Source organism: Lepus europaeus, chromosome 10, assembly GCF_033115175.1.
Source record: "Lepus europaeus isolate LE1 chromosome 10, mLepTim1.pri, whole genome shotgun sequence".
Lineage (NCBI taxonomy): Eukaryota > Metazoa > Chordata > Mammalia > Lagomorpha > Leporidae > Lepus > Lepus europaeus.
Genome location: NC_084836.1, coordinates 113,907,345 through 114,170,647, shown reverse-complemented (window position 1 = coordinate 114,170,647; position 263,303 = coordinate 113,907,345). Strand labels below are relative to the sequence as shown.

Sequence of the window (263,303 nt, the reverse complement as noted above, 5' to 3'; positions counted from 1 at the left end):
CTGTGGATTCGTTCTGAGAGGAGCAGCGTGGTGGGGGCAAGAGGCGCGGGGTCACCACACAGACCCCGGGAGCCGGGTGAAAGAGGACGTGCTGACTGATTGGAGGTGGTTCTCAGCAAGTGCCTTTCTCACACTCTTCCTCGGTTCTGCTGCCTGGAACGCAGATTTGATGGCTGGTGCTCCAGCACCGGTTTTGTTTTGTTTTGTTTCACTCTGCCCTCCGGACAGTCCTCCCCTTCCCAGCTTGGGCTGGACTTTGGACTGTGCGTAGATAAAATGACCTCTGCTTCAGTGGCCTGCTCCTGTCTGCCCTGGGGCTGGAACTCTGACTAGGTTTCCTGAGACTCTGTCCTGGCTAGACTGATCTCCTTTGATATTTTCTTTTCTTTTCTTTTTTATTTTTTGACAGGCAGAGTGGACAGTGAGAGAGAGAGAGAAAGGTCTTCCTTTTGCCATTGGTTCACCCTTCAATGGCCGCCGCAGCTGGCGCACTGTGACCGGCGCACCGCGCTGATCCGAAGGCAGGAGCCAGGTGCTTCCCCCTGGTCTCCCATGGGGTGCAGGGCCCAAGCACTTGGGCCATCCTCCACTGCACTCCCGGGCCATAGCAGAGAGCTGGCCTGGAAGAGGAGCAACCGGGACAGAATCCGGCGCCCCGACCGGGACTAGAACCCGGTGTGCCGGCGCCGCAAGGCAGAGGATTAGCCTGTTGAGCTGCGGTGCTGGCCTCTTTTCTTTATTTTTATTTCATTTGAAAGGCAGAGAGAGACAAAGAGAGAGAGAGAGATCTTCCATCCACTGGTTCACTGTCCCAAATCCCCACAACAGCGAGGGCTGGGCCAGGCTGAAGCCAGGAGCCTGGAACCTCATCTGGGTCTCCCACCTGGGGGCAGGGATGCAGGGACTGGAGCCATCACTTGTTGCTTCTCCGGTGCCTTCGCAGGAAGCTGGATTGGACGCAGCCTAGAACCAGGTGCTAATATGGGATGCAGATTCCCAAACAGCAGCTGCTCTTTTCTTGGCTCTGTCCCCGTCTAGGGGGTGGCCTCTAGTCCTGCTGGCCCCTCTGCCTCTTCTCTGTCCCTTCCGTATTTGTCCTGTGACCACGTCTCTGTATGTGCCCCTCTCTCCTTTGGTGTGCCTGTTGGTCCGTGTTCTCTCTCTTCCGTGGTCCTCTGTCTCCATGTCTGTAACTCATGTGTTTCTCACCCAGTTACAGAGGCCAAATGTAGAAGATAAAAGATGCCAGTTAAATCTGAATTTTAGATAAACAACCAGTGCTTTTTTTTTTTTTTTTTTTTTTTTTAATATAAGTACAGCCATCCACTAACTGGGACATGGTTATTCCAAAGAACCGCTTGTTGTTTGCCTGCATCAGGTACCGCAGGTCACGTGTGTTTACCTGGCAGTCCAGTTCCCAGCCACCCTTGTCCAGCAGCCATGTGGATCCCCTGAAGAAATCTTCAAAATGCAAGTTGCTGGCACCACGGTTCACTAGGCTAATCCTCCGCCTGCAGCGTTGGCACACCGGGTTCTAGTCCCGGTCGGGGCGCCGGATTCTGTCCTGGTTGCTCCTCTTCCAGGACAGCTCTCTGCTGTGGCCCGGGAGTGCAGTGGAGGATGGCCCAAGTGCTTGGGCCCTGCACCCCATGGGAGACCAGGAGAAGCACCTGGCTCCTGGCTTCAGATCAGCGCAGCGCGCTGGTTGTAGCGGCCATTTTGGGGGGTGAACCAACGGAAGGAAGACCTTTCTCTCTGTCTCACTGTCTAACTCTGCCTGTCAAAGAAAAAAAAAAAATACAAAATACAAGTTGCTGTCACCAGAGTGACACTAGAGGAGGCACTGGGTCCCTGGCATTCTGGAGAGCCATGCCCCTCCTCGGACATTTACCTGGTGACCTCTATGGAATGTCAAAATAAATAACCTTTTCTTGCTGGTTTCCACCTTGCACAGCTGACCCCAGTCCTAACCAAGTAGGCAGCCAGTGGTGTCTGTTCCAAGTCCCTGCTTTCCCCCAGTGCTGTCTCACCGAGACGACCTGCGTGGTCCAGCTGCCCAGCTGCCAGTCTGGTCCCAGCCCGTTGACACCTGCATTTTCCACTTTTAAGGCCAATCGCAAATGCAGCAGCTCCATCCTCAAGTCAAGGCCAGGGGGGTTGGGGTGAGGAAGAAGCAGCAGCTGGCTGGGCCTCATGTTAATTGGGACTTCAGTCGTAGGCATTTGAGATTCTCTCCAGAGGAGGATGTGCGGAGCGTGCCTCAGTATCCAGGACCCTCCCCTCCCAGGATACCACAGCCCGTGGATGCTCACGTCCCTGGCACACAGCCTGTGTGCAGCTTCCTGTATCTGTCTCTGGATCACTCACCACTCCCACTACAGTGCCAATGCCGCGCCAGCAGCTGTTGGAGTAATGAGAAGGGGGCGTGTCTGCACATGTCCGTACAGGGGCGATCTCCCTCAGTACTTTCCATCTGCAATCAGGTGACTTCAGGACGCCAAGCCTGCAGGTGAGCAGGGCGGATGGACCGTGTCGGCGAGCCACTGCAGGTGCACCTCGGCTGTGTCTGCTCATTTATCTGTGTGTGTCCAGCCGCACTGCTGCCTCCGTGGAAAAACGGAAGTGAAAGGTAAGTTTAGGGGCCTACCAGTTAAGATACTCGTGACCCTATCAGAGCACCTGCGTCTGACCCCTGCCTCCAGCTTCCCATTCCAGCTTCCTACTAATGTGGACCCTGGGAGGCAGCAGGGACGGCTCAGGAGTTGGGTCCCTGCCACCCATGTGGGAGACCTGGATGGAGTTCGCAGCTCCCAGTTTTGTTGCAGGCATTTGGGGGATGAACCAGTGGATGGGGTGCCCCTCTCTCTCTCTCTCTCTCTTTCTCTCTCTCTCTTTCTCCCTCCTCAAATAAACAGTTTAAAAGGGAGGAAATAAATAGTTTTGAAAAGAAAGCCCATTTTGGGAATGTATGCATGGTTTTTTCACAATACAGGTTTTCCATAAACTTTTCAAAGATGCCTCTCGCTTAAGACTCCACTGTTGGAAAGAAGTGGCCATCAAAGAAGGAGGTACTTTTCTCTGAAGGGAGGAGAGAACTTCCACTTTGCCTATGGCCTTCTCTAAATACTGACAGAGACTGTGGATTCAAAAGACTTCCATAGCCTTGGCAGCTCATGTCAAGAGCCTCAGGGGATCAGTGACATCATTCAGAAGAGTGTTAATTGTTAAATTAACAACAGGAGTCACTGTGCACTTACTCCCCATGTAGGATCTCTGTCCTCAATTCCTCAATGAATTGTATTATGAGAATTAGCTATAACACTTGTTCTCAAACAGTTTTTTGTGCATGTTTGTGCAAATTGTTGAAATCTTTACTTAGTATAGAGTTGGTCTCCTGTGTATAAAGATAATTGAAATGAATCTTAAGGGAGAATGGGACTGGGAATGGGAGAGGGAGGAGGAGGAGGAGTGGGAGGGCGGGTATGGTGGGAGGAATCACGATATTCCTAAAGTTGTACTTATGAAATTTGTACTCATTAAATAAAAAGTTTCTTTGGGGGAAAAAAAAAGACTCCACTGCTGTGCCTTTGTGTTTTATTTTGTTTCTGTGTCTTGGTTTGGGCTCCTGCAGATGACCCACTGGCAAGGTTTTGTGTCGTGGGAAGGTGACCCCAGGACTCCTCAGCATGGGTGGGGGCAAAGGCCTGGCAGCAAAGGCCATCAGGGCCGGGGAGGCAGCCGGTTACCCCAGGGCGGAACACTGGGAGCCGGTGTAGACTAGACTGGGGGGCGGGTAAGGGAGGCAGGCGTCCCTTCTCTGAGTTCCCTTCTGTCGCTGCCTAGGGTCTGCTTCTGGGGACATGGATCCTGACACTGCCCCGCCCACAGGCTGCCCCCCCTCCCCCTGCCGGCTTTAACACAGCGGACTCCTCCAGAGGGTACAGCTGAGTGCCACGGGCAGCGGTCTGGGGGCACTGGCAGTGTTTGCCACACACTGGTTGGGTACTTTTTTAAAAAAGATTTATTTAATTATTTGAAAGGCAGAGTTACAGAGAGGAGAGGCAGAGAGAGAGAGGAGAGAGAGGAGAGAGAGAGAGGTCTTCCATCCGCTGGTTCACTCCCCAGATGGTCAGGACTGGGCCAGGCTGAAGTCGGGAGCCTGGAACTCTACCAGCATCTCCCATGTGGGAGCTGGGGCACACACACTTGGGCCGTCTTCTGCTGCCTTCCTAGGGGCATTAGCAGGAAGCTGGAGCAGAAGTGGAGCAGCCGGGACACGAACTGGCGCCCATATGGGGTGCTGGCGCTGCAGGCAGGAGCTTAAGTCGCTGAGCCACAGCCCCCGCCCCCTGGACTTTCCTCTTAGGCAAGGCCGAGCTCTGAGAGTCTTCAGTTCGTGTGACTTTTCTCTTTTCCCCAAATGGAAAGATTTTGCCCCTGCACTTGGTCCCTCAACCTTAATGCTGCTCCATTGTAGTCAGCAGAGGGCGCCAATGGTCAGGCCGGTTCCACAAACTGGCCCTGGTGTCTTGCTTCATTCTGTTAAATAACAACAATAATAAGCCGGGAGAGGGGAGGTTCGCTCCCTCAGCTTGGCCCAGGATCCTTCTCCTGGGCTAGCCTGGCCCCAGAGTGACACCTGACAGCGGTGACTGTGTGAGCGCAGGTTTGATCATGGCATATGGAATCCCCCTAGGCTGATCAGAAATGATTGCCCATGGGTGCTGGATGGAGCCCCCCTGACCCCGTCCAGGGCCTTCCTTTCCGATTCTGCGGTGCCAGCCCTAGGGAGAACCCAGGCAGCTCTGTCGGGTGCACTAACAGGCCTGTTAGTGCTCTCCATCGTCCGTGCTTTCTCTCTCTTCCCTCTCCCTGTTCCTGTAGCAGGGTGGGGGTGGGCGTGATCCTGTGGGCTGCCCAGCTGCAGACCAGGGAAGGCCATTCTTGGCCATTCCTTCCCAGGGTGCCACCCACCGCACCCTCCAGGGGATCCGAGCAGCAGGGTCGTGGGGACAGTGGGTCTCAGGGTCCCCCAGGCCCCCAGCTTGCTGTCTCCCTTTGTTCTCCAAGACCACAACTCCAGGACCCCCTCATCTCCTGACCTCCTGGGGGCCGCTGCGCCCCTCCTCCAGCTGCCCCAACCATGGCTGCTCCTAATCCCAGAGCTCCAAGGGCCGGGAGGGGAGGTGTCCAAACGCCCCCTGCTTTCCTGAATGCCCCAACTGGAAGAGATTACTTGGCAAGAGTCGCTCTGCTCCTGAAGGCGCCGGGACTCCAGCAATCGCAGATGCTGTCTGGTCTGGTAAGAATTATTTCCCAGACCGGGGGGCGCGGAGAAGTCATCCCAGCCTGCTCCATCTTTGCCCCCACCTGGCTTTCCCACGGTCGGGACCTAATTTCTGTCTCCCAGTTCTCTTGTTGTTTGCGCCTTGATTAAAGCCGTTACCCTGGCCTTTTATTCTCAGATCCGGCCAGGCTCCAGAGGGCAAGAGCATTCTTGACACAGCCCAGTGTTCTTAGAGCTGTGTGAGCAGTGCATCCCACACAACACACACACGATGCACATACACACAACACACACATGCACACAACACACACATACACACAACACACACATACACACATGCACATACACACAGATGTACACACATGCACACACAAACACAACACACATATACATACAACACACATACACACAGGTACACATACGCACAACACACATATATACATACATGTAACACACATACACACATATACACATGCACATACACACATGTACACACATACACACGATGCAAATATCCACAACACATACATACATACAACACACACATACACACATGTACATACATGCACACACAAACACAACACATATACACAATACACATACACACAACACACATACACACAGGTACACACATACGCACAACACACATATATACATGCATGTAACACACACACGTATACACACAGATGTACATACATGCATACACACAAACACATAGCACACACAACACACATGCACACAGAACATATACACATACATATGTATACACATGAACACATACACACAGGTACACACATATACACAACACACATATATACATACACACACACACAGAGGGCTTGGCCAGACTGTGTGAGGAGAGGTTATGTGTTTTGTTTTTGCCTTTTTTCCCCTCAAGTTGAGGAACGCTGGGGAAAACACAGCAATGTACTCAAATTTTCATAAAATGACACTTAACTGCTGTTTATTCCAATGTTCTAGTCCCCTGCCCTTCTTTTGCAGGGTGCGGGGTAGAGGTGTGGGTTAAGATGTTCTTTATAATAGTAGAAATACTTCTTTAACTTTATTTTAGCCTGAAATCTTCCCTTGGCAATAGAAAAAGTAATATTATGCTGCTTGTCCAATCATTTGTTTTGTTTTTTTTTTTTTTAAGATTTATTTATTTATTTGAGTTACAGAGAGACAGAGAGATCTTCCATCTGCTGGTTTACTCCCCAGATGGTCGCAACAGCCAGGGCTGGGCCTGGCCAAAGCCAGGAGCCAGGAGCCAGGGGCTTCATCCAGGTCCCCATGGGAGTGGTGGAGCCCCAACACTCGGGCCGTCTTCTGCTGCTTTCCCAGACCATTAGCAGGGAGCTGGAGCAGAAGTGGAGCAGCTGGGACTCGAACCAGAACCCAGTTGCTGGCCCCTGTTTTGTTTTTAATAATTTTTCTGGCCCTGAAAAGTTCACGCCCAGCACCACCCCCAAAGCAGGACAGGAGAAAACTCCGAATTCCCGCACGATGCAGCAACTCCACTCCCAGGACCGCACCCAGGGGAACTGAAACCAAGGTAGTCAAACCTCGTAGATGAGTGTTCGGAGCAGCACAACGCCAGCCACAGCCCAGATGCCAGTGATCAGGAAAGGGGGACAGAGCATGGCCCAGCGTACAACGCGCCAGCACGTGGCGTGGAAAGGCAGGGGGCACCCACGCTGCTGCAGTGCGGGTCAGCCTCGGGGGCGCTGAGCGGGGTGAAAGCAGCCACACACAAGCGGCCCCACGATGAGAGTGCCTTCGTGGGACCTGCCCAGCCTGACGGACAGCAGAGAGGCTGCCAGGGGCTGGGCGGGGTGGAGGGGGGACGCAGGTAACTGGAGGTGACTGCTCATGGCACGGTGTCTCTGTGGGGTGGTGAGAATGTCCCCATGTGGCGATGCTGCCATACTTCTGTGAATATGCTAGAAACCACTCAAACGTACATTTTAAAAGGTGAATTTTGGGGACCCATGTAGTACATGTACAGTGGTTTAAACTGCCATGGCAGCGCTGGAATCCCGTAGGCACACCTGTTCAAGTCCCAGCTGCTCCACTTCCCATCCAGCTCCCCGCTCATGTGCCTGGGAAAGCAGCAGAAGACGGCTCAACTCCTTGGCCCCTGCCATCCCGAGGGAGACCCGAATGGAGTTCCAGACTTCTGGTTTGAGCCTGGCCCAGCCCGGCTTGTGTGGCCATCAAGGGAGTGAACCAGTGGATGACAAATCTCTCACTCTTTTTTTAAAAGGTGAATTTTAACCTTTGAGTTACATCTGAAAAAAAAAAAAATCCCACAAACATTACGTTGTTACTCATGGGTTTCTACAGCCTTCGCGTTATTTACATAAGGTTGCCCAATGGTCTTGCCATCAGGCTGGCCTCGAGCCCCGGTCCACTTGGTGACTGTTGCCCTGCACTGTGGCCCGTCTCTCTGAGGCCACGCTGTGGCCCAGTGGCATGACCTCCCACTTGCTGACTTGTGAATTCCTGGTACTTGCTGCTGAGGGGGGAGCAGGAGGTTCCTGTTTCTGGTTTGTTTTTTGTTTTTTGTTTTTTTTTTTGGAAAGACTCAGGAGCTTCCATTAAACCTTTTTTTTTTTTTTTAAACTTTTTTAACTTTTTAAGAAAATTTATTTGACAGGTACAGTTACAGACAGAGAGAGACAGAGAGAAAGGTCTTCCTTCCACTGGTTCACCGCCCCCCCAAATGGCCACTATGGTCGGCGCTGCGCCGATCCGAAGCCAGGAGCCAGGTGCTTCTCCTGGTCTCCCATGCGGGTGCAGGACCCAAGCACTTGGGCCATCCTCCACTGCACTCCCGGGCCATAGCAGAGAGCTGGCCTGGAAGAGGAGCAACCGGGACTAGAACCCAGGGTGCAGGCACTGCAGGCGGAGGATTAGCCTAGCGAGCCGCGGCGCAGGCCCAGGAACTTTTATTGAGCGCAGAGGATGTGCCGGGGACTCAGCAGTGATGACGACAGACGAACGCTGCTCTCAGGGGGCTCATGTTCCGGCCACGCCTAGTCCTCCACGGGGGGGAGGGGGGGGGCTCTTGGGCCACAGAGGCCGTGGCTCGGTGGGCGTGGCCAGTCGGGGCTGAGTAGCCTGCAAGGACGTGGCTTGACAGCCTGCAGGGATGTTGCCGGACAGCCTGGTGCGCAGGGCCGTGGTGGAGGGACCCGCAGGGAACCCCTGCGAGGAGCTGGAGATTTCACGGACCTGAAGCTGCAGCCGGGGCACAACGGCGGGTCCCTGTCCTCTCCTCCCCTTCCCCTCGTCTGTGAGGGTGGAGGGGACTGTGCAGGCATCACTTGCCCACTGGCCGTTCACAGCCACTCTGCCCAGGACCCTCTTTCTCCTAAAGGCTGCCAGGCTACAGAGCTTGCCTGTAGTGGAATGGGAATGACTGCCTGGCCCAGTCCTGGCCAGTGAGCTGGAGGTGGAGTCGCTGGGCGGGCCCCACAGAGAAACTTCTAGAAGGTTCACACTATGCTGGCTGCCACCCTGTCGCTCCATCCTTCAGTGCTTGCTGGTATAGGGGCACAGAAGAGGAGTGATCACATGACCCAAGGATGTCTAATGAGACTCAAGTCCAGGAGGAACCCCGGGAAAGAGAACCTGCAGCTGCCGCGCCTGGAGAATTAGCCAGGAGCTGCCTGTGAGTGCCTTAACCCAGAGGAGGGCTGAGCCAAGAGATGCCAAGTGCGAGTCCTAGTGCTATCGAGCTCCTGGATCCAGCCTTGCCTGAAGTTATCCAGGCCCCAGCCTTTTTCAGATCTATGAACCAGTTGGCTTTGGCCATTTGGGATGGAAAGTTCTGCCCCTAATTCAGTTGACAGATGAGATGTGTGCCTGGCACCTGTTTTAGGTGTGGGATGGAAGCCCTAGGTTCAGGAAGTGCTCTTCCAACCAGAGAAGCAGAAGCTGCACAAGGTGTTCAAACCTAGCAACGTACTGCAGGGAACTGGTTGCACGGGTGAGGCAAGGGAGATGTTGCCACCCTTAGGGGTGTGGGCAGCAAAGGGAGAAGTTGGTATCACCGTGTTCAAAGCCAAGGGCTGCTTGGTGGAAGCCAGAACCTTTGAGGTCTGCCCGCTAGAGCCAGGACCACAGAGAGGGGCTGCACGTGGAATCTGGGGCCATGGATCAGACACGGCAGTCGTTAAAGATGCCATGGAGAACGAGGAGAGGAGGAAAATGCCCCCGGTTCTTCCTTCCTCTCCCAAAGCCACCTGGGACCCAGGGAGTTTGTGTAAGAACTGTCCCTCCCCGAGGCTCAGCACATTGCTCCTGGGAGGTGTTTGAGTTTGAACTTGAAGAACAGAGAGGTGTTTCCAATTTCTCCATCTGTGTGGTGAGGATAAAGACAGCAGCGCCGGGCAGGATGGGCTATGGGCCACACGAGCTGACGCACACCAGGACCGGCTCAGCCGTGGCACACTGTGACTGCTTGGTACAGGTGCTAAAAACCACAGTGCCCGCAGCGGCCAGACAAGGCGGGGCTGCAATCGTCACCACCCCAGTTCTACTGAGAAGCTCAGTGGGTTTCACAGCAGCGATTCTCAGCTGGGGAAAATTCTGTACTCCAGGGACAGCATCTGGGGATGCTTTGGGCTATCACAACCAGGGGTTGGGCTGCTCATGGCAGCCAGGGGCAGAGATCAGGATGCCGCTAATCCGTGTCCAAAGCCCAGGAGCAAAGCCGTTTCTGGCTCTGCACGTCGAGGGCGACGTGGCACAGGGCTGGCGCTGTGGAGCTGCAGGTCAAGCAGGTTAAGCCGCCATCTGTGACGCCAGCGTTCCACAGTGGTAGTGCTATCTGCCCTGCTTCCCATCCAGCTCCCTGCTAATGAGCCTGGGAAAACAGTGGAATAGGGTTCATGTATCTGAGTTCCTGACACCTATGTAAGAGACCCGGATGGAGTGCCAGGCTCCTGGCTTCAGCCTGGCCCAGCCCTAGCTCTTGCAGCCATTTGGGGAGTGAACCAGAGAATGGAAGCTCTCTCTCTCTCTCTCTCTCTCTCTCTCTCTCTCTCTCTCCTTCCATTCTCTCTCTGTCTTTCCTTCTCTCTCTGTCACTCTGCCTTTCAAATAAATAAGTCTTTTTTTTTTTTTTTTTGACTGGCAGAGTTAGACAATGAGAGAGAGAGACAGAGAGAAAGGTCTTCCTTTTCTGTTGGTTCACCCCCTAAATGGTTGCCACAGCCAGTGCGCTGCGCCGATCCGAAGCTAGGAGCCAGGCGCTCCCCCCTGGTCTCCCATGAGGGTGCAGGGCCCAAGCACTTGGGCCATCCTCCACTGCACTCCCTGGCCACAGCAGAGAGCTGGACCAGAAGAGGAGCAACCAGGACAGGACCAGCGCCCCAACCGGGACTAGAACCCGGTGTGCCGGCACCACAGGCGGAGGATTAGCCTAGTGAGCCACGGCGCCGGCCAATAAATCTTTAAAAAGAAAAGAGCGTGGCATGGCTGAGCAGTTCTCCTTGGACTTGCCCCGAGCCCCACATTCATGTTCATAAGGGGCTCAAGCCAACCCAGCTCTGCCTGCACTGCAGCCCATGCCCTTCCCACGGCCCTGCACCGCGGCACTCGGCAGCGGCAGGACCGTGTGTCCCCATGGAGGCACTTGGTTCCCAGCAGGCGGGCGCCCTCCCTGGGGAGGGCCCCGTGCACCCTGCCCAGCTGCAGGCCCTTTGCGTCTCCTTTTCCCCTACAGCGCTGTGCTTCCCTCACCCAACTCCGAGCGCTGCTTTCAATTCCCCTCTGGTTTCTGAGAAGGCTTTCTTCCCATTTATAAAGCCCCAGGTTGGGCAAGACCTCTCCAAGTGGCTTAGCCTGGCCAGCCAGGCCCTCTGCGCGGAGCTTTTAGGGTGCACTGTCACTTAAACCTCACAACACCCTGATGAGCTCTTCCTCCCTCCCCTCCCTCCTCGTCTGGCCACTGCAGGCATCACGGAGGACAAGCAAATCCCCACGGTCCAGCAGAGAGCTGCACCTGCTGGCTTCCATGGGGACGCAAACCCAGAGCTTCCTGACTCCAGGGTCAAAACTCACCTTGTCAAGCACCCTCCCAACCTCTCCGAAGCCTGCAGAAAATGGGGACCCGCGGAGGGAACCCACCCCCATGTCCCGTACTGGGCACCAGATCAATAACAAGAGTCAGATCCCAGTGCCCCAACGCAGGGATGTCGGGGGCTGCTCAGGGGGCGGGGGCTGCAGAGTCAGTTCCAAAGGTGCAACAGGAGCCGGGGGTGGGGTGGGGGGAGAATGGGGGCGGTGCAGAGGGTGCTGCATCAAGGGGTTCAAGGTCACGCAGGAAGCTGGTATTGGATAAGGGAGAGTGGGTCACTTGGGGGGACATTCCCAGAAGATGGCACGTAACATCCTGACATTTCCACAGGAGATGAGGCGCCCATGCTCCTCCTCGGAGGGCAGCGTGGAAAGATACTGGCCCAGACCCAGCGTGGCCCCGGGAGTGGGGGCCAAGACCCAGAGGGCGGGCACCCGAGAGTGCAGGTGTGAGCTCAGAAAATCCACCCAGCCCAGCAGGTCCCTGCTGCCAAAAAGGCCACACAACGCACCGTTTATCTAACTTTTTTTTTTTTTTTAAGATTTATTTATTTGAAAGACAGAGTTACAGAGAGAGAGAGGGAGAGACTCAGGAGAGATCTTCCATCTGCTCGTTCTCTCCCCAAATTGCTGCAACTGCCAGGGCTGGGCCAGGCCAATGTCGGGGGCCTGGGACTCCCTCTGAGTCTCCCATGTGGGTACCAGGGCCCAGATTCTTGGGCCATTCTCATGCATTCCCAGGTGCATTAGGAGGGAGCTGGATTGGAGGTGGAGCAGCCAGGACTTGAACTGGCACTCATATGGGAGGCCGGCACTGCAGCCACAGTTCTGGCCTCTACAGACTCTTAAGAGATGTGTGGGTGAGTGACAGTTTCAGGGATGGATGGCTGCCTCCATGGGTCAGGGCTGATGATGGTTAAGAGACACTGCTAGAGACCGGGGCTCCCCATCAGGCCTGGGCTTGCCATGCTTGGCTGGGGACCAACGTGGTTCCCTCCTTGGCAGGGGGCACCGTGCCCCCCAGAGCAGGGGTGAGAATTGTTAGAGAAGAGCGATGACTGGTTCAAGTCCCCGCTGCTCTGCTTCCAAGCAGCTCCATGCTAATGGGCCTGGGAAAGCAGTGGGTGATGATTCAAGTACGTGGGTCTCTGCCACCCATGTGCAAGATGAGGATGGAGTTCCTGGCTCCTGAGTGTAGTTCACCCCCGGCTGTTGTGGTCATATGGGGAGTGAGCTAGCAGATGGACGATATCTCCCTCTCTCTCTCTCTCTCTCTCTCTCTCTCTCTCTAATATTTATTTATTTAAAAGGCAGAGTTACAGAGAGAAAGGAACAGTCAGAAAGATCTTCCATCTGCTGGTTCATGCCCCAGATGGGTGCAACAGCCAGTGCTGGGACAGTCCGAGACCAGGAACCAGGAGCTTCTAACCGGGTCTCCCTTGTGGGTGCAGGGGCCCAAGGACTTGGGCCATCTTCTACTGCTTTCCCAGGCCATACCAGAGAGCTGGATCGGAAGTGGAGCAGCAGGGAGCTGGATTGGAAGTGGAGCAGCCGGGACTCAAACTGGTGCCCATGTTGGGTGCTGGTGCTGCAGGTGATGGCTTTACTATTACGCCACAGCTCTGGCCCCAGATATCTCTCTCTTTTTTTTTTTTTTAAAGGATTTTTATTCATTTATTTGACAGGTAGAGTTACAGACAGTGAGAGAGAGAGACAGAGAGAGAGAAAGGTCTTCCTTCTGTTGGTTCACTCTCCAAATGGCCACAATGGCCGGAGCTGCGCCGATCCGAACCCAGGAGCCAGGTGCCTCTTCCTGGTCTCTCACGCGAGTGCAGGGGCCCAAGCACTTAGGCCATCCTCCACTGCTATCCCAGGCCATAGCAGAGAGCTGGATTGGAAGAGAAGTAACTGGGACTAGAACCGGCGCCCATATAGGATGCCAGTGCCGCAAGCGGAAAATCAACCTAGTGCACCATCACGCCGGCCCCCCAGATCTCTTTTGATTTCTCTTTCTCTCTGTGTCACTCTGCCTTTCAAATCAATCAATAAATGTTAGATAAATCATAGAAGAAAAAAAAAAAAAAGAAGAAGAAGAGAGCAGTGGCCGCTGGGGGGTGAGCCCGCAGGGACTCCTGCAGTGCCAGGTTCTCGCCTGCAGCGAGGCAGTACAGCATCCACATGGCTCTCCAGCGTCCCTCCCCCTGCACCCAGCGCCGTGTCTGTTGCAACCCCGCAGCTGACACGTGTCCCGCGGTTTGTTCATCAGTTCCCTCGGCGGGGGCTGGGGGGCACGCCCCGTGTTTCCCGTGTGTGCTGCCCTTAAGAGCAAGGACCAAGAAGCGTCCGCGTGCACTTTTCCCTGGGGGTGGACAGGAAGCGGAACAGCTCGGCGGGAGGGTGCGTGCGATTTTAGTTTAACAGATATGCCAAGTTTCCCTCCAAAAGGCTGTATCAGTTTCTCATCCGTTTCTAATCCTGTTTCCTTAAGCCTTTGCCAGGACTCAACAACATCGCAATATCGGACATCAAAATGCGTATTTCATAACCAGCGAGGTGGATGTGTTCTCGTGTTTGCCGGCCATCTGCTTCTCCGCTTTGGGGAGCTGCCCATTTTATCACTTGCCTGCTGTTGTATTGGGAGGTTTGTCTTCGGAAAAACGGCTCCGCGGTTCTTTATGTATTTTGGGCACTAATCTTTTGCCTGGATGAGCTTACAAATATTTTCTCCACTCCCGTCACTTGCCTTTCAAATTAGTTTCTGGTTTCTCTTCTTGTTATTACTGAGGTGATGTGTATTTATAAAACTCTTAACAGCAATTCCTGGTACGCAGTTAGCGTTCAATAAATAGTAGCAATAATAGCTAACATGGATTGGGCGTCTCCTGTAGGCAAAGCAGGCTCAGGATGAGGGTGAGGCAAGCAAGACATGATTAAGGAGACGTCAAAAAATTCAGTAATCAAGATCATCTTTGGGGGCCGGCGCTGTGGCATAGCGGGCTAAGCCTCCACCTGCAGTGCCGGCATCCCACATGGACACCAGTTCAAGTCCTGGCTGCTCCACTTCCGATCCAGCGCTCTGCTATGGCCTGGGAAAGCAGTGGAAGATGGCCCAAGTCCTTGGGCCCCTGCACCGGTGTGGGAGGCCCGGATGGAGTTCCTGGCTCCTGACTTCTGGCTGACCCAGCCGTGGCTGTTGCAGGGAATTGGAGAGTGAACCAGTAGATGGGAGACCTCTCTCTCTCTCTCTCTCTCTCTCTCTCTCTCTCTCTCTCTCCTTCCCTTCTCTGTCACTTTGTCTTTCAAGTGATGAAAATAAATAGACATAAAAAATTCTCTCATCTATAAATAGGACCAACCTCATGGGACTGTGGTGAGAAGCAAATGAGTTTTGGTTTGTAAAACTCTGCAGGGTGCCGGACGCTGGCTCTGTGCTGTGTGAACCTCTCCTGTTTCTGCCTTCTCATTACCTGGGTCCCCGTAGGTGATCAGGGGGCTGTGCTGAGCAGGGGGCAGGGCAGCTGGGTGCAGGGTGCAGCTCGGTGCCAGATCCTGGCCTTCTGGGCACTGATTTGGTCAGGGCCTAGCTCCTGGGACTTCTCTAGCAAGTGCCACAGCAAGACCTGGAGAACTGGGGTTCTGCTCACACACAGGGTTCGGGGAGCACTGCTAGGGACCAGCTCCAGCCCAGCGGTGGCTTGGGGAAGGGTGGCGCGGGGCGCTCCCATGGTGGGTCCTGAGCGCACGCAGCCGGGTTGGTGCAGGAACCACACCAGGCTGCTGTTCCTCACTTGGGTTGTGCAAGTGGCCTCCTGGGAGGCGGAAGGAAGTGAAAGGCCCAGTCTCGGGATGACCGGGCTCTGGGTACATCAGCCAGGACCATGGCAGCTTCTGGGATGTCTGCCTACATATAAATAAATGTATATATATATTTAAAATTTTATTTATTTATTCTTTTTTTTTTTGACAGGCAGAGTTAGACAGTGAGAGAGAGAGAGACAGAGGGAAAGGTCTTCCTTCCCTTGGTTCACCCTCCAATGGCCGCTACAGCTGGTGCGCTGCGCTGATCCGAAGCCAGGAGCCAGGTGCTTCCTCCTGGTCTCCCATGCGGGTGCAGGGCCCAAGGACTTGGGCCATCCTCCACTGCCTTCCCGGGCCACAGCAGAGAGCTGGACTGGAAGAGGGGCAACCGGGACAGAATCCGGCGTCCCAACCGGGACTAGAACCCGGGGTGCCGGCGCCACAGGCGGAGGATTAGCCTAGTGAGCCACAGCGCCGGCCTCATTCATTCATTTTTATTTGAAAGGCAGATAGAGAAAGAAACAAGAGATCTTCCACCTGCTGGTTCACTCCTCAGATGCCTGCAATAGCTGATGCTGGGCTACCTCAAAGCCAGGAATCTGGAACTGAATCCGGGTCTCCCGCCTGGGTGGCCAGGACCCAAGGACCTGAACCATCACCACTGCCTCCCAAGTTGGGCATTAGCAGGAAGCTGGAATTGGAAGCAGAGCTGGGACTTGAACCCAGGCCCTCTGATACATGATGTGGGCATCCCATGCAATGTCTGCACAGCCTCTCCAAATGCCCACCGCCCAATGCGTACTTTTTAAATAATAAACTTTATTTTTGAGAGGCTTCTTAGGGTCACAGCAAAGTCGAGGAGTAAGGACAGAGAGTTCCCACACACTGCTCTCCCTGCACCCACAGTCTGCTCCCTGCGCCCATCTTGCACCACGGTGCCGCGTTTGCTAGAACTGGGTGCCCTGCCCTGACACACCAGTGTCAACCAGAGGCCATGGCTCGCGTTCGGCGTCACCCTTGCTGTTGCACTCTGTGGGCCTGGACAGCTGTACGGGGGCTCACATCCACCACGGCAGCCTCGCACAGAAGGGTTTGGCTGCTTTAAAAATCCTCTGTGCTGGGGCTGGGATTGTGGCGCAGTGGGTCAAGCTCCTGGCTTCGGATTACACAGCGCCTGCCGTTGCAGCCATTTGGGGAGTGAACCTGCAGATGCAAGACCTTTCTCTCTGTCTCTCCCTCTCACTGTCTGTAACTCTACCTCTCAAATAAATAAATATTTTTTAAAAAAGGAAATATAATGTCATCAACAAATAGTGCTGGGACAAATGGATTCACAGGCAAAAGAATGAATTTGGGGTCCTTCATCACACCATACACAAAGAATTCCTGAAAATGGATCCCAGTTAAAGGACTGAATTATTTCTTAGAAGAAAATACTGCAGCAAATCTTTGTTACTTTGGGTAAAGCAAAGCTTCCTTAGCTATGACTCTGAAAAGCACAAGTGATAAAGGGGAAAAACAGATAACCTGGATTTCATCAAAATTAGAATGTTTTGTGTTCCAAAGGATACCAACAAGAGAGTTAAAAGAGCAGCTACACAATGGGAGAAAGTATTTATAAATCATATACATGATAAGATAATTGTGTCCAGAATATATTACAACCATGTACAACCCAATAATAAAAAGACAACCAAAGGGCCAGCATTGTCGTGTGACTGGTTAAGCCACTTCCTGCAACGCCAGTAACCCATGGGGGCTCCAGTTTGAGTCCTGACTGCTCCGCTTCTGATCCAGCTGCCTGGGAAAGCAGCAGAAGATGGCCCAAGTTCTTGGCCTCTTCCACCCACGTGGGAGACCTGGATTAAGCTCCTGGCTCCTGGTTTCAGCCTGGCCCAGCACTGGCCATTGTGGCCATTTGGGGAGTGAACCAGCAGATGGAAGATCTCTCTCTCTCTCTCTCTCTAACTCTGCCTTTCAAATAAATAAATCATTATAAAAAATAAAAAAAATTAAAAATAAAAAGACAACCCAACTGAAGAGTGGGTGAAAGTTTTGGATAGATATTTCTCTAGAGACGACATCCAAATGGCCAGTAAGCACATTCCAAGATGGCAGAAGTCATCAGTTTATTTTATTTATTTATTTATTTATTTATTTAATTTTTGACAGGCAGAGTGGACAGTGAGAGAGAGACAGAGAGAAAGGTCTTCCTTTTTTTGCCGTTGGTTCACCCTCCAATGGCCGCCGCGGTAGCGTGCTGCGGCCGGCGCAGCGCGCTGTTCCGATGGCAGGAGCCAGGTGCTTCTCCTGGTCTCCCATGGGGTGCAGAGCCCAAACACTTGGGCCATCCTCCACTGCACTCCCGGGCCATAGCAGAGAGCTGGCCTGGAAGAGGGGCAACCGGGACAGGATTGGTGCCCTGACCGGGACTAGAACCCAGTGTGCTGGCGCCGCAAGGCGGAGAATTAGCCTGTTGAGCCACGGCGCCGGCAGAAGTCATCAGTTTTAGTCAATGGGGAAAAGCAAATCAAAATCACAAGAAGATAGCTCTTCACACCCACTGGCTAAAACAAAACAGAGATAATAACAAGTGTTGATGAGGCTAGGCAGAAGTTGGAACCTTACACGTTGCATTGAAAAGCAAGATGGTGCAGCAACTTTGGAAAACAGTGTGGCAACCCTCAAAATATTGAAGATGGAGTAAGCAGGAACTCCACTCCTAGGTAGAGCTACTCCAGAGGAGGGAACAAGATGCATCCACAAAGGAACTTGTGCATGGAGGCTCACTGAGGTGGTACTCACAGCCACCAACACTGACGCCCACAGGGGATGGTGGGCCAGAGTGCACATCAACAAAATGGACTTGTCTTGGCTGTACAAAGGTACGAGGTGCTGCTAACATGGGACATCAAGGAAGAACCTGGAAGACATTGCGTTTATGGAAGAAGCCAGTCACAAGAGACGTGCTGTGCGATTCCAGTTCTAGGGCATACTCAGCCTAGGCAAATGCTTGGAGACACACAGCAGATTATTGGCTGAAGTTGCTGGCTTGGGTGACTGCTAACGGGTATGAAGTTGTTTTTGGGCCTGAGCAAAGGGTTCTAAATTATTCAGTGATGGTCGCACAACCGAGGAATCTTGCCGGGCACACTTTCCCAGGGCGAACTGCATGATATGGGTGTTATCATTCCACACAACCGTTACACTGACTTCAATAAATAAGCACAGAGGATTAACAGGCTCCAGCGTACGAGAGGCTATGATGGAAACCACCCATCAAGAGCAAATGTATTGAAAGGAACATTCAAAAAACAATTGCAGGAAAGGATTTATTATGGAGTTTAAATTCTTCTTTTATTCTAGAAAAAAACTGAAATGTGCTCCAAAGGAAACCAAACCCCCTCGTTTTCAACACCCAGCCCAACAGTGACCACCTCCCGGCCCAGCTGGCTTCATTGTCACGCCCACCCACTCCCCCTGCGTGGAATTTTTGAAGCTCATCCCAGAATCACGTCATTCACCATCCCAAAAACGTGGGGAGGATGCGGTCAGCCGCGCCCCGGGGCTTCCTCATCCAGACCTGTGGGCACGGTTGCTTTTGTAATAAATGCACTGGGAAAAGACAAAGTTGGTTTTTTTCTCCCCATGAGCCATGGGTTTACTTTCTATCTCTCTCTCTTTTTTAAGTTTTATTTATTTGCTTATTTTTATTTGAAAGATAGAGAAAGAGAGAGAGAGAGAGAGTTCTTTCATCTGCTGGCTCTCTCCCCAAAGGCCCACAACAGCCAGGGAAGGCTGGCGGGAGGAAGGCAGGAGCCCAGAACGCCATCTGGGTCTCCCATGAGGGTGCAGGGTCCCCCATCGGCTGCCTCCCAGGATGTGCGTTAGCAGGGAGCTGGTATTGAAGCATAGAGGAGACTTGAACCCAGATGCGTCAGTACCAGCTGTGGGCCCCCCAAATGGCGTCCTAACCACCACCTAGACACCTGCCCAGGGTTCACCGTGTGCTTGGGAGATGCACTCGGGTGCAGCCATGGGTTCCCTTCCAACCGTTGCCACTTGGAAACCCAGGGACAAGCTGGTGGCTGGGCCCTTAAAGGGTGGATGTTTGGCCTCATACTATTTTTATCTATTTTTTAATTTTTTTCTCTTGATATGGTATGTAGGCATCTTAACTTCTGGGCCAAATGCCCTCCCCCATACCAGTATTTTTTTTTAAAAGATTTATTTATTTATTTATTTGAAAGGCAGAGTTACAGAGAAGAAGAGGCAGAGAGAGAGAGAGAGAGAGAGAGGTCTTCCATCCACTGGTTCACTCCCCAGGTGGCCGCAACGGCTGGAGCTGAGCTGATCCGAAGCCAGGAGCCAGGAGCTTCTTCTGGCTCTCCACTCCAGAAGGTGGAGTAGCCAGGGCTCAAACCAGCACCCATATGGGATGCCAGTGGCTTTACCCATTATGCCATAGCGCTGGCTCCTCATACTATTTTTAAAAATTGATATGGGGCCGGTGCTGTGCCGCAGCAGGTTAAAGACCCAGCATACAGTGCTGGGATCTCATATGGACACCCATTCTCCCGGCTGCTCCTCTTCCGATCCAGCTCTCTGCTGTGGCCTGGGAAAGCAGTGGAACATGGCTCAAGTGCTTGGGCCCCTGCACCCATGTGGGAGACCCAGAAGAAGCTCCTGGCTCCTGGCTCCAGAATGGTGCAGCTCCGGCTGTTGCAGCCAATTGAGGAGTGAAGCAGCGGATGGCAGAACTCACTGTCTTTTTACCCCTGCCTCTCTGTAACTCTGCCTTTCAAATAAATTTTTAAAAAGTATATATATAAATATAAGTATAATATATAAAAAATATCTGTAAGTATAATAAATAAATAAGTATATATAAGTATAATAGTATACACACACACACACACATAAAATAACATTAAGGGGCAGGAGTTTGGCTCAGCGATCCACTTTGGAGGGCCTGGGTTTGGGTCCCTGCTCCACTTCCGACTCCAGCTTCCTGTGAATGCGCACCCTGGGAGGCAGCAGGGATGGCTCAGGTAGCGGGAGACCTCGGATTGAGTTCTTCACTTCCGGCTTCAGCCTGGCCCAGCCCCAGCTCCGGCAGGCATTTGGAGAGTGAACGGGCAGATGGGAGAAGTCTTGCGGGCACCGGAAGGAACCCGATCCCTTGATTTGGTGGCGGTTCTGCAACACCCGCGGACTTCCTCCTTCCAGATCTCACTTAGGCAACAGACAAACAAACATCGATGGGGTTTAGGCCACCGGTATTCCTGGTCTCTCTCACCACTGGTTGAAAATAGTACCAACCAGATAGACACCTTATTTTTCTTTCCCTCTGGGCCCCTCATGCATGGATTCATTTTTGTATATATTTTTATAAACCACTTTAAATCCTTTATGGACATAGAGTCGAAATAAATTATTTATTAAACGACAGCATTACACAATCAAGCCCGTGGATTCCTATTTCAAAGAGCAACGAAAACATTTGCAGACGCCAAGTTGATCTGTGTCTTGTGATTTGCAAAACTGAAGTTTGCATCAGGAAGGAAATCCGTTGCTTATTACCAGAAAGATGGGTACCACATGGAAATGCAATTTCCAACACGGCGAGTTTTTAAGATTTGAAAAGCTGAACAAAAACAGAACATATGTCGCAGCGTGGAGGAAGGGCGGGCCAGCCTCAGCACGTTACCACAGAGGACTATGGGGTGGCCACTGGGGATGATGAAGATGACCAGGAGGTAGAAATGAGGCAGGGGCGCTGCCGGGTAACCCGCAGGGAGGAAGACGGGACTTGGCCGCGCGCCACACCTGCTGAGTCACCACTGTGCCGGATTCCGGCTCTGGTATTTCTAAGGTCAGAAAAGGCACAGTAATGGAGGACTTGGCAGAGGTGAGGTGGTGATTTCACGGAGCTGTTGATAATTTAGTGTTTCCATTTAATGCCTGCATACTGAAGAGTTGATAGAGGCACCCAGAGGTGACATTAAAAATACACAGCACGGATGAGGCCGTCATAGACAGGGTCCCTGAGAGGCCCTTGCTGGGCCCGGGGTTAACCCTATAGGTGCTGGACTGCAGGACCGGCCGGAAGCTCCGCGGGAAGAGGGGGGCGGGTGCGGAGAGTCAGGGAGCCCTGGAGCGAACGCAGGTTTTTACCAACTGGTCCCCAGTGCAGATCAGCCCAGTTACACAGAAGCCGAAACGTGTTTTATACGCAGAATTTCTTAAAGCAGGAAAGGATTTAAACCTAGACGTGTGGAAGATGAAGTCATAAAGCGCTCTGTAACCACCGTCTCGGCTCATTCCTACAACCCGGCAGCTCTCAGCGTGGCTTCTTTGACTTCAAGTGGCTGAAATCCAGCTCAAACTGGCTTGAGCAAGGAAGGGACCCAACCAAGATAGGCACCTGAGCAGTCCCATGGGATTCAGGCACGGCTGAATCCAGGAGGGCGACAGCCACCCCGGAACCCACCGTCCCCTCCTGCCTCACGGCTCCGCTTTCTCTGGCAGCCCAAGGCTTACCTTACCTTTCTAATAATATCTAATAATATCTAATAATTTCTAATAATAATAATACAGCCATTCCAGTGAAAGTTAGGACTCAACGTCAGTAGATTGTTTGAGTTGCACGCCTGTCCCTGGACCTAAGACTGGGAAAGTTCTGGATGCTGCTGGATGCCCCCAGTGTCCATCTCTGGGTCTGGGGTCTGGGGTGGGTCAACGCTTCCTACCATGTGCAGAGGGGGTGGGGCAGGGAGGATGCCCCTAAACTTCAGGAAAAGGGGGATGCTGGGCAGACAGGGCGTCAGGTGCCTGCTGCGAGTGTCCTTCTCAGTGTCACCTGTGAGCTCACAAGAACAGCCCGGCTGGGGCTGAGTGGGCCAGGGGGGATGGTGCTGTGGGCGAGGGGGGATGGTGCTGTGGGCTGGGGGGATGGCGCTGTGGGCCACTGTAAGGACCCGGGCTTCTGCTCTGACGGCAGGGGAGTGGCTGCTCCGATGTAGCTTCTGGAAAGCCCCCCTCTAGCTGTGGTGTCGTTGGGGCGTAAAATACGCCGTGGCGCTCTCTCACTCTCCCTAAACAGTGCTCCACAGCTTGCTCGAGCAATGTGACTTCCAACAAGAAAATGTTCTAAGTCCAGGGCGACTGGGAAAGCTGCCTGCTTCCCAGGCTGGACCGCCCAGCCCAGGCGTCACCCACCGCGGCCCCTGGCCCGGGATCACTCAGGGAGTGAAAGGAGAGAAACCAGGGAAGCTGGGTTCCCTCCCTCTGATGCCAGGCGGGAGCGGGTTGGGGAGATAGGCGCTCACCACCTCTTGCCGCCTCTTCTGCTACATCGGCCTTCACTCCAACTCTCTCAAGGGCTCCCCACGGCTGGCCGCCCGCCCGCTCACCTGAGGCCAGTGGGTGAGAAAAACAGTTTTCCAACCTCCGTCTTCATAGCAGGCCTGGGCTGGCGCCCGCCGGGAAGGAGGCTTTCTGACTCCGAGGTTGGGATAGGGTTACAGGATCTGTCACCCCCATCTGCCACGGGGACCTCCCCGAAAGGTGCCTCTGTGTATGGAGGTAGAGGGGGAAGGGCCCAGGTGACTGGCCCTGGTCCCTGGGGTGAGAGGGCACGGGAGGTGAGGCTGCCATCTTATTATGAACCATCTGCACCTGCTGCTGCCCCGTTCGTCTGGCATCAAGGCTCTGTCCCCAGGTGAACCGTCAGCTTTCCCTGGGACCTGCGCTCCAGGGACCAAAGCCCAAGCCGGCTCCCTGCCCCTGCCGGGCACTTCTCAAACACCCTGCCGGGGCCATTGCTGGGTCCCTCCTCCAGTCCTGGCTCGGAGATGTCCTGTTGGCTCCTGAAGATGTATCTGTCACCTGTGACCCTGGCAGACCAACCCCTCCCCCCTCCTGCCCCTCCCCTCACGCTGAGCCCATCTAACTTCTCTCCTGTGTTCTGCCCAGAACGAAACGGCCTCTCGGGTTCTGCTACTTGGAGGCACCTTTGAATGCCACAGAACCGAGCAGGCGCGATCACACCCAGAGTTGTGCCCGGATCAGCACAGCACCGCTCCAGCCCTGCCTGAGGACCGGCGGCTGCCCTGGTCTGGCCGCTGTGCCCTCACCCGGCCCTCAGCTGCAGCCCCTGCCACCCCCAGCCCCCTCCTCCACACCCCCACCTCCAGCCCTCTCTGACTCCCCCTACACTGGAATGCCTCTTCCTCAGGAAGCCCTCCCTGATCCCTCCCTAAATCAACAGATATGAGCTTATGTGTGTGTGACAAAGGCCTAAAGAGAAGACATCTATGTCCAGCATCTGCATCTGCATCTCAAAGCCATCCCGATAATGTTTCAGGGGCAGCCTGGCCTTCCGCATCCTGCCCTGCCCCCTTCTACCTGATAACCTGCCAGGTGGGGGTCCCCGCCCCTTCTGCCTGACAATCTTCCACAGTCTCCCAGATGCAGCCCAGTATCTGCATTTCAAACACCCGGCTCCGGATCCCCATTCTCTAGGGTGTCCTGCTCACCCTTCCTCTGAACCCAGGAAAGCACCAGCTAGGCTTCCTCCTGTCTGATACCTTCAGCGGAAAACTCAGATAGGAGCTTCTTAATATTTACAGCCATAAAATCCTTTGTTTCAAGAGGAGATGTGTGAAGACAAAGACCCATCTCCTTAAAAACCCCCGGCCTCAACCGGACTGCGCGCTCAGCCCTCTGCCTCTCTGCTGAGCCGCCCGCCTGGCCTGGACAGGTGTACTCTCTCCACTCAACCATGTACCTCGCTCTCCCCCAGTCTGAGCGACTGGGTGCTCTCCCAGGTCCTGTCTGGAGAGGTGCCCATCCGTTCTTACGGATGTCCCTTCCCTAATAAACCTTGCTATTTTACCTCCCACTACTCTCTGTCTCACGCCTGAATTCTTTCTTGCACAAAGACAAGAACCCTGCCGTTCTCCGGTAACAGTCTCACACACACACACACACACACGGTGCCCATGCTGAGTGCCTCCCCGTGTGCATCAAGCCCAGACTGCCTCTCTCTCCCGTCCTGAAACCCCGTGCATCTCTAAGGTCTGTGTTCTCTCCAGATCCTGAGCAGAGACGCCAGCCCCTGGAGAGCACTTGTTTAGCACTCAACTTTCATTTCTATTGCTAATTTTTATTTATTTATTTTACTTATTAAAAATGGAGGGGGAGAGAGAGAGAGAGAGATCTCCTGTCTATTGGTTCACTCCCCAAATGCCTGCAAGGGCCGGGGCTGTGCAAGGCTGAAGACAGGAGCCGGGAACAGATCTGGATCTCTGCTGGGGTGGCAGGAAGCCGGGTACCGGAGCATCAACTGCTGCTTCCCGGGGTGTGCGCTACAGGAAACTGGAGTTGGGAGCGGGGCCAGAACCTGAGCCAGGCACTGCAATACAGGACGCGGGTGTCCCAAGTAGCAGCTTAACTACTTCGCCAAATAGCCGCCCAGGTGGTCGGCTTTTAGATTCAGGGCGATACCATTTAGCACCGCCCGCCTGCCCCTACCAAAAGCATTGCTACTGAATCACGTATTTCCAGGCCGGTGCCTTGGCTCAATAGGCTAATCCTCCGCCTGTGGCGCCAGCACTCCGGGTTCTAGTCCCGGTCGGGGCACCGAGTTCTGTCCCGGTTGCTCCTCTTCCTGTCCAGCTCTCTGCTGTGGCCCGGGAGTGCAGTGGAGGATGGCCCAAATCCTTGGGCCCTGCACCCGCGTGGGAGACCAGGAGAAGCTCCTGACTTTGGATCAGTGCAGCACGCCAGCCGCCATTGGGGGATGAACCAACGGAAAAGGAAGACCTTTCTCTCTGTCTCTCACTGTCCACTCTGCTGTCAAAAAAAAATAAATAAAATGTAAGATCCAGCTTACGGTGCTATAAGCATCCCCTTAAAAGGGTGTTTGCAAGTCTTATAACAGTTCTTGAGGGAGCAATGAGAATGGAGGTGGGTTCGCTCGTGAAAGGTCTCTCACGGAAACCCTTGGCTACCACTCCCATACCCCCCAGGCCGCAGCGCAGGTGCAAAGACACCCGAATTCTTACACAAAGGACGACAACAGCCAGCCAGCACGTCCATCATCGCCATTGGTTCTTGTCCACAGGGCCTCTAATTAGCTTGATCTTCCGGCTGTTCCTGGCTTTGCATCCTCTGATTTCCCGCACCCTGGCTGTTGAGAGTTCTTGCTTCCGGTCTCCAGCTAACGTGCACCCTAGGAGGCAGCAGGTGACGGCTCCCTGTGACCAGACTGAGTGCTGGGCTTCTGGCTTCGGTCGGGCCCAGGCCTGATGGACGGCGTCTGGGGAGTGAACCAGCGGCTAGGAGCTCTGTCTCTCTCCACCTTTTCTCCGGAGGGCAGACGCAGAGCTGGCTCTCTGAGACATGGAAGCCCGGCCGGGCGCGTGGGCCTGCTCCATGGCCAGCGGGGTTGTGGTGGTCCATCTGCCTTCCTTTCTTTCCCGCTGTGCTCAGAACTGTGACCCTGGAGTGGTGGCGTCCAGCCCCCCCCCGCCCCCCCGCCCCAGTTTCTGCGGTTCCTGAACTGCTTCTGCCCCAACCTTGCTGGGTGGCCTTGGGCAATCCATGTCCCCTCTCTGGTCTCTCTTTCCCCACCTGCGCAGCGAGGGGCTGGGAGCAGATTGGGAGTCGGTTCGGCTTTCAGAGCCTCCCACCTGCTTGCTCCTTGAGCAATTCCTCTGTCGCTGTCTCCAGAGACAGAAGTGGGCAGGGGGCTCCTTTCTCACTGGGGCTGTGTGGGCTGCAGTGGGACGTCCCCTTTTCAGTCTTCCTTGCTTTCCTGTTTTTCTTTTTAACCAGAAAGTTATTTTAAGTCCTAAATGGGGAGCAGCTAAAAGCCGCAGGCCCCAGAGCTTATGTGCTACAACTTCTCGTGGACCAGGAGCCACGGAGCCACGGGGAGGGCTTCATTCTTGCCGTTCTCTCCCCACCTCCCCACAATGGAGGGGCCGCTCACCCATTCACCTTTTCCAGGACCCTGGGGCAACCTGAAAGGCACTTGCCTTCTGGACTCTGCCAGCTCTGAGGGCTGCTCGCTCAGGCTGGCGCTTCCATCCTGGCGCCTGTCTGTGGCTCACCCCAACATCCGATTCCAGACGCAGGGCAGCAGGCGTGGGCAAGAGCGAGGGCCTGCCTTCCTCGCAGCGTCCGGGGAAGCCATGAGCAGCCAGGCCCTGAAGCGTCTGAACAGCTCTCGCCTGCGCCTTCTCAGGTGGGTTTTGCCCCTTGCCTGTATTAAGTAATACTCTTTAAACACATGGTACGTGCACAGCTGGTGTTTTTTCTTTAAAGTTCTAGGCCTTGTGCCCAGTGGTTAAGATGCCATCTGAGGGCCGGCGCCGTGGCTCACTTGGTTAATCCTCCGCCTGCGGTGCCAGCATCCCATATGAGAAAGAGAGAGAGAGAGAGAGCGTGCGCTTAGAGAGATCTTTCACCCACCAACTCACTCCCTGAATGCCCACAAGAGCCAGCACTGGGCCTGGAGACCATAACTCCATCCAGATCTCCCACGTGGGTGGCAGGGGCCCAAGCACTTGAGCCATCACCTGCTGGCTCCAGGATGCATTAGTAGCTCCTGGATCACAAGTGGAGGCGGCACTCAAATCCAGATACTCTGATATGTCCCGAGAGGCAGTGTGACCTGCCCCTCTCCCCATATTTTATTTTTATCATTTTAAAGATCAATTTATCCATCTGAAAGCCAGAGCTTCAGATAGAGAGGGAGAGACGGAGAGGGGGAGAGATCCTCCATCTGCTGGTTCATTCGCCAAATGACTGCAACAGCCAGGGCTGGGCCAGGCTGAAGCCAGGAGCTTCCTCCGGGTCTCCCACGTGGGTGCAGGGGCCCAAGCACTTCAGCCATCCTCCACTGCTTTCCCAGGCACACTAGCAGGGAGCTGGATTGGAAGTGGAGCAGCCGGGACTGGAAACCATTTGAAACTGGCGCCCAGATGAGATGCCAGTGTCTCAGGCAGAGGCTTAACCTGCTACACCACAGTACCAGCCCCTCTCCCTGTATTTTAGAGCAGTGGTTAAGTGCATGGACTCGGAAGCCCCATGACCTGGGTTCAAATCCTACTTCCTCCACTTTCAAGCTGTGACTTTAGTTTGGTGCTTTTTTTTTTTTTTTTTTTTTTTTTTGACAGGCAGAGTTAGACAGTGAGAGAGACAGAGAGACAGAGAAGGGTCTTCCTTTTTCCGTTGGTTCACCCCCCAAGTGGCTGCTACGGCCAGCACACTGCGCTGATCCGAAGCCAGGAGCCAGGTGCTTCTCCTGGTCTCCCATGGGGTGCAGGGCCCAAGCACTTGGGCCATCCTCCACTGCACTCCTGGGCCACAGCAGGGAGCTGGCCTGGAAGAGGGGCAACCGGGACAGAAGCTGGCACCCCAACCGGGACTAGAACCTGGGGTGCCAGTGCCACAGGGGGAGGATTAGCCTAGTGAGCCGCGGCGCTGGCCAGTTTGGTGCTTTGACCTGGCTGAACCTCAGTGTTCCCATGTGCAAAATAAAATAAATGTTACCAAAAAAGTCCACTCGGTTTCAAAAGTTTCACTAACTGGCTTTTGAACACACACACGTATTTCCTGCACAGGGAGCGTGGCTTTCAATGTATTCTTTTTATGGGTGCTTGGATTTTTAGGAGGCGTGTTCACAGGAGTGAATGCCCAGGTCCCAACAATCAACTCATATAAGTTGGAGATTTCCCAGGAAATGGAGGCCCGGGGAGGGACAGTGACCTGTCCAGGGCCACCTGGTCAGAGGTGAATGAGCTGCAGTCCGCCAAGGCTGTCTCATGGCCATGGTCAGGGCCTGCCGCGGTCTCCTCCTCTGTGGGGTTCTAATGGCGTCTACCTCCATGGACTGTAGTGGGAGTGGAATGAAATCATGCGCCCAGCACTCAGGCGAAGGCCGGTGCGTAGCAAACCCTCAGTAAACGTTACCCATCATTCCGTCATCAAGTCACACGGAGGAGGGGCGTCAGCTCCCGCTCTGCTGTCTGTGGTCACAGGAGTCTCCAGCCTCCACTGAGGCTGGGTGTTGGTTCTGCTTCTTCCTTTACTGCACGCTTTGGGGGAGTGGTGGGGGGCTGTTGTGTGAAGGCCCCTCAAGCAAGGTTCCGGGGTGCCCTGAGGCCTCTTCCTTCCTGCTGGAAATCCCAGCCAGCCGGGGTCAAGCGTGGCGTGAGAGTGGGGTCTTCAGACCCTCTTCAGGGAGGCCCTCTATTCGGAAAACAGGTGCCCAACCTGAGGGTGGGGGTTGATAAAGGCGCAGCCTCGGGACAGTCCACCCATGAGCAAAAATCCCCCAGAGCTGTGTTTTCAAAGAAACCGTTGCGCACGAAACCCCAGTGCAGCTGTCACAGATGTGGGCTCCCCCTCCGTGTCCTTCCATTCAGGGTTTGCATACTCAGCTGCCGTAGGACCCCGGGTCTTGGGTGGGGAGCTCTGGTGGGCAGGGGGACCCTTTGGAGGAGCCTAGGGAGCTCTGACCCCACCCAAGGGGCCACTGGAGAAACACAGACCCCAGCGGGTGGACCTTCTAGTGGGTCACCTCCAAATCTCTAAATGTCACATCTGGGGGTACAGAGGATTCTGCGGCAGCTTCTGAAGCCCTGACTTGGGGAGATGGGGACACTGAGGCCCCAGAGCTGGGTGAACGGCCCAGGACTCCCCCGAGGTCAAGGGCAGCACTCCAGATCCATGGCCCCCATCCTGCTCGCCCCGCGGTGCTGTTCCGGAGCCACAGGTGTCACCGGAAGTCTGAGATGGCACCTCTCAGCCACAGGCCAGCTCTGGAGGCTGGGGGACACCATGGGGGCCGGGAGCACAGCCAGACCCTGCCCTTCCCAGAAGAAATGTGGTGTCTCTGGCCCCAGTGAGGAGGCAGGGCTGCTTTGCTTTGCTTCTGCATTTAAAAAGGGGGTTTTCAGGGGCCAGCGCTGTGGCACAGTGGGTTAAAGCCCTGCTTGAAGCGCCGGCATCCCATATGGGCACTGGTTCGAGTCCCGGCTACTCATCTTCCGATCCAGCTCTCTGCTATGGCCCGGGAAGGCAGTGGAGGATGGCCCAAGTGCTTGGGCCCCTGCACCCACGTGGGAGAGCCAGAAGAAGCTCCTGGCTTCGGATCAGCACAGTGCCAGCCGTTACGGCCAGCTGGGGAGTGAATCAGCGGATGGAAGACCCGCTCCCACGTCCCGCAGCGCCCGTCTGTGGATGTCAGTCCTCCAGGGACCTAGGGCAGGTGGAATCCTACAGCAGTCGCCTCTGCATGCTTGGCTCGTTTCACTTAGCACAGTGTCCCCCAGGCTCATCCGTGATGTTGCATGGGTCAGGATTACCCTCTTTTTTGAAAAGGTATGTATGCATTTGGGAGGCAGACAGACCTCCCACCTACGGGCTCACTCCCCACCTGCCTCGGCAGCTGGTGGGCCGTGGGGGTTGGAGCCAGGAACGCAAGCCGGGTCTCTGGCATGGGTGTCAGGAACCCAAACACTTGAGCCGTCACTGCTGCCTTCCAGGGCAGGGCATTAGCCGGAGCTGGGCGTTGAATCCAGGTTCTCTGATGTGGGATACGAGCATCCTACCCAGTGGCTTAACCATTAGACCACACGCCCACGCCAGGATTTCCTTCACCTTCAGGAGTCAGTAATCTTTCAGCTGTGGACAGACCACATTTGTTTGTCTGCTCTTCTAACTCTGGATGCGCGCTTGCCCCAGCGTTGGCTGTTGTGACTAAGGCTGCATTGGATGTGCGCGCACAGCTATGTGTTCAGGCCCCTGCTTGCATCCCTCTGGGTATGCACCCCAAAGTGCACCTGCTGGACCCTCTGGGACTGCTAGTTCTGGACTCTTGAGGAACCACACCGTTTGCCACCGCGGCTGCACCGTCTTCTACCCCGACCAGCAATGCATGTGGTTCCACCTTCTCCATATCCCCACCCACTAGTGTGTTCTTTCTTTTTTTTAAAGATTTATTTATTTATTTGAACATCAGAATTCCACAGAGAGAGGAGAGGCAGAGAGAGAGAGAGAGAGAGAAAGATTTTTTTTTTTTTTTTTGGACAGGCAGAGTTAGACAGTGAGAGAGAGAGAGACAGAAAGGTCTTCCTTCCGTTGGTTCACCCCCTCACCCCCCAAATGGCTGCTACGGCTGGCGCATTGCGCTGATCCGAAGCCAGGATCCAGGTGCTTCCTCCTGGTCTCCCATGCGGGTGCAGTGCCCAAGGACTTGGGCCATCCTCCACTGCACTCCCGGACCATAGCAGAGAGCTGGCCTGGAAGAGGGGCAACCAGGACAGAATCCGGTGCCCCAACCGGGACTAGAACCCGGGGTGCCGGTGCCGCAGGCAGAGGATTAGCCTAGTGGGCCGCAGCACTTTTTTTTTTTTTAAGATTTTATTTATTTGACAGGTAGAGTTATAGACAGTGAGAGAGAGAGAGAGAGAGAGAGAGAGAGAGAGAGACAGGTCTTCCTTCTGCTGGAGGGTTAGCCTGTTGAGCCACGGTGCTGGCCCTCATGCTAGGTTTTTGACAGCTGTCTTCTTGACGGATACGAGGCGGGGCCAAGGCCTCCTGACTTGTATCTGGAAGGTCTTCCCCCAGGATGGCCCCAGGGTAGTCCCAGTGAGGCCTCACCCAGGCCTGGGGCTGTGGGACTGGCCCCACGGGGAAGCCTCGGAGGCAGAATGAGTTCACTGGTTTTATTTCTGTCATTGTCATCACTTAGCAGGATTGCTAAAAATCCCCAAGTTTCCTACTTTTATCCCCACATGACATGCATGCTGAAGTGAGTTAACATGGGCGTGTATCAGTCCAGCGCGTAGCACATGGTGAGCACTCAGTACACGTGAGCCACCATTACTAAGGTTAAGACGACCTGGGCTGCCCACGTCACAGGCAGACAACACCCAAGGAGGCTTTGTGGCTCTGATGGCAACTTGGTAGGGGGAGCTGGACCCCCAGGAGCGCCCCCGAGGCAGGCGCTGCTGCTGGGCTCTTTAGGGCCGGCCCCGCCCCGTTGTCCTCTCCACCACCTCCTCACACCAGGGCGAGGCCGGGGCCAGTCCCTTGCCTGGCCTGCTTGGCCGTCTCTCTGCCTTTCTACCCAGTTTGCAGATAGAGTCAAGGATGGAGGGCTTCTCTGGTCTCTCTCTCTCTCTCTCTCTCTCTCTCTCCCTCTCTCTGTCTCTCCTCCATTCTCAATTCCAGCTGCCATGCAGCAGGGAGGGAGATGCATGCTCTACTTCATCTGTGGGTGGGAGGCTCCAGGGGGTGTGAACTTGAAGAAGCCCCGCCTCCTGCATTGCGGGCGCCCCTGGCAGTCACCTGACAGCCCAGGGAAGCAAGGCAGAGACAGGAGGGGCAGCCTGAGCAGGAACCTCCAGGTGCACACAGAAGTGCCCAGAAGCCCCAAGGGAGCTGAGGAAGAGCACGCGTTGGCTTCGAGAAAGGCGGTCTGGAGTTGAGCTCTGCCCCCACCCAGAGAGCCCTTGGGCACTGAGTCCACACCCCCCACAGCGGCCCCTGCCTCTCTGCTACCCTCCCTCCCATCTGTCCCTCCGACATGTGCAGCCACAGGCCCTTTGCATCTGCCTATCCTTAACCCTCTTCTGCCTGGGCTCCGCTACTCCCCGGTCACCTCCCTGCGGCCCTTCTCGGCCCACCACTAAATCAGTGCTGCCAAGCCATCTGTCTCCTGTCATCGCAGCTCTGGGTGTCCCCTGAAATTCTCTTGTTCGTCACGTGTTTATCGTCTTTGCTCCTGGAGAGAGCCTCAGCTCTGCCGGGCGGGGTCAGCAGGCTTTACACGAGCAATTCTCCCGCCCCGGGCCTCAGTTTTCCCGTCTGTGGGAAGGGGCCAGGGGCATCTTCTCCGAGGACATTAACAGGTGTTTCGTAAAGCACAAAGGCCGAGGAGTCGCCTTCTGAGAGCAGAGTCACCGCAGGGCGGGGAGAGACGCTCCCGTGCCACGCCCCTCCCCCCTGCTTAAGCAGGGTCCCCGGAGCTGGTTTGTCTCACCCTCAGCTGGGCAGGAGGCCTCCAGTGTTTGTCACAGTACAGAGCCAGATCCTGCACACGGTGGCTCTGTCAGGAACGGGCTGCGTGACCGTGACCATGACCGCGGTCAGCTCTCCTCCCCTCTTTCCACGCTCAGACGAGAGGGTGGGTGTGTGGGGAGGTTTGAAGCTCGGGCTCTCTCGGCTCTGGCATTTAGGAGAACACGGACTGCCGGGAGAGGGGAGAAGCTGCACGCTGTCCCAGAGTGCCCCGGGCATGGGCTTCATCCAGCGAGTCCATTAGTAATACTCCTGCTGGCCCCTGCTTGGACTCCCAAGCCACCGGCCCATCCATTAGCTCCCTGCATCCCTGGGAGGGAGGCGGGGCAAAGGAGGCGAGAGGCAAGGCCTTTTCTGCTGCTCCAGAATCATCATCGTCCATTCTTTCCCGTGGTCTGTCCCAGGGCCTTTGCACACGACTTCCACCCCGCAACCTCGCAGTCTTTCCCAGAAGCCCTCACTCGTCAGCTCTCCTCTCCATTGTCTCCAAAGGCCTTTTCTGATGGCTTATTTGTTTTTAAAATTTTATTGATCTGAAAGGCAGACTTACAGAGAGAGGGAGAGAGACAGAGAGAGAAAGAGAGATCATCCATCCACTGGTTCACTCCTCAGATGGTTGCAATGGCCACAGCTGCAGCAGGCGGCAGCCAGGAGCCTGGAACTCCATCCAGGTCTTCCTCATGGGGGGCAGGAGCCCAAGCACTTGGGCCATCCTCTGCTGCTTTCCCAGGTGCCTTAGCAGGGAGCTGGATTGGAAGCGGAGCACCCAAGACTTGAACCAGTGCTCCGATAAGGGATGCTAGCATTGCAGGCAGTGGCTCAACCTGCTGCGCCACAGCCCAGGGCTTGATCACCTAATTTAAAATAACTGGCCCTCATCACTCTCCTTCTCTGTGTTGACTTTCCTTCACAGCGTGTTTTTTTTTTTTAAAGATTTATTTATTTATTTGAAAGAGTTACACAGAGAGAGGAGAGGCAGAGAGAGAGAGAGAGAGAGAGAGAGAGGTCTTCCATCCGATGGTTCACTTCCCAGGTGGCCGCAACAGCTGGAGCTGCACTGATCCAAAGCCAGGAGCCAGGAGCTTCTTCCAGGTCTCCCACGTGGATGCAGGGGCCCAAGCACTTGGGCCATCTTCTACTGCTTTCCCAGGCCACAGCAGAGAGCCGGACGGGAAGTGGAGCAACCGGGACTAGAATCGGTGCCCATATGGGATGCCGGCGCTCCAGGCCAGGGCGTTAACCCGCTGCCCCACAGTGCCGGCCCCCATAGCGTTTCTTGACACTTGACATTTGGCAGTCTGTGTACGTGGTGGAGCCGCGTCTCCTCCCCGGGAGCATCACTCTGCCGCCTGTCTTGCCCAGTCCCCACGAGATGCCCAGGACCACGTGCACGCTCACTAAATAACTGGCGACTTCGCTGAGTCCGCCCGGGGAGGCCCAGGAGGAAGCGACCTGGAGAGATGCGTGTCAGCTGTCCCCCCGCCACCAGGCTGGCCTTGACGGCCGCCGGGTCTCCTCCCTGCCAGTCTCTGCAGAAGTCAAGAGCCTTAAAGACCTCAAACAGACAACAGGGGTTTTAATCACGACCGAGAGCCACGGCTCTCTTTCCTCCCCGACCTCGCTTTCCTAGAGAGGTTGACAGAAACGGAAGTGGGCCAGCCCTCGAGAAATGGGATGGACAAACCCCTAAAACCAAGGCATCTGAGTCCTCACTGTCCACAATGATGGCTTTCCTTGCTGCTTTTTTTTTTTTTTTTTAAGATTTATTTATTTATTTGAAAGGCAGAGTTACAGAGAGGCAGAGGCAGAGAGAGAGAGAGAGAGAGAGAGAGAGAGAGAGAGGTCTTCCATTCACTGGTTTACTCCCCAGATGGCCACAACAGCCTGAGCTGCACTGATTTGAAGCCAGGAGCCAGGAGCTTCTTCCAGGTCTCCCAGGCAAGGGTAGGGGTCCAAGCACGTGGACCATCTTCCACTGCTTTCCCAGGCCATAGCAGAGAGCTGGATCAGAAGAGGAGTATCCGGGACTCAAATTGGTGTTCATATGGGATGCTGGCACTGCTGGCAGCGGCTTTACCCGCTACACCACAGCGCCGGCCCCCTTGCTGCCTTTTTTTTTTTTTTTTTTTTTTTTTGACAGGCAGAGTGGACAGAGAGAGAGAAAGAGAGAAAGGTCTTCCTTTGCCGTTGGTTCACCCTCCAATGGCCGCCGCGGCTGGCGCGCTGTAGCCGGTGAACTGCACTGATCCGATGGCAGGAGCCAGGTGCTTCTCCTGGTCTCCCATGGGGTGCAGGGCCCAAGCACTTGGGCCATCCTCCACTGCACTCCCGGGCCATAGCAGAGAGCTGGCCTGGAAGAGGGGCAACCGGGACAGAATCCGGTGCCCCGACAGGGACTAGAACCCGGTGTGCCAGTGCCACAGGAGGAGGATTAGCCTAGTGAGCCGTGGCGCTGGCTGCTTTTTTTTTTTTTAATACCTTGTACAACAGTACTGGAGAGTAATCATCCTGATAATAACAAAGCCCTGTGAGGGCTTTCTTGTTTTTTGAGACTGATTGATTTATTTGAAAGAGGGAGGGAGAGAGAGAGAGAGACAGACAGACAGAGAGGCAGAGATCCAGCTCCCTGCTAATGTTCCTGGGAAAGCAGTGGATGTTGGGCCCCTGCCACCTATATGGGAAACCCTGATGGGGCTCCAGACTCCTGGCTTTGGCCTGGACCAGCCCCAGCCATTGCAGCCATTTGGGGAGCAAACCAGCCGATAGAAGACCTCTCTCTCCGCCACTCTGACTTTCACACACTCCGGTGGGCTTCCTGGAGGAGGAATTTTGCCAGAAAGCTTGAGCAGCCACCACCTGTGGCTCAGGCTCAGGCTTGGATCTCCTCTGGCAGGCAGCTCCGCACCGAGGGACAGTGACCGCCTCTGCGGCCTCCGCTGCCCTGCCCCAGCCACACTCACACTAGCCCCACACACAGGTCATGTGCGTGCGACTCAGCCTGGCAGCTGTGCCAGAGAGAGGGTGGGAGGAGAGTGGGAGATTAGCACCGCCAGGGGCTCCCGGGGACCCCACCTGCCTGCGAAGGTCAGGATATTGGGTTTCCACCTTGCACCCTTGTCCTGGGTGCAGCACCCCGCGGAGGCCGGGCGGGGACAGCCCCGTGCCCTGCTCATCATCCGGGTTCACGCATGCCCTTGACAGCGTCCGGAGCGCTTCCTACCTCCTGAGGTCCACAGGGCAGCTGAAGGTACTGCAGTCGCCCCGAGGGTATTGCCCAATGTCACTTGGCTGATGGAGCTGGCCTCCAGCTGGGGCTTGCAGAGTTTAAGCCGAGCATGCTCGCCAACGCTCTGCACAGACTGTCCTCGAAGCTGGACACAAGTGTGTGCATGTGTGTGTGCACACATGTGCCCGTGCGCAGGCATGGCGTGCGGAGGTGGGAGGCGACCCGCCCCGTGACACCTGCTCGGCTTTTCCGATGATCTCATCAAGTCAATCTGATATAAAGAATGCCCCCTCCCCAATCCAGCACTGGTTAGCCGACGCCAGCCACATTGCAGTGTCTGCGTTCAAGTCCCACCCCCGGCTCCTGACCGTGACGTCCTGTTAACGCAGACCCCCAGCGGCAACAGTGAGGGCTCAGGTGGCTGGGTCCCTGCCACCCATGTCGGAGACCGGAACTGAGTTTGCAGCTTCTGGTTTGGGCCAGGCTCAGTCCTGCCCATTGCAGGCACTGCGGGGAGCGAACCAGTAAATGAAAACCCTGTCTTTCTCTTTGCCTTTTAAATAAATAAGTGAAAAGTTAAGAACTATGTCCTGGCCGGCGCCGCGGCTCACTAGGCTAATCCTCCGCCTGCAGCGCCGGCACCCCGGGTTCTAGCCCTGGTCGGGGTGCCGGATTCTGTCCCGGTTGCCCCTCTTCCAGGCCAGCTCTCTGCTATGGCCCAGGAGTGCAGTGGAGGATGGCCCAAGTGCTTGGGCCCTGCACCTTCATGGGAGACCAGGAGAAGCACCTGGCTCCTGGCTTCGGTGCGCCGGCCACAGCGGCCATTGGAGGGTGAACCAACGGCAAAGGAAGACCTTTCTCTCTGTCTCTCTCTCTGTCTCTGTCCACTCTGCCTGTCAAAAAAACAAACAAAACCAAAACTATTGCTGGAGCTTATTCCCTGCGAGCACACAGAGCGCTGCCCTGACACTTGGCGAGGCTGGGTGATGCCCTCTGCTGCAGGGATGCACTGCAATGCGTTTGATTGGTCCCCTGCTCATGGCCATTGAGATTATTTCCAATTCCTGTAATCACAGACGGTGATACAATGAACCATCTGATGCACACATCACCAGGCAGGTACGTGCAGGACCAAGAGCCTTACTCCCGCGCATGTCCGGGACCAGCGGTGCGGCACCGGGTGAGGGAGGCGGTGAAACCGCAGCGTTACCGGCTCCACTCCGACGGGCTGCGCCGCGATCTGCACTTTGGCCCAGGGATTTGTGGGCTCATTAAAGTTCAAGAAGCACTGACCTGGAAATGGAGTTGCCGGGTCATGTGACGGGTGCGCCTGTGATGTTGACAGGTGCAGCCAAGCTGACATTTGCAGAGCCTGAGCTAATGCATTTTCCCACCTGTCATGCGGAAGCACTCGGGAGACTCTTGAAAAAGCAAACCCACACTCGGAGCTGCATCTTATGGAGTGTGGGAGTCACAGGTCGAAGCAGGGGCTCAGAATCTACATTTTACACACACGAACACACACACACACACGCACACGCACGTACCCCGGGTGATTATGGTGGTCAACCAGGTTTGGGGACAATCGGCCCACAGGCAGCCCTGGCCTTTGACCTTTGACTCCAGGGACTTCATCTGGGCTCCTGAGTGGCCTGGCCATGACGATCCGTGACTCTCCAAGGGCTCTGCATGGCAACCCCCAGTGGCCACGAGGGCCAGAGAGATAGACCTTGTGTGCAAAGTGGGCTGGTGGAGCTTAGATGCGCTCTCTCTCTCTCTCTCTCTCTATATATATATATACATATATATGATTTATTTATTTATTTGAAAGCCAGAGTTACACACAGAGAGAAGGAAGGCAGATAGATAGAGAGAGAGAGAGAGACAGAGACAGAGACAGAGACAGAGAGAGAGGTCTTCCATCCACTGGCTCAATCCCCAGTTGGCCACAACAGCCAGATCTGGGTCAATCTGAAACCAGGAGCCAGGAGCTTCCTCTGGGTCTACCATGTGAGTGCAGGGGCCCAAGCTCTTGGGCCATCTTCCACTGCTTTCCCAGGCCACAGCAGAGAGCTGGATCGGAAGTAGAGCAGCCGGGACTCAAACCGGTGCCCATATGGGATGCCGGGACTGTGAGCGGTGGCTTTACCCACTATGCCACAGCGCCCGCCCCTCTCAGCTTATATTTTAAGGAAATGGGGGCTGAAATCAGGCCTATAGTCTATGTGTTTGTGACTTATTGTGAACCTAAAATTCCATTAACATTATTAATTAATTAGTTAATTTGAGAGGAAGAGAGGAGCGAGAGCGCTAGCAAGTGAGTGAGCCTCCATCCATCGGTTCACCTCCCAAACACCCACAGCAGCTAGGACTGGGCCAGGGCCAGAGCTTGGAGCCAGGAGCTCAGTCCAGGTCTCCTGAGTGAGTGGCAGGAATCCGGCTGCTTGAGCCGTCACTGCCGCCTCCCAGGAGCCAGGTAACAGGAGGCTGGGTCAGGAGCCAGAGCTGGGTGTGGTACCCAGCACTGCGGTGAGTGATGAGGGAGTCCCAGCTGGTGGTGTAACCACCGGGCCAGATGCCTGCCCATCAAACACTTTCTGTGTTTTGGCAAAAAAGCCCAGACTGCTGGGGAGGCCTTGGCTATTCTGCCTCTTTAAGTGTTAGAGACCTTAGGAGTCAGAGCTCCCATTTTACAGGTGAGAAAACTGAGCCCAGAGCAGAGAATGGGCAGCTTGAAATATTCAAAATACTTACAGGAACACTTACTGCCTCTCAGGCAAGGCGCTCAGTGCTGGGGCAAGATGTGGGACGTGGAGGAAGACGGGGACAAACGGTGACAGACAAGTGATGGCCAACAGGTGTGCATCACGTCTTAACACGAGGGTCTGCAAAAGGTGTAGGAAAGTGCACCCTGGGAAAAATCCACAGGGAGTTCAAATGTTTCGCACCAAAATAAACTTGTCTTTTTTTTTTTTTTAAAGATTTGTTTTATCTGAAAGGCAGGGAGAGAGAGAGAGAGAGAGAGAGAGAGAGAACCTTCCATCCACTGGTCTACCACCCAAACGGCTTGCATGGCTGGGGTTGGTCCAGGAGCCACATGGCAAATCTTCCAGACCCAGCTGGGATGGCTCAGCTCTGCCCCTGTAGCCCAAAGGCGGCCAGAGCCAACAGGTAGAGAGAGAGAGGTGTGGCCGAGTGCCAATAAAACTATTTATGGACTCTGGAATTTGAATTTCATATAACGGGCACGTGTCAAAAGTAGTCTTCTTTGGATTTTTCCTCCAGCATTTAAAAATGAGAAAACCATTCTCAGCTCACAGGCTGCCCAGAAGCCGGTGGCGGGGCAGGACTTGGCTGGGGCGGGAGTCTGCCAACCCCTGATCCCCAGGCAGCCGGGGAGGGGGTGTCCCTGGCAGGTGCAGGGTGGTGAGGTGGCAGGGAAGAGAGCTGGGGTCGCGGCTGGGCTCTAGGCCCCCATTATGGCCCAGCTCCGTGCCCCTCGGACCCCACCGTCACAGCACTGGGAAGCCGCTTCCCCTCGAACCTGCTCAGAGCTTTTCATCCTCAAAAAACAAAACACAACACAGAAAAACCCCGTGTTTCCTCCCCTCCCAGACAGAGCCCGCTCTGGCCAGGTCTCTCCCAAAAGGTGGCTGCGGCTCCCAGAGGCCTCCTTGACCCCGGGCTCCTGCCAAAGGTCACGGGGACTTCCTGGCAGCCGAGCCGCCGCAGGCTCTCCGAGGGCCCCGCTGGGCACCGCCGGCAAGCACGGGGCTTTTGTAGCTGCTTCCTGGTCCTCGTTGCTGGAAAGTCCGTTGTCACTGGGTTCCTTTAACACCGAGCTGCTTCTCCCCATCCCCTCCCCGCTCAGCCGGCCGGGGGCTCTCCTCCCTCCCCCAGCCGCCGAGGAGTCAGAGAGTGGAAAAGCCGGGGCCTCCATGGCCAGGAAGGTAAAGAGGCGAGCTGAGCCCCATCTTCAGGATGTTAAACGCTGACACTGTTCTGAGCACGACCCCCGCATGTGTTACTGTGGCTGTTCCACGCTTCTCTGACGGGGAACGGAGGCACCGAGAGGTCAAGGAACCCACCTGTGCGGACACATCGCTCGTCGGGGGCAGTCAGGATTGGAACCCAGGGCTTCTGGCTCCAATCAGACTGGGTTAGCAAATCAGACTGTCCCGGTCACAATTATGGCTTTCCCATTTTATGGAAGCCGCCGTTCAGACTCTCTGAGCCAGCTGCTTCCCTCTGGGCTACCCCAGGGAACCAAGGAGGCAAGCCTGGGAGGTTCGCAGCAGCAGTGCCCAGAGGGAAAAACAGTGCACACGGACAGAGGAGCGAAAAGCAAGGATACGCATCCAGGGCGCAGAATACGGGGGCTGCGCTGCTGTCGGGGCTGAGTGGAGCGGGCTGCGAGTTCTACGTGTGAAAGAGAAGAGAGACGGTGCAGAACGGCAGGGGCACGCGTCCTGCCTCGCACACACGTTCCCGAGAACAGGGGCACGCGTCCTGCCTCGCACACACGTTCCCGAGAACAGGGGCATGCGTCCAGCCTCGCACACACGTTCCCGAGAACAGGGGCACGCGTCCAGCCTCGCACACACATTCCCGAGAACAGGGACACGCGTCCTGCCTCGCACACACGTTCCCGAGAACAGCAGGGGCACGCGTCCTGCCTCGCACACACGTTCCCGAGAACAGGGGCACGCGTCCAGCCTCGCACACACGTTCCCGAGAACAGGGACACGCGTCCTGCCTCGCACACACGTTCCCGAGAACAGCAGGGGCACGCGTCCTGCCTCGCACACACGTTCCCGAGAACAGCAGGGGCACGCGTCCTGCCTCGCACACACGTTCCCGAGAACAGGGACACGCGTCCTGCCTCGCACACACGTTCCCGAGAACAGCAGGGGCACGCGTCCTGCCTCGCACACACGTTCCCGAGAACAGCAGGGGCACGCGTCCTGCCTCGCACACACGTTCCCGAGAACAGGGGGGGCACGCGTCCAGCCTTGCACACACGTTCCCGAGAACAGGGGCACGCGTCCTGCCTCGCACACACGTTCCCGAGAACAGGGACACGCGTCCAGCCTGTACACACGTTCCCGAGAACAGGGACACGCGGCCTGCCTCGCACACACGTTCCCGAGAACAGGGGCACGCGTCCTGCCTCGCACACACGTTCCCGAGAACAGGGACACGCGTCCTGCCTCGCACACACGTTCCCGAGAATGGCAGGGGCACGCGTCCTGCCTCGCACACACGTTCCTGAGAACAGGGGCACGCGTCCTGCCTCGCACACACGTTCCCGAGAACAGGGACACGCGTCCTGCCTCGCACACACGTTCCCGAGAACAGGGGCACGCGTCCTGCCTTGCACACACGTTCACGGAGCGGCCACTGCTCCAGGCACTGGGAAGGCAGCAGGGCTAAGAACAGACCAGCTCCCTGCCCCAGCTGAGCCAATGTCCCCGCAGCAGTAGAAGGGGTGTGGGGGTGGGGGTCCCACTCGGAGGCACTCAGCCGGACACATCGCTGCGGTGGCACTCGTGTTCCCCGGGTTCTATACTTTGTATACGTCCAATTGGAAAACGCCCCAAACCACTCCTGGTGGTGGGGCGGGAGGTTCTTCGGCCCCGTGGGAGAATGTGCCCGCGTGCTTCTCAGGTTCCTGAGAACTAGCAACAGAGGCCGGCGTGTGGCACGGCGGGTTAAGATGCCAACTGCGGCATTGGCGTCCCCTGGGGAGCACGGGTTCGAGTCCCGGCTGCTCTGCTTAGAATCCAGCTCCCTGCTAACACACCTGGGAAGGCAGCGGAGGGCGGCTCGAGTGCCCCTGGCTCCTGGCTTCCGCCTGGCTCCGACCTGGCTCTGACCTGGCTGTCCAGGCCACTTGAGATGAGTCTCTCCCCCCTCTCCCTCACTCTTTCAAATAAACAAATACATCTCTTTTTTGAAGAAAAGGCTTAGCAATAGCAGGGAACTGGACCACTCCACAGTGCTGGTGGAAACATAAAACTGCACAACCATTGCATTGGCGATGTCTCCTAAGCCGAATCACGCGGCCCAGCAACCCCACGCTCAAACGGACGCCCACTGCGCACACACAGACTCTGCCCACCCCCGTATCAGCGGCTTCACCAGCCCCAGAGCAGAGACCCCCGAGGGGGCAGCAACGGGGACCCAGCGCCGAGGACCCACTTGGCGGCTAGGCAGAGGGGAAGAAGCCAGACACAAAAGAGCACACACACTGCGCCATCTGAATCCAATTACCTGACAGGCAGCACCGATCACTGTGATAGGGATCCGGGACGGCTGCCTGTGGGGGTTGGGACTGCCCGGCAGGGGCCCTGAGGGAGAAGCACGGAGCCTTGGGAATGTTCTAGAATCTTCGTGGGGGGGTACACGTGGGTGCAGGCATTTGTCAGAATCTATTGGCTCGTGCATTTCAGATCTGTGCGTGTCACTGTCAATTTTGGCTTCACACTCATAAGAAATAACCCAGCCCCGGGAGCCGCACCTGACCCGAGAAGTGATTTTTTTCTCTGCGCTCCTCTGGGCCCATGGTTTCAGCGATGCACACAGGTTCCTTTAGAGTGTGGGGGCTTTAAATTACGTGGCCTATACGTTTAAGGGAAAAGGCCACGCACTTTTGTGGATTTGTGTCATTTGGGTACCATATACACATATATATTTTGTGGAAAGGAGGAGGGAGGGCAGACACGAATCCTCAGTCCCTCCAGATCCCTGGAAAAGGCCCCCTCTGCCACGAAGCCTTCCTGGGTTTCCCCCTCAAACCTCTGCCTCCGCGGAGCTCTCGGTACCTGCACCCCCCGCCCGGGGCTTTCCTCTCTCCGCGGGCCCAGCCCCCGGCCCTGACTTTTGAAGAAAGCCCCACAGCGGGCCCCAGGCGGGTGAGGGCGAGGCCCCGCCGCCCCCGCGGGGACACTCCCGGGGGCTCCCCTCGAGAGGTCGCGCGGCGCGTCCGCGTCCGCGTGGTGCGGCCCGGCCGCCACCTGCCGCGGCGCGAGCGCCCCGGCCCCCGACCCCCCACCCCGACCCCGACCCCCGACCCCGGCCTTCGGATCCCAGCCGGGCCCCCGCCCCCGGCCCGTGGCTCCTGGCCCCCGACCACGGCCTCCGACCCCCGACCCCCGACCCCGGCCTCGGGATCCCAGCCCCCGCCCCCGGCCCCCAGCCCCCGACCACGGCCTCCGACCCCCGACCCCGACCTTCGGATCCCAGCCCGGCCCCCGGCCCCCGGCCCCCGGCCCCCGGCCCCCGGCCCCCGCCCCCGGCCCCGCGGGAGCGCCCTGGGCGGCCCGGGCGCGCGCGGCGGTTCCCCGCACCCGCCGCACAATGCACGTTCTCGGCGGCCCAGGGAGCGTCTCCAAAGTGCTCGCCAGCGAGGGCGCGGCGCCGCGAGGCCGGGCGCGCCGGCGAGGGGGCCGCGGGCGCGGAGGGCCTGTTCACCGGGGGCCTGCTCCCAGGCTGTCTCGGGTGAGGACGGGCGGGCGGGACACCCCAGCCCAAGGCGGGGGTGGGGGGAGTGGAATCAGAGAGGCAGAGCCTGCACCCCCCCGCCCGGGGTCTCTCCTTTGCTCCCCACCCAGGGTCTCCGCTGTCCCCTCCACCCCCAACTCCAAGGCTTCCTTTTCCCGTTTCCCAGGGCGCAGCCTGTGGCTGAGCGGCTGTGTGACCCGGGGGAAGTCACTGCCCTTCTCTGTGCTCAGTCGCCTTATCTGTGAAAAGGGAGCAGTAGCAGTGCCAGCCTCACAGGGTGGTTGTGAGGGGTCAGTGTCAGGGACAGCGCTTTCCCGGCCACTGCGATGGGGCTGGTTGCCTCCTCTCTCTCCTTGAGAGCCGTCCTCCGTCTCATTTGAAAGGCAGAGACAGAAGGAGAGAGAGAGAGAGAGAGATCATCTGCTGGTTCACTCCTAACATCTGGAGCTGGGCTGATCTGATGCCAGGAGCCAGGGGCTTCACCCGAGTCTCCCACGTGGGTGCAGGGGCCCAAGCCCTTGGACCATCCTCCGTTGCCTTCCCAGGTGCGTCAGCAGAGAGCTGGACTGGAGGTGGAGCAGCTGGGACTTGAACTGACGCCCAGATGGGGTGCTGGTGTTGCAGGTGGCAGCTTAACCTCTACGGCAAGATGCCGGCCCACCCCGGTCCGTCTTTATGCAAACACTGGCTTGTTCTCCCGTCTCTCTCTCCCCTGGCTAGGACCCAGGCTTCTGGGAGAGGGAGGTTGGTCTTATTCGCTGTTTCTGCCCTCCTCTGGCCCAAGGCCTGGAGCTCGGTAAATCTTAGGAGATGAATGAGTGACGGAGCAGAAAGGGGACTGGAGCCCTTTCCAGGAGAGAGGCTTTAGAGGTAGAATGGGCATTCGCCTGGCGAGTGGGGGGAGGGAGAAGGTCCTGGGGGACCCTGCAGACAGTCGGTCCAAGTTGCGACGTGGGTTTGAGGGCTGGCGAGGGTGTCCACTCAGCAACTCTGGGTCGGCAGTGGCCTGAGAGGTTATGGGTGCAGTGCTGTTCGCACAAGTTCTACCGTGCACAGCGGTCTCCACCAGGACGATGTCCGCCCTAGGGAAATGCGGCCTGGAGTCACGTGGCTTGAGAGCTGTGTCCGAGATGGGACAGCCCCGTGGTTGGTTCATCAAGCAGCTCACAGCAGCTTCAAGCTGAGGCTCCAGGTCCCGGGGCGGCCGCTTGCCGCCTCAGCATCCCAAGGTGCATTGCACGGGATCCGGCCCTCCCCCGCCTTCTGATCCAGCTTCCTGCTAATGTAGCCTAGGAGGCAGCAGGTGAGCCTCAGGTACTGAGTCTGTGCCACCCACATGGGAGACCCAGATGGAGTTCTGGGCTCCTGGCTTCGGCCTGGCCCAGCCCTGACTGTTGTACATATCTGGGGAGTGAACCAACAATGGATGATCTCTCTTTCTCTCTCTGCCTTTCAAATAAATAAAATGACTGAATAAACATTAAAAAAAAAAATCCTGGTTCTTTCCAGCCACCATGACAGCATGCTCTCCCCTCGTGGGTCCAAGAGGGCTGCCACAGCTCGAGACGTTGTGTGCTCACAACAACACCCGCAGGTTGTGTGAGCTCAGAAGGTCGCCGTGAGCACGTTAAGAGGGAAGAAGAGGCGGGTGGGGTGCACAGCTGGGGAAGTCGCTGCCTAGGAGGCCTGCACCCCGTCTTGCCGTGCTGCTTCGAGTCCCAGCTGCTCTGCTTCCAATGCAGCTCTCCACTGATGCACCCGGGAGGCAGCAGATGAAGACACAGGTCCGGGGGCCCCTGCCGCCCACGTGGAAGACCCCAATGGAGTTCCTGGCTTCATCCTGGCCCAGCCTTGCCTACATGAACCAGTGAATGGAAAATCTCTCACTGTCTCTTTCCCGTGCTCCCCGCACCCTGCCTTCTCACTCTGCCACTCAAATAAATAAATCTTTAAAAAAAAGTAAGAGAGCTCCCTGAAGCTCCAGGAAGTCGTCCTGGCTCCAGTGCGTCGCCGGCTGCCCCCCATGGCTGGCTGAGGCTCCCTGAGATTCGCCCACTGCGGGTGGGAAGGGGTCCTTCTCTCAGGAGGCATCCGACGGCCAAACCTGGGGCTTTGGTAGGGGGAGGGGAGGTCGTCGGTTCACAGGTGCAGAAGGTCAGGTCTGAGGACACCTGTCCGGCAGAGAAGGGGTGCAGGGCAGGCCTAGCATTTGCCGCACAAACCTGTTTCGCGGGAGAAAGAGCTACCTGTGTACTGAGTGCTGGGTGCTGGGTGCTGGGTGCTGAGTACCCCTGAGTAACTGAGGCCGCAAGAACGGAGGACCGGCGCCAGGCTGGGGCTTAGAGGGGCACACTGTGGACTTGGCAGGGGCGGTTTCTCTGACCTGGGGGGGTTTCTCTGGAATCCACACCTGACTCTTGTCCCCTCACCTACTGTGTGCGTGGCTCACTTGCGGATGGCTCAGAGAGGAGGAGACTGGTATCGAAGGCCAAGGGTTCCCCAGGCCAAGCTGAGCACATCCTAGTGACTTTGCTCAGCAGTAGGGAGCCACTGGGAATACCAGGATCCTACCTGCCCTTGGTAGCGTTTGACCTGCGGGAGGGTGCGGGACGCAGGGGCCCCTCCCTCTACTGCGGGGGCCTCAGTTCCCTTTGGGGAACCCTTGCCTCACTCCCGGCCTAGGGGCCCATGTGGACCCACCCTCGACTCCTCTGGGGCGGGGACACGTGGCCCAGGCCTGGCCTGCCGAGGCTTAGTGATTGGACACACAGCTAGTCGGGGGCAGCCTTCCATGGCAGACTCCTGTGGAAGAGCCTGTGTCTTTCTTTTTCTTTTTTAAGATTTATTTATTTATTTATTTATTTGAGAGGCAGAGTTACAGGCACAGAGAGAGGTCTTCCATCTGCTGGTTCACTCCGCAAATTGCCACAATGGCCGGAGCTGGGAGCTAGGAGCTTCTTCTCGGTCTCCCACATGGGTGCAGGGGCCAAAGCACTTGGGCCATCTTCTACTGTTTTCCTAGGTCATAGCAGAGAGCTGAATCGGAAGTGGAGCAGCCGGGACTTGAACCGGCGCCCACGTGGGATGCCAGCACTGCATGCGGCGGCTTTACCCGCTATGCCACCGTGCCGGGCCATGACATTGGAAGTTTTACTTCGATGACCCAGTGCAGTCTCTGGTCCGAGTTGGACTTGTGTCCTTGCATCTTCAGGATCCCTGAATAAGGTGGAAACTGAACAGTCTGCAGCCTGAGAGTCCCGGATGCGAGCAGGGGAAGCAGGAAGGCTGACCTGGAGCCCCCTCCTGGGAGGACAGCGGGCTTCCTAGGATTAGCCAACGATGGCCACGACCCACGCATTCACGGATTTGGCCAAGGTTGGCGGCCGCCTGTCTTAGCCCTTGTCTGCTGCTCCATCCGTCCTGCAGGTTGAGTCGTCTGTAGGCAGAGGATGGGGCTCACGGGTCTGGAGGCGAGCAAGTCCCGGAGCCTGGCGCTGGCCAAGGTGAGGGCCTTGGTGCCGCGCCAGTCGGTGGCAGAAGGCGGGCCAAACTCACTATCCCAACGAATCCGCTCTTGCCATTACACCTGCACGAGAGCTGCTCACCTCCCACCAGGCCCCACCTCCCAACGCTGTGGCACTGGGGACTTGGTTTCCAACACATGAACCTGGGGGACATGGTCAGACCACAGCCGGCACCTACATGGTGCCGGGATCTGTTCCAGATTCTGGGGAGACGGCAGTCAGCAAAATACATGGAAACCCTGGCAGGTGCGGTGGCTCAGGAGACACAACGGACGATTGTTCCATTATTAGCATGATCATCAGCACCCCTGCTTATTGATTACAGAAAGAGAGGCCCCGAGAGGTGAAGCTGCACTGCCAGTGGGGGCCCCGCAGGAGATGTGACGTCACGTCTTCGTCATCTCCAGGCTGGAGACAGAACACACTCACAAAGGGGTTGAAAGGCATGGAGTAGAAATTTTCAGGGGCTGGCGCTGTGGTGCAGTGGGTTAACGCCCTGGCCTGAAGTGCCGGCATCCCATATGGGCACCAGTTTGAGTCCTGGCTGCTCCTCTTCTGATCTGGCTCTCTGCTATGGCCTGGGAAAGCAGTAGAAGATGGCCAAGTGCTTGGGCCCTGCACCTGCGTGGGAGACCTGGAAGAAACTCCTGGCTCCTGGCTTTGGATTGGCACAGCTCCGACCATTGCGGCCATCTGGGGAGTGAACCAGTGGATGGAAGACCTCCCTCTGTCTCTACCTCCCTCTGTAATTCTGTCTTTCAAATAAATAAAATAAATCTAAAAAAGAAAAAAAAAAGAAATTTTCTACTCAAAGGCTGTGGGAAGACAGGCAAAATAGAATTGTGTGGGGAGAGGGTGAGACGGATCCGTACATCACAGGGATTTTAGAGTGGAGCTTTGAGAGCCGATTAATCACGTGGGTTTTCTGGAAGGAGGATGGCTGGTGGCAGGGTCTTGGGAGAAGGCAAAGGTGTGGGTAGGAGGACGTAGCACTAAATAGCTCCGAGTGCCACATCCCCAGTCAGCCACCAGTTCCATTTTTCCTTCTTTCTTTATTGTATGGCGGCTGACGGCTGTGGGGGAACGGAGCGAGGTTAGCCTGTTGAGCTGCTGACGTCATTAGCCCCCTGCCTACAGCACCCAGGCCCTGCAGGTCTGCGGGCCCGGAGGTGTACACACAATGCTGCGTTTAAAAGAAATTCTCCCGCGAGAGCTGTGACTCACGCACATTGCTGCTGGGACAAATAAAAATACCGGGAGTGAAAGATGGATTCGTCACCGTGACAGGTTGCTTCTGAGAACTGAGCCCCAACAGTCGCCTGCTCCCTCAGCTTCTGAAATTTGGAGACTAAACCCCTGTACCCCGAAACCAGCGCCCAGCAGGGCTGTGGTCTCCACGGAACCTCGCGGGGTGCACAGTGGTGCTCTGTCCAGTGCCTGTGCTCCTGGGGCACTGGCTGTCCACAGACGGCTCCTGCTCTGATCGGTCTTTGCCTGGGTTGCTCATTCGCTTATTCCTTCAATCACTCTACGGCAGGCAAGGTAACGTATTGTAGCCCCGCTGTGTAGATGCAAAACAGACCTTGCCAAGGAGCTAAGAACCCAGAGCATGGAGTAGATGTCTGCACAGAAATTTAGAGAAAGGAGGTGGCAGTTGTTTCTAGTTCAGGGTTTGGCCCATGCACCACTGGTTTCTGTAAAGTATTGGACATAGGCACGCATGCTCATCTACATATGAATGTAGAAAAAGGAGTCTTTGCCTTATTTTTATTTAAATTTTTTTAAAAGATTTATTTACTTTGGAGCCGATGCTGTGGCATAGTGGGTAAAGCCACCACCTGGAGTGCCAGCATCCCATATGGGCACCTGTTCAAGTTCTGGCTGCTCCACTTCTGACCCAGCTCCCTGCTAATGTGCCTGGGAAAGCAGCAGAAGATGGCCCAAGTGCGTGAGCCCCTGCCACCCACGGGGGAGACCTGGAAGAAGCTCCTGGCTCCTGGCTTTGGATTGGCCTAACTCTGACAGTTGTGGCCATTTGGGGAGTGAACCAGTGGATGAAAGATCTCTCTCTCTTTCTCTTTCTCTCTCTCTCTCTCCCTCTCCATCTCTGTAACTGACTTTCAAATAAATAAATCTCAAAAAACAGCAAAACAACAACAAAAGGATTTATTTACTTTAAAAGGCAGAGAGGGAGGGTCAGAGCGATAGTGAGATCTTCCATCCACTGGTCCATTCCCCAAATGGCCTCAATGGCCCGGAATGGGCCAGGCTGAAGCAAGGAGCCTGGAACTTCATCAGGGTCTCCCATGTGGGTGGCAGGGACCCAAGCACTTGGACCATCATCCACTGCCTTCCCAAGTGCATTAGCAGGGAGCTGGGTCAGAAGTAGGGCAACCGGGACTCGAGCCAACTCTTAGACGTGGCAAGCCGGCATCACAAGCGCCACCCATCCTGCTGCGCCACACGGCCGGCCTCCCTCAGTCATTTCATCGACGGTTACGCCAAGCCCACAGTTTCAAGGATGCCCAGGAAGTCAATCTTAGCGGCCAGGCTACCGGTGATGCTGTCGCTGCCCCTCAAAGCTGGACGACTCTGTCCTTGACTCGTCAGCAAACAGAGTATGTACAAAGCCCACAGCCCAGTGTTCTGTTTCTGCAGAGACCCGAAGGTGCTGCCTGCAGGTGCACAGGCACAGATGTATTTCTTCAAGGAGTTTGGGCAGCAGTGGCCAGCACTGGGCAATCATAAAGCCAATCCTGTTGTTTGGATCAGGGTTAATGTCAGGCATCCTGAGAAACCAACTCTGGAGGAAAGTATCTAAAGGGTCAAACCCAGTGGAAGTTCCTTTGCTCACATAATAGAGTGAAGGGAGCGTGGCCGGCAGCAGTCTGGCTCATCTAGTCCGGCGGTGACCTTGGCTCCCAGGGTGGCTGTGGAAGTCAACATCCCAATCAGCTGGGAGGGGAAGAAAGGAGCCAGACTAGAGGTGACGCATATCTCATCTGCTGGCATCCACGAGCTAAAATTCCGTCATGCGGCCCCACCCACCTGCAGGGGAGGCTGGGAAATGTAGTCCTTTGGTGGTGAGTCCTCGCCTGGGGAACACTGTCCGTCATTCCGGCCGGTGCATGCCCACGGTGGACCGCGAAGCGCTGGGCTGTATCTGCAACCAGCAACCAGCAATGATTTGAGAAACAGGATGTGGCGTGAAGGCAGTGAGGGCCCACGGGGCTCCGCGCCGTGCGTGTAACAATGTCAAACATGGAGAAAACAATGCCAGGGCTTTGTCTCCGATGCGTTCCTGCCCGTGTCTATTTGGATACACGCAGCCACACAAGTGCGTGGCAGATGGAGAGAAAGAACATGCTTTAAATACACTCGAGTGGGTGTCTGTGGGGGAGAGGGAGATCGGAGGAGTTGGGGATGGGTGATGGAGGCAAAAATAACAAGACAAAATGAGACAAGACGGAGGCCACTCGCATGCGGCTGTCGGGTGCCAGGTCCCGAGGACTGCGGCCCCCTGCCCTGGGCGCCTGGGACCTAAATTAAAAGAAGGGGGAGAAGCCTCTCCGACAAGTTAAGTGTAGAAAACCTGGGAAGTGTGAAAAGCATAAAGAAGAAAATAGGCCGGTGCTGCGGCTTACTAGGCTAATCCTTCGCCTGTGGCGCTGGCACCCTGGGTTCTAGTCCCGGTCGGGGCGCCAGATTCTGTCCCGGTTGCCCCTCTTCCAGGCCAGCTCTTTGCTGTGGCCCAGGAAGGTAGTGGAGGATGGCCCAAGTGCTTGGGCCCTGCACCCACATGGGAGACCAGGAGGAAGCACTGGCTCCTGGCTTCAGATCAGTGCAGTGCCAGCCATAGCGGCCACTTGGGGGGTGAACCAAAGGAAGGAAGACCTTTCTCTCTGTCTCTCTCTCACTGTCTAACTCTGCCTGTCAAAAAAAAAAAGAAGAAGAAATACATACTCAGAATTGTGCCCCCAGGTGTAATACTCTTGTTCTTTTAAAAAAATGTATTTATTTATTTATGAGAGAGAAAGGGAGAAAGGACTCGCATCTGCTGGTTCGCTCCCCAGATGCCTGCAACCAGGGCCAGGCGAAGCCAGGAGCCCAGAACTCGTGTCTTGACGTGGGTGGCAGGCACCATCTCCTGCCTCCCCGGGGTGTGCTAGCAGGAAGCTGGGCTGAACCCGGAAGCCAGGAACTCAATCCACATCTCCCCACTCCTTGAGCTCCCACCATCGTCTCCCAGGGTCTGCTCCCTGGAGCTGCAGCCGAGAGCTGAACGCAGGTGCTTCGAGGTGGGACGCAGGCACCGTCAGCGCTGCACTAAACGCTGCCACCCTGGGGATCTTTACGTGTCCCCTTGCTGTTTTACCGTTTGAATGTGTGTTATGTGCTGGCAACATTGGCATCACCATCAACACATCATTTATTTATTTATTGGAGGCATATGAAATCACTCATGAATACGCATAATTTGAAGTCTTCTCCTTCCTCCGTGGTTATTCATTCATCATGAGGACTTTCTCTGTTCCGGGGACTGCCCTGTGCGAGCAGACTTGTGAACGACTAAATGCTTCTCCATGTTGGGGATGCACCCCGGGGTACTCAGCCTGTCAGTGAGCATTCGGGTTCTTTCAGATAGGGGGCCAGTACGAGTAACGGTACCACAAACATCTGTGTGCACCACTCCGAGTGTGTGGCTCTCTCCGCAGCGTGGATCATCAGAGTGGGGGAACTCGGTCGGAGGATCTGCATGGAGTGGGGGAGCTCGGCAGAGGATCTACATGGAGGTCTGCGTTTGTTTCTTTTTCAGGCTCTCACGCCTGTTTGGACTAGGAGGCAGAGAACTCAGAGAGGAGGGTGGAAGACAGAAATGTAGAACATAACGAATTATTACAGTGCGAATCCCCGTGAAATCGCCACGTGGGCTCAGGAAAGGAACGTGGCTGGCATCCTGAAGCCCCTGTGTGGCTTATCCAAATTCCAGCCCCCCTCCCCCGCCCCCTCGCTCTAACCCGAGAGGAAGCTGCTGCCTGGATGGGCGGGGTGAGTGCGCCCCCGACACTCGGCGCTTGGCTTCTGCTGGCTGCTCCCGCGCTCTGCATGGTGAGATTCGCGTGATGGTTCTTCTGCATCTGGCTTCATTAGCTCAACATGGTGTGTGCATATAGTTCTTTTCTTTTTAAAGATTTATTTTATTTATTTGAAAGACAGAGTGACAGAGAGAGAAAGAGAGAGAGGTCTTCCATCCACTGGTTCACTCTCCAGATGGTTGCCAGGGCTGGGCCGGGCTGGGCCAGGCTGGAGCCAGGAACCAGGAGCATCACGTGGCTCTCCCACTTGAGTGGCAGGCACCCAAACACTTGAGCCATCTTCAGCTGCTCTTCCCAGGCCATTCGCAGGGAGCTGGATCAGAAGTGGAGCAGCCAGGACAGGAACCAGCGCCCACATGGGATGCCGTGGGGGCGGCCTTACACGCGATGCCACGATGCCACGACGCCGGCCCCAACGCTGTATTTTTAAAACGCACCCAAGTTGTTGCTTGCAGCTGCACGTAGTTCTTTCTCTGCTCCCACCTGTCTCGTTTTCTCGGATTCTGCCTGCGTTTTCTCCTCTGCTTCAGTCTCACGTTACTGTGTGGTGGGGGAGGAACTCCTCCTTCTAATTTTTTCGAGCCTTTTGGGGGCTGGGAGATCTCATTGTGTTCTCACTCTCCCTGGGAGAACTGGCAGAGCAGGCTCCCAATGTCCCCATTTAACAGACAAGGAAACTGAGGCTCGGGTGCTGAAGGAAGTGGCAGAGCTGGGACAGGGGACTTTGGCCTCTGCCTGTCTCACGAAGGGAAATGCACTCATCAGAGAGTCCATCGCTGCGTCCAGCCTTCCTAAAGGAGCCTGGGAAACTCAAGGGAAGCTTGGGATTGGGCTCCCTCTGACACCTGTTATGGCTGCCCTGACCCTGAACACTGGCGCGGCCCAGGGCTCCATCCTTCCCTCCTTCTTGTCTCCATCCGCACGCTGGCCCCCAGGTGGTCTAGCCCAACCCCATGGCCATCAGCCATCACCTGCACTTTGACAGTGTCTACATCTATATCTGGGGGTGACCTCTCCCCGGACCCCCAGGATTGTGTATCCTGGTGCCCACTCAGCATCTCCACTTGGGTGCTGAATGTGACACAGAACACGGCCAACACTACAGCTTCCACCTTGCCCCCAGGGCGGCCCTCTCCTGGCAGGCCGACACCAGCCCTCCGGTTGTGCAGGCCAAACGCCTTGGTGTCGCAGGCAGTTCCATCTTTTTACTCCAGGTCTTCTGCGAGTCCTGCTGGCTCCACCTTGAGAGCCCAGCTCCCCTGGCATCAGCCTGGCCCAAGCCAGGCCATCACCCTGGCCTGCGGGACCCTTGTAGGACCCTCTCTACAGTCTTCCTGTGTCTGACCACAGCCCCTGACAATCTGTTCCCATAGCTCTCGGAGGGATGACGTCACAGCCCAAGTCAGAGCTCCTCTTGCGTGCTCTGAACTTTCCAGAACTCCCGCCTCTCCCAGAGAAAAGGCCCACAGCCTGCACACTGGCCTCCCTCTCCCCTCTAATGTAGCTCCTGCTACCCTTCCCCTGACTGTTCTGGGAACCAGCAGGTGCACTCCAGCCACTAAGCCCTTGCACCTGCCGCTCCTGTTGCCCAAGACACAGGCAGGCCTTGCTCTCTGCCATCATTCAGTTTTTTTTTTTTTTGACAGGCAGAGTGGACAGTGAGAGAGAGACAGAGAGAAAGGTCTTCCTTTTGCCGTTGGTTCACCCTCCAATGGCCGCCGCGGTAGCGCGCTGCGGCCAGCGCACCGCGTTGTTCCGATGGCAGGAGCCAGGTGCTTATCCTGGTCTCCCATGGGGTGCAGAGCCCAAACACTTGGGCCATCCTCCACTGCACTCCCTGGCCACAGCAGAGAGCTGGCCTGGAAGAGGGGCAACCGGGACAGGATCGGTGCCCCGACCGGGACTAGAACCTGGTGTGCCGGCGCCGCAAGGCGGAGGATTAGCCTGTTGAGCCACGGCGCCGGCCCATCATTCAGTTTTTTCCTGATATGTCACCTTCCCAGCAAGGGCTTCCCTCGCTCCCCTGGGGAGGCACACCCAGCAGTTTCCGGGGTCTTCCTGGCTCTGTTTCTCTCCACAGGCTTCCCCCGCCCCCTCCACACACTGTGGCAGACATCGACTTGTTGGTGTCTTCACGGACCACGTGGCAAATGCTCACAAGGTCGGCTCTGGGACGGCACGGATTTCCACCTGCTTTGTTCCCTGTTCTACTCTCGGGGCCAGGCGTTCCCGGGGGAACTGCTCTCAAGCTGGTGCCACAGCAAGTACTGGAGATGTCAATTCACTCACTCGATCGCTTGACGAATATCTGTGTGCCCGGAACCACGTGCTGTGAGGGAAACAAGATCCCCACGGCTCACTGGCAAAACCTGGCTCAGACGCACCTGGGCGGCAAAGTTCTGGCCGGTGTGGTGCGAGGAGAATCAATTGCTGGACGTCCTGTTATAGCCCTAATGGCTACGGCTTTCTCTCCCCTTCCTGCTTCCGTCTCTGGGGGTTGCTGTGTGGTGCTGGGGCAGCCGTTTGGGTGATCAGAGTGAGGATGGTGGAAGGAGCTGACCTCCCATACTTTAAGGTTCCCATGCCTATTTTTTTTTTTTTTTGGACAGGCAGAGTGGACAGTCAGAGAGAGAGACAGGTCTTCCTTTGCCGTTGGTTCACCCTCCAATGGCCACCGCGGCTGGCGCGCTGCGGCCGGCACACTGCGCTGATCCGATGGCAGGAGCCAGGTGCTTCTCCTGGTCTCCCACGGGGTGCAGGGCCCAAGGACTTGGGCCATCCTCCACTGCACTCCCTGGCCACAGCAGAGAGCTGGCCTGGAAGAGGGGCAACCGGGACAGAATCCGATGCCCCAAACGGGACTAGAACCCAGTGTGCCGGCGCCGCAAGGTGGAGGATTAGCCTAGTGAGCCGCAGCGCCGGCCCCCATGCCTATTTTTAAAAAATATTTATATATATATTTGAAAGTCAGAGAAAGGGGGCGGGGACCTCCTATTCTCCTGTTCACGCCCTAAATGTCAGGAACAGAACAGCCAGGGCTGGACCAGGCTGAAGGCAGGAGCCAGGAACTCCATCCTGGTCTCCCACGTGGGTAGCAGAGACCCGAGCACCTGGACCACCCTCTGCTGCCTCTCCAGGCTCGTTAGCACAGCACTGTATCAGAAGTGGGGCAGTTAGGGCTTGAACCGGAGCTCCTATCTAGGGTGCTGGTGTCACAGTAGTGGCTTTATGCTCTGTGCCACAACGCCAGCCCCCATGCCCCCTAGCCTCGCCCCCATACCCGTCTTAGCAGGAACATAAGCTTCTGTTTTTAAAGACCGCTCCTATGTGCTCTTGCTGCACCAGCTAACCTGTATCCTAACGAAGGCGGGGCCCTTGCTGGTGCTGCTCGTGGGAGAGCCTGGTTTCTCCTCTGTGAAACGGGAGGACAAGCAGAGCAGCTGGGAGAACGTGACGGCACGTCTCGGCCGCGCCTGGTATACGTCGGGAGCACTCAGGAAACAGCGCTGATTGTGGGGAACTCGCTCTGCTCTCCACGACCACTCCAGGCGTGGAATTTCTTGGGAATATGGAAGCAGGCGGCAGCCTAACTGGCATCAGGAGAGGGCGTGGCTGTTTGCATTTCTGCTCGCGAAAGAGGAAGCCATCAGCTTTTGGTCAGAGTTACCACTGGCATTGCCAGTGTCTGGGGCAACCCTGTTTTTAAGCTTTCAGTCCAGGAAACAAATTGGAGAAAAAAAAAAAAAAAAACCCAGACACATAACTATGCGTCCAGTGTGTCTGTTGAAGCCATCTGGCGTCTGTAGCTGCAAATTCTGAGCTGCACTGTCCAGGTCCATCTCTGGCCTTGACCGAGTGCAGAGGTGACCTTCACTGCACTGTGTCTCTTTCTGGCCCTCTTCTCTGATGTCCACTCCCAACCCCGCCCTCCTGTTAGAAACCTTCAGGCTTGGCCCCCGTGGGAAAATGAACTTGAAGAGACCGCCTCTCCTCTGGGCATTTGCGTTGTGAAAGAGACATAGGAAGAGAGCAAGGCTTAGTTGGAAGGGTAAGGGCACCATAGGGTCCAAACTGAGATGTAGTTCATAACGGCACTGGGACGCAGGCACAACCTGGGGTTATCCCAGGCCAGCTGGGGTGAATGGCTGTCCCAGCCACAGAGGAATCCGCTCACCTAAGCGAGGAATAGCGTGGGGGAACCGGAGGCGTATCAGTCAGGAGCTTTGGCTGCAAGGAAGGGAAACTACTCGTTGGCTTGAATACGAAAAAAAACGTTATTATTGGGGCTGATGTTGTGGCGTAGCAGGTAGAGCCGCTGCCTGCAATGCTGGCATTCCATATGGGCGCCAGTTTGCGTCCTGGCTGCTCCACTTCTGGTCCAGCTCCCTGCTAATGGCCTGGGAAAAGCGGCAGAGGGTGGCCCAAGTGCTTGGATCCCTGCACCCACGTGGGAGACCTGGATGAAGCTCCTGGCTCCTGGCTTTGCTTCAGCCTGCAGAGTGAACCAGAGGATGGAAGATTTTTCTCCCTCTCCCTCTCCCTCTCCCTCTCCCTCTCCCTCTCCCTCTCCCTCTCCCTCTCCCTCTCCCTCTCCCTCCTCCTCCCCTTCCCCCTCCCCTCCCCCTCCCCCTCTCCCTCCCCCTCTCCCTCTCCCTCTCCCTCTCTGTAACTCTACCTTTCAAATAGATAAATAATCCTAAAAGGGGAAATGTATTACTTTATAGCATGAGAGGAGCAGAGGCTGGTTTCACAGTTGGTTAACTCAGGAGCTCTGTGTTATCAGAGCAGTTCTTTTCATCTGTCATTTGCAACGTCAGTTGGTCAGCCATGCGCTCCCTCATGGCCTCAGAATGGTTGCCAACCACTAGGCATCATGATCTCTTCCAGTTATAACAGCTGACACTCAGCTGAGGGTCAGTCAGCATTCTAAGCCCTTAGGAGCCGTCTGCGAAGTATTTTAATCTGCACAGAGACTGGGAGGCAGCTGCTCTTATCGGTCCTGCTTTACAGAGAGGGACACTGAAGCTGGGAGAGTTAAAAGTCACTTGCACAAAATCGCACAGTTAAGAAGTGGTAGGGCTAGGATTTGAACCTGGGCAGCTGGTTTTTAGAGCTGTAGCAACGGCCAAAAGAAAGCCTGGAGGTTGGTGGCAGCATGCGCTTTGAACTAAGGGTCCCAGGCTTCTCCCCTCTGCTTGTTCCAAGCTGTGTTTCCAAGGCTTTCTGGCACGAAGATGATCTGGCAAAGCTGGGGAGCCCTGGCTTCGTCCGATCTCCGCTGTGCTCTGATCAGACCTCGAACCCGAGCCCTCTGGCGAGGCTGCTTCCAACAGTGCCGCTCCCCTTGCAGCACACCGGACTCGGGCAGCTGGGCTCCGCTGAGACTCTGCGGAAGAGAATGGTACTTCGCAGTGGAACTTGGTCTGCGTGTCCAGCCCTGGGTTCGGTTGTCCAGCGGTGCTGTCCATGGCCATGGGCGCAGAGGCCTCCCGATGGCCTCTGAGAGCTGCTCCTGGTGTTGGGTGTGGGGGAAGGCTTGCAGCTGGGTGGGACGCCTGACTTCAGCTGCATTTGGGAAATGATTGGTGCTCTTGGGCAGGTGCTAACTCACCTCTCACCAAGCTCATTCCATTTGGGGTAGAATAAAAAAAACTCGTCCCCAGATCTGTGTTGTGGCATAGTGGGTAAAGCCACAGCCTGCGACGCTGGCATCCCCTATGGGCGCTGGTTCGGGTCTTGGCTGCTCCACTTCTGATCCAGCTCCCTGCTAGTGGCCTGGGAAAGTACAGGAAGGTGGTCCAAATCCTTGGGCCCCTGTACCCAGGTGGGAGACCTGGAAGAAGCTCCTGGCTCCTAGATTTGGCTTGGCCCAGCCGTGGCCATTGTGGTCATCTGTGGAGTGAACCAGCAGATGGAAGCTTGCTCGCTCTCTCTCTCTCTCTCTCTGCCTCTCCAGCTCTGTGTAACTTTCAAATAAATAAATCTTTTTAAAAAATCTCCTATTTTTCCTTGTTTTATCTTAATTGATTTTTCTTTCACTTAAAAAATCATTTATTTATGTGAGAAGCAGAGAGGCAAGAGAGACATAGACAGGGAGAGCGCCCGTTTGCTGGTTGCTCCCCAAACACCCTCCAACCGCCAGGGTTCAGCCGGGCTGCGCGAGGCTGGGGGCCCAGAACCCAATCCAGGTCTCTCTTGTGGGTGACAGGAGTGCAAGCACTTGAGCCGCCACTGCTGCCTCCCAGGTTAGCAGGTGTTGAGCCCGGGTGCTGCAGCTGGGGTGCCAGTGTTTTCTTGGTGTCTCAACCACGAGGCTGTATGCCCCCCACGCTCACTCTTTTGTTTAAACAGAGCTTGGGGGACAGGGCCTTCCCGGGGCTGGCAGGGATCGAGAGCAGAATCTTCCCCTTCCCGCCCCACAAGTGCAAGACGCTTGCAACAGAAAGGAAAAGCGATTTTCCGGGATCTGCGCGGTCCGCAGAGGAGAAATCCCCACCTCATTGTCCCGCCCCAGAAACGGACAGGTGTCTGATTTGTCTCCCCGCCCCCTCTTTTGGGGAGTGTCTCCAGCTATACACATCAGGACCCAAGGGAGCTGTGGGGGTGCTGGGCGGGGAGGGAGGCGAGGTCAAGGCTGAGATGGGATTGGAGAACACCCCCTCTAGTGACAGCTTCATCATGGTTAGTTCAGAGAGTCGTTCTGTGCCAGCGGGAGCTGGGAGGCAGCCAGGCCCTCAGCCGAGGGAGTCCCCAGGGATCCTGCCAAGGCTGGGTGCCCCCCTGTCTGAGTCACGGGACCTGGGGAAGGCGGTGAGCTGAGGCAGGGGCCGGGGTGCCTCCCACCCACTCTGCTGTCCCAGGCCCATCCCGAGCGGGCCTCAACGAATGCCATGTGGGTCTCTCTCTGCTCCTGACTGGGTGCCCCCAGGGCAGGGACCTCATCTGCTGTTTCACTGCTGTGTCCCCGCCCGGCTCAGGAGGCCTTCATCACACACGGGCCAAACAAGCGTCTCGCCGTGGGTGTGTAGCCCACCAGCATCCCCTCCCCCATGAGCGCCTGCCCTTTGTTGCTTTGCTTCCTTTTGCAGTCTTGCATGGCCCCAGTGCCCAGCGCGTAGCAGGTGCTTGTGCCAGGCACTCTGTGCAACACCACGGTTCCCTCCCCATCTTTTTTTTTTTTTTTTTTTTAACGATTTATTCTATTTATTTGAAAGACAGAGTTACAGAGAGAGGTAGAGACAAAGAAAGGTCTTCCATCTGCTGGTTCACTCCCCAGGTGGCCACAACAGCTGGAGCTGCACTGATCCAAAGCCAGGAGCCAGGAGCTTCTTCCAGGTCTCCCACGTGGGTGCAGGGGCCCAGGCACTTGGGCCATTCTCCACTGCTTTCCCAGGCCACAGCAGAGAGCCGGATTGGAAGTGCAGCAGCCGGGACTGGAAGTGGCGCCCATATAGGATGCTGGGGCTGCAGGCCAGGGCTTTAACTCACTGTGCCACAGCGCTGCCCCCCACCCCCCATATCAGACCTCAAGTTGTTCAGACAGCTGTGTCCCCAGGGAATGAAGCACGACTATGCAAAGTCAACGGCGGCCTACTCAGGACCTGTTCAGGACCACACGGAAACAGGGAGAGAAGACAGTCCCCTCTGTCCTCTTCTTTCCCACTTCGGAGCTGCTGTGTGAGATGATGGTGTTGTCTCAGCAGCCGTCTTGTGACTGAGAGGCCCCGAACCTTGAGAGAGGAAGGGAGGGTCCCAGGTGCTTTGATTCCTTGAACAAGCCTCGGGGCCTTGTTGCCGGATAGACCCGGGCCTCTCATCCTGAGCCACCTCTTGCAGCTGCAGCATACTTGTGACTTCAGCTCCCGGTGCAGGGACTTCAACAAACAAGAGGCTTCATTCACCAAGCGCTGCCCGCCCACAAGCTCCACGCGTTGTCCAGGAGGCACTCAGGAATCCTGCGGCCACCGAGACCCTGGTGTCAGCTCCCCAGGTCACAGATGAGGCAGAGGCACCGAGAGCCTAGGCGGTGGGCTCGAAGTCCCCTCCCGTCTCAGTGCCATCCTCCCTGGGGACCGGCAAGGAGGGGGGGATGTCTCAGAGGGATTTGAGGGAGCGAGGGAGTGGGCTACGTGGGCTTGGTTCAGAAATGCACAACATTTGTAGTGTTTCTGCCGCTGTGCGCCAGTTCCTGGGGGAAGCGTGGGGACCTGTGTGTGTGTGTGGGATCTAATTCCTCCCTGATCATCATTTGCTGCGCACCTACTATGTGCCAGCTCTCAGGTACTTTACGTCTATCAGTGGCTCTCAACCAGGGGCACTCCTGGCTCTGGGTGGGGGGCATTCAGCAAGGTCTAGAGATGTTTCTCGGTTCTTGCAGTTGGGCAGGGGGTGCTGCTGGCATTTCGTGGGTGCCGGATGCTGCTCCATACCCTGCAGTCCACAGCACGGCCCCCCCATGAAGAATGATCTGACCCCCAAGTGTGCATTAGGCTTGCTCTCACAAAGATGCCCATTGCTACAGGTTAGACGACTGAGGCTCAGAGAAGGGAATTGATTTGGCCAAAGTCACCTGGGTTTGGTGCTGGGACACAAATGCAAGCCTGTTTCCTTCTGTGATCACGATGCCCCTTGATGCCCTCCCCGTTTGGCACACCGGATTGCTGGTTTGCTCCCTAGTTGGCTCCAACAGCCAGAGCTGCGCTGATCCAAAGACAGGATGGGAGCTTCTTCCTGGTCTCCCATGTGGGTGCAGGGGCCCAAGCACTTGGGTCATCTTCTACTGCTTTCCCAGGCCACAGCAGAGAGCTGGACCGGAAGAGGAGCAGCCGGGACTAGAACTGACGCCCATATGGGATGCCGGCACTGCAGGTGGAGGATTAACCTACTGTGCCACAGCACCGGCCTCTGGGTTGCTTTACTTAAAAAGACATTTTCATTTATTTATTTTTGTTTCATTTGAAAGGCAGAGAGACAGATATGAGATCCACTGGTTCACTCCCCTAAAGTCCTCACACAGCGGGGGCCAGCCCAGGGCCAAAGCCAGGAACCTGGAACTCCATCTGGGTCTCCCATGTAGCAGACACGGACCCAGGACCTGAACCGCCACCTGCTGCGTCCCAGGGGGTGCATCAACAGTAAGTTGGATCGGAAGTGGAGCAGCCCAGACTCGAGCCAGGCCCTCTGACGTGGGATGCAGACATCTGGAGTGGTGACGAAACTCCCAAGCCAAATGCCTGCCCCAGGATTAACTTCAAGACAAGCAGCCGAGGCTCAGGGCGGCGCCGTGTCCAGCCAGAGCTCACCGGGCAGAGCCTCCCCAGGGACCTCGACAGAAGGACCCACTCCACCCCCCAGTCTGACAGGGTCACATCTTTTGTACCCTGCCTAGGAGGTCCCCTTGAGGCCCAGGTCAAACCCCACCTTGCCTGTGACCCCCAACGGCACCACGCTGAGAGAGCTGGGAGGGCAGAAGCCACAGCCCAGCAGGCACCTGCAGTCTTTACCCAGAAGTCCCTGGGAGAGCAATCACGCTCCTGCCCAAGAGGGGATTCCAGCCTGGAGGGGGATGTTGGTGAGTCAGGAAATCCATCGCACAGACAGCCCAACCCAGTGCCGACAGGGGCCAGGCCAGGGGGGCATTTCACACATGCAAAAGCAATAAATAAGGGCGCTGTTCCAAGGACTTTCCATCGACCCAGGAGTCGGCTCGCTCCCGCTATTAGGCCCATTGCACCGAGGGTCTGCGGGCAAGGAAACCAGCTGGAGTTCCCCGAGGGAGCAAAGGAGCTGGGATCTGAATCTCACCTTCCAGTCCCGTGCTCCAAGGCACGTGAGGACATCTGCCCAGCCCTTCCAGGCCCAAGGCCACACAGATCAGCTGGACCGGAGGCCCTGTCCAGGGTGGTGGGGGATGGGCACTGGCCGAGGGCTAAGCGGCCCGCAGCAGGTCACGCTTCCCCTGGGAACGCCACAACAGAGCTCAGGGTCACGGGGCAAGTTCTAAAACACAGGGAAAAAGGAGAAAGACTCAGGAAAGGGGAACTGAAGAGAGCCTGCGCCAGCCACACACACTCCTTCCCAAGGTCGCGGCAGCGCCCGGGGGCACCCGTGGGCCCGGGAGTCCCGCGGCGGCGGCGGCACCGGGGGCGCGCGCGGCGGGGCGGCCAGACTGCGTGCGTGTGGCTGCGCGCGGCGGGTGTCGCGTGTGCCGGGTGGGAGTGGCATAGCCCGCGGCGGCGTGGGGAGGGGCCGCCACGCGTCCCGGCACCGACTGGGAGCGCGGGCGCGCGCGCGCGTGGCCTCCCTCGGGCCCTCCGGAGGGGGTCCGGCCCGAGCTCCAGGGACACCCCCGCGCGAACGCGCCGAGCGCCGCCGCGCCTCCCGGGGCGCCTGGTGCGCGCGCCGAGCGCCTCTGCGGCCGAGCGCGGCGTGGCACTTGGCAGACGCTCCCTTGGCGGCGGCGGGCCCCGCCGTCCGGGAGCCCCGAGGGCCGGCCCCCTTCGCCCCGCGCCCAGCCTCCGCGCGCTGCCCCCGCCCCCGGCCCCGGCGCCCGCCCCCAGTCCCGCCCGCCGCCGCTCCGCCGGGCCAGCTGCTGCGCCCGGCTGCCGGCGCGCCCCGTCCGGGATGGGGCGCCTGGACGCCTGAGTCGCCGCGGTTCGGCGCGACCTCCGCGCGGGGGGGAAGGGGCCGCGCTAGCATGGAGGCGCTCGGCGGCAGCGAGCCCAGCGGCGACGGAGCCGGGGATGGTGCCCACCAGGACCCCAGGGGCCCCGGCGCCGCTGCGCCCGGCTCCGGCCCCGGCCCCTGCGCGGCCGCCCGGGAGTCCGAGCGCCAGCTGCGCCTCCGCCTGTGCGTCCTCAACGAGATCCTGGGCACCGAGCGGGACTACGTGGGCACCTTGCGCTTCCTGCAGTCGGTGAGTGTGGCCGGGGCGCGCGGGGCAGCTGGCCCCCCACAACCTGTGGCCGCTGGCCCTCTCGGGGTGGGGGGCGTCTGGGGAGCCGCCCCCGGGGGCGCCCCGCCGGGCGCGCAGGGAACGGGGGCGCCCCGGGCTTCTTCGGAGTTGCGCCGTCGCCTCCTGCCCGTGGGTCTCCGGCCCTCGCCCCCCGACCCCCCGCGCGCTGCTGCCCTTTTGTCTTTTTCTTCCCCTCCCCGCCTTTCAAATAGTTTTAAAATTAGTTACATCCGCGAGGCGGGGGCTCCGGGACCCGGGCGCCCGGAGCTTTCGCTGCTGCGTCTTCTTGCCGCTGGCGCCTTGGCCGCCGGGTGCACCTCGCCGGCTCCTGGGGGTGGGGGGCGCAGAGCCCGCCCGGGATGGGCAGAGCCGCAGGGTGGGACCCCGCAGCCCGCCCGCCCGCCCGCCGCGCACACGCCGGCGCCTGAGCCCGGTTTCCGACTCAGACTGGGGCGGTGTAGACACCCCCCCCCCCCCCCATCTCCAAGTCGCAAAACCACAGCCTCGGCCTTTGTGAAACCGCAACCGTGTGCGGGGCGCCGGGCGTGCGCCCTTAGCAGGTGTGGACCGCGGGGTGGAGGCGTTTTCTGGTCTGCAGGGCGCAGGGGTTCCGCGCAGAGAGGCGCAGTGACTGGCCCAGGGGCGCGCCGCTGGCCAGGTGCGGCTGCTGGGCGGGGAACAGGGCAGCCCCAGGCCGTGCCTGCGCCGGTGCGGAGCCGTGGTTCTTTTCTCTCCTAATTCTGCGAGGGGGAGGGAGGGGGCCGCTCCTCTCTCTCCTAGGAAGTGAGAAAAGTGGCCGGGGGTGGGGGTGGGGGTGGGGGTGGGGCGGGGTGGGCGGGCCCGGGTGGAAGTTAGAGACGGCGGCTGCTTTCATGTCCGTGCCTCCTGCTGCCTCCTCCTTTACTTCCCTTCTTTGCTCCGGGGAAGTCTGGATCCTGGTGCAGGATGGGCTGGTGCCACCGGAGCTCGCAGGTCCCGCTGGGGTCCGCCTCGCGGGGCTCCCCTCGGCTGGGAGAGGGCCGGGTTCCAACTCCAGAGCCCTTCACCCTGTGAAATGAGGGGTGTGTGTGGAGGGGGAGGGGCGCGTGCAGAGGCTTTGAAAACCGTTTGGCCCAGCGACCCTTCGACAACAGCCTGGGAGAATAAGGCCGGGCTGGCTGTCTTTCCCGGCGCTTCCCCTCTCACAGTTCACAAAAGCGTCCGCTGGCCTTGGGTGCAGAGAGCCCTGTGGCTCTGAGCAGTGGGGGACCCTCGGGGAGCTCCTCGCTCCCCTGCCCAGCCACAACCTGCTCCTCTTCGGCCGCAGAAGAAACAGGAAACACGGGCGATTTTCGTATTAAGGGGGGGGGGGATGTCCGGCCCTGTCTCCCCCACACCCTGGGCCCTGGGCGGTGCTGGGGTGAACCAGTTTCAGCTCCCCGTGTCAAGGCGGGGAGAGGAAGCCAGGATAATGGAAATTGATTACTGTCAACCACTCTTATTAAAGAAATAAGAAAAAAAAAGTCTCTTCTTCCACGGTGCCCTGGGTGCTTTGAGTCTGCCAAGTTGGGTGAGTTTTTGTTGCCGATGGGGAGGGGGCGGCTGTGAGTCCACGGTGACACCGGTCTCGTAGGGACCTTGCCGCTGCGTCCACCTGGGTTTCGCCACCTGTGCACTCCGGGAGGGGCGCCCATGCTTCCTGCCTGCCATGTCTGGTGTGTCCACACACTGGTACCAGAAAGGACTGGCTGTGTAACCTGAGCAGCTGGACCTCCCCTGGAGCCGCAGGAGTCCTCTTGCCCCCTGCCCCGGAAGGAGGTTTTTTTTTTTTTTTTTTTTTTAAACCGGGGGCTTAGCGCTTCAGGAACTGCTTATTACCGTGGCTTCTCCCCGGCTGCTGCCGGCAGGTTCTGATTCTCCTCCATCTTCCCACCCTCTGTCCCCAGGCTGGTACTAGCTCGGGGATTTCCCCCGGCCTCCTGTCCAAGAACGCACGGTAATCCCTCGCTGCCGTTCATGGCATGGGCAGAGACGGGTCTGGCCCCTGGTGGGAGCTGGACCGCTGGGGTAGGCTGGGGTCCTGCCCCCATGGAGGGGACAGTCTCCTGAGGGTGGCAAAGTGCTGTTAGAAACGCAGCGCTAGCTACAGGCTGGGCCCTGGAGCCGGACTGCCTGGGCCCGGTCCTTGGACTTGGGGCCTTGCCCATGAGGCTTTTCCTTCCTGAGCCTTGCCGTCCCCATCTGGGAAGTGAGGGGAGATAATAGACCTTAGTTAGCAAGCTTTTAAAGAGGATCAGAGAGCGCTTTTCATTGATATAACGCATTCGGAACGGTGCCTGGTGAGCAGTAGGTGTAGCAAGACTAGTCATTGTTAATTACTGTCACGTGATCATTGTAGTATGGGGTTCTAGCTTCCAGGGAGCAGGGGTGATCAGGGAGGGCTGCCTGGAGGAAGTGAGGGCAGAAAAGAGGATAGGGCTCTGCGTAGGTTTCCTTTTGGCTCTCTAAGCTCTGGCCACAGGAACCAGTGGTTTTCATCTGTTCCAGGCCTGGGGCTTTGGGTTGCTCCAGAACCTCCCCAGCTGGTCTCCAGGGCCTCCGTGAGGGGTGCTTTGTGTGTGCTGAAGGCTCTCCCTTGTGTTGCCGTATCGGTCTCCAGTGACAGCGCCGAGGCTGTGGTGCCCGGTGGCCAGGGCCGCCTGGCGCTGTGGGTCCCCACGTTTAAAGGCCGCGGCGTGGAGAGCGGTTCTGGGAGCGCTGGGCGGGGCTGGGCAGCGGTGGCGCACTGTCCTCCTGCTGTCAAAGTGCCTGGCGGAGCCAGCACCCGTGGTTTCTGCGGTGATGGGTGCTGGCATCACCCCTCGGACAGATCATGTCAGCCGCACTGACCCCAGAACCCGCATCTCCCAGGCTGCCTCTGGCATCTAAACTAGGGGCCGGGCACGTGGCACAGGACTTGGAACCCCGGCTCTGCGACCCTTGACCTTCACCCGTGCTTCCTCCCGTTACTTCCCCTCCGCTTCTGCTGTTCCCCCTTACCCAGAGCGGGCCGGGCTGCGGCGAGCGGCGTGGCCAGGCCGCCGGGGTCTTCCTCCACGCAGCTGTCTGTTCATGGGTGGAGGTGGTGTGGGGCCGGTGTTCATGGCCTGGCCTTACTCGCCGGCGATGGCCGTGACCCTGGGCAGCTCCCCCGCCTGCTCTTTCCCGTCTGTGCAATGGGTGTAGTGCTGCCGCGTCAGGAAGCGTGGACGAGCCTGAGGCTGAAGCTCTCAGGACGGTGCCAGCCACGTCGTAGGTGCTCAGGGTGCGACCATGGGGAGGGGGCAGAGAAGATTGCCTTTCGGGGGTTCGGAGACCCCTCCTTAAGGAGGAGGCCACGCGAGCCCTGGGCCACCTGCCTCTTGGTTGGGTTGGTTCAGAACCCCGGTGATGGGGGGTGGACAGAGAGGAAGACCCCATCTGGGTGAACAGAGAGACCCTTGGTGGGGAATCCATCCACAGCCGCTGAGGCAGAGGACAAAGCCCTGTGACTCCCAGCAGCCAGAGCGCTCTGCCCTGGGCGGGGGGCCAGTGTCTCTGAAGAGAGAATCATGGGTCGAGACCTCGCAGATGGGAGGAGACCCAAGTTCCCCTTCTCATTGGGCGCTGCTCGCCAGAACTGTGCTTTTGTGCCATGACGGTGGTTTCTTTTCCTTCTTTTTTTTTTTTTTAAAATAAATCCTCTTATTTATTTATTTGAGAGGTAGAGTTACAGACAGACAGAGGGAGAGACAGAGAGAGAGGTCCTCTATCCGCTGGTTCACTCCCCAGATGGCTGCAATGGCCAGAGCTGAGCTGATCCAAAACCAGGAGCCAGGAGCTTCTTCCGGGTCTCCCACGTGGGTGCAGGGGCCCAAGCACTTGGTCCATCTTCTACTGCTTTCCCAGGCTGTAGCAGAGAGCTGGATTGGAAGTAGAGCAGCCGGGACTAGAACCGGCGCCCATATGGGATGCGGGTGCCACAGGTGGAGGCTTAGTGGACTGTCGCAGCGTTGGCTGCGATGATTTATTTATTTCCTTTTCTTTTTAAAAGAGATTCTGGACTCCCGGTCTCACTCCAGGGAGGCGTGCCAGGGTGCTGGGGGTTGGGAGCACAGTTTGGATTCCAAAGCCATTGAGACAGAGTGACCGAGCTGGTGACGTTAGCAAGCACATGTAGCACAGTTCTGCTTTTGGAAAACGAGCAGGCAGCACGGGGCCGGGAGCTTGCAGAGCAGGCTGCCGGGTGTGTATCTGGCGGAGAAAAACCAGCGGGAATACAAGCGAGGAGAAGGATGCAGCAGTGCTGCCTGGGAACCCTGGGAAGATACGCGCACGTGTGGCTGTAGGAACAGGGGATACCAGGGGCCGGAGCTGTGGCACAGCGGGTTAAGCCGCCCCTTGGCGACACCATCATCCGTATCGGAGAGCTGGTGTGAGTCCAGCCGCTCCGCTTCTGACTCAGCTCCCTGCTGGTGCACCTGGGAAGGCAGCAGAAGATGGCCCACGTGCTTGGGCCCCTGCACCCACAGGGGAGAATGCCAAGTTTCTGGCCCAGACTTGATGTTGTGGAGGGCATCTGGGGAGTGACCCAGGGGATGGGCGGTCTCTCTGTCTGACTTGCAAATCAATCCGTCTTTAAAAGAACCCACCAACAGAGAGCACTGCATTTGCAGCATGGCTGTTGGGTAAGCGCGGCTGTAGTCACGCTTGGTAACGCGCAGTGCAGGCCCCGTGTGAAGCCCGCCCTGTGTATGCACTGGGAAGCGGCAGGTGTGCTTGTGCCTCCCAGTTTCCGAATGAAACAGAGACAATGAGAGGCCAGGCTGTGTCCTGAGATGGCGCGGCCTGCCAGAGCTGCCCTGGGACCCGGCGAGCGGAGCTGCTTGGCCTTGACCGTTACCGCGCCCTGGAGCGGCTCCGAGCAGCACTGTGCTCATGGGCTGAACGCCACCTCCGTGAGGCCTCCGGGCTGTGCGGGTAGGCGAGAACGAGGCCAAAAGGCCCCAAGTTCCTGCACTTGAGGATGCAGGGGGCCTGGCCCCCTGGTGCCAGGCCGAGCATCATCGGGAAGTTGGCAGAAGCCTTGTGGGGATCAAAGCCTGAGCGTCCGCAGGCTGACGTGGCCCTGCCTTGTGCGTGGTGACGGAGCTCCGGGTGCAGTCCGGTAGCCGGCTTTCCCAGGGTGCAGGTGTTGCTGAGCACCTGCTGTATGCTCCAGGCAGCCTTCTAGGCTGTGAGAATGTGGCCATCATCGGGGCAGAGGGGACCCTCGTCCTCAGAAGAAGGTCGGCGCGAGGGGACGAGGGGATGCTGGGCCACAGGCATGTGAATGAGCTGTTCTACTAGGAGCACCCTGGGGGCCCATTCATGATTCTTCTGGGTTCATCTGTCACTTTTGGAAGCCAGAAGCACGGTGGAGGCCCAGGTCCCTGGATTTTGAACAATGTCCCGACGTCAAGCAGGGAGCCGCAGACCTGGGGGCCGCACCCTCAGGCACAGATCCCTGTGGTCTCAGCAAGGGGCCTGCTGGCGTTCTGACCGCCCGGCCACTCGGATTTTTGTGACTTCTTTCATTTCTTCCAACAGATACAGGCTCTGCGGCCGGAGGCGTGGTGGGAGCCGGGCTGAGCCTGGAGCCAGCGTGCCGGGTCCCGCCAGCTTCGTTCCTGGGGCCAGGGCACAGTCAGAGCCCATCGTGCCCAGAGTTAGGAGACACAGAGGGTGCAGGCGAGCCAGGGGCATCATGGGGTCTTCGTATTGCCAGGGGGCCATGCAGAGAGGGCTCGGGTGGTCCACGGCCCTCTCTGGGGACCTGTGTCTCAGCCAGGTCAAAAGTTCCCCCCAAAAGGTGTTTTGGGCGCTAGCAGCCGACATGGGGCAGATCCCCACCGTGGCCTCCACCATGAGCACTGTTGTGTTGGGGATTGGTCTCTCTCTGAGCCTTGGGGCATAGCACGGAGTAGCACAGGGAATCCAGGTGTGTGCGTGCGTGGAATTAGCATGATAGGGTTTGCTCTTTTCACATGGTTGTGTGGCTGGGGTTTCTCTCTCTCTCTCTCTCTCTCTCTCTCTCACACACACACACACACGCACACGCACACGCACACGCACAAATGCACACACGCGGGTCATGGTTAAGAGCACAGACCCTAGACCCCAGTGGCCTGGGTTCTGATTCCAGCCCTGCCCTGTGTGACCTTCGGCGTGTCCTTGGTCTCTTAGAGCCGGGACGGGGAGGGTCGTAGCCCTGCGGGGTCGCTGGGCCCTGCGGCCCTGCGTGGGTTTTTCAGTTTGTTTTTCTGAGCTCCTGCAGGACCACGAGGAGTCTGCCCGCCTCTGTTGTTGCTGTTTGGACACTCAGTCTCTGTTCACCTGCCTGCCTCCTTTCCCAGGGTGGGACCTGGACGTGACCCCTCGATCCTGGCCGAGGGTGGGCTACAGCAGACTGGGGGCGGCGGGGCCATCGGCCACCAGGACCTGTGGCCGTGCTCTTCCCCGTTGCTAGCGAGGGTGGGCAGCTTCCGTGAGGAGCACGGATGGGCTCAGAGCGAGCGGCGGGCCGTGGAAACTTCTATTCGTTCCCTCACTCACTTACCCAGTGATGGACAGAAAGGTTCAGCCGCCACCTGTGCCACCAACATCCCATACCAGAGCTCTGGTTCGAGTCCTGGCTGCTGCGCTTCCTATCTGGCTTCCTGCTCACGCGCCTGCGAAGGCAGAGACCCCGATGGAGCTCCTGGCTCCTGGCTCGTGCCTGGCCCAGCCCTGGCTGTTGTAGGCATCTGGGGAGTGAACCAGTGGATGGAAGAGCACCCCTCCCCCAACCTTTCCCTCCCTCTCTTGTTCACTCTGCCTTTCAAATAAATAAATAAATGAAGCCTTTAGTAAAAAGCACGTGTTACTTCAAAAAACTCACTTAAAAGTGGACATTGGGCACCTACTGTGGGCCAAGCATTGTGTGCTCTGTGCCGCACGTGGCTGGAACAAGATGGACACGGTCCTTGCCGTCATCAGATCCTCAGACAGTGCAGGAAGATCACGTGGAAGTGACCAGAGCCGTCAGCTTAGTGATGTTTGCCGAGGCCCTGGAGTGTGTCTGGTCTCAGCCAAGTGCTGCGTGCTCAGGACCTCTCGGGCGGGGAGCAGCTGTCCTGACACGGGGAGACGAGGGCCCAGAGAGACTGAGTGACCTGCTCCAGGTGGCAGGGGTGGAGGCATCCCCTCCAGGTGAGGTGGTCAAGGCAGACCCCTGTGGGAGGGGGTGCTCTGCTGAGTCCTGAGGGGAGAAGGAGTCGGCCATGAAAGGGGTGAGAGGAGTGTAGGAGTGCGTTCCAGGCAGCAGGAGCAGCATGTGCAAAGGCCCCGGGGCAGGGCCGTGCTTGGCTTGTTTGAGGACCAAGGTGACTGGAGCGGGCAGCAGGGGAGCTGAGGTTGGTGTGGTTGGTGGGCGTGAGGCTGTGCTGGTCTCCTGTGCACAGTGAGTGGTGGGGACTTTACTCCTGATGGTGGGAGGAGCCCCAGATTGCCAGCAGGGGTGTGGAATGGTCCAGTTGCTGGTTGGAAAGCTGGGACCACAGAGCTGCCTCCTGCCCCCAGGAGGGAGTGGCCACATGTTCCCCTCCCCCCAGGCTGATCCCCTGCCTGCCTCCTATGGACTGAGCGCCCCCACGGGCTGGTTCTGTCCCCTGTCTGGGTTCTGTCTCCTGCTTCCCTCTGGGTACTGTCACTGTATGGCCAGGACAGGCTCCTGGAGGGTTCAGCGGGGCTGACCACACCCAGAGAGGCTGTGGGCCCTGTTTCTGGCCAGGGTGTGGCTGCGATGGTATGAGATGGGCCCCTGCTTCCTGTGGCAGAGGGAGGCGCCCCTTGTTTTCTGTTCAGGAAGCTAATTTGCATGATTACAAACTGCGTGGTGGGACCCGGGACTCCACCCTCCCACAGAGCCGTCCCAGCAGCTCTCGCTGTGCAGGTGAGTGTTCGGGCCCACCTGGCAGGTGAGGAAGTGGCCCTACGACCCAGCTGGGACGGGGCCGGGAGCACCCAGGCCTCTCTGCTGTCGCCTTGCCTCCCACGTTCTGTCCTCCATGGGCCCCGAGGGGCTTCTGTTCATTGAGTGAAGGTCAAGGCTTTGGGGTGGCCTAGAGCATCCTGCCAGGTCTGGCTCTGTGGCTGTTCTCATCCTCGCCCCCCTTAGAAAAACAGTTTATTGATCGAAAGGCAGAGGAGAGAGTGAGAGTGAGAGAGGAGAATGCTTCCATTCGCTGGTTCACTCCCCAGTCTGCCACAGCTGGGCCGGGGGCTTGGAACTTCATCCCCATCTCCCATGTGGGTGGCAGGGACCGAACTATCTGAGCCATCACTGAGCCTCCCAAAACTGCACCCACAGAAGGGTGGATCAGACACAGAGGAGCTGGGGCTCGAACCCGGCACTCTGATGTGGTCTGGTTACAGAGAGAGGGCTGTGGCATCTCCACAGGGGGGTGGATTGTGCATTTCTCCTTTGAGTTAAGTTTTATTTTGTGTCTTTTCAAATTCTAGTGCTGGTGATCGATGTTTATGATTATGTTTTATCATTATGAGATACTGCCGCTTAGTAAAATGTGGACGTAGGGAGGCCAGCGTTGCAGCACAGTGGGTTAAGTCGCTGCTTGTGATGCCAGCATCCCATATCTGAGCACTGGTTCGAGTCCCGGCTGCTGTGCTTCTGATCCAGTTCGCTGATAAGCTGCCGGGGGAAGCCATGGGAGATGGCCCAACATCTACGTGGAGGCCCAGATGGGGTTCCAGGCTCCCGGTATCAGCCTGGACCAGCCCTGCCATTGTGGCTGTTTGGGGAGTGAACCAGCAGATGGAAGATCTCTCTCTCTCTCTCTCTCTCTCTCTCTCTCTCTCTCTCTGTCTCTCCTCTCTCCCCTTCTTTATCAGTCTGCCTTTCCAATAAATAAATAAATCTAAAAAAAAGTTTAGAAAAGGATAGAGGAAAATATTTATGAGAGAGATGGAGCGAGAGCGAGCGAGCGAGCTCCATCCACTGATTTACTTAGATGATTTGCCTGCAGCAGTCGGGACCGGGCAGGCTGAAGCTGGGAGCCAGGAACTGAATCCGCGTTTCCCACGTGGATGGCAGCGACTCGGTTACTTGAGCTACCACCTGTTGCCGGCCGGGGCGCTGGCCAGCAGGCAGCTGGATGGAGTCGCGGCCTCCAGTGTGGGATGCAGAATCTTACCTGGCGTCCTGAACAGCAGGACGAACGGCTGGAGCACGAACCCTCTTTGCCTGTAAGAAGGCTCCGTAAACCTGCTTCGTCTGATGCGATTGTAGCCTCGCCACCTGCTTTCCGCTTTCCCCCTTTCCTTTCTGCCTCTCTGCCTTTTTAAAACGGGTATTTGTGTTTATCTGAAAGGCAGATTACAGACAGGGGGAGAGACAGAGCTCTCCCATCCTCTGATTGACTCCCCAGATGACCACCCTGACCATGGCTGGGCCAGGCTGAAGCCAGGAGCCTGGAACTCCTTCTGGGTCTCCCACGTGGACGCAGGAGTTCGAATACTTGGACCATCTGGAGCTGCTTTCCCAGGTGCATTAGCAGGGGCTGGGTCAGAAGTGGAGCGGCTGGGACTCGAATGGGTGCTCACGTGGGGTGCTGGAGTCTCAGGCAGTGGCTTAACCCATCGCGCCACAACACTGGCCCTTCTTTGTATCTTTATATATATATATATTTTTTTTAAATAAGGTTTTATTTATTTATTTGAGAGGTAGGGTTAGAAACAGAGAGAGGGAAAGACAGAGAGGTCTTCCATCTGCAGATTCACTCCCCAAATGGCCACAATGGCTGCAGCTGGGCTGATCTGAAGCCAGGAGCCAGGAGATTCTTCCGGGTCTCCCACGCGGGTGCAGGGGCCCAAGCACTTGGGCCATCTTCTACTGCTTTCCCAGGCCATAGAGAGAGCTGGATCAGAAGCGGAGCAGCCAGGACTTGAACCAGCGCCCATATGGGATGCTAGTGCCGCGAGTGGGGGCTTAGCCTACTATGCCACAGTGCCGGCCCCTGGGTCTGGTTTTTAAAATCCATTGTTTCAGGCTGGCGCCGTGGCTTAACAGGCTAATCCTCTGCCTTGCGGCGCCGGCACACCGGGTTCTAGTCCCTGTTGGGGCGCCGGATTCTATCCCGGTTGCCCCTCTTCCAGGCTAGCTCTCTGCTATGGCCCAGGAAGGCAGTGGAGGATGGCCCAGGTCCTTGGGCCCTGCACCCGCATGGGAGACCAGGAGAAGCACCTGGCTCCTGGCTTCGGATCAGTGAGATGCGCCGGCTGCAGCGGCCATTGGAGGGTGAACCAACGGCAAAAAGGAAGACCTTTCTCTCTGTCTCTCTCTCTCACTATCCACTCTGCCTGTTAAAAAAAAAAAATCCATTGTTTCAGTCCCTGCCTTTTAATGAGACGGTGTAGCTTGCATACATTTATTGTAATTGTTGACCAGGTTGGGTTTAGGTCCCGCCTCTTGCCGTTTCATTCTGGCTTGTTTGATGGGGCAAGGACAGTCATAAGGAGTCCCCCACGCCTCCATCCCTGTTCTCCTGGAGGTGGAAGCAGCAGGGAGTGAAAGCCGATCAACTCTCAGCGTCTTGGGAGGTTTCGGGTGAGCTGGACTCCACGCACCACGCTCCCTCGTCTTCACCCTTGTTTGTCTGGGCCAGCCCCGCCAGCTTTCTGCCTGTGTTTGAACTGTCCTCAGCGGGTTCCAGCCTCTGAGCCTTTTCATTGGCTTTTAACCCTGCTGTCTATCAGAGGCCCCGCCCTCTCTCTCAGCTCTCAGCTCAGGTACCACCTCCGCAGGCTTTCTCTGTGCCACTGCCTGGAATTGTCTGCTCTGTTTCCTCGTCCTGTGTCTCCCCCACCAGAATATGAGTGACAGGCGGTGAGGTCCCTGTGTGCTGTGGTCCCTGGCGAGTCCCCAACACCCAGTGCGCAGTGAGGGAAGGAAGGGACGGGGGAGCCGGAGGGATGGGCTGGGCCGTGGCTCTGGGGAGCAGGAGCCCCAGCGAGGGGGTCGCTCACTTCCTGCGGGAAGCCACACCGGGAAGGCAGGGGTGGGACGTTTGACGTCACAGAGCCCTGTGTGGTCCCCAGTGCCAGCCGATGGCCGGGCAGGCTGCTGATGGGGTGGGTCTGGAGGCTTACTCCCGCTCGGTCACAAGGGCGGTGGAGATGTGTGTGTCAGGAGCCCCTGCAGCTGCAGGCGCGCCCTCGCAGGAACCGAGCGTGGATAACGGCTGCTTCGTGTCAGCATCGTGCATGTCTACCTACCTGCGGGAGGCTGCACACTAAACCAAGCTGGTTGCATTTACGGGCAGTTTAATGCATTCTCTGAGTCGACTTTCTGGTGGCTTTGTATTTTATCCTGCCTCCCCTTCTCCCTGCTGTGCGCACACGTGCACACACACACACATTATTTTTGTTGTTGTTGTTGCTTGCATCCATCGGAGAGTAATGGCAGCCATGAGGGCCCTGAAACCCTCTGCTAAGGACCAGACCTTCTCTTACGTAACTGAGCAGAATCAGGAACTGGGTGGCGGAATCCACCTCCCCCTTCACCTCTGGCCTGCCTGGCCCTCCCCCATTCCCAGCCTGGTGCGGGCTCCAGTCCTGGTTTGTCACCGCCCTGCCTGTCCTGCTGGTGCCGGCCCCACCGCCAACCGGCCGTGTGACCGTGGGCCTCAGTTTCCCACTCTGTAAACCAGAGAGTGTCGGTTCCTGAGAGAGCCTGCTGGGTGCAGGTCTGTGGCAGTGTGCACAGCAGGCAGTGACCCTGGCCCTGGGGGCTTCCATCGTGGTGACCCCGGGAGCCTGGGGGGAGGAGTGAGGTCAGTTAGTGCTGGGGGTGGTGTTGGCTTCCCTGGGCGCCCTGCACGCACTGGCTGGGTTTTCGTCCCTGCATTTAGAACATCGAGATGAGGGAAGGGATCTTGCCCTTAGTACTACTCCGAATGCCTAAAATGCTTTTTCTCAACCACTGTTTCCTAATGGGTGCTGCCCATCCACTGTGGCATGGAAGGTAACTTCTGTTGTTACTTGGAGAGGTTTTTTTGAAAAGACCATGTTTGTTTCTTAATAGTCACGTCCTCCTATTTATAGCAAACGGTTGTGATTTTACTCTGACAGTTGTGATGCCCTGTTCTCTGTTTGAGTTTATTTGTTTATGTAAAAACGTGAGTCAAGGGGCTGGTGTTTTGGTGCAGCGGGTGAAGCCGCCGCCCCTGATGCTGGCATCCCCCGTCAGAGCGCCAGTTCAAGTCCCCACTGCTCCACTTCTGATCCAGCTTCCTGCTGATGCACCTGGGGAACAGTGGACGATGGCCCCTGCACCCCTGTGGGAGACTGGGTGGAGTTGTGGACTCCTGGCTTTGACCTGGACGGTCCAGCTGTTGTGGCTATTTGGGGAGTGACCAGTGCATGGAAGATTGATATCTCTCTCCCCTTATGTCCCCCACTCTCTGTCATTCTGTCTTTCAAATAAATAAATATTTTTAAAAAATCCTCAGAGCCCCTACTGTAATTTACCATCAGAACCACGAGTTCCAAACTGGAGGGACCTCATACTATTATAAAAAATTGATATGGGGGCCGGCGCTGTGGCACAGTAGGTTAAAGCCCTGACATGCAGCCCCAGCATCCCATATGGGCGCCACTTCAAGTCCTGGCTGCTCCACTTTGGATCCAGCTCTCTGCTGTGGCCTGGAAAAGCAGCAGAAGGTGGCCCAAAGTCCTTGGGCTCCTGCACCTGTGTGGGAGACCTGGAAGAAGCACCTGGCTGCTGGCTTTGGATCAGCTCAGCTCCAGCCATGGCAGCCATTTGGGGAGTGAACGAGTGGATGGAAGACCTCTCTCTCTCTCTACCTCTGTAACTCTTTCAACTAAATAACAAAAAAATTTTTTTTAAAAAATTGATGTGAGTTTCTGACAATGAAGTCAGTTCTCCTATAAGAATCTGTATTTCTGGTCCCCTAGGTAATCAGCAGGTGTAGCCACACCAGGCTCACCTTCCCGCGGGAGACCCTGGCTGGAGCTTCAGAGTGGCTGCTGCTGCCCAGGGCCCGGGGCTGGCAGGCCTTCATCAGCCCCTAGCCCCACCCCTTCCTGCTGTGGCCCCGACCCCGACCCCGGCCCTGGCCCCGAGCTCAGGAGTCCATGGCCATGTGTCCTTATACTTGTCCTGCTTGTGTTTAGTCCTTCGCTCGTGGAGTTCAGCGGACAGAGGGATGTTTCTCGCGCCCCTCCTTTCTGTCTGATGGGAATCAGAAGCCGGAGCGAGAGGGGCACGTGGCGTTTGAAGCAAGCAGGAGGCGGCGCAGGTCCTCTGTCCCCGGCCGGGTAGCCCCTTCTGTTCCAAGGCCGTGTCTCTCCCGGCCACTGGAAGGAGACCCACGCAGCACCTCCGTCACCTGCCCGGCTCTGTGGGCTGTGCATGTGGGACAGCTGTGCCAGCCGTGGGGGGTCTGTGTGGGCCTCTAAGGTGGAGAAGGGGGGCAGGGAAGACGGTTCCTCTTCGAGGGGTGATGCTGTCACCCCAGCTTCCACTTCCTGTGGCCTGTGGGCAATCATTCTCTTCTTTTTTTGCAGCATCAGCTGTTAAACAGGAAGTTCCCACATCCGTCTGCCCCGCTTCCTGTCCTCAAGGCCCCTGCGGAGACCCCCGGGGTGCAGATCCCAGTGAGGAAACAACGGGTTCCTCCGCAGGAGTTTAGGGTCCCGCAGGTGCCACCCGAGGCCCTCCTGGGCAGGCTTAGTGCCTGGCAAGTGTTGGAATGACAACAGCAATAATGGTTACAACCACGTGCTGCCAACGCCGCTGCCACCACCACCAGCCAGAGCCAGCAGCCTTCAGGACACTTTGGTTGCAAGCGACAGAAGCCCCCTCTCTCCCTGCCTTCAGCGAGAGGGGGAGGAGCAGGGCTTGTGTCCAGGAAGGTCCAGCCCCTGTGCTTGCTGGGCCCCGAGTGGCCCATCCCTGAGCCGGTCCCTGAGCCTCAGGCCGAGTTGGGGTAGAGCAGGACTCCCAGTGTTGTAGGAAGAAATAACGCAGAGTTGTTTGTCGGAACTTCCCAGTCTGCAGGCCCGAAATTTGCAAGCCCGTGGCAAGAAGCTCCCGGAGGGGCTGGCGCTGTGGCGTAACCGGCTGAGCCACTGCTTGCACCGCCGGCATCCCATACGAGTCTCACCTGTTTTGCTTCCGGCCCAGTTCCCTGCTAAATGTGCCTGGAAAAGCAGCAGAAGATGGCCCAAGTCCCTGGGCCCTTTCACTCATGGGGAAGACCCAGAAGAAGTTCCAGGCTCCAGGTTCTGGCTTGGCCCAGCCTGGCTGGGGCAGCCATCTGGGGGAGAGAACCAGCGGATGGATGATCTCTCTTAGTAACTCTGTCTTTCAAATAAATAAATAAATAAATAAATAAATCTTTATTAAAAAAAGTTCATGGGAAAAGGAATTGAAAGATAAGTTTAGGGGCTGTGAGTTAAGCTGCCACTTGCAGTGCCAGCATCCCATCTGGGAGCAGGGTTCAAGTCCAGGCTGCTCTGCTTCTGATCCAGCTCCCTGCTAATGCGCCTGGGAGGGCAGCAAAAGATGGCCCAGGTGTTTGGGTCCTTGTACTCATGTGGGAGACCCAGATGGACTTCTGGGTCCTGGCAGTTGCAGCCATTTGGGGAGCAAATCAGTGGATGGAAGATCTTGTTCTTTCTCTATCTCTGCCTTACAAATAAATAAATTAAAATCTGATAAGTTTATCTTGATGCAAAAGAGCCCTGAAATCCACGCCCAGTTTCTTCCTAAGACACATTTTCCATTAACTTCTCCAAGACCTCTCCTGTGCATGGACTTCAAACCTTATTTTTTGCACCAAAATAAGACCCATTTTCTCTGGAACTTTCTGAAGTACACATATGCATTATCTTTTCCTGCTGGCCCCTGCTCTTACAGGCCACATGCCTGGGCACGAGTCACTTGGGCACTCTGGAGCCACAGTTTCGTCCTTGGTAAAGTGGGAGTGATAGTGCTACTTCTCTCTCAAGATCCTTATGCCGCGGAAAGGAGCCGCGATGCACAAAAGAGGTTTGGGCTGGGGCCTGGCAGGATTAAGGGCCTAACTCACGTTAGTGATGAGCCAGGGTGACGTCGGGCGCCCGGATTAGGCCACAGCTCGGCTGCCGGTGCCGGTTGGAGTCTGGCTTCCTGGTAATGCACATTGTTGGAGGCAGCAGGTGATGGCTCGAGTACCCGGATGGAGCGCAGGACCTTGGCCTGGCCAAGCCGCAGCTGTTGCAGGCATTTAGGATGTGAAGCAGTGGGTAGAAGACCTCTCTCTGCCTTTCAAAATAAATAAAAAACATTAAAAAAAAAATGAACCAAGTCTGGCTTTGAGAGGACACTCACCGTGTTGCCAGGCCCATATATGATGTTGGGTCACTGAAACCCTGCCAGGGTCCCGACATCCAGATCTGAACCCCAGGTCTGACAGAGGGAGAAGGCCACTGGCCCTCGGGGGGCCACAGCTGAGGTGGGGGCGGGGAGTGGAGTGGTGCCTGGAGCAGGTGCTTCTCAAATGCGGGCTCTTGTGTCCCTCAGGGAACCCTGGGAATCCTTTGGGGTTGTCACAGCTGGGAGCAAAGGGTGCTCCTGGCATCCATGGGCAGAGGCTGGGGACGCTGCTCAGCCTCCCACGGTGCCCAGGGCGGCCGCACTGCAGGGTGCTATAGCAATGGCAGCCACGCTGCATGAGAGACACTGGGCCTGGCTCGTAGTGAGAGCCCAGCAGGTATCGGCTGCCGTGGCGACGGTGACATGTTTCTGTGTTTGCCACCCATTTCACAGATGAGAAATCAAGAAGTTTCTGCCCGCTGGAGTGGAGATGGGGCTTGACCTTGAACTTGGTGCATAAGGCTGAGCTCCATGGCCGAGGTGGGAGCAGGGTGTCCCATCCCCGGGCGTCTCCACGGAGAGCAGGCAGCTGTGGAAGGCACAGAGGGGAGGGAGGAAGACCCCGAGGCAGAGCCGACTGGCGACTGGGAGGCCCTCCGGGCTGCCTTCTGTGCCAGCTCCCAGCTCGTGCCAGCACTTGTCACCTGCCAGTCACGGTGGCCCTGTGGGCCAAGACGCGTTCTCAGCGGCTGGCCCGTGTGTCAGGTCTTTGGCAGCCACGGCAGGTGTGGTGAGGAAGAGCTGTGCTCGGCAGAGAGCGCGTCTGTGGGCTGTGGGGCACGTCCGGTCAGCCCATCCTCCCGCCAGCCTCAGTTTACCTCTGGGCAGAGTCGGTGGGGACTGCTGGGATGTGGGCGTGAAACGCCTGGTCCCCTGCGAGCCTTTCCTGAAGGGGGCTGATGTCCTTGTTTGTCTCCGCCCTTGCCCTGGGCTGGGTGACAGGGAGGTGGGACGTCCTCCCCCACCTCCTGTCACTGTCCTGTGCTCTAGTTCCAGCTGTGCAGCAGCCCGGCCCCTGCCCTGCCCTGCCCTGCCCTCCTGGCCGCGTCACCGCCTCGCGGCTCTGTCCCATCTCAGGGGCCTCGCTGTCCTTTGGGGGCTTGGGCTCATCCTTGAGCCACCTCCATTTCATGTGCTCTTTCATCCTGTTTGCAACCCCTTGGGAAATCCGTGGGCTCCACCACCCACAGGAGGCCGGGGCTATGGCAGTCCATTGGGAAATCCGTGGGCTCCACCACCCACAGGAGGCCGGGGCTATGGCAGTCCCTCCGACCCTGGTCTCCTGCTCCCACCCCGTGCCCTGGCAGTTGGTCCTCCACATATTCCCTCTGTAAGTCAGAGCCCCCTCCCCACCGCCTCCGAGCCCTCCCATGGCCCCCACCTCAGCTGAGTGAACGCTAGGCCCTGACTGCTTTGCTGGTCCCCACCTCTGCCTCTCTGACTTATCTCTAGAGGAGCCCCACGCCCTGTGCCCCAGGGCCTTTGCACTTGCTCTCCAGTTGGTCTGGGGTACTCCCCAGCAGTCCAAGCTGTTCCTTAGCTCTTCAGGTCTCTGCTCCGATTTCTCAGGTCCTCCCCCTGCCTCCCCTCCTCTCCCGTCCTCTCCTTGGAATTCAAGCTCCAGGAGGCCAGGTTTTTTTTTTTCTCTCTTGATCCCTGCGTGTGGCCTGGCCCTGGGGGTCCCCAGAGGTGTTTGTAGAGTGAGGGAAGGAAGAACCAGGCCTTCTGGGGACACGGGTGAGCCTCATGGGGCTGTGTGTCCTTGGAGCTCCCGTGCAGGGAGAGGGTGGATGCACGGCAGTGACCGCCTGCCCGCACTCTCAGGTTTCTCAGTGCAGAAACCCCAATTCATAGGCTCTTAACTAAACAACACAAACCCAGCCCCCCCAGATGTATGGGCCATGCAGGAGTGATGGCTTCAGCATAGGTGGCTCCAGCTGCCCCCAGCCTGATCCTTAGGTCATGCACCCATCCTGAACCAAGCATCCCTTATGTGGGGTGCCCAGGGCCCTCATCAGCCAGGCTGGACCCCGTGTCCTTCCCTGTGGGGGAGGGGGGAAGATGTCCCCAGAGCCAGGCCCAGGGCTGGGCTTCCAGGAGGTCAGATCTCGGGAAGCCACAGCGCAAAGCCGTTTCCAGGGTGCTGGGAGGCGGAGTGGGGGTGCTGCAGGCGTCTGGGACAGGCATCCCTGCTCTCTGAGTCCCCTCCCCCCTCCCCTGCATCTCCTCCTGCCCCTCCCCCGCATCTTATAACTATTCCCAGCGCTCCCTGCACTCCCTCCCTGACTCACTAAGGGGCCCCAGATGGCGCAGCCCCCGTGGAGTCTGCCACGCAAATCTGTTGGGCTCCTGTCCCTGTGCTCCCTCCCCCACCCGCATATGGCTCTGGGTTCCCGAGGGAGGGAAGACGCTGGGGGTCCCCCGGTGGGCCTCCCTGCTTGCTCTTGCTGCCTGGCCGTAGAGGTTCCCCCCCCCCCCCCCCCCCCCCCCGGCTTGTGCTTCTCAGACACCAGGGCTGCCTGCCTCACCTGCTCGGACTGGGGTTGGAGCCGGGACTCCACCTCCAGGCAGGCTCCCTGCCACACAGATACGGGCTCACGGGGAAAGCTGTCCGAGGCCCATTGGCCCTCAGAGCCCCCGGCAGCCTCAGAGCTACCTGTCTTCTCCCAGAGCCCCTGTCCCACAGGGGACGGTGCTTTGCACACAGTCAGTGATGCTATGCTAACGTCTCCTTTTGGCTGTCGTGGTCTGTCTGCACACACAGATTGAGGTCCTACTACGTGCCAGACCCTGGGGAAACCGCAGTGAATGAAGCTGGCAGAATGTCTGCTCTCACAGACCTGACATCTAGCTGGGGCGCTGGCTGGCGGGGTAACAAGCCGAGAACTGCCAGTGCCAAGGGCAGCACGGACGGACGGCAACACGGGTGTGCTGCAGACATAGCGGAGGCTGTTTGCCGTATGCCGATCAGGGCAGCCCTCCCCCGGGAGGTGGCTTGGGAGCCAGGAGCTGAGAAGACAGGCAGGTGGACCAAGCCCAAGGCAGGAGCCAGGAACTCCATCTGGGTCTCCCTGGTGGGTAGCAAGGACCCAAGTATGTGAGCCACTGCCTGCTGCCTGTTACGATGTACCTCAGCAGTCAACTGGATCGGAAGCCAAGGCATCCCAGGCACACGGGTGCAGGTGTGTGTGGGGGCTTCACCTGCTACGCCACAGCGCCTGCCCCAGGTGTTGCTGGGAAACAGTGAGCAACAGTTCCAGGACGGTGGGCGGTGAGGGGCTTCTGTGCTCAGGCCCTGGTGTCTGATAAGCCCGGATCTAAATCCAGCTCTACCACCTCCGCAGTGTGGCCTCGGGCAGGTTACCTAGCTGCTCTGTGCCTCCGTTTCCTGTGTGTAAAATGAGGAGCGGTGATGGCGCTGCTGACAGGGTGACCAGTTGGCTGGGATGGTTTTATTCTAATTGTCCAGGGGCCCAGACGGACTAGAGAGGCCGAATGGCTTGAAGGCCAGGTCTGGGCCCTCTGGGCCCTCCCCTCCTCTCCCACAGGCCTCTGAGACGGGCTGGCTCCATGCCCTCCTACATCAAAGCCCCCAGAGGCCCCCTTTATGGCGGAGGGCAGATGAGTGTGATGCTATCTGGGTGGCTGGAGGTGCCGGCAGGGAGCCATCCAGGGAGCCATCGTGGCCTCTGATAAGCTGGTGAGGGGGATGGAGCAGCAGTGCCTGATGTTCTCTCCTCTCTTGGTTTCTGAGAAGGGGCTGGGGTTCAGAACCCTGTTTGCCAACGGGACGGCCTTGTCACCCAGAGCTGGGCTGCACGGGAGCCAGGGCCCCCCCTTCCCACTGTGTCATTAACAAAATGCACGCAGCATGCAGACCTGGGCCCCGACTTGGAGCCAGCTGGGGGCATGAGTCAGGGGGTGTGGCAACACCTTCCTCCCCAGCATTATCTGTGTGTCCTGTGGGTGGGGGGCATCACCCACTTGTGATGGGGAGGGGCCTCTGTATGCAGGGGAGCCTTGAGAGAGAAGTGCGAGCAAAGACACAGGCACCTGAGACAATAGCTGCCCTTTTTTTTAAATTGAAATGTCACTTACTTATGTTTACGGATTTAAGCAAGAGATTTGCACAGATTGGAAAAGATTCCAGTTTAATCCCCGCCTGAGGATCAGATACACGGTTTCCTGTAATCTAATTTGCTCGGATGATAATAAGTAGGAAGTCCATTTGACGAAGCACCTGCCACGTGCCAAAGCCCCTAAGATCCCTGCTCCCCTCCGCGGGTGTCCGAGGGATGGGTGGCAGCGACCTGGGAGCCCTCCTCCCCCACCCAGAGTTGCTTTTGTCCTGAACCCAGGTGGCTTTGCAGAGGCCAGGAGGTGGGAAGTGGCTTGGCGGAGTGAGCACAGAGGGAGGCTGTGGGCTGATCTGCAGGGTCTGGCTCATCGGGGTGAGGCGCAGGGACTTCCTCTTTGCGTGCAAGGTGTGGAAGGATGTTAGGCAGCGAAGAGTGGCCCTGTGTTTGCTTTGAAAGGGAGCGCTCTGTGTGGGAGTGGAGCTGGACTGTAGGATCAGGACCAGGCAGGTGGCTGCCAACGGGTCTGGTGAGGTGGTGGCTTGGAACAGGAGGTGGCATAGACAGCAGGCAGAGCCACGGCTGGGTCAGCCTTGAACCGGCAGTGGAGGAATGTGAATGGTAAGGCTCTTCAGTGCAGGGGAAGTCAGACCCTGACCTGTCTAACCTGGAAGTCTTCCTGGAGGAGGTGGGGACTTTCAAGACCTATGCGACAGGCTTGGGGACATTCCAGAGGTAGCAACCCAGTGAGTGAGATCAGGAGATGGGCTGATACGGCGGGCGGGCGATGGACTTCCGTGACCTTTGTTCCAGCCCTTAAAGGTCATGAAGGAGCTCAGGAGGGGCTTTGGCCTCCCCTTGAACAGGTGGGCGGCAAGAAAGCCGCTTAGGGAAAGGCGCTGCTTGACTCGCAGGTCTGTGGTTGGTCCTCCCCCGGCCTCCGTGTCCCGGCTGTGAGGTTGGGCGTAGTGAAGGGGCACAGAGGCTGCCACGGCCGGCCCTCATGCCCTGTGCCAGGGCCAAGAGCAACTTGGTGTGCAGGGCTGCGCTTTCTGGGTGAGAACGGAGTTGTGGGAGGAAGGCGACGAGGGGGCTGGAGCGGGGCTCTTTCTCCTTTCTCTCTGGGGAAGCTCACTGAGAAAAGAGTGGGCCCCCGCCAGGGAACAGAGAACCCGCTGTGGGCCTGTCTTTTGGGGGGGTGGGGCGGGGAGAGGGAGCTGGGTCAGCTGTATGGGCCACTTAATACCCATGAACTTGCAATTAAAGGCGGAAGTGGGAGCCCAGGGGGGTGGTAAAAGGGGATATTGTTCCCGGCTCCGGAGGGGGGGGCGGCAGCAGCCCTGGGGAAGTGGCCAGGCTCTAGTGTGAATGGCCGCAGTGTCCTGGGGGCTGGGGGCGCAGGGGGCCGTCTTTTGGGCCTTTGTCCGGCGCTGCTGGCCCCGACCACAAAGGCCAGTTTGATTCCCGGTCGGCTTCTTTCTGGGGGGAAGCTGGGGGGAGGCGATCGACCCCAGCCTGGCCCCCTCTAGGCATGGGGGGGGGCTGATGGGATCTGGGGGTCTCTGGAAGGGCTCCCTATAGCAATTCATCCTTTTCCTTCTAAAGGATTTTAATTTCAGTTCTTGTAGGCAGACCTTGTGTGCGAGTGACGCGTCTGCTGCATGAGGTGACCTCCTTGTGGACCCCAGTGGATGAGGCCCGCACTCTACACTGTCCCTTCCCAGCTGGTGCCCCGAAAGTGACTACTGCTCTGATTGCCTACCCCAAAATGAAAATGGAATCAGAGCATATGGTCTTTTTAATTTATTTCAGATTTTATTTGTTTATTCGAGAGGCAAAGAGAGAGAGGTCTTCCATCCTCTGGTTCACTCCCCAAGTGGCTGCTACGGCCAGAGCTGTGTGGAACTGAACCCATGAGCCAGGAGCTTCCTCTAGGTCTCCCACACAGGTGCAGGGGTCCAGGTACTTGAGCCATCTTCCACTGCTTTGCCAGGCCACGGCAGAGAGCTGGATTGGAAGTGGAGCAGCTGGGACTCCAACCAGTGCCCATATGGGATGCCGGGCCACAGCCGGAGGTTTAGCCCCTGAGTAGGTGGTCTTTTAGGTTAATTGAGAAATACTGTAATTGGCCATATAGAGCCATGTATGTATGTTTGCATAAGGACCACACCGCAGTAGACAGCTCTGATCCGTCCGGTCCATCAGCCTACTGTGGCGTCGTCGGTGCATCTAGCACACAGCGTGTTCCAGGTGAGAGTGGCTGACGGCACACACACCCGCCTGTGGACCAGGTGAGAGTGGCTGTCGGCACAGGTACCCGCCTGTGCACCAGATGTGTGTGGCTGACGGCACAGGCTCCTGCCTGTGGACCAGATGTGTGTGGCTGACGGCACAGGTACCCGCCTGTGGACCAGATGTGTGTGACTGACGGCACAGGTACCCGCCTGTGGACCAGATGTGTGTGACTGACGGCACACGCTCCCGCCTGTGGACCGGATGTGTGACTGACGGCACACGCTCCCGCCTGTGGACCGGATGTGTTTGGCTGACAGCACAGGCACCCGCCTGTGGACAGGATGTATGTGGCTGACGGCACACGCTCCCGCCTGTGGACTGGATGTGTGTGGCTGACGGCACCCGCTCCTGCCTGTGGACCGGATGTGTGTGGCCGACGGCACAGGTACCCGCCTGTGGACCGGATGTGTGACTGACGGCACACGCTCCCGCCTGTGGACCGGATGTGTTTGGCTGACAGCACAGGCACCCGCCTGTGGACAGGATGTATGTGGCTGACGGCACACGCTCCCGCCTGTGGACTGGATGTGTGTGGCTGACGGCACCCGCTCCTGCCTGTGGACCAGATGTGTGTGACTGACGGCACACTCTCCCGCCTGTGGACCGGATGTGTTTGACTGATGGCACAGGTACCCGCCTATGGACCAGATGTGTGTGGCTGACGGCACAGGTACCCGCCTGTGGACCGGATGTGTGTGACTGATGGCACACGCTCCTGCCTGTGGACCGGATGTGTGTGGCCAACGGCACAGGTACCCGCCTGTGGACCGGATGTGTGGCTGACGGCACACGCACCCGCCTTGAACCAGATGTGTGTGGAGGACGGCACACGCTCCCGCCTGTGGACCGGATGTGTTTGACTGACGGCACACGCTCCCGCCTGTGGACCAGGATGTGTGTGACTGACGGCACAGGTACCCACCTGTGGACCGGATGTGTGTGACTGACGGCACAGGTACCCGCCTGTGGACCGGATGTGTGTGGCTGACGGCACACGCTCCCGCCTGTGGACCGGATGCGTGTGGCTGTTGGCATAGGTACCTGCCTGTGGACCGGATGTGTGTGACTGTTGGCACACGCTCCCGCCTGTGGACCAGATGTGTGTGACTGATGGCACAGTTACCCGCCTGTGACCAGATGTGTGTGGCTGATGGCACACGCACCCGCCTGTGGACCGGATGTGTGTGGCTGACGGCACAGGTACCCTCCTGTAGACCGGATGTGTGTGACTGACAGCACACACTCCTGCCTGTGGACCGGATGTGTGTGACTGACGCACACGCTCCCGCCTGTGGACCTGATGTGTGTGACTGACGCACACGCTCCCGCCTGTGGACCTGATGTGTGTGACTGACGGCACACGCTCCTGCCTGTGGACCGGATGTGTGTGACTGACAGCACACGCTCCTGCCTGTGGACCGGATGTGTGTGACTGACGGCACACGCTCCCGCCTGTGGACCTGATGTGTGTGACTGACGGCACACGCTCCCGCCTGTGGACCTGATGTGTGTGGCTGACGGCACAGGTACCCGCCTGTGGACAGGATGTGTGTGGCTGACGGCACAGGTACCCGCCTGTGGACCGGATGTGTGTGACTGACGCACACGCTCCTGCCTGTGGACCTGATGTGTGTGACTGACGGCACACGCTCCCGCCTGTGGACCGGATGTGTGTGGCTGACGGCACAGGTACCCTCCTGTGGACCGGATGTGTGTGACTGACAGCACACGCTCCTGCCTGTGGACCGGATGTGTGTGACTGACGCACACGCTCCCGCCTGTGGACCGGATGTGTGTGGCTGACGGCACAGGTACCCGCCTGTGGACCGGATGTGTGTGGCTGACGGCACACGCTCCCGCCTGTGGACCGGATGCGTGTGGCTGTTGGCATAGGTACCTGCCTGTGGACCGGATGTGTGTGACTGTCGGCACACGCTCCCGCCTGTGGACCAGATGTGTGTGACTGATGGCACAGTTACCCGCCTGTGACCAGATGTGTGTGGCTGATGGCACACGCACCCGCCTGTGGACCGGATGTGTGTGGCTGACGGCACAGGTACCCTCCTGTAGACCGGATGTGTGTGACTGACAGCACACGCTCCTGCCTGTGGACCGGATGTGTGTGACTGACGCACACGCTCCTGCCTGTGGACCTGATGTGTGTGACTGACGGCACACGCTCCCGCCTGTGGACCTGATGTGTGTGGCTGACGGCACAGGTACCCGCCTGTGGACAGGATGTGTGTGGCTGACGGCACAGGTACCCGCCTGTGGACCGGATGTGTGTGACTGACGGCACACGCTCCCGCCTGTGGACCGGATGTGTGACTGACGGCACACGCTCCCGCCTGTGGACCGGATGTGTGTGACTGACGCACACGCTCCCGCCTGTGGACCGGATGTGTGTGGCTGACGGCACACGCTCCTACCTGTGGACCGGATGTGTGTGGCTGACAGCACAGGTGCCCACCTGTGGACCGGATGTGTGTGGCTGACGGCACACGCTCCCGCCTGTGGACCGGATGTGTGTGACTGACGGCACACGCTCCCGCCTGTGGACCGGATGTGTGTGGCCGACGGCACAGGTACCCGCCTGTGGACCGGATGTGTGACTGACGCACACGCTCCCGCCTGTGGACCGGATGTGTGTGACTGACGCACACGCTCCTACCTGTGGACCGGATGTGTGTGGCTGACAGCACAGGTGCCCACCTGTGGACCAGATGTGTGTGGCTGACGGCACAGGTACCCGCCTGTGGACCGGATGTGTGTGGCTGACGGCACACGCTCCCGCCTCAGCCGTAACGCCATCGTTCCCGCGGCTGCAGTGGCGGACGGGCACTGATGCAGAACGTGACGGGTATGGCCCTGTGTCCCCGTGGGCCCGCAGACAGTGGTGCCGCCCTCTGCGCTCGCGCCTGCTCCTGCTCTGTCCCGTCGTCTTGGCGCTTCCAACACAGCACAGAGAGCGCCTCTCTCTCGAGAGAAGCAGCCACAGGGCACGGCCCGGGCTGGCGGGTCCGTGTGCGCATGTGCGTGCGTGGGGGTGTGTGCGTGCGCGGGAGTGTGTGCGTGCGCATGCGCGTTAAGCCGATTTCCCCCTCCTGACAGACGCCGACGCGCCCGCCATTTCCCGCCACAAGTGGTGCTGCGGCGGAGACGGCCAGCGCACGCCTGAGGTTTACCGGTTCTGGGGCGTGGAATTCCTGGATGACGGGGTGTGCGCACTGTCATCCCTTGTCCTCACCTCGCAGACGCGCGCTCTCCTTGTGGGGACGTCGGCCGCAGGCCCCGGAGCCGCACGCCGGGTTGCATCGCGTCCCTGAGGGGCCGTGGTGCCCAGCCTGTGTGGCTGGGGGTCCTTGCACTGGCGCTTCCGGTCGTGGCGGCCCTCGCCTCCGCTAGGGTTTCTCAGCCTCGCGGCTGCCGACGTCAGGGCGGGAGCCATGTCGTGGGGGAGGGTCCAGGGTGCTGTGAGGCGGTCAGCGGCGTCCTGGCTTGGTCCGCTCCCCGGTAGCCCTCGATGCCGCCCGCGGGGGTGCGGGACAGACTGGGTCCTGGCACGAGGCGGCTGGGGCGTCCTCTGCTCAGCTTCTCCGTGCACGCGGGGCGGGCATTACCGCAGGTCCAGCCCAGGGGTCGGGAAGTGGAGGCGCAGATGTTGAGGCGTTTGCTTGAGGTCACACAGCGCCTTTGTGGCAGAACCAAGGGCGAGGCGGGTGTTGAACAGAGCCGAGCCCCTTGCCGTCACAGGTGTTCACGTCCTGGGGACAGTGGCCAGTGGGCGGGGTCAGGAGATGACCTCACAGCAGGTGCTGACCTGTGAGGCTCCCACGTGTCCCGTGCGCAGGTCCTGGAGTCACTACCCAGACCCCCGGCGAGGTGGGGTCCACTGAGGTCGTTCCCGGGTTGCCAGGTGGGGAAATGGAGGCAGGGAGCCGTGGAGCCCTTGGCGGCCACCATTGGCAGAGCTGGTTAGGAAGCTGGGCTGCCCGGAAGCGCACTCCCTCCTGCTTCCTGGGAGGCCCTGCAGGTCAGCGGGGCTTGCCCAGTGCGCATGGGGGTGGGGTGGCGTGGGTGTGCCACCCCACAGGCAGAAACCGGAGGAAGTGTTTCAGCTTGGATAGCAATCTGTCAGAGCAGTTTTGTTTTAAAAAAATTATTTATTTGAATGGCAGTTAGAGAGGGAGAGACCCAGAGGGAAAGGTCTTCCATCCGCTGGTTCACTCCCCACAGGGCTGCAACGGCCAGGGCTGGGCCAGGCCGAAGCCAGGAGCGTCTTCCAGGTCTCCCACGTGGGTGCAGGGGCCCAAGCACTTAGGCCATTTTCTGCCGCTTTCCCAGGCGCATTAGCAGGGAGCTGGATCGGAAGAGGCGCAGCCGGGACTTGAACCGGCGCCCATATGGGATGGCAGCGCTACAGGTGGCGGCTTTACCTGCTACGCCAGTTGAACTGATACTTAAAACACTCGGCCTTCTGCCTGCCTTCCGCGTTTGCTTTCCTGGTCATTCCTTTTTTAATTGCGTTCGACCAAAGCCTGGGTCACCGACAGACAGGAAATTGAGGCGGTTGGAGGCCGCGTGAGGGGGGAACTTGGCTTGGAGCGGATCGGCCTGTGGTGTGGCCCCGGCCTCCTTCGCTGTCCTTTGCCTGACGTGTCCTCCGTGGAAGCGCCTTGCCTCCAGGATCAGGGACAAACGGATGGAGGAATGGAGGCCCAGGCAGGTCAGCAACCTCCGTGTGGCGGAGAGGGCGCAGCCGCTCCTGGTGCCCTGCTGACTCCTGCTGCCCAGGCAGCTGGGTGGATGCTGACCTGCAGCCTTCGCTGTGGAGGCAGTGGCCTGGAGTCCCCATTAAGCAGGTCCCAGGCAAGTCTGGGTTTCCCTGGGGACCGTCTGCAGCTGGGGCCCCTCCTGGGCCCTATTCTTTGTCCCTGTGGCCATGGCAACCTGGCTGGATGCTTGGCACTTCAGGCCCAGCCCCCAGCCTGACTGCTTCCTCCTCCTGTCCTGGCAGCTCCAGCCTGGCTGGGGGAGCTGCCCCCTCCCCCACCCCAGTGATGGGAGCTCCTGGGCAGGGCTTCTGCCTCCCTGTAGTGTGGGAAGGGGCTGGAGTGGAGGCTCCTGCCAGGTCTGCTTGCTGCCTGCCGGCCTCTTTCCTTCGGCTGGGAGCACGTGTTTTCATTCTTCAGTGTGCCATCTCTCCCGGCTCTGCCCCCAGCCCTCTGGGGCTCGCTGCCCACCTGGGGCTGTCCCTTCCTCTCTGTGCTCCTGCATCTCCCTCACTGGCTGCTGCACGTGGGGCCCTGTGTCTGACTGTGGGGCCTCGGGGTCCCTCCTGTGTCAGACCCAGAGCCAGGCTTGCGCAGTTCATTGGCAGCTCCCACCAGCCCCGCAGATGGGAGCGTTTGTGCAGCGGTCCTCCTGTGCGGGAGGGGTCCTCTTGTCCCATGGGGCCTGTCAGTGAGAAAGGGCTCCTCATCCTAGCAGGACAACATGCCCAGACCCTCCTGGGAAGGCGTGGCCGCTGAGCCCCTCGCTCCGACCTCTGAGCCAGTTGTGTGAGCGGCTTGGGCTCAGAGAACCCACAGTGATTTTCGCGGCCTCCTGGGGGGGGGGGGCAGCTCCCGCTGTGGATCATTAAAGCCATCATTTATTAATGGCCCAGCTGTGCCTCCAGCTATGAATAAGTAATGGGTCCTTGGGGACCGCAGAGGGCTCTGGATCAGGAGTTCTCCCCGGCTGGCTTTTGACCTGGGCTCAGGAGAGGAAGTGAATTGTCCGGGCTGTGTTGACAGGCATCAGATAAACCACGTGACCGCACCACCTGTCTTCCTCGCTCTATCTCGAACATCAACATGGATGTTGAGAAACAATTATCCACCTTTAATCTCTCTGGGCCTTAGTTTTCTCATCTGTAAATTGGGGATAACGGGCTATACCTGTTGCAGAGTTATCTCCCCCCCCCCCCAATGTGGTGTAATTCACAACCCATAAAATTTACTCTTGTGGCTTTTAGTGTATTCACAAGGGATTCCAGGACATCTTTGTCAACCCTAAGATGCACCCCAAATCTATTCCTTCCTCTCCCTAACCCTTGGAAGCCACGAAAGTACTGTGTCCACAGATCTGGGCATCTCCTACGCACAGAATCCCGCAGTGGGCCTTCGTGACCGGTTTCTCCCAGGTTCGTCTGTGTTTAGGCGCTTGCGGGAATGTCAGTCCTTTCTATGGGCGAGTCTCGCTGTGTTCTGTGGGGTGACTGCATTTTTTTCCTTGCGTCGCTCAGTCAGGGGACATTGGGTTCCTGCTGTTTCACCCTTAGGGAGTCAGCTTCTGTGGGTGTCTGAGAGTGACCCATGCGTGCCATGGACGTGGTCTCCTGGTTTCTTGGGAAGAGTTCATAGAGTACAAGTCTCAGAACAGAGCCTGAAACGGAGCAGATTCCCGCTGTGGCCACAGAACTGTCTCAACCTTGGGCCTTGATGTTGGGAAGACAGCAGCCTCTGATTATTATTACTGTTTTTTTTTTTTAAAGATTTATTTTATGTATTTGAGTAAGGCAGAGTTAGAGAGACTGGGGGAAGGAGAGAGCAAGCAAGCGAGAGTGAGAGTGAGGTCTTCCATCTGCTGGTTCACTTCCCAAATGGCTACAACAGCCATGGCTGAGTCAGGCCGAAGCCAGGAGCCTGGAGCTCCATCCAGATCTCCCATGTGGCTGGCAGGGGCCTGAGCGCTTGGGGCATAGGTGCATTAGCAGGGACCTGGGCTGGGGCTCATGTGGGAAGCCTGGGTGACAGGTGGCGGCTTCACCCGCTGCACCACGGTGCCTGTCTCCCCTACCCCCACCAGCATGCGTATAAAACATTCAGTGAGTGACCACGGGGCGCGAGGCACCTGTCCTGGCCACTCTAACAGATGAGGAAACCGAGGCACGAAGGCGTGCAGTGGTTTTCCCAGGATCACACGGCGAGGAGAGCATGGAGCTGGGCCTGCGTGAGCACTGGCAGTTGGCTACAGAGCTCAGCCCTTGGTCCTCGTGAGCGTGTGGCCCTTGGAGAACTGTGGTTCCCGTGCAGGAACACGAGCCCAGTGTTGCCCCATCGTCTTTTTTTTTTTTCCACAGGCAGAGTTAGAGAGACAGAGAGAAAGGTCTTCCTTCCATTGGTTCACCCCCAAATGGCCGCTATGGACGGCGACTGCGCCGATCCGAAGCCAGGAGCCAGGAGCCAGGAGCCTCGAGCCTCCTCCTGGTCTCCCATGCGGGTACAGGGCCCAAGCGCCTGGGCCATCCTCCACTGCCTTCCTGGGCCACAGCAGAGAGCTGGACTGGAAGAGGAGCAACCGGGACTAGAACCCGGGGTGCTGGCGCCGCAGGCGGAGGATTAGCCTAGTGAGCTGCAGCGCTGGCCCCATCGTCTGACTTTCTAAAGCCATCTTTACAGCAGGCAGAAATGGAGTTTTGGGTGTGAAAATACTGGACTTTTTGAAAGTTGGCAACTCAGTCACACTTTTAGCAAACAAGCATGGGCCAGGTGGGGCCTGCCAGTGTGCAGGCTGTGCCCCAGGGGTGCCTTTCTAGGGGAGGGCTGGGCATGGATGGCTTCATGCGTTTCTGAATCTGAGGCACTTAGCTTCCCTGGGGGAGGTTCTCCGATCTGACTGCTCCCAGCTTGTTGAGGGGCCCTGTGGTGCCTGGCCACTTTGGGGTCCTGCCCTGTGATGCCCAGGCTCCTCCCATTGTGACTGGTTCTTACTGGGTGCGTGGTGTGTAGCCCTCAACAGTGGTGGAGACCTCAGGGCAAGTGCATGGACTTCTGTGCGTCAGTTTTCCCATCTGTCAAAAGGGGTGATAATGACATGCCCTTCTGTAGTTCCTTAGCACTTGGGACAGCGTCTGGCACGGGTGGGAGCTCAGTAGTGTCAGCCACTGTGATCACGGTACACACATGTATGGATGGGTATTCATGTGGTACCTGCCAGGCCTCCGCCATCTGACAGACCCAGCGCGGAGGCGATGCTTCCCTTCCATGTGCTCTCTGCATTACTTGTGTGGGTTTGTTACTCACACACACACAGCTCCCCCTAAGTCTTGGCTGGGAAGAGATGCACGTGGGGGTTCTCTGCAGTGAGTTGGAGGGGGTTCCTGGAGCTACTGGGGCTGGGGAGGTTGCTGTAGGGATGAGGCCTAGAGAGGAAGGTGTGCATGGGGGCTATGCCAAGGGGCTGGAGTTTGGTGCATGCTGGGTTGGATGGATCAGACCCAGCCCACTGTGGGGTGCCTCTGGTGGGCCCCAAGCCCTCCTCTGCCTCTCTTCCCTTTCTCTCTCTTATCCTTGTGTACTACAGGTGCTCGTTTAGGCAAAAGCTTCTTGGAGTCTGAGAAAATCCAGAGCTGGCAGAATGCGCACAACAGAATTGTACAGCCTGGGGAGGCCACCCAGACCCTGACCCTGCCTCCTCATCCCCGGCCTGCGTGCAGCTTGCCCGGTGCCTGCAGCCCACCCCGCCGCCTTCTTGTGCCCTGCTCGCTGCCCTCTGTGTATTGTTCCACGTGGCCAAGCCTTCCCTGGAGGTCACTGGGCTTGGGGCTGCCTCTCAAAGATGGGGATGGTGATTCTGGGCCCTTTGTCCTGGGCCATGGTGGACTCCACAGCTCACCAGGCCAGAGGATGCCATGGACCAAGCACTTCCCATGCACTGAGCTGGGTCCTGAGCACTCTGCCTTAACTCACTTATTCTTCCTGGCCTGGGTGGAGGCACTCTTCCTGTCCCATTTTACAGACTGGGTGACTGAGGCACAGAGAGATTATATCATGGGGTCTTGCAGTGAGGAAAGGCGGAGCCACAGTTTGAACCAGCAGTCTGGTTCCAGGGCCTTTGCTTTTTTGCCTTTTTTTTTTTTTTAAGATGTATTATTTATTTGAAAGGCAGAGCAGCAGAGATGGAGACACACACACACACATACACGCACACACACATGCACATGGAGAGAGAGAGAGAGAGCGAGAGTGAGAGAGCTCATCCATTTGCTGGTTCATTCCTCAAATGGCTTTAGTGGTCAGGGTTGGGTCAGGCTGAAGCCAGGAGCCTGGAACTCCATCTGGGTCTCTTAGAGGCAGGGTCCCAAGCACTTGGGCCATTTTCTCTAGCTTTCCCGGGCCAGTAGCAGGGAGCTGGATTGGAAGTGGATCAGCTGGGACTTGAACTAGCGCCCATATGGGATGCTGGTGTGGTAGGTGGCAGCTTTACCCGCTACACCGCAGTGCCGGCTCCTCCCCTTCTTCCCTTCATCCTTCCCCCCTCCTCCCTTTGCTTTCATCTGTCCACTTAGTGTTTCCTGAAATAAGCTCATTCTAGTATCAGTCATAAGACTTTTGTCAAATTCAGATACCATCCGTGTTGTCGTTTATGTGCGATTTTTATTGACTCTGAACCTCCTCCTGTGTTTAAACTTCAGTCTCGATGTTGGGCACCGTGCTCATGATATCATGGAGTTGGTTAAAAGCAAGGCAAAACATGCTCAGCAAGCTCTGTCAGCCCCCCATCAGCCCTCCCCGCAGCACGGGGCAGACTCGGGGACACCTGATGCAAACAGGTACAGGTTCACGGCTGGCTCCGTGCCCCGCCCAGGGTGGGCAGGGAAGGCCCCCTGCTGTCTGGGGATCTCAGTGTTACAGAGCCCTGGAGGTCGCCAGGTATGGCTCATGGCTGGAGAGTGACATTGGAACTGGGACCTGAGCTAGGACTGCTGCTGTTCTTTTTGAGTTCCCATGTATCCTGGGTGAGTGGGTCAGGGGTAAACAGGAAAGCTGCTGTTCGTGCCCTCGTAGATCACACCCGAGGGTGGGAAGGAGATGGGGTCACCTCCAACAGTGGTTGGGGGTGTGGCTGGTGGCCCTGGGTGGGGCCTAGCAGGCTGTGACAGCCAGGAAGTCAGAAGGTGTGGCAGGAAGTGGCCCTGTCATTGGCATGGGAAGAAGTGGCCTCATGAAGTTCCTGGGGAGAGTTGTTCAGGCAGCCGGAGGAGTGGGTGCAAAGGCCCTGGGGCAGAGGGTGGGTGTGAGGATCAAGCAGATGGGGCGGGGGCAGGGATGTGCTCCTTATGATTCCCTGGGCGAGTTGCAGAGGTGGGTAGGTCAGAACGGGTGGGGGGCTCCACAGCAGTCCCTTTGTTTACTTAGTCACGGACACAGTGCTGATTTGTGGACATTCGTGGCTGTTGTGAGCACCTGCTCAGCCTGCCTGTGCTGTGGTCTTTGGTGCTATGACAGCGAGCATGACCAAAAGTCTCTGGCCTCAGGGAGCTGCCCTGAGGGTAGGGCAGACAGGAACACATAAACAAGAAAATATGTCAAATAACAGCTGGTGATAAACATTAGGGAAATAAACGAGGCCAGGACAGGGTAAGGAGTGCTGGGTGGTCTGAGTAGCTCTTCGAAGGCTGAGTGGGAGTGGTTTCACAAAATGATGTTTGAGCACAGGTCTCTGAGGAGTTCCTGGCTGGGGGTGGGGCTGTGCTACAGCTGAGGAGGACAGCGGTCCAAGCAGAGGGCACTGCAAGTGCAAAGGTCCTGGGCAGGGACTGGGGCAGTCAGGCTGGTGTGCTGGAGGCAGTATGAAGCCCATTGTGGCTGCAGCAGTGTTGTAGGGTGTGGCAGGGGCCAGGTCTGAGGTGGTGTGGGAACCAAGGTGAGATCACTGGACCTTATTCTCAGTGAGGGGAGGCCACCAGAGCATTTAGAATGCACAGAGAGGCTGAGAGTAGGCTTGGCTAAGAGGCAGGGAGGAAGCAGGGGAGGAGGACCTGTGACAGAGCCAGGGAGCCTTGAGTTGCTGAGATTGGAGCAGTTTGAATCAGGGCTCTCTGGGAAAGGGGTAGTGGGTGTGACTCCTGGCAAGTGGTGGTGGATGGGGTTGCATTGCGGGGTCCGTGTGGGGACTGGCTCATCACCCGGCCTTATGGCAGATGGGCAGGGGGCCTATCTCTGCAGATCAGACTCCTTATCTGTGGCGAGAGGATAACATGATGCCCAGCTCTGAGGGGGTTATGAATGGAGATGTTGTAGGCACACGCTTCGAGCAAGCTGTTGACCCATTGCAAGTGCTCAGGGAGCTCTGCCCACTGAGGATGATAGGAGCATCATCACCATCATCACCACCAATCATCACCATCATCACTAGTCATCACCATCATCATCTTCACCACTATCACCAACATCACCATTCCTCCTCCTCATCACCATAACCATCACCATCACCATCACCATCATCATCATCACCACCACCACCATCACCATCATCACCATCACCGTCATCATCACTTACCCATCATCACCATCATCATCACCAGTCGTAACCATCATCATCATCACCATCATCACCATCATCACCGTCGTCATCATCACTTACCCATCATCACCATCATCATCACCAGTCATAACCATCATCATCATCACCATCATAATTACCACCGTGATCACCATCATCACCACTAGTCATAACCATCATCACCACCATCACCATCATCACCGTCGTCATCATCACTTACCCATCATCACCATCATCATCACCAGTCATAACCATCATCATCATCACCATCATCATTACCACCGTGATCACCATCATCACCACCATCACCATCATCACCGTCGTCATCATCACCAGTCATAACCATCATCATCACCATCATAATTACCACCGTGATCACCATCATCACCACCATCACCATCACTACCATCACCGTCGTCATCATCACTTACCCATCATCACCATCATCACCACCAGTCATAACCATCATCACCACCATTACCATCATCACCATCATCATCACCACCATCACCATCATCATCACCAATCACCACCATCATCACCACCATCACCAATCATCACCATCACCATAACCATTTGCATCACCATCATCACCATCATCATCACCCATCATCACCATAACCATTACCATCACCATCATCACCAGTCATAACCATCATCATCACCATCACAATCATCACCATCACTACCATCACCATCACCAATCATCACCTTCACCACAACCATTTCCATCACCATCATCACCATCACCACCATCACCATCATCACCATCACCATCGTCATCATCACTTACCCATCATCACCATCATCATCACCAGTCATAACCATCACCACCATCACCATCACCATTACCACCATCACCATCATCACCAGCCATAACCATCATCATCACCATCACCACAACCATTTCCATCACCATCACAATCATCACCATCACCATCATCACCATCACCATCATCACCATCACAATCATCACCATCATCACTATCACCACCATCACCACAACCATTTCCATCACCGTCATCACCATCACCACCATCACAATCATCATCACCATCATCATCACAACCATCGTCACCATCGTCACCATCATCACCATCGTCTAAACCAGCTCTGTGTGGAGGAGCAGAGGCAGGGCTGGGCTCAGCAGGTGGGCCCGATGACAAGGGTCGATGGAGACGCTGAGAGAGTGGGCAACTGTGATTTGCCCTCATCCATGGCCTGGAAGGAGCTGGATCCATTCTGAGTTGGTGGTGGTTTGGAAGGAGTGGACACAGCTGGACTTCTTGAGTTTTTTTTAAGATTTGTTTACATATTTGAAAGAGTTAGGGGGCCGGGGGGTGGATCTTCCATCTGCTGGTTCATGTCCCGAGTTGGCTGCCAGCCAGGGCTGGGTGGAGCCAGGATACAGGAACTTTCAGGTCTCCCACGTGGGTTCAGAGGCCCAGGTGGGTTCAGAGGCCCAAACACATGGGCCGTTTTCCTTTGCTTTTTCCAGGCCATTATCAGGGACCTGGATTGAAAGTGGAGCAGCCAGGACACAAACTGGCACCAACATGGGATGCAACAGCTAGGGCTGTGGCAGGCTGAAGTCAGGAGCCAGGAGCTACTTTTGGGTCTCCCACTTGGGGCCCAAGTACTTGGGCCATCCTCTGCTGCTTTTCCTGGTGCATTGGCAGGGAGCTGGATCGGAAGTAGAACAGCTGGGACTCAAACTGAAGCCCATATGGGATGCCTGCATTGCAGACCTTGGCTTAACCCGCTGCCCCACAGTGCTGCCTCAACCTCTGAGTTCCTAAGGTTAGGGTTTTATTGAATCCTTGAGCGGCAGGCTGTCTGTGCAAGTGACTAAAAACCCAAACTAAATGGACTTAAGTGAGGAAATATAATAGCACATGAAGCTCGGCCATTGGGACAGATCGATCTGGGGGCTCCAGGGTTAGCAGTGAAATGCTCTGGGTGTTCACGCCTGCCAGTGAGCCACACGTCTGTTTGGGGTCTGTGCATGCTCTCCTGTGGATCCCATGCCTGTGTCACGTGTTCATCTCGCAGGCCCTGGTTGTCTACACGCCAAGTCCCATCACCTCCGCTTCATCACCTCTCCCACATTTTCTTTTCCCAGGCACTTGGGACTTTGTTCATTTCTGGGTTTCTCAAAAACAAAGAAAATCAACCACAGCTGTATTTCCTGACCCCAGCATCTGGTGGCCACTTGGAATTTGTGAAGCTTGCGGGAAAATTGTGTGGTGATCATTTTTCAGATTAGACTTTGAAAATGAACCATCAGGCATTCCTGTACTAAAAAGCATTTTTGTTGTTTTTTCTTTTAAAAAAACCCAGACATTGTGAGGGGTTCCTCAGAGCTTCTGCTGTCCCCAGGTCTGCGAAGCTGCGGTGCTGACTCTCGGGGGGATGTTTCACCGCTGGGACTCCATGGATGTGCGGTCGCAGAGCGAGGCGGTGGGGCAGAGCATGCAAGCCTCTGTCATGCGCTCCTGCAGGCCTGGCCGGCTAGGTGGGGGTACGCACCACACCCTCTGACGCACTACGCTGTTTCAGAATCAGTTCCCCCGCTTCTTTTTTTTTTTTTTAAATGAAAGCCCTGTCTGAGGCCTCTGCACAGAGGCACTGGGTGCCAGGACCAGTACGGAGCCCTGTGTCTAGGGAGCAAGTGCCAGCCTGAGGGAGGCTCTGTTTCCAGGGCAAAAGGAAAGAATCCCCTCCAGATCTCTTCTGGGGGTCCTGGGCTAGGGAGTGGGGCCCCATCGCTGTCACCATAGCAGCTAGGGGAGGGGGCCTCATCATGTGCTCAGGGGGCTCTAGGGGGCTCTTGGTGTGTGTGTGTGGGGGGGAAGGAGCCTAGGAGGGTCAGGGGTAATCAGCCAGAGATGCTGACCTGTCCCAGTGACCTGTTGCCCTTCCAGTCCTCCTCCTTCTGTCCTGCACCCCTCTCCTTTTCCTTCATCCTCCTCCACTCCCCAAGCTGCCCTCCTACATCCCCTCTGGGTCTCCAGGAACCGAGGTGTCCGTGGGACGGATGCAGAAGGTGCTGGCTTTGCTTCCTCCAGGGCAGCTGGGTTTGGAGCTGGGAAGCTCCAGAAGGGCCCAGCCACTCATTCCCCTTGCTCCGGCATGGCCCCTGGACTTCAAGCCCGGATCCTGGGCTCTGCCAAGGCCGGCTTCACCCCTGCCTCGCCTGCTTCCTTCTTCTGGAACCACCCTGGCCCTGCCTACAGCCTCACCTGCTCTTCCCACTGCAGATCCTGGCCTCGATCAGGGCCTCCCCAGCAGGGCCTTCCCTGAGCACCTGGGTGGGGACACCCCGCCCCTTCCCCTTCATTGCCCGTCTCTGTCCCTGCAGGGGCAGCCTGTGCTTCCTCTCGTCCCTGGAGGCTGATGGGGGCTCACAGGACTTGTGAATCTGGTGACGGAGGGGTCACACAATTCCTTTCCTGCTGATGCCCTGGGTGAGAAAGCCGGGGGCACAGGCCCAGTGAGGGGACGGAGGGGACTGCTGCTGGAGGTCTGTGGAGACAGCCCAAAGGCCAGCCAGTTGGGACAAATTGCTATGGCTACTTGGGGCCAGTGCCACTTCCACCAGGTGTCAGAACGTGCCCCAGAGTCTGAGCAGCATCCAGGAAACCGCAGTGCGACTTGGGGCATGCTGGGTGGGTGCAGAGGCTGGAGCCAATCCTGGGCACCCTTGACGGCAGCCTTGATGCCAGTCTCTTGGGCACAGTGGGCAGTGGTGGAGGTGCCAGTGTCTGCCAGAGTTCTGTGTGGTTTCTGTGAGTGCGTCCCTGTTGGGCTGTCTCTGGCCTGATCACCTATCACGGGTGAGGGGCAGGAGCCAGTCCACTGCCCGCCATGCTCCAGCTGGGCTGTTAGGGGAGGGTCCAGGCAGGGAGCTGACTGACAAGCACTTTTTACAATGATCTAGATTTCATTGAGCTGAAATTGAGGTGCAATAACATATTGTTCTGAACACCTGCCTGGATCACTTCACAGGGGGGCCCCTGGGTACAGTGGGGAGCTGATGGCCGCCTCTGCCACCCAGTGGGGTCAGGAGAGGACGCTGGCCACCCCTCCCCCAGGGTTGCTCTCTTCTGGTGAAGTCCCAGTACCTGTGGGCAGATCAGCCCCTTGCCACTCAGGGACAGTTTCTCTAGGGTGGAGGGGCCCCTGTAGGTCCAGGGGAGCCCACCATGTGCAGATTGGCTGCTGTTGAGAACGGGCCGTAACGGGGCAGTGCTGGGCCACAGGGAGGTGCCGGCTGAGGCTTCCTCCTCAAAGAAGAAAGGGCAGTGCCCATGGGGGGCGCCTTTCACCCTTTCCTTGGCTGTGTTTGGAAGGCAGCAGGACTGCTGCCTGGGTCCTGGGGGTCAGCAGGGCAGGGACCGGCGGTTGGCTGTCTTCCAGGTGGCAAAGTGGAGTGCACCGTGGAACTCCATTCTCATGAGGTTGCCCCAGACCCTGTGGCTGGTGAAGAGTCATTTTGCAAAACCTTCTGAGCAGATTTTTGGTGCTCCTGGCCTCCCTCTCTGCTAGTCAGAACCCCTTCTTTGGAACTTCCTGTCTTGTCTTCTGCCTGGCCCCTTTTCTCTATCACCAGAACTTGTCTGACTGCCACTGTTCATTTGCTTCTGGCTCGCTCTGGCACCCGCCTGCAGTTTTCCAACTTTGCTCTCACCATTGTCATGAAATTCCGTGTATTTTGCTGGGTTTCCAGGTTCACTCTGCACCTGGTCTGCTTGCCATTTGCCTTGTGCTTTGGCCATGGTGCTTTTAGGATAATGGATCTACAAAGACATGGGGGCGGGGTTGGCCCTGATCCTCCAGATAGTCTTGAATTCTGTGATGCTGAACGTTGAAAAATCCTAAAAGAAAAGCTGAAACTCTGAAGATAGCAATTCCCATTGAAGAAAGGACTGCGTGAGAGACAGACACACATACAGAGGGAGAGAAAGCTGTGTTCTGGGGAAGAAACTAGTGCATCTCAGGTGTACACAGGCTGGTTGCCAGTCGCTCAGCTGTGCACTGCCTGTGCCCCTTCCCACATCCCCGTGCACCCATGTGCAGACCACAGGGCGGGCGGTGATTGACAGCAGCGCCTTGGCCTGAATACCTCATCCTCTCTTGAACGTAGTTAGCTTTGAGCCAGCCTGTAGCTTTGCTGGCTTCTTCAGGCGAACATGGCTTTAATTCATTCAAAGCTCCTGGAATTCCAGAAGCTGGAAGGAGTGCCAGCGCAGGCAGGTGACAGCAGCTTTCCTCACTGTTGTATCGCATGGCAAAGCCACCCGGCAGGATCCAGGCACAGGCACGGAGCTGGATGGGGAGAACAGACTTTTCTTGGTGATACCTTGACACGCACTTCCAGAAGCCTTCATACCTGGCTCCAAATCTGCTGTTAATTCCCCCTTTTCTGCCACGTCCAAGCACATCTTCAAATGAGGCTGCAAGGTGCCTTGCTTTTCCAGTCGTCAGCACATGAAGCAGCAGACGCATCGTAAACTGGCTGGATCCGGCAGGGGTGCCAGAGCGGAGCATGCACGGGTTTCTGTGTGCTGACTTGGGGGTTAGCACAAGGCTGCCCCTGGGACAGCAGTGTCCTACCCAGCAGTCGGTCACCTTCGTGTGTTCTGTGCCATTGATTCAGAAAGCCGCTGGGCTTGCTGGGCTCTGGTTACTCTGTCACAAAGGGCTGTTTCGGAGGCAGGGGTGGCACTGTGTGGGCAGGGTGGAAGCCGTCGGTGATGGAGTATTTTGGCAGTTAACCTGCGTCTGACTGGAAACAGTAGTCTGTCCCCAGAGTGCGGCTCTCCACCGCTCTTACATGAAGGGCCATTAGAACGTTCCTGGAGGGGCCCACGCCATGGCGCAGTTGGTCGTGGCTCCACCTATGGTGCCGGCAGCCCATACAGGTGCTGGTTCGCATCCTGGCTGCTCCTCTTCCCACCCAGCTCCCTGCGAATGCACCTGGAAAAGCAGCAGATGAGCAGCAGACGATGGCCCGAGTGCCCGGGCCCCCGCACCCACACGGGAGACTCAGGGAGCTCCTGGCTCCGGCCTGGCCCAACTCTGGCCCTTGCAGCCATTTGGAGAGTGAGCCAGATGATGGGATATTCTCTCTCTATGTTTCTGCCTCTCTCACTTTCTATCTCTGTAACTCTGTCTTCCCAATAAAATGAATTTTTTTTTCTTTTACAACAGGACCATGTCTTTGGGAGTGAGATGGGTGCTGATGGGGGTGCTGTGTGAGTGGGGACTTCAGAAGTGGTGAGCCTGAGCGTTGCGGGGAGTCCTGAAGACTGGCCCTTCCCCTTTGGACGAGGGCTGAGGGGGAGCACACTGCTGAGTGTGGGGAGGTACTGGTGTGGGAGGAAGCCGCAGAGAAGCGGAGAGACCAGTGTCACTCCTGACAGGAGCAGGTGAGGATGAGACGCGGCGCCGGGACACGGCACCCTGGCTTCCTTTGCTGACCCCTCTGCCGCTGTCCTGGCCTCTGCTCACTGGGGTGCCCAGACGAAGACCCTCTTTTCTTCCCTATGTCCCTGGCACCTCCTCCCCTCCGTTCACGCCTGGCTATGGCCACTCGACTACCTGATGACAGTCTCTACCTGATGACAATCTCGGAGCAAACGTGGGCCAAGCCCCAGTTCCTCTTCTGCCTCCGGAAGCCGCTCCTCCCTGGCTTCCCCGACCTGCTCAGGGCAGCTCTAGCCCTGTGCTTGTTCAGGCCCCTGGCCTGCTTGTCCTGCTTGGTCCTCTCTGTCGCCCCGGCAACCACCCATTGTGCCGTCCAAACGCCCAGTTCCCACCACCCTCCCCTGCGTGTTCAGCCTCCGTCTACAGACTTTCTGCGTGCCCACACGCATGCTTTCTTCCATGGCCTGTGCGAGTGCTGCTTCCTTGCCTCTCCATACAGCCTTATCAGGGGCCTGGCGTCACTCTGTCCTCCGTTTGACGCAACTTTCGCCACTAGCAGTTCTTTCTGGTCAACCCCTGTGCTTTTTCAACTCCCTCCCTTTTCCCCCTTTCCCCCTCTCCCCCTTGCCTTTATTTTTTTTTTTAAAGATTTATTTGTTTTGAAGGAGTTGCAGAGAGAGGGAGGTCTTCTGTCCGTGCTGGTTCACTCCACAGATGGCCGCAACGGCCAGGGCTGGGCCAGGCCGAAGCCAGGAGCTTCTGAGTGTACCATGTGGGTGCAGGGGCCCAAGCACTTGGGCCATCTTCTGTTGCTTTTCCCAGGCCATTAGCAGGGAGCTGGATTGGAAGTGGAGCAGCCAGGAATCAAACTGGTACTCACATGGGAGGCTGGCATCACAGGTGGTGGCTTTCCCTGCTATGCCAAGGCACCAGGCCCCTAGTGTTTCTTTACTTGTCGGCACCACAGGATGGCCTAGGCTTGCCTGTTCTCCCTTCCCCAACCCTGGACTCCACTGGGGTCTCCAAGTTGCCCCAGTTCTTTTGATTGGAGGGTGGTGTTTAGAAACCAAGACCTGGACCCCAGGTGTGCTCGTGGCTGCGGACACCCCTGGATGCAGATGCTTGTGCTGTAAAGTATGCGTGCACACGCAGCAGTGTTGGTTCCTACGTCTTCCTGTCTGTGTTTATGAAACCCCGCGTCCATACTGAAAGCCAGAGTGAGATTTTCACAAGATCCAGGTTAATTTTGCAGTTTGCAGAGTGGAAATGGCTTCCAGGAGCGGGGGTGAGTGTAGAGTGTGAGGAGCTCGCACAGGCGGGGAGCGTGCGGGCCCTTTGGCCGCAGTCTGGATGCAGAGCAGTTCCTCCCTGTCCTCACCCCCCACCCCCAGCCTCTCTGTGGTCACGCCTCTCCCCACCTGTTACCCTGACGGCCCCTTATCTGTCTCTTGTCCTTGCAGCTCCACCAGATGGCTGGGTTGTAGCCTCCTGGGTGTGGTGTGTTCCCTGTGAGTGCAGCAGCTTCCTCCTCTCCCCTGCTGAGTACTGCAGGTTGCTTACCTGCCTGCCTGCTGGAGGCTGCAGTCACCGGCTCCAGTTTTGGGTGGTCTGGAACAGAGCTGCTGTAAATGTGTGTCGGTAGCCTTCTGGCTAAGAGTAGCTTTTCGTTTCTCTAGGGTAAAGCAGTGGGGTAAGCTGATGTTTCTGGAAAGTTGCCACATTGTTTCCTGAGCCCTCCCTGGGGCTTGCTGCTTTAATTTCATTATTTATTTAAAGATTTTTATTTATTTGAAAGAGTGACAGAGAGAGGGAGATGGAGAGAGAGGGAGAGCATAGTCTTCCATCCCCTCGTTCACTCCCCAGATGGCCACCAAAGCCAGGGCTGGGCCAGGCCAAAGCCAGGAACCAGGAACCAGGAGCTTCTTCCAGGTTTTCTTCTTGGGTGGCAGGGACTTGGGCCAACTTCTGCTGCTTTCCCAGGCAGGGAGCTGGATCGGAAGTGGAGCCAGGACACAAACCAGCGCCCATCTGGGATGTGGACATTGCAGGAGACGGCTTTCCCGCTGCACTGCGATTCCAGGCCCTGTCACTTTTATTTTAAACCATTCTAATAGTAAGATAAGCAGAGATATCTCTTTGTGGTTTTAATTTATGTGTCCATAATGTCCAATGACAGTATATTTTTGTGTGCATATTTACCATTTCTATATCCTGTTTCATGAAGTATGTTCATGTTTTTTAAATAGAAGAGCTAGAGGAAGAGGGAAAGAGACTTTTCCATTACTGGTTCATTCCCCAAATGTCCCCTCTAGCTGGGAGTGGGCCAGGCAGAAGCCAGGAGCTTGGAACTCCATCCGGGACTCCCATGTGGGCGGCAGGGACTCAAGTAGTTGAACCTCATCTGCTTCCTCCTGGGATAAGCATCAGCAGGATGACCAGAGGCAGGGCAGCCAGGGCTTGAACTGGCCGCTCCAGTTAGGCGCTCAGGCATCACGAGTGCTGGCTGAACCTGCTGTGTCACGGTGCTTGCCCTGTGAATCCAGGTTTTTTACCCACTTTTAAAATTGTTTTCATTATTAAATGTTGGGGTATATTCTGGATCTAAGTCCTTTTCTGCTAGCTTTTTTTTTTATTAGTATATTTTGCATAGCGAAAGTTTTAACTTTTGTTCCGACTTATCACTTCTCTTCTCTTAGAGGTCTTTTAAAGTCACAGCTATGGACTCTGCCTTGCCTTAGTGCACAAAGAGTTTATCTCAGGTTTGCTTCTCTGAGTCTTCCAGTTTTGTGTTTTGCAGGTAGATCTAGATCTGCGACCCACTTGGGGTTCACTTTAGTGTCAAGTGTGAGGCTTAGATTGCGGGTCGTTAATTCCACATCAGGTCTAACTGGTCCAGTACCACTTACTGAGAAGTCTCTCCTGTCTCTGTGGGATGCTCTTGTGCCTTTGTTAACAGTCACATGGCCTTATGGGTGTAGGTGTCTTTCAGACTCTCTGTTCTGTTCCGCTTATGTGTGTGTCTGCCTCTTCACCAGGATGTGTCGTCGTAATTATTGTGACTTTATACCAACTCTTATAAGTGGGCGGTGTGAATCCTCCAACAGTGCTTTTTCTTCAGTATAATTCTGGCTCTCCTTGCACCTGTGGTTTTCCACGTATATTTCAGAGTTAGTAGCACAGGATTTTACAGGTTGGAAAATTGGTGCAAACATCGGGATTTCCATTTCCTTTAGGCAGATGGAGAAAGCTGGTGACACTTGCCTGGAGCATCATAGCAGCTGCCCGTTTAGGTGAACATCTGCTCTCCACTTTGCCACAGGCCCCACCCCTCCCTCTTGTATTGCACCTGGCCAGCGTCACTCATTCCTTTTACCTGCTTGGCTTCTGGTGGCATTGGTTGTTGCAACCCTTGGTGTGGACTTCTTGGACACCTGTGGCTGTGGGATGTGAAATACTGAGAACGCTGACAGTGACAATGGTAACATCTGTAGCTGCAGCCAGAGCTGCGTTTTTGGCATTGTTCTCAGCCCTTGAGGTGTGAGCTCTCTGCAGGTCTTTGCCACTGCAGAATACTAGTGCCATTGTGTCCATTTTACAGATGGGGAAGCCAAGTCTCAGGTCAAACTGCTAGCTTTAGGCTGTGCAGCATGGCTTCACTGAGACCTTGGGTCCTGTGGCCTTGGTATCAACAGAGACCCATCATGAAGGTTCTGGTACCCAGGGGTCGCCCTATCCCCCACCAACGGCAGGCAGTACCCCAGGCCTGTCCCTCCGTGGCTCTGTGTGCTCTCAAACTTCATCCTAAGAGACCTGTGATGCGGCACTGAGGAGCTGTCAGTTCCCGCTCAGGACCTGTTGCTAGGCCGTTTGGGTGGCAGGAGTGGGATACATGCCCCTCGTGGTGGTCAGCCCACTGAGGTCTCACAGCCCCCTGTGCTGCTGCCTGGGGTGGGTGCCAGTGAGCTCTGACACCCACAGAACGGGGTGTGTGGCAGGGCTGGAGAGTCGGCAGAACTGGGGCGTGGAGGCCTTCTCGTGCTCGGGCCTTGCGGGCTGAGCACCTGCTGAGGGCTGGGTGGTGGTGTTGGTGCCAGAAAGCTGCATGTGAGCTGCAGTCTCTGCAGGCTCACCTCTTCCCAGCACCCCCCCCCCCCCGCCCATGTATGTATTTCTTTGAAAGAGTTACAAAGAGAGAGGGAGAGATGGAGAAAGATGTGCCATCCACCAGTTCACTCCCCAGGTGGCCACAGAAGTCAGGAGCCAGGAGCTCTCCCACGTGGGTGCAGGGGCCCAGGCACTTGGGCCATCTTCCGCTGCAGGCCATAGCGGAGAGCTGGATCGGAAGTGGAGCAGCAGGAACACAAGTTGACGCCTGTAAAGATGCTAGTGTTGCAGGCGGGGGCTTTACCCTCTGCGCCACACTGCGGTCCGCTATGCCTTTTTAAAGGCAGGCTCCATCGCTTCCTTGTGCCTTGGTTTGCTTCTTGGAAACAGGCTGTTCCTGGTGGCTTCTCCTGGAGCTGGCGGATTGAGTCCACACAACAGAGTTAGTACCTCCGAGAGGGCCTGACCTCTGTAACACACTTTGTCCCAGGGGACGCTCTGGCCTTTATTATTTATTTTTATTTATTTTTTTGACAGGCAGAGTTAGACAGTGAGAGAGACAGACAGAGAGAAAAGTCTTCCTTTCTGTTGGTTCACTCCCCAAATGCCGCTACGGCCGGTGTGCTGCGGCTGGTGTGCTGCGGCAATCCGAAGCCAGGAGCCAGGTGCTTCTCCTGGTCTCCCATGTGGGTGCAGGGCCCAAGGACCTGGGCCATCCTCTGCTGCCTTCTTGTGCCACAGCAGAGAGCTGGACTGGGAGACGAGCAATCTGGACAGAATCTGGTGCCCCAACTGGGACTAGAACCCCAGGGTGCTGGCTCCGCAGGCAGAGGATTAGCCAAGTGAGCCGTGGTGTGGTCAGGCCTTTATTATTCTTGCTGCAGGGGAAGTGCTTCTTGAGTGGACCACATGGTGGGAGAAACACCTGGGGCCGTCACACGTCACAGGCAGGCTGGTGGCGGGGTTCGGGCCCAGTATGGAGCTCCATCTCCAGCTCACTGTGTGCAGCTGTACCGGTCACTGCCTCAGTTTTCCCACCTGTAAAATAGGGCTAGTACTAGTTCCACCCATGTCAGGAGGCGTTAAGTGAGCTGCCAGCTTGCAGAATGTGCAGAGCACAGATGCTCTCGTGCTCACTGCCCTGCCCTTATTTTAGGGATTATCACTGCATTCTTGCACGGCTCTAAGTGGTAGGCACGGGTCTTCCTTCCAGAGAGGCCAAATGACCAGAGAAGTCAGGTGGACCACTCAGGGCCCAGCGCTGAGCTGCATTGAAGGAGGAAGTGAGGGGCCAGCACTGTGGTGCAGCGGGTTAATGCCCTGGCCTGAAGTGCCGGCATCCCATATGGGCACCGGTTCTAGTCCCAGCTACTCCACTTCTAAACCAGTTCTCTGCTATGGCCTGGGAAAGCAGCAGAAGATGGCCCAAGTCCTTGGGCTCCTGCACCCACGAGGGAGATCCAGGAGAAGCTCCTGGCTCCTGGCTTCGGATCGGCACAGCTCCGGTGTTGTGACCATCTGGGGGAGTGAACCAGCAGATGGAAGACCTCTTTCTCTCTGCCTCTCCTCTCTCTGTGTAACTCTGACTTTCAAATAAATAAATAAAGCTTAAAAAAAAAAAAAAAAGGAAGGAGAAAGCGAAAGCCAGGCCTTGCTCTTGAGCCTGGAACTCAGGGAACAGAGTCATACCGCTTTCTAGGGGGGCTGAGCAGGGCTGGCTGGGTGGCTGCGGTCACCATGGAGCCTACTGACGTCTGCCATGGTTGTCAAGCAGGCGTCTGGTTGCCAAGCACCACCTCCCTGGACCCCTTGGCTCAAAGCCTTGGCTCATAGCTGCTGGAGGGGCTGGGGCCCTGGAGTAGGTGTTGCTGTGACAGTGGCACTGGGAGGGTCTCAGGCGAGGGGCTCTGTGCAGCCCTGGGGTTGGGGTCTGATGTGACCCAGCCTCCAGCTGCCCCATCTGCCTCACCCTTCCTCAGACCTCTCAGGGGAGGCTGGGCTGGATGCAAGTCTCTGTGTTGCAGGTGGGGAAAGATAAGACTCAGGGACACCAGGGAGGGTCCCCTTCACCCTTGGAGCCCTGGCTGCACTGCCCAGGGGGAAAGGAACCATCAATGATCTGATCCTTGGAGTGACCCGGCCTCCCTCAGGGAGGCTGTTCCTGGAACAGAGTCTGTCTTCTCAGTCTGTGCGCCCTTGCCTCCGGGCTCTTCTGCTGTGTCCCTACACCTGCCCTACCCCGGACGACCTCTCCTCGGGGGTCTTCTGCTGTGTCCCTACACCTGCCCTACCCCGGACGACCTCTCCTCGGGGGTCTTCTGCTGTGTCCCTACACCTGCCCTACCCCGGACGACCTCTCCTCCGGGCTCTTCTGCTGTGTCCCTACACCTGCCCTACCCCGGACGACCTCTCCTCGGGGGTCTTCTGCTGTGTCCCTACACCTGCCCTACCCCGTACGACCTCTCCTTGGGGGTCTTCTGCTGTGTCCCTACACCTGCCCTACCCCGTACGACCTCTCCTCGGGGGTCTTCTGCTGTGTCCCTACACCTGCCCTACCCCGGACGACCTCTCCTCGGGGGTCTTCTGCTGTGTCCCTACACCTGCCCTACCCCGTACGACCTCTCCTCGGGGGTCTTCTGCTATGTCCCTACACCTGCCCTACTCTGTACGACCTCTCCTCGGGGGTCTTCTGCTGTGTCCCTACACCTGCCCTACCCCGTACGATCTCTCCTCGTCTTTTCCCACACCTGTCTGCTCTGCTGCAGCTGTGGTGCTCCTTGGACACGCCAGGCAGGCCCTGCCTCAGGGCCTTTGCACTGGCTCTCCCCTTGCAGGAGAGTGCTGTGTGCTCGCCTGGCCTCTGCTGGCTCACTTCCTCCAGCTCTCAGCTATGCATCCCCCTATCCGAGAGCCCTCTCCTGGGCATGGGTTTCAGACAGTACCGGCCTACTGCCTTCACCTGGGCCGCTCCTGCTGCACGCTCTGCACAGGGTGCATCCTCTCTGTACTTGTGCCTCTCCCCTGTCCCCCACCCCTCTCCACCATCAGCTCAGGCAGGGGGGACAGAGCTGCGTCGCTGGTTCACTTCCCATCCCAGGGCTCAAGCAGTGGTACTGGCGCTTGCTAGGTGCTGAGCGAGTGACTGGCCTTGCAGCTTGAGCGGGGATGCAGGGCAGAGTGCTCCAGGTGCCAGAGAGCAAGGACACAAGGACCTGGTGTGGGCTTGGGGAGGGGCGATCATCAGGGGCCCAGCTTCTCCTATCCAAGGGCCACGGCCCATGCTGCTCTGCCCCAGCCATTTGCCACCAAATCCACTGTGGAAAAACACCCTGGCTCCGTGGCCAGCTGGTGGCTGTACGTGTCCTGGACTTCCCACTTTGAACCCATGGAAAATCCCCGCTGGGCTGCTGTGCGTCTGGCCAGGGCCGCCCAGGGCTGGGAGGTGCGCATGGGGAGCGGGGCCCCGGCCTGTGGTTTCCACCCTGTGGGGCCCCCTGCTCCCTGCCCCCTCTCCTCCCGGCTTTCCCGACAAAGCAGCTTCTCAGGACGCCCAGGGGGAGGAGGGAGGTGGGCATCCCGCTGCGTTTCCCCCGTGCACAATCACCCTCTGTGAGCCACGAGGAAACTGAGTCCCCGGCTGGAGGCCACACAGTGAGAGGCCGAGTCCACAGTTGACGCCCGGCTGCGTCTGGCCCCGGAGCTCTGCAGCCCAGAGGCTTTCGTTCATGGTCTCTGCCCCTGCGCGGGACGTGGCAGCTGCAGTGCCGAGGCAGTAGATTGCACCCCCTCCCCTGCTTGTGTGTGGCTCCTCGGTCTTGTGGTCTCTGCTCTGATGTGCCTTCTCCAGGCAGCCTTCCCAGGATGCCCCTGCTGGGTCACCTTGCCCAATCAGGTTTCCCGGTGCTGAGCTGGAGTGCCGTTGAGTCCATGTTGTACAAGCTCTGCTGCCCAATGACCCGTGCCCCCTGCCACACGGCCTTGCCTTTTTACCCCTGGCCCCAAAGCCCAGCCTTAGTCCTGTCCCAGGACTGGTGTGCAGGCCAGAAGCGGGAAGGGGTGTGTGTGTGAGGGTTGGTGGAGGGCTTGGGGCAGCCTTGACTCCTCTCTCTTCCCCCACATCCCATCTGTTGGTGAACTAGGGGGCTCTGCTTCAAGGGGTGCCTGGAATCCTAGTACTGCTCACCAGACAGCCCTGCTGGGACCCCCAACCCAAGCACAGACCCTTCATGCTCCCCCCTTCCCCAGAAGGAAGCCGAAGACCCCAAGCAGCCTTGGCCTTGTGGCCTGCTGTGCCCTGCCTCCCTCCTCCTAATTCAGCCTCACCGGTTTCCACACTCTTCTTTGAATGCCACCCTCTCGCCCCTGCCCTGGTCCCTCCGTCAGAAAGTCTTCCCAGGGGCCACGTGGCCTACACCCCCCCCCCCCCCCCCATCGCCACTGCCTTTAGGTCCAGCTCGTGTCACCTCCCCAGTAAGCACTTGTCTCATGAAAGAATGAACAAGTGAACAAGTGTGTAGTTTTCTCCCAAGAAAGTTGCGGCTGGTGGGTGACCGGAGGGCAGGGTCACCGCCAGCCGGAGGTGGCAGCCACGTGCCAGGCTGAAGAGCGGCCTGCCATGGCCACCTCCTCTGCTGTGCTGCACTCTTCCACGTGGCCATCCCGCCTGACCGGCCCAGCCCGCGCGGCCTCTTCCTCTTTCCTTGCAGATGCACTGTGATTTGTGATTTGTGTGGCTGCCACCCTCCCTTGGGGCTGCTGACTTCCCTCTCAGCTTGGCATGGCAGGAAGTCCCACAGCCAGGAAGAGGGAAGCAGGGCATTTGTTCCCAGTCCAGTGCGGGGTTCTGGGCCTGGGGCCTGGGGCCTCGGGCTGGTGACAGGACCATATTTGGGGCCCTGGGGTGCTGTCCTCTGTGGCGCTGTCCCACCCGCTGTGGGCCCATAGGCTCACACCTATATCCATCCAGTCATCTGGTCTCTGCTGTGTTTCTGAACCTTGGTCCCAGACCCTGGGTGATCCAAGGGCTGGGGTCTCTTTTGCAGGCAGAGGCCAGCTGTGGGCACAAGGATGTGTCACCCAGTGTCACGGGGGACAAGGCTAGCCTCCTCCCAGGAGCAGCTGTGCCACACAGAGTGAGGGGTCATGAGAGCCCACTTGTTTCTCTTTGGGAGCGTGGACCTCCTGCTGGGCCCGATCTGTGACACTGGAGACACTGGGCCCAGTTGTTGCTCAGCGCTACGACTGGGCAGATTGAATGAAGTAACGATGATGATGATGGTGATGGGGACTGTGCCTGCCAAGTGCTCACCTGTCGGTGGTCGTGTTTCCAACCCTCTCCCAGGAGCATGGGGAGGACCCTGTGAGCTCGTGTGGGTGAAGTGCTGTGAGCGGGGTCGCCCAGGGAGGAATCCACAGAGAGCGTCAGTCCTGGACCCTGCTGCTCCCAGGCTTCTGGGGCCTCCCTGTGGCCCGGGACTTGAGCTCACTGCCTCGGTGGCATCTCAGGATGGTGAGCTGATGCGAGGCCTTTGGCAGAGCAGCCGGCAGGGACAGCCGGAGCCCCCTGCACGGCAAGCCCCCGGCCCCAGTGAGGCCTTGCCTCTGCATGCGGAGTCTGAGAAGGGCCCTGAGTGCCGGGAGCAGATGTGCAGCCTGTTGCTCACTTGGGACCCAGCCTCCAGGTCTCCTCCAAGGGGAGTGGTTAGACACACGAGCCCACGCCCATTTCCTCAGCCTCCGGGCCCTCAGCGAGGGGACCTAGCAGACTGTCACTCCTAAAATCTGCTTGGGACAAACCGCAGGGTGGCTCGCCAGAATGTCACGGTGGCTGCTGCTGGATGCGGCCTCCAGGTTTCTAGCTGTGTTTTTATTAATTTTCTCGACGAGAGTCGCTGCACATGCTCCGACTGGGTCGGACTCAACCAGCGCCAAGTCCAGCGCCCATCTCAGGAAGCCTGTTAGGAATGCAGATGTCCAGGCCCCCCCACCCCATCCCATTGAACTGGGGACCCTGGACGTGGAGCCCCAGGAGTCCTGTTTTCCCGATTGCCTCAGGGGATTCTGACACCTGCTGAAGCCTGAGAGATCAGGGGTTAGGTGATCTCAAGGTTGCATCTAGTGTTTGCAGATCGATCTCCTAGTTCCCTTCCTTTATCATTTCTGCATAGCCAGTACTTGTCTGTGTGTCAAGGCCACGCTCAGGGCTCTTCCGAGACGCCTCCTCTGTGCAGCCCTCACTGACCACCTGCCCATCCCAAGTTCTCTGTGTTCTCTTGCGCACCTCAGGGTTGGCTAGGAGCTTTTGAACAAGCAGATTCTCTGGCTTTCCCTGGGCCTCTTGAGTCAGATGAGAGTTTCCTGGACAATTTCCTTTGCAAAGATGAATGGATAATTCTTAGGCCCCGCACCTTGTGTGTCAGACCACTGACCTAGGGGTGGTTCCCACTGGCTTTTAAATCAGATGTGTAGTTGTGCTCTTGAAAGGGAAAAGGTAGTCCACATTTACCTAAGGGACACAGAAACTTGTAAGGAAGTAGGTTCCGTGAGACACCTTGAACCTCGCTCCTTGGAGGGAGGGCAGAAGGAAGGCAGGGGACCTGGGCCTGCCAGAGGCTGCAGGGGGAGTGCTGTCTGGGAGGGCCTGAGCAAGGGTGGCCCATGCGTGGACAGGGGGCAAAGCTGGCCACACAGGAGCAGTGCCCTCTCTGTCACACGCTGAGGAGCAGCGTGACCCGGTTCTGGTGGCGGGCATTGGCAGGGGAAGGCCAAGAGCACTTTGTGCCCCCAGGGCCTCTGGCGTCCCAGCCCCGAGACCCCTTGTGGGGTCTGTCGATTGTGAGCTTAGTGTTTCTGTCCCATTCTTTTCCCTGACTAAGCGCTTTCTTTTCCGTGTCATTTCCTTTAAGTCCCCAAATTGCTCAGCGGGCTGGAGGTGCTCATTTACCCGGTGTCACAGGGCAGCCTCCCTGCTCCTTGCTATCACCAAGTGCATCGTCCCAGGTGGCCCTGACCCCCACTGACCCCAAGGGCTGTCAAATGAAGCGGGCTGTATGGTCCCGGGAACCCACACAGCCCCTTCCGCTGTGTGCAGGCTGGCTGGGTGCCCTACAGAGCCCGGGGAAGTGGCTGCTGCACTGCCTTGATGATAAAGTGTGCACACGCAGTGCAGATGCAGTTTTTTAAAATGAATATTTCCCACCCGAGGTTGGTTGGCTTGGTGGACGTGGGACTTGCAGATCCAGAGCCATGGCTGTACTGAGCACCGTGTGTCTGCCTTACCCCACCCCCAGAGCTGTGGATATAGCTGGAACTCAAGACAGACATGCAGGAAAGGACGCTGAAGTAGCACAATGCAGACAGCCCTGTTTTGGTTCATGTGTGGTGGCTGGCAGGACCGGGGCCGGGAGCCGGGGGAGTCCAGGCAGGCTCTATGAGGAGGTGTCAAATGAGCCATGCTGTGATGATCAGGGATGGCAGGTGCAGAGGTCCTGCGGTGGGACCCAGGGAAGGCAGACCAGCCAGCACAGCCGGGGTGGGGGGAAGTGCCTGGAAAGCACCGTGTGGTCTGTACTGGTGGAGATCCTCTGAGATGTGCTCCCAGGTAGAGGGCCTGTCAGTGATGCTAAGTGACGTAAGTGCTGGCATTCCACTGGGGCGCGACACTGAACTTCATTTCGTTGTCTGTTTCATCTGCCGAGGAAGGTGTTTGAATCCATTTTATAGCAGAGGAAGCTGAGGTCCTCGCCGGTGGTGGTGGTGTCTTCTGGGTCTCAGCTGCCACCCTTTCAGGGCCCCTGTGTGTGTGTGTGGGGTGTCCCTGTGCCTCGCCCTGCTCATGGTCGAGTCTCCTGGGGAAGGAGCTGCTGCAGGGCTTTCCCTGGTGCGGCCCCTGGCCACGCGTTCACGGCTGCGCAGGGGTGTGGGGTTGGCTGCTGCTGGTGTGGCTGGAAGGTGGGGGTGTGGAGCGTGTGGTCCGGACCCCACCGCGGGGGGCTCTGGGGACCTTCCCATCCGACCCCTGCCTTACTGTCTTGCAGCAGAGGGAGCTGAGGGCGGATCTCAGGGGCAGCTTCCCAGGGTCACCTAGTGAGTGTGAGGCGGGTTCTCAGCTATGGATGCTGTGTTGTCCCCATTGTACAGATGGGGAAACTGAGGCCCAGAGAAGAGGAATTACCCAGCTGGCATGCAGCACTGGTGATCTTCTGGGTGTCCTGGACATTGCTTATTTTTTGATTTTTAGATTTATCTGAAAGGCAGTGAGAGAGAGAGAGAATATCTTCCATCCACAGGTTCACTCACCAAGTGCTCGCAACCGTTGGCACCGGGCCAGGCTGAAGCCAGGAGTTCCAGGTCTCCCACTCTAGTGGCAGGGACTCGTGTTCCTGAGCTGTCACTTACTGCCTCCCAGGCACATTAACAGGAAGCTGAATTAGAAGCAGAGACAGGACTCGATCCCAGGCTCTCTGCTGTGTCACAACACCCGCCCATGTGTCCCATCCTCCTGCCCGTGTACCACCTGTCCATCTGTTCATCCATCCAAGCATTTACCTTGCCTGCCACAAATGTGTTGAATTTCAGGCACCATGGTGTGGTGCTAAGTGCTGGGCTGTAACTGAATAAAAGTGGGGAGGAGAGAATAAAACTGGGGCTGAGCAGGATTTCTAGGAGGTCTCTGGAGGCGGAGGAGGCTGCACTGACATCAGTCATGGGGAAGTCACAGCTGTGGGGGTGCTGGGGACGGTCAGGAGCCTCTGGAGCCGGTGTGTGGGCTTGGGGCGGGCAGGGAAGGAGAGTTGCTGTTAAGTAGCAGGTGAAGGAGATGAGAATTGGAGGGGCGGCAAGAGCAGGTGCAAGGCCCCTGGCTGTCTCTCGCGGAGTCTCCCAGACTTGGTGGCTTTCCTGCAGCCCAGTCCCCTTACTGGTTGGCCCTGGAGGCCTGAATTCTGCGGTGGGTCTGGCAGGGCTGCATCCCTCTGTGTCCTGCCTCTCTGCAGGTCCCAGGTCCCTGTCTCCTCCTGGAAGGTGTCCCAAGGCCAGATTTGGGGATGGACCCCCTGGACACAGTAAGGTCTTCTGCTTGGGAGGTGTGTGGCCCTGATGGCTTTGAGCTGAGAGCCCTGCTCTGTCCCCGGAGCAGGAGCTCTGGGGTTGCTCCGTCTCCCTCACCTCTCCTGTAAAGTGAGGGTGTGTGTGTGGGGTGGGGCCATGTTGGGGGCGGGGACTTCACAGACCCAGCTAACTGCCAGTCTGCAGGCTGCAGGCACCAGCATTCCTAGTCTGGCCTCCCTGGGGCTTGAGTAGTGCTGGGAAATGCGCCCCCTCCCCCGGCCCCAGGCCTTCGCTATTTTTGCATTCTCTCACTTTTGTGTATTGTTTCCTGACTTTGTGAACACAATCCTTCCAAATCCCTGGGGGTGGGGGTGGGGGTGCACCAGTCACCCTCAATTGTTTGGAGAGGTGGAAAAAAAAGTTGGACGGAAGGAAAACCAAACCTCTAGAAAGTCATTGTCTTTGGATGTCAACTGTCACCGCCTGGGAGTGGGGGTGTGTGTGCCCGCATTCCACCCATTGTCCAGCTGCCCCGCCCTGCAGCCCCGTGCCCCAGGGACCTGGTGGGCTTTGTCTGGCACATTCGGGTGGGAAATGCCCCCCAGAGCGGGCCTTTCCCAGCTGAGCAGGCCTGTCACTGTGGCGTTTCCTCCCAGCTGCCTGTCCATTTGGTCCCAAGGAGGGGGTGCTGGTGGCATTGATAGTGAGAGCCCAGCATGCTTTATCCGAAGCACCACCCCACGGTTCCTCTTTTGTTTGGTGTAATAGCTTATTCAGCTAGCGTTCACATACCTTACTGTGCATGAAGCCGCAGCACACATTTTAAAAGATTGACTGATTTATTTAAACATTTGCTTATTTGAAAGGCAGAAAGAGAGAGAGAGAGAGAGAGTGAGAGCGAGCGAGGGAGCTTCCATCCACTGGTTCACTTCCCACTTGGCTGTGATACCTTCTTGCTTATAAATAGTTTTCAGTATTAATAACCCTGTGGGCTCTTGCCACATATTCAGAGAAGAATTCTGAATACTGGCTCAAATAGATCAGACAACATGGTAAGTTTTTAAGGATTTTATTCAGTGAGAGAAATGCACAGGAGAGTGAGGGCTTTATTTAGGGGAGAAAGAGAAGTCTAGAAGCTGAATGGGGTCCATACCCAGCAGAGAGCAGGCCCAGAGCAAGCCACGTGGAACAAGCCTGCAGGCAGGAAGGTGGAGAGTGGGCGGCCCAAAGCCTGTGTCTAGGACAGGTTGGGGTTTCACACTCAGAAGCCTTCAGGGCTGCGGGGAACAAGAGTGCAGCGGTGGACTGGCGGGGAAAGCAGAGGCCGCTCACCCGCGGCTTCGAGCTGGAGCCACCTGCAGTCCCGTGGTGCTTTGAGACCCGCATGTCCTGTTTTGCAGAAGCAGCTGGGAACTGGAGTTGTAACGGGAAATCTGATATTTAAACTCAGGCCTCCCTGCGGGCCTTGCTCAGCTCCATCCAGGAGTGGTGGTGCCCCAGTGGACAGGGTTGGTGGTGGCCTCCTCCGGTGGTGGCTGGGCTGTGTGGGGAACTGCCGACTTCCTCTCTGCGTGTTCCTTCTGTGCTATTGCCTCAGGCCTGCTGAGAACTGGTTGCAGCAACTTAGCTTTTGCTTCAGCTTCCTCTGGGGTGGGGCTGGTGGGGGAGGGGGACTCGGCTCCCTGTTTCTGGGTCTAGCCGCCCAGTGGGAGTGGGGTAGTCTGTTTGATTGATCAGTTAAACCCGTATTTATTGAGGGTCTGCTCTGTGTTGAGTCCAGTCCCAGGTTCTGGGGCACAACACTGGCATAGGCAAACATTGTTAACCTCTTGAGGGTGACACTGGGAGGACTAGATGGACACAGACTGATAAATGAACCCAATACTTTCCACAGAGATCGGTGCTGTGAGCGCGTAGAGCAGGAGCAGGGATTTAGAGCAGGTATTTCAGAGAGGATTGGCTTAGAAGTACGAGTGTGCCCCAGGGTCTTTGCACTAACTGTTGCCTCTGCTTACAATGCCATTCTTACAGACACTAGTTCCCGGGTTGGCTCAATGCCATCTTCCCAGAGAGGTTTTCCTTCCCCATCCCTCTCTCACCTCTCACCCTGCCTTGTCTTCATGCCACTCATTTCTATTGGCCACTTATTTTTTTTTAAATATTTATTCATTTTATTTGTAAAACAGACAATTTATTCTCCAAATGCCCACAATAGCCAGGGCTGGGCCAGGCTGAAGCCAGGAGCCTGGAGCTCCATCCAGGTCTCCCATGTGGGTGGCAGGGGCCCAGGCACTTGAGCCATCACCTGCTGCCTCCCATGGTGTGTATTAGCAAGGAGCTGGATCTGCACTCAGAGCCAGGCACTCTGGTGTAGGACGGGGGCGTCTGAAGTGGCAGCCTAAGCTGCCAGGTCCAGTGCCTGTCTCTCCTACTTGCCATTTTACTCGTTTATTCTTATTTACTTTTAGTCTTTGAACATTTTAATTTTTAACTGACACGTAAGAACGGTGCATGTTTGTGGGGTACCATGCAGTATTTATGTCACCATGTGTCATGTTGCTCCCTGGGCATGCCTATCTGCCTCGTTACCATTTCTTTGGTGAAAATGTCCCGGTCTTTTCTTCTGGGTTTTCTGAGACCAGGGACACATGGCTGTCAGCTGCGGCCACCCTGCTGTGCAGCGTGCACCAGGGCTTCTCTCCCCCACAGCTGGGAGTTCATGCCCACTGGCCAGCATTCCAAGGAATTTTTTGAATTTATTTATGTATTTTTATTTACTTGAAAAGCAGAGAGAGGGGGAGACCAAGAGAGATGGAGATCTTCCATCAGACTGATAGAGACAGAGACAGATTGTCCGTCTGCTGGTTCAGTCCCTAAATGTGCACAGCAGCTAGATCCCGATCTGGGTCTCCCCAGTGGGTGGCAGGGACACAGGCAGTTGAGCCATCACCTGCTCCCTCCCAGGGTACACATTAACAGCAAGCCAGGTCAGAAGCCAAATGATGACCTGAACCTAGGGGTCCCCACGGGAGGAGCAGGTGTCCCAGGTGGTGACCTCGCTATAGCTCCAGGTGCCTGCCCCCGGTTTGCAATTAGGTTTTTGTCTGCTTCAGGAGGGCAGGGATGGGGGCTGTGTGTTGTTGGCTCCTAGGACAGTGCCTCAGGGCCTTTGCACATGGGAGCTGGCAGTAAGTTGAGGAAACAGAAGGACTCAAGACAGAGCCCCTTGGAAAGCTTGTTGGGACGGGATGGGCAGTCCTCGGAGATAATCCCAGCCCCCAGGCCAGCCTCCTGTCTTCTTGTCTTGTCCCTGGCCTGGACTCTCAGCATTCACTGTTCTCTGCATGGGAGTTTCCCTTCCTGGGAGAGGCGGGAGCTCCAGTGTCAATCACAGCTGTCAGGCAGGTGTGCTCCAGGAAGCGAGGTGTGGAGGAGGCGCATATGCGGGAGGCGGAGAAGAAGAGGGGCGACCCCAACAAGCTTGCTCATTCAGAAGTGGGGCAGAGCGCGAGGTGCTGTGACTTTTGTTTAATGATGAGGTTCAACAACTTTACTTATTTTATGTGAAACGCAGAGAGCAAGAGAGCACACCGCTCACTGATTCACTCCCCAAATGCCTGCAACAGCAAGGGCTGGGGCAGGTGATGCCAGGATCCCAGAAGTCTGTTTTGTGGCAGGGGCCCAAATACTGGAGCCATCACCTGCTGCCTCCCAGAGTTATGGGTTAGCAGGAAGCCGGATTGGAAGCAGAGTAGCTGGGACTGGAACCAGACACTCGGATATGGGATGTGGGTGTGCTGAGTGGTGACTTAACCACTGGGCCACACTCACCCATAACACATTTAACACTCATTCCTGCCGCTAATGCCTTCGGCCCTCCTGTGGCCAGGTGCTGCTCCAAGTGTCCTAATCCTAAAGTGGCTCTGGGAGCTGTCTCTGTGCCCATTTTACAGAGGCAGGAACTGAGACCCAGTGTAGTGAAGGGTTTATCTAAAGCCACACAGCTAGAAAGCGGCAGTCTGGCCTGGCTGAGACCGCAGTCCACTCCCACTGCCCGCTGCCCAACATCAGGGAGTATCAGGGAGTAACCATGGACCTTCCTAGCAGGTCACAGCTGCCTGGGGGCTGTCCCAGGGAGCTGCCATCTGTCTGGAACCTGTAGCCACAGCCTTGGGAGGATAAATCTCTCCCTGGAGATAAAAAGGAAGCAAAGGGGCCTTGGAGTCACTTTGTGTGATGAAGACGACACTGGCAACCTGATCTGGAGGGGATGGGGCTGCTGCCCCCAAGGTGGCTGGGGTGACCTCACCAGACATATGGCGAAACCTGAGAGGGCCCGGCTGGGGTGGGGGAGGGTAGGAGGGTGGGACATCCCCACACCACAGCCAGAACAAAGGAAAGGGGGCGCTCTGAGGGCTCTGGGTGGGCGGAAGCTGAGGGTGGTGACAGCAGGGCCTTGGAACCCAAGTAGTAGCACAAGCTATGCATAGCCTGGCCTAGAGTTTGGGGAGACCCCTGAAGGTGCAGTGACCCTAATGTGTAGCCAGCCATTTGTCACCTGGAGGGAGCTGTGCCCCTGAGCCCTGAGGGCCTAGGTGTCCACCAAATGGGACTCCTGCTCTTCCGCCAAGAAGCCCTGACTGCGGCCACCGGCCCTGCCTGCGTCCCTGGTGGCCATAGGGACACACCTAGGAGAGCACCACACCTGAGCACCCAGCTCTTCACTGGGGCGCCGTAGACAGCAGGGGCACCACAGAGCAGCTTACAGGTGTGCAGCTTGCTAGTGGCTCCACTGTGTGTGTGTGTGTGTGTGTGTTTAAAGGTCTATTTATCTCTTTGACAGAGTGACAGGGAGAGACAGAGAGCAAGAGCCTTCATCCTCTGGTTCACTCCCTATGGCTATAACAGCCAGGGCTGAACTCCTGGGTCTCCCATGTGGGTCTTCCCAGAAGCAGCAGCTTAACCCTCTGTGCCCCAGCACAGCCCCTGCACTTTTTTTTTTTTTTTAATTTTTGACAGGCAGAGTGGACAGTGAGAGAGAGAGACAGAGAGAAAGGTCTTCCTTTTGCCGTTGGTTCACCCTCCAATGGCCGCCGCGGCCGGCGCGCTGCGGCCAGCGCACCGTGCTGATCTGATGGCAGGAGTCAGGTGCTTCTCCTGGTCTCCCATGGGGTGCAGGGCCCAAGCACTTGGGCCATCCTCCACTGCACTCCCGGGCCATAGCAGAGAGCTGGCCTGGAAGAGGGGCAACCGGGACAGAATCCGGTGCCCCGACCGGGACTAGAACCCGGAGTGCCGGCGCTGCAAGGCGGAGGATTAGCCTATTGAGCCGCAGCGTCGGCTGCCCCTGCACTTTTAACTCCCAGGCAGCCATGAAGCAGTCAGCACGTCTGTCTGAGTGTGGACCCCAGGAAGCATCTGCCGACACCGGTGCCGGGGCAGGAGAGTACATTACCCCCAGGAAACACCTGCGAGAAGTGGGATGGCAGTGTGCCTAGGAAGATGTGTCAGCCAGCAGGTTACTGCAGGGCCCTCAGGAGCAGGCTCTTCCTGGGGCAGCCATCGTGTCTCAGTTTCCTCCTCTGCCTTTGCCTGCCAGCTCCTGCCCGTCGCTGGGGGCTGCTTCCTGGTGGCCTTCCTTCTCCAGTACTTCTGGACTGCCCTGCACTTGAGAGGGGTCCTCAGAGGCTGGCACCGCAGCGACCACTGTGGGGGGGGAGAACTAATGGAAAAAGGAAAGCCTTTCTCTCTGTCTCTCTCACTGTCCACTCTGCCTGTCAAAATAAAATAAAATAAAAGAGGTCCTCAGGGGTGCTGACTTCTGGCAGTGGTATAGAGTAGGGATGGGTGTCCATGCCCGCCTGGACACATGTGGGCAGTGTGACATGGAGCGAGACAGGCACAGTGCTGGGAGCGTGGCATTTATAGACAGGTTGTGAACACGCACAGCAGCCTTCTCGCGTGCTCACAGACAGGTGCACACGAGCATGGGGTGTGTGGGAGTGTGGACACCCTGGCTGGGGGCTGCATACCCTGTCCGGAGGGAAGACACCAGCTTTCCCCTCTCTGGAGTGGTTCCTTTTCTCTGGTTGCTGCTTTGGGGTTTGTAACATGGGTGGAGTGCCCTAAGCTGGGTGCCCACAGCAGAGCGTTGCACACATAGTCGCCTGCATAACCACACAAGGGTCAGGCACAGACCGCTGCCAGGGCCGCCCCGGCCCCTCGTAGGTCCTGTCCAGGCTGCACTACCCCCAGGCTGGACAACCGTCTCTCTGCTCACGGTTTCAAGCAAATTGGGCCAACATTAAGGTTTGCCAGCGCTGGGAAGGGGTAAGGTTGTGCTAGTGGTTGTGTTTTTGTGTCTTCCCGCCTGCATCTTTGAAGCAGTTCCTCCTCCCCTTCCCCCTCCTCCTCCTCCCCCTCCCCCCAAGGAAGAGAAGGGCTTGGGCAGATGTGGGGCTGCGTGGGGCTGCGGTCAGGGTAGCCAGAGCTTCTGAGGCTGGGCACATGGCGTGTAAGGGGGTGGGGGTGGAGTCCAGTGGGAGAGCGGCTCATGACCACGGTGGGGCCCTGGACAGAACTGCCCTGGGGGTCCTGTTACCCACCCTGCTTGTGCAGAGGCCATGGCGGGGCTGCCTGTGCCTGGGGCCAGAGCCCCAGCCTGCCTGTTCTTCCCAGGTTGCACTGGCTTGGCTGCCAGTCCTCGTTCCTCCTGGGTGGCCAGAGCCTGCCATTGTCCCAGCACAATAGCCATGGCCAGCGCCTGTGAAGAAACCGGGACAGCGGCCCCATCTAGGCCAGCCAGCAGCTCTCCCGGCTTCCTGCCTCCCTGTCGTGCTGGCCCATGCTGCTGCTGTCTCCCCTCTTGGAGACACCACTTCCTGTCAGCGCGGGGGGGGGGGGGGGCGTGGAAGCCAGTTCTAGGGACTCTGGTCCCCACCACCCGTTGACTGTCAGGAGCAGGATCTGCAGGTTTCCTGGGGGCTCTGGGAGGCTCCTCACAGCCTCAGACACCTTTCTTGCCGTCCTTTGATTTGCAAGCACCTGCTGTGTGCCAGGCATGAGTCTGGGTCCCAGGGCCACAGCTGGGAACAGGAGAGAGACAAGATCCCTGCTTTCGCGACGCTTCCATTCGCTTTATCCGAGTGTGTTCTGCAGGCTGGGCGTGGCATTGCTGTCATCCCCATGCTTGGGCAAAGTGAGCTAAGACTCAAAGTGGCTGGCGACATCTTGAGGTCCCACAGCAGGAAGGAAGGGGGTCTGTGGCTTGCACTCAAACCCATCAGTTTCTAGACCTGACCTCTATTAGATTTGGGGTTCAGGTTTAATCCCAGCTGTGTTCCCTTCCTAACTTGCCTCTTCCTTAGGAGCTAGTGTCGATTGCTTAACCTTGGTTTTCTCGCCTGTGAAATAGGCTGATAATGCAAAATGGGAAGGATGCTAACCATGTGAAGGCATGGGGGGGATCCTTGGGCTAAGGCCTGGTGGGTGAGAAGGAGCCTGCCCAGGGGAAAATAGTATATTCACACTGTCACATACGTGTGCACATAATACCCATGTATATACACGTACACACACTCACACATGTATGTGTATATGTACACCCATACACATTCACACAGAAATAACACATATGCACATGTATACATGCATGAAGGTGTGGGAGGGATCCTTGGGCTAAGGCCTGGTGGGTGAGAAGGAGCCTGCCCAGGGAAGAATACATTCACACTCTTACATATGTGTGCACATACATACTCATGTATATACAAATACATACACACATACTCACACATGTACATGTATACACACATACACGTTCACACAGATATAACACATATGCTCATGTATACATGCATGAAGGCGTGGGAGGGATCCTTGGGCTAAGGCCTGGTGGGTGAGAAGGAGCCTGCCCAGGGAAGAATACATTCACACTCTTACATATGTGTGCACATACATACTCATGTATATACAAATACATACACACATAGTCACACATGTACATGTATACACACACATACACGTTCACACAGATATAACACATATGCTCATGTATACATGCATGAAGGCGTGGGAGGGATCCTTGGGCTAAGGCCTGGTGGGTGAGAAGGAGCCTGCCCAGGGAAGAATACATTCACACTCTTACATATATGTGCACATACATACTCATGTATATACATACACACATGTACATGTATACACACATACACGTTCACACAGATATAACACATATGCTCATGTATACATGCATGAAGGCGTGGGCTGAGGCCTGTGGGGTGATAAGGAGCCTGCTCAGAGAATAATACATTCACACTCTCACATATGTGCACACACATACTCATGTATATACACGTACATATGCACACACACATACTCACCCATGTATACGCACACACATACACATAGCCACACATTCACACAGATATAACATACGCACATGTATACACACATGCACTCACAGTGCACATATACATACACACATGTACACACATGCACACAATACGCACAGTCCATACACACGCATCTGCATGCATGCATGCACTGCACACATGTATACACATACATGCACACACAATAAGCACAATCCACACATAAGCACACAACAGTCTCACACATATGCACACATATACACATGCATATGCTGCTTCACTTACATGTGCACACCCACTCGCACATCCTTGTGTGTGTTCTTGCCTGAAGATTCTTTGGAAAGATACCCCAGAAACTGGTAGCCGTGTGTCCATGGCAGGTGTGGAGGGGCTTGCTGAATGGGGAATGGGGTAGAACAGTTTTTTGTTTTTGACATTTTATAGTTTTGGATTTTGAGCCATGAGATTGTGTTAGAGTTTGGATTCTAAATTGTAAGGAAAAGGGAAAAAATGACAAAGGGGGACAAATGAGCTGTGGTCAGAGACCCGTGGTGGCAGAGCAGGAGGGGCTGAAGCTGCCCGTCACCTTATGATGGTGCCACATATGGACAAACCCAACACAGGCTGAAGATAATGTGAGCCCAAAATGCATGCAGAATGATTTTTAAAGTATTTAGTTGAGAGAGCAAGAGAGCACGAGTGCTCTCATTTGTTGGCTCACTCCCCAAATTCCTGTAACAGCTGGGGCTGGACCAGGCCAAAGTCAGTAGCCAGGAGCTCAATCCAGGTCTCCCAAATGAGTGGCAGGGGCCCAGCTACTGAGTCACCACCTGCTGCCGCCCAGGGTCTGCGTTAGCAGGCAGCTGGAATCAGGAGAGGAGCTGGGACTCAAACCCAGGTGCTCGGATATGGGATGCAGGAGCTTCAACCCAGGGTCTCATGTACCAAACCACGTGCCTGGCCCTTAAACATGTGCTCACCCCCTCCTGCAACCTGCTGCCCATCAGAGCTTGGCCTGGCCCCCCTTGGTTTGCTCAGAACACTTCTGTTGCAGTTGGACAAAGCCACCTAGCGCAGGCCTCTGTTGGAACCGAGTCTCGTGGCTTGCAGAGTAGGTTCAGTGACTCGTGGTATTGATTGGCTGTGAAGAACGGAGGCGGTCAGTGCCATTGTAACACTGAGAGTTTGTTGAGCAGACCGTGGTGATTTGGGAGCTGCCTGTTCATCTCGGGGCCACAGGGTCCTGGGCGCAGGGCCTCCGCGGTGTGGGTGCCGTGTGCTGGGTCTGGCACGGTAGATGCTCAGTAGACACCGGGGCCTGACTGGAGCGAGGAACATTCCCCTTGAACTTCATGTTTGAACGGCTCTTTCCTTGCTCCCTGCTCGTGTCCCAGTTGGCGCTGGAACGTGAGCCGCCCACGGGACTGTGCTCTGGAGGAGGTTGGCCAGCGCGGACACTCACCTCTGCCCGTCTCTCCCACAGGCGTTCCTGCACCGCATCCGGCAGAACGTGGCGGACTCCGTGGAGAAGGGTCTCACAGAGGAGAACGTCAAGGTGTGGACTCGTGGCCCGGCCCTGCTGCTCGGGGCCTGGCTCCTCTGGGAGGGAGACTCCGAGGCTGCAAAGGGAGGAGGCTGCCGACTGTGCCCTTTCCCGGCCCCCAGCGGCCCCTGCACCCTGGAGTCAGCCCTTGACCCTGCTCCCCAGCTCGGGCCCTGCTCCCTGGGCTCCGCGGGGCTGCCCTGTCTTGCAGCTTCCTCCTGCAGGGTGCCCCGGCTCTGAGCCAGTGGAAAATCCCTTCCCGAGCGCTGGGGGAGCCCAGCACCTCCCACACCCGCCCCGCATGGGGCATTGAGTGTCAGGCAGGGCTGATGAGTCATTGGGTCCAGCTTGGCCTTGGCAGTGGCCCTGGGGAGCTGGAGGAGGTCAATGGGCCCTCTGTGCGCCCTGCTGAGGCCCTGGTGCTCGTGGCCAGCCTGGCTGGCTGCTGTGACCTCACCCTCTGGGAAGCCGCCTGCCAGTCTTTGGGGCCATAAGGGGCCGGCTCCCAGGGGAGTCAGGGAGATGTGGGAGGCACGTGTGCAAGGCGCCCTGTACTTACAGTATACGAAGGACTTGGTCAAAGAAGATGACCCCTCCAGTGTTCTGGTTTATCTGGACAGTGGCCTTGTATATTGACAGTTCTAAGCTCAATTTTTTTAAGTTTATTTATTTAAATTTTCATCTACTGGAAAGGCAGAGCCAGGGAGAGAGGAAAAGCGAGAGGGAGGGAGGGAGAGAGAGATCTTCTATCCACTGGTTGACTCCCCAAATGTCCACAACAACCAGGACTGACCCAGGCCGAAGCAAGGAGCCAGGAGCTTCGTGCTGGTCTCCCACAGGGGTGGCAGGGACCCAGGTACTCCAGGTCTCTTCCCACCTCCCAGGATGCATCAGCAGGAAGTTAGAGTAGCTAGGACTCAGGACAGAAGGATATGGGGGGTGAGTGTCCCAAGAAGTGGTTTAACCCACTGTGCCATAGAGCCATATGCCCAATTTTTTATGTAAGAAAATTGAAATTCAGAAATGTGAAGGGACCCCCTGGGGGTCACTGCATGGCTGATCCCAGGATGGGGGTGGCGGGTGATGAGATTTAAGTTAGTTTTTTCTTTTTTTTTTTCTTTCTTTTTTCTTTTTTTTTTTGACAGAGTGGACAGTGAGAGAGAGAGACAGAGAGAAAGGTCTTCCTTTCGCCGTTGGTTCACCCTCCAATGGCCACCGCGGCCGGCGCGCTGCTGCTAGCGCACCGCACTGATCCGAAGGCAGGAGCCAGGTGCTTCTCCTGGTCTCCCATGCAGGTGCAGGGCCCAAGCACTTGGGCCATCCTCCACTGCACTCCCGGGCCACAGCAGAGAGCTGGCCTGGAAAAGGGGCAACCAGGACAGAATCTGGCGCCCTGACCGGGACTAGAACCCGGTGTGCCGGCGCCACAGGTGGGGGATTAGCCTGTTGAGCCGTGGCGCCGGTCAGTTTTTTCTTTTAGAGATGTATTTTATTTGTTTGAAAGAGTTATGGGAGTTGAGGCAGTGGGGAGGGGCAGACAGAAAGAGAGAGGGAGAGAGAGAGAGAAATAATTATCTTCCCTGTGTTGCTTCCTTCCCCAAATGGTTGCAACAGCTGAGCTTGGGCCAGGCCGAAGGCAGGAGCCAGGAGTCTCATCTGGGTCTCCCATGTAGATAGCAGGGGCCCAAGCACTTGGGCCATTCTCTGCTGCTTTCCCAGGCACATTAGCAGGGAGCTGGATTGAGAATTTAGCACCCGGAACTTGAACCTGCGCTCATATGGGATGCTGGTGTTGGAAGTAGTGGCTTAATCCACTGTACCTTAACACTGGCCTTGGGATCTAAGTTCTTTATACATTCACTCATTCAGCAAACATTTACTGAGCCCTGTTATAATACTGTTTTATAGTTGAAAAATTGTTTATAATAATTTTAAACTTTTTGAAAAAGTTGTAAGTTTTGAAAAAAATTTTTTTGAATTTTAAGGTTTTTAAAAAATTACCTTTTAGTGAGGTATAACTCTAATGCTCATACAATTAAAGTGTGCCCATCTGAAGTGCTGAGTGCAGTGGGTTTTTGTGTGGGAACAGGCCTGTGTAATTGTGACCCAAGTGAAGGCAGGGGACACCTCCCAGCCCAGCAGGCTCCTCTGGGCCCCCTCTCAGCCTGCCTTTCCTTTTAAAGGTAGCCTCAGCTTCTAGGCCATTGGTTGGTTTTGCCTGTTCTTGAACTTTATATGCAAGTGAGCTCTGTCCTGCCCAGCATCTCTTGCCCGCCATCATGTCTGTGACATTGGCTCCTCCTTGTTCATGGCGTGGAGTTCTCCGCACTGGGAACGTGTCAGAGTTTGTCTCCCCATCCCGCTGTGGGCAGATATTTGAGTTCTTTGCAGATTTTAACTTCTGGCCATTCTTGCGCGTGTCTTTCGAGTGGACACAGGCTGCTGTTTCTTTTGGGTCTGCACTCCGAGGACAGATGTTTATTTTTAAACATTGCAGCCATTCGGAGTAACCTTAGCGTCTATTGTGTGTGCTTTTAACAGGAACAAATTCATTTAAAAAAAAAATCACCAAACAATGCAGGTGACTCTGGTAGCCACTTCTCATGATGAGAGTCCCCCCGGGTGAGGCTGGGCAGGAAGAGGCACTTGGACTTCCAGCCTTCCCTGCCTGCCGGAGGCCGTCTCCCTCGGCAGACTTCCTGTTTGCAGGGCCCGTCGGGGTGGGGGTCTTCCTTCCTGTAGGTCTTAACTCAGGGGTCACCTTCTGAGTGGCTCTCCCTGTGGCCACTGATGTTTGCATTTGCAAACTTCTCCTCCTACCCTGTCCCCAGATTCTCTGTTTTTTTTTTTTTTTTTAAAGCTTTATTTATTTATTTTAAAGACAGACTGAAAAGAGACAGAGTCAGAGAGATCCATCATCTGCTGGGTCACTCCCCAAATGCCACAGTGGCTAGAGCTGGGCCAGGCTAAAGCCGGGAGCTGGGAACTCAGTCCAGGTTCCCACGCGGGTGGCAGGGGCCCAACCACTTGAGCCATCACCAGTGCATCCTAGGGTGTGCATTAACAGGAAACTGGAATTGGGAATGGAGCCGGGGCTTGAACCCAGACACTGCCATGTGGGATGCGGGTGTCCCAAGCAGCGTTTTAACTGCGTCACCTGTCCCCTCTCCATTTTATTTTTGTCTTTGGTGCTTCTTTCCACCTCAGAAACCTACTTTACCTCCCTGTACGGTCCCTGTCCACTAGAGTGGGTGCTGCAGGGGCCGGGACTTGTCTGTCCCCTGCTGTGTCCTCTCGGCCCACAGCAGGTGCTCAGTCAGCAGATGGAGGGGGACTCTTCACTTGTTCACAGACTGTATCTGACTTTTTTTTTTTTAAAGATTTATTTATTTATTTGAGAGGTAGAGTTGCAGACAGAAGGAGAGCCAGAGAGAAAGGTCTTTCATACTCTGGTTCACTCCCCAAATGGCTATAACTGCCAGGGCTGAGCCAGGCTGAAGCCAGGAGCCAGGGGTGTCCTTCAGGTCTCCCACGTGGGTACAGGGGCCCAGGGACCTGGGCCATCTTCACTGCTTTCCAAGACCATAGCAGAGAGCTGGATCGGAAGAGGAGCAGCCGGGACTAGAACCAGAACCCATATGGGATGCTTCAGGCCAGGGCGTTAACCCACTGCGCCACAGTGCTGCCCACCCTGGTCTTAAAGTGACAAGACTTCTGCAGACTCTCTGTGGCCACTGACCATGAACCAGGTAACAGGGCAGCCTGAGATGCAAACACCTCGTGAGCCTGCTTGGTGGGTTCTACCTGCAGAGACGAGAGAAGCCAGGACAGCCATTCCTCTGTCCTGTCTTCACCCCAGAACTCTCCGTTCACTGGAGGCCATGTTTCACCCCTGGCAGGCACAGGTGGGGTTTGAGCTCCAGCTCCAAAATCGGGGACGGCAGCTGTGCAGAAGACCTGCCCTGCTCTCCAGGGCCCAGAGCAGGTCACTTGCAGTCTCTTGCTGCTCAGGTGTGGCCGCAGTGCATGCACTTGGCTGGCCGCCATGTCTCAGCCCTGACACGTGGGGCCTCACCGTGCTTGCTGTGGGATGGTCTTGTGCACTGCAGAAGCTCGGCAGTGCCCTTGGCCTCTGCCCAGGGTGAACCAACAGTAGCACTCTCCCCTCTCAGTTTGTCCTCAGACGTCACCACATGTCCCCTGGGGTCAAGATTGCCCTTAGTAGGAAGCAATCCATCAGAAGTTTAAGCTCAGAAATGTGGAATTGCTGAGTCAAGTTATGTGTGCATTTTAAACCTTCCGATAGCCTGATGAAGCTGGTGGCCTGGAATGTCATCTGTGTGGGGTTCTGCCACGTCCTTGGAGCAGGTGCGTGGCCATGCCCCCGTGGCCTTCCACATCAGCCCCTGTAGTGCCTGCCCCCAGGTGTCTGGGTGACGAGTGTCCTCCCTGAGAGCAGAAAGGGCCTTGGGGATGTTGGTCTCTGACCCTAATCCTCCACCCGTGGAGGTGCGGGTGAGAACAGCCTCTCCGCAGGGACACAGACGCCTGTGCAGGTCTCAGCGCAGGCGTGGCCGCTGCACCTTGCGGGTGGGTGCTGCGCTGTTCCTGTGCTGGTTCTTTTCTGGGTGGTGCCTGCTCCCGTGTGTGAGCGCGCCTGTCTCTCTGTAACCTCACCTGCTCCAGGTGTCGGGGCTTTCTTGTGCTCAGCTTTGCTCTGCCTCTGCGCCTTGGCTAATGCGGCCCTCGGGCCCCCCTCTCCCTCCCAGGTCCTGTTCTCCAACATTGAGGACATCCTGGAAGTCCACAAGGATTTCCTGGCCGCCTTGGAGTACTGCCTGCAGCCGGAGCCTCAGTCTCAGCACGAGCTTGGCAACGTTTTCTTGAAATTCGTGAGTACCACGCCCCGGCACCCGGAGCACTCTGTGCCCTTTGAGGAGTGGGCATCTCTACTGGGTCCCTGCCCTGCCCACCCTGCCCAACCTCTTCCGGGAGATGGAGTGGCTGTGTAGGGCAGGAAGGAGTGGTGGGAAGCAGGCCAGGCCCTGTAGACAGTGGGTGTTTTTGGTGGTATCACTTTCCCTCACTTTCCTGTGGTACATGGCCGCTTCCCATTGCCCCCTGGCCTGGGAGGGCTCCTCTGCCACATAGTGGCCCACAGGGGCAGCCGGGGCCCGAGAGCAGGGAGTCGGGGTCAGACCTGAACCTCCACTGACACCTGAACCACCTCGGGTGCCCACGCAGGCTGCGGGTCAGAGGGGCTGAGGCTGGTCGCAGTGGCCTCTCCCTCCCTGCAGGATTCCCAGCTCACTGTGAGGCTGGTAGGGGCTGCAGGGCAGGGAGGCCACTGCTTCTCCCAGACCCTGTCCTGTGCCACCTGTGGCCATCTTCATGGATGTGAGGCTTGGGCAGGCTGCTCTGCCTCTCTGAGCCTCAGTTTCCCCTGTGACTGAGAAGTGGGGACAGTCACGCCCACCCCTTGGGGGCTGGAAAGACTCCCATGAGCAGCACGATGAAGTACTTAGCAGAGAGCCCTGCTTCTCAGCTGGGGAGCAGGGGTGTGGCTCTGCACCCGGGGCCTGTGGTGGTGTCAGTCCCAGAAAGGGCTACCACTGATGTCCAGTGGGTGGAAGCCACAGTGCTACCCCATATCTTAGAATGCACAGGTGGCCCCACTACAGAGAATGATCCAACCCAAATATCAGTCGTGTAGAGGATGAGAAATTTAGCATATGGTAACCACTTGGTCATTGTTAGCTCTGACCACTACCATCACCATCATCACTATCACCATCACCGCCATCACCATCATCACTGTCATCACCGTCACCACCACTATCAGCATCACCACCCATCACCACCACATCACCACCATCACCATCACCATCTCCATCGTTACCACCCATCACCATCATCATTACTGCCATCACCACCATCACCATCTCCATCTCCATCACCATCACCATCATCACACCACCCCACTACCACATCACCGTCGTAATCACCCCCACCCATCACCATTACCATCACATTACCATTAATACCATCACTATCACCACCATTATCATAGTCAACATCATCACCATCACCACCACTATCAGCATCACCACCCATCACCACCACATCACCACTGCCACCATTACTGTCACCATCATCACCGTCAGTCATCACCATCACCACCACCATCACAGCCATCACCATCACCACCATCACCATCTCCATCATTATTACCACCCATCACCATCACCATTACTGCCATCACCACTATCACCATCATCACCATCATCACTGTCATCACCGTCACTACCATCAGCATCATCACCCATCACAGTCATCACCATCACAGTCATCGCCATCACCACCACCACCATCGCAGTCATCACCATCACTACCATCACCGTCTCCATCATTATTACCACCCATCACCATCACCATCACCATTACTGCCATCACCACTATCACCATCATCACTGTCATCACCGTCACTACCATCAGCATCACCACCCATCACAGTCATCACCATCACAGTCATCGCCATCACCACCACCACCATCGCAGTCATCACCATCACCACCATCACCGTCTCCATCATTATTACCACCCATCACCATCACCATCACCATTACTGCCATCATCACCATCACCATCTCCATCATCATCACCATCACCACCATCACACCACCCCACTACCACATCACCATTGTAATCACCCCCATCCATCACCATTACCATCACATTACAGTTAATACCATCACTATCACCACCATTATCATGGTCAACATCATCACCACTATCAGCATCACCACCCATCACCACCACCATCACAGTCATCACCATCACCACCATCACCATCTCCATCATTATTACCACCCATCACCATCACCATCACCATCATCATCACCATCACCATCACCATTACTGCCATCACCACTATCACCACCATCACCATCATCACCGTCACCACCACTATCAGCATCACCACCCATCACCACCACCATCAGTCATCACCATCTCCATCACTATCACCATCACCATCACCGCCATCATCATCACCATCACCACCATCACACCACCCCACTACCAATCACCATCGTAATCACCCCCACCCATCATCATTACCATTACATTACCATTAATACCATCACTATCACCACCATTATCATAGTCAACATCATCACCATCACCATCATCACCACTATCAGCATTACCACCTATCACCATCACATCACAGTCATCACCATCACCATCACCACCATCATCATCACCATCACCACCATCATCATCATTGTCACCATCACTTCTTCAAGGGGTCTCATCCTGATGGTCAAGAACCTAGAGTGACAGTCTGGGGGCTCAGCCCAGTGTGGGTGATGGTCTTGTGTCATGGTCAGGACGATTCTGTGCTCCTTCTTAGCCGTGTCGTTACAGCAGGTTGTTTTAGCTTGTCTGTGCCTCAGTGTCCTCCCCTGTAAAATGGGTGTGCACTCGGGTTATATGGTGAGGATTCAGTGAGACAGCACAAGGAGACGACCCCGAGCAGCCCCTGGCACACAGGAAGTGCTCACTCACTGCAGAAGTTGCCCCGTGTTCCTGTAGGGGAGTTACTCCATGTGTGAAATGGGGCAGATGAGAGCATGACGGTCCAGTGAGATGGGTGCTCGTGGTGGGCACTGTGGTATACTGGGAATGTGCAGAGGAGAGGCGGGGTCTCCTCTGGGTGCGAAAGTGGCCTGGGGCCACACGTGAGAGAGGAGACTGTTGGGGGCAGCAGAGAGGCCAGCCCAGAGGTCGCCTACTGAGTCCAAGCTGACGGTGCCTTGGACCAGTGCAGGGGCCATGAGGGAGGTGAGGAGGGAGATGTTTGTGAGTAGGAAAGTGATGAGAACTGGGGCTGATGGCCTTCCCTTTGGGCTCTGAGGCATGAGTGACTGCTTGTTTCCCTGGAGCCAGCAGTGCAGTTCAAAGCGCTCTGAGCAGCTGAGCGACCTTGGTAAGTCGCTGTGTCTTGGGGCCTCAGTCTCACCTCTGTGAAATGGGAGTAGCGGAGGGGCTGCCATGAGGATGCAGAGTTAATCTGAGTGAGGCACTTGGAGCCAGTCCAGCCCTGAGCTGTGTGCGTGAATGTCCACGGTTGGTGCTGTTCTAGCCAGGACACCAAGGAGGCTTCCTGGAGGAGGGGGCAGCACGGTAGGCCCTAAAATGATGACCAGAATGTCCAGTCTCTACATTAGCCAGCAAAGAAGGGGTAACCTGACCCAGGCTCTTCCCACCCCTCTGGCTCTTCAGGATTCCTGACCTGGAGACTCAGGGGAGGGTGGGCGGGGCGTCCGTGCTTCAGGCCGCCTTCCTCCCTTGCCCTCCTCTCCTCTCCTTTCCTCACCTCTCCTCTCCTCTCCTCTCCTCTCCTCTCCTCTCCTCTCCTCTCCTCTCCTCTCCTCTCTTCTCCTCTCTTCTCTTGCCTCCCTCCCCTCCCCTCCCCTCCTCTCCCCTCCCCTCCCCTCCTTTCTTTAAGATTTGTTTATTTATTTGAAAGACAGAATTACAGAGAGGCAGAGGCAGAGAGAGAGAGAGAGAGAGAGAGGTCCTCCATCTGCTGGTTCACTCCCCAATTGGCCGCAACAGCCAGAGCTGTGCCAATCCCAAGCCAGGAGCCAGGAGCCAGGAGCCAGGAGCCAGGAGCTTCCTCCAGGTCTCCCATGCAGGTGCAGGGGCCCAAGGACTTGGGCCATCTTCTACTGCTTTCCCAGGCCATAGCAGAGAGCTGGATTGAAAGTATAGCAGCTGGGACTCGAACCGGCGCCCAAACAGGATGCCGGCACTGCAGGCGGTGGCTTTCCCCTCTATGCCACAGCGCTGGCCCCTCCCTTGTCCTTCCGTTCATTGCTGCCTGGACCTCCTGGCATGGCCTCCTCAGCTGGGCGGGGTGAGGGCAGTGCTTGGCCCCAAGCTGTGACCACTGGGTGGAAGGGCGGACCTTTCTGAGGAGCTGTCCTGGACCAGGGGTGTCCAGGCCTCCCGAGATCCCAGCACCCGTCCTGGCGGGCCCACTAGGTCAAGCCTGGCCCAGACCGGCTGCCTGAGTGCGTCCTGACGCTGCTGCCTCCCAGCTCGGAGATCCGGGGAGAAGGGCCTCGCCTCTCAGTTCCCTCATCTGTGAAAGGGGCAGCAAAACCCACCTTCTAGAGTGTTGAGACAATTCAACTTCCCGACATGCAGTGAGTGCTGTGTCCCTCAGCCGCGTCCCATCCTGTGTGTATTTGCTCATGAGGTCCTGCACTCTTTGGCACCCCCCAGGATTCTTGGGGGTCACGGCCTTGCTGTGCCCCTCTATGTAGTGGGGCCTCTAGGCTTCCAGCCTCATGTCAGGACCAGAGGGATGGCTGTCCCAGGCCTGGACGGAAGTGGGATGTCCTGAAGTCGGGTCCTCCTGGAGCTGCCAGGCTCCTGCTGGATGGCACAGGTAGCCTCTTCCCGCCTCTTCCTGAAGCCTGCCCAAGAAGCTAGCTGTTCCTTGCATCCCCTCCCCTCCCCCACCAGCTTGGACTCCTCACTGTGTTGGAGCGGGCCAGGCCTGTGGTCACCTCAGACCCCCATATGCTCTCCTTCCCTGCTGTGGAATCTTTCAGAAATGCCCCCTCCTCTGTGAAGCCACCCTGCCCTACTCCCATTGTTCCTTGCCCCTCCCCCACGTGGCTGACAGTGCCCTTTGCACTTTGCCTTGGGGATGTTTTCCTCCCTGCTGTTTGTTGTCTGTCCCCCACCCCCCCCACACACAGTGTGAGTAGCAGTGGAGCAAGGACTTTGTGGTCACTGCTGTGTCTGGCTCACCTGCCCACTCCACAGGCCAGTAAGCCAAGAGGAGGGTCAAGTCCAGGATCACGATCATGAGTGGCAGAGCTGGGATCTGGCCCTTCCTGCCAGCCGTGCCAGGACCAACAGTTCAGTACTTCACACGCCAAGTTGATAATCTCTGCTGTATCTGGTATCCGTTTTATCATTTACTTAATCTTTTCAAAAAGCGATTCACTTAAAAATTATTTAAGAAGTGAAATCTGGGCTGGCGCCGTGGCTTAACAGGCTTGCCGGCACACCGGGTTTTAGTCCCGGTTGGGGCGCCGGATTCTATCCCGGTTGCCCCTCTTCCAGGCCAGCTCTCTGCTATGGCCTGGGAAGGCAGTGGAGGATGGCCCAAGTCCTTGGGCCCTGTGCTCACATGGGAGACCAGGAGAAGCACCTGGCTCCTGGCTTCGGATCAGCACGATGCGCCGGCCGCAGCGGCCATTGGAGGGTGAACCAACGGCAAAAAGGAAGACCTTTCTCTCTGTCTCTCTCTCACTATCCACTCAGCCTGTCAAAAAAAAAAAAAAAAAAAAAAGTGAAATCTGTATCATCACGGAAGTAGAAAGTGAACATCTCTTGCTGTGAAGAGAAGATAAGCATGAAATAAATGCGGTGGAAACCAAGCTGCGCTGGAGCCCCGGGCCTCTGCCCGCCCTGGGTGTGATGGAGGCAGAACTGGCAGCTCAGATGAGGGTGTGTGTGTGTGTGTGTATAACAGCCCACCTAGCTAATCGGCGTGATTGGCAGAGAAGCTCGCTCGCCCGGGGTGTGAGTCAGTGTTGTGTGATTTAAAATGGCATTTTTAATTTACAATTTAAAATCTCTACCTCCCACCTGCCCATGCTCACGGAGGGCGGCACTGAGTCAGCACCTGCTGTCCATGGGTTTCCGGAAGTTGGAGATGACGTGGGTGCTGAGGCCTCCTGGAGGCAGCTGGGGAGAGGGTGCCCAGGCTCCACTCGGCCTCTGCTGATTCCACCCTGGAGGGGCTCCAGAGTTGGAGGAGCCTTGGGGGTGTGTGCAGTCGGTCGAGGGGATGGCCTTTGCACTGATGTTGCCCAGCCCCGGGGTGTGGGCTGTCCTCAGGAGTGGGCATCACAGCTCAGGCAGGCCAGCTCCTGGAGTGGGGCTTGGCTGGGGGCCATTGGCTGCCACTGCTCCCAGCGTCTAGGGGCCCAGGTACCTGTGCCCTCCCTGGTGGGAGCAGCCTTGAGCCCCCCATCATCCACTGTAGCCATGGAGGTGGCGGGCACTGGGGTCAGCTGCATTCCCATGTCCTGTGGCCAGGCAGCACCGGGGCAGGCGGGGTGGGCTCTGCAGGCGAGCAAGGGCCTGGAGCACAAACCTGCCCTCTGGTGCTGCTCTGGCCTGCACACCCCCGGCCCACCCACTGACCACTGCCCTGAGCGGGGACTGTCCTTGTGCTGGGGACAGTTCTAGGTGCTTCACATAGACTAACCCCTGAAAGCATCACAACAGCCGTGAAAAGTGGGTACTGTCGCAGTGCCCATTTTACAATGAGGAGACTGAGACCCAGGGGAGCGCTCACCCAGCTAGTAGGCGTCAGAGCTGGGAGTTGAGGCTCCAGAGTCTGTGTTTTTCACCATCTAACGCCACAGTGTCTCCTGAAGTGCATATTAAGCGTCTGTTCCATGGCACGCACTGTGCTAGCCCCCGAGGCTGTGGCACTGAGTCAGACAGACTTGCTTCCTGTTACCCTGAGGCTCACAGGCGGGGAAACGAAGGGTGCGCTAACAGGCGAGGTCACGGCGGACGGCAGTGCAGGTTGTGAAGAACATAAAATGCAGGTCTAGCGAGGGTAGGGGGCGGGTCTTGCTGCTTAGGCTTCGAGTTAAGGTCAGGGCTGACAGATTAGCAAATGGAAACCCGGGACACCCGAGTGAACTTGAATTTCAGGCAAACGCCAAGTAATTTTTAGTTAAGTATCTCGTGCAGTTCCAGGAATACACCTACAGTCAACATTATTGGTGGCGAATCTGTAATTAGAATTGAGCTGTGTTGAATCCAGCAGCTCTCTGCAGAAGTGGTCTCTCCAAGCTGATGGGATGATCTTGGGGGGCAAGCATTCCAGCCCCAGAGAAGAAAGGCCACGGACCCCGAGCTGGGAGCCATTCTGCAGCGAGAGCGCAGGGAACCATGGGCAGGGTTCAGGGCTGCCGTGAGGACCAAGGCGAGGACCACAGGTTTGAGTCTGCCACAGGAAACCACTGGAGGTGTTCAGCACAGGAGTAGTGTGGACAGAGTCAAGAGTTCTATAAAGTTCATCTATTTTATATATGTGAAAGGCACAGAGAGAGAGAGAGAGAGAGAGAGAGAGAGATCTTCTACCTGCTGGTTCACTCCCAAAATGTCCCTAAGAGCCCAGGAACTCCATCTGGGTCCCTCCCATGGGTGGCAGGGGTCCGAGCACTTGAGCCGTCATCTGCTGCCTCCCAGGGTGCAGGAATAGCATAGTTGGTGTTCAGGGAGCACCTACCATGTGCTGTCTGAAGCACTTCGTACAGATTCACCTTGACGCGTCACAGCAGCAGTTATTGCCAGTAACTTACAAATGACAGTGCCAAGACACAGGGTCATTGTCTTTTCCAGGGTCACAGAGCTGACAGCCAGGGGAGTTGGGCTGTGAACCTAGGCAGGCTAGCTGCAGAACCTGCACACGGCACTTAGGGGTTGGACACTGGCAGTGGTCATGGGGACTTCCAGTGTCTCAGGACAATACTACTAGTAGTTTTCCTTGGTTTTGTTTTGTTTTTACTAATTTACTTAAAAGTCAGGTTGAGGGCTCTTCCATCCACTGGTTTACTCCCCAAATGGCTGCAACAGCCAAGGATGATTCAGGCTGAAACCAGGAACCTAGAACTCCATCTGGGTCTCCCGCGTGGGTGCAGGGGCCCATAACTGGGCCATCCTTCCCACTGCCTTCCCAGGCATTAGCTGGGGGCTGGATTGGGAGTGGCTTAACTCTGTGTCACAGTGTCGGTCCCTGACAGTAGGGATACATAAGCCAGGGGAGAGTCCCGGCTCTTGGCTGCAGAAGGAACTTTTTAGTTCCGTTTGTATGGGTGGGACTTCATGTGCTCATGATCTGAGCCCAACCCCCCTCTGTGGTCCTGCAGGCCTTTCAGGGGCTCCCAGACACATGGTCAATGCCTGTCACTGGCGACGAGAAAGATTCTCTCTGACTTTTCTGCAGCTAAGGCCATGGTTCCAGATGTGTCCAGCACCGCCCCCTACCATGTTGTCTGGGTTCCGGTGAGCCCCTGGAGTCCAGACTTCTTACCCTTCCCCCTCAGCCTCGATGGGACCTTGGGCTCATTTGAGCAGGGAAGATGGACAAGGTCTGCTCAGGCAGTGAGGGGGTCCTGGGGGCCCCTCTTTTCCTTCCCCGAATATCAGGAGTGCATGAAGTGGGGGAGGGGCTTGTGGTTGGGGACTCAGTGCATGTTTCTGTGTGACGCTGTTGATGGTGGCAGTGGTGTTTGGAGCACATGGTGTGTGTTGCGCTGCGGGTTGTGAGGGTTCCCTTGGGAACGCAGCAGGGCTGTTTGTCCTGGTGTGTGTGTGTGTGTGTGCGCGCGCATGTGTGTCTACTCTGGGGGACTGGGACCTTGTTTTGGTATTTTTTTCCCTGTAGATTCACGTTTGTTGATTGTGTTTGTGGAGCATTTTGAAGCATTGCATCGTGCGTGTTGTGTGACAGGCATTTTCTACTGCTCTGGCATGTAGTAAGTTGTCTGCTCGGCCAGCAGCCCAAGTGCTAGGGCTGTGTTACTGCATCCATCATGTGCTGCCATGCGACCTTGCCCCGGGTCACCTGCTGCTCTGGCAGCCTGGGTTCCTAGTGCTCTGTTTGTTTCGTCCTGGTGCTGCAGGGCCCTTTGGGATTTGGTCCGTGGGGTTGTGGATCTGTCTCCCCCTGATATCCCCTTCCTGTGCACAGGGGTTAAGAGCAGTAAAATCCCAGTTCTGCCACTGCACTCAGCACGAGCCCTGGGGCAAGTCGCTGTACCTTGGTTTTTCCGTGATTGCAGTGTAAGGTGATTGGGAAGGCTGGGTGAGTTTACCCTCCTGCCCAGAGAGCAGGATGTGCCTGTACTGGTGTGCTCAGCCCCCCATCTTCCATGCCCCATCCCCCACATGGCCATCAGCTCAGCGCATCGCTCAGTTGGTGCACACGGAGCCCCTGGCATGAGCAGGGCGGGCTGGGGCTGCTCACTTGTTCAGAAGCCCATTCTCCCCCCTTGGCCTCCTCCTTCCTGCAGGTTTCCACGGAAGGGTGGCCAGGGGTTTGTTTAGAAACAAGGCAGGCTGCCTGCTCTGCATACCACCTCTTCCTTCCTTAGCTTCCTGGGGTCTCTTCCCCTGCCAAGGTCAAGACCCTGCAGCCTTTCCTCCCCAGTGACCTTCCCCAGGACATCTTTGTTTGGGCCTTGGAGAATTCTGAGCCTTCTGGAACCAGGACTCCTCAGTCAAGGGTTTCCGGCTAAGAAGGCTCCTGGCCTTCCTGTTCTGGAAGCTCTGACTGATGGTTGAGGACCCTGTGACCCCCCAGGTAACCTCTAGGCGGGTAAAAGACCACCTGTGCCCTCCAGGGTCTCCTGAGTAAGGGGCTTTTGTCAGCTCCACCGTACAGACGAGGAAACTGAGGCACAGGGGGGTCTGGGAACTCTCCTGAGTTCACAGTGAGGAAGTGCAGCTGGTGTTCAAGTCCAGGTCACTTGTGTCCAGTCCTTGCTCTTGACCCTGGGCCGTGCTGCTTCCCGAAAGGTCACCAGGGGGCAGGGTGCAGAATTGGGGCAGGAGGGAAGCCGGAGGCCACTTGCCTTGCAGCCTCTGCCACAGTGTCCTCTCCAGGGTCTGGGCTGGTCCTTTCCCCCCAGGCCTGCTGGCCCAAATGTCTGCCCTCTTGCCGTGGCCTGTCTCCCACGGGCTGTGTCCCTGTCTTGCAGAAGGACAAGTTCTGCGTGTACGAGGAGTATTGCAGCAACCACGAGAAGGCCCTGAGGCTGCTGGTGGAGCTGAACAAGATCCCCACCGTGCGCGCCTTCCTGCTGGTGAGTTCGCCCTTCCCGTCCTGTGCCAACCCAGGGACACTCAGTGTTCAAGCGGACCCCGTGCTCACCGTGCTGCCTGTTCCCTTCCGGTCTAAAGCAGGGCTCTGCAGACCCCTTCTGTGTAGTGTTAGCTGGGGGTCTTGTAGTGTTAGCTGTTTGCCATGCAGTCCCTGTCATGATGAGTCATGCTGTTGTAGCACAGAAGCAGCCATAGATGCTAACTAAAGGAACGAGTGACTCTGTGTTTCAATAAAACTTTATTTACAGAAACAGGTGAAGGGCCAGACTGAGGTCGATGTTGTCAATTCCTGGTCTAAAGGAATGGTACTAATACAATGGTAGTGATAGTAGTAATTACAGCTACTATATTATTATTAGGATTACTGGCATTATTAGGATTATTTAATTATAACTGAAAGAGAATCAGATAAAACTGACTCAAGATAAACAGCATCAAGGGGCTGCTGTTGTGGCATGGAGTGAGAGGTTCAGCTGGCACTTGTGACACCAGCATCTTTTTTTTGTTAAGAGTTTATTTATTTGAGAGGTAGAGTTACAGACAGTGAGAGGGAGAGACAGAAAGGTTTTCCTTTCGTTGGTTCACTCCCCAGATGGCTGCAATGGCTGGAGCTGTGCCAATCTGAAGCCAAGAGCCAGGTGCTTCTTCCTGGTCTCCCATGTGGGGTCAGGAGCCCAAGGATTTGGGCCATCTTCTACTGCTTTCCCAGGCCACAGCAGAGAGCTGGATTGGAAGAGGGGCAGCCGGGACTAGAACTGGCGCCTCAGGTGGAGGATTAATCTATTGTGCCACGGTGCCGACCCTGATTCTAGCATCTTATATTGGAGTGCTGGTTTCAGTCCTGGCTGCCCTGCTTTTGATCCAGCTCCAGGTTAATGTGCCAGGGAAGGCAGTGGATGGTGGCCCAAGTATGGAACCAAAATGGACTTTTTGGTCCCTGGCTTTGGGCTTTACTAGCCTGGACCATTGTGGCCGTTTTGGGAGTGAACCCGCAGATGTAAGAGCTATCTTTCTCTCTCTCTCCCTGCTTCCACCTCTCTCCCCTCCATCCCTCCCATCTCTCTCTATTGCTCTGCCTTTCAAATAGATCTTTTACATAAATCTGAAAACAGAAAAACAACATCAGAAAACAAGTTTCCTGGCTCACTTTTCTGGGAAGCGTAAGAGCTGAGAGGCGTGGCCGATCAGGGCCGTGTCTCTGGGCTCTACTTTTCTCTTCTATGGCTCTCTTCCTAGGCAGATTCTCCCCTGCTGCTGGCACCATGGCCTCCAGCAACTCCATGCCACTACTTTTCAGAGATAAGCCACTGCAGGGCTAACAGAGCCCCCCCCCCCCCCCCCGCCCTTTCCCCCTTAGCAACAGTAAAAATCCCAGGTCTGATGCTCATTGGCTCAGCTTGGCCCAGAACCTGATCTCTGAACCAGTTGCTGTAGACAGAGGTATTGGGTGGTGTTCTGATTGGGCAGTGCTTGAGCTGGGGGAGGGGTGGAGTCAGGTCCATCTATACGATAGGGCCTGAAGGTCCAGTGGGTCCTTAAAAGGACAGTCCACGTAGGTTAGCTGGGTGGGTGTTGGCCAGGCAGAACAGCAGACCCCCTGCCAGTCTTCCCAGCATTAAAAGAACTGCCCAGACATATAAAAGAGGTTCTCATTTGCCTCCTGGAGCCTTCCAAGCCCTGTGTGTGTGAAGATGCACCTGTGTGTGCCCTCAGGCATCCTACATAGGAGCAGTGTGGGTAGGCGGGCGTTGATTTCTCCCTCACGTCAGCTCTGTGGGTGTGGACAGCTATGGGGTAGTCCAGTGTCTGGTGGTAGGGACCAAGGCCCCGAGGAAGGGCCCTGACACACATGGCTAGGATGACCTCCCGCCGTGTGCTCAGTCTGGCAGGAGGGGGCAGGTGGGGCAGGAGGGCATGCATGTCCTTCTCCTTTTAAGGGCGCAACAGGGGCCATGGCCCGCTCTTCTGCTCGGGTCCCATGGACTATAACTTAGTCCCTTGGCCCCTGGCTGCAGGGGAGCCTGGGGAATGTGGGCTTTATTCTGGGTCTCCCTGGCCTTGCTGGGAACTCTTGCTGTGGGAGAATGCTGGGGGTAGGTGCGGGGGTGGGCTGGGCTGTGTTTGGTGCAGGAGCGCCTTTGCCACAGGTGGTTTTGATGGCTGCAGAGTATTAAGGGCCTTTCTAAGGGGACACACTCGAGAAGCCACTGAGCTCAGCAGGGTTTCACCTCTGAATCCCCCGGATTCAGTCACATCCCACCGCCCCCATTCTGGTTCGTTTTCCCAACAACATCCCCGGAATTCCCAATCCAGGACAGGGAGGTGGAGTGGTCAGCTGGCATGGCGCAGGATACTCTCCTGCAGAATGCGGCTTTGCCATGCACTGCTCGCAGGGCAGTCTCCAGCCACATCCGTCCCACAGTCCGATGGAAGAATTTGCATGTTTCCTTCCCAAGCCAGCGTGTGCTGCCCGGCCCACTTCCAGTGAGCGTCCGAGGCAGGGCCATCTGGTCAGCTGCTCTCTCCATTTTTGGCTCGATTGTGTTCAGCTTTGGGGGCTCGCACTTTTTGTTGCTGGTATCTGCATCTTCACATTTCTGTCTTTATACTGGGGTTCCCAATGTAGTCTGGGCAAAACGCAAGAAGTGTCTTCAGTGGGAGACCAGCCACGCGCACGGGGGAGACAGCCATGTTTGTGCCCTGACCTGTCATTGGCTCACGGCTCGCCTGACCCAGGGTCCCACCCTCTGAACATGTCCCCTCGGACTCGGCTGGGTCTTGGGAAGCAGAAAGGTGGCAGAAATGGGGGGACAGGGGCGTGGCACGGCAAGCGCCCGGGTTCTTCTCCTGCTTTCCTCTCTCGTAAGCAGTGTTCCTGCTGGCCCAGGCTGCCATTATCCTTGCAGGGCAGGGGAGGGCGAGTGGGGCGCCAGCTCACCTGCCATCTGGCTCCTTCCTTGCCAGCATCACTCAGCCTCTGGCTTCCTATGGAAAAGCTGCTGAGAGTCCCTAAGGGGCCGTGAAGGGGTGGGGAGAAGCCAGAATCTGCCTTTCTGTGCGTGGTGTGCTGTGTGTGAGTCCTCTGGGCTGGGGACTTTACCTTTCTGTGCCTTCGTGTTCTTGTCTGTAAAGTGGGGGTGTTTGTTCCTTCAGCACCTCAGCCAGGAGTGGCCTTTGGTTAGGGAGGCGCCGCTGGTACAGGATATGGAGGAAATTGAGTAGCTGTGGGTGGCAGGATGTTCTGAGGGAGTTGGAGTGGTGGGTACTATTTTAGATTGGTCTTTAGAAAACTGTGTCTTAGGTGAGTTTAAGCAGAGATGCAGACAGAGTGAGAGAGGGAGGTCAGGGGTACCTGCGTGGAAAGAATTCCAGGTGGCAGGGCCGGCCGTCCTTTGATGCAGAGGTCAAGTTGCTGCCTGGGCGCCCTCATGCCGTATGGGAGTGCTTTGCTTTGAGTCCCAGTTTTGCTGTCCATTCCAGCTTCCTGCTGATGCGCACCCTGGGAAGCTCAAGGGCTTGGGTCCCTGCCACCCACAGGGGAGACCTGGATTGACTTCCTGGCTCCTGGCTTTGACTTGGCCTGCCTCAGCTCTTGTGGGCATTTGGGGAATGAAGCAGCAAGTGGGAGATTCCTGTCTGTCTCTACTTTTCAGAAAAATTTAAAAATCCACAAATGTACACACACCACACACCCTACCTGCACACACACCACATATCTCACACGCACACACACACAATTCCAGGTAGAGGAACGGCAAGTGCAATGACCCTGGGCTTGTGGAGTGAAGGGCGTCAGAGGCAGAGGGGGAGGAGCAGAGCTCTGGGACGTTGGAGGAGGCAGGTGTGGGTGCTGCAGCAGGATTTGGTCTCTGCAAGGAGTCTGGGTTTTTTCAAAGGATTTCTTACTGGGGTGTGGTGCACCTGCAGTGAGGGCACTTCCAGGAGATGAGTATCTCCGACAGCCACACCTGGACACCTGCTCCTCCCCAGTCCTGCCGCCCTGTGCCTCTGGGAGTGAGTGCATGCTCAGTTTTGCTCGAGGTTTATCCGAATGGGCTCACCCTGGAGGCTGTGGGCCTGGCTGCTTTGGCCTAGCCTGCTGTCCGGGAGTCACTGCGTCGGCACCTGTGGCAGGTCATTGCAGCCTGCGGTCCTGCCTGCAGTGGGATGCAAAGCCCCAGAAGGGTTTGAGCAGGGGAGTGGCCAGAATTCCTGTGCATTGTGAGAGGGCTCATGGCTGGCTGTGTGTGTGAGGGTGGGACCGAGGGGGCCAGGCGAGGTCTTACCCATTTCCCAAGGGTGCCTGAGCACCCGCATGCACGGGGGCTGAGCACAAACCTCGCAGCGTGGGAGGCCATCAGGCCGCTCTCCCGGTGGCCCTGGCGTCGGGCCCTGCCTTCCAGTGAGTGTCCTCAGTGAGCCCTGCTGCGGCAGCATCACTCTGCCCTCTCATCCTCCATCTGTGGCCACCTTGTCTGTGTCCTCTCTTCCTGACACAGGGTCTGTCCCCATCTCAATCAGCTGCACCTGTGAGAGCCCCTTCCTCACGAGGTCACACTTGAGGCTCTGGGTGGACGTGGCACCTGGGAGAAATTGTTCGACCCCTTGCAGGGCTACTGCACCTGTCCAGGCAGGAGGCGACGGTGGCTCAGAACAGGGTGCTGCTGGGGGCAATGGCCAGGGTCCCTTGGTGAGAGGTGCAGCCTGGGGGGCCCCCTGTGACCCATGGCTCTGGGATGGGAAGGAATGACCGCAGTCAGAGGGGATGCCGGGGTGTGGACCTGTGAAGGTGGGCGAGGTTTCACTTCAGGGGTGGGAGACCCGGGGTGCCCGTGAGACCGTGCAGACGTGGGGTCAGGCTGGTGGCCTGAGAGTCGAGGCTGGAGTTCAGGGAAGGGGCCCGTGAGAGATGGCAGGTGGAGCATTGCTGTTCAAGTCTGTGAGTCTGGGATTGGCAGAGAGTGGGTGTGGATGGCAGGGAGACCAGGGAGAGGCCAGGCAGGCGGCAGGAGGCCAATGCTTCCCTGTTCTGTGCACCAGGAGGGCCGAGGAGGTAATCCCTAAGCTCCCCCCACCTCCCTGTGTGTGATGAGGGAATGGGGAATGGTCATGAATGGTGGCTCTGTGTGGGTTGGCTTCTCTTTTTTAATGAAAAGAAAGTGAAACAACAGTCTGAGTGTGGTTGGTGGCTAGGTTGGCCCTGTGCAAGTGCCTTGATCCTGGACAAAGAGACCCGCCCTACTCCTGCCAAGCACTCGGAGCTTCTGGAGAGCCCCCACCCCAACCCCCAGGCTCCCTGCTCTCTGCACAGAGCTGACATCACCAGGGCAGCTTCTTGCCAGTGCTGGCTTGGAGGACAAAGGCCTGAGTGTGAGCAGTGAGGGGCCTGGCATCTCCCAGCAGCCTGCATCCCCCATCTGTGCCAGTGCCCAGCAAGGTCTGGGGTCCCCAGGACGCTGTCTCCCCTAGGAGAAAGTGGAGATGGCTCTGAGTCTGGGATCAGCTCTGGGATCAGCTCTCCATGCCACGACTTCCCCATGGGTCACAGGGAGACCGTGGTCCATGCTGCGTCCTGTGGCCATGAGCATGGGCCTTACATGTATGGAAGGCATAGAGCGTGCGGCGGGCACACAGTAACTGCCCTCTGGTTTCCTTTTCACTTGGAGTATCAGCAGGGTCACTGGGCAGTTTCACAACAAAATGTACTGGAACTGTGCCCAGTACTTAGTAAGCACACAGTGTGCGCTTGGTGAATGCGTGAATGAAGGATAGGGTGGGACTCCCTTTTCCCAAGAGTCCTGCCGCATTTGCAGTCTGCTGGGGTGGTGTTGACTGAGACCCCTTCCTTGCTGTGTGCGCTGGCGGGCTGTTCATTCATGAGCTTGTTTGTGAATTCATTCACTTGTGCATACATCCAGCACCTCCTGAGCGCTGGGGCCCCGGGACTGGGAGGGGCATGGCAGGGCCCCCCTGGCACGTAAGCTGCAGCTCCAGCCACCCACAAGATGGAGTCTTCAGTTGGAGCCCCTCCAGCGGAGAGCACAGTGGTGTAATGTGAGCCACAGCCTGTGGAACAAGCGGCCTACTGTGCAGGCTCCAGGAGGAAGGTGTCCCGGGAGCTTGTGCAGGTGGGCTGGCCGGGCTGGCTCTGGTCGAGGGGCAGGCGCTGGGGGGACGGCATATGGGCCTCCCAGCTCCCGGCTTCCGTGCTGCACCTGCCAGCCTGGTTCTAGACCCCGTGTCCATGGCTCACTTGTTCTGGGGTGACCTTGAGGTGAAAGACTAAATCTATCAGGCCTCAGTGTTTCAAGCTGCAAAATAGGAATCGTGGTTTTCAGTGCATAGGGAGAGAGGTGGTCAGGATCTGTCTCCTCAGTGTTAGCAGTTGGTGAGGATGGTATTGCGTGGTTGCTGGTGGGATGGGGAAGGGAGAGATGTAGCCGAGGGGCTGGCCTGCAGGAAGTGCCAGCAGGGGAGGAGTGACTGCTAGAACTGAGAGTTTTGTCTCTGCGACCAGAATACGGGTGTTCATGCCGCAGCACCACGTCCCCACCTCCCAGGTGGAGATGCAGATGTCTTCACAGCGGGAACGAGTCCCGGTCCCATCCCCCGGTTGGCACTGACGAGTTGGTTTCCCACGCAAGTCCTGGCATTAACTATTTGCAGGCTACGCCTCATTCTGTTTCCTGTGTCTTTACGAGATCTGTGAATGGATTTGCGCCGAGCACTTCTTCGGTTTTTCCTTTTTGCTCGAGAGTCTGTTTGGGGGCTCGCCCACATCCCTGTGTGGTTTGAGCCCTCCTGTTTGCAGTGCTGTGTGGTGTGAATCCGCTGCAGCCGGGCTGAGAGACGCACAGCCGAGCTTTGCTCCCTTGCCGGCTGTTTAGGTTGCTTCTCGTGTCCTGTCTCCTGGTGTACACGTGTGAGAGTCTGTTGGCCAGGGACCGGCCTGCATTTCGGTAAGAAGCCAGGTGGTAGACGTTGTGTGCTTCGCACCTCTGTGGCTTCTGCTGCCCCTGCTCAGCTGTGCCCGGATAGCTTGAGAGCAGCGACAGACGCCGTGCGGTGGACGTGGCTGTGTTCCAGTGAAGCTCTGCCTGAGCAGGAGGCAGGCGAGCACTGGGCTGGGGGCCGTTGTGGGCCAACCCCTGACGCCATCTTTGTGCTGTGCTGTGGCCCGCAGTCTGGTCACCCCTCCCGGGTGTTGCTGAGCTGCTGCCCGAGCGACTGTGGGTCACTGTATTCTGCGAGCGTTCCCTGTGGTTACGGGAGGGTGGCCCCTTCCTTGTGCCATCCCTGCAAGTTCTGACAAAGGTCTCTGTCCCTTTGCAGAGCTGTATGCTCCTGGGCGGCCGGAAGACCACGGACATCCCCCTGGAGGGCTACCTGCTATCCCCGATCCAGAGGATCTGCAAGTACCCGCTGCTCCTCAAGGTGAGACGCTCAGCGGCTGCTCCCCCGCCCGCAATGCCTTCCGCTGCGAAATCAGGCGCATCGGACCTCGTGGCTGAGAAGTGTAGCGGTGCCGCTGGCTTGGGGCCAGGCCCTGTCTCTGTTTCTCCTGTTCGTTCTTGGCACTGTTCAGCTTTCTTTTCAGCGTGTAGCAGATGGCTGTCATCACCCTGGCCTCACACTCTCTCAAGTTTAAGGTCAGTGAGAAAGTGAACGTCACTTCTAGGAGTCTGATGGACGTCCCCAGATTTCACTTGCGCTTTGACCATCTGTGGCCTGGGCGCGTGCTACTCCAGGTGTTTGGGGTCTGAGTCGTGTGCTTTGGCTCCCACCAATCACATAAAGCCTTTGCTTGTGTTATTAATCATTTTCTGACCCAATCACTGCGATCTGGGTAGTGCTGTGCTCTGATTGGCTGAGACTTGGGTCTGCACTCCACTCTGATCCAAAGATAGCAGAGCAGTGCTGTGTTCTGATTGGCTGAGCTTTGGGTCAGGTGCTTCTCCTGAATCAATTTGAGTAACTCAGACTTGGGTCTTGTGCTGTAACCATGAGTCAGTGAGGGTGGGGTCCCCTGAGCATCCAGTCTCATGAGTGGGGGCTGCTGGAGCCTCTGACCAAAGTCTGGGCTACTCTGGAAGGAGGAGGCACAAGCCACAGCCGTCCGCATGCCTGCTGCTTCCCTCCTTGCTGGGCCTAGCACAGGGACAGGTTTACTGCTGCGTGGGGACCATGAGCCTGGAATCTCCGCAGTGGGCAGACCTGGAGTGGCGTGCATGGTACCGCCACCATCTGCTGCTGTCAGCCCAGGGTTTTTGCCCCATGGAAATGGCGGCCGTCGGCCAGAGCCTGCCCTGGCTGCATCCCGAAGGCCTCCCATCTGACAGCTGCTGCCTGGGTTCCCTGTGGGGGCTTAATTCAGCTGGTGGTGCCTCGTTCATGCACCTGCTCGAGAGGCCACCAGTATCCTTGCTCTGTGCCCTGGAAGGGAGCGGGGAAGGGTACTAGGGAACCCTTGAAGTTGACTTTCTGGTGGAGAAAGTGGGTGGCACTGAAGCCTCTGAGCTGGACCAGATCCTGGGGCCATGAGCTGCCCATCCACATGGGCCTTCTGCGTGTGCTGCTGCTGTTGTGTGTGTGTGGTGTCTGTGTGTATGCTGTGTGTGTGGTGTGTGTCTGTGTAGTATCTGTGTGGTATCTGTGTGTCTCTGTGTGTGTATATACGTATGTGGTATGTTGTATCTGTGTGTATGCGGTCTGCGGTAGCTGTGTGGTATCTGTGTCTGTGTGGTATCTGTGTGTGTGTGGTGTCTGTGTGGTATCTGTGTGTGTATATGGTATCTGTGTAGTATCTGTGTGTGTATGTGGTGTGTGTTGTATCTGTGTGTATGCGGTCTATGTGGTGTTTGTGTAGTATCTGTGTCTGTGTGGTATCTGTGTGTGTGGTGTCTGTATGTCTGTGTAGTGTGTGTGTGTGTATGTGCTGTCTGTGTAGTATCTGTGTGTGTGTGTAGTATCTGTGGGTTGTGTGTGTCTGTACTATCTGTGTGTGCTTTGTGTGTGTATATATAGTATCTGTGTGTGTGCTTTGTGTGGTGTGTCTGTGTGGTGTGTGCATGCCTGCATGTGTGTGTGTGGTGTGTGCTGTGTCTGTGTGTGGTGTGTGTGTGTGTGTTGTGTCTGTGTGGTGTGTGTGTCGTGTGTGGTGTGCCTATGTGGTGTGTGCATGCCTGCGTGTGTGTGTATGGGGTGTGTGTGTGTGTTGTGTCTGTATGGTGTGTGCGAGGTGTGTGGTGTGTGTGTTGTGTCTGTGTGGTGTGTGCGTGATGTGTGGTGTGTCTGTGTGGTGTGTGCATGCCTGCGTGTGTGTGTATGGTGTGTGTGTGTTGTGTCTGTGTGGTGTGTGCGTGGTGTGTGGTGTGTCTGTGTGGTGTGTGCATGCCTGCATGTGTGTGTGTGTGGTGTGCGTGGTGTGTGGTGTGTCTGTGTGGTGTGTGCATGCCTGCGTGTGTGTGTGTGGTGTGCGTGGTGTGTGGTGTGTCTGTGTGGTGTGTGCATGCCTACGTGTGTGTGTGTGTGGTGTGTGTTGTATCTCTGTGGTGTGTGTTGTGTCTGTGTGGTGTGTGCATGGTGTGTGGTGTGTCTGTATGGTGTGTGCATGCCTGTGTGTGTGTGTGGGTGTGTGCGTTGGGGATACAGTTTTCTGTGCCCCCGCTCCTACCAGCTGCTGCTTGTCCCCCCAGGGCCCCCAGAGGCCCTCCTCTGCTTGTGCTTGCTACTGCTGTGATCCCTGCACAGGTGTCCAGCTCAGCGCGGAAGGAGCACCAGGTGGAACTGTGGCCCCGGGCCTGCTGCCGTGTGGTTCGTGGGATCTGGTTGGTGCTCTTTCCACACTGCAATAGTTGCCAGCGTTCAGGGAGTGGGATGCTGTAGTGGTTTCTAGGAGGGGGTGGCAGAACTGTGGTCCACGGGCCACACCCCTCCTTTTTCCAGTTTCTGTGCAACCTGTGAGCGAAGAGTGGTGTTTACATTCTTGGAAGGGTTGTAAGGAAAGCAGACAACAGCAGCCAGCCGCACAGAGCAGGAGCAGCAGCAGAGAGCAGCTGTGGCCAGCAGGGACTGAAGTACTTCCTGTCTGGCCCTCGGAGACCCCTGGGTTGGAGTGCTGGCTCCGTCGTTTCCGATCTCTGTGGCCTCGGGCAACTCACTTCAGTTCCTGTGCTTGGAGGGGCTTGTGATGAGCGCGTGTGTCCTTGGGTGCTGTCACTGGCCTCATCTGGGAGAGAAGGCAGCACAGTGAGGCCATGTGGTGGGAAGCAGTAGGAGCATAATTAAAGCAGTCTGATGGCAGAGTGCTGCTGCCAGCCAGATGGCTACCATGTCTGTGGGAAGCACTTTGTGTAGTAAGATGGCCGAAGAGCTTGGGTGGCAGCAACACTGGCCTCCTGGGTCCCCGAGGGGAGATGTAGGAAGGTGGGGGCCCTCTCCCCCAGCCTCAGGACCGAGACTTCTGGATCTTGGGCCAGTCCGGGGCCCCAGCACGTGGGGCTGGGCCTGTGTGAATGCGTGGATGCTGAGCTTGGTGGGAGGTCCTGGTAGTTTTTGTTTCTGCTCAAATCTCCCCAGGGGCCAGAGTTTGGTCCCCAGGACAGCTGGGCTCTGGGTTCTGGTGGGAGGGGACAGATACGGGGCAGAGTTGCCCAGCAGCCCCTGGAGGCAGCAGCCCACAGGAAGTGGCGCTGGGGCCCGTCGGTGGCTGTCCTGACCACATGGCTGTTTACATTGCCCGGCCTGCAGCTGTGTCCATGGGGCAGGGCCAGCAGGGCCTGGATTCCTGCCTGGCAGAGCTCTCGGTGTCCTGGCCTCTGGCCTGTAGCCGGGTGTCTGCAGCGGCAAGCAGCTGGGCCGCAGGGGCGCTCTGCACCCGCCCCAGCTCTGTGGCGGTCACTGTTCAGTGGAAGATGATGTCACAATGTCCCTGTGGCACCCCCGGGGCGGGGGCTGACCTCCGAGTGGCGGGGCCACATGGGGCAAGGACTCGGGTGGGAAGAGAACTAAAGCCTATTTGGTAACAGCCCCAGAAAGCTGGACTTGAACATTGCCTGAAAATAGCCGGGACGTTCTGTTTTGACTCCTTAGCCCGACCTGGGCCAGATGGTTGGTATTTTCAGACTTGCTGAGTTTCCCCACTAGTGTCCAGGGGAGTGGCTCAGGCTTGGGGTGATGCCCTGGAGGGGGCCCCCACTGCTGCTATCGTAGCTCCCCGTGCTGTCTCCTGGGGGCGCACGCATCTTGCTGGGCTACCTGCTGTGTGCTGGCTGCTGGTGTGGCTCAGGAGCCACACTTGTGGACTAGATGGCCCTGTGCCCAGGCATTGAAGCCTGGAGTGTAATGAGAGCCCCTGGGAGGGGGCAGTGCGGTGGCCATGGCCTGTGCAGAGGGGGCAGCGGCCCCCTTTGCCCCCTGCCTCCCCAGCTACCTGTGCTTGCTCTTCTGCTCTCCCTTATCTCCCAGGTCTCTGAACTCAAGTGGCCCTCGCTTGGCCCTTGGCCTGTTCTCTGTCTAGACTTACTCGCTGGTGGCCTTGTCTGCTCTGAGGTCGTTAATAAAGGACTGACCCCAGAGTTCCCCATCTGTCACCAGGATAAGCCGAGAATAGCTTCCTCTCCCCGAGAAAAAACTCACTTCCCGCTGCCCTCCCCGCCCCCACTCGGCCTGTTCTGGACCTTTCTCACAAAAGGGTTTTCTCATGAGCAGAATCCCAAGCTTGGCTGCCTCCACTTGCCCCTGGATCCCTGTGGTCTCCCGGGGGCTTCCCCGTGGCTTTTGGCTCCGCCTCTGTGCAGATGACGTCAGCCTCTCCCTCTGCCCTGGACCCCAGACCTTTCCTCCAAGCCACTCAGCAGCTGACACATCCAGTGCCAGATACCGGGCTCTCACCTCCCCAGCCCCCTGCCTCCTGTCATGGCTGGCCCCCCCCTCAGTAAACCACCCCTCCCTCCTCTGCTTGCCAGTGGAGACCTTGGGGTCGTCTTGGCCACTCCTCCCCAGCCCACCCCACATCCAGGCTGGAAGGAAGTCCTTGTGGCTACCCCCTGAGCCTCCGCCCCGAGGCCAGCTTGCTGTGTGCTTCCTGCACTGGGCCTGTCTCCTGGGCCCTGCCTCCACTCCCAGCAGGACACCGCCTCTGTCCTGGGCCCCTGCAGTCTGAGTTGACTCGTGGCACCCATCTCCCCAGAGCCCTCCAGCGCTCACAGCCACTGAGTAAAGCACAGCCCCCACCTCAGCCACACGGGAGACCCCACGCGGTCTCATCCATGCTGCTTTCTGAAGTTAGTAGTCATCCATTTATTCCTTTCTAAAGATTGTATTTATTTATTTGAGAGGTAGACTTACAGACAGAGAAAAGGAGAGACAGAGAGAGAGGTCTTCCATCTGCTGGTTCGCGTCCCAAATGGCTGCAATGGCCAGAGCTGGGCCAATCTGAAGCCAGGAGCCAGGAGCTTCCTCCAGGTCTCCCATTCGGATACAAGGACCCAAGCAGTTGGACCATCCTCCACTGCTTTCCCAGGCCACAGCAGAGAGCTGGGTCCGCACAGGAGCAGCCAGGACATGAACTGGTGCCCACATAGGATGCCAGTGCCACAGGCAGAGGCTTAGCCCACTACACCACAGCACCGGCCCCTCCCCTCCGTGCTTCTTTTCTTCCCTCCCCTCCTCTTCTCTCGTCCTTCCACACACAGCTCAGCCACATTTGCCTCCCTGCGGTTCCTTGAACACAACACAACACGCTGGTTCCTGCCCCCAGGGCCTTTGCACTCAACAGGACAGGGAGGCTCACCCCTTAGCCTTTGTCAGCCCCCGCCTCCTGCTGCTCAGCTGTCCTGCTGTCCACCTCAGCTAAGGTTCTCCCCCAACCCCTGGCTTTTGTGTTCTTCACAGCGCCTCTCACCAGCTCCTGTTCTGGCCTGAACCCTTGGAGCGCTGCTTCATTTTTCATCTCACTCATCCTAATGGTGCTAATTGTTTCCAAAGTCCAGAGGTCGGGACTGTTATGTGCAAGCTCCTGATGTCCAAATGTCAGCTTGGTTCAAAGCTTGTCAAACGCTGGGGACCCAGGCAGGGCACATCCCATGCCCTGAGAACCGTGTGTGTGGTGCATCTGGGAAGCATCTTTGCGAAGTGGCTGCACTGGCCATGGCCCTGGGTTCCTGCACAGACTCTGTGTCTCTGGCTCCTCCTGTGTCCATCTGTGGGTGCTGCGGGGGTCAGCTCCCTAGGATGGCTGGAGCAAGCCCATTGCCCGGAGCTGCTGGCCTGGGTTCTGGCTGGAGGGGGCAGCTGGGGCAGGGCATGTTCCCCACAACGTCCAGAGCATGTCAGTGACACACGAGGAGCTGTTAGGTCAAAGAGGATGACTTTGAAAACAGCGGGTCCCTCGATGCCAAGGCCCTGCTCTGCAGCTCCCATTCTGTGTTCTTGCCATGTCCAGGACAGAGCTACGGTGGCTGCTGGGCTGTCCAGCAGTGAGGATAGCGTTTGTTTGCCCACCAGCTATTGCTGAGACATGGTCCTGGATACTAGAGATGCAAAGTGAGCAGAAAATGACCTAGTCTGCCTCTGCGGAGCCAGCGTTCCCAGGAGAAACAGACAAGAGACGAAGGAAGACACAGTGCTCGTTAGAGGGAAAGGTGCTATGAGAAGCAGTATATCAGGCTAAAGAGTCGGGTGGGCCAGGAGTGACTCAGAGTTTGTGGTCTGGGAGGCTGGACTGCGAAGCTGACCTTGAGCACAGCCCTGAAGAAGGTGAGGGCAGGAGCCATGTGGATACCTGGGGAAGAATCTTCCAGTTGGAAGGATCATCCGTTGCAAAGGCCCTGGGGCAGGAATGGGCCTGGTGTGTTCAAGGAGCAGCAAGAGGGCTTGTGGGGCTGCAGAGAGCAGGTGGGGTGGGGGGAGTGAGGTCAGAAATGGTGGTGACCAGGTCTGCGAGGCCTCGGGCTGTAGTGGGTGGGTCTTTATGCTCCTTCTGAGTAGGGAGGGCGCCCTGAGAGGGGTCCCTCTGGCTGTGGTGGACAATGATGGTGACTCTGGGGGCCCTAGGCAGGGATAGCCCCTGGGGGAGGCGGCATTCTTGGAGAGCCCAGGACTCCCTGTGCTCTGAGGCATAGCCTTGGAGCTTTTGTCTGACTCCCTGGTACTGAGCTGAGCCCCACCCCAGGGGATCTGGCGTTGTTCCGTCTTGTTGGGCACAGGAAGTCAGCGGTCTCTTTACCTCTTAGCTGCAGCCCCTCCTGCTCTGGGCCTCGCCCACCCCCCAACCACAGCGCCCACCCCATCCTGCCTCTCGGGCTGAGTGCAGACACCTTGCCCACAGCTGCCCCAGCCTTGCTTGGGCTCTTTCCTGTGCGGTCAGCGGCAAAGGCTGGGCCACCTCTCGGCGTGGGGCCCTGCTCTCACCTCTTCCTCCCAAAGCCAGGCTCAGAGGTGCCATCTCCCAGGGAGCCCTCCCAGATCCCCCTTGCCATGGCTCTTCCCCACCTTCTTTCTGCTGTGCTGGGTGCAGTTGAGAGTCTGATCTAGAAAATCCAGCACCACCTCTTCTGTGCCACGTGGCTGAGGCAGGTTGTGGCACCTCTGTGTGCTGTCATGTCCCCAGCTGTAAAACGGGGACAGCTGTTGCCTCCCAGCTGAGATAACAGATGAGGAAACACAGAGACACTGATGTCACGGGCTGCAGAGTAAATGATAGCCACTCTGATACTGTGATTGTTTTTAAAGATTTATTTATTTGAAAGAAAGAACTAGAGATATCTTCCATCCACTGGTTCCTTCCCCAAAAGGCTGTAATGGCCAGGGCTAAGCCAGGCTGAAGCCAGGAGCCAAGAGCTTCATCCAGGTCTCCCGTGTGGGTGCAGGGGCCCAAGCACTTGGGTCATCTTCCAGTGCTTTCCCAGGCGCATTAGCAGGGAGCTGGACTGGAAGTGGAGCAGCCGGGGCATGCACCTGCGACCGTTTGGGATGCCAGCACTGTAGGTAGTGACTTAACCCATGGTGCCACACGCTGGCCCTTGTGGTGGTTTTCAGTGTCACCAATCCCAGCTCCAGCACTTCGTGGCATCGCCTCTTTGAGCCGTGACTAAAGCTGTGTGTGACTCAGTTCCCCTCCGCCAAGCAGCGCCCGAGTTAGGAGTCACCATGAGAAGTAAGGAGGCGACCTCTGTTGAGTGCTCAGAAGTACTTAATGTGTGTGTTCTGCCATCTCAAAGTCCACTCTGCAGGCTGAATAGGAACCACGTGAGGTTGCCTTTGACTGGCGTTTTCCAGAGCGCGCTGTGCTGTCTTCCTGTTGGCCTTTCTGTTTGCTTAGCTTCTAGGTGCTTCTTTGGTAAACACAATTTTGCCATTTCGCCTGATGGCTCCTCCAGCGGGGGAATGCGGGCCACCTGTGTTCGCTGTGTGTTCGCCATGTTTGAGCCTGGTTTCCCCCATCTTCTTTTCTGATTTCTGTTTATCTTTTTTTGGATCATAATTTTTCTCCTTTTCTTTTGGGTGGTTTTATTAGCCGCCTTCTTTCTTTATTATTTTTTGCTTCCTCTAAATTGGAATTTATAGCTGTTATCACCACCACTACTGCCATCATCACCTCTAAGAGGTTTTACAGCATTTATATTTAGTTTTTAAGATTTATTTACTTATTTGAAAGGCAGAGCAACACAGAAGGAAGGAGGGAGGGAGGGAGAGAGAGAGATATCTTTCTTCCATAGATTTTTCTCCCCAGATGGCCAAAATGGCTGGGGCTGGACCAGGCCAAAGCTAGGGGCCTAGAACTCCATCTGGGTCTCCTACATGGATGGCAGGGGCCTGAGTAGTTGGGGCATCCTCTGCTGCTTTCCCAGGCATGTTAGCAGGGAGCTGGATCAAAGTAGAGCAGCTGGCACTTGAATTGGCAGTCCATATGGGAAGCTGGTGTCACAAGCAACAAGTTAATCCAATGAGTCACAACGTCAGTCCCTAAAAATTTATTTTATTTATTTGAAAGGAAGAGAGTCAGAGATGCAGATCCGTCTGCTGTTTCACTCCCCAAAGGCCTACATAGCAACCAGCTTGAAGCCAAGAGCCAGAACTCAGCCCAGGTTTTTCACCTGGGTGACAGGGACCCAAGGGTGCACAACAACAGGAAGCTGGAATTGGGAGTGGAGCTAGGACTGGAACCCAGGCCCTTCGTTGTGGGATATGAGCTGCCCACATGCCTATTGCCACTCAGAATTCCTGCGGCCGTGCCGAGGCTGGCAGTGGCAGTGCAGCTGTAGAGCTTTCTGTGAGCCGGCTGAGCCTTCCCTGGGAGGGCAGCTGTGGGGACACAGCCAGCCAGGGCTTTAGAGACACAGCCACCTGCCGGGCAGGGTCGGGCAGTGAGCGAGGGGGCTGGCCATCCCTCGGTGGGATGGGTGAGGACTGTGGCAGACCTGAAGACTGTGTGTCCCGTCTAAGGGAGCTGCCACTGCTCAGCCCCACCTGTTGTCACTGTCAGGTGGAGATGCCAGAGGCTGGCTGTCACATCAGCCCTGTGCAGTTGCCACAGTGCACAGCCACGGGACTGAGGCTGGGAGCTGGGAGGTGGCTTGTCCAGCGTCACACAGCAGAGCCTTGTCGAAGTCAGGACACAGACCCCCGGCCCGAGCCCCTCGCCATTGTCCCTCATTCCAGGGGAAGGAAGGTGTCTTCAGGACCCCTGAGTGCTGCCCCCCCCCCCCCCCATTAAGTCCTCATCCATGGGGCTGCTATTTTCCTAGACATGCTGCAGGGCTGAGAGGGTTAAAGTTGGAACTATATTTGCATGAAATCTGCCCAGGGCTTGCCGTTGTGGAGGTTTTCTTGGCTGTGCTGGGTGGCTTCTCTGTTCTGGGTTTTCTTGGACTTCCAGATGTTTCTCGCTTCTTGTTTTCTTTTCCTCTTTTGAGCCTCCTTTATGCGGCGGTCGGTGTCCTCAGCGCCTCTCTGTTTGCATCCCACTGACACCCACGCTGTGAGTGCGGCCCGGAGGGCGCTGGTCTCCTGGGCTGGGCTGGCGGAGTCTTGAGCAAGGCAGGATCTGTGCCTCACTGGGGCTGACCCAGGTGCCCCCACAAAGTGGCGCTGCCCTGGTGACCCGGACCCTTTTGTGATGCCCCGCCCCCTTGCGGGGCTGGCGGGTTTTCCCACCCCCAGGTCTCCTTTGGGGCCTCCACCAGCCCCAGCTCACAGGGCAGAGTGGGTCTTGTCACATCTTCAGTGACAAAGCCAGCTTTGTTTTCTCACTGGTGTTTTATGGGCCTAGCTTCTTGGGCTTCTGCTTGCCAGGGACAAATCCAAATTCATTGTGGTTGTGACCTTTGAGAACCTAATTTAAATTTGCACATTCAAGAAAGAGCAGGAAAGTCCCGGGTGGCTGTGACTTCAGGCTTAGCTGCATCCCGGGGCTCCAGTGACACTGCCTTCTGCTCTCCTCCATGCTGGCTTTATGCGCAGGAAACTGCTTTCCCGTAGTCTTGAGGTCAGGCCTGTGTCTGACCAGGGCACAGCCCCCAGGGCCAGGAGAGTGCGTCTTTCCTTGCGTTCTGTCTGCAGGTCCCAGTCTGAAGGCCCCAGGTCAGCTCAGGGTCCCACCTGCTCCTTGCTGAGACTGGGACTTGGCGGCTCTGGCTGAGGTGACCAGTGGACCTGGGGGCGGGGCTGGGGCAGCCTCCTTGGTCTCGGTGGTCTCTGCTGGGCGTCCTCCCCAGGCCCTATGTGCCTCCTGCGGTCCTTCTAGGGGCTGCTAGCCCGGCTGAGCAGCAGGAGGAGCTGCCTGCAGCCACGTGTGTTTGTTGCTTGGTTTGGCCTGGACGTGAGGCCCTGGGTTCCCTGGCCGCTCTGTCGGCCTTGCAAGGACATGGACCGCACCTTTGTGGGTGAGATGGGCCCCTCCTGGTACCTGGGACTCAGGGAAATGCGGAGGCCCAGGTGCTCTGATGTCTTTCCTTCTAGAAAGCCTTTGCCTGGATCCTGGCTCGCCACACTGCGTGGGCTGGAGGGAGCGGAGCTGGGGAAGGCCCAGCCTGGCTCTGTCCAGGGCTTCCGCTGAGCCTGGCAAGGAGGCCCCAGTGCCTGCTCCCTTCCAGGGCCGGCCCTGCTCACATTTTGTGTTCTGGGAGCTTAGTTCTGTCACTGTTCATTTCGGCGGTTACTAGCCCCGGAGGGCTTGCACATGTGGCCAGTGTCTCCCAAGCCCCGCCTTCTGTCTCTGTGGCCCTGGGCAAGAGACCGTGACCTCTTTGGGACTCAGTTCCCTCCGATGCAAAGGTACTTCAGAAAGGGTAATTTATTTTGGCAGCTGCATTGTGGCGCAGCAGGTCAGGCTGCCCCTTGCAATGCAGGCATCCCATATGGGAGAGCTGCTCCATTCCGATCCAGCTCCCTGCTAATGGCCTGGGAGAGCAGTGGAGGATGGCCCAAGTGCTTGGACCTCTGCCACCCATGTGGGAGACCAGGAGAAACTCCAGGCTTCCGTCTGGCCCAGCCCTGGCCATTGCAGCCATTTGCGGAGTGAACCAGTGGATGGAAGGACTCTCTTTCTCTGGCACTCTGCCTTTCAAATAAATAATAATTTTTTAAAAAAAATAGATAACATTTATTTTGGTAAAAACATTTTTGAAATTGATGGAAAATGCATATTATAGAAAAGCTCTGCATGGATTTCCAAAACAGTTTGTTTGGTGTGAAAATAAAGTCACCTTTTAGTTCCGCTTTTCCACGAAGTTGTTGAAGCGCTCCCCTCAGCCCGAGCAGGGATAATGGTGCCGGCCTCGCGGGGTGTGGGCTGGTCTGGGACGTAGCACCTTGATGGGTGCAGAGCAGAGCGCGGCCCCCGGCTGGTATGGCCATCACCATGACTGCTCTGCTGTGTCCGTACTCTGCAGAGGATGTGAGCAGTTGAGCTCTCACTGCTGTGGGAGTGATGCTGCTGATGGATGCCGTGGTTTTGTGTGTCCTGACACTTGCAGATGGAAAACATTTATTAATTAGAGAGGCAGAGAGAGTTCCCACCTGCTAGTTCACTCCCCAGATGCCCTTGATGGCTGGGGTGGGGAGGCTGAAGCAGGAACCTTGAACTCAATCCAGGCCTCCTGTGTACGGGGCAGGGACTCAGGTTCCTGAGCCATTGCCACTGTCTCCCGGGGTCTGTAGCAGCAGGGACTGGAGGCTCGACTCGGACCCTGGTTCTCCGAATGGGGATGCAGGTGTCTCAGTTGGTGACTTTGCTGCCAGGCAGAGTGGCAGAGAGAGAGAGACACCTCCTGCGTTGGTGCATGGTGGGCCCAGGGGCCTTGCACGTCCTGTGGGCTTCCTGTTCCCTGTTGCTTGGTGGGCAGCTCCCGCAGCTGCTGTTCGTTGGGCTGAGTGCCGTGAGTTCCTGTGGCTGTCTCCCTCCGCATGTGGATTCCAGGGTCTCCTAACACCGTCTTCTGCCTCCTCAGAACACTCAGAACCCAGCTGTTCTGACCCCCTAAGACCGGGTGTCCGGCCTGAATTGGTCAGAGTCTTCTCACCTCCCTGCTTTTACAGAGTAGCCCTTTGCTGGTGCAGCTCAAGCTCCCATTGGCTTTGAAGCTGTTCACATTCTATGCTTGTCTGAGACAGACTGGGCTGCTTTAAGGATCCCTAACGACTCGGAGACTATGAATCAGTGGGGACTCTTGCCAGTAGAAGAGATGAAAAACCCCACCCAAGCAGGCTGAAGCAGCGGGGTGTTGTGTGTATGTAGAGAACATCTACATGAAAACAGCTGTGGGGGCCGGCGCTGTGGTGTAGTGGGTAAAGTCGCTGCCTGCAACACCGCCGTTCCATATGGGTGCTGGTTCTAGTCCTGGCTGCTCCACTTCTGATCCAGCTCTTTGCTAATGGACTGGGAAAGCAGTGGAAGATGGCCCAAGTGCTTGGGCTCCTACATCTATGTAGGAGACTAGGAAGAAGCTCCCGGCTCCTGGCTTCAGCCTGGCTCCAGCACTAGCTGTTGTGGCCATCTGGGGAGTGAACCAGCAGATGGAAGACCCGCCCCCCCTTTGTATGTCACTTCCTCTTTTTAATTCTGATTTTCAAATAAATAAATCTTAGAAAAAGAAAGAAAGAAAACACACAGACCTATATAACTCTATTTTTTAAAATTTTTATTATATTTTGACAGGCAGAGTGGACAGTGAGAGAGAGAGACAGAGACAAAGGCCTTCCTTTTTCCATTGGTTCACCCCACAATGGCCACTGCGGCCGGCGTGCTGTGGCCAGCACACCGCGCTGATCTGTAGCCAGAAGCCAGGTGTTTCTCCTGGTCTCCCTTGCGGGTACAGGGCCTAAGCACTTGGGCCATCCTCTACTGCACTCCCTGGCCATAGCAGAGAGCTGGACTGGAAGAGGAGCAACCAGAACAGAATCTGGCGCCCCGATCAAGACTAGAACCTGTGATGCCTGCGCCGCAGGCGGAGGATTAGCCTATTGAGCCGCGGCGCTGGCCAGACCTATATAACTCTAACGTACCTGGCTTCGAGGAGGGCTTGTTCAGGGTGTTGCCAGGGACTTGCAAACTGGTTCCTAAAGCTGTTGCCCTCTCTGCATTCTCACCAGTGCTGGTCACTGTTTGCCTTCCTGACAGCAGCGTTCCAGCCGGGGAGAAGCAGGATCTTGTCCTGACTTTGGTGTTGCCCCATTGCCAGCCCACGTGGAGCATTGTTTCGTTTGTTTATTGGCCGATTGTCTGTCTTCTTTGGAGAATTGTTCGTTCAGATCCTTTGGCTGTTTTGAATTGGATTATTCATCTTTTTAAAGATTCGTTTATTTTCACCTACTTCAAAGGGAGGGTGATAGAAAGAGACAGAGAGAGGGAGAGACATCTTCCATCTGCTTCCAAGTGGCTACAGCAGCTGGTGCTGGGCCAAGCTGAAGCCAGGAGCCAGGAACTCCATTTGGGTCTTCCACATGGATGGCAAGGGCTCAAGTCCCTGGGCCATCATCTGTTGCCTCCCAGGATTGGAACTGACAGAGCTGAGACTCAAACCAGTGCTCCAATGGGGGATGTGGCCATCAAAAGTAGCAGCTTAACCTGCTGTCACACAGTGCCTATCCCCGGAGAATGCATCCTTTTGTTAAGTTCTAAGAGATCTTTCTGTATTCTGTTTACAAATCCCTCATCAGATAGTAAGTTACACTATTACATTTTGTGGCCACGTTTTCATGTTTCTGATAGTGTTGAAGCACTCGAAGCGTGGAAGTTTTGAATTTCAGCGCAGTCCAGTGTGTGTTTTGACATATTTGTTTAGTTGCTTGTGCTTTTGGTGTTGTGTCCAAGAATGCTCTGCCTAACCTACAGTCACAGAGACCTCACTCCTGCATTTTCTCCTAATGTTTCGCAGTTTCAGCTTTTACTGCTCAGGTCGGTGATCCCTTTTGAGTTAGTGTTTGTGTACGGAGTGAGGGAGGGATCCGACCGTATTCCACGCAGCATGGCTGTGTGGCTGCCCCAGTGCCATTTGTGGGGAGACTGATCCCTCTCCCTTCAGTGGCCTTGGCGTCCTTGTTGAAAATGAACTGAGCCTGGATGTGAGGACGTGTTGCTGGCCTCGCAGGTCTTTTCCTTGGCTCTGTGTGCCTGGCCTCGCGCAAAACTGGAGCATCCCTAAGTAGCTCAGGTAACCATGTGTTGGTAGTGGAGCAGCAAGTGCAGAGGCCTGGGGGGTAGGAAGAGGTCCTCCGTTATGGAGCTCAAGATGGGGGAGTGGTCCCTCCCCTGTGATCCGAGACACCAGAGCCAGTACTTGGCCCAGAGTGGGACCCAGCTGCGAGTCTGCCAGGTACTGCTTGGTTTCAGTTCCCCACCCCTAATGCTGAGCTTGGGCAGTCAGACCGAGAAGGGAAGCCATCTGGGTCATGGTGTTGCTGACCTGTGGCATTGGTGGCCCTGAGGGATGCACTGAACTGCAGTGCCCAGGAGTGTAGGAGGAGCTGAGGCGGGGGCGGGGGGCGAACCTCCCAGCTCCACCAAGAATAAAGAGTGCTGGGGGCTTCTGCCTCAGGGTCGTGCACATGCTCCCACCCCAGGCTCTTTGCCCCTGCTGTTCCCAGTACCTGGCAAGCTCTTCCCTCAGATGCCTGCAGGGGTCCCTCTCTGTGACCTCCCTATTTAAATAGCATGTCCCTCGCCCCTCATTCTGATTTGCCTTTATGGCATTTATCACTGCTTATGTTGTATTTAATGGAATTTATTTTGCCTCATTTTCATGGGACTGCCATATCCACCAAGTGAGGAATTTGGTTGATCATTTTGTCCACAGGCCCTAGAACACTGCCTGCTGTGGAGGAGGGGACTGACTGAATGAAAGAATGGATGAGGGTTATACCCCAGCCCCAGGTTAGACAGCTTCTGTGTAGCAGAGCTGAGGTTTGGTTCCAGGTTGGGCGCGTGGCAGCTGGGCCTGCTCTGGGTTGATATCTCTTCTTTCCACCCCTTCATGTGCCCTAGGAGCTGGCCAAGAGGACGCCTGGGAAGCACCCGGACCACCCCGCAGTCCAGAGCGCCCTGCAGGCCATGAAGACCGTGTGCTCCAACATCAATGAGACCAAGCGGCAGATGGAGAAGCTAGAGGCCCTGGAGCAGCTGCAGTCACACATCGAGGGCTGGGAGGTGCGTCCAGGGCACAAGGGGCCCTCGGGCTGGGACAGGGGGTGGGCGCAAGGGCACAGGGGGCCAGATCCAGGGTCTGCTGTGCATTTTGTTTGGCCTGTGTTGTGTTGGCAAAACCTCACTTTAATGATTTTCCACTTGAATCCACCTAAGAATCCAGGTTTCAGGTCTCCCCTGGAAACTTGGTGACTCAGTCCCATGTCCCATGGCCACAGCCACCGGGCCCCCGCTTCTCCTTAGTCCTCACCACTCCCTGTTGCTCCCCGCTGGTTCTCCACATTGCCTATTGAGAACAGACCTTTGAGCCTTGACTTCAAGGTCAAGGGCGGCACTGAGGGGTGCACTCAGGACGAGCTTCTGGCTCCGACGCTGCCTCGCCAGGTGGCCGGCAGCAGCTTCTTCACTTCTCTGAACTGCGTCGTCCTCACCTCTGCCCGGCACTCAGCAGCCACAGTGAAGGTGGGCCCCACTGGGGGTGCGATTCCCGGGATCTCTGGGCTTCATGTAATTTGTCCGTTTTACCCCCACGCATTCCTTAGGTTATTAGCGGCTTCCTGTGACTCTGTAGAAGGAAATGGGAAAATCTGAATAAATAAAAACATCAGTAGCTGAGTAAACACAGCTGGGCTGGGAGATGTGCGGAGATGAGAGGCCCTCGGGCACGGACTGGCACACTGGTCATCTGGGGCTTTTCTGACCATGGAGGGCCCTTGGGGGTTTGCACTCTCATCTGTGTACTGGGAATCCTATGACACCTGTCGCTGTGAAGTGGGGGCTTTGCTGCAGAGGGGAGGAGGGCCTGTGTTCAGGGGTGAGGTGGGGAGGGGGCTGGGCCCTGGGCATGTCTCCCCCTTCCCCTCTTATGCCAAGGAGCCATGTTCTCCCAGATGTCCTTGCAGCTTGGGTTTGGGATGTGATTTGGGGTGTGGCCAAGATCAGGTGCAGCTGCTGGAGATCTGGAAGGCGGGACTGGGCTTCTGTAGCCAAGCACACCCCTGGTCGAGGCTGACTTCCTGTGCTGGCATCAGCGAGTCCTGGGTCCGGCTTTGCAAGGGTCGTGACCCCCATGCACAGGCCTCCCCGTGCACATGGTGCCCCTTCTTTGTCGTGGTGGGTGGTCCATGTTTAGCAGGCATGGATGGCGTGGTGGCTGACAGGTAAGACCACAGCTGCTGAATGCCCGGATGTCCAGGGGTGTGAGCCAGACCCGGAGGGTTCCGATTTTCCTTTTCCTGGCAGTGGCTCCCCTGGTGGCCAGTTCTGCAGTGTCCTTGGTCTTCTGGGAGGCCCAGCCTGGGTTCCAGCCCATCTGGCCCCCTCAGCCGTGGAGCCAGCCCCCTGTTCCTTTCTGCTTATACAGAGCCTGCTTTCCATTCCCTGCCGTGGGCGCTGTTGAGACACGGGGCTATCAGCCAGGCAGCGGCCTCTAAGGGCTTGCTTCTCAGCCTCATGGTGTCAGCTCTGGATGGGTCTCTTCATGATCTGTCTGGCTTTTTTCACCCAACTCCACAAAGGCCACACACAGCTCCAGACATCTTGGGTTCAGAATTGCAGGAGACAGGGATATGGCCAGGGCCAGGGGAGGGAGATCTCCTCTCTGTGGGGGGAAAACCTTTACCAGAAGCCCCCAGGGGACTTCCCCTTTCATCTCAATGGCCAGAAGCAGATCACACGGCCACTGGAACCTCAAGACCAAGTACAGTTGACTCATTAAAGCATCTATGGCTTTGAGCTTCCTGGCAGCCAGAGTGAAAAGAACAGCTCACATAAATTACCTGGCTCTCTCTTCTCTCAAAGGGAAGAGCTGAGCTGCCCTTTTGGAAGGCAGAGAGTTTCTCGGCCCTCGTCTGGACTAGAAATCGGTCACGCGGCCCCCTGCAGGGAGGGTGTCGGGCAAGCTCCCTGGTGGCTGGAGCAGGAGTGATTTCTAAAGGCTTCCTTCTGAGCAGGGACCTGGGGGCCCTTTCTGACCCTGAGAATCTGTAGTCGGAGAAGTCTGTGGCTTGCATCTTTGTTTCTGATAGTCTCGGGAAATAAGTGACCCAGAGTGGGGGTTGCTGGCCATTATGGAGCGCCTGCTGCATGCTTCTTCCACTACCGTGAGGAGGTGCTGTTGTCACCTGGAAACTGAGGCGCAGAGAATGGGCTTGGAGGCCTTGCAAGGCTGTCCTGCCCTCTGGGCCTAACTTCTTTCTATTTGTTTAATTTTAGTGATCACATCTCTGTAGTTATCTCCTGGTGTCATTTAAGGTTTCTTTTCTTTTTTTTTAATGTATTTACTTGTGAGGCAGGAGGGTGGGGTGTGGGTCAGTGGGCAGACAGTGCCCCCATCTCTTGATTTTCTCCCCCAATGCTCACAACAGTTAGGACTAGTCTGGGCTGAAACTGGAAGCTTGGAACTCAGTCCTGGTCTCCCGTGGAGGTGGCAGGAACCCAGTCACTTGAGCAGTCACTGCTGCCTCCCAGGGTCTGCATTAGCAGAGAGCTGGAGTGAAGAGCCGGAGCCGGGAACCAAACTCGGGCACCGAGATGCTGGTTGCGGGTGTCCCACCTGCATGTGAGCCACTAGACTAAATGCCCGCCCCTGCTGCTGGTCTTTGGAGGATAAAATTGAGATGTGGACCATGAATGGAAAATGTGAAATGGTTTTCCATGAGGTGGAAAGGTTTCTGTGTACACTTTGGTCCCCAGGGTGACCTGGGGAAATAATAGGATGCAGCTGGGAAGAAGCGGTGTTTACGTGAGGCTCAGTGTCACAGCCTCTGAGGACAGTGTGATTTAGGTGAGTGGCAGCCTCCCACAGGCTCACGTCAGAGACTCTTCTGGATGGTTCTGAATCTTCTTTGACCTTGTGGCCTGGGGAATGGTTGTCATCTCTGAGGGGGTGGTCAGTCAGGCACTGGGGTGGGGGTGTCCCCTCCTAGCCGCTGCCTTGCTCTCGGCCCCGGCACACATCCTTCTCAGGCTGATCCCAACCGTTTTTTTTTTTTTTTTTTTCCGCCTGATCCTTTCTAAGCCACTTGCCTTCTTTTGATCATGAAACTGGTTTAGTTAAAACCAGATAAGTTAATCCACAAATCTGGTTGACCGAGCACAAGAAAAGGGCATTATGATGTAATACCTTGGAAGTGAGTGAATGAGCCAGCCCCCCCCCCCCCATCTGCATGGAGAGTCCCTGCCTCGGTTTCCCTGTCTGAAAGGTCCTGATCATGGCAGAAGCCCCCCCCCCCCCCATGGGTGACTTGAGGACTGGGAGCTGATGCCTACATTATGCTTAGAGCTGAGGATACGCTCAGGGCCCAGCAGGGAGCAACAGGCACAGATCTCTGTGCTACCCTAAGCAGTGTCGGTGGGAGTGCACCCAGTGTGGCCTGGCCCCACCCTGGCAGGGCATGCTCCAGGGGCAGAGCCCTTGAACCACAGCTGGGAAGAAGGGCTTATTTTTTAAGGTTTATGTATTTATTGGAAAGTCAAAGTTACAGAGAGAGAGAGAGAGAGCGAGAGAGTGAGCACTTCTGTCTGCTGGTTCACTTCCCAAATGGCCACAATAGCTGGAGCTGGGCTGATCTGAAGCCAGGAGCTTCTTCCAGGTCTCCCACCTGGGTGCAGGGGCCCAAGCACTTGGGTCATCCTCTGCTACTTTCCCAAGTACTTGGGCCATCATGTGCTGCCTCCCAAGGTGTGCATTAGCAGGAAGCTGGACTGGAAGCGGAGTGAGGACTCAAACTGGGAGCTTTAATGTGGGACTTGGGCTCCCTAAGTGGCAGCTGAAGCACTGTGGCAAATGCCCATCTTGTAACTATTTGACTTTTAGGATTATATGTAATAACTTTTAAGCACTTTTCCCTGCCATCAGCAGGGAGCTGGATCAGAAGTGGAGCAGCCAGAACAGAAATTGGCACCCATATGAGATGCTGGCATTGCAGGTAGCGGCTTTACCTCCTACACCACAGCACCAGCCACCAAAAATATGTGTCCTTAATAGAAAAAAAGGAACGAGACGCCCTCCCCATGCTGCGTCTGGAAGCCCAGCGTTAAGAGAGGCTCAGCCGCGAGCCAAGAGTAGAGGACCTAGGAGAGAGGCAAGCAGAGCCAGGAGCAGAGGAGTCTGCCTGTTTTCCCAGTTTCTTCTCACCTGCCCAGCAGTGCCTCGGGCTCCCAGCGGGCTTCTGCCCCTTGGAGACCCTGCTCTGGACTGAGGGTTGCTGAGAGATCTGCTCAGGGGTGCCCTGGGGAGGAGGTTTGTGGGTGGGGGAGAGGGCCAGCCTGTCCGGGTCCACATCCCACCTGGCTCCCTGGAAAGCAGGTTCCTTTCACCCCTGTGTGCCTCAGTTTCCTCGTCTGTAAAGCCATGTAAGGATGAGCTGAGCTCGTGTGCGCAGCTTAGAGCAGCACCCGGCATGCCGTAAGCCCTGCGTGTGCCTCTGAGCTGTGAGCTGTCATCATCTCTGACTGTGATGACTTCTGGTGGCCAAGTGTGTGGCTCTGGAAGGGGCCCTCCAGTGGGCTCAGCGTCTTCCCTGTGTGCCTGATCCTGGGCGCCGTCCTGGACCCGGGTTCAGGGACTCCAGGGAGACTGAGGGTCCCAGTGGGATGGACAGCCAGCTCCCTGTAGCGTGCTCGGCGTTTCAGGTGTAGTCTACTGAGTGGTCCTCGGCCAAGGCCAGGGAGGCAGCTTCCCCGGAAGAACAGGCTCCTCTCCCTCCTCCACGGTAGCCTTGGCAGCAGGTGCAGGGCCAGGGCTGTGTGACCTTAGGGCTCTGCAGCCGTGCCAGGGACCAGATCCTTACAGAAGCAGCTCATTTCCCCAGCCGGAGTCTGGAGCGCTGGTGTGAGCAGGGGGAGGCAAGGAGAAAGGGAGGCACGGCTGCAGGCTGTCTCCTGGAGCTGGCCCTTAGGCCACGCTTGGAGCTTAGCCACCCGAGGCCTCACGTTTGCCTGTTTGAGGGGATGCTGGGGTCCTGGGGGGCTCACCTTGGCAGCGCTAAGTCTCTGTGCAGCAGGCTCACCGCCTTGCTGGTCCCTGCACTGTGGCAATCAGAGGTCTGCCAGTGGCACGTTCAGTCTGTGCCCTGAATGCCAAGATTTCTGTGACTGGGCTCAGGCTCCTGCTCTGAGCTACACTGTTCTTGACCCACAAGGGAGGAGCTGTCCTGGGACCCTGGCCCTGTTGGGTGAATGGCTTTGCCATCCCCACGTGGACCATGGACACAGAGCAAACCAGCTTCCACTGCAACAAGAGAGACCATGCCATGGTGGGCAGTTAGCAGGCAACCTGTTTTCTTAGTTGCTCAAACCAAGGCTCTTCCTGAGTCTCAGAAACAATGAAGTGAGCCTCGATTCCATGTTGGTTCTGTGTGTTGGGTGTTTGGGGAAGGAGATGCTGGGGGTGATCATCCCCTCTCATCCCCAAGTTCATTTCCAGGCAGGGATGACATCACCCCTCCTCTCTGCCTTATAATCTGCACATCTGTTGCATGAATCTCCCTTGAGGCACCACTTCACTGCTTTTACATCATTGACCTTGAGCCTGAATGTCAGAGGCGCCACTCTACCCATTGATGGCCTAGAGCCTCATCTTTTCCTTTTTTTTTTTTTTTTTTTTTTTTTGACAGGCAGAGTTAGACAGTGAGAGAGAGAGAGACAGACAGAAAGGTCTTCCTTTTTCCGTTGGTTCACTCCCCAAATGGCTGCTATGGCCCACGCGCTGCGCCGATCCGAAGCCAGGAGCCAGGTGCTTCCTCCTGGTCTCCCATGCAGGTGCAGGGCCCAAGCACTTGGGCCATCCTCCACCGCCTTCCCGGGCCACAGCAGAGAGCTGGACCGGAAGAAGAGCAACTGGGACAAAATCCAGTGCCCCAACTGGGACTAGAATCCGGGGTGCTGGTGCCGCAGGTGGAGGATTAGCCAATTGAGCCATGGCGCTGGCCTCATCTTTTTCTTTTATGTTCATATTTATTTATTTGAGAGCCAGAGAAGAGTGGGGGGAGGGGCAGAGAATCCCGAAATGCCTGCAGTGGCCAGGAGGCTGAAGCCAGTGACCAGGAAGTCAGTGCAGGTTGTCTATGTGGGTGGCAGGAACCCAACCACTGCCATCGCCACTGCCTCCCAGGGCGCACAGGAGCAGGAAGCCGGAGTCAGCAGCAGGTCCTGGGGCTCTGGTCTAGGCACTGCGGCGTGGGCTGCTGGAGTCCCAGCCAGCATCTGAAACACTGTGCCCAATGCCTGCCCCTGCACTCCTGTCTCCTTGAGTGAAGGCATCGAAGGACTGCCGTGTGGAGGAGGTGCTGCCGTTCCAGTGAGAACGCTGTCATTAGCAGGGCAGGGGGTGGGGGGGCTGGACGGTCAGGCCGGACGGGGCAGCGCCGCTTCCTCAGGGTTTCTCCCAGCCCCCCCCCCCCCACCATCTGCTGCCGGCACCTAGGCCCCCACCATGGCCCTCTGCAGCCTGTGGAAAGAGGAAGGGGAGGAAGTAGATAGAGCCAGCTTCTTCAGGGTGGGCGCATGGCAGTGGGCACATGGATGATAACGTGACCCTGCGTGGTACAAGGGAGGCTGGGACATGTGTGGTTGGGTCTGCCAGGTTCAGCTATAACCCTGCTCCCCAAGGTGTCAGAAGAGGGGCGTGGATTTGGGAGCCACCCCCGTTGGTGTTCAGTGCCTGCCAGAGACGCTGCTCAGCTTCCTTGCTCCTGGGGTTTTGGGATCTTCCTGTCCTCACCTTTGTCCTCTCAGAGCTCCAGAAAGGCCCTCGTGGTCCTGGCTCTGAAGACTGCTCCTGCCTGGGACCCTCCTTGTCCCCGTCCTCAGCCTGTTCTATCTGCCCTTCGAGGTCCTGCTCATTCCGCCCTGGCGCCTCTCCCCATGGGAGCTCAGAGACCTCCTGCACCCCTGGGGTCTCAGCTGCTCCTCCCTCCGCATGGAGGGCCAGAAGAGCTCAGCAGCGCTGGCCGGCTGTACCCACGCCTTAGCCCGATGGCTGTGGCCCCGATGGCGGGCACACCACACCTGTGACCTGTGGTCCCGATGCCGAACAGGCTGTGCTCTGAGCCACGTGCGCCGGCGAGTCACCTGTGGGAGGGACACACGCTCATGTCGACATGCATTGTACTGCACGCCCAGCAGACGGAAGCCACGAATCAAACTGCATTTCGGGCGGTGGGGGGGGGGGCGTGGCATGGCGACTGCTGTCTCTGGCATGATGGGGGTGCTCCCGGTGCCCGTGGGATCAAGATCAGCTGCCACTGGCTCATTCTCTGCACCCTCACTGCGCCTCCAGGGCTCCAACCTCACGGACATCTGCACCCAGCTCCTCCTGCAAGGCACGCTGCTGAAAATCTCCGCGGGCAACATCCAGGAGCGGGCCTTCTTCCTCTTCGACAACCTCCTGGTCTACTGCAAGCGGAAATCCAGGTGAGGCCCTGGGGCGAGGCTTCCGCCAGGTGAGGCCTTGGGCTCCTCACCTCCCACTGTGCCACTGTCCCCTTCTGTGAGTCAGGATTCTCGGTCACTGATGTCAGCAGAACCACATCGCCAGTCGCGTGGTTTGTGTTCCGGTAGCCACGGTAAAACAGCAGCCTTGTAGGTGAAATAGTATTTTTATTTAACCTAATATGTCCTCAAATACTATGATTTTTTCACTTTATGTATATATACATATATATGGTAATAACCTGTTATATAAATATCAACATATTTTGTATTCTTTATATTTTTCTGTACATAAAGTCTTCAAAACTCTGGTGTTTATGTTACCCTCATAACATCTCAATTTGTTGCAACTACATTGTTTTTAAAAGATTTATTTATTTATTTGAAAGAGAGAGAGAGAGAGGGAGAGAAAGCTTCCATCTACTGGTTCACTTCCCAGATGGCTACAATGGCCAGGGCTGGGCCAGGCCAAAGTCAGGAGCTAGGAGCTTCATCCAGGTCTCCCATGTGGGTGCCAGGGGCCCAAACACTTGGGCCATCTTTCGCTGCTTTTCCCAGGCCATTAGAGGGAGCTGAATTGGAAGGGGAGCAGTTGGGATACAAACCAGTGCCCACATGGGATGCTGGCTTGCAGGTGGTGGTGTTTCACACTATACCACAACACCATCTCCCAGGCATATTTAAAAAAATATTTTTTTGAAAGGGGAGGGCGGAGAGACAGAGATAAAGAGATCCCCACCCATCCACTGGCTCACTCCCCAAATGGCCACAACAGCCAAGACTGGGCCAGGCTGAAGCCAAGAGCCTAGAATTCATTCATGTCTGGCACGTGGGTGGCAGGGGCTCAGGTACCCGGTCCTTCCTCCACTGCTCTCCCAGGCGCATTAGCAGGGAGCTGCATGGGAAGCGGAGCAGCCGGGACTTGCACTGGCACTGGCAAGGGATGCTGGTGTCACACGCTCCCCCCAACCCCAGCCCTGTTTTATGTGCTCAAGAGCCACTTGTGGCCCGTGAGCGCCATGTTGGACAGTGCAGGTGTAGGTGATCGCAGAACTCTGGTGGGCTTGGTGGCACCTGTGGCAGGTGCCAGGTAAGGGCTTGGAGGGGAGTCTCTCACCCTTAGGCTTTGGAGGTGGGGGAGGGGTTCTCTGTCGTCGTCACGTCACCCTTCTCCAGAGCGTCTTGCCTATAGCGTCTGGAGTTGGGGTGTGGGTGGACGAGCAGGTAGATGGATGCTGTGTGTTTACAGGGGGAAGTGAGAGTGGGTGGGATGAAGGCAAAGGGCAGCGGTGGGGTGGAGGAGGGTTGGGGGTCATTTGGGAGATGAGTAGATGATAGAGGCAGGGAGGGAAAGGATGTGGAAGTATGGGTGCGAGTAGGTGAGGGGGGGAGTGAGGGGTGAGTGAGTGGATCGCATCTGGAGGTTTCCAACCATGCTGAGTACAGGACGGGGAGCTGGAGAGCTGGGGGAATGTATGTACATGCGGGTAATAGAGAAATGATTCGGAGACTGGCAGTGGTGCGGAGAGGTGCACGCTGGGCTGGGCCTTATTGTACGGTTTGCTGAGTGCATGGGTAGCTGGGTGGGTGGTTGGAGGGTATATAATTGGGGGTGGTCAAGGCTGAGGTTTGGAGATTAGTGGATGGGCGGCAGTTGAATGGGCATGATTGGTTGATGGTTGCCAAGATGGTTGTTCTCTAGTGTGGAAAGTGGGGTAGGGGCTGGTGCTGTGGCATAGCAGGTAAAACCTGTAGTGCTGGCACCCCATATAGGTGCCAGTTCTATTCCCGGCTGCTCCACTTCTGATCCAGCTCGCTGCTAATGCACCTGGGAAAGCAGCGGAAGACAGCCCAAGTGCTTAGACCCCTGCACTTATGTGGGAGACCCAGATGAAGCTCCCGGCTGCTGGCTTGGGCCTGGCCCAGCCCTGGCTGTTGCAGCCATCTGGGGAGTGAACCAGCAGATGGAAGAATCTCTCTCCTTTCTCTCCCTTAGTCCTTCTCTATAACTCTGCCTTCCAAATAAAACAGCTTTTTTTAAAGTGGGATAACTGGATGGTGGAGTAGCTGGGGGAGTGGGTGGCTGGACAGTGGGGGAGTTAGGAGGAGGGGGGATTTGCAGATGAACAGGCATGGGACAGATGGGTGGACGGAGAGCCTCCTTCCCGCCAGTCCTGTCGGCAGGTGGAGGATGCTCTCCGTTGGCTCAGGTGGCCCTTTTGCCATCCTCTTTGCCATTGCTCTGTCTGAGGAATGACACCGTGACATTCTGGAAGCTTCTTTACTCCTTTATCCAGCAGAGGCTGGGACTGAGGACTAGAGGCCAGGCGGGGCCCTCCTTGAGCCTGGCTTCCACCTGGCCTTGTGGGCCTGGCCGTCCCACTGTCTCGGATTCCTGGTCTGTGTCTCTCGGCCTGCTCAGGCTGTGGCGAGGCGAATCATGTGTGTTCCTGCATGTGTGTGGGCTTCTTACCACTCCCTGTGCAGTGGGCCTCAGTGTTCCCTTCCGTGAAAGGGGGCGACAAGCTCCTCCTCTCAGTAGTGTTTGCTCCACAGCTGGGCCCCTCATGATGGGCCCCCTGGGCAGCCCCTGGTTCGCTCAGTGACTTCCCTCTCTGCCGGACTTTCCTTGTCTTACAACAGGGCAAGTTGCCACGTGAGCCCCGTGGGTCCCATGTGCAGGCTTGGCCAGCAGTCCTGCAGCTGGGAACTGACCTGCACATGCAGGTGGCTGCTTTCTCTGTGCTACCAGGGGCTTGGTGGTCAGGACACAGCAGCCACTGAAGCACAGTCCCGGCCCCTCTGCGGGGACCTCCGTCTCCCTGCTTCCTTGGCTTCCAGGGGCGGCTCCATGGGTCTCTGCCCGTTTGCTGTTTCGTTCTCGCCTGCTCCTGATGATCTTCCCATCCCCCACGAATACTCCCTTCCCCTGGCTCCCTGCTTCCTTCTTATTCTCCTTCGGGTCCTTCTTGGGGTCTCCTCTGGCAGTGCTCAGGCTGCTGCCTGTGCCCACCCAGCCCTGGACTATGTGACACAGGCACAGTCCCAGAACCCCAGGCTTTGGGAGACACGGTGTCCTCACTCCCGACCTGGGGCTGAGGTGGCCCAGTCCCTGGCTTCCCTGCATCAGGTGCTGTGGCCTCTGGAACGGCATCCCCTGCGGGGGAATGGGCAGTGGACTCCACGGTGTGGTTTCTCCCTGTGGCCATGTGAGCTCCTTCAAGGCCCCCCATGCCTCAGCTCTGCGGGTGAGCTGACACAAGGCCTGTCTGTCTCCCGGGAAGGCCTGGCAGGTGGCCGGTGGGAGCCAAGGATGGAACTCGAGGGGATAGACCTCCCCTTGCAGCCTTGCTGCACTCACCAGCGACTCTGGAAGTGGCCGGTTTTGTCTCAGGGCGGGTCACATGGGCACCACTTTCGTGGGACGTGAGTCACGGGAGGCCTCCCTTGCACAGTGCCTGGGGCAGCTTCAGGAACAGAGGCTCCTGGGATGTGGGAAGCGGAAGGGGGAGCGCTGCTCAGAGCCCGTCCCAGTGTGCAGCGTGGGAGCTGAAGCCCGAGAGCGAGGTCTCCCCTCTCAGTGGCCGGCCTGGAGAGCAGGGCCGTGGAGCTCGCTGCCTGGTGACACGGGCGAGTGTGGCAGCGCTTTGCGCCTCTGTTTCCCTGTCTGTCCCGTGGGGATAGAGGCTCTTCTCTCTCCATTGGGTGGGTTTTGAGTATGGCTCATAAAGCGCACGTGTGAAGTGGTTAAAGCAGTGCTTGGCACGTGGAGTGTGAAGCAGAGAAATGGCAAAATGTGTCTTCACGGGGGTGTCGCGCCATCTGTGAAGCGTGCCTCCATGTCCTTAGCTCCTGCCCCACTGGGTCTGCATCTCCGTGGGCCTTGCTTGTCCCAGTAAATGGCTGTGTTAATCAGGGCTCTCCAGAGAAACAGACCCAGTATGGGGTGTGTGTGTGTGCATGTGTATGTGTGTATGGTGTGTTTGTGTCTGTGTGGGTGTGATGTGTGATGAGTGTAGGTGGGGGGTTATTGTGGTGTATGTTCTGTATGTAGTGTAGGTGTGCAGACGTGTATGGTATGTTTGTGTCTGTGTGGGTGTGATGTGTGATGAGTGTAGGTGGGGGGTTATGTAGGTGTGCAGACATGTATGATATATTTGTGTGGGATGTGTTGTATGTATGCATGCTGTATGTGGGTTGTGTCTGCATGATCAGCCAGTTGTAGATTTTACAGGGAAATGCCCGGAGGCAGCAGTGGCTGAGGTGCTGGAAGGAGGTCAAGGCTGGCAGACCTTTCTTACCAGGTCAGAGGCTTCCTGTGAAGCTTCAGTCACTGAGACAGACGAGGGGATGGAGTCGGTTAGGAGTCCAGAAGCGGGCACTCTCATCAGTCTCTTGCATTTCAAGAAATGGTCCTTGGTCCATCTGATATTCAGCGGGGATGGGGGAATGATTCTTGACCCCCTACCTCATATCATACATAAAAGCAGTGTCAGAGGGGCCAGTGTGGTGGTGTAGCGGGTTAAGCCGGAGCTCTGGATGCTCAAATCCCATACTTTGTTGTGGGCCTGAGTCCCAGCTGCTCCACTTCTGATCCAGCTCCCTGCTAGTGTGCCTGGAAGGCAGTGGGTGATGGCCCGAGTGCTTGGGCACCTGCCACCCACCTGGGAGTCCCAGATGGCTCCTGGCATGGCTCTGACCTAGCTCAGCTGTTCTGGCCATTTGGGAGTCAACCATCTCTCTCTCTCTCTGTTCCTCCCTCTTTCTCTGTTGCTTTACCTTTCAGATAAGTAAATAAATCTTAAAAAAATAAATCAACTTCAGATGAATCATAGATCGAAATGTGACAGATGAAACAACAGAGCTCTGGAAGGCAGTGTGGGAGAATCATTTTCGTGATCTACAGTCAGCAAAGATTTCTGAAATAGGACAGAGAGTGCGGTTGTAAAGGAAATGTAGTGTCATTAGATGACGTTAGAATTAAGAACATTGGTTCAGCCCAGGGTGCTCTGCAGAGAGGGAGGAGATAGGCCACACTGGGGGGTATCTTTGCTGTCTGTGCAACCATACGCAGACCACGTGACCTCTGCCTGTTTTGCAAATAAAGTTTTATTGGAACACAGCCATGCCCATTCATTCCTGCACCATCTGTGGCTGCTGTGATGTCCTCAGGGCAGAGTTGTTGAGTGGTTATTATAGTGACCATGTGGCCTGCAAACCCCAAAATCTTTCCAGAAAACACATGCCAATGCCTGCTTTAAGCAATCAAGAAAAACACAGACAGCCCAACCAGAAATGGGCAGGGACGGTCATCTCACCAAAGGAGACGCCAGGTGGCCAACACGTGCTCAGGGGAGTTTGGCTTCCCAACAAGGAAATATGCATTGAACATTCAGTGAGATGCTGCCATGTAAGAGACCCACCTGGGGAACCAACGCAGCAGTTAGGGATGGTGGGGGCACCTAGAGTGCCCCCGCTGGGCACGGCAGGGCGGGTGCCACTGTTGGCAGAGCAGCCGTGTGCTTGCCCTGAAACTCCGCAGGCGAACCTTGAGGTGTCCAGCGCAAAGAAAGGTCATGCGTGTTCTTCCCTTGTGTTTATTTGAAAGTCAGAGTGATCAAGAGGGAGGGAGAAAGAGAGGGAGCTCTTTCACCCACCGGTTCACTCCCCAGATGGCTGCAATGGCCGGGGCTGGGCCAGGCTGAAGCCAAGAGCCCGGGTCTCCCATCCAGATCTCCCACATGGGTGCAGGGGCTCAAGCACCTTGGCCATCTTCCGCTGCTTTCCCAGGCACATCAGCAGGGATACAGGATGCTAGCGTTGCAACACCCGCCCCCCTCCCCACCATGTGCTCTTCTAAGACTCACAGAGGAACGCTCAGAGTAGCACCGAGCTGGAAAGCAGCCAAGTGTCTGTCACTGTCGCTGTACCAACAATCCATGTGCTCTCGGTCTGGAGGGGAGTGCGGAAGCAGACACAAAGAACACACGGGGGCATTCTGTTTCTGTGGAGTTGAGAAGCGGACAGAGCGACTCTGCAGGGTCAGTGGTCATCCTGTGGGGGTGGGGACTAGCTGGAGGCAGGGGTGGGCTTTGGGGTACTGGCGGTACTGACACAGAGGCATTCGCTCTGTGGAGGTTGATGGAGCCATGTACGTCACTGGGCCTAGTGTCTCCTTGTTTCTGATTTTTAGGCTGTAATACAAAGTTTGCATAAACAGGTACTTACTGCAGAACCGTTTTGGCGAGCAGTGGGCTGCATACAGGACTGTGGTCCCGTCAGCTGCTCTTGCCTGCTGACATTGTAGCCACCCTGGTTTGCCTGTCAGCGGACAGCACCATTCTCAGAACACGTCCCATGGTCTACGCAGGCACAGACGTGTGTGTGTGTGTGTGTGTCTGCGTACATGCAAGCCATCGTCTCCTTGCTGGTTCTCCTGGCTTCTGCCCACCTCCAGACCCCGCCTATGGCCCCGTCCTCACCAGCAGCCGCCGGGATTCTCTTCAAACTTCAGGTGGTTTCTTCCTCCGCACCCCCCACCCCATATCTCACCCACATGCTGGAAGCCAGGCCATCTTCTTACCACTCCATCTTCAGAGTGAGAAACTTGTGTCCCCAGCTTCTGCAACATGTAATGTGCCTGATTACAGGAACTGTACCCAGCAGGCAGGGAACTGTGGGGACAAACCCAGCTGGCTCCTGGGGAGTGCACAGCCCATCTGCTGGAGTCCAGAGGCCTACACACTGTTCTGAGAGTTCACTTGCTGCCTGTTGTCACCAGACAGCAGCTGGCACCTCTCACTTGTGTCTGTCGCTGTCCCTCGCCCCCAGTATCAGATGTGTCCTCAGACACTTAGTATTGGTCACTACTGTAGCCCTAGGACTGAGAACGGCACCTGGCACACAGCAGGTGCTCTCCACGTGTGGGTTGAGTGCGTGGATGAGTAACTCCCGTCTCTCACTTGGTGTCTTCCCCAGAGGACGTGCTGTTTGGGTGTCTGTTGAACGACTGACTATTAGTCTCTTCAGGCTGCTATCACAAAATTCCATAAACTGGATGGGTTAAGGGGTTGGGATTATGGTGCTGCATTGCCTTCTGCAATGCTGACATCCCATAGAGGCCCCCGTTTATGTCCTGGTTCCTCTGCTCCTGATCCAGCTCCCTGCTAATGGCCTGAAAAAAGCAGCAGAAGATGGCCTAAGTGTTTGGGCTCCTGCCACCCATGTGAGACACCTGGATGGCATTCCTGGATCCTGGCTTCCTGGCCCAGACTGGTCGTTATGGCCATCTGGGGAGTGAGTGAATGGAAGATTTCTATCTATCTCTCTAACTGACTTTCAAATAAGTAAATAGATCTTTATAAAAAAATAAAACTAAATGTACTCCTTGTGGTTCAGGGGGCTGGGGAGTCAAGGGCAGGGCACTGGCCCTCCAGCACCTGCCGTCGGCTTCATCCGTGGCACCTCTGTGTCTTCCCATGGCAGAAGGGGCGAGGCAGCTCTTGGGGGTCGCTTTAAATCAGGGCACTGACCCCATTCAGAAGGGCATGGCCCCGTGACCAGTCGTCTCAAAAGGCCCTGCCCTAAGACCCTGGCATTGGGGGTTGGGGTCAAGGCATGAATGGGGTGGGGAGCCCGCCTGCATGCACACAGGGGCTGCATGGGTGAACCACAGCATTTGCCTGAGTGGATGACGGATGGGCGATGGACACTGGACCACCTACTCCACGCTGTCCTCCTGTGCTGGCCCACTCCGGGGAGTACCTGTCTGTCAGGAGCTCGGTGGGCCACTTCCCGTTTTCTAGCTCAGCAGAGTGGGTTTCCATTGCTTCTTCATCTCAGATCAGAGTCTCCTGTCAGTGGGAATGGGTTTGTGGGGCCAGCAGGGCAGCTCACTCATTTGTCAGGCAAGGAAGTTGTGGCTGGCAGAGGAGAAATGACCGACTGCCCACGCTCCTGACCCTAGCACCGCACTCCTCTGTCCCTGGGCTCCCCGCCTTGTGCCTGGCGAGGCGAGGCACAGGGCATGCTGACTTCCACTGTCTTTCAGGGTCACTGGGAGCAAGAAGTCCACCAAGAGGACCAAGTCCATCAATGGCTCCCTCTACATCTTCAGGGGTCGCATCAACACGGAAGTCATGGAGGTGGAGAATGTGGAGGATGGAACAGGTAGGCTGGCAGCACCCTGGGGCTCTCCCTGTTGCATATAAAGGTGTTTTTTCCTCTACTGAGAAGTACAAGCCACCCAGCATACAGCAGCGGGGGCGTGTTCACATGGAGCGACTGCCTGGGTCTCCATTGTTCAGACAAAGACACGAAACAGCACGTCCCACACCCTCCCCATCCCAGCGCCTCCTCTCCTGAGGGGGCCACTGCTGGTGAATCTTGTGATGATCGCTTCCTTGCTTTTTTTTTTTTGACAGGCAGAGTGGATAGTGAGAGAGAGAGACAGACAGAGAGAAAGGTCTTCCTTTGTCCGTTGATTCACTCCCCAATGGCCACTGCGGCCAGCGCACCCCACTGATCCGAAGCCAGGAGCCAGGTGCTTCTCCTGGTCTCCCATGGGGTGCAGGGCCCAAGGACCTGGGCCATCCTCCACTGTACTCCCGGGCCAAGGCAGAGAGCTGAACAGGAAGAAGAGCAACTGGGACAGAATCCAGCGCCCTGAGCGGGACTAGAACCCGGTGTGCCGGTGCCGCAGGCGGAGGATTAGCCTGTTGAGCTGCGGCGCCGGCCCGCTTCCTTGCTTTTAAAACACCTTTACCTCTAAGCATTTGTCGCTAAACATTTTCATGAGAATGTCCATCCTTGAACCTTGTGTAAACGGTTGGTCGGTTGTACAGGTTCCGTGGTTTTAAATCTCTGCGTGGTTGCAGATACAGGTTTTTACGTTTGTGTGTTGAAATGGTCCTGAGATAGTCGACGTTCTCTTGCGTTCTGCTGCTTTCACGCAGCATCCTGCATTGGGGCCATTCGTCCGTGTTGCTGCACATAGCACTTGGCTGTGTGGTTTCCATCGCCTGCATATTCCGCGGTTTATCCGTTCTTTGGGTGCCTCATTGATGCGCTTTCTGCACAGGGATGCCATGAGCCTTCCTGGGTCTCCTGGTGGTGGCTGTGTCCCTGAGCTGGGAAGGCTTCTTTTTGCAGAAAGAAAGAGAGAGCGATTTCCCCTACCTGCTGGTTCCCCAGATGGGCATAATGGCTAGGGCTGGGCTCAGCTGGAGCCAGGAGCTGGGAACTCCATTTGGGTCTCCCACATGGGTGGTAGGGACCCAAGTACTTGAGTTGTCATCCAAGGGTGTGCATTAACAGGAAGCTGGAATTGGGAGTGAATTGATCCCAGCTCTCTGCATGGGGTGCAGGCACCCCAAGTGGGTTCTTAACTACAGCACCCAGTGCCTGCCCTTGGGACAGGGGTTCTTGGTTGATTTTGAGTCACAGAACCCACCCACACAGCGGGCTCCTGGAATTTATGGCCCCTTCTTGGAGTCAGGCTACTGTCAGCTTCCCTAGATGATGCCATTGTGTTTGCAGAGAGATTTCCAGCTCCCATTCCAGCCAGCAGTGCAGAAGGGCCCTGGGCTTGACTTGGCGTGGTCCAGCTGCACTGAGGTTTTAAGTCACTCCAGAGCCCCGGGGGGGATGGGGTGCAGGCCCTGGGCAGGTGTCTCCCGTGAGTTAAGCCTCCTGCAGTGGAGGGGTCCCAAGGGTCTTTGCCGGTCTCTCTCGCCCACAGGGGATTAGCAGGATGGGGCATGAGCATTGCAGGATTGAGTGTTCAGCTACCAAACCTGATCCTGTTGATGGCCCTGCCGCGGTGTGCCAGGGTGGGACGGGCATTCTCACGTGGGTTTGCCAGTGTGCTGGGGGCTTGTGGAGGGTCTGACCCGCCTTCGCCTCCCTCCCCTGCCAGCTGATTACCACAGCAATGGCTACACCGTCACCAACGGCTGGAAGATCCACAACACTGCCAAGAACAAGTGGTTCGTCTGCATGGCCAAGACGGCAGAGGAGAAGCAGAAGTGGCTGGACGCCATCATCCGCGAGCGGGAGCAGCGTGAGAGTGAGTGGCAGCTCTCGGGGCTTGCCCGGCCTCGCGCTCTGCAGTGAGGGCTGCTCCTGGGGCAGGGCCAGAGGGCTCTTTCCAGAACGATTAGAGCTGCTTGAACGTGGCAGTGCTGCAGAGACTGCCCGCCAGACAGACCAGGGAACGAGGCCCGGGGAAGGGGCTCGCCCAGGTCTTCACCTTTGAGGGCTAGAGCACAAGAGGCCCCCTTTCCCTGCACACCCCGAGCCCCCAGCCTGTGGCTGCCTTTCACATTCGCCGAGTCTAGAGGGAGGTTCTTCATGCTGCCTGAGTCCTTGGGCACAGGAGGCAGAAGCTGAGTGGGCTGGGGGTGGGCCCTGAACTGTCTCGTGGCATTGAGTAGTTGTCCAGGGACCACAGGCTGGGAAAATGGAGGCCCGGGGTGTAGGGCCAGGGCTTCCTCCCTTCCTCACATTTCTTTTCTTTTCTTTTCTTTTTTTTAAAGAGATTTATTTTATTTATTTTGAAAGAGTTACAGAAGGAAAGATCTTCCATCTGCTGGTTCACTCCCCCAGAGGGCTGTAATAGCTGGGGCTGAGCCAGGCTGAAGCCAAGAGGCAGGAACTCTATGCGGGTCCCTCATGTGGGTGGCAGGGACCCAAGGACTTGGACCATCTTCCACTGCCTTCCCAGGTGCATTAGCAGGGAGCTGGATGGGAAGTGGGGCAGCTGGGGCCAGAACCAGGCCCTCCGATAGGTGCCTGTCCCACAGTGCCCGCAGGCTGTGGGGAGGACTCTGACGCTGCTCCGTGAGGCCTCGGATCTGACCACACTCAGAAATGCCACAGGGCCTTAAGCGCTCCCCAGCTTCCCGGTTTACAGGGCTAGAGCCTGGGCCTGTGCTCCCTGTGTGTGAACCCTGTGGGCCTTCTGTAGTCCCCCCTTGGCTGTGTCGTGGGCGCCTCACGCAGGCCACATCTGCATCATGACTCTGAGATTCCACTCGACCCTCTGCCCCAAACCTACGTCTGCATCTCAGGGTCTTCCCTTCCCGGAGGAGCGGTGAGGCAGGCTCTGGTGGCAGCCCTGGTCCCCCCAGCAGGTCCCACACACCTGTGCCCCAGGTGCCCCTCCTTCTACCCGAGTGTGACTCTCCGGCATCCTCAGGGACCCAGCACTTCCAGGGCATCCAGCAGATGGATCTGTAGGTGATAGCTGCAGATAGTAGGTGTTTTATCAACACTCACTCAAGTACCATGAGGCAAGCCAGCCACTGAACTTGGCCCCTGGCTGGGCAGGGTTGTGTCCCCTAAAACTGACCAGGCCTGGATATGTGGCCAGGATGGGTGGGGTTCTGAGGGATGGCCTGGCCTCGGCGGGGCTGATCAGTATCTCTGTGGTCAGAGTGGAGGACTGTGGTAGTGCTGGGCATACGTGGTTGGGTGTGGGGAGCAGCTGGGGTGAGCCTGGTTGTCAGAATTGTGGGTTGTCCAAGTGGGTCCATAGGGGCAGGGCCTGCTGTGGTCAGAAGCCCAGATCTGGAACCAGACTTCTGCCTCTAACTTCTCGGGGCCTCAGGTGCTGCATCTGTAGAGTGAGGACAGCCGTGAGCTCTCCTGTGATGGCACGTACTGGTGCCGGCAGAGTGCCTACTGTGCTGCTTTGTCCTCGCCGGCCCCTGTGGAAGAATATGGGCAGAGATTAGGGTCAGAGTCCTGTGTGTGCTGTCCGGAAGAACAGCCTGGGCTTCCATCTCGGGGCTGGGCTGGTGGCCCCGGCATGTGTCCTGAGGACCTTTGGATTTGGAAACCTTGCCTCCCATTTGGAGGCAGCTAGGAAAATGATTAAGGACGTGGTTCCTGGGTAGACGGCATGGCCCCCGGTACTCCAGGCCTCGGCCTCATTGGGTCTCCACCTTCCCATCTGTGAGGTGGTTTAAGGAGTGTGTGGCATGTGCCTGGGCCGTGGCTGACAGCCGGGCAGGTGCTCCTGCCAGTACTGACCGTGCCCCTGCACAGGCCTCAAGCTGGGTATGGAGCGCGATGCCTACGTGATGATCGCGGAGAAGGGCGAGAAGCTCTACCACCTGATGATGAGCAGGAAGGTGAGCCTGATCAAGGACCGGCGGAGAAAGCTGAGCACCGTGCCCAAGTGCTTCCTCGGCAAGTGAGTGCTCCCCGGGCCCCTGGGCCCCTGGCTCTCTGCTGCAGGCCAGAGGGGCTGATTCTCCACACCTGCCCACTCCTGCAGCGGGCCCTCCCCGGCCCTGCCTCTCCCGCTGAGTGCCCTCCTGGGAGAGCTGTGGCCCGGGCCTCAGGGGTCAGGGAGGCTGGTGGGGTTGCCGTGTCAGGTCTTTGATGCGTGTTTGACCGTAGCCTGCTGCAAAGTACAGGTTTCACGGGGGGATCTGCCACATGTGTTCGTGTCACAGGTGGTTAAGCTGAGGTTCCCGGCACTTGCTGTGCATGGTGCACTCTGAAGATACCTGTTTTTGTTCTGGTGTATTCTGTCCCATCCTGTCCCGTCCTGTGCTACACCAGTTGCTTCTCCCTCACTTCCGAAAACAATGCTGGCAACACCGATGGCTTTAGTTTCACAGACCTCTAAGCGTTGGTCGCCATGGCTTGCAAAGTGCTGCTGTAGTTCTCGGGAGAGATGCTCCGGTGGCCGTTTCAAGCCAGGGGTGCTGAGTGCGAGGGGTTAGTTACATTGGGGTGGGCAGAGCCGGGGGAGCAAGGGCCTGCCCTTGGGGGCACTGCAGTCCTGGGGACTGGTCGAGGTGTTTGGGGGTGGCAGGAGTGTGTGATGGGGCCTCTGGCCCTGAGTGCAGTGGGGGAGGGGAGTGGATAAGCACCTCGGTGCTGGGGCCTTCGCTTTCCCTCATCGGGAAGCCTGGTCCCCCTTCTATAACCTAGGCTCAAGGTGGCCCTACCCCAGCTGTGACAGACTGACTGTGTTTTGAATTTGGCTTGCCTGGTGTCAAAGGTCACTTACCTGGGGACAGGGGCTGAGGAAGGGGGAGGAAAGAGGAAATCAGTGCTTACAGCATTTCAGGCTTCTTTGAGGCCCTGGAAGGGGTGGGGAGCAGGGAGGAGGCACACAGAGTCCCCCTGTACCCCAATCCCGGCCTCACAGGGCGCAAGCTTCCACTGGGGAGCTGGCTGTGTGGCAGATGGAGGCTGTGTCTGGAGTTTCTTAACTCTTAACCCCACACACTTCCCCAAAGCTTTTGCTTTAAAATTTTTATTGGGGTTGGGGGAGAGAGAGAGAACACCCCCATCTGCTGGTTTACTGTACCTCAGCTGGGGCCTAAGCCAGGTCTCCCTGTGGGTGGCAGGATCCCAGTGACTTGAGCCGTCAGCGCTTCCTCCCAGGCTCTGTGTCGGCAGGAAGTTGGAGTCAGAACTGGAACCAGGAGTCAGACCAGGTACTCCAGGGTGAGGTGCGGCTGTAAAAACCACTATGCTGATGGCTGCTTCCCCATGGCATTTGAAGAGGCCTGGGGTGCAGAGCGTTGGATTGTCCCAGTGCTCTGGAGAGGGTGCACTAGGACTTGGACCTGGGCTCTGCTTGGACGGGGATGGTCACAGTAGAGATGGGGGAGGCGGTGGTATTCTGGACACCCGGAAGGTGACAGTACTTGCTGCTGGGGTTGGAAACGAGGGGAGCTAAGGATTGAGCCACCGGGAGGCTGGATTGCTGCCTTGAGAGGGGAAAGACGATGGTGGAGGGGCAGAGTGAGGCTGGGCTGAGCCCACGTGTGCAGTGTCTGATACCCATGTGGACACATTGACCTGCGCACTCTCAGTTCACAGAGAAGACTCGGGGCTGGGGTCATGAGCGTAGGTGCTGGCCTGAGCTGACTTAGGGCCACGAGACTGGTGGGCACTGTGAGGAAACGTGCCTGGAAATGGAGGCAGTGAGGCCTTGCCTTCCAGAATGTTCCAGGTGGGAACGGCAGGTGGGAGGAGAGCTGAGGTAGGGGGGCATTCCCAGAAGCCAGATGAAGAAAGGCAGAGGCATTGGGTAGCAGGTGCCAGAGGAGGGAGCAGCAGGCTGGTTTGGGCACGCCGAGGATGAAATGTCTGATGTTGGCTGGGACAGTGGAGCCCCAGGGTGGAGCTGGGGAGCAGCCGTGGGGGTGGCCAGGGGAGGTTTCCTGGCAGTGGTGCTGGCTGCCTTGTTGGCTTCAGGGTCAGCCACCCCAGGTGTGAGCTGCTTGGGAGGGTCTGAGGAGAGGGTGTGTGGGCTGGAGAGGTGTGGAGGGCCAGCCTGGCTGGGCTCCCTCACTGATCCTAATCCCAGGCAGGAGGGAGGCTTTGTTCTCGATGGTGGGGTGGCCTGCTTCCGGCGCCCGGGATCCGAGAACCTGGCAGCCTCCTGCCAAGTTGCTCGGTGCAGCCGGATGGGCTGTAACCTGCCTGCGATTAGGGCTTCCGGGGGGTCTCCTGTCTCCCTAGGAAGGATCAGGGGAGATTGCACTCGCCCGCCGTGCATTTGAAACGGGGCCAGGCTCCCAGCTGGTTTCTTGAGTGTGGGGGCCAGCGGCCCGGTAGGAGACCCTTCTGTACAACGCCCCCACCTGGCCGCATTCCGCGCCTGCCCTGGCTCTCCTGGGCCCCTTCCCTGCTGCTGCCCAGCTCCAGGGTCTGGTCCCCTGGTCTCTGCAGGGGAGGGGCTGGCGGCCACAGGGACATTTCCACAGAGCCATCCTGTGCTCTGTGCGCTGGCTTCAGGCCGGGTCCTTGGATTCTCCCCTCTCCACACACACACACACGAGGCCAGGCGCTGCCGTTGTTCTCATTTTAGGGGTGAGAGGACTGAGCCCATAGAGGAGCTCTGTACAAGGTCACACTGCCCAGAGGAGGCGCTGGGATTTGAACCTGGGACCTGGGACCCTGGAGCTCGCACTGTCTCTCCCTGCACTGGGCTGCGTTTCTGTACCTCTGTCTGCTCAGTGCATTGCGTTGGTTTCTCCATGTCCGACTCTGCTACGGCCAGGACTCTGAATACCAAAGGATCTGATTCACCTTCACGACCTCTCCAGGTGGGCTTTGGGCCACAAGGGCTCGAGGCTTGGTTTCCGCACTTTCTGGCTCCGTGACTCTGGGCAAGTTCCTAACCTCGCTGAGTTTCAATGACTGCCCAGTTAGCGAGAGATGAACAGGATCTCACTGGCTCGCTGGAGGCTGCCCCAGATCTGCCTGTGAGAGGCCTGGTGTGGAGCCTGCGAGAGGGATGGGAACGTGTGAGGCTGAGCGTTGGGTCTCATGGAAGTGGGTCTATGGAGGAGCCCATTCTGCCCATACTCAGGGGAACAGTAATAGGGCGCCCCAGTGAACAAACAGCCAGCAGTAGCACCTGTGTGCTGCTGTGCCGGGCACCATGGAGGAACACGATACTTGCCCTCTGGTGGCCTCAGGCCAGTAGGAGAGAAAATAGATCCTTCCTTCCTTCTGTGTTTCCCAAGCCCCTGCTCCGAGCCAGCAGGGGACAGGACAAATGGAGGCCCCATCCTCAGGGAACAGACAGGTGTATGGTGACGGCTACAGTGTTGATGGACAGGGACACTGCAGGGAGATGGGTTGATGGAAGGAGAAAAGCAAACAGGGCCCTGGGTCCCCCAGGGTAGGTCCAGGAAGGGGCCTCCAGGCGATGATACTTCCCCACAGGAGCCAGAACAGGGTCCGGAACAGCCTTCCCAGCTGGGGGAATGGCAGGTACAGAGGCCAGAAGGAGCTGTGAGTGGAGGGGGAGCAGAGAGGGGGCCCCCAGGTCAGCAAGGCCCTGGCTCAGGGGTCAGCGAGATGAGCGCACAGGGCCCGGCAGCTGTCTGAGTTCACCCACCAGTGGGGAGGAGCCGTGTCTGGAAGCGGCAGGCAGGGAGCGCTCTCTGGTTCCCTTGGCAGGGGTCAGCTGTCACTCAGTTACATCCGCCAGAGCAGCAGCGCCAGGTGGAAGGGGGCTTTGTTGTCTTGTCCCCCCCTCCCTGCCGCCGTGCGCATGGATGTTGGGTGCTCATGTGGAGCCCCCGATCCGACCCTGCAGAGGACAGCTCCAGGAAGCATCTTGGAGCCGCGGAGTCACAGGGGTGAATGTCATGGCCCCTGGAGGAGGCAGGCAAGGGGAAGGGGATTCTCAGGCTGGGCAGTGCGTGGTCCTAAGAAGACCCCAGAGCTCAGCCGTGGCCTTGACAGGAAGTAGACTAAATTGGTGGTTGCCAGGCAGGCAGACAGGAAGCAGGCATGACAGCCGGCTCAGCCAACTCCCAGCCAGCCCCGACCTGATCCTCAAACTGCCCATCCACCCGGGGTCTCATCTCCCTGTGTGACCCGCTCACCCGGTGCTGCTGCAAGCCCTCCTGGCAGCCTGAGCCCGTGGCCCTGGCACCCCAGCCCCTGTCAACAGGCAGATCCCTCACTACTCCCCGGGGGCCTCTGTGCGTGCTGAGCCCCGGCCCTGCACCCTGTGGTGGCGAATGGCGCAGCCGGAAGGTGTGCTTTCTGTGGCTTCCGTGGCGTCGTCGTGGATGCCACGTTGGATTAGCTGTCAGCCTGTAACAGTGGGGGATTTCACAGGAAAAGATTGGATTTCCACCTTCTTGAAAAGTTGTACCGTGCTCCTGTCTTCCATGTGGCCGCGTCCCTTGAGAGGCAGCGGGCACAGGCTGGGGCTGCACGGCTCCGCCTGGCTGCCGTGCTCTGGTCTGGGCCTGGCACTGCCTGCCTTGGAGATGAGTTCTGTCTGGTTTTGCACCCTGCATCCCAGCCAATGACTTCTCTGATGATAGAATTGTCCCTGCTGAATCCAGAAGAGCCCCAAGGGAACCCCCTGCCAGATGGACCTTGCAGAGAGGGTCACGTGCCTGCCCCATGGCCCAGCAAGCTAGGAACCCTTCTCCGTCCCCAGGAAGGTGGCAAGACCAGACACATGAGTCAGAGTCACTGTCCTTGGCCCGACAGCTGCTATGACACATTTCCTGTCCCCCCAGCCTGGCCACAGGGCTGTGGGCTCCTGCCAGAGGTGGCCCTCTGTCCAACAGCTGGTGGGCAGCTGACTGAGGCGTCCCTAGCTTATGCAGAGCCTTGCTGGCTTCCTTCAGCTGCAGGCAACTTTCTGTGTGCCCCTGGGTCTGGGGACATTGAGGATGGGCCCTGGGGTGGGGTAGGGGTGGGAGGGGACAGGACCCAGAGCAGCCTTGTCTCATCTGGACCACTGTCGCACAAACAGGTTCCTTTATCCACCCCCCTTGGCTTCCAGGGGGGCCTTGTAACCGCCCCAGCACTCTGCTATCCACGCACCAGGCAGAAAGCTAAACATAGCACTCCCCCCACTGGCCCTGTAATTGATAGCTGGTTAGAGATGCAGAGAGTGGCCGGCTGCCGCCTGCGTTCACTGAGGCAGCAGCCCTGGCCCGGCTCCTGGCTCTGCCTTCTCCTGCTGACTTGGATGTGGATAGAGCTCTGCCGAGCCCATGATGTACCCACAAGAGCCAGGACCTGGGGGACCTGGCTGAGCCTCTGCCCCCTGGGCAGTCACACTGGGGGTGGGAAGGCTTCCCATCTTCCAGAGCATTCCTCCTTGTGGATGGTTTGCTCATTCCTTCATCTGTCTGGTGAATGAGCCCTATTGTGCTTTGGGCGCTCAGCTGCTGGCTGCTGGAGCCCTGAGTACAACAAAAGCCCCTGTTCAGGGGGAGGTTACCTTCTGCTCGGAGGAGGGGATGGCTGATAAACATGTAAATACAGCAGACAGTGCAGAGAAGCCACTAACCAGACGTGGGTGCTGTCGGCGCGAGGGGCTGCCTTGGGCAGGAGGTCAGGGAAGGCTTCTCTGAGGCCTGAAGGATGAAAAGGAACAGTCACATGAAGAGCCAGGGACAGCACTGCCAGGAAGTGCAAAGGCCCTGCGGCAGGCAGGAGCCTGGTACTTTCAAAGACGGGAAAGAGGGTGGGTATGGCTAAAGCCCAAGTGAGAGGTGCAAGAGAGGACAGCAGCCAGGTGGCACAGATCACACAAGGTCCCGTCGTCTTCGCTGGCTGAGTTCGGGCATTTTCCCAAGTTGTGGGGATGCCCATCGAGGGCTTTCAGTGGGGAGTGATGTGATTGGATCACTTTTGGCTCTTGCCTCCCCACATTCATCTTTCTGGGGTCCCTGTTTGTTTATTGATCCCTTCTATTCACCCACCCAGCCAGCCACTGTCCATCCCCTACTCAGCCACCCCAATCATCTGTCCACCCAGCTTCTACCTGTGCCCTCTCCCACCTCCCCTGCCCCCACCAGTCACTTACCTGTCAAGTCATCCACCCATCCACCCACCTGTGCACCCTCCCATGCACGTGGCTGGCCATCTGTCCCTCTACCCACCCACCATCCACCCACCCAGTCACCTATGTACTTCCCGGTTCCTCTGCCCCATCATCCACCCACCTGCCCATCCATCCCTGAGTCACCCCCTCACTTAGCTGGCTGCTCATCCACCCATCCATCCATCTATTCACCCACCCACCCACCCACCCACCCATCCATCCATCTATTCACCCACCCACCCATCCATCCATCCACCCACCCACCCATCCATCTATTCACCCACCCATCCATCCATCCATCCACCCTCCCACCCACCCATCCATCCATCTATTCACCCACCCACCCATCCATCTATTCACCCACCCATCCATCCATCCATCCATCCACCCTCCCACCCACTCATCCATCCATCCATCCATCCACCCACCCACCCACCCATCCATCCATCCATCCATCCACCCTCCCACCCACTCATCCATCCATCCATCCATCCACCCACCCACCCACCCACCCACCCATCCATCCATCCACCCTCCCACCCACTCATCCATCCATCCATCCATCCATCCACCCATCCATTCACCCACCCATCCATCCATCCACCCATCCACCCACCTGCCCATCCATCCCTGAGTCACCCCCTCACTTAGCTGGCTGCTCATCCACCCATCCATCCATCTATTCACCCACCCACCCATCCACCCACCCATCTTCTGTGTAGTCATCATCCACCTACCCCTAACCCCACCTAACCACCCATCCAGCCTACTCATCCCCTGCCTAGTTATCCATCTAAGCTACCCATCTTTACAGTAATACATCTGTCTCTCCACTGGTGTATCCTCCCACTCATCTACCTGCCTGCTTCCTCCCTCCCTCCCTCCCTCCTTCCCTCTTCCTCTCTCTCCCACCATTTATCCTCCCTCTCACCCCCTCCACCCATCCATCCATCCACCCTCCCGCCCACCCATCCATCCATCTATTCACCCACCCACCCACCCACCCATCCATCCATCCACCCTCCCACCCACCCATCCATCCATCCATCCACCCACCCACCCATCCATCCATCCACCCACCCACCCATCCATCTATTCACCCATCCACCCACCCACCCATCCATCCATCCATCCATCCACCCTCCCACCCACTCATCCATCCACCCATCCATTCACCCACCCATCCATCCATCCACCCATCCACCCACCCATCCACCCACCTGCCCATCCATCCCTGAGTCACCCCCTCACTTAGCTGGCTGCTCATCCACCCATCCATCCATCTATTCACCCACCCACCCATCCACCCACCCATCTTCTGTGTAGTCATCATCCACCTACCCCTAACCCCACCTAACCACCCATCCAGCCTACTCATCCCCTGCCTAGTTATCCATCTAAGCTACCCATCTTTACAGTAATACATCTGTCTCTCCACTGGTGTATCCTCCCACTCATCTACCTGCCTGCTTCCTCCCTCCCTCCCTCCCTCCTTCCCTCTTCCTCTCTCTCCCACCATTTATCCTCCCTCTCACCCCCTCCATCCATCCATCCATCCTCCCTCCCTCCCCCCCATCTGTCCTCAGTAGGCATGTCCACTTGTCTGCCATTGGCCCAAAATCTGTGGGCCCTAAGCTTTGCTCCGCTGTTGGGGGTTGCAGGTGTCATCCCTGGGGTGCCCGTGGCCAGGCTGGTGAGGCACTGGCCCCGGGACTGGGGGAGTCCTCTCAGCTGCCCCTTGTGTCCCTGGCAGTGAGTTTGTTGCCTGGCTCCTGGAGATCGGCGAAATCAGCAAGACGGAGGAAGGGGTCAACCTGGGCCAAGCCCTACTGGAGAACGGCATCATCCACCACGGTGAGTGGCGGGCGTGGGCAAGGGGCGGGCAGGGGCAGGGCCCACTCCAGCTGCTTCCCCACAGGCCGTGCCTGCCCTAGTGTGCAGCTGCCTGTTCCCTGGCCCAGCCTGGTCCCCGGAGCGTGAACACTGTCAAATTGCCTCCCGTTTGGAAAACCCAGTGTTCCCCTAGAGCACCAGTAGGCAGCGTCAGCTCAAAAACTCGAGGGCAGGCCAGTGGGGTTTTCCCCTTCCCCTTCCAAAAGGGCTGGAGCCATGTGTTCACATTCAGGAGCTCAGCCCAGTTTCCTGGGTGCCCACTGCCTGGCAGGTGCAGCAGACCTGGGAGCTGACTTGGTAGCTGCGCGGGGAGGTGGGCGGTGTAGTGCTGGGGAGAGTGCAGAATAGGGCGCCAAAGGGTCAGCGTTGATTATGGGGTGGGGCCAGGCCTCCCCAAGTGGCTGGAACTAGGATCTGAGCAGGGAGAAAGCGAGCCAGGGGGGCATCGGTTCCAGGCAGGGAACAGCCCCTGCGAAGTTCTCAGGCAGGGGCCTGAAGAGGTTTGTTCAGGAGTAGCTGGGAGGCCAGCATGGTTGCCTCCAAGTGAGCGGTCCTGGACCTCATGGGGGGTTTATAGGGCTGGAGGCTTTGCCCCTGGGAGAGACGAAGCTGCTACTGTGTTCGCAGTGGGAGGCCCTGCCTGGCTTGCTCATGAGCAGGCTTCCCCTGGGTCCAGGCTGGCAGCAGGGAGCCCCCAGGAGGCTGGTGATCCGGGCGTGAGGGGCAGTAGCTCTGACCACGTGGGGGTGTGCAGGTCAGAGTCCTGATACTTTCGAGGGCAGGGCTTAAGGGTTTGCTGATGGATCCGAAGCACCAAGGCTGGCTTCAGGGATGCTGTGTACAGCGAGTGGGTTCTGTGCACATGAGTGCATGGTCTCTGACAGCAGCATGCTGGCTCCCCACCACGTCCTTTGCTGATGTAGATCCAGGGATGGGCTGAGCTGGGGCTCGGGCGTTGCTGGGCCCATCGCCCCTGCAGGTGCCCCCGCCCTAAGCCGCAGGTGTCAATGGGGCCTCAGATACAGCAGAAGCAGAGGGCTTGGTTTCCTCATTTGACAGTGGCTTTGGTCATCCTGTGCCTGCGTGGAGTCTGGCCCAGGGGAGGCTGAGGCTAGGGGCTGTGGGTCAGGAGAGGCCGAGGGGGCGTGCCCGGCCTCACCCCTGAGTCCTAGCTCTCTCCAGTTTCCGACAAGCACCAGTTCAAGAATGAACAGGTGATGTACCGCTTCCGCTACGACGATGGCACCTACAAGGCGCGGAGTGAGCTGGAGGACGTCACGTCCAAGGTGGGCAGCCCCTGGTGAGAGGTGCTGTGGCCCCTGCTCCTGTGCCCCTGCCCCTTGCCCCCACCTCCACCCGCCTGGGGGCCCCTTTCCTGGCAGCCTGGACCTGGAGGCCCCCCCTGACCTCCACTCCCCCACCTTGTTCCTTGCAGGGCGTGAGGCTGTACTGCCGCCTTCACAGCCTCTACACCCCGGTGATCAAGTAAGTCTCCTCTCTGGCCACAACTTAACCTCCTTCTCCACCAAACGGGGCTGGCTGTCGTGGTTCCTCTCTGGGAGTCCCTGCTGTGATGGTGAAAGCTGTGGGCTCTGCAGTCTCTGAATCTGCCTGCCAGGTGCCAGCTTGTGACCTTAGGCAGAGTTATTTAATCGCCCTGTGTCTCAGGAATGAGGATAATAGTTGGATCTACCCCAGGGCCTCTGCACCTGCTAACACCCCCCCACCCCCCAATGCTCTCTTCCTGCAGGTTCTCATATTTGCTCCCTTAGCTCCTTCTGCTGTCTCCTGATCAGAGGAGACCTCTCTGGCCATCTTTGTAAAATGTCTCTGCCCCGGGACTCTTTCATTTTCTCTAACTTTGGTTTTCTTCTTAAAATTTGTCCCTACTTTTCCTTTATAATCATGTGTGTGTTTGTCTATGTGTTTTCTCCCAACTGAATTGTAAGCCCACCGAAGGGAGGGAGGTGTTGGCTGCCTTGGGCCCAGCACTCTCAACAGCTCCTGGAGCCGCACTGTCCAGTGGGACTTCCTGTGCCAACAGAGATGCCCTACATCTCTGTCGTCCAGTCTAGCAGCCCCGGTCCCACGTGGCTTTGCCACACTTGAGACTGGGAGTATGACTTGATTCGGCTTCAAAGGATGGAAATTTAAATCAAATCTACAATTGGAGAGCACGTATCTGGTGCAGAAGAGCACTTGGTGATGTTTGTGGAGTGAATGCTGGAAGGCAATGACTGGCCTTGGCCTCTGTTTGTGCATCTGCGTGATGGACGCAAGCAAGGCTCCTGCCCCGTGGGTTCGGATGAGGGTGGCATTCACTGAGGGCGCCTGTAAATGCCAGTGATTGGTTGTTGTCTTCATCATGAGGCTTAGAGCTGTGGGTGAAGGGACCGAGGGGTCTCCCGGGTTCTCTGCCCCTGACCCCACGCTCCTGTGACCTATCGGGGGCTCCTGCTGGCCCTGTGCAAGGTTGGTCCCGGGCACCTGTCTCATCTGCAGACCTCCATCCTGGGCCAGCAGGGGAGTGCGGGGGCCCCAGAGTCCCGAGTCACTTCCTTGCCCTGGGGCCAGCACCGGGGGCCTCCCCTGTGCTGCTGTCCTCCTGGCCTGCCCGCCCTGCCCCTGGGTGTAGCTGTGTCTTTAGACACCTGAACGCCACCGACAGACCAGAAAGGGAAGGGAAGGGAAGGAGGGATTCCCGTCACTTCGTTAAAGCGGGGCTGCCCAGCCTTGGCACTCGTAGCTCTTGCCGCCCCCCGTGCCAGTGGCACCCCTGCTCCCGACCCCCCAGGTTATGACAGCCCCAGCCGTCTCCAGACAGAAGGGCAGACTTGCCCCCCTCCCCCCATCCCACTGAGGGCCCTTGGGCTGGAGATCCTAGAACCTTCCTCCTGCCCTTGGCTACAGGAGGAGGGGAGCCAAGTCGGATGTAGGGTCTGGGCTGAGGTTGGGACCCCCTGGCCTCAGCTTCAGGAGCCTGGCCATGTCCACCACCCAGCACGTGCGGCGGGGCGTCAGCCCCTGCTCACGGCGCCCTCCTCCACAGAGACCGTGACTACCACCTGAAGACCTACAAGTCGGTGCTTCCTGGGAGCAAGCTGGTGGACTGGCTGCTGGCGCAGGTGAGGCTGCCACCTCCTCTTCTGCTGCTTTCCCTGTTACTTTCAGCTGGGGCAAAATCCACCTTTCCTGGCCTTTCCCACATCACCAGGCGTGTGTGTGCCGCTGGGGATGTTGGCAGGCTCGGGAAGGGCAGCGGTTGCCGCCCTCCGTGCAGGCTCCCTGGCATCTTCCCTTAAGCAGCCACGCCCCCCCAAACCTGCACCTGCGCCCGGTCCATAGAGCCGAGGGGCTGGGCTTTGTAGGGCTCACCTGTGCCGTGGGCAGTGTCACAGTTTCCTGTTTAGGGGCAAAGGGCATTCTGACACACGTGTCTTAGTATGACTGTGCTGCTCTAAGGAGGAGCCACTCACAAAGAACAGAAATGGGTTTCTAACAGCTCTGGAGGCAGGAGGCCAGGGTCCAGGTGCTGGCCTGTCGGGCATCTGGGAGGGCGGGGCTTGCTGCTGCCTGCTGGGGAGGATGCCCCCCTTCCCCAGGACACGCCCACGCGGCTCCACAGCCGCCCCCCCTCCCGCCCCCTGCCCCGTGGCCTTGGGTGTCAAGTTTTCCTGGGAATTGCAGAGGGGACAAAACATTTAAACCGTGGCCTCACAAACTCACGTTAAATCTGTTCAGCCCTGAGTTCTGGGGCTATGGGTTCACCTGGGAGGGTCCCTGGCATTGGGGCACCAGGCGAGCTGGAGCGGCTGGGCCGTTGGAGGCGCCGCCCACTGCACCGCGTCTGTGGTGGCTTCCCTGGTGTTGTCAGCACCGTGCTGGCCGCCCGCTCTCCCTTCTGGCTCCTGCTCTGGGCTGCACCCTGGGCGACTTTGTGCCTTCCCCTGGGGAGTTCTCTGACCCATGTTGTCTAGGGCCTCCAGGGGCCAAGTGCCTGTGCCTAGCCTTGCCCAAATGAAGCCATGCTGGACGGGCGCCAGCCTCAGTTCTGGGGAGTGCTCAGGGTCCCTCAGGGATGTCGCTTTGCAGTGCATAGAAACAGCTTGTGGGCTCCAGAAGACAGGAGACACGTGTGGGGTGAAGAGGGGTGTGCGTTGAACTTGGCCCCTGCAGAGCGTGGCCTGGCATGTTGCTGAGCTGAGTGTCACCCAGGTGGCACGTCCTTTCGTCCACAGATCCCCAGTGAGGGCTGAGAAGTCACAGCCAGTCTGTAAACGCCTCCTGGTGCCAGGCAGCCAGGAAAAGGGGGAGTTTAGAGTCCACCTTCCATCTGCTGGTTCACCCTGCAAATGGCTGCAACAACCGAGGTTGTGCCAGGCTGAAGCCAGGGACCTGGAACTCTGTCTAGGTTTCCCATGTGATGCAGGGACCCAAGCACTTGGTTTGCATTCTGCCACCTTCGCTGGCACATGAGCAGGGACCTGGATCAGCTACCAGCACTCACATAGGATGCCAGCGTCACAGGCGATGGCTTGAGCCCCTGCACCATGCCATGGGCCGATACCTTCCCCGCTGGATGGCTTCAAGGGCCTGGCAGGTCTCCTCGTGCCACGGCACTGGAGCTGCCAGTGAACGCGGAGCTCTGGCGTTATACACAGCCGCAGGGGCTGAGGCTTGTGTTGTATGAGAGAGAGAGGCTCTGAGGTTGGTGCTCATGGCTGCTGGAACCTCGCTCCGGTAGAGAGAGAGCACGAGGGGACACTCCCATCCCCTGCTTCACTCCCCAAAGGCCTGCAATGGCTGAGCTTGTGCTGAGGCTGAGGCTCAGGGCTGGGAACCCAGTGCAGGTCTCCCACGTCGGTGGTGTGAGACCGTTGACTTGAGCCACACCTGCTGCCTCCCTGGGTGTGCACCAGCAGGAAGCTGCAGTCGGGGGCTGGAGCCAGGCACCGCAGTACGGGATAGGATATGGGATAGGGTGCCCGGGGTCTCAACCGCTAGGCCAAACACCACTAGGCCCCTCTGAGTCTCTGAAGTTTTTTGTTTTTAATTGGCACGTAGTAGCTGTCCAGCTGCAGAATATACATCTCCTGTATGTAGACAAATCTGTCTGTCTGCCATCCCTAGCAGGTTTCCATCCTTGAGGTCACTTTGCAAGGAGCTCTGCAGGAGCTCCAGCCATCACATCTTTGTCCCAGGAGGCAAGAGGAAAAAAAAAAAAGGCAAAGGGGGTTTTGCTAGTGTGCCCAACCTGCCAGTGGTTTCTGCTTTTGTCTCATCAGCCTCCAGCTGCAAGGGATGCTGGGAAGAGGATGAGGTTTTTGTCACTGGGGAGGGATCCAGGAGGGCTGTTGGGTGGTGAGCAGTGTTTGCCGTGTGCAGTGTCCGTCTCATCTTTGAGGTGTTCACACGGGCACGGTGAGGTGACTGTCTTCTGGGGTTTTTTCCTCATCACACGTGAGGGGAGTCTGGAGTAAACTCAAGGACCCCCCGCCCGGTGCGTGGCCACCAGCCCCCTAACCCCGTGCCCCTCTCATTTCTTTGCAGGGAGATTGCCAGACGCGGGAGGAGGCCGTGGCGCTGGGCGTGGGCCTGTGCAACAACGGCTTCATGCACCATGGTAAGCCCCGCCCCCTGGCCGTGGTGTACACCGCCTGTAGGGGCCCCTGCGCACCAGCGCAGCCAGGGAGCAGGACTTGAAGTTGATCCCTGGGCTTCCCAGGCACTGCTTCCCATGCTGGACATGGCCTCCCAGCCAGGCCCGAGGTTGTAGGCTTGGCCTGGGGGCTTCTGATGGCTCAGGTCGGGGGCAGCAGCCAGGCAAGTTGCAAGTGGGAGGGAGACAGCCAGGCGGTCAGGGGTCCCTGTGCTCTGCAGCCTCCCCGTCGCCGGCCCCTGGGGGCATCTTCAGAACAGGAAACCGTCCAACCCCTGCCAAGACGCCTTTCCTGGTTTCTAGAACATTCCTCAGGGCCTTGCCCTTGCAGCTTCCTTGCTTGCATTGCTCCACCTGCCTCGCGCCTCACCTGGTTCAGGCTTTCGGCACTGCTGCCGCCTCCCCAGGGAGGCCTCCCTGCTGCCCTTGGTCGCCCTCCGTTCTAGCTGGGACTTGCTTTTCTTCCCGGAGCTCTTCTGGGAGTCCTGGGGCCCGAGGTCCGGGAGGAGGCCTTGGCCGTGGTCCGGGACAGGGCAGCGTGGCTGGGACGCAGTGGTGGCTGTGGAGCAGGGGGAGCGATCAGGATCCTAGAGGCTCTGAGGCCGTGTCCCCTCCGCTCTCGGCTTCTCTGTTCTGACTCAGGGCCCAGCAGGCCAGGTTTTGGTTTCTGGGGCCTCTGTCGCAGGGACTCGGCTCTGCCTTGGTAGCACCCGGGGCAGCTGCAGCATTGAGCAGGCACATGGGTGTGGCTGCTTGTCAATAAAGCTTTATTTAGAAAGCCCAGTGGTGGGCCGGAGGTTCTGGGCCCCTGCTGGATGCGCTGTCCCCTCAGCAGCACGAGGGTAGGCCATCAGGCCCACCCTGCCTTCTGTGGCCAGCGGCCTCCTCCTGGGCCTCAGTATCCCCAGTGTGCCCGCGGTTCTGTGGGTGGGTACTGCCTCCCCAGCTGCCCGGCACCCAGGGAGGTGGCAGGCCGGGCCCACCCATCTGTCTCGGCTCACCAGAGTCCCTTCTGCCCAGAAGCCCTTGTGTCTCCACGGACGGAACCTCTCATTTGAGGGAGGGCGTAATTAGGGGTCCGCCCCAGCTGCTATTCCGGGAAGGCTCTGGCCTAAGCGACCCCGAGGCCACAGGGCCCGGGGAGAGAGAAATTGCAGGGTGTGGCCTCGCTCCCAGCTGCCTGCCACGAGCTCAGGAGCTAAAATAGGAAAGGGCCACGTCCTGGGGACAGGGCGGGCGCCGACTGTGGGGTCTGAACCCAGCCTCCCGGGCCCTGTGATTGGGGCTGCTGCCCTCTCACACCAGGCAGGTACAGGGAAACTGAGGCTGAGTGTGGCATCCCAGAGCCACCCCTCATGCGGGTGCTGCCCCTGTCCTAGCCAGCAGGAAGCGGAGGCAGCAGGGGCTCCTGGCGTGGTGAAGCCTGGGCGCTGGCCCCGGGCCTGGCTGCAGGGGTCATGGCTGGGGCCCGACCTGGCATGGCTCATGGGCATGAGGGAGTCCTCACCGTGTTTGGCCGACCTTCCCCCACGTGCCCGTTCCTGCGCCCACTCCCGAGCCTCCCGACTTGATGCCTGTAGTGGGGTGAAGCTGCCACCAGGTGGAGGGGCGGTGATGGTGCTGGGAAGCAGTAGGGAGAGTTCGTACATGCAGCCGCTTCCATATGGCCCCCAGGTCCGGACAGGGCCCTGTGTTCAGGGATGGACGTCTCGTGGCTGAGGCAGCCATTTCTCTTGTGGCAGGGGCCCACTGACCTCAGACAGCTGCCTCTCCCTCCCTGAGCTTCGAGTTCCCCTTTGGGTACTGGCCATGTTCATCCCTGCCCTGTCGTAGCAGAGGGAAGGGGAGGAGCCTGGTGGGGGCTTTGCTGCTGCCACTGCCGCTCCTGCTGGCTCTGTGACTGTGGGCGTTTGTTGAGCTTCTTGGGGCCTCCGTCTCCCAACCTGTAAAAGGGGTGCAGCAGACCCTTCCTTGTCCCTGGATCCATGGCGTGCCTGGCATTCGTAGGTGCTCAGGTTGTGAGCCACAGGCATTGGGTCCTGCGTTAGTTGTTATTGGTTATGTTTTGTCATTTTCCTGGCTTGTTGGGGGTCAGAGGTCAGCATACTGTAAAGAGCCAGGTGGTAAAAGTGGAGGCTTTGTGGCCACCCAGGCTTGGTCACAGTTACTCGACCTGGCCATTGAGTCTTGAAAGCAGCCACAGAAAGTATGTGAGCAGATGCGTGGGGCTCTGTTCCAATAAAACTTTATTTATAAGAGGGACGAGGAGTGGGCAGTGGGGCCTGCACTGGGATTAGTGTGCTGGTCCTTCTGCCAAGGATCTGATGGGGGTGTTCCTGCTTTCGCTGTGGCTTTCCCTGTCTGTCCATCGCCTCTTCACACTCTGCCCTTCCAGCTGTGAATTTCCTGCCTGCGTCTGATTGGTTTGTTAGAGTGTTTGTTTCTTCCAATTTTTCTAAATCTTTATCCCTTGTTGCTCCCCTTATCTTCGAATCCGCCATCTGGCTGTGAGCCTTTAGGAGGGCCTTGTCCGTGGTTGTATTTGAACCCTTGGACAGCTTTCCTTTCCTTAGCTTTAGTTTTACTGTTCATACTTGGGTCTTTAATCCAATGGGAGCTGATTGTATACAGTGTGAGGCAGGGATTGTACACAGTATGGACAGGGATTGCACATGGTATTAATCAGGGATTGTAAACAGTATGGACAGGGATTGCACATGGTATTAATCAGGGATTGTACACAGTATGGACAGGGATTGCACATGGTATTAATCAGGGATTATATACGGTGTGAATCAGGGATTGTACACTGTGTGAGCAGAGATTGTACACGGTGTGAGGCAGGGATTATGCACCGTGTGGACAGGGATTGTACACGGTATGAGGCAGGGATTGTACACCATGTGGACAGGGATTATACACAGTGAGCGCAGGGATTGTGCACCGTGTGAGGCAGGGATTGTACACCATGTGGACAGGGATTATACACGGTGTGCGCAGGGATTGTACATGGTTGAGCAGGGATTGTGCACCGTGTGAGCAGGGATTGACATTATTCCCAATCTCACCCCTGAAGTGAATCAATTTTCCTAGCAGTTTTCTATCTGCAGAAAACCCCAGGTGTGCCTTTATGACCCAGCATGTACGGAATTCCCATAACCCTACCGTCCTTGTATGCGGCTCGTGTCTCTTCTGCTGGTCCTTTGCCTGTTTCTGCCCAAGGCCACCCTGCTGCCTGTGACTGTGGCCCTGCAGGACGGCCCTGCCGTGGGTGGGCTAAGTGTGGGGTTTTCAGGCGAGCTCAGCCAGCCGGCCCTGGGAGCGCGTGTCCTGCTGTGCCAGCACTGGCAGCGGCAGTGTATGGGCCAAGCCCCACCGGCCGGGGGCTGCTGCTGGCCCCTGCGTGCGTCTGACCTGCCTGCCTGGCTCTGCAGTGCTGGAGAAGAGCGAGTTCAAGGACGAGTCCCAGTACTTCCGCTTTCACGCCGACGAGGAGATGGAGGGAACCAGCGGCAGGAACAAGCAGCTCCGCAATGACTTCCGGCTGCTGGAGAACATTCTGGCCAAGCGCCTGCTGGTAGGGGCAGGCTCAGCCGCTGCACCTCCTTCCCGGGGGCCTGGAGGCCTGGGGGCGGGGGCCTTCAGGCTGCAGCCAGGGAAGGGGGCTCGGCTCTGGGCGTCAACCGTCCGGGGGCTTCTCTGCCAGTCTCCTGGAGGGGCGTGGTCTTGCCCGGCTCCCGGCCTTGTCCTCCCCACTGCAGCTGGGTCACGTGATACATCCTGCATGCCCTGGGGCTGCTGGTCCCGGAGCCTGGTGCCCTGTCCGTGCCCAGTGCTGTAAAGACCCTTACAGTCGAGGCAAGCGTTTGCCCTGCTCAGAGACTCTGCCAGTCCAGCCCACCAGTCCTGTTTCTCTGCCCGCTGATGCACGAAGCCTCTGCTCGTGTGTGGCCCCCAGTGGACAGTCCAGGGAAGCACGGAGAGGTCGGGTCCCCTGCACCACCAGGGCTGGAGCTGCGTCTGAGAACCGAGAAGATGGCCCCTTCATTTCTCCCTCTAGGACCTGTCCCCCTAGTTGCTTTTCTGTCACTGTGAAACCTCAGTGCTCCCCATCACACTTGGGGTGGAATTCAAGCTCTCCTGTGGCCTGCGAGACCCTCCCTGCCTCTCTGGCATCATCTCCTGGGCTCTCTCTCCCTCCCGCACTGCACCCCGGCCTCCCTCATCTCTGTCCTGTCCTCCAGGGCCGTGCAGCCAGCCTCGGGGCCTTTGCACAGGCTGTGCTCGCTGCCCGGAGCACCTGGCCCAACTCTGCTTCTCACTTGTCAGGTCTGAGTTCAGATAGCCCCTCCTCTGGCCCCCTGCCATGCCATGCCCTGACCCCTTAAGCGCTTCACATTGATTCAAGCTATGTGTGCCACATGCCACGTGTCCCCACCACACGTGGGCTCCCTGTGGGCAGGGCCACCTGCCTTGTCGAGCAGCATCTCCAGCCTCCCCCAGAGTACCTGCTGTGTATGGGGGGCAGCAGCTCAGTAGATATTTGTTGAACGAATGCATGCATTTCCAGGCCTGTGGACATTTATTGAGAGTCTACAGTATGCCAGTCTGGGGAAATCAGTGGCACCTAAGAGGGGAGGCTGTCCCCAGATGGGAGCAGACGGGGGACACAGGCAGTGAACTGCAGTGGGGGCAGCACAGGCCCTGTCTGAGCCCGGTGGTCCTTGTCCAAGGGGACTTGGATAGTTCGAGGCCAAATGGAATCGAAAGGCGACTTGACGTTGCTGTAGAAATGGAATCCTCGCAAACATGGGTCTTCAGAAAGCTCGGGGAAGAGCATGTGTTGTGAGCAAACTGCTTGGAGTTAAACGTTTTTTGTACCCAGATAGACTTAGCTTTTCATTCCGTTTTCCAAGAACTTTCTGGAGTAGGGTATGTTGAGCACCCCGAGGGCCAGGCGTGGCTCATGTTCTGCTCTGCCCAGGGCTGCCCCGGGTCTGGCTGCTCCCCTGAGGCCCCTGCCCCGCAGCCCGCCCCAGGAGCGGGGTGCCATGGGGCTCTCCTGCTGCATCCCTCAGATCCTGCCCCAGGAGGAGGACTACGGCTTCGATATCGAGGAGAAGAACAAGGCTGTGGTGGTGAAGTCGGTGCAGAGGGGCTCACTGGCCGAGGTGAGGCCCTGGGCCTCATGTGGCGGCTGGGAGGGTGCACTCCACGGTGTGCGAGGCCGGCTCCTGCTCTGGCAGTGCCCTCGTGGGAATGCGAGTCCAGGACCTACCCTCGTGTGCGAGTGTGTGTGTGTGTGTGTGTGAGAGAGACTGCCTGCTGGGGAGCTGGCAGCTTGGCTGCTCCGCACTGTCCTCCTGTCGCGGCCCGCCTGCGCCCCCTCGTGGACACTGAGGAGAGTCCAGGGGAAAGCAGAGGCCTAGTCTCCGTCTTCCCAGCCCGCTGTGATCAGGGCGCAGGGGCTGAAGTGAGACAGGTGCGTTGCTGTCATGGACGCACAGGTCGGGAGAGGGGGTCTGTGGCAGGCCAAGGATTCAGCCCCAGACCCTCTCTGTGTGACGAGGGGGCTGTGCCGTCCGGCTCTCCGCTTACCCACTGCAGCCTCACCTTCCTTGTGATGGGGCAAGGGTGGAGCGGTGGGGGGTCCGCATGTTCCCCATTGTCTTGGCCAAGCCCTCTCGGCACGAGTCCCCAGGCCATGGGCAGGCCATGGGCGGTTCCTCCCCGAGGATGCTGCTCCCTTGCCTGCCCTTCTGGCGGGCTTCCTTCTGTGGCTGTTTGGTCGGCGCTATGCCAGGTGTGCCATGCCCATTAACCCCTCACTGCAGAGGGCCTGTGATTGAGGACGCGTGAGGGCTCCTGGGTGAGCAGGCAGGGGGCAGTAACCCGTGTTCCTGTCTCCCAAGATGGCCGGCCTGCAGGCGGGGCGCAAGATCTACTCCATCAACGAGGACCTGGTGTGCTTGCGGCCCTTCTCCGAGGTGGAGGCTGTGCTCAACCAGTCCTTCTGCTGCCGCCGCCCGCTGCGCCTCCTGGTGGCCACCAAGGCCAAAGAGTGAGTGTCCTGGGCTGGGCTCTGGGGGCGGGGCCTGGGCTGCCCTGGTTCCCCGGTGGGGTGGTGGGGGGCTCCCAGCTGGAGGCGCGTGGCACGAAGCCCATCCCATCATTGCTTTCCACGTTTGACTGGGTGCCCACTTGCCCGCTCTGGACCGAGCAGTGATTTAGGCACTGGGTGCATGCATCTGTCCCCAGGTCAGAGCCCTCAAGCCTAGTGGGAGACGGAGAGAGACACAGCTGATGCTGGCACTGGGGTTGCTGAGTGGGGTGCAGACATCAGGAGCTGAGAAAGGGGCTGGGGGGCCGAGGGCTGCTGCTCAGGAAGACGTCACTGAGGACGAGGCTAGAGGCCCGGAGGAGGTGGCAAGGAGAGAAAGGAGGCTAGAGCTGGGAGCGGGGTCCAGGCCCCTTGAGACCTCGGGCCTGTGGCCAGCGCCCGTGCAGAGGCACTGGAAGGTTCTGACAGGATCCTTGTGGCCGCAGGTGGGGACAGATTGTCAGGGGCAGAGCCAAGTGCAGGGAGAGGTGAGGAGCTGGCAGCTCAGGCAGCACTGCCAGCGAGGGGGCGCTGTGCGGTATGGGCACGTGGGAGGTGCGGTCTGTTTCTAGAACCAGGCGTTCTGTTGTCCCTTCTCCCTCCTATCTAAGGCAAACTAGCGGTGGCAGTGCTGGGCGGTTTGAAGGGCAGTTATCTCAGTAGAAGGGTGAGCCACCTCCGGGAGGACTGTGAGTTTCCGGGAACCCCGGTTTGTCTCAGTGCCGGGCCTGGCAGCTCGTTCGTCACCCTCCCCGCCATGGCTGTGGGGTGACAGGCCGTCTGGCCGCCAGAAATAGTCAGGAGCAGGTGCAGGACGGGGCCGTGGCACCCACGTGCATCCTGGGTCATGGGAGACCCTGGGGCCACACCCCTGTTTCCTTGCACTTTCTCTGTATATCTGGGAGCTGGAGCGTCTGCTGCTGCTCCCTTGCGCGGGGCTGGGTCTCAGAAAGCTCAGCACCATCACCTGGGGCCAGACTGCTCCTCCTGGCGACCTTTCTGAGCCCCTCTGCCTGCCGCAGGATCATCAAGGTCCCCGACCAGCCGGACGCACTGTGCTTCCAGATCCGTGGGGCCGCCCCACCCTACGTCTACGCCGTGGGGAGAGGTGAGCGGGCACGTTGTTCTGGGAGGTGGGGCTATCTGAGGGCCAGAGGCCAGGGCTGCCCGGACCACCCTGCCAGGCCTTCCGTCCTCTGCTCGAGGCCATGCAGATCTGCGGTGCCTGCCTACGCCACCGGCTCCCAAGCCTGTGTGCGTCCAAGGAGCCCTTTGCACTCAGCTTCGCCTCTGTGGTCATAGCTGCTGACCAAGGGGATAGGTAAAACGGCAGAAGACTCCTGAGAATGAGTGCTATTTAAGGAGTTTATTGTGTATCTGAAGGGCAGTGACAGGGAGCGAGAGACCTACAGAGAGAGCTCTTCCCCCCACTGGTTCTCTCCAGAAAGCCCAGGAGCTCCCTCCGGGTCTCCTGTCTCCCATGCGGGCGCAGAGACGCAAGCACCTGGGCCAGCCTCTGCTTCCACAGGCGCGTACTCAGGGAGCCGGCTGGGAAGCCCGAGGGGTTAGCTAAGGAACTTGGGAAGGCTGTCAGGCAGGTGTAGCAGAGCCAGGGTTTGCAACCTGGCCCCCAGAATCCAGAGCCTGTACTGTCTCTCTGCCCCTTCCCATCCCTGTCTTCTCCCGTGGCCATACCAAGCCTGCTGTCACTTGCTATTCCCTGACCTTTGACACCACTCCAAAACCCTGGGCTCCAACAGCTGGGGCCTGGGAGTCGCGGTGGAGCTGAGCAGAGTGTGCACCTGGCGTCTGGTCGTCCTGGGTTGCATCCTGGCTTCTCCTGGCTGTGTGATGTTGAGGGGTCGCCATGCGTCTCTGGGCCCCTCTCTCTATGCTGAATGGAATCAGCCCTGGACCACTGTCCGAAGGAGGTTGCTGGACTTGACGGGCGATGAGGCTCTAGAACTTTCCTTGCTGCTTGTCCTTGGCAAGCTGCTAATTCTCTGAGCCTGGGAGTCTTGTCTCTAAAGCGGGGGTGCCAGCCCCTGTTCTGCCGCACACAGCGGATCAGAGGGTGGCTTCAGGGCGAGAAGGAAGGAGCGGGCGCGATTGGGCTGGCCCGGGCGTGGGGCTGGTGAGCGGCCTGGCCTCCAGCACCCTGTCCTCCCCCCACCAGGCTCAGAGGCGGCGGCCGCGGGGCTGTGCGCTGGCCAGTGCGTGCTGAAGGTGGATGGCGGCAGCGTAGCGAGCGCCGGTTCCCTCGCCGTGCTGGAGCACTTCCAGGCCTTCCGCAGCCGGCGCCACGAGGCCCTGGTAAGCCCTGGGGAGCCCTACCAGACGGGCCTGGAAACTGCCCCCTCCTCGTCCTCCGGGGGAGGCCTGGAGGCGGCAGGGGCTGTGGGCAGGTGGCCTGGGCGTCTAGGGGAGGGGCCAGGCCATGGTAGCTCGTGGCCTCAGTGTTCACAGCTGGGAAATGGGAGCAGCGAGCCCCTCTGGCATTACTGCACGGGCATGTGGGGCAGGGGGCGGCGTGGTGCAGGAGCCAGTGTGGCTGGCCGAGGCCCGGGGTCTCCGTCAGCTCCCTCTCTGGCCCTCGGGCAGTGCTCGCTTCTCCTCATCCAAATGGGCGTGCCAGTCCCCGTTCTGCCCACGGGGGTGCATCTGGGGGGCAGGAAGGCTGCAGTGGAGTCTTCGGCTGTGTTCATAGATACCGTGTCCATCATGAGGGACCCTCCCCCGGCCTCTTGGTGGAGCACAGACTCCACGGGGTGGGCTGATTGCGACTGCAGGTCCCTGGGGAAGTCTCCAGAGTGCAATCTTGGAGGCCTTCCCAGAGGTGGCATCACTGCCAGGCCAAATGCCTGGGCTTTGGAACTCCAGAGTAGCTTGTACCTCAGCCCTGTCCTTTGCTGCCTGGGGCCCTGGGACTGTGGCTGTCCTGGTCACTGTTGCTTCCTCCAGGGCCTGTACCAGTGGATCTACCATACCCACGAGGACGCCCAGGAGGCCCGAGCCAGCCCCGAGGCCCCCAGTGAGGATCCCAGGGGCGAGGGGGCCCCCGAGGAAGACCAGCCTGCCTCAGGTAACGAGAAGGCAGGAGGTGACGGGAGCCTCTGGGGGCACAGGCACTCCCAGGGACTGCCTTCCTCTCGCCCGCGTCGGTGCTTGCCAGGCCAGTGGGTCCACGTCGGTGCTGTTGTGTCTGCGGCTCCGTCATTGCCTCGCTGTGTGGCCTCTCGGGGCCCTGGGGCTGCAGGACCCAGACCGGGTTACATTAAAATGTGCTCAGCAGACTCGAAGGCTGAGTGGGGTCGAGCAAGGTTCAGGTCTGGCTCGATCCAGTGCCTCACACAGTAGCAAGTGGACTCTGTTCCATTTCTCAGCCCTGTGTGCTGGCTTCCCTCTTACGTGGGGTTTTCCCCATATGGTGGCTCTGGCAGCTTGGAACCCAAAGATAAAGGGCGGATCTCTGTTTCTTTCAAACAAAGAAGCAAACTCCCTTTCTTGGTAGACCCCAGAAGTCTCAGAGCTGACTCTCATTGGCCCAGCGTGGGTCACATGCTCATTCCTGAGCCTATCCCTGTGAAGGTCATGTGGAGACACCTCGGGAGGGGTGTGGGTGGGTGGGATCTCTCCTGAGCCACGGGGACCCGGAAGGAGTGCAAGGGTGGGGCCTAGAGGGACTGGGGCTGGCGGCGGGCAGGCAGCCAGCCGGGCCCTCCTCAGTGCGGCCTGCCCCTTTGGCTGGCAGCCTGCCCTCTGCTGTCCCTGGGCCCCCAGCTGAGCCTGCGTGAGGACAGCCCCGTGGTCAGCCTGACGGTGGACAACGTGCACCTGGAGCATGGCGTGCTGTACGAGTACGTGAGCACAGCGGGCGTCAAGTGCCACGTGCTGGAGCGCGTCGTGGAGCCCCGCGGCTGCTTCAGCCTTGCGGCCAAGGTCAGCCCGCCCCAGCCACCCTGGGGGTGGGGTTCTGGTCCCTGGCCCACCCGCCCCTTGGGGCCTGTGGCTCGCAGGAGAGTAGCCTGTCTCTTGGGCACAAGTCCACATGTATGCACGATGTGCTGGGAACGTGCCGCCCTCCTGGGGCAGCACCTGTGGGCCCCTGGCACGTGGCGGCGCTCAGCCACCGACTTGTCTGCAGGTGCTGGAGGCCTTTGCGGCCGACGACAGCGTCTTTGTGCAGAACTGCGGGCGGCTCATGGCCCTGGGCAGTGCCATGGTGACCATGCCGCACTACGAGTTCCGGCACATCTGTGACACCAAGCTGGAGAGCATCAGCCAGAGGGTGGCCTGCTACCGGGAGGTACCGGCTCCCCTCCCCGCAGGGCCTCTGCCGCCGGCGCTCCGCCGCGGCGGCTCAGCCTGAGTAAGCAGGAGCGGTTCCAGGGTCTGTGTCCTTGCGGCGTGCCCCAGTGTCGCGAGAACGTGACTGCTGCCCGTTTCTGACTCGGGTTCCCTTCGTGTCGCCATCCCCGTCGGTGGCAGGCAGGGCCTCGGCAGCTCTGGCCGGAACCAACTGCGGCTCTCACAGCCTTGGCATGCAGGCCCCTGTCGAGGTGGGGGGGCGTGGAGAGAGAGGCTGTGGAGAAGAGCTCAGGCGTGGCCCAGAGGGAGATGTGAGACCTCCAGGAGGGGCCCAGGGGCAGGGCCAGGAGTCCCCGGTTCCCTTCCGAGCCGGGGACACTCTGGTTCTGGAATCCCCGGCTGCTGGCCCCAAGTCTCCCACCTTTCGCAGTTCGCAGCTCAGCTGAGGAGCAGGGTCAGCCCAGCCTTCAAACAAGCGCCCCTGGAGCCCCACCCGCTGTGCGGCCTGGATTTCTGTCCCACCAACTGTCACATCAACCTCATGGACGTGTCCTACCCCAAGAGCACGCCTTCCATCGGCAGGTCCTTCAGCATCCGCTTCGGGCGCAAGCCCTCCCTCATTGGTCTCGACCCAGAACAAGGTACCCGGGTGTGCGCGTGTGCACGTGTGCGTATATGTGTGCACACGTGTGTGTGAGAGAGGAGTGGTGCTCGGGTCTGTTTTGGTGCACAGGGCAGTGCCTGAAACAGAAAGATGCGTGGAGGTCAGCAGTGCAGGCCCCTGCCCATCTCTAGAAGGGGCTTCTAGCTTTGTGATACCTCACGGCAGAGCATGGCTGCTGGAGTAGTAGCCATTATGCCTGCATTCCAGGAAGAAAAAGACCATGGCGGTTTACAGCATCTTAGCACCAAGCCCAGACTTGGGGTTTGAAGTTGCCTAGTGCAATAGGAGCACTCCAGGGACAAGGCCTCCTCGTTCACTGGCATCTGGCCTTGGGTTTGGGTTCCTGGGCCAGCGTGCCCCCTGTGGGGCTGTTTCTGAGCACACGCCCCCACCCCTTGTAGGCCACCTGAACCCCATGTCCTACACCCAGCACTGCATCACCACCATGGCCGCCCCGTCCTGGAAGTGCCTGCCTTCTGCGGACAGGGACTCCGAAGGCCAGGGTCTCGGTGACCCCAGTGGGGCCCCTGGCCAGGAAGACCGGGGCCTGAGCTTCCTGCTCAGGCAGGAGGACCGGGAGACCCAGGACGCCTACCTGCAGCTCTTCACCCGGCTGGGCGTGGCCCTGAAGGAGATGAAGCAGTACGTCACCCAGATCGACAGGTGAGCCGGGCCTGGGCGTGCCCAGGGAATCCCCTGAGGAGGAAGGGGTGTAGCTGGGAGTGGCCCGGGTCGGAGACTGGCGCGCTGCCAGGGCCTTGGTCACTGTAACCTGCAGAGGCAGATGGCTGGGCCCCGTGTCCCTCTTGGCGGAATGTGACACACGTGGCACTGCCCACCGGTGCTCCGTCTATGACCTGGTTTCTCACCACACCACCCTGCCGTGGATGATAAAGGCCACTTCCATGGCAGCGTGGGGACGTGGTGGGCCAGTGAGTGAGGGGAGCCGGAGGCCTGTCGCAGAGCAGAGAGCGGAGGGACCAAGGTGGGGACCACTCTGCCGTGTCCAGGCCGGGAGATGAGGGCTCCGGGGCACCGCAGGAGCAGGGCGGCTGTGCTGAAGCCGTTTCTCGGCTCCGGCCCCGTGCACATGTGGGTCAGCTGCTCTGGGTCCTGGAGGCCGGCACCCCTGCCTCCACCCACCTGGTGTCAGCATCTACCCCCCCACCAAGCTGTGGCCACTGTCCCATGACCCCCAGCACGAGACCCTTCCGGACTACAGCCACGTGTGGCAACGTGTGCAGGGACACGCTGAGCTGGGCTGGACTTCTTTAAATGCTTCAAGGGCAAGACTGGGGGCAAAAGCGGACCCCTAGCTGCCGCCTGGAAGCTGCCAGAGTGCAGGCTTCCTCCTTCCTGGGTGTGCGATGGGAAACTGCCGTGGTACAAGGTTCATTCTTAGCCTCGCATCCCGGCGTCACTGTCAGCCAGGAGAACTGAAGTGTGGCTGGATTGTGCATAGCCAGGATCCGCCAACCGTTCCGAGCCGCTCTAAGCGCTTGCCCCGTCCCGACTCCCTCATCCTCATAGCAGCCTGGGGCATGGGCACCGTATGACCCCATTTAACAGAGGAGGAGACCGAGGCTCAGGTTTCTAAGCCCACAGGTGGCAGTGTCCAGTTGGGGTCCTCAGGCATCCTGAACCGTGTAGGGGCCACAGGCGGTGACCCAGGAGCCAGGTCCCACCCACTGCCTGTTGTCTTCAGAAATAAAGTTTTTTTTCGGAACAGCCACACCCGCTGGTGTACGCACCGTCCATGTGGTGCTGCCCGAGGCCGTGTGGCCTGCAGAGCCAGGAAGGTTTGCTCTCTGGACCTGGCCCGTGTGCTGTGGCCCAGAGCCTGGAGCAGGGCCGGGTCCCGGGGACCTCCCCGCCCGCGGGGGCAGCACTGGCCTCTACAGAGCCGACGCTGGTGTTGTCAGGAGTAAGGGACGGATGGCTCTGTCCACGCAGGGTGAGAGGCCTGAGGGTGAGGCCTGAGCTCAGGGCCTGGCCTGGGCCTCTGTGGAGGAGCCAGGACTGTGGCCTGGGTCTGGACCTCAGCGCCTTCGCTGTCTGCAGGCTGCTGTCCACCATCACGGAGCCCACGGTAGGCGGGGCCTGTGAGCCACCCTCAGCTGAGGAGGCTTCCTCGTCCCCGCTAGTCGGCGAGGAGAGCGAGCTGGACAGGAGTGACCATGGGGGCATCAAGAAGGTGTGCTTCAAGGTGTCCGGGGAAGAGCAAGAGGACTCGGGCCACGACACCATGAGCTACCGCGACTCCTACAGGTACCTGTGGCCGGGGCGGAGCCGGGGAGAGCAGAGCCGGGGGACCCTTCCCGGGATGCCATGCACCTGGGCAGCAGACGTCACCACTGGGGGCATCTGAGCCATGCCCGCTCGCTCTCCCGTGCACACACACTCTGGTGTCATCAGGGAAAATCCCAAGTCAGTGCTGTTGGAATGCGCGGGGCGCCAGGTCGCGGTAACATCGGCTTATTTTACTGATCCGAGGAAGATCGCTGTTTCGATTTGTTTCCCTTACTTATTTTATTTTGAAAGATGGCAGTGGGGGAGGGGGAGGGACAGAGAGACAGATGGGTCCTGCATCTGCTCTTCTCTCCCTGGATGCCTGCAGGAGTGAGGCTGGGCCAGGGTCTCAGTCTGGGTCCTCCACAGAGGACTGAACCAGGAACTCTGCTATGGGCTGTGGGGTCCCCAGCAGCTCCAGATGCCTGCCAAGTTGCTTTTTAAAGATGTCTGCCTCGGGGGATCTGCATTGGCTTTTCTGCATTGGTTTTCTTAATTATAAATACCCAGCCTATGGGGTCGGTGCTGTGGCACAGTGAGTTAACACCCTGGCCTGAAGCACTGGCATCCCATATGGGCACAGGTTCAAATCCTGGCTGCTCTGCTTCCGATCCAGCTTTCTGCTGTGGCCTGGGAAAGCAGTAGAAGATGGCCCAAGTGCTTGGGCCCCTGCACCCACGTGGGAGACCCGGAAGAGCCTCCTGGCTCCTGGCTCCTGGTTTCAGATTCGTGCAGCTCTGGCCGTTGCAGCCAATTGGGGAGTGAGCCAGAGGATGGAAGACCTCTCCCTCTCTCTCTCTCTCTGCCTCTCCTTTCTCTGTGTAACTCCTTCAAATAAATAAATAAATCTTTAAATAAAAAAAATAAATAAATACCCAGCCCAGCGAGGTTCGAATGAGTGAGTTAAGCAGATGAGAACTCGAATCGGCCAGCCCCACCATGGTCCTCCAGCGTTCCTGGTCTCTGTGCGAAGTCTCACAACAGTGCCCTGCTGCGACGGCTGCTCTAGCTGTCTGCGGGCAAAAGCCAGAGCTGAGGGCAGGCCCCTGTGTAGTGCCGTAAGTCGCCTGCTGCCTTCGAGTTGTGCCTGCCCCACTTCTGATCTAGTTTCTTGTTAGTGCATGCCCAGGAAGGTGGCTAGGATGGCTCAGATCCCTGGGCCCTGCCACCCACATGGGAGGCCCAGGTGGAGCTCCTGGCTCCTGGCTTCAGCCTGGCCTAGCCCTGGCTGTCGTGGACATTTGGGGAGCGAGCTAGCAGATGGAAGAGGTCTGCCTGCCTGCCTTTCATAACTAAAATGGAAAATAAAAAAATCCAACCCAGAACTGGTGGACACTGGTGGAGAGGACCTGGCGCTTGGCGTCCTCGGAGCCCCAGTCCGGAGTGCACGGCTGCCCACCCCGCAGGGTTCCAGGCCTGGCTTCTTCCTTTCGTTGTTAGCCCTCGTTGAAAGGTGCAGAAGAGATTTGCTGGGACTGTGGGGGAAGGGATTCCTGGACGCAGGAGCCCTTTTGGTCCTGAGGTTGCGGGCAGGCTGGGGTGGTGGTGGGTAACCGAGCGTGTCCTGAGCAAGGCTGTCCCACACGAGGAGTGATGTCTCAGGAGCCCTGGGGACCCTGGATGGAGAGGAGGAGTCAGCAGCCTCCTGCTGTGCCTGTGTCTGTGCTGGGGCTCAGGGCTGCCCCCCAACTCTCCAAGTCGCGTACTGGCCAGGCCCTGCAGACGGCCCGCCTGAGGGCCCAGGGCTTGCGTTTGCACTGCCCGAAGTGGGTTGTGGGCCCCGAGGGTGTGACAGCCCCATCCTCTCGGCCCCTTTGCAGCGAGTGTAACAGCAACCGGGACTCAGTCCTGTCCTACACCAGCGTGAGAAGTAACAGCTCCTACCTGGGCAGCGACGAGATGGGCTCCGGTGAGTGGCGTGGGGCGCCGAGACTGCGCTGGGTTTCTGTCTGGGCGCACTCTGCATCCTGCTGTGTGTCAGCACGGAGCACGTGGCAGTGTTCCAGGGCCGCCGCTCCCTGCTTCAGCAAATGTTCGTTAGCGTGGCTTTAAAAGGCAGTGGGTTGTACTGTCTTATGGGTACTGTGTGATCATTCGACCCGCGGGTGCGGCATGAGTCCTCAGTGTGGGCTCATTACCAGCTCCCGTCCTTAAACCCTGAGACGGTTCCGCCAACACGTAAAGCTGCACATGTCCGTGCATGTGGTGTCGTGTTGCAGTGCACGTCACAGGTGCGTCCTGATCCTGCCGGGGCCTTGCTGCTGCCCACCCCTTGCCTGTCCCTTGCCATCTGCTCCTCTGAGCCTGGTCCTCATGGTGCTGTCATCCTCTGAGACAGGTGGGGCCGTGGGACACGAGAAAGCACGCCTGATGTGCTTGTGTCTGATCATACTCGATCACGTGTCATCATATATGACGGTGGTTGTGGTGATCACGCGGCCCCAGCGGTTTCCAGGAGAACAAGGCGAGCCCCAAGCCAGGACCCCACAGCGCAGTATGGTTAAACACGGGAGCACAGGCGTGGACTGGAGCCCGGCTGGCTGCCCTGGCCTGGCCATTGTCAGGACCTGCAGGCTGTGGGCGGTTGGGTCTGTGTGTCCAGAGGGCCATGAGGCTGCGGCTGGATGGACAGATGGACAGGCCTGAGTGGTGCTCTTGCGTGCTGTGCGTGCAGCCTTTGTGTCTGCCTTGGCCTTGCTTCCCTCCAGCTTTTAGCGCCGTGAACAGGCCGCCATCCACACGATGCATGGTTCTGAATGTGGGGCGGGGGTGGTCCGGTGAGGGGGATCCCAGTGATGCAGCTGCCCCCCAGCCTCGCCCCCCACTATCCCGCATGCCCTCGGAGCTGGCCTGTGCACGGGAGTGTGAGTTCAGTGATGCGGGAATGTAGCAGAAGGGAAAGCACTCGGGAGGAACCTCCCGTGGCGTGAGGCGCTCAGCTGCCAAGCTGGGGGAAGCAGCCGACTGGACTGAAGCGGCCGGGGATGGGAGGCTGGGGCACAGCTGCCTCCCTCCTGTTCTCAGTCCTCTCTTGGTGGAATGGAGATAATCACAGCGCCTTGCCCGTGCGCAAGACCTCACTTGTGAGCGCTCATTTTGCAGATGGAGAAACTGAGGCTCAGAGAAGTCAAGTGCAGTGCCCAGTGTGGCCCTGGGCCGGTCAGACTCCACGCCCCCTGTGGGGCAGGGACTCTGTAGCTGCCTTGGCTTTTTGAGGAAGGGGCTAGGAGTGCCTGATGGCTGTGGCTCCTTGCTTCTGCCAGGGGACGAGCTGCCCTGTGACATGCGCATCCCCTCGGACAAGCAGGACAAGCTGCACGGCTGCCTGGAGCATCTCTTTAACCAGGTGCCGCCTCGCCTCTCCCCGCATGGCCCTGGGGTCCCCGGGACTGGGAGGAGGCCGGGGCCCCTCTCAGCCTGCGCCTGCTGCCCTCAGGTGGACGCCATCAACACGCTGCTCAAGGGCCCGGTGATGAGCAGGGCCTTCGAGGAGACCAGGCACTTCCCCATGGACCACAGCTTACAAGGTGAGGCCGCCGGGGCAGCCCGTGGTCACACCGCCGGCTCCAGCCCTCGGCCCTCGGCCGCTCCAGGATCCAGCCCACAACCTCCGGGCTTAGAAAGGGTTCACTGTGGCTGGCGCCGCCGCTCACTAGGCTAATCCTCCACCTTGCGGCGCCGGCACACCGGGTTCTAGTCCCGGTCGGGGCACCGATCCTGTCCCGGTTGCCCCTCTTCCAGGCCAGCTCTCTGCTGTGGCCAGGGAGTGCAGTGGAGGATGGCCCAAGTACTTGGGCCCTGCACCCCATGGGAGACCAGGAGAAGCACCTGGCTCCTGCCATCGGATCAGTGCAGTGCACCGGCCGCAGTGCGCCTACCGCGGCGGCCATTGGAGGGTGAACCAACGGCAAAGGAAGACCTTTCTCTCTGTCTCTCTCTCACTGTCCACTCTGCCTGTCAAAAAAAAAAAAAAAAAAAAAAAAGGGTTCACTGTGGCTTTTGAAGGGTGTAAAAACAAAACAAAGAATATGGACCAAAGCGTAGGCCCAGGTCCGTGTCCCTGGGCTGGTCCCTGGGCCTCAGGAGCCATTGTGTGGGGCTTGGGGAGAGGGGGCTGCAAACAGAGGTCACTCCTATCGCCCTGGGCTGTGTTCACAGGACCCACTGACGTCTGCACCTGTGTGCATGGCTCAGCAGCTCCCTCTGCTGCCTGTGTTGTTTTTTACATACTTCCCCTTTAGAGAAAAACGTCTTCCCTTTAGTAATGTAATCCGGAAGGAGGCTTATTAAACTCCTGGATCGGGAGCTCCTGACATGCCACAGGTGAGCGGCAGACCACAGCCGTAGGTCCAGTGCAGACAGTGGAAGGCAGGCAATGCTGCCAGGGCGCCTGTGCACTGTTTAGGAGAGGCTTCATGAGTTAAAGGCCTGGTCACACTCACTGGTAGCAGAGTGAGACTCTCTTCTTGAAACAGTTCAAAGGAAAAGAATTTTGTCTTTCCAGCCATCTCTCCTGGCACTTACCCATCACCCACCTTCTCACTCACCCATCCATCCTCCATCTGTCCACTCACCCATCACCTCTCACCCATCCATCCATCCATCCATCCACCCACCCACCCATCATCTATTTACCCACCCACCATCCATCATTATCCACCCACCTGTCCACCCATGACACATCATTTGTTTCTCCATCCATCCCCCACCCACCCATCCATCCATCCATCCATCCACCTACCCACCCATGCATTCGTCCATCATCCACCCGACTACTCACTACCTGTCCATCCATCATGCATCTCTCCATCCATGCACTGATCCACTCATCCATCAACCTCCTACCAATCATCCATCCACTCACCCACCCACCCGTCCACTCACCCACCCATCATCCATTTGTTCTTCTGCTCTCCACCCATCTGTCTGTCCATCCGTGTACCTATCTACCAACCCACCCAGCTACCTGTCATCCACACATCTGTACGTTCAGTAGATAAGTCCCCAGAACAGCTGTGCCAGGCCTCCTGCTGGGCACTGGCAACCCTGAGATGAATCTGACATGCCCTGACCACAAGAAACTTCCAGTGGGTGTTGGAGACAGGAATGCAGCAGTCAGTTGCCCCTGCGGAAGGATAGAAAGAGATGAGGAGTTGGGGTCCCTGACCCCTCCGTCCCTCCTCCCTCCTCTTGTCCCAAGGTCACCTCTCCACAGATGGATGTCAGGAAGCAGAAGCAGCAAACCCAGAGGTGCAAAACCACAAAGGTCTCAGAACCCTGGGGTCTTGTAACAAGGAAGAAACCGAAGCAGCAGGGGCCTTGTCTGCCTAGCCTTTGAATGCTTCTGCTGGGGCTGGATTCAGGTCCCAGCTCTGCTGCCGCCAGCCAGCTGTGAGGCTCTGGACAAGTCCCTTTCTCAGGCTGTGCTGGAGTAAAGGTTATGACTCTTGTGCCAGCTTGTTTGGTTGTGGCTACAAGGAAGCAATACCACTTGCACCTCCTTCTGTGGCTACAACATACAAGCTTAGAAAAGGACACCATGATTAATTTATGATGTCTGCCCTGGACTGTTGTAGCTGTGGGGAGTCACAGACTCACACTAGCAGGAGGGGGTGCTGGGAGTGATTAGTGATGTCTGCCTTGGGCACACTTGTCATCTGTTTGCCCTCCATACACCAGATAATGCCCAAGTTCTGCCAGCTGATCTAGGATTCGGAGCTGTGGAGTCTGGTGATGGGACACAGACGTTTGTGCCACCATTCTTCAAAGCCACCCTCGTCCCTTCTCTGACCCTCACACCCCTTTCCCCGCCCCAGAGTTCAAGCAGAAAGAAGAGTGCACGATCCGTGGCCGGAGCCTGATCCAGATCAGCATCCAGGAGGACCCCTGGAACCTCCCCAACTCCATCAAGACCCTGGTGGACAACATCCAGAGATACGTGGAAGGTCAGGGGCAGGGAGGCGGTGGCGTGCGGGGTTCTGTGGCCTTGGTTCGGAGGCTGGCAGGATTGGGACTGTCTCCATCTCCGTCACCGTGCCCTGGGAAAGGAGACGTGAGGGTGCCCTGACTCAGCCAAGCGTCCTGGCCTGGGCCTGTGTCCATGCCTGGGGGACAGCCAGCATGGGGCACTGTCTATGCAGATGTGTCTGCCTGGAGTCAGGAGGCTGAGTCTGGTTCATTGCCATCTTCCCACACCGTGCCTTTAGTTCAGCTGCGTTGGCCCGTGGCCAGGGTCGCCTGCTGGCAGCCCCCTGCGCAGTGTGAAAGCCTGAGGGCCCTGCCACCTATGGGTGCCGCCAGGGGTCGCACATGGACGTCTGGATTTCTGGGTGCCTAGGAACAACCAGAGGGAGGGATCCCAGGAGGAGCTGGGCCCCCAGCTCAGCAGCCCCTCCCGCTAGGTCAGGATCCTCGCTCCAAGGCGGGGCCTTGCAAAGTAGAAGCTGCATGCCCAGGCCAGCCTCCCCTTTCCTTGCCCTGGGGGAGAGGCGTGGCGGCTGCTCTCTTTGGGTGGGGCAGGGCTGCTTCTAGGTCTGCACAGTCCCAGCATGCTCTGCGGCGGGGTCTGCCCCACACTTCTGACCTCATCTGCTGCCCGTAGAGGGCATTTGAGTCTGGGCCCTGGGTGAGGAAGACTTGGGCCAGGGGACTGTTCACCTGGCCAGGAGGCAGCGTGAGGCTGGGGCCCTTCCCCCAGAGAGTGGCCGCCCTGAGCCGGTGCCCAGTGCTGACCCGGAGCTGTCTGTTGTCCGAGGCTGTAACAGCTCAAGAGACGGGACTCAGCCAGGCCACCCGGGCTTGGGTCCCAGCTCACCCACGACGGGCTGAGCCCCCTGGGCAACTTCCATGACTTCGCGGTGCTGCGGGGGTGCAGCCAGCCTGGTCAGGCACCCTGTGTGCTCCCTGATGAGCAGGGGCTGCCGCTGCGGCTCTGCTCCCTCCCCGGCCCCAGCCCTGGCCCAGCCCCTACGCCTGTCTTGGGAGGCAGGCACCGTGGGAAGCAGGCACCGTGAGAGGCCGGCCCCACAGACGCCGCAGCTTCCTCCTCGAAGCCTTGCAGGACCTGAGTGTGTTTGTGAAGGGAGGGCCAGGGTGGTAAGGCCTTTGTCACCACACGCATGGGGCTGTGGCTGTGGCTGTCTGCGTGCACATCCTCATGCCAGCAGGTGCGCGCGTGTGCGAGCTGTGCGGCAGGGGCTGGGGCTCGGGCCAGGAGGGCTGGTCCTCGGCGCTGCTTTCAGGTGCTGTGGACCTGGGATCGGGGGGTCCTGGGGTTCCCCCAGCACTCAGAGCTCCTCCCACACAGCTGTGTACACTCAGAGCCACATGGCAGAGGGGTCATGTAGGGGCTGCAGGGCAGGGCTGGCTCTGCTCCCGTCCTGGGTCCCCTTCAGCCTGCCCTCCTCTCACCTGCGTTTCCTTGCAGATGGAAAGAACCAGCTGCTCCTGGCCTTGCTGAAGTGCACAGGTGAGGGCTCTGCAGAGGCAGGGGCGTGGGCCCCAGCGCCCAGGTATATGTGGGGAGCTGGCCTGGCAGCGGTGGCCTGGCCTGGCCTGGGGAAGCGCCATTTTGGCCTCCAGGCCCTACAGGGACTCTTCAATCTTTGCTTCTTCCTCTTTTGTGTGAGGGACACTGTGAGGACCCCAGAGCCAGGAGCCCTGTCTTGTGCCCCCTGCCGGGGGGGTGTGGGGGCTTTGCCAGTGAGCCCGTAGCCCTGTCTGGGGGCTCCCACCCAGTAGGAGGGGCTGAAGGTGGGCCTGGGCATCTTGGAGATGCTCTCCGTCCAAGCTTCTTTCCAGTTCTCAGCCAAGAGGAAGCTGCAGTCAGATCCGGCTCAGAATTAACCCCTCAGAGCCCCTGGCTGGGAGCCAGTCAGTGAAAAACCATTCTTTCTGGAAGATCCAGACCCTGAAAGACCAGTTGCCTGCAGCCGGCCAGTTCCTCAAGCCTGGCCAGGTCGAGGACAGGGGCAGGACAGAGGAGGGCCAGGAGGAGAGCACAGATCTCGAATGTGGGGACAGTGGAGAGAGAGCACCACTGGTGCTCACCAGCCAAGGCCAAGGGCCCTGCCCGGAGCAGGGAGAGGGCTGCGGGTCCGGGTCTGGGGAGCCTCGGGGAGGTCGCCTGGGCTCTGCGGAGGCCCTGACTCACGGAGAAGAGCGGGCACTCGGCAGCCGGCCGGCCTTGGGAGGGCGGAGTTCTGGGGGCCTGGCTTTTAGCTGGAGGGATGTCCGCCCTGAGCGCATGGCAGGGGGCCCGGGGCATCGGGCTGCGCTCTGCTGGGGGCCCAGGAGCACCTCCCCCTACTGTGTCCCCAGACACGGAGCTGCAGCCACGCAGGGACGCCGTCTTCTGCCAGGTCCTGGTGGCCGCCGTGTGCACCTTCTCCGAGCAGTTGCTGGCGGCCCTGAGCTACCGCTACAACAACAATGGCGAGTACGACGAGAGCAGCCGCGACGCCAGCCGCAAGTGGCTGGAGCAGGTGGCCGCCACGGGCGTCCTGCTGCATTGCCAGTCCCTGCTGGCGCCCGCTGCTGTGGTGAGTCATCTGGGAGGGCGACAGGGGCTCCCTGCTGGCTCTGCTGGCGCCCGCTGCTGTGGTGAGCCATCCTGGGAGGGTGGGAGGGGGCTCCCTGCTGGCCCTGCTGGTCTTCCACCTGCTCACACAGGCCCTCGCTCACATGGTCGGTCTTGCAGCAGATGTTGTTGAGCACCTACTATGTACCCTTGTTGGGGCACTGGGGAGCCTGCAGGTCCCAGTGCCTAGGACCTTAGATCCTAGTGAGAGGGGACAGACACACAGACAGGAACAATAAATAGCACAGGCCAGTGGTTCTCTGGGCAGCATCTGGAGACACCATTGGTTGTAACACTGAGGGGGCCAGGAGGGGAGGGACCCCTGGCATCAGGGTGTGGACACCCGATGGTTCCCAAAGCCCCGGCTACTGGCTGTGGGACGTGTGGCCTGGGAGCGCCCTCTGCTGGCCACTGCTGCACTCAGGCGCCTTCCTGGTGGGAGAGCTGTTCCAAGTTCCTGGAAGGCCCAAGCCTGGTCCCAGAGGGCAGGCCAGAGCTCCCAGCCCTCAGCTGCCTCTGCGCAGATGGGGACACTGGGCCCAGTTCATTCGTTCTCCAGACACCCAGAGGTGCCAGGCTCTGAACTCCACGCCGGGGTCTGAAGCTGAGGTTGAGGAGAAGCTGGGGAGACCTTGCAGGAAATCGAGGCAATGGGCAGCGGGACGGTGGAGCCGGGGCCCCCAGGAGGCTGGCTAACCGATCTGAGCTCTGCTGGCAGAGGGAGCAGCCTGTGCAAAGGCCCCGGGCAGGCCAGGGAGAAGCCAGGGTGCTGGGCGGGGCTGGGGAGAAGCCAGGGCACTGGGCAGAGCCAGGGCACTGGGCAGGGTGGCGGGCAGAGTGAGACCTGGCACTTCATTCTGGAGCGGGGGGTAGGTGGGAGGGGCGTTGACTTGACTTCCGGGTCGGGAGGACGGGCGGGGGAGATGGCAGAGGGAAGCCCTGGCAGCGTCCTGCTGCTGGAGACAACGGGGCCCTGAGTTTGGGGGTGGCCGGGAAGCTGGAGCATGATCCCGCGGGGCGTGCTGGTGGACTGGGCGCAGGTGAGCAATCCTTGTAGGTGTGGGGCTTGAGCAGCAGGCGCTGACGGCCCCCACGGAGGTGCAGGCCGGAAATGGGGACTTTGGGGCTGTGAGGATGGAGATGGCCGCGCCCCGGGCTTGCTGGGCAGTGCAGGGAAGGTGGGGGGGGTGCAGGTGGGGGAAGGGTGTGGGGAGGGGAGTGCAGGTAAGGGGGGTGGCTCATGAGAGAGGATGAGGTGCAGGTAGGGGGGTGCAGGTGAGAGAGGAGGGGTCCAAGTACGAGAGGGTATGGCTTCGCCAGGGTCACTCAGCAAACAGAGTGGGGGACCCTTGGGAGACAACCAGGATGTCATGTCTTGCTCTGGGGCAGCATGCTCAGGACTTAGCCCCTCGTGTGTGGTCCGGAGCGGAGTGACAGCTCTCACAGGAAAGCCAGGGCTGGGGTGGCTCCCGCGACCCCTCCACGCCCCGTCTTCTCGTGCAGAGGGAGGAGCGGACCATGCTGGAGGACATCCGGGTGGCCCTGTCGGAGCTGGACAACGTCACCTTCACCTTCAAGCAGCTGGACGAGAACTACGTGGCCAGTGAGCGACTCTGCCCATGCCCCAGGAGAGCCGGGGTGCTGGGTGGAGGGGGTGGCTCGGGTCCCCCAGTGCTGGCCTCAAACCTCAGGCCCCGACATGAGCCCCCGAGCTGGACTTGGGGGCACACAGGGACACAGGGCGTCTGCACAGATGCTTAGTGAAATTCCCGGGCTACAGAGTCTAGAACTTGACCTTAAGGAGCCCCACAGGGTGGGAAGGTGGGTGGGCCCCAGGCAGTGGACACGGACGTCCCAGGTGCCACCCTGAGGCTAGGAAGACCAGGCTGCCCTTCAGGGTAGGTGGTGGGGGTTCCGAGGCTACACCCATGGAGCTGAGTGCCCGGCCCTCCTGCTGCCCCGCAGACTCCAGCGTCTTCTACCACATTGAAGGCAGCCGGCAGGCGCTGCGGGTCGTCTTCCACCTGGACAGCTACCACTTCTCCAAGCTGCCCTCGCGCCTGGAGAGCGGGGCCAGCCTGCGGCTGCACACGGTGCTGTTCACTCGAGGTGAGCTGCGGGCGGCCCTGGGGCCGGGGCCGGGGTTGGGGGCCGAGGCCAGCTAGCAGGAGCTCGCGGGAGCCCAACCGCCTGTCCTGCATCGCCCTCGCAGCTCTGGAGGGGGTGGAGGGAGCGCCTCCTCCAGGCAGCCAGGCTGCAGAAGATCTGCAGCAAGAGATCAACGCACAGTCCCTGGAGAAAGCTCAGCAGTACTACCGCAAGCTCAGGTGCCCGCCCCGGGGCCCGTCTGGGCAGGAAGGGGCTGTGGGGAGCGGGAGCCCGTGGGCGTGGACGGCGCGTTCCCTCTGAGCGCCTGTGGCTGCCTGGGCTCCACGGGCGCGTGTGGGCGTGCCCTCAGCTCCATCTTCCTGGCTCAGGGCGTTCTACCTGGAACGGTCCAACCTGCCCACGGACGCCAGCAGCACGGCCGTGAAGATAGACCAGGTGTGTGTCCACCGCCGTGAAGCTTGGGCTGGGGGGGCTCTCACGTCAGGCCCAGGGTCCCGCATGGCCTCCTCCAGGAAGCCTCCTAGGGTCGCGCCTTCCCTGCCTGGGGGTTCCTTCGAGGGTTTTGTTGTATGCTGCTTGCCCTTTTTGGTCCGTGAATCCGGCCCCTCAGGCTGCAGCCTCACGCAAGTGGAGGCCGGAGGCGGTCCACACAGATCTGTCGCTAATGTTTAGAAATCATAAGATTTCCCCACACGCGTGGAGGCTGCTGCTCCTGGGCATGGAGGCCTAGGTCCCTCGGTCCCACGTGGCTCAGTCCCCTGCCCGTTCTTGGGGCTTCCCACTGGCTTCCGGGGCTGCTTGTCGCGGCTTGCCCGGCCTCTTGGTCTCCCGGCCCAGGCGGGCCTTGCAGCTGTCGGTGGGTCTGGGGTGTGGCCCGGGAGCTGGGGCTGGGGGCTCGGCGCCTTGGGCAGACAGTAGTTGGCTGGCAGGGATTGCGGGCACAGCAAGGGAAAGTGAGTGTCCTCTCTCTGGGGAGGGGCCACCTGGGTGGCTTTGGAGGGGACAGGGGAGGGCACTTCCTGCAGACCAAGTTGGGGTGGCAGCAGAGAATCAGGATGAAGGTTAGGCCTGCAGCTCTGGGCAGTGGGGAGCTGGGGGGTCGTTAGCAGGGGTCACAGGAGGTTAATTGGATTAGAAGCCCGGCTGGGGTGTGTGTATGCGTGTGTGTACATGTGTGTGTGTGCATATGTGCACGTGTGTGAGCTGGGAGGGGAGTGGGAGGCTCGGAGTTGACCGGGGAGGAGCCAGCGGGGCAGGCCAGGTGGGCCTGGGCATCCCCAACCACTGGGCGTGCGCTGTACCCCTTACAGCTGATCCGCCCCATCAACGCGCTGGACGAACTCTGCCGCCTCATGAAGTCCCTGGTACACCCCAAAGCCGGGGCCAGTGGGAGCCTGGGCGCCAGCCTCCTCCCTGTCTCCTCGGAGCTCTGCTACCGCCTGGGTGCCTGCCAGATCGCCCTGTGCGCCACGGGCATGCAGAGGTGAGCCGCTGCCACCGGGCTGGTGCATGGGTGCCTGCCAGATCGCCCTGTGTGCCACGGGCACACAGAGGTGAGCCACCACCCCGAGGCTGGGGTGTGAGGAGCCCGAGCGGGGCCTTGGCTGCCTCTGGACCTCAGTTTGTGGAATGTTCTGGGTAACGTGGGTTTAGTGAGGAAGAGATGGGTACAGGTGGTTCCACGGGCGTGCTCGGGGCGGAGCCGGCCACTCTCCACCAACTGCCTTTCCTGACCCCTGCCCAATGCCGAGCCCACCCCGGCCTGCTCCAAGCTTCAAGGCTCCCACACAGGGTAGCATGCCTGGGGCTCCTTTGTCCCGGCTCCCCTAGTGCATGGCCGGCTCTGGGGGTGGGTGGGGGAACCTGTTGCGCCCCCTGCTGGGCCCCAGCTTCCACGACAGCACCTGGCTTAACCGCCTGGGGCTCCCTGTGGGGTAGGGAGGTCCCTGGATCCCCAGCGCCTCCGTCGCCCCCTGCAGGAGCACCCTGAGTGTGTCCCTGGAGCAGGCGGCCATCCTGGCGCGGAGCCACGGGCTGCTGCCCAAGTGCATCATGCAGGCCACCGACATCATGAGGAAGCAGGTGAGCCACCGGGGGGACAAGGACACGGGTCCCCGCCCAGCCCCACGTGCGTCCTCACGTGCCCGGCATGGCCTTGGGCTGACGGCTCCCTCCTGCCAGGGCCCCAGGGTGGAGATCCTGGCCAAAAACCTCCGAGTCCAGGACCAGATGCCGCAGGGTGCGCCACGGTGAGTAGCCCCACCCTCTCACCCCCCAGGCTGGGCCCAACCCAGGCTCAGCGTGGGACTCCCGGTCTCCTCCAGGCAGACCCCTGCTGCTCAGATGTGGAGTCTCCTCACTCATGGGAGCAATTCCTCAGGGAATGACACATACAAAGCCTGTTGCCTCCCAGAGTAGTGCCCATCTCCGCTGGGAAGGGGAGATGGTCCCCAAGGTCCCCAAAGCGAGCCTGGGCCCTGTCTCCATGCTGTGCTCTGTGTGCCAAATGCAGGCCCCTTGGGAGCGGGAGTGCCTTCCACTGCCACCTCCCTCCCCGCCGCCCCAGGTTGCCGGCTTCCTGCTCTGACTGAGGCCAGGCCAGGCCCCTGGGGGGATGCTGGAGACCCCCCTGCAGACCTCATTAAGAGCTCCCAGCTTAGACACACTTTTAAAATGTATTTTCACTTGGTTAGAGAGAGACTTTCCACCCACTGGTTCACTCCCCAAATGCCTGCCAATAGCTGAGGCTGGCCCGTGGAAGCCAGGAACCTGGACCTCCATCTGGGTCTCCCGCTTGGGCGCAGGGACTCAGTACCTGAGCCGTCACCTGCTTCCGCCCAGGGTGTGCGTTAGCAGGAAGCTGGATCGGAGGCAGGCAGCTCAGCTCGCCCTGTTCCCCACCACAGCCTCCAGAACTGCCCCTCGCCCCTGCGCACCCTCTGTCCGCCCTCCTGCGTGCAACCCAGCAGCGGCTCCTCCTGGCTTGGAGACGAAGCCAGCATCTTCCCGGGCAGCTGAGCGCAGCGGCCCAGAGAGCCCTGAGCAGCAGGCGGAGTCCCGGGGCAGCGCCTGTGTCCAGTGGCTGGCACCACACACGCACCTAAACACATAGCCCTGCACACGCACCTAAATATGTGGCCCCGCACACGCACCTGAACACGCAACCTCACACGTGCACCTAAATACACAGCCCTGCACACGCACCTAAACACACAGCCTTGCACACACACAGCCCTGCACACGCACCTAAACACACAGCCTTGTACACACACAGCCCTGCACACGCACCCAAACACACAGCCTTGTACACACACAGCCCTGCACACGCACCTAAACACACAGCCTTGCACACACACAGCCCTGCACACGCACCCAAACACGGGGCCGTGCACACGCACCCAAACACGGGGCCGTGCACACGCACCTAAACACGGGACTGTGCACACTCACTTAAACACGGGGCTGTGCACACGCAGCTATGCACATGAACCTAAACACGCAGCCCCCCCCACACAAACCCGCAACCCCACACACGCATGCAAATGTGCAGCTGTGCACACATTAAGCACGCAGCCGTGCACACGCAGACTGTTTATCTGTAAACACCAGGGTGAGGTCCAGGCCATCGGGGAAGGGGCGGGCAGCGTCGCTGATTTCCACTCTGCGTCCTGTGAAGCCAGCCATTCGTTTTCTGGACACGCACCGTGTTGGAATGAAAGCGGGGATAATAGCAGCTCCAGGCCCTGCCCGCCGGTCAGCCTCACCCTCTCCGTCTTCTCCCCGCCCCCAGCCTCTACCGCCTCTGCCAGCCGCCCGTGGACGGAGACCTCTGACTGCTGAGGCACCCGGGCCCAGCTGCGTGCCCCGGAGCTGGGCCTGGCAAGGCCGCCGCGGTGCCCGCCAGCTTCTCGGAGCCGTCCTGAGGCTTCTGCTGCCACCACCATGCCGAGCTCTGCCCGGCTCCCTGCCCTGCCTCCCGTGAGGACCAGCTGGGCCAGCACCGCCTCCATCCTCCGCCAGAAGCCCGAGAAGCGCCATTGGTGCAGCCGAGGTCTGGGCCCCTGCGCCCGAGTCCCCGGACCCAGGGACGGGCATGGCGCCGCGGCCCCGGCTCCCACGGGGTGGCTCAACCTGCACTTTGGAAACCCTCGGTTTCCTCCAGGCCCACATTCCAGGCGCCCATGCGGGTCTCCTCCCTGAGCGCCCCTCACCCTGCACTAACCCGGCCCGTGGACCCTGTGTGCAGAGTGCCCCCAGGCCACGCCAGCTTCCCACGCCCCGCTGGACTGTGAGCACCATGTTTGCTCCGACTCCATTTATGTGGCGTGAATCCTCTGTGGTTGATCTGACTTGTCTTCGGTGGTATTGTTGAGATTTCCCCTAAGGTTGTAAGATGACATATCTGACGTTTGGCCTTCCAAAGGAAGATAGTCGTCTAAGGGACCAACGTAAGGCGGAACTGGCTTTCCCCAGTCCTGCTAAACCAGGAGAGAAAGGACGAAGTCATTGACCGTTTTAAATTGAATTTCCTTGTTTCTAATATTGGGGTTTGAGGCATCACCCCCACGGCCCCCTCTACTCTCTGCCATGAGTCTAGGCCAGGCCAGGGCTGGGGACTGGGGTGGTGCTGGGCCGCCTGCCTAGGAAGCTGGCGGGCCGAGGTTGGGGGCACACCGGGGACGCCTGGTGGTAAGACTTCTGTAATTTATTGATCCGATGCTAGCATCTCAGAGCTCAGCCGCCCTGGGCACCACCCCAGCTACTGTACACCTTCAGGGAACCCTCAGAGCGAGCAGCAGGGGAGGGCACGCCGGGTCGCCCCGGCTGGCGGCAGAGGAGGTCGGGCTGGCCTTGTGCTGCTCGAGGCCCGTGGGCATCCCGACCCCACAGCTCCCGGGGCTGCCTGCACTGCCTGGCCTCGTGTGTGGGACTGAGGGCGGCCTTGGGGCTGTCTCGTCACAGACACAAACCCAAGGCCCCGCCTTAGCCCCGTGGGGAGAGCCAGGGCACGCGCACTGGTTGACTTTGAAATGTACAGATTCTTGTTCAATTCATGATAGATTTTTTATTATTATTAAAAGTTGGTTTATGATACAAAGGAGGCGGCCGTCTGCCTGGTCTGTGGTGGCTGGCACTGGGTGGCACTGGGTGGTGCAAACTCGTGCTTTTTTAAAAAAATTTATTTGAAAGGCAGAGTGATGAGGGAGAGAGGTCTTCCATCTGCTGGTTCACTCCTCAGATGGACACTACAGCCAGGGCTGAAGCCAGGAGCCCAGAACTCCATCCGGGTCTCCCGTGCGGGCAGCAGGTGCCCTGGCACTTGGACCATCATCTGCTGCCTTGCCGGGTGCATTGGCAGGGAGCTGGATCGCGTCTGATTTCTGCCACCCTGGTCCCTGGACTCGCACCCTAGCCAGGGGTGTTACCATGTGGTGCCTGCCTGGGAGCCTGGGAGTGGGGATCCCTGAGGTCATGGGCATGGCTGTGACTTGGGGGTCCCAGAAAAACGGCTTTTTTTGTTTTGTTTTTTAAGATTTTTTAATTTATGGAAAGGCAGAGTTACAGAGGGAGAGAGAGAAAGGTCTTCCATCCTTGTTCACTCCCCAAGTGACTGCAATGAACTGGGCCAATCCAAAGCCAGGTGCAGGGACCCAGGCACTTGGGCCACCTTCCACTGCTTTCCCAGGCCATAGCAGAGAGCTGGATCAGAAGTGGAGCAGCAGGGACCCGAACCAGTGCCCATGTGGGATGCTGGTGCTGCAGGTGGCACTTAGCCCACTGTGCCACGGCGTTGCCCTGAGGACGTGGGCTTTGTCTTGTACTCCGACTTCATTGTGGATTCTGAGCTCCGGTTTCCCCAAGACGGTGGACACAGAACCGTTCCTCCAGGAGCCCACCCTGTCCCGCATGACTGGTGCCCGCCTGGAGTTCCAAGGGGTCTCATGTGTGCTGAGGGGTCGGGGACACCACGGAGTCGTCCTCAGCCCCAGCCTGTGGGGACAGGATTGGGGTTCAGAACGCTCAGGGTGGGGTCAGGCCTGGCTCTCGATCAGCCAGACCCATGCTGGCTGCCGGCGGACCGGTCAGAGCCACTGTCCGCCCTGGCAGGCTTCCTGGCGGAGTCCGGGGCTGCCCGTGGCCCCCGCACACACTGGCCTCAGCTGTCCGCAGCCATCAGCCCAGCCCTGCCCCGGGTGCCCCCAGGACACAGGCTGCTCCCCACCCTGGAGGGCTATGCGTGGCAGCCGGGGCACCTGCGTGCGGGAGGGCGGCCAGGACCCTCGCCCCTCCTGGCAGTGCTTCTCCTAGGCTACACAGAGTGAGGGTGGCAGCTCAGGGCCAGGGGGCGTCTTTGCAGGCGACACAGGCGGCGCAGGACCCTGCAGGTAGGTGCGGCTTCCTCCTCCCCCCCCTCCCCTCCCCTCCTGATGGCGATGGCGCCTTTTTCTAATCGTGAATTCCACGCGTGCATGGGCAGGGTTCACTTATGGATCAGCAGTTTCCGTTTCTGTTGAGAAATCAGCTGCTCCGGTCACTCTGCCACGTTCCCACGCCGTCCTCGGTCAGCTGGCACCGAGGAGCAGCCGCCACTTGTGGACAGGCTCCCCGCGGGGCCTTCCGTGGCTACGTCAGCTGGGGGCGGCCCCAGGGTGGAGCGGGGTGGGCCAGCTTGCGGTTCACATTCTCACGGTTCATTGTTTACTGGACGCAGGGGCAGGGCCCATCCCGTCTGCTGTGGCCCAGCGCCAGCCCCGGGTGGGGCGTCCAGGGTCACGGCTGAACAATGGGAGGAGGCACATGGTCCGCAGAGCCTGGAGCGCAGGCCAGAGTTTGCCCCCATCACCATCACCCTCTGCTGCCCTGGTGTTGGGCAGTCCAGGGCTGGGCGGGCCTGGGCTGAGACCTGTGGGACCTGGCAGCCTTCTGTGCGTGCCGAGGAGCCCCCTCTCTCAGAGCCCGAGTTTCCTGCTTTGAGGAGGGGCCTGACACCCATCGGCTGCGGTGCTGGAGTCTCCAGAGGGGATAAGTGTGGTGCCCAATGTCTCCAGCAGGTGGCGCCAGGGGCCAGGTGGGGCCAGGGGCTGAGGTTGCCTGGGCTGGCTGCTGGGGGCCTGGTGCTGGGGCAGGGGTGGCCAGGGCAGGCCCCAGGCCGTCTGGACAACAGCACTGGCCATGGCTGCGTGGGACTCAGCGTGGATGGTGTCACTTTTTATGTGTGTTTCATTTTTGTTTTTTTCTTGTCTCTTTCCCTTCCGTTTCTTTCTTTAGTGTTTTCCTGTGTCGCATGATGTGGGTGTGCGCTGCGCCGTGTTTCCTGTTCTTTGTGGTTTTCCCCTCGTCCTCCTCCTCCCTTCTGGTTGGCTCTGGTGAGGAGTGGCTGCCCTGCCATCTCCTCTTCCCACTGGGAACCACCGGCCATGAGGACGCCATGGCCACCAGGTGGCGCTGTGGGTCAGGCTGTGCTGGCCAGGCTGCTGAGGGCAGCAGCCCGGTGCTGGCCCCTGGCTGAGAACCACTGGCCACGAGGATGCCGTGGCCACCAGGTGGCGCTGTGGGTCAGGCTGTGCTGGCCCAGCTGCTGAGGGCAGGAGCCCGGTGCTGGCCCCTGGCTGAGAACCACCGGCCATGAGGACGCCGTGGCCACCAGGTGGCGCTGTGGGTCAGGCTGTGCTGGCCCAGCTGCTGAGGGCAGGAGCCCGGTGCTGGCCCCTGGCTGAGAACCACCGGCCACGAGGATGCCGTGGCCACCAGGTGGCGCTGTGGGTCAGGCTGCTGAGGGCAGGAGCCCAGTGGGCCCGGTGATCCCCCTGGAGGGTCGGGGCAGTGTGGGGGCGGGGGTGGCCACCAGGGACACATGGGACTCAGACTAAAGTGCCAGCGACCCTGAGTGGGTCTCTGCCCCTCTGTGCTCCTGGGGTCACTCAGGGTCTACACGCGGCAAAGACAAATGTATTTTGGTGCAAAAGAACCAGAATCTGTGCATAGTATTTTTTAACAATATCCATAAACTCTGAAGACCTCAACACATGTGTGAATCTCAAAGTTTTTCTCATCAAAATAAACTCAGCTTTTGATTCCAATTTCCATGGACTTCAGAAATATTTTATTTATCTGAGAAAAAGAGCGTGCGTTCACTCCTCGAATGCCCGCAATGGCTGGGGGTGGGGGGACCGAGGCCGGGAGCCAGACCTCCATCCTGGTCTCGCCCGTGGGTGGCAGGGACCCACGTGCGGGAGCCGGCACCGCCGCCTCCCGGGGTGCACACGCACAGAGCCAGGGCCGGGACTCAAGCCCAGCTGCTGGGCAGCCTGGCCCCAGTGACGCCTCGGTCACTCACGTGTCACAGCTGTCGGCTCCAGGAGGGGAGGGGGAGGGCCCCAATGGGCCGAGTGACCGTCCCCAAGGTGGGTGGGGAGCACCAGGGCCCCCAGGTTCAGTGGACCCCACCAGGGGCCCCATGAGCGAATCCGGCCTTGGTCCCTGAACCTGGCAGGAAGGGGGTGGGGAGGGCGGGAGAGATCAGCTTGCAAAGGAAGGGTCCACGAATGTCTGTGGGGAAACAGAAGGGCTTTGCTGCCCCGGGGCCTTTGCACTCGAGGGTCCAGGACACTTCCTCCCAGAAGGACGCCTGCTTTCTCCCTCGTTTTTCTCCGCTGTCCCCAGATGCCCCATTTGTTCCGTGACCTCTCCCTGCCCCTTTCCGTTTTTCCGCATGGCATTGCCTCGGCCTTGCCGTGCAGGCGCTGCCACGCTGAGCTGTTCAGTGCTTCCTGCTCTGCAGGTGGAGCTGCCCGGGGCGGGGGTTCCTGTCTGTGACCCCCAGGAGCTGGGAATCCAGTAGTGCAGCCAGAGGGATGCTGGGAGGATCCAAGTCAGACCTGTCCCCTCCCCACTGAGCGATACCATCCCCATGCGAATACCGCCCCTCCCTCCAGATACTCTGTTCCAGCCATGCTGGCCTCCTGGGTGGTTCTAGAACTCACCAGGAAGTCCCACCTCTGGGCCTTGGTGTGAGCTGCTCCTGGCGCGGGGAACCCTCTTCCCCAGGGACCCCCGCTCCCTCCCTGGCCTTCAGGTCTCTGAGTTCTGGAGGGGACAGAGGGGCCGGAGGGAGGTGGGGCTGAAGTCTCACCTGAGGTCAGAGGTCACCGAGCACCGGGATGTCCCAGCTCCTCGGCCCCAGCCCCCAGGGCTGCTGGCTGCTCAGGAACAGGAGGGCCGCCCCAGGCCGGGGCAGTCACGGAGGGCGGCCCAGGGTGCTGCCCTCCAGGGGCTCCTGGTGTATTAAAAAGGAAGAACTGCCTGGCAGGGGGAGAGCCCCGGGCTGGCCGGAGCGTGGAGGGCAGCACCGCATGGCACCGCTGGGGAAACCAGCGCCCGCTGACTTCAAACACACGTGGCCCCCAGGGCTGCCGGCGTGCGGGCCGCGAGAGGACGGGGTCGCCTGGGGCTTTGCGGCCGGACCTCGGAGGCCGCTGCCCAGGGCTGGGAGCCCGGCCTGTTGGGAACGGGCATGCGAGGCGGGAGGGGCGGGAGGAGCGGCGGGAGGAGCGGCGGGCTCACTGCTCAGAGGTGTTTATCTGCATTTCCCACCTGGGAGCCCCAGGGACTCGCTGTGAGGACGCCGCTCCCCAAACAGCCGTGATTGCATCGGGAGCTAATCAGGCGGAGTCAGGGGGGTTTGCTCCAAACAGATCCACGCAGACAAAGACGGGGCAGGCGGGCGCTGGCGGCTGAGTGCGTGGGTGCGGGGCTTGAGAGCACAGGGCCTCTGCCCACGGCCCCCCCGCACCTGCAGCCCCGGGGCCTGCGCGGCTTCTGACACCGGCACCCGTGGGTGGGCAGCACCTGCTCCCCCCCAGCCCTCAGCGTGGCCACCAGGGCCCCACAGGACTTCAGCAGGACCCGAGATGAGGAGGCGGGCGGGCCTGGTCCAAGTTCCGGCTGTGCCGCCTCCGGCTGGGAGTCTTAAAGACACGCTGGACTGTGCTGGGCCTCGGCTTTGTCATCTGTGAACTGGGGTAACTGCAGCACCTCCTTCCAGGGTTCCTGCTGGTGGCCTGGCTTGTGTGTGTGTGTGCACACACGTGTGAGCCTGGGTGTTGTGTGTGTCTACAGTGAGAGATCTTCCGAAAGTCCATGAGAAATGGAACTAAAAGATACGTTAATTTGGGGGCAAACATATTTGCCACCCATGCGTAGCTTTGTCCTTGCAGGCATTTTCCCTGAATTTTGAAGACCTCATGGTCGTGTGTAAGTGTGCATCTGCGTGTATGTGTGTATATGCACATGCTTGTGTGTGTGCATGGGTGTGCCCACGTGTGTGTGTGTGTGTGTGTACGGGCGCATGGCTCCTGTGAGCAGCTGGACAGTGGCTCCTTCAGGAAGACCGGCTCGGGAGGCCAGGGTCGGAGCTGACTGACGGCCGTCACCACGGGGCAGAGCAGTGCCCGGCTTGGTGGCTCCGCTCAGAGCTCCCCTGGCCCATCTCTTCCGGCCTGCCCCATCCGGGCATCAATGCAGCACGGGGCTGATGACTATGGCCACGTTCCTCCAGCGCAGGGGTGTGTGTTTGAACAGGAGCGTCTGGAGCCCCCAGCAGTGAGAACGGGAGCTGATGTGAGGCGGGCGGCGTGGACCCTCCCGGAGCGTCGGATCACACACAGGCTGTGGCCAGGGCGCGGGGGCCAGGCAGGGCCGGGCCCAGTCCCTGCTCAGTTCTCTGCCCTGGCTCTGGCCCTGGCCCTGGGCGAGCCACTTCCCTGCTCCGCGGCCTCTGTGTCCATCTGTATGCAGGGCTCATCACCCGCGCCTCCCCGGGCGTGAGGGTCGGCATGAAGACGGCGCCAGCGCCAAGGCCAGAGGGCAGTCCCCTGCCTGTCACAGAGGGGACCTGGGCACGTGCCCGGGTTGAAAGGACCATGGTGGCTCCAGAACCCAGGAGTCCCGCCGACCCCGGTGGCCCAGGTCTGCCGGCCCAGAAGCCATGCTCGGTGGTATCGGGGTGCTTTCCAGCTCCAGGTGGGATCGCCCCAGGGTGCCGCGGTGCCCCGAGGCAGAAGGAGCCAGAGAACACTTGTTTCTGCCCAGCACCTCCTCTGGGGGCCCGAGGCTTCCCTGGAAGCCCCCGGAACATTCCTCGCCTGGGAGGGCGCGGCTGACTGTGAGTGGCCGGCGGTTTTCCAGCACGTTCCCTGGGGCAGGGCCAGGTTTCCTCATCTGGATGATGGGAGTCGTGGCTGGCATTTTGCAGGGTGGGGCCAGGACGGTCCACGAGAGACACTGCCCTGTGTCCCCTGGGCATCCACGTGGGAAAGAGCTGGTTCATCTGCGTGGCCTGGAACCTCTGTCAGCCACGTAGTTCTACAAGCTCAAGAAGTTATTTATTTGGCACACACACACACACACACAGGCAGACGGAGCTCCCTCCGCTGTTTCACTCCCCAAACGGGAAATACGATGCATTTTATTGCAGGGTGAAGTGTCCTCAGAGGTGTGTGATGTCACCGGGGAAGCCCTTGGGATCTGCTGGGCAGTGGCCTTGTCATTAGGCACCATTTGTCCTTGCAGAGGGCGGTGGGTTCGCAGGTGGGGCAGGCACTGTGGCTTCCTGGTACCTGGACCCTGGCAGGCTGGGTCTGACTCTTTGACATCGGTCACAACACCCATGCACAGCCCACGTGCCGCCTCCGAGTCCCAGCGGAAGTCTGCAGGGAGAGGCCAGGGCCCCCAGCTCCTAGCGTTGAGCCGTTTAGGATGGCAGAGAGAATTTGCGGTGCGAATGGGAGATGCGGTATCCCCGGGCGTTATCCGGAACAGCCCGGAGAGGAGGGCGAGGGCCGAGCAGAGCCCCGCTGAGCGGCCGGTTTAGGAGGCTCTGGGCAGTTGGGGCTCTGCTGAATGAGGTGTAACATGGCGGACGTTACATTTGCCTGTGCTGTACAATTTGATTCAAAACCCAAATGGGGCCGGCGTGGTGGTGTAGCTGGTGAAGCTGCCGCCTGCAGCATCCGCATCCCATATGGGCGCCAGTTCGAGTCCCGGCTGCTCCTCTTCCGATCCAGCTCTCTGCTGTGGCCTAGGAAAGCAGTAGAAGATGGCCCAAGTCCTTGGGTCCCTGCACCCGCTTGGGAGACCCGGAAGAAGCTCCTGGCTTCTGGTTGGCGCAGGTCCGGCCGTTGCAGCCATTTAGGGAGTGAACCAGCAGAATGGAAGACTTCTCTCTCTGCAACCCTGCCTTTCAAATAAATAAAATAAACCTTAAAATAGAATTTAGTAGTATTTCAAATGCTTACCACTTGCCCTTACAGTATTTATTCGGTCATCCAGAAAATATTTATTGTGCACCCTAAGTGTCTGTCCTCAATAAGGGGCACTGGGAATCAGAGAGGGAGAGGGAGGAGCCCGGTGGAGGCAGGCTCCACCCCTCCCCACAAGGGTACCCCGGTCTCCCTGCCACGAGCTGCCCCCGCCCTTGTTAGCAGCGCAGGTCAGAGGCTCAGGGGCACAGAGCGTCCTGGGAGGAAGCAGTGTCCCCACCCAAGCAATTGCGGGCGGCTGCGGGCATCCACGGGCAGCAGCGGGGGCGGGCGCGAGGGGCAGAGGAGAGAACATCAGAGCAAGGAGGCCAGGGGCCTACCCTGGGCCCCGGCCAGGCTCGGAGGTGGAGGCGGGCGCACTTCCCGGGGGTCTGCCCTTCAAGAAGCTGCAGGAGCTCTGCTCACGGTCGGTGGCTGCCGGGGTCTCAGGGCTGCCCTCACTGAGGCTGGCAGCACAGGTGCCTTGCTGGCGGTAGATCCTGTAGGGCTCAGTTTCCACAGCCCTGGTGCCCACCCCGCCTGCGGCTGGCGGCTGGAGGCTGCCGGTTGCCAGACCTGCGCTCTTTATGGCTCTAACTGGCTCTGCCCCGTGGCCGGTGTGAGAGGCGCATCCTCACCTGTGCTGTCCATCACAGAGCGCGGCCTGGCCGTGTTCTCCAGCCCATGCCACTGCCCCTCCCCCTGTCGCCGTCCGGATCTTGTCATCATGTCCTCTCCAAGTGCCCGGAAGGCAGGGGCTGGGTACATCGGTCTCAGTCCTTCTAGCAACAGAGGGGCCCGCTAAGAACTGCACTGGACCCTCGGCCACCTGCAGGTCCCCAGCGCCCAGTGAAGAAACCGAGGCCCAGAAGGTCAAGCCCCTTTTCGGATGGTCCAGAGCCAGGCACCGGCCAGCCAGGCCCCTCGTGCGCGACCCTGTGCAGTCCGTGCTCCCGCCTGGTGGCCCCGGGGCCTTTCTCAGGTCCAGCCCCCGCCTCCGGTCAGCACGGGGGTCCCCGGAGACAGAAATCCCCTGTGTCCTTCATTTTATAGCTGCATCAGGGACACAAAACCACAGCCCCGTCTTCCCCTAAAAAGCGAATTGATGGGATGTCTGCTCGGCGGTCGCCACTGCCCAGTGGTGTGCGGCTTCGGGTCCTTTTCTGCCGCACCCCCACCTGGCGAATCTGATTTATCTGGCACTGGTGCGGAGGAAGGCGGCGAGCGACCCCCACGGCCGGCCGAGGGCACTTGGAGATGACGGTTTTGCATAATGCAAATCAGGAGGCTCATGGATGCAATTAGGGATGAACGCCAGGAGAAATTCGTTTTCCTGGGATGGAGCGAGGTCTGCTTGGTATGCAAACGAGCACCGTTATTTGCAGCATAAGAGCCCGGAACACGACTCGCAAAGCACCCAGCGACTGTTTGATTTACAGCTTTAAAGAATTTAAGGATGAATAAAACATTGAATTAATTTTCAAGGAACCATTGTCAACTGGTATAAGATCTAAGCACTTGGAAAGGGACAAAAGTCAGGACTGGGCGACACGCCTGCTCCGGGCCCGGTTTTGAATTCTTTTTGCTACCTGGCGTTTTCTCCCACCAGGATCCTGCCTCTCAGTGCCAACTCAAGTCCCCTCTTCCAGGAAGTCCTCTCTGCTTACCCCAGCCCTATTCCCCTGCCCCCTCCACCTCTTTGTTGGACTTCCAGTTCCCCCACAGTTATGGACTGCATGGGATTTGAGTCCCCAAATTCATGCACCCCAAAGTCAGGTTAGCAGCCAATGGGGTAATGTTCACAGCATAGGATGCCCTATGGTGTCCGGGAGGTGGGCCTGGGGGAGGCCCCAGGTCCCAGGTGTGTCTTGGACACACCCCATTTAACTGGGGCCCAGGCTCCTGTCGCTCTCCGTCGGCAGCACAGGACCTGGTGTCCCTTTGGGTGCACTCCAGATGGGCCTGGCTCTGGGGGACCAGGATCGCGGGTGCTGGGCTTGGCTGCGGAGGTGGGCGGGCAGGCTCTTCCTGGGCCCCGCCCCCTGCCCTGACCCCAGCAGACCCCAGGCTCAGGGTAGCACAGGTGGCCTTCTGGCTCCTGTGCCCTCTCAGTGCCCACGCCCCATCTCCACGCAGCTGCAGGGACCCCTTCTGAGGCCAGAGCGCAGCGTCCCCAGCTCAGACGCTCCCCAGGGCTCCTTGTGCACCCAGAGCAGCCCAGGCCCCAGAGGACACACGGTGCGGGGGCCGTGCCTCCGAGCCGGGGCGCCGGGAGCGGCCGTGCCGAGCCTCCAACAACCCTGGAGCGGGGCTCGCGGTGTCCCCGGCTCCTGACTGGGAGGCCCCGCATGTGCTGAGTGAATGAATGCGTGGGTGCCTGCAGGAAGGAATGAAGGGCTGGGAGACTCCCTGGGGAGAGGGGCCCGGGCTCTCACGCAGGTACAGCCGCTCCCGGGGGGCCGCTTCTTCTTGGTCCTGCTCTGCTCCCCGCCTGGGCGTGGGGTCACTTTACAGGGGAGGCCCTGCCGGTTCTCAGGCCGCTGGGCACCCACCCTCCGGCCCTTCCCTGCCTGCGGCCGGAGAAGGCGGGGAGGGGAGAAGACAGACACAGGGCGGGGACAGAGGCCGCTTGTCCAGCCTGCTGCAGCCCCTGGCGTGGGTGTGGCCCGTGTCCTCACTGCCCGGCCGCCAGCTTGGGGGACGTCTGCCTGGCCATCTCCCTCATCTTCATGTGAAAGGCAGAGGTCAGGACGTGGGGGCTGGGGGCGGCCATCTGTTCCCGGGAGCTGTTCTGTGCCAGGAGCCATGTGTCCCAGCGACAGGCGCGGCTCCAGACCCAGGGGCCAGGAGGAGGCCACCAGAGGGCGCCTTTCAAGGCTGGTGCCGCAGGGGTGGGCTCGGAGGGGCAGGGCTGTGCTGGGCGCTGTCTCCATCGGGGCCCACCCCTCCCAGGGGCGCCCCCTCCTCACCCAGGACCAGGCTTCCCGTGTGTCTGCAGCAGGCGCCCTCCCCCTCTCAGCTCTTCGTGGCTGGACAGCCCCGGAGCCAGGATCTGAACCAGGTCCTCTGTTGCCAGTGCCCTCCAGGGCCCAGGTCTCCGACACTCGGTGGCCAGAGTGTGGCACAGTCCCCAGCACAGCGTCAGCTGCTCCCCTGGGAGGCTCCCTCTGGTGCTCACCGGGACACCTTGGCCAGAGGTGGCCCAGGATCGGGGCACTGGGTACAGGGACACCGGGAGGGGCAAGAGGGACTGTCAGGAAGGGACGAGGGCCACTCTGCTGGGACCACCCGTGCCTCACGGCCGAGGCCTCTCTACAGCCCGGCTCCTGGGCCCCTGGGGCAGATGTGTAGCTGAGTGGCTTCTTTCTCTTGTTTTAGTGGACTCTTGGTTGCCCCCAGGACTGGGGGGGGGGGGTTGTCGGGGATGGAACGTGCTGCCCACATCCAACAGAGCCCCGGGAAAAGCGGGGGGTGATGGGCAGGTGGGGTCCCTGGGCAGGCACTCCCGGCTCAGACAGCTGGGCCTCAGCAGGGCGGCGCTGTGGAGCCTGCGTGCTGGGAAAGTGTGGGCCCCGCCAGGCCCGTCCTCGCTGGCAGCTCATTCGCTTCTCCCCTCCACACTGCCCGTGCTTGCTCCGAGGGGCTGCGGGGACATTCTGTGTGTAATTAAAAAGGAATTTAATTACCCACTGAAAATGAGGTTCCAGAATTAATATCGGAAAGAACACCGGCTGCACGCCGCGTCATTTCTCTGTGCTCATTAGACGCGAGGAGGCTGGGGGTGAGCGGGCCCCGGGAGGCAGCCGTCACAGGTGCAGAGGGCTCAGGATGGCCCAGGGCTGCGGGATCAGCCGTCAGGAGCCAAGAGCGTGTTGCCCGGTCGGGTTACTGAGCCCCTCGGAGTCTCGTGGGGCTGTGGGAGGATTCTACATCCTCCCTCGGGTCTTGATTGACATTTGGCTACTGAGTCAGGCTCTCCCTGGCCGCCCACGCGGTAGGCAGCCCGGTCCCTGGCCGCCTCCTCTCTGGTCTCCTCCGGGGTCGCTCCCGGCACTCACCGCCATCCCCGTGTCTCCTTTGTACCCTTGGTCTGGCTTCCCCGGTGACAACCTTGAGACAAGGGGTGCTTGCCCGTCTGGCTTTACCCCTGGGACCCCCGCAGTTGCTGGCACACAGTGAATTCCCAGGAAAGACCTGCGTGGGTGACGTGGGAAATGAATGAGTGAATGCTGTGAATGAATGAATGAGAGGCAGAGCCCTTGGAGCGCTTTCTGTGGGCCGGGGCTGCCCTTCAGGCCTCTCTCTGCCCGCCCCACCTCGTCCCCCTCTCCGGCCCTCCCCTGTGCCTTTCCTTCCCTTTGTTTCTTCCACACTCCCTCCTGAGCCCCTCTTGGGTGCCGCGTGCCTGTCTCATCACAGCAATGAAAAGAGGGGGTGCAAATCCCTGTCCTCTTGGGGTTCAGATCTGGGGACAGCAGACAGCCTGTGAACGGCCAGACGGCAGGGGTGGGGACTTGTGAGGTGCAGAGGCCTGGAGGAGTTGATATGGGGCCGGTTCTGGGGGGCTCTGGGCAAAGGAACACAACAGCAAAGGCCCAGTGGGCACTGCCGGAGCCCCACCGTCCTAGGCTCCAGGGCCCGCTGAGCGGCTGACCGGTACCCCAGCCACAGCGGCCAGTGGGGCACTCGTTCCCAGGCCCCGGCTCCCAGGACAAGGCCGTGACGGGCAGGGACCCTGAGTGCGCTGGCTACCAGCGCTCGGTCTCCCGCAGTGGCTCCCACGGCAGCGCCTGGGCAGCTGTAGGGGCCGGGGTCTCCAGGCCTCCTGGACTTTCCCTCTCCTGCCTCTTGCTCGCCCCGCCCCCTCCTGATCAGGCACTGCTGACACTTGAGCCCCGGGGTGGGGGTGGGGGCTAGGGATTCCACAGTCTGGGCAGACAGGGGCTGGGCCCCGGGTAGGGGCCAGGGCCGGGCTGGGCGCTGGGCACACAGGGAGGACGCTGACCGGGTCCCTGCCCTCAGGGACTTCCCAGTGCTGCCGCTGTGAGCCTGAGTCAGAGGTGGGCTGGGCCGGGCCTCACACCAGGTGGGCGGGACCTACACATGCCCCTCCACAGTGAAATCTCTTATTCCAAGCCCCATTCTATTGGGGATGAGAGAGTTTTTACCGCCTTTTTTTTTTTTTTTTTTTAAGATTTGTTTGAAACTCAGCTATAGAGAGAAGGAAAGACACACACACACACACACACAGATCTTCCATCCACTAGTTCACTCCCCAGACGACTGCAACAGCTGGGGCTGGGCCAGGTAGAAGCCAGGAGCTCCATCTGCGTCTCCCAGGTGAGTAGCAGGGGCCCAAGCGCTGGGGCCGTCCTCTGCTGCCTTCCCAGGCGCATCAGCAGGGAGCTGGGTGGGAAGCAGGGTGCAGCTGGGACTGGAACCTCTAAGTACTTGGGAGTGACACACCCTCCAAGTCTTACAAAGACGGCCATGCCTCGACCGTGCAGGGTGCCGGGCGGGGGCGTAAGGAAAGCACGCCCGTCTCACGCACAGACGTTCCATCCCAGGCCTGTCCACTTGGCGTGAAACCAGCTCACGAGCGAGGACCCGGCATTGGCCTTAGCCTTGTGTCTCCTTAGGATTTACGAGGCCCTGCAGGATCTGGGCGTCTCCAGACTGCGCCTGCAAAGCTGGCCAGGGCAGGCGCCCCGAGGCGGCACGCAGGGGATGCCCACTTCCTGTGCCACCCTGGCCCTTCTCTTCTTGCTCTGCTCCTTCGGGGCGGGGTGGGGGGAGGGAGGGAGGGAGGTGATGGTGGACGGGGAGGCACCACCGCCAGCTTCGTTCTCACCTTGGTTCCGGGAGGAACCAGTGCTGTCGGCTTTGTGATTGCAGAAGCAGCAAGTCCGGCCCAGACAGTCTCAAGCCGGAACAGGAAGTTACTGGGCCAGCAGTGGCAGAGCAGGGGGTTCCAGGAGGGGCTGTTAGGGATCTGACCCCCTCTTCCTCGCTGTTGGCTTCCTCCCCCGTAGACTCTTCTCTCCCGGGGACCGGTGTCTCCTCTGTGGGTCCCACAGGTCCGCTCTGCCTCCCGCTGCACTCAGGTGAGAACCGCTCGCTACTAGCTGCTCTGATTGGCCTGGCTTCTGTTGTGTGCCCGCTCGGGACAGTGTGCAGGGGGCCTCGCCACCCGAACCCCTCGAACTGCACTTGGGGGACCAGCTGCCCACTCAGTCTCTGGTTTCCTGCAACAGAAACCGAATCTCGTGAATGGAGGCAAATGGGGGTTTACTGGGTCCGGAAAGGATGCCCGGGTGACACGAGACACAGACGTGGGGCAGGTGGGAACCCGGAAGGTTCCAGAAGGACTCTGCCAGACTGTGTGCTGGGGCCCTGGAGAGCCACGCCCACGGGCAGGGCAGAGGCTGGAGGTGAAGACCCTAAGAGCCTCACACAGTGGAAGGAGCCTGGCCAACTTTTGTTGGTTGAATGAATGAGTAACGAATGAACGAATGAGAGGCTTACAGACCAAAGCACAGAAGAGAATGACCTCGCCCGGGGTCACAGTGCCTGGTGGGCAGAGACCGGGGCTGTGGTGCTGGCCGTGCGCTGACCCTCACGGCCCCGTGTCCCCTCCCCCGGCAAGACCGTGCATGCAATCCAGGTTAGATCAGATTCGGCTTTTTCCTTCTGATCTTCAAATAAAGTAACATCCTTCGATGGCTCCTAAATGCACCGTTAGCTCTGGGCACGGCTCGCACTGTGCCTGGTGGGGAAGCTGGCGCCGCCTGCTCAGCTCCGCACCTGTTACCTGCACAGCTGTCCTGCACAGGTCACTTGATGGAGCTGCCCCCAAGCAGCCCTCGCCCCTGTTTCCTGGGGTCAGCGACCCAGGCTTCCCGTGGCAGCTCTCCCCTCCCCCCATTCTCAGGCTGTGGCTCCAGGGGAGGGGGCAGTGACCGAGATCCAGCCAATCAGAACACTGCATTCTTTGGGCAGCAGCAGCCGCTAGGCCACAGATGGGGCCTCTAGAACCAGCTGCTGAGCTGGTTAGAGGGAGGCTGGCAGAGGGGGCCGTGGGGCAGGAGTGGGAAGCTGGGTGGGGAAGGGAAGAGGAGGAAGAAGAAAGAGGAAGGGAGGGGGGAGAGAGAGGAGAGACTACAAAGGCTGTATGTTCAAGAAAGATTTATTTATTTTCAAGGCAGGGGTGGGAGGGAGAGAGCTTCCATCCACTGGTTCTCACGTGGGTGGCAGGGGCCTAAGCACCTGGGCCGTTCTCGACCGCCTCTCCGGCACATTAGCAGGAACTGGATCAGAAATGGAGCAGCCAGGTCTTGAACTGGGCTCCAACATGGGATGCACGAGGCGGCCTAACCCGCCGTACCACCATGGCCGACCCAAGACCACATTTGATGGCATCATGGCAGTCCCCGGACACGGCCATGCCCGAGGCAGTAATATCTCCAACTCCCTAAGTGTTTTCTCTTTGGGTTTCTGTGACTTGTAACTGAACAGAGCACGCTGCTCCCACACTCCCCTGTGCACTGCCCCTCCCTCGATGGCTTCCTTCCCACCCCGGCTCCTCGTTGTGTGTGAGCATAACGGGCAGCACAGGCCAGTCCTTTGGGGCATGGGTGGTGCTGTGTCCCCACAGCTGGCGTGGGCCCATGAGCCCGTGCGTGGGTGGAAACTGCACGGGACCCCACGAGTGTGCACACACGTGCAGATGCGTGCCTGCGAGCTGACTGCGGCCTGCGGTCTGCTTTACTGTGCTCCAGTGCCCGTGTCCCAGCCGGGGCGGGGGGATTCAACACTGGATTCTGTGGCATAACTCTTGTATCCGCCCACAAGTCCGTAATTATGTTAAAGTTACAAATGCCAACGAAATATGGCTGCCTCCCATCCCCTTCCCAGATCCTGGGTCTACACCGCAGGGAATCCCTCGCCTCCCCCAGGACTCCCAACGCCGGCTTCAGAGCGCAGGCCTTGGCTCCGGCCCCAGGAGTTTGCGTCACTCCAGGAGCCTCCAGCAGGTGGCGCCTCCAGTTTGCAAGCCGGGCCAGCCCCGGGCAAATGGGACGGCTTGGTCACTCTGGCCTCGGCTCTGTACGGTGGACCTGGGGCTGAGCCTGGCTCGGCTGCTTGAGCTGTGGCCCTGGGAACGCACTGGAGCCCTCTGCCCTGCTCCGGGGCTCTCCCCCTCCCTCTCTGTCCCCACGTCACGACGCTCAAGACCTCAGCATCCAAGACGGGAAAGACGCCTCTGCTGGCCACCCGGCTCCCGAGACGGTCACGGCTCCAACGCGGGCCGCGCCTGGGCAGCGACAACGGTGCCTGACTGTGGTCACAGGGAATTCTTCTCAGGGCCCCCTGTCACAGCCCCTGTGTCCCCGGCCACCACCGCCCCCCCAGCCACAGTGGCCTCCTTGCTCCTCAGACACAGCAGGCATGCGCTAGCCTCAGGGCCTTTGCATCTCTGTCCCCGGGCCTGGGCCTCTCCTCCCTGATCGGCACAGCCCCTGCTCCACTCTGTGTCTGCTCATGCTCTCCTCTCTGAAGCCCTCGGCTATGTAAACAATTTATTCATTTTCACTGTTTTTTTTGAAATGGAGAGAGGAGAGAGAGAGAGAGAGAGAGAGATCTTCCATCTGCTGGTTCACTCCCCAAATGCCCACAACAGCCAGAGCCGGTCCAGGCCAAACCGGGAGCCCAGACCTCCACCCAGGCCCCCACGTGGGCGGCAGGGACCCCCCGAACTTGAGCCGTCAGCTGCTGCCCCCCAGGGTGCGCGCCGGCGGGAGCTGGGACTGGACCCAGGCGCTCGGTCCCACACGGAGTGTGAGTGTCCCGAGAGGTGTCCTCAAATGCACCCCTCCCCCGCTTCTCATCACAGCCCTACCCCTCCCCTCTGCTATCCTCCGGGGTCTGTCCTTCTGTGGGGTCTTCCCCGTCACGCCTGCCCCCTCCCTCAGGCTGGCACGAAACTCCCTGCGGTGGGGCCTCTGTCTGCTCCCTACTGCATCTCCAGGGCCAGCAGGCACAGAAAAAGCGTCCTCCCAACATTTGTGGCGGGGACAGGTGGCCACCGAGGGGCGCTGCTGCAGCCTGGGGTAGGAAGGGAAGTCACTTTAGAGCTACCAGGAAAAGAGGTGCAAAGGGCCTGAGGCAGGAATCAGCACTGGGGGCTGGTGGGGGAGGGTGGAGTCCGCTGAGTGAGCAGGGGGCAGTGAGGAGGGGAGGTCAGCAGGGGCCAGACCGGGCAGGGGTTTTGCTGTAAGAGCACTAGGAGCCGGCGGGGAGGGGACGTGGTTGATGACTGACTACATGAGTGTGATGTGTGGGGAGGGGCCAGAGTGGGGGGTGCAGAGCAGGCAGGAGGCTGTCACAGTGACCCCGGGGAGCCAGGTCCGTGTTGGGGCTCAGCCTAGGGAGGAAGTGGGCGGGCTCAGGGCAGCTGGAGCTTGCTGTGGGGACTCTGTCGAGATGGGGAGCAGTGAGGCGTGGCCTTGTTGGGATGTCTCTTGATTCCCAGGCGTTCTCCCCTGGGGACCGACTGGGACGCAGCCTGCTGGGGCCCCCACAGCCTGGTTCCCGGGGAGGCGCGGGGTGGGGGTGGGGTCTTAGTCCCTGGCTTCCCCAGCCAGCTCCTTGTTGCTCTGTGCCCGGGCGTGGGGTGGGTTGCAGGAGGAAATCTAGTGCTTCCGTCGGCCATCGTTCACAAGGCCGCAGTGGGAAAGGGAGAGACTCCCTCGGCTGGGAGTGGAGTCGCTGAGACCCCAGGGGAGGGGGCAGACGATGCCCAGGGGCGGGGTCTGGACTGCTAGGGGGAGGGGCCCGGGGCACAGCCAGCAGTGCCCTGCAGGGTGTTGTTACCTCAACTCCTGGGTCAGGCAGGACACCAGAAAACCCAGCCCCCAAATGGAGTGTGTGGGCCCCGAGAACTGGCCGGTCCCACGCACGGGGCTGGCCACGGGCAGGGCTGGGCCAGGTGCCCGGGTCAGCCTCTCCCAGCCTGGCGGCACTGCTGGTGCCTCTCCTGTGCCCAGGGCTGTGTCCCACTTGGCAGGGCAGCAAGCCCGGGGGCAGCTGTTGCCTTCCTGGTGGCACCTGGGGCCCTGGCGGGATTGCCCCGTGTGGACCAGCCTGGCCACGTGCCCATCCCTGACCCCTGCATGGGGGTCCCGGCGGTGGGATCAGCTCAGGACCCGTTGGCATGCATGGGTAAGAGAGCCCCTCATCTCAACAGGGCAAGAGGCAGGTGCGCCCCCCTCCCCGGGCCACCTGCGCAGTGAGGAGACACCTGGAATCCCCCTCCCCTCTGCCACTTTTCCTGGGGTGGCTGCCGCCCTGCTCAGTGCCGCCCCCCGCCCCCCCCCCCGGGGTTGGGCAGTACCCTGCACAGCCTCCCAAGCAGAGTCCTCCTCCTCTGCCTCACCCCCCCCCCCCCCGGGGCAGCGTCTGAGAGCGCCTGCAGGGACGTGGGGGGTACTCGTGCCCCCTGCTGTCTGTCGCTGCACCCCCTTTGAGAAGCATTGGATCAGCTCCGGCTTCCGAGGGCTGGGGCCTGACACTCCCCCCCCCCCCCCGATGGGAACTTGGGGTTGATTTTCCAGTGAGGAAGACCAACCTCAGCCGGGGGGCGGCCAGCCCAGAGAGCGGCTGGGATGAGCACACAGCGGTGAGGAAGTTTCCAGAAGCCCCTCCGAGTGCGGCCGCGCCCACCGTGGTTAGTGTGTTGGGCTCTGGGGGCGAGCACTCGTGAGCCAGGTCTGGCGGGGCAGGGACTGGCGACCACGGGCCGTACAAGGCTCAGCAAGCCCTGCGGAGGTGACTCAGGAGGGACCCGAAGTTCCATACACCCCCGGCTGGCTGACCCGCGGGCTGACCGCTTTGTCTGGCCCAAAGGTGACGTTATAAATATCCAAATGGATTTGGCAGAGAAACGCGCCCCCCTCCCCCGCCCCCTGCAGAAGACGCTGTCTCCCTTCCCATCCCCCGCCGTCTGGAAGGAGTTGGCGGATTTCCAAGGTCAGGGTTAAACTGTTGGGGGGGGGGGGGCAGAGCCCCAGCTCAGCTTTCAGTCACTCATCTGAGAGTGGGGGGCAGCAGGGGGAGCTGACAGGTGCCACAGGCCACGAGCAGCCCTAAGACCACCACATCCAATTTCTGGAATGCGTTTTCTGAAATACACTCTCCCGAGGGTGCAAGGGTACACGTACAAAGACATTCCTAGCAACGTTCTTTATTACAGTGAAAAACAAGTGTTTTAAACAATGCAGTCTGGCTAAGCAGTGCGGTGGCCGGCGTTCAAACCTTGGCTTTGCCACTCATTGGCTGTTTGACCTGGGACAAGTTTCTCAATCTCTCTGTGCCTTCACTTCTCCGTCTGTAATAGAGAGACAAAGATCTGAGGCTGGTGTTGTGCAGGGGGTTACGCCGCTGCGTGCCATGCTGGCATCCCATACCCGAGCACCAGATGGAGTCCTGGGCGGCAGCAGAAGACGGCCCAAGTGCGTGGGTCGCTGCCACTCGTGTGAGAGACCTGGACAGGGTTCTTGGCTCTTGGCTTTGCCCTGGCTCAGCCCCAGCGTTTGAAGCCATCTGGGGAGTGAACCAGTGGACTTTAGCCTGCTATCACGCGATGGCCCACGAGTGGTGGCCACGGTGGTGCCACTGGGAGGTGGTGGAACCGGCAGGTGGATCCCAGCAGGCGGGCGTGGGTCCCTGAGGGTGTGGCCTGGGGGCGACTGCAGAAGCCTCCTCCCACCCAAACCCCTGGTCTCAGGCATTTCATGGCAATGACCCAAAGCCACGGAGAGCGCCTGCGTTCACCCCGAGGGTCACGAACCCCGTCTCCTCACCCCGGGTCCTTCCCACGACTGCCCGCTCCCTCTGCTCCCACTGAGCACACGCACTAATGGAGGCAGGCGGAGCTGGCCATGGGAGGGGGCTGGGGGCCGGGCTGATGGCGCCACTCCTCCACTTGGGATCTCTCCCTGTGGTTGCCGCTGGGAGACCAAACCTGGCCGGTGGGCATAGATGTGTGATGACACGTGTGTGCATGTGTGTGTGCACGTGTGTGTGTGTGCACGTGTGCCCACTGCAGGCAGCCGCCCTGGCGCTCAGGGGCACCCAGCGCCTGCTGCTGCCCCGCGTGTCTTTCGCAGCAGGTTTTGTCCGAGTGCTTCCTGGCCGCGTCTGGATGGCAGCTCGGAGCAGATGGGGTTTTGATGCGCCACCCCCCTCCCCCCACCGCCAACGAGTCAGTGTGGACAGAAGAAACGGTCGCAGTAGGGAAGTGCTGGGGCGTAGGAGGTGCCCGGGCGCCACGAGAGGCGCAAGTGGCTCTAATCGCTCAGGACATTAGGCCGAGGCTCCTTTTCCTGAGGGTGGAGGGGGCTGCCCTCGCCCCGTCGGGTCGGGCTCACGGCCCCAGCGCCTGCGTGGGCTTTGTGACAGAGTTCCAGCGTCATCCCCATGATACACTCTTGCGGTTCATTCCACCCGAGTTTGCATTTAAACCCAAGCTGTCTCGTTGGTGGAATGCAATTACAGCAGAGAAAAACTGCTCCTATGTCTGGAGATATTATGATTATGAAACACAGCAGCATAAGCCACCATTAAGTCAGAGGAAACTTAATTGTATTTCACGCCGCCTCCCGGGGCCGGTCCGCCGGCGGCGTTGTGATTTACTTTGGCGAAACATGGCTAATCTTTGCAGCCCAGTACACGCTTCCCCCTTAATTACAAATAATTGTAGACTGTAATTTCTACAAATGCCCCATGCCTGAAAGTGCATGCCCAGGAATAAAGGGTTAATTAGGGAGGTGGGACGTGATGCAGGTGCAGCATTGCCTCCTGGGCAGGGGAGCAGTGAGGCTCATTCAGTCCGAGTCCTTACCAGTGGGGACTGCCTGTGGCGAGGAGTGCAGGTGCCGGTGACTTGCTTCACTGGCCCTGCCCCCCACCCCGTTCTCTGTCCCCAGGTGAGGAGACACAGGCACACGGGCAGGGTGAAGGCGTGGGCAGCCGCCCCGGGTGTGCCCGCAGCTGCAGAGATGCACGGACGCGGCTGAGCTCAGCGGTCTTGGGTGGAGGCGGGCTTTCTCCGGGGCAAGTGGCGTCCACCTGCCTGAGTTGCCAATCCGGTCCGGGCTCTCTCTGGTTTTAGGATCCCCTTCCAGAAACTCTCCACGGTGTACGATCTGGGGGGGATTTCACCAACACGGGACTCAATAACTCCGGGGCCGAGGGTTGACTTTGGGCCCCACCCCTGCTGGCTGGCAACTGTTGAGCCTATCTCCCCGGGCCTCAGTTTCTTCATTTAAAGAATGGATGGGGCGGCCAGTCTGGCCCAGGAGTTGAGACGCCACTTGGGAAGTCCACCTGCCATCTCCGAGTGCCTGGGTTCAAGTCCCGGCTCCATTTCCTGTTGCAGCTTCCTGCGAATGAGCACACTAGGAGGTAGTGGTGATGGCCCAAGTGCTTGGGCCCCCGCCACCCACATGGGAGACCCGGATGAGTTCTGGGCTCCTGGCTTCAGCCTGGCCTGGCCCTGGCTGTTGTATCTGGGAAGTGAACCAGTACATGGAATATCTCTCCCTCTCCCTCTTTCAAAGAAATAAAAATAAATGAAAAATAAAACCTGTCAGCCGGGACGGGACCAGCGTCAGCAGCGCTGCAGGGCTGTGCGATGAATGGAGGTGAGAGGTCGAGGCCGCGCAGTGCCGGCAGGATGGGGTGAGAAGCTGCCACCTGTACCCAGCGACGCTCTCCCATCGCCCGCACAACCGGCCCAGGAAAACGCAGCGCAGTGTGGCCTCACGGATCTAAATCCCCACCGCCAGCCCTGGGGAGGTCCCCTCTGGACAGAGCAGCGTGGCCTCCTGTCCGCAGGGCATCAGCTCCACAGAGCATGGCAAGCCGGCCACGGCGTCCGCGGGCTGTGTTCTCTGCTTCCACGCTCGGTGAGTGGAGGGCGCTGCTCTGCCTGGGGCAGGGCCACACCCCGCAGCCTGGGACGCACAGTTCGGGACGGAGGGCCGGGCCGCGGGCTGTCCGCCTCCACCTGGATGCACACCTGGTTCCTGGGTGACCACAGCCCGAGTGCTGGTCCTAGGGGGCCAGTGCGGGGCAGGAAGCCAGGCCTCCCCCCTCGGGGGCAGGGGCAGGTGGGTAGGGAAGAGCCCTGAGCCAGAGCTGGTGCAGCCTTGGGTGTCTTGGGTGAAATGCTTATTTATTCATTCATTAAAAAAGATTCACTTATTTGTTTGAAATCAGAGTTACAGAGGGAGAGGGAGAGAGACAGATCTTCCATCAGCTGATTTATAGAGGCCAGGAGCCAGGAACTCCAGCTGGGTGGGTGCAGGGGCCCAAGCACTTGGGCTGTCCTCTGCTGCCTTCCCAGGTGCGTTAGCAGGGAGCTGGATCGGAAGCGGGGCGGCGGGGACTCGCACGGGATGCCGGCGTCCCAGGTCATGGTTTAACCCACTGTGCCACAACAGGGTCCCCGTTCATTCATTTGACAAACGGTAATGAAATGACTCAGTACCAGCTCAAAGCGAACACTGGGGCACAGGGAAAGATCCAGGTTTAGGGCTGCCCGACGAGGCACGGGGCGTCTAGTTAAATCCGAACTTCAGGTCGGGGTGCTTTGTTAGTGTCCATGCAGGTAGCATGTCCCCTGCGGAGCCTGGCTGTCCGGTACTTCCCCTAAGAGGACAGGCGGGCGTCTCAGCCTGAGCCTGGGGCCAGGTGAGTCTCTGCTGGGGGCTGCCCTGTGCGCTGTAGGACGCTTCTCAGCATCTCTGGCCTCTCTCCACTGGGAGGGCCGTATCACCCCTCCCTCCCCCATAACCAATGCCTCCAGACAAGACTCACTGCTCCCAGGAGACAGGCTCTTCCCTGGCTGGGGGCTGCCGGATTCAAGCCTAGTGGGAGACGATGCAGCGAGCAAGCATGGCAAAGGTTAGTGCACTGGCTGCCTTCTCGGTGACTGCTCTTCCTGGTGACTGTGATGGCCGGCTCGCTCCCCACCTGCCAGCCAGGGGCGGGGGGCCTCAGCTCCTGTCTCCCACGTCGGTGACAGGGACCTGATCATTTGTGGCATCACCGCTGCCTTCCAGGGGCTACACTGGCAAGAAGTTGGGGTCAGGAACCCAGGAGAGGAGCACAGGTGTCCGGGTGGACAGGGCGAGCCCGGGAGTGAGGGGAATGAGGAGCGGGGTCAGCGTGTGGGCGGGCGGACGCAGGTGGGTTGGGACCACTCTCCGGCCCTGAGGTCCTGAGCGCTCACTCCCACCGACCCTGGGCTGGGCACCTTCCGGGCGCTTCCTGTTTTTATTTGACACCTACTGACCTTCGGGCTGTGGGAGGCACTCCTTGGGTGTCTTTTTTTTTTTTTTTAAAGATTTATTTATTTGAGAGAAAGGGAGAGACTCTTCCATCTGCTGGTTCACTCCCTAAATGACCACAACGGCTGGGGCTGGGCCAGGCTGAAGCCAGGAGTCAGGAGCTTCCTCCAGGTCTCCCACGTGGGTGCAGGGGCCCAAGCACTTGGGTCCTCTTCTGCTGCTTTCCCAGGTACATTAGCAAGTACATTGGAAATAGAGCAGCTGGGACTGGAACCGGCGCCCATATGGGATGCTGGCGTCTCGGGCAGTGGCTTTACCAGCTGTGCCACAATGCCAGCCCCCATGCTGGTCATCTTACAAAAGCACCAAAAGCTTCCAAAGCAACAAAGGGCCCCACAATGAACGCTCACAATGGCTGTGCAGGGCGGCTGGGGCCTCGCCTGCCCGGGGTCCTGGAGCCAGCACGAGGAGGGGCGGGGGCGGGGGTGGGGGCTGAACCCGGCCGTCTGGCTCTGGGTGGGGCTCCTCTGCTGGCGATGCCTGGCTTCACCGTGCTCATAAACAGCCGAGGTCAATTATGCTAATTACCCCGTTTTCCAGATGGAAAGACTGAGGCCCAGTTCGGGGTGAGCAATGTGCTCGTCTTGAAAGTGGCCGAGCCGGGATCCAGCCCAGGCCGCCGGCTGGGGCCCACGGTAATGAGCTCTTTGAAGACAGGTGAGTCACTTACCTTGGCCCTGCCTCAGTTTCCTCATGTGCCAAGTGGGGCTCCAGGAGCCCTGCCCTGCAGTCTTGTAAGGAGTGGAGAGGGAACGGAATCAGGGCCCAGGGCCCCAGAAACTTCCATCAAGGAAGCGCCAGGCCCCGGGGGAGGCTGGTCTCGGCAGCCGGACACCTGCGCCAGGCCCGTCCCTCCCAGCCGCTGTGCTGAGCGTCCGTGCTCAGACTCCCAGGCTCCTCTGCGACAGGCCCGGCCCTCAGCCTTGCTTTGCACACAGGAGACCGAGGCCCCCTGTGGTCAGCACCATGCCTGGGTCACACACAGAGCAAGCGGTGGGCTAGGATCTGGGCCTGTAAAGTCTGACCGGGTGCTGGAATCCTGCATCCGTGGGATGCCCAGGGCCAGCCTCAAGGTTCCCGGCCCCCCCCCCCCCCCCGCCCACGGATGGGTGTCCCCTGCTCCTGCTGGCCCTGGGCAGCTGGGAGCCACCGAGTTCACTCGTGGCTTTGCAGGGCCACCATTTGCAGCCGGTGGTCCCTGGGCCGACCCTGCCCACTCCAGGGTCCGGGTTCGTTGCCTAGCAACCCCTGCCCCTTCCGCTGCCCCTGCGACCTCACCTCGCCTCCCAGCTGACCCCTGAATGGCCACCGCTTTGTGGTCTTATTTCAGTTCTGGGCTCCCAGGCTTCCCAGGACCCTGTCCCTGGGCTGGGAAGGCTCCCCCACGCTGAGCAACCTCATCCCAGCTGCTGGAAACGTGTCCACCCTGGAGAGGACCTGGTGGCTGCTCACTGCGGGGTGGGGGGCTGCTTTCCCATTAGAAACACAACTTCATTTATGTGAGAGACAGAGAGATAAAGGCACACACAGGAAGACAACGAGGTGGGGAATGGCGGAAGGAGCAGAGAACCCCCATGTGCTGGTTCACTGCTCAAATGCCCACAGTGGCCAGGACTGGGTCAGGTCAAGGGCAGGAGCCCGGATTGCTACCCGGCTCTCCCACGTGGGTGGCAGGAGCTCAGTCACTTGAGCCATCCCTGTGCCCTCCAGGATCCGCGTCGGCAGGAGGCTGAGTCAGGAGCCGGCGCTGGCCGTTGACCTCAGGGACTTTCACATGGAACCCGGCTTCCCAGCTGCGGGAGAGCCACCTGCTGCACCTGCCGCACCTGCCGAACCTGCCACACCTGCCGAACCTGCCGCACCTGCCGCTGTTTCCGGTGTATAGAGCAGAGAGCTGAGGAACAGTCTGGAAGGGGAGCCATGGCCAGTGGGGGGTTGGGATTTGCCTGGGGCTGGCTCACTCTTGGTTCTGAGCTCCTCACCACGTTCACTGTCCCGTTCCCATCATTCCCGACACCGCCCCCTCTCCCCACGTCCCGCTCCCCAGCACGACCCTTACTCCGGGGGTGGACAAGCGCTGCCTGTAGGCTCCAGAGAATGACAATTCCAGGCTCCACTCGGCTGCCTGCCGGCGTGGCCACAGCGGGAGACGGCATGTGAGCAAGCCGGCGAGGCCGTGCCCGGCGGGACCTGGCTCACCGACACGGCTGTAGCTCGCGGGTCCCTGGCTCACTCGAGAGCTTTCTGGAAGTCCACTTTTGTTTTCACTGAGCAACTTGTGTTTGCGAGGAAAAGCGCACGGCAGAGAGCAGGAAACCAGCTGGCGGGGACGGCGGCGCTGTGCCGGCCCTGGCGCTCTCCTGGGAAGCGATGGTGAAGCAGCTTCGAGAGGGGCTCCGGGCGCCTCGGCCTCACACCCAGAGGCCTTCTTGGGGGAACTTGGAATCGGCAGGGGGCATGGTGCTGCTGAGTGCCTGTGCTTGTCTCCTGGCCTGGTCTCCTGCGCGGGGCTGTGTGATGCTCGGGGTAGAAGGAGGCAGGAGGGGGACCGGCAGGCATTGCTGTCACCCGGGAGCAGGGAGCCGCGGCCCGTCCGTGACCAGTGTGGCCTTGGCAGTGGTTGCCTGGGGCCTGCAGGTCAGGGTCGGCCACGGCTCCAAGGTGAGGTTCAAGGTGGCTGTCAGAGAAGCTCCTACCGCAGGGTCAGGACAGGAACCACCCCACTCCCCTGTACACGGTTTCTTCTTCCCCCACCTCACTGCTCCACTTTGTTGCCTGCCTGGCTCCTGCTCCCGGATCTTTGTATTCACACACGTGCTCACACATGTGCACACGCACACAGGCGTGCACACACGTTTTGCCTCTGTTAAAAATACATTTTGGTTCTCTTTTATTTTTGGTAACCACTTCCTCATCCTCCCTCGTGAGCAAAGAATTAATTTAGATTTTTGCAAATTCAGGGTCTCATTAAATCAATGCCATCATCTCTCAGAAGCCCTGGAAACTTAGCTTAATGATCTCTCTGTATATTCTTGACAAACGCCTCGTGCGCCTTCCTGCCTGGGCGACCTTGAGTCAGTGGTGGCTGTGGGTTTCCTTGAGGTCGCCCTGAACCCAGACCTCGTGCTACCCCTCCCTCCTGGCCCGTCTTCCTGTGCCCCCGGCTGCCCCTCCCCCCCTCCACCTGCCACCATGCCCACGTTTCTCCTCCTGCACCTGCTTCAGCCTTTTAAACCGAGAGCAGACGATGATCATTACATCCTTATCAAAAGCCATTACTCCACGCTGCCCGTGGAACGGGGGGAGCCAGGAGGACTGGGGGGCTCCTGAGCAGTGGGGGAGGTGGATCCGCCGCGGGCGTGAGGCTGACGGACGTTATCTCCCTGTGCAGGCGCGCGGAGGAGTGTGGCCGAGCCCAGAATCCCGGCAGCCCCTTCGCCGGCTGCTGCTGAACACTACAGAAGGGAGCCCGGGAGTCCACCGAGTCCTTTCACATGGAGCTGGGGAAACCTTCCACAGCCTTACGTGGGAGAAATGTGGCCCTCCTGCTGGACGTCTCCATGCTGTTCCCGGGTCTTTGCCCCCGGTGCATCCAGGTGTGTGGGGACGTTAACCCAGGACAGCGTGGGAACTGAGGCAGGGCCAAGCTGGCAGGGAGCTTAAGGGCCGGCTGGCTTTTGTTTTTTTTTAAAGATTTATTTATTTATTTCAAAGGCAGAGTTACAGAGGAAGAGAGACAGGGAGAGAGAGAAGCAGAGAGAGAAGGAGAGAGCGAGAGTGAACGAGCGAGCTAGAATCTCCTCCACCTGCTGGTCCATTCCCCAAATGGCCACAGTAGCTGAAGTCAGGAGCCAGGACCCATCTGGGTCTCCCACGTGGGTGCAGGGGCCCAAGCACTTAGTCGTCCTCTGCTGCTCCCCAGGAGCATTAGCAGGGAGCTGGATTGGAAGCAGAGCAGCCAGGACTCGAACTGGCGCTCCATTACAGGCCGCCGATGGTGCCAGTGGCGGCCTAACCAGCCTGCGCTCTGGGATGGGCGTTGTGGCCTTGGGAAGCCTGCACCTTCATCCTGGAACGCTCGGCCATGGGGGAGGCAGGGGCATTTCTCGATTGTTCTAGAAAGACTGAGGCTCCCTGTGTCCCATGCCGGATTCCGTGCTGAGCACGGGCGGTGATGTCCCACGTTCAGCCAGGCAAGCTCAGGAGGCCTCAGGGCGGGCACGGACGGGGGGACGCCGTTCTGTTGGTTCAGAGCGCGCCCTGGGTTTCACAAGTCGGTGATGAGGGCTGCTGCCTCGCCGTCCGGCTGTCGCGTCGTCTCCTGCCGCGGTGTGACACCACGGGGCTCCTCGTGGCTGGTGGTGTCTTGGATCTGATGTGGTTCTCTAGCATTTCGGGTCGCGGTAATTGCTCCCTAGGGAGACAAGCAGCCGGGTCCGTGAGCGAGAGAACCGAGGGCAGGGAGCGCGGGGCTCTGACACTGGAGTGTATCTTAATTCCGTCTTCCGTGGTCTTTCCGAGGTGCCCCTGTGCAGGCGTGTTTCTTTTAATCAATTATCTAAAAAAAAAAAAAAAAAAAAGGCTTCTTATTCGTCTTTGGCAATGGCTCAGCGAGATGGTGCGTTTGGGATTGGCGCCTCTGTTTCCAGCTCACGTCCGAGCGTCCCAGCCTCTCCCAGGGGCTCTTCCGCGGGCTCAGCGGATGCAGAGCAGTTGCTTCCACGCTGCTCGTCAGCCCCAAGCTCTCACTGTTAGAAGACTCTCGTTTTAAGCTCTGATTTACAAAGCTAGTGACAGGGGAGCTGCCAGGCGTGGGGCAGGGTTGGGAGGGCCGGAGCCCAGCTCAGCTGTCTGTTCCCCTGGCCTCCACGTGGCTGCCCTCGGTGCCTCCCTGGAGCCCAGCTGCGTCTGTCCAGGCTGCCACAACCAAGCACGTTGGCCTGGGCGATCCGGAGGCAGCTACTGTCGCCATCACTGTGCTGGGGCTGGCTCCTGGGTCAAGGTGGGAGGAGATCCCGTGTCCAGCGGGGCCCCTTGGAGATGGCGCCTGGCTGCACGGGCCTGAGGCAGAGGAACACAGGCCGAGGCGGGGGCAAGGCAGCGCCCTCCACCCAATCCCACCCTTGGCAGAGCCCTCCCCACCTAAGCACTCCCGAAGACCCCACCCCGATCCCGGCACTGTGGGGGGTGGGAGGCACACCATTCAGACCACAGCAGATCCCAAGACAGAAAGACCCTGGTCTGAAGATGTTATTATTTTGTAAAGATTCATTTAATTATTTGAAAGGCAGAGTTACTGAAAGAGAGAGGGAGAGAGAGAGAGAGAGGGAGAGGGAGAGATCTTTCATCTGTTGGCTCACCCCTCAATGGCTGCAATGGCCAGGGCTGGGCCAGGCTGAAGCCAGGAGCCAAGAGCTTCATCTGGGTCTCCCACACGGGGCCCAAGCGCTTGGACCATCTTCTGCTACTTTCCCAGGCGCATTGGCAGGAAGCTGGATGGGAAGTGGAGCAGCTGGGACAGGAGCCCGTGCCCATGTGGGATACCGGCATTGCAGGTGGAGGCCTTACCCACTGTGCCACAGCACCGGCCCCACAGTCTGGGAGGGCTCGTCCGTGAGCTGGGGGCTTCGTCCTGGGGCAGGTGCCTGCGTGGCCACTCTGTCCCGCTGGACTCCCGGGCTGCGGGGCAGGAGCACGGAAGCTTGTTCTTCCCAGGCTCCTTGGGGTGGTGGCGGCGAGATGGGGCTGGCCTCTGCTGACCCCTGACCCATCTTGCACTAACGGGACACGAGCAGCCTTGAATCACAGTCCTATCCCAGACCCAGGATTCCAGGGAGAGTCGTGGAGATGCTCCCGTCACTGTGGGGAATCTGAGCGGTGGCTTGTCAGTAACGCAAGAGTGGCGAGACGAGGAGGCACAGGCTGGCCTGCCCTCTGCCCTCTGCCCTCTGCCCTCTGCCCTCCAGGGGAACTGATGGAGTAAGTTCCTAAGTGAGTTAGCAAATGGAGGGCAGGGACAGCCTGACCCCTGCAGGTGGCGGGCGGGGGCGTCCGCTCTGCACAGTCCGTGGGGCCTGGCGACCCCTGGGCTCCCAGGCCGCGGACCCCTGCAGCGCGAGCGGGACTTCTCCTCCCTGCCCTCTGCACACTCCCTGCGGTGGATTCCTGCTCCCCGTCCAGGAAGATTGATGGTTTCATTACTCCTGGCGCGCGGCAATACATCTCGGCGCTGTGTGGAGAGCGCGCTCTCTCCCCACGTGCGTCCTCCGAGCACCGTGATTCATCACGGTGATCACTGGGTCACCTCGGAGCCGGGCGCCGGGAGGGGCAGCGGGATGGACGGGGTGGCGGGGCTGGGGGCGGGGGTCGTGCTGCGTTGGGGACCCGGGGCCACCACGGCTTCCACGGAGGCTGGCGAGGGCCAAGACAGAGGAGTTACAGCCCAGCAGGGGAGTTACAACCCGGCGCCCCTGGGCCCTGAGGCCGGGCCCCTGTGCCAGGAAAACCTCCAGGAAGACAAGCAGCAGCCGCGCGCTGCCTCCAGGGGGGCCTTGAACAATTCAGTTCAAAATGCACCGTGTTCTTGTTGGAGTCTGATTAATTCTCTTGGCAAATGCGGGGCTTTGTCTCTCGCTCCATGTTCCACTAGCGGCGTAATTAAGGCAGCAGGTGCACGTCGGGCGTGCACGGGGCTGCTCAGTGTTCATGGCTGGGGAGGCCCACAGGGCTTGGACTAAGAAGGAGAGAAGCAAAGAGGGTGACGTCATCAGAAACCAGGGCAGGTGGGACGCGGGAACCTGCGCTGGGTAGGGGATGAGAAAGAGTGGAGGTCGCAGCCCGGGCAGGTGGCAGCCGGGGCTGTAACTCAGCCCCACCAGGCCCCGGGTCGGGAGTGAGTGAGGGAAGCCGGTCCAGCGCGTTTTTGAACACGAGTGTGTTGGTCTGAGTGCGCCGTCCCTCGGGGATCCATTCTCACGAAGACATCCGTGCTCCGTTTTCCCGACTCTCTTGGCTCCTTTGTTTGTTGTGATATTTGTAATGGCGAGCTAGGCGGGGAGATCGGCTCCCGCCATGGAAAAGCAGGCGGGCAGAGTGCGGGATAACCCTCGGCTGTGTCCGGGTGCCCGCCCAGGCCGGGGAGGCTGGCGGTGGCTCGGGCCGGGGGGCTGCCGGGCCTTTGCTTTTCCAGAGGAAGATGCGATGCCTTCTCATGTTTAATGCGGAAAGCAAACAGAGGGACGAGCAGGCCTGGACCGCCCCGAGCCGAGCCGCGTGGCTGGATGTGGCCGCCCCAGGGCGTTTGGGGCGGACCCTTCGCTGCCCCCTTTTGTAGCAAAGTGCTTCTCCGTTTGGTGTGTGCCTTTTCCGTCCACTCCCTGCTCCATTCTCCTACCCTACAAGCAGCTCCTCTACCTTTGCCCAGGCCCGATGCCCTCTTAGGTCCAGCTCTGTTGGCTTTGCGTGGAGAGTGCCCGAGACCCGGTCTGCACAGCCCCGAGCAGGACGTCTTGGGCCTCGCCGGCCTCGCCTGGCCTGCGTGGGCTCTGGACGGCCGGGACTTAGCTTTGGTCGCTGTGGTGGCCACAGCGGCTTACAGGAGGAAGAAGTTTCTTTTCTTTTCTTTTTTTAAGATTTATTTATTTATTTGAAAGGCAGAGTTACAGAGAAAGAAGAGAGGCCCACCAGCCCTGGGATTGTTGTAGCAGAGCCTCCCAGCCCCGCCTTTCCCGCAGCTGGGGCGGCCTGGGAGTGATGTCAGCTCCGCCCCCACCTCCTTGTCTCCCACTCGCCCGTGGAAGCCACGGGCTGCCCGGGGGTCTCTGGCTCCGCCCCCTGTGTGTGTCTCCCCTGAGACTCTCCCCGAGACCCCACGTTCCAGGACAGGCTGTGCTCTGACCCCTCATCACCCAACGAGATCCCATTGGGAGTCCCGACACTCCCCGTCCCCTGCCACGCATGTGTTTTATGTCTGGCCTGAAGTTGGACTCTTTTAGAACAAGACCCGAGTTCGAGAGTTCGCCTGGAAGTGTTCCCAGGAGGCTCTGGCAGGAGAGCAGGGAGGAAAAGGCAGGGGCCTGTGGGGAGCTCGGCAGGTGTTCCCAGGAACCCATAGGAGCAGGCTGCAAGGGCGAGGAAGTAGGGCAGGTCCACCTCCACCAGCCTAGTCCGTGTTCACTGAGGGCGGCTTCCCAGGGGGCCAATGGCCAGGCCACACGGGCTCCTGCAGCCAAAGACCCTGGCTAGCTGGCGGCTAGGGCACAGCCACCATGGGGCAGGGAGAGGCCGCCGTGGGCATCAGCTGCTTGTCGGGTCCGTCCTCTGTGCATAGAGAGCTCCGCCCCCAGGCTTTGTCTCCGCTGTGCCCCAGTGACCACAGCCGTGCCAGGCACACAGTCCGCCCGCCCTAAACAGGTGCTGGACGGATGAACGGAGCCTGCTGCTCCGCCTGCCTCGCTGCTGGGCTGGGTGCTGGGCACCCTTAGAGAGGCCACCTCTCAGACAAGGTGGCGTGATCGGCCCCGGCAGAGTCCCTGCTGCCGCTTCTGGGGCTGTGGCTGCTGCCTGTGGCCGTGCTGGCTTCTCCAGCAGCAGCTCTGGCCAGGGCTCGGACGGCTGCCACAAGCGCCCACTCCTCTGCAGAGACGCAGCCACGAGGGCGGCCGTGATGATACTCGCCCGGATCTCCCGGCCCTCCTGCCTGTTGGGACCCCCTGGAGCCCAGCGACCGGGGCGAGCACTGTGGTGCGGGGGTGGAGCCACTGATGGGACTCCCGCATCCCATATCGGAGCGACCGGAGCAGCCCCGGCACCTCTGCTCTGAGCCAGCTCCCTGCTAACACACACGCTGGAAGGCAGCAGGTGGTGAGCCTAGTACTGGGGCCCCTGCCACCCGCACGGGAGACCAGATGGCGTTTCTGGCTCCTGGACTTGGCTCAGCCCTGCTCTGGCTGTTGCCGACATTTGCGGGGAGTAAACCAGCAGACGGAAGAGCGCTCTCTCTCTCTCTCTCTCTCTCTCTCTTCTTTCAAGTAAGCTGAATATAAATAAATCAACATGAGAGAAGGAGCCCCCAGTTTGCTCCTGAGCGTACTTCCCTAGAGACAATGTTTTTAAAATTGCCCCCTCCCCCATCAGGAGAAGAATACAAGAGATACATTCGTGCGTTTTTGTTTCTTTCTCTAGCAGAGCAGTTGCGATGATTGTGGGACGTTGTGCAAACTTCCCAGACCCCAAGTTCAGGGACTCCAAGCTCCATCCCTGCCTTGCGGGCCAAGCTTCCCTTCTGGAGTCTGTGGAACCTTCGATCGGATCCTGGAGCGAGGGTGAAGCTCTCATTTGGACTGCGTGTTAGAGAATGCCACTGTGCCAACACACAGCGTCCCGTGTGCGAAGTTAGTGTTGGGATCGTGAGAAACGTCCTCTTCTTTGGGAGACACACACTGGGGTGCTTAGGGACGAGAGATCATAATTGCACCAGCCTCTCGTCTGTGACTCAGCCAGGACAGGAAACACCCATCTCCAGGGAGCCTCGGTGGAGAAAGTTGCCACGCGTGGCATGCACCTGCCGGTGGACGTGTGATGCTCACTGTGCTGTTCTGCACCTTTCTGCACACTGGACAGTTTTGTGAAACACTAAGGACTTGGGAAAAGACGATGAAAACAAAGTGAAAGAAATTTACAAGAGACAGGTGCATGGGGGTAGCTTAAAAAAACTGTCCTGGGAAAGCTCGTCCTGGTGCTGCTGTCGGGAGAGGCAGCCACCTCTCTCTCCTAAGCTCCAAAGCACGCAGTCTGGACAGCACTGGAGAGCAGTCTCTGTCTTTTTCTAGAGAGAGCAGTGAGGGAAGGAGGGGGTGGTTATTGGTCAGGACGTCAGAGTGGGCACCGGGCAGGTTCTTCCTCCTGCAGCACTGACCTCATTCTAGCAGCCACCTTTAAAACCGGAGATGATCCAGGCTCAGCAAGGTCGTCACACCCCGGTGACCCCTGCTCATCTCGGGGTGGATGCCCAGGGGAGAAGAGATGAAGTTGGTTAGCCAGAAGGAGAGGCGCCAAAGGCATGCAGTTAGAGAGACGTAAAACCCCGTCCTGGGTGATCTCGTGAACAGGAAGCTGTGCAGCCTTAGCGTTGTGTGGATCCAGGTGGGGGTGAGGAAATGTTGCAGGAAAAGGGAACGGCCCGTGCAAAGGGTCTGAGGGGCCGGGGAGCCTGGGGTGTCTGAGGCCGGTGTGGCGGGCATGGGGTGGGCACGGTGGAGAGTGGTGGCAGGTAGAATTTGTCCTTGCGACTGAGCCTGAATGCGATGCATACAGGAGAAGCCCCAGGACGCCTTGGGCGATGCAGAGGCCAGGGAGGGGCTGGCCCAGGGTCAGGTGAAGGCGCTGGGCCCCGGCGCACCTGCAGCGGCAACAGCGGTGTCAGTTCAGGCGCCATGGGGCTGCAGGTTTGCGGGGGAGCAGGGAGGCAGCCATGCACTCCCTGTGAATAACTCCTTGTTCACGTCATGTCCCACAGGTCCACGAGGGGACAAACACGGCCTCTCTGCAGTACCGGGGGATGGGTGGACTCTTATTAGGGGGTAGAAGTCGCACCCGGAGCAGAAGCAGAGCGTTAACTAGAAGGCAGTGAAGCTCGTTGACAAGGATGCTTATGAGTAGCCAAGGGAGCGACGCAGGTGTCCCCAGGGAGGCTCTGGCTCCTCGGCCGTTGCTGTCCCTGCGTGCGGGAGCAGGAAGACCCCTTCACGAGGCCTTGCTCAGCAGGAAGGCGAGATGCGTGCGGCTTTGCTCAGGGCGCGTCCTTACAAACCTCGCGCCACTTCTCCGGGAAATGCCTGTTTCCTGCCGACGGCGCTGCCGCGTTGCTGGTTCCCTCCCAGCGTGGGGAGGACGCTGCGGGTCCTTTCTGGTGACCTCATCAGCTCTCAAAGCAGCCTGACGTCATCACCTAAGAAGCACTCATCCCCCCAGGTTCCCACCCGGGGCTCCTGGTGATGACCTCTGACCTCAGGTGCAGTCCCCGGACTGGGCTGTCACTCCTGGGGTCTCGCCGCTGACGGGGGGTCTGTGTTTCTTGGGAGCCCCATGATGTTGCCTTGGCCAGGAACGCACCCCCCCCCCCACATACACCTGTAATCGTCCCTGGTCTCTGACAGCACTCACACCGTCCATGCCCTCTGAACCTCTGTGTGGGGTGCCACGGCTCAAGGTCAAGGTCAAGGTCATTAGCCATAGACAAAACAGCTTCAAAGTCAGGCATCCTCTGCCACCAGCACCAACTGCCCACTCTGGGAGACCCTGGGCTCCCGGTCTGCGTCAGCGAGAAAGAAGTCGCTTCTGGGGGTCAGGACCAGGTGCCTGTCCTTCCCTGCTGCCCCGCTCCTGCTACCTCCTCGGGAGATGCAGTCTTTGGGACGGCCCTGTCTTCAAGGTCCCGCTGGGGTCTGGCGCCTCCCTAGCCTGCTGGCCCTGGGATGGGCACGGTTTCATGTCTTTTATTTTCCATTTACACTGTGTCGTGCCCAGTTTCTGTTACTCCAGAAAGGTATCATACTTTTCCAGATGTTTCTATTACTTCTTCAGTAAGTGAGAAATGGAGAGACAGAGAAAGGGAGGCGCTCCCATCTGCTGAGCCGCTGGGGTGAGGGCAAAGCTGGAGCCGGGAACTCAGTTCAAGCCCCCGGCCTGGGTGACACGAACCTGATGAATGACAGGAAGCTGCAGCAAAGAGGCGGAGCCACCGCTTGAACCCAGATCCTCCCTATGGGACCCGGGTGTCCTGGTCAGAGCCCTTACTGCTGTCTTTAAAATGAACTCCAACAGCCCGGACGAGTGGTGAGGGGGGAGGGGCTTCTAACCCCCTGGCACTTCGCCCAGCTGCCTCCCGGCTCGGCTGACGGCCGTCCTCAGGGCACAGCTGCCGGTGATGCTGCTAATCGGGTCCCACGTGCTCTGTGGTTCTTGGAATTTGTGGAGATTCCTCACTGGGAGCAGCTTGTCCTTGGCTCCACCTTCTCCGGAGGGGACTGGAAGGTGCCGGAAGCCCAGGAGGAAATCTGTGTCCCCGCAGCCTCCGGGGAGAAGGCGGTGACAGCCCTGCACCAAGGAGGAGCTATGGACTGTACTCCAGTGTAGACACCAGCCCTGCACCCAGGGGAGAGCTGTGGACTGTACTCCAGTGTAGACACCAGCCCTGCACCCAGGGGAGAGCTGTGGACTGTACTCCAGTGTAGACACCAGCCCTGCACCCAGGGGAGAGCTGTGGACTGTACTCCAGTGTGACACCAGCCCTGCACCCAGGGGAGAGCTGTGGACTGTACTCCAGTGTGACACCAGCCCTGCACCTGGGGGAGAGCTGTGGCCCCAGTGACCCAGTGTAGACACCAGCCCTGCACCTGGGGGAGAGCTGTGGCCCCAGTGACCCAGTGTAGACGCCAGCCCTGCACCTGGGGGGAGAGCTGTGGACTGTACTCCAGTGTAGACACCAGCCCTGCACCTGGGGGAGAGCTGTGGACTGTACTCCAGTGTGACACCAGCCCTGCACCCAGGGGAGAGCTGTGGACTGTACTCCAGTGTAGACACCAGCCCTGCACCCAGGGGAGAGCTGTGGACTGTACTCCAGTGTGACACCAGCCCTGCACCCAGGGGAGAGCTGTGGACTGTACTCCAGTGTGACACCAGCCCTGCACCCAGGGGAGAGCTGTGGACTGTACTCCAGTGTGACACCAGCCCTGCACCCAGGGGAGAGCTGTGGACTGTACTCCAGTGTAGACACCAGCCTGCACCCAGGGGAGAGCTGTGGACTGTACTCCAGTGTAGACACCAGCCCTGCACCTGGGGGGAGAGCTGTGGCCTGTACTCCAGTGTGACACCAGCCCTGCACCTGGGGGGAGAGCTGTGGACTGTACTCCAGTGTGACACCAGCCCTGCACCTGGGGGAGAGCTGTGGCCCCAGTGACCCAGTGTAGACACCAGCCCTGCACCTGGGGGAGAGCTGTGGCCCCAGTGACCCAGTGTAGACGCCAGCCCTGCACCTGGGGGGAGAGCTGTGGACTGTACTCCAGTGTAGACACCAGCCCTGCACCTGGGGGGAGAGCTGTGGACTGTACTCCAGTGTAGACGCCAGCCCTGCACCTGGGGGGAGAGCTGTGGCCCCAGTGATCCAGTGTAGACACCAGCCCTGCACCTGGGGGGAGAGCTGTGGCCCCAGTGACCCAGTGTAGACACCAGCCCTGCACCTGGGGGGAGAGCTGTGGCCCCAGTGATCCAGTGTAGACACAAGCCCTGCACCCGGGGGAGAGCTGTGGCCCCAGTGACCCAGTGTAGACACCAGCCCTGCACCTGGGGGGAGAGCTGTGGCCCCAGTGACCCAGTGTAGACGCCAGCCCTGCACCTGGGGGGAGAGCTGTGGACTGTACTCCAGTGTAGACACCAGCCCTGCACCTGGGGGGAGAGCTGTGGCCCCAGTGATCCAGTGTAGACAGGAGCTGTTGGGAGCCAGAACCCAAACCTGACTTCTGATGGGAAGCTCAGGGCCGCTCCTTGTTCAGGGGCTCTGAGGGCGGCAGCCCGGCTGGCAGGGGGCTGTGGGCGTGTCCCAGGCCCCGACTTGCCCTGCCAGCCAGCCCCCCGTGCTCAGAGTGGCACAGACTCAGCCCGCGTCGCTGCACGTGGGACAGGCTCCTGCCTCTGACGCCTCATCGGGTGAGCCGGGTGCCCAGCTCTGCACCTGCTCCCGTCCAGAGCTCTGTTTCTCGGGGCTCAGAGGAAGCTGAGCAGGGCTTCATTCTGTTACCGGTGGACGGCAGGGTTCTTCACGCAAGAAAGAACTCAGGCGAGAGACAGAGAGTAGTGGGAGGTAACATAGCAAGGTTTATTAGGGAAGGGACATCCGTAGGAACAGATGGGCACCTCTCCAGACAGAGCCTGAGAGAGCGCCCAGTCGCTCAGACTGGGGGAGAGTGGGGTTACATGGCTGAGTGGAGAGAGTACACCTGGCCAGGCCAGGCGGGCGGCTCAGCAGAGAGGCAGAGGGCTGAGCGCGCAGTCCGGTTGAGGCTGGGGGTGGGGGTGGGGTGGGGGGAGTGGGGGGTCTTTGTCTTCTCACATCTCCTCCTGAAACAACAGACTTTATGGGTGTAAATACTAAAACTCCTATCTGAGTTTTCCCCCTGAAGGTATCAGACAGGAGGAAGCCTAGCTGGTGCGGTCCTGGGTTTAGAGGAAGGGTGAGCAGGACCCCCTGGAGGATTGGGATCCCAGCAGGGTATTTGAAATGCAGATACTGGGCTGCACCTGGAGGTTATCAGGCAGAAGGGGCGGGGACCCCCACCTGGCAGGTTATCTGGTAGAAGGGGCAGGGCAGGAGGCAGATACTGGGCTGCCCCGGAAACGTTATGGGGATGACTTTGAGATGCAGATGCTGGACCTAGATGTCAACTCTTTAGGCCTTTGTCACACACATAAGCTCATATCTGACTTCCTACCTAACAATTCCCAAGGGACTTGGCCAGCACGGGGCCTCCCTCACACAGCCCCGCGTCTGTACAGTTTGCCAGCAGAAGTCACCCCACCAGCCCAGGGGGCGGGGGGCCGGAGGGCCTGGAGGCTTGGGAGGGGAGGGGCAGGAGTGTCACTCAGTTCAGGAGCTGATGCGCCAAGTGACAGCTGCCAGGGACCAGAGACGGAGCCCTGTCTCCTGAGCTGGCTCTTCAGGCGCAGTCTGTCTGGTAAGCTTTCAATTCCGTGTGAGCAGGACCATCAACCTGTCACCCAGGGCAGCCCAGCTCCACCCTCCTTAGTGTTTGTATGCAAATCACCTCCCACCACCACTCCCTGCTCCTGGGCTAGGGGTAGGGGGCAGCTAGGAGGGCTGGGCAGCCCCAGGCCTCACACTGCAAAGGGACAGTGACTTGGCAGTGGGCGATGGCAGTGGGTGGGAGGTTGTAGGGGTGGAGCGACACCGTGGCCTGAGTGACCCCCACCTGTTCCACAGCCCTGCAGGTCCCTGTCCTGGCCTGGCTGGGTCCTCCTGCAGCTCCAGAGCCTTGGCTCTGTGGCTCCAGAGCTGCTCTGTCCCCCGGTGTCCCAGGAGCACCCTGGGTTCTGACGCTGTGGGAGTCAGCGTCCATGGGGTATCCCTGGGGCCAGGCTCTGTGCAGCAGTGGAGGGGGCAGGGCTTGGATCACCCGTCAGTGGGGTCAGGTGAGTCCTGTCCTCCAGGGAAAACTCTGGCCGTATATGGGAAGGAGGCAGCACCAGACCCCCAGGGCCACCCAGGGCTCTGTCCCCAGCCCGGTCCTCCCTCAAGTCCTATTGAGGACTCCCTCCCTCTCTCCTTCCTCCCTCCCATTCCCCTGGGAAAACCACAGAGTGGAGATTCATCTGGATCTCCCACGCGGGTGC

At 58.5% G+C, this 263,303-nt stretch overlaps 1 protein-coding gene across 1 annotated transcript; it reads left to right on the top strand.

Annotated features, from left to right (window-relative positions):
* Positions 1-62,304: 62,304 nt before the first annotated feature.
* On the top strand, positions 62,305-225,265 carry PREX1 (phosphatidylinositol-3,4,5-trisphosphate dependent Rac exchange factor 1). Its single transcript, XM_062204324.1, has 40 exons — positions 62,305-62,533; positions 125,177-125,248; positions 130,006-130,128; positions 140,047-140,151; positions 147,503-147,604; positions 162,654-162,815; positions 170,095-170,228; positions 178,297-178,415; positions 180,163-180,312; positions 182,295-182,442; positions 190,340-190,440; positions 191,662-191,765; positions 191,915-191,964; positions 193,529-193,604; positions 196,030-196,102; positions 199,573-199,715; positions 201,217-201,309; positions 202,051-202,199; positions 203,261-203,346; positions 204,415-204,551; positions 205,200-205,320; positions 205,990-206,177; positions 206,383-206,544; positions 206,977-207,187; positions 207,612-207,873; positions 209,272-209,478; positions 211,320-211,408; positions 212,763-212,845; positions 212,936-213,026; positions 215,316-215,444; positions 216,926-216,967; positions 217,819-218,039; positions 219,581-219,680; positions 220,043-220,186; positions 220,290-220,404; positions 220,555-220,621; positions 221,497-221,669; positions 222,166-222,268; positions 222,368-222,435; positions 223,977-225,265. Exons 1-40 carry the CDS (start codon positions 62,315-62,317, stop codon positions 224,017-224,019), a joined length of 4,965 nt encoding a protein of 1,654 aa, XP_062060308.1. The 5' UTR covers positions 62,305-62,314; the 3' UTR covers positions 224,020-225,265.
* Positions 225,266-263,303: the final 38,038 nt, after the last annotated feature.

Coding starts and splice junctions, on each gene's coding strand:
- PREX1 (XM_062204324.1), top strand. CDS start 62,315: ATGGAGGCGCTCGGCGGCAGCGAGCCCAGCGGCGACGGAGCCGGGGAT. Junction 204,552..205,199: donor GCCGGCGCCACGAGGCCCTG/GTAAGCCCTGGG, acceptor TGCTTCCTCCAG/GGCCTGTACCAGTGGATCTA. Junction 220,187..220,289: donor CACGGTGCTGTTCACTCGAG/GTGAGCTGCGGG, acceptor TCGCCCTCGCAG/CTCTGGAGGGGGTGGAGGGA.